The sequence below is a fragment of the Salmo salar genome, chromosome ssa05 (genome assembly GCF_905237065.1).
Source record: "Salmo salar chromosome ssa05, Ssal_v3.1, whole genome shotgun sequence".
Taxonomy (NCBI): domain Eukaryota; kingdom Metazoa; phylum Chordata; class Actinopteri; order Salmoniformes; family Salmonidae; genus Salmo; species Salmo salar.
Window position 1 is genome coordinate 22,104,802 of NC_059446.1, and position 288,358 is coordinate 22,393,159.

At 43.7% G+C, this 288,358-nt stretch overlaps 1 protein-coding gene across 1 annotated transcript; it reads right to left on the reverse strand.

The window, feature by feature from the left end:
• Window positions 1-10,728: 10,728 nt before the first annotated feature.
• On the reverse strand, window positions 10,729-236,118 carry LOC106604464 (ecto-NOX disulfide-thiol exchanger 2-like). Its single transcript, XM_014199103.2, has 14 exons — window positions 235,972-236,118; window positions 190,507-190,632; window positions 173,921-174,079; window positions 144,224-144,430; window positions 142,617-142,850; window positions 134,761-134,973; window positions 129,394-129,500; window positions 111,669-111,774; window positions 71,526-71,728; window positions 70,106-70,246; window positions 54,116-54,172; window positions 52,678-52,786; window positions 31,578-31,663; window positions 10,729-11,881 (listed from the first exon to the last, which is right to left on the reverse strand). The coding sequence occupies exons 2-14, from the start codon at window positions 190,616-190,618 to the stop codon at window positions 11,750-11,752; spliced, it is 1,866 nt and encodes a 621-aa protein (XP_014054578.2). The 5' UTR covers window positions 190,619-190,632; window positions 235,972-236,118; the 3' UTR covers window positions 10,729-11,749.
• Window positions 236,119-288,358: the final 52,240 nt, after the last annotated feature.

Consider the following 288,358-nt stretch of genomic DNA (forward strand, 5'->3'; position numbering starts at 1 on the left):
TCAAGTAATTCTACAAAACATTTGGCAAAGCAATTCACTTTTTGGGGCAAATCCAATACAACACATTACACACTACCCATCTCCATATTTTCAAGCATAGTGGTGGCTGCATCATATTATGGGTATGCTTATAATCGTTAAGGACTGGAGAATTTTTCAGGATAAAAAAAGAAAACATTGGAGCTAAGCACAGGCAAAATCCTAGAGGAAAATCTGGTTCAGTCTGCTTTGCACCTGACACTGAGAGATTAATTCACCTTTCAGCAGGAGAATAACCTAAAACACAAGACAAAATCTACACTGGAGTTGCTTACCAAGAAGATAGTGAATGTTCCTGAGTGGCCAAAAATCTATGGCAAGACCTGATAATGGTTTTCTAGCAATGATCAACAGCCAAGTTTTCCGAGCTTGAAGAATTTTAAAAAGAACAATGGGCAAAAAGTTTATAATCCAGGTGAGTAAAGCTCTTAGAGACTTACCCAGAAAGCTTTAATTCAGGCTGCAACAACAAAATGTGGAATAAGTCAAGGGTATGAATACTTTCTGAAGGCACTGTATATATACAGTACCAGTCAAAAGTTTGAATACACCTACTCATTCAAGGGTTTTTCTTTATTTTACTATTTTCTACATTGTAGAATAATAGTGAAGACATCAAAACTATGAAATAACACATATGGAATTATGTAGAAACCAGAAAAGTGTTAAACAAATCAAAATATATTTTATATTTGAGATTCTTTAAAGTAGCTACCCTTTGCCTCGATGACAGCTTTGCACACTCTTCCATCCATAGGCGGTGTGCAAACGAGCCCCTTCTTCCATACAATGTACATTCATGAATTTGCCATTACCTGGTAGCACCAGCCTGGTTGAATGAATGAAATTCCAGGTGTAATTTAGCTCGTCAGCGAACAATTTAAACAGGGAGAAGCGACACTTCACCGCTGCAGGGACAGGAGGTAAATACCTTCCCCAAAACCTGGAGGAACTCTGCTGCGGGTGAGAAGACGGTCAATCCACCCCCAGGTGATCTGCCACCCTAATAATTCACTCTCTCATGCCGAATCCAAAGCGGGTGCTTTAGACTGTCCCAGAATGATGTCGTCCATTTTACACTCTGAAAACCCTCCAGAGCCAACCAACGATAGTATATAATTCCTGGAATCTGGACTCTGAACACTGCCAGAGAAACCAGAGTGAGCCTCACTCGGCTGGAATGACACCCCTATCAACTCCGACCATCGCTGCTGCTCTTTCCCAGCCTCAGACATCCCAATTCCCGAGATTGCTTCGCCGGAAGACCCTTCGCCAGCAGCCCCAATCTTTCTCACAAAGTCAGCCCGACGTCCAGTGGAAGTTGAGCCCAGTAGGCGACATTGGTCACATCAATTCGTCTGAGCCAAAGCCACCCCAGGTAAACAGGACAGCACTAGCACACGGTCTGAGTTTCAAACTTGGCTGGTTAGCCTTTTTGAACTTACCACTGGCCATCTTACTCAAGCAAGGAAGCACTGGCTACACAAGCAGAGCAGAAAGTAGTGGATTTTTAGCAAACACAAAAAACGAAACCAAGACCCAAAACTCGCAACAACTAGGGGGACGAGTACTCTCTCCCCAATAAAAGACACCTAAGCCGGAGTCAAATCTCATCGTCTTCGTCTGCATGAATAGTTAGAAAATTGCGTGATTCATTCTTTCTTCAGGGGAGCTGAAGAGCGAAGAATTGAGGAAAAGGATGCTAGCCCTGGTATTATAGCTAGGAAGGCGGGGCTTCCAAGGGCGGGCTCGGCATTCATTGGCCCATTGGGCGTGATTTCTGTTTTCTTCAGGTGAATATGATTGCTCGTTGACTCCTCCATAGTATGTTATATCGAGCGACTGACTGAAAGGGAAATCAGTTAATAGCCCAGGGGTTTATTAGCTTCAATCCCTGAACACAACGGCGCTTATTAGAGACAGGCTTCTATTTGAGCCAGGCGTCTATTTCCTTACTGCAAACATATTTTGCTAAATAAAATGTTGAAAAAACTCCCACACTGTTTATTGTGACCAGTATGACCAGTATAAACATTATAGTAACAAATCCATCGCAGAGACTATAGGCTGCCTATCATACGTACACCCCTTATTTTGTGTTTCAGCACTATTCTCTTAGTTATTGCACTTCCTTGCACCTTGTATCCTCCGCAGTTGCAACACGATCACACCAGATAGACTTTAGTATTCAACGTTTGTCCAGGTTCCCAGGACATTGGGAGATGCCTTTAAAACCATCCACTAGGGGCAACTTAATCGTCGAGTTGTTTATGTTTAACTGTCAACCTTAACCCTTACCCACTTTCACTTCACCATAGATGTTTATCCCTCCCTGGACAAACATTGAATACTGAAGTAAGACCACTAGTTAAGCCGAACATTGTAATGTCTGCTTCCAACTCACACCCTCAAACACGTAGATCCCCTGAACGCAGCTCACTTTCCAGCCCACTTTCCAGCTCACACTCTGAAACACCTAGATCCCCTGAACGCAGCTCACTTTCCAGCCCACTTTCCAGCTCACACTCTGAAACACCTAGATCCCCTGAACGCAGCTCACTCTCCAGATCCCAATCACCTGAATTCTAATCACCTGTTCACACACCTGTATGTCATTATCACACACTATTTAGTTCAGTTCTTTGCACCCCATCACTGTGAGGTATTGTTTGTTTTGTGACACACTTCTATTCAGAGTGCTGGGGTTTCCTGTAATTTTATCCTCCTGTGTATGATAGTTTTTGCCTGCCTCACTAACGCCGCCTTTTGCCTATTCGCTGCCTGTACTTTAGCCTATCGGATTTCCTGTTATCTACCTATTGCCTGATCTCCCGGACTACTTTACTAGCCTTTTCCCTGCCTGTACTGTTGCCCTATTGGACCCCTGTGTATGACCTTCTGCCTGCCCCTGTGGTCCTATGCAATAAACACCTGCTGCGCCCTGCGATTAAAACCAGCTCTCTGTCTCCCCTCGTGTTCATTACAAACATGTCAAATCACCCTGCTGTTTCATGCATGGCAATAATGTTGTTCTTCTTTCTCTTCTTTTGTGTAATCTTTACAATACTCACTGATGTACACTCCTAAACAACTCATTTACACCCTGCGTTTATTTGAAACAAGAGGTTATTTGCTGAAATGTGTGTCCCTATTAAAAGGGACAGGCGTCTATTTGTGATTCAGTTTCACGGTATGTGGATTAGAATTAATGGACATCTTTAACGGACAAAAAGCACATAAAAGGCTTCACAATTCATAAAGGTCATGTTAGCTGAATGATATTATCTCACAGAACCAAACATATAAGATCTCCTAAGCCTGTGTTAACCTCAGACCTTATTTTTGGCATTTATCCCAACACCCTATTCTTTCCCCATTAACTTTCCCCATAGGACGGACTGAACAAACCAGAGTTAACTCATATCCGTTTTATAGGACTACAAGCTGGCGAGCTCTATGGCAGCTGCTGTACACTATGGACACAGAACAAGAAGACATTTTTCTATCGCCTACACTTGATGCTAGTTAGCTAACTGGGTTAACGTTTGCAAAGCTAACTAGCTAAATATTATAGCTAAAAAAGCTTAGCTTGCTGCCAAAAAGCTTGCTAAGACTATGTATATAATGTATATACAATCAAATATTTTAAAAATCTATTTTTACGTAGTACACCCCTGAGAGGTATACTACAAAGCGGGTTCAAGTAGTCAGCTTAATTGCAGGTTCAAGTTCAAGTAGCAGGTTCAAGTAGCCAGCTAAATTGCCTAAATATCTTTTTTTTCTCTTTTGTTTTGTTGATATGCTTGAATTGGGCTTGGTCTAATTCACTCAACAACCACAAACATATATATGTTTTTTTAATGAACAAGAAAATCAACAGTTATTTCTGGTGGTTTATCAAAGTTAGCTGGCTAACTCATTGATACAGCTTTGTAGTATATCCCTCTGAAGGAGTCCTTGATATCTATGGTTTTAACGTGGAAAAGTTATTTTGACAGCGGGAAAAAAGTATCTGGCAGGCGATTCTAGTTGTCTGGGCATTTCGGGTAAGTTCCTTTTCTTCCTTGTTAGAAACATTTTCTATCAAGTTATCTAGCTAAGTTAGGCTACTTCATAGCTAAGCTGTCTGTCCATTGTTAGCGTTAGTTGACTAGCTGTTATTTAAAAAGAGACCACCAAGTACCAGTTATAAAGTCTGTTTGCTTGTTAGGCAGTTTGCTTGTTAGAGCTATGAAGAGAGGTGAACCAAACATAAGTATTTGTTTTATTTTGATAGCTAGCTATTAAGAAAGGATTATTCTTTTTTTACAATAGATCCCATAAAAGATGAGGCAGTTTTTAGCTTTATCTCAGAAGAAGGAAGGTCATGAATTCTAATTGGGTGAGACTTGGCCTCCTCTATTTCCGCCAATGCACATCAGATGAAGATTCAAGCCAAATACTCAGTGACCTTAGCTTAAATGCCCAATAGCAGAGTTTAAAGTTGGTTAGAGAAATCCCTCCATACTAATTTTAGGACGTTTACCATTCCAAATGACATTTCTCACCAAGATATCTATTTATGTCCTTAAAGAATAATGAGGAAGCATTGAAAACAAGAAATTCATACGGGGGAGGACATTCATTTTAATAATGAAACTCTCGCATAAAGAGTAACATTAAGTGGGGACCATCTACTTAGATCTTTTTTATTTATGTTGCACTTAAATTCTCATTAATCATGCGTTGCAAATTGGATCGAATTTGAATGCCCAGGTATGTAAATCCCTTACTTTCTAAAGCGATAGGTAAAGAAGGTAATGTGACTTGTTGGACTGTGGGATTTAGAGGCATTAAGATAAACCTGGACCAGTTACATTTAAATCTAGATAAAGAGCTTAAATCTTTAAAGATGTCATGTCCGTATGGTATAGAATTAGAGACATCGGACAAATACAGTAAGATGACATCAGCATACTGGGAGATATGGTGGACTGTTTCTTTGATCTTAATAGGCAAGATATTCATATTTTGCCTAATGGGCTAGCAGTTTAATGAAAGGGCAAACAGGCCATGATTCAGAGGACAATCCTGTCTTGTGGGTCTTTGTAGGACAAACTCTGTGGCAGCGGAATGGCCAGTTTGGACACGGCAGTGGAGCCAGTATATAGGGTGCGGACCATACTAATAAATGATGACCCAAAGCCAAAATGTTCCAAAACAGCCCATAAATACTCCAATTCCACACGGTTAAACATTTTCTGTGCATCTAATGAGAGGACAGTGCAAGTCTGTGGTTGAGAAGCGGCGGAGTCTATATTATGTAATAGTATGTTGTCCGAGGCCCACCGAGTCTTTATGAATCCTGATTGGTCAGGATAACCAACGATGATATGCAAGTCCCTAGTCTTTTTGACAAGACCTTTGCTAAGTTTAAAATGCGCAGTTCAAAATTGATAAGGCCCTGTAGCTTGAACATTCAAGAGGGTCCTTGCCACCTTTCAATAGCAAGGAAATAAGAACTGTTTTGTGGTCGCTATGGAATATCCCAATCTCCAGCAAGTGGTTTATTAAGTCTAGTATTACAGATATGACTAAATTCGACACAGCCAGCAATAATTCAGGAGTGATATCATCCAAACCTGGAGACTTGGATTTTGACATTGGCAGTCTTCAGTTCACTTGTTAAATCCACTCCAGTTAGTGTTGATGAAGGGGAGACAGGTTAAAGGATTTTTAAGCCTTGAGACAATTGAGACATGGATTGTGTATGTTGTTTTATCAAGAGAGGCGGATTGTTATGGCTGCAATAACAGCAGGCACAAAAACTATTCTAAGGAGTTACTTTGAACCCGGTATTACCCTTTGCAGATGTTGGTTGTTTATGTACTTGGACATTGCACAGCTGGAAAGATCCACTGTCAGACTACGTGGGGCCAAGCCCTCAAATCTGATCATTTGGTCACATGCTATCTCCCACATGCAAGAGCAAATTTAACAACAATGTTTGGCTTGGTGGATGGGAGATAGCACTGCCCGGCTCTGTCATTTTTCTGTTTTCTATGTCACTCTGGGTTGGTAGCCTTTGAGAATGAGATTTGAATGGACCGACTTAATTCGGAAATACTGAAACATATTCGTCTTTAATCTGTTTCGTTTTGTCCTTTTTCATTTGTATGGTGTTGTTTTTGTTTTTTAAAACTTTTTTTGTACTTGTTTTTCCCCCTATTGAACTGAACATACAATATGTGTATGTAGTGTATCTTGAAACTGTAATTGTTTAGCACATGCAAAAATAAAAACAAATAAATAATTGTTCACAAAAAATATATTATAATTTTTTTGCATGCTTTCTATCTGTTTTTGGTCCTTTAAGTTGAAACTGTTTTTCCAACCCGAAAATTACCACTTAGATGGCCCGCCTAAGAATCTTGCATACAGAAAAAATTGTGTCATTAGCTCCAATGACTGTAGTTTCCTCCATATTAAAGGAATAGTTTGAGATTTTAGCAATGTAGCCCTTTCTCTACTTCCCCAGAGTTGAAAGAAGAAAAACAGCTAATCTGCTAATTAGTATTGGCTCGTGAAACTACCTATATACTGAACACAGAGGCATAAAAATGCTATCCACAATGTTATTCTGTTGCAGCTAGCACATAACCCCCATTTGTAAAAATCCTCCCAAAATATTTTTATCACAGAACCCCTGCAGTACCTCCTCGGACCCCAGTTTAATTAGACCTACAGTTGCATAGTGCAGGACTACAAGATGCAAAACCGCATATAGCAAGCTAAGCCCTGTGAGTTTAATTGTCCAATCATGTTGCCTTCTCTGTGTATAGGAACCCCCCCCCCCCCAGTCCCTCTTTAAAAATGTAATTAATATGAACAGTACATGGTTGCTGCAGTTTGACAGGATGTTCATCCTCCCCAAGACCAGGAGTTTTCCAGGATTTTTTAAAACCATGTGACCTGATTAGAAAAAAATTTAAAACATTTAAAAAGGTATCAATTTTAGATAAAACTATACTAAATATAATCACCTCACCAAATAACTGATTAAAAGACTATTTCGCAAAGAAGGTCTACAGTAGCCTCAACAGCACTCTGTAGGGTAGCACCATGGTGTAGACGGAGGACAGCTAGCTTCCGTCCTCCTCTGGGTACATTGACTTCAATACAAAACCTAGGAGGCTCATAGTTCTCACCACGTTCCATAGACTTACACATTAATTATGACAACTTCTGGAGGATGTCCTCCAGCCTATCAGAGCTCTTGCAGCATGAACTGACATGTTTTCCACCCAATCAAAGGATCAAAGAATTACTCTAGTACTGAAAGCATAAGCTATAGCTAGCGAGCACTGCAGTGTATAACATGTGGTGAGTAGTTGACTCAAAGAGAGAGAAAGACAATAGTGGAACAGTTTTGAAGAAATTAATTCCTTCCAAAATTAAGTAGATGAAAGAGAGAAATAGAGAGAGATTTCGTCATTCTTTTTCACTTTCAGTTTCAGTTACTTAGCTAGAAAATGCAGCTAGCTAGTTTAGCCTACTGAAACACCCTGCTTAAACAGAGGGATGCTATGTTAGCTAGCTGGCTATGACTTTCCAACACAACACTGGAACTCTTCCAAGTCAAGGTAAGCTTTTGGTATAACTAATTTATTGCCACCGGGGCCCGCCGGTATAACTGCTTACTGACTGTACAGTGACGTTACTGCATGATTGTAGCGGGTTTACTAACGCATTAGTTCTATTAGCTATGCTGACTATGACGTTACTTTAGCTAATATGCTGACAACGATGTCGGCTGTGCGCAGTGGTTTGGCTTGGAAAGTTTATTTTGCCTGGTCACATACAGCTGATGTGTTTGTTGAATTCCACAAGCAAATGGAAGAGGTGAGAGGAAGAGAGATGCGAGAAGGAATACAACGTGGCTGCTATGAAAGTAAACTGTGTTTACGCGTGATCAGGGGTATTCATTCCGCCGATTCTGTTGAAAAACTTTTCTTAAACGGAAGCAAATGGAAGAAAAGGTGGATAAACATACCTGAATTTGTCCAAAATAAACCTGTTTGCAACTGTTGGACTAATGATTACACCCTATATCAGCTAGATGCAGGCAAGAGTGTGCAAGGCGATATTGAATGTCACTGTCTATCTACCTACGTTGTAAACTTTCATTCATAAGTTGTAGCAACCTCATGATGGGTATAGGTCAAATTTAAGTAACATGTAGTAGCCTTAACCTATCGCTGTTGCATTGAACTGGGTGAATGGAATAGGAATGAGAGTCATACAATATGCTGTAATAGAAATAAGGCCTTGCTCATGAAAACAAAATCGTCCTCCCTCACCTTAAACGTATGACTGCATTATACCGTTTTACCTTGTTAGATTACCAGATCAGGAAAAACTACAGGCCCCAGATTTAATTTTTTTGCAACACCACTGTGGTGTCACGTCTGCTCAGGAACCACATTAATATGATATAGCAGCCTGCAAAAAAAGTTAACCTGGAATGATATGATGAATACACCGTATTTCAGGATATGGTTGTTCACTTTTACACATCGTGTAACCCCCTACTGTTATTCTCTAAGCTGTTTGAGATGCATGTAAATCATGTTTACCCTCTGACAAAACAAATCACATCATTGTGTCATCAAACTAACATTTTTATCAAAATGCACTTCACCAAACATCTTCAAATAACGACACAAACAGCATGTACGCAGCAAAAAATTACATCAAATGATTGGCTGGTCAAGTAACGGCAGCAGCGTTGGGCCAGCAACCGCAAGTTCCATGGTTTGAATACCCGAGCTGACAAGGTGAAAACATCTGTCAATGTGCCATTGAGCAATGCACTTAACCCTAACTTTCTCCAGGGGCACTGCACTACTATGGTGTATATGATGATAAAACATATATTTTTTTACACAGTAAGACATCAAGTATGGATGATATCAAGTAAAATAAGAAAATAAAAACATACAAACAAACAATCCCAACAATCCTCAAATGAACTAACCACAACAGGAAGGCACTGTGTTATAATAATTTGGTGGGCGCTTATATTTGTTCTATTCCACACATGTACAAGTGCGTTTTAATACACGTGTGAATTGGAAATGTGTTTTTGCATACACCCTCGGAGGGTGGGATCATAGCTAGGGTCTGCCATTATCAACAGCGAACCTGGTGCAATTAGGGTTAACTTCTTTGGGATAGGGGGCAGTATTTTCACGGCCGGATAAAAAACGTACCCGATTTAATCTGGTTACTACTCCTGCCCAGAAACTAGAATATGCATATAATTAGTAGATTTGGATAGAAAACACTCTAAAGTTTCTAAAACTGTTTGAATGGTGTCTGTGAGTATAACAGAACTCATATGGCAGGCCAAACCTGAGAAGATTCCATACAGGAAGTGCCCTTTCTAACAATTTGTTGTCCTTCTGTTGCATCTCTATCAAAAATACAGCATCTCTGCTGTAACGTGACACTTTCGAAGGCTTCCATTGGCTCTCTAAATCCGCCAGAAAGTGGAATGGGGTGTCTGCTGTCTCTGGGCAAAGTACAGCAGCTCTGTTTGTGAGTGGTCAGCCTGGGGACAGTGAGACTGGAGATGTGCTGTCACGAGACTTCTCCATTTTTTTTCTTTCAGCCTTTGAATGAATACAACATTGCCCGGTTGGAATATTATCGCTATTTTACGAGAAAAATAGCATAAAAATTTATTTTAAACAGCGTTTGACATGCTTCTAAGTATGGTAATGGAATATTTTTACTTTTTTTGTCACGAAATGTGCTCACGCGTCACCCTTCGGATAGTGACCTGCACGCACAAACAAAACGGAGGTATTTGGATATAACTATGGATTATTTGGAACCAAAACAACATTTGTTGTTGAAGTAGAAGTCCTGGGAGTGCATTCTGATGAAGAACAGCAAAGGTAATCCAATTTTTCTAATAGTAATTCTGAGTTTAGTGAGCCCCAAACTTGGTGGGTGTCAAATTAGCTAGCCTGTGATGGCCGAGCTATGTACTCAGAATATTGCAAAATGTGCTTTCGCCGAAAAGCTATTTTAAAATCGGACATAGCGATTGCATAAAGGAGTTCTGTATCTATAATTCTTAAAATAATTGTTATGTATTTTGTGAACGTTTATCGTGAGTAATTTAGTAAATTCACCGGAAGTTTTCGGTGGGTATGCTAGTTCTGAACATCACATGCTAATGTAAAAAGCGTTTTTTTTTAAATATAAATATGAAATTGATTGAACAAAACATGCATGTATTGTATAACATAATGTCCTAGGAGTATCATCTGATGAAGATCATCAAAGGTTAGTGCTGCATTTAGCTGTGGTTTGGGTTTATGTGACATATATACTTGGTTGGAAAATGGCTGTGTGATTATTTGTGTCTATGTACTCTCCTAACATAATCTAATGTTTTGCTTTCGTTGTAAAGCCTTTTTGAAATCGGACAATGTGGTTAGATTAACGAGAGTCTTATCTTTAAAATGGTGTTAAATAGTTGATTGTTTGAGAAAATTGAATTGTGGTATTTTAGTTGGTTTTGTATTTCGCGCCGTGCGATGCCATTGGCTGTTGGCTAGGGGTTCCACATGCGGAACGGGGTTCCGCTAGCGGAACGTCTGTCCCCAACAGGTTAAGTGCCTTGCTCAAGAACACATCAACAGATTTTTCACCTTGTCAGCTCGGGATTCGACTAGAGACCTTTAGGTTACAGGCCCAACGCTCTAACCTAGGCTACCTACCACCCCTACCACGTGAAGGTATACTCATAAAAACGCTATTACCCCTGCCAACTGCTGGAGGTCCATTATGTTTACCAGGGTCGTGTTCATTAGGTACTAAACAGAAAAATGCAGACAGTAGCGGGGAGAGACTACCTAGACGTGGGCATAAGAAATGCTAATTGTTGGGCCTTGATTATTCTTTGAGTTCAAACAAAGAGCACTGAATACTAAATTAAAACTGAATACACATTGATTGAGAATTTTCAGTTGGTTCACATGGAAAACAAACAACAACCACCTGATAGCTCCTGAAGTCATCTGGTATGACGATGCCCATACAGAAAGTATGGTAATATATACAATCTATTTATAGAATTGCTCAAACACGGAACAAAAGAGAGAAAAGAGAAAGGCAGAAAGAAGTGGAAAGTGTTCAGCAGACCCTGATATCCTCCCTGGGGCACGTTCAGCAGGCCACAACATTTAGGAACTTTCCGATAGAAATGTACCACATAGAACAAACATGCCTCTCCGAACACGTTGACCGAGGAATCATGTTGGCTATTCATGGCATTTCTATTTGCAACTTTCAACAACGTTTGGCAACTGAACGTGGTCATGGGTAGTAGTCTTGGTTGATTGACAGCAGAGTTAACCAGTTAGAGGCTCTGAGAACGGTTCAGTCCGCCAATGTGATGGACTAACAGCAAATCCCCTGGCACCTTTGGACTGATACTCCTCTGGGACTCCCAGTGTTTTATCTCATGAGGTGTTGCAGAGTCGGGCACAGAGCAGAGCAGTGTGGTGTTGGAGGTGTTATAGAGGTCTCTGTCACCCTGGAGACGAGTCATCCTCTCTGTCACGTACACAGAGGCTGTATCCTTAGTGTCCTCATAATGCAGCCTAATGCTGTTTCTTCTGTGTCCCTGTGATATCCGCTGTGTCTCTGTAATGCTCTATTTGGTCTTGATTCCCTCGAAACCACAGAACTTCCAGCGTTTCTCCAGGCTGGCGCCCACCCCTGTCAGCTCCTGTCTGAAGGTACAGGGCAGCCGACCCAGTAGAGCCCCCACCTGTCCGGTGTTTATCTGAAACAAACATACACACACTATAAATACACAGATTTGATACATACACAGGCACACATCCACAGATACAATCACAATACAAACGTTACACACAGATTTGATACACACTCCTACAAACTCAGAGCCCCACATCTCAGAAGAACTGATCTGAGTGACAAACGCCAACACCAACACAATACTCATCACAAGATGAATGCATACAAGGCCCTCCCCCGCCCTCCTTTTGGCAAATCTGACCATGACCCCATCTTGTTGCTCCCCTCGTATAGGCAGAAACTAAAACAGGAAGCGCCTGTGATATCTATTGCTGGTCTGACCAATAGGATTCCACGCTTCAAGATTGCTTCGATCACATGGACTGGGATATGTTCCGGGTTGCCTCAGATAATATGGACTGGGATATGTTCCGGGTTGCCTCAGATAATAACATTGACGTACAGTATACACTGACTCGGTGAGTGAGTTTATAAGGAAGTGTATAGGAGATGGTGTACCCACTGTGACTATTAACACCTTCCCTAACCAGAAACCATGGATTGATGGCATCATTCGCGCAAAACTGAAAACACATACCATCGCATTTAATCATGGCAAGGCGACTGGAAATATGGCCGAATATAAACAGTGTAGTTATTCCCTCTGTAAGGCAATCAATCAAGCAAAGTGTCAGTATAGAGACAAAGTGGAGTCGCAATTCAATGGCTCAAACACGAGACGTATGTGGCAGGGTCTACAGACAATCTCAGATTACAAAAAGAAAACCAGCCCGTCGCGGACATCAAGGTCTTGCTGCCAGAGAAATTAAACAACTTCTTTGTGCGCTTTGAGGACAATACAGTGCCACTGACGTGGCCCGCTACCAAAGACTGTAGTCTCTCCTTCTCCATGGCCGACGTGAGTAAAACATTTAAACGTGTTAACCCTCGCAAGGCTGCCAGCCCAGACGGCATCTCTAGCCTTGTCCTCAGAGCATGCGTAGACCAGCAGGCTGGTGTGTTTACGGACATATTAAATCAATCCCTATCCCAGTCTGCTGTCCCCACATGCTTCAAGATGGGCACCATTGTTCCTGTTCCCAAGATAGCTAAGGTAACTGAACTAAATGTCTATCGCCCCGTAGCCCTCACTTCTGTCATCATGAAGTGTTTTGAGAGACTAGTCAAGTATCATACCACCTCCACCCTACCTGTCAGCCTAGACCCACTTCAATTTGCTTACCGCCCCAATAGGTCCACAGACGATGCAATCACCATCACACTGCACATTGCCCTATCCCATCTGGACAAGAGGAATACCTATGTAAGAATGCTGTTCATTGACTACAGCTCAGCATTCAACACCATAGTACCCTCCAAACTCATCATTAAGCTAGAGACCCTGGGTCTTGACCCCGCCCTGTGCAACTGGGGCCTGGACTTCCTGACGGGCCGCCCCAAGGTGGTGAAGGTAGGAAACAACATCTCGACTCTGCTGATCCTCAACACTGGGGTCCCACAAGGGTGCGTTTTCAGCCCCATTCTGTACTCCCTGTTCACCCACGACTGCGTGGCCATGGACACCTCATACTCAAACATGAAATTTGCAGATGACACTACAGTGGTAGGCTTTATTACCAACAACAACGAAACAGCCTACAGGGAGGAGGTGAGGGCCCTCAGAGTGTGGTGTCAGGAAAATAACCTCTCACTCAATGTCAGCAAAACAAAAGAGATGATCGTGGACTTCCCCCCCCCCCCATCCACATTGACGGGACAGCAGTGGCGGTGGAACATTTAAGTTCCTCGGTGTACATATCACAGACAAACTGAAATGGTCCACGCACACAGACAGTGTGGTGAAGAAGGTGCAACTACGCTTCTTCAACCTCAGGAGGCTGAAAGAATTTAGCTTGTCACCAAAAACCCTCACTAGCTTTTACAGGTGCACAATTGAGAGCATGCTGTCGGGCTGTATCACCGACTGGTATGGGAACTGCACCGCCCACAACTGCAAGGCTCTCCAGAGGGTGGTGCGGTCTGCACAATGCATCACATGGGGCAAACTACCTGCCCTCCAGGACACCTACAACACCCAATGTCACAGGAAGGCAAAAACGATCATCAGGGACAATAACCACCCGAGCCACTGCATGTTCACCCTGCTTCTGTCCAGAAGGTGAGGTCAGTACAGGTGCATCAAAGCTGGGACAAAGAGACTGAAAATTAGCTTCTATCTCAAGGTCATTAGATTGTTAAACAGCCACCACTAGCACAGAGAGGCGGCTGCCTACCTACAGACTTTATATCATTGGCCACTTTAATAAATGGAACACTAGTCACTTTAATAATGCCACTTTAAGAATGTTTACATATCTCCCATTACTCATCTCATATGTATATAATGTATACTGTATCCTTCACTATCTATTGCATCTTAGCCCCTCTGTCACTGCTCATCCAATTATTTTATACTTATATATTCTTATCCCATTCCTTTACTAGATTGTGTGTATAAGATTTTGTTGTGGAATTTGTTAGATATTAGGTTTTGTTGTGGAATTGTTAGATATTACCTGTTAGATACTGCTGCACTGTCGGATCTAGAAACATTTCAGAAGCATTTCGCTACACTCGCGATAACATCTGGTAACCATGTGTATGTGACCAATAACATTTGATTTGATAAACCCACACCTACAGTTGAAGTTGGAAGTTTACATAGACTTAGGTTGGAGTCATTAAAACTTGTTTTTCAACCACTCCACACATTTCTTGTTAAAAAACTATAGTTTGGCAAGTCGGTTAGGACATCTACTTTGTGCATGACACAAGTAATTTTTCCAACAATTGTTTACTGACAGATTATTTCACTTATAATTCACTGTATCACAATTCCAGTGGGTCAGACGTTTACTCCACACTAAGTTGACTGTGCCTTTAAACAGCTTGGAAAATTCCAGAAAATTACGTCATTGCTTTAGAAGCTTCTGATAGGCTAATTGACCTCATTTGAGTCAATTGGAGGCATACCTGTGGATGTATTTCAAGGCCTGCCTTCAAACTCAGTGCCTCTTTGCTTGACATCATGGGAAAATCAAGAGAAATCAGCCAAGACCTCAGAGAAAAAAGTCTGTGGACTTGGTGAATTTCAAAATGCCTGAAGGTACCACGTTCATCTGTACAAACAATAGTATGCAAGTAAAACACCATGGGACCACGCAGCCGTCATACCGCTCAGGAAGGAGATGCATTCTGTCTCTTAGAGATGAATGGACTTTGGTGCGAAAAGTGCAAATCAATCCCAGAACAACAGCAAAGGACATTGTGAAGATGCTGGAGGAAACTGGTACAAAAGTATCTATATCCACAGTAAAACGAGTCCTATATCGACATACCTGAAAGGCCGCTCAGCAAGGAAGAAGCCACTGCTCCAAAACCGCCATAAAAAAGCCAGACTATGGTTTGCAACTGCACATAGGGACAAAGATCGTACTTTTTGGAGAAATGTCCTCTGGTCTGATGAAACAAAAATAGAACTGTTTGGCCATAATGACCATCGTTATGTTTGGAGGAAAAAGGGGGATGCTTGCAAGCCGAAGAACACCATCCCAACCGTGAAGCACGGGGGTGGCAGCATCATGTTGTGGGGGTGCTTTGCTGCAGGAGGGACTGGTGCACTTCACAAAATAGATGGCATCATGAGGAAAAAATTACGTGGATATATTGAAGCAACATCTCAAGACATCAGTCAGGAAGTTAAAGCTTGGTCGCAAATGAATCTCGCCGCCATTGGACTCTGGAGCCGTGGAAACGCATTCTCTGGAGTGATGAATCACACTTCACCATCTGACAGTCCGACGGACTAATCTAGATTTGGGGGAAGCTAGGAGAATGCTAACTGCCGAATGCATAGGGCCAACTGTAAAGTTGTTGGAGGAGATTTAATGATCTGGGGCTGTTTTTCATAGTTAGGGCTAGGCCCCTTAGTCCAGTGAAGGGAAATCTTAACGCTACAGCATACAATGACATTCAAGATAATTCTGGTTTTCCAAATTTGTGGCAGTTTGGGAAATGTCTTGGGGAAGGTAGCGCTCTCCTGTTTGGGGAAGGTCCGTTCCTGTTTTAGCATGCCAATGCCCCCGTGCACAAAGCAAGGTCCATACAGAAATGGTTTGTCGAGATCGGTGTGGAAGAACTTGACTGGCCTGCACAGAGCCCTGACCTCAACCCCATCGAACACCTTTGGGATGAATTGGAACGATGACTGCGAGCCAGGCCTAATCAACCAACGTCAGTGTCTGACCTCACAAATGCTCTCGTGGCTGAATCAAATAAAGTTCCCGCAGCAATGTTCCAACATCTAGTGGAAAGCCTTCCCAGAACAGCAGAGGCTGTTATAACAGCAAAATGAGGACCAACTCCATAATAATGCCCATGATTTTGGAATGAGATGTTCGACGAGCAGGTATTCACATACTTTTGGTAAAGTAGTGTATAAGAGTGCCTCCTCATGGAGGTGGCAGTAAGAGGAGTCATGTCTGAGGGCTTCATCATGGAGGTAGCAGTAAGAGTAGTCATGTCTGAGGGCTTCCTCATGGAGGTAATAGTAAGAGTAGTCATGTCTGAGGGCCTCATCATTGGGGTAGCAGTAAGAGTGACCATATAGTATATCTGAAGGCCTCCTTGCAGAGGTGTCAGTGAGCGTAGTGGTCATATGTGGAGGAGAGAAAAGAACAGAATCAATCTGACAGTCGAGAGCAGAGGAGTGCTGAGAACCCAGAAAGGCCCCTGAGGAGCCCGACATGTGGAGACAGGTGTTTTAGCGAAGTGTCAGAATAAATAAAACCGCTCTGCTTCGTCAGTGAGAGACAGGAAGGATCCAGATGTAACAGGTCTCAGTGTCCAGGGAAATCACACTGAGACACAACCACAAGAGCACTGGGAGATAGAGATATCCTATATTCATGTCCATAGAACTGTAGCACTGGGAGATACAGAGAGATATCCTACATTCATGTCTATAGTACGGTAGCACTGGGAGATACAGAGAGATATCCTATATTCATTTCTACAGTACTGTAGCACTGGGAGATACAGATAGATATCCTATATTCATGTCTATAGTACTGTAGCACAGGGAGATACAGATGGATATCCTATGTTCATGTCTATAGTACTGTAGCTATGGGAGATACAGAGATAAACAATATATTCATGTCTATTGTACTGTAGCTATGAGAGATAGAGATACAGTTGAAGTCAGAAGTTTACATAGACATAGGTTGGAGTAATTAAAACTAGTTTTTCAACCACTCCATAAATTTCTTGTTAAAAAACTATAGTTTTGGCAAGTCGGTTAGGACATCTACTTTGTGCATGACACAAGTAATTTTTCCAACAATTGTTTACAGACAGATTATTTCACTTATAATTCACTGTATCACAATTCCAGTGGGTCAGAAGTTACATTACACTAAGTTGACTGTGCCTTTAAACAGCTTGGAAAATTCCAGAAAATGATGACATGGCTTTAGAAGCTTCTGATAGGCTAATTGACATATTTTGAGTCAATTGGAGGTGTACCTGTGGATGTATTTCAAGGCCTACCTTCAAACTCAGTGCCTCTTTGCTTGACATCATGAGAAAATCAAGAGAAATCAGCCAAGACCTCCACAAGTCTGGTTCATCCTTGGGAGCAATTTCCAAATGCCTGAAGGTACCACGTTCATCTGTACAAACAATAGTACACAAGTATAAACACCATGGGACTACGCAGCTGTCATACCGCTCAGGAAGGAAATGGGTTCTGTCTCCTAGAGATGAACGTACTTTGGTGCGAAAAGTGCAAATCAATCCCAGAACAACAGCAAACGTCCTTGTGAAGATGCTGGAGGTAACAGGCACAAAAGTATCTATATCCACAGTAAAAGGAGTCCTATATTGACATACCTGAAAGGCCGCTCAGCAAGGAAGAAGCCACTGCTCCAAAACCGCCATAAAAAAGCCAGACTATGGTTTGCAACTGCACATAGGGACAAAGATCGTACTTTTTGGAGAAATGTCCTCTGGTCTGATGAAACAAAAATAGAACTGTTTGGCCATAATGACCATCGTTATGATTGGAGGAAAAAGGGGGAGGCTTGCAAGCTGAAGAACACCATCCCAACCGTGAAGCACGGGGGTAGCAGCATCATGTTGTGGGGGTGTTTTGCTGCAGGAGGGACTGGTGCACTTCACAAAATAGATGGCATAATGAGGAAAAAATGATGTGGATATATTGAAGCAACATCTCAAGACATCAGTCAGGAAGTTAAAGCTTGGTCGCAAATGGGACTTCCAAATGGAAAATTACCCCAAGCATACTTCCAGTTGTGGCAAAATGGTTTAAGGACAACAAAGTCAAGGTATTGGAGTGGCCATCACAAAACCCTGACCTCAATGCCTTAGAACATTTGTGGGCAGAACTGAGAAAGCCTGTGTGAGCAAGGAGGCCTACAAACCTGACTCAGTTACACCAGCTCTGTCAGGAGGAATGGGCCAAAATTCACCTAACTTATTGTGAGAAGCTTGTGGAAGGCTACCCGAAATGTTTGACCCAAGTTAAACAATTAAAAGGCAATGCTACCAAATACGAATTGAGTGTATGTAAACTTCTGACCCACTGGGAATGTGATGAAAGAAATCAAAGCTGAAATAAATCATTCTCTCTGCTATTATTCTGACATTTCACATTCTTAAAGTAAAGTGGAGATCCTAACTGAGCTAAGATGAGGATTAAATGTCAAGAATTGTGAAAACTGAGTTAAATGTAAACCTCCGACTTCAACTGTATATCCTATATTCATGTATGTAGTACTGAAGCATTGGGAGATACAGAGAGATATCCTTTCCTTATGTCTACAGTACTGGAGCTATGGGAGATACAAGAAAATAGCATACACTGTATCTGGAGGGCGTGTGAGGAGAGGAAAGTTAATGGCTTAACATCAACCCCAACTCAAACCTGAAGCGGAGCCTGCATCAAGGGCCTGAAATTAGATGAGACAGCACAAGAAGACTTTGGCTGCACCATGGGATTCTGCTTGCACTAGGGGATTCAAGGCTGACTGCGCCAGGAGGCTCAAACTGCGCAGTGGGGCTCTGGCATACATCAGGCCCATATGTCAACCCAGTGGGGATGCTTAATCCGTGGCATTGTGTGTGTGTTGGAGCGAGGAGACAGGACAGCTCGCTCTGTGTGTGTGTGTGTGTGTGTGTGTGTGTGTGTGTGTGTGTGTGTGTGTGTGTGTGTGTGTATGTGTGTCAAATCAAATTCAAATCAAATTTTATTTGTCACATACACATGGTTAGCAGATGTTAATGCGAGTGTAGCGAAATGCTTGTGCTTATAGTTCCAACCATGCAGTAATATTGTCACTACTTCTGCCGAAGTCGATGCCCCTCCTTGTTCGGGTGGTGCTCGGCGATCGACGTCACCGGCCTTCTAGCCATCACTGATCCATTTTTCATTTTCCATTGGTTTTGTCTTGTTTTCCTACACACCTGTTTCCAATCCCAGTCATTACATGTTGTGTATTTAACCCTCTGTTTTCCCTCATGTCCTTGTCCGAGATTGTTTTGTTTGTTATTGATTTCGTGTATTTTTGTAATGGTGTGCGACGGGTATTTTTACCTATGTCATTTTTATGTACGTTGGTTTTGGAGTTCATGTTTCTTTATTATTTATTAAACAACTCCAGTTTTACCAAGTTTGTTTCTCCTGACTTCCTTGCCACCTACACACACGACGATGACAGAATCTCGGACCAAAAAATGAAGCGCGTCCAGGAGAGTGAGGAGAAGCTTCACCATCTATGCGCCGCCATGGATCGCGTTGTCCAGAATATGGACCGCAGGGAGAGACAGGGAGTTTTTCCAGCGCCTCCACCAGCCCAACCGGGGTCTATCCTGAGCGCCCCTTCTCAACCTGAACTCGTTGGCATCTGTCTATCCATGCCTCAGGAGTACGACGGAAGTGCTGCCACCTGCCGAGGTTTCCTACTACAGTTAGAGCTTTTCCTGGCCACGGTCCACCCAGTTCCATCTGACCGTGAGAAGAGTTTCGCCCTCGTCTCGTGCCTCACCGGGAGAGCCCTGGAGTGGGCCAGCGCTGTGTGTGGAGGAGATGATGCGGCGTTGGACCATTATGAGGAGTTCACCTGCCGTTTTCAGGCAGTCTTTGACCATCCACCCGAGGGCAGAGCAGTGGGTGAGCGCCTCTACCATCTGAGGCAGGAGACGAGGAGTGTCCAGGATTTTGCCCTGGAGTTTAGGACCCTGGCAGCCGGTGCGGGATGGAATCACAGGGCCCTGATTACCGTTACCGTTGTAGTCTGCGTGAGGACGTCCGTCGGGAGCTGGCCTGCAGAGACACCACCCTCACCTTTGACCAGCTGGTGGATCTGTCCATCCGGCTGGACAACCTGCTGGCTGCCCGCGGACGTCCAGATTGGGGTCTGGTGGTTCCATCCTCCCGCACCCCCTCTCCTATACCCAGGGAATTGGGAGAGGGGGTGCACAGGGAGACCGGAGGGGGTTCCCGCTCGCGCACCATCTGTGGCCACAGAGGTCACACTGCTGGTTGGTGCCGGGTAGGTTCCTCTGGGAATCGAGGTAACAGGCAGGGCGCTCTGGCGCCACCCCAGGTGAGTAGGCACCATTCTCATCCAGAGCCCTCTGTTGCACTTATGTTTGTGTCTGTTACTTTACCTGATTTTTCCCTGCGTTCCCAGCATAAGGCGCTAGTAGATTCAGGCGCGGCTGGGAATTTCATTGATCAAGCTTTTGCTCATAGTTTAGGGATCCCCATTGTACCCGTGGATTTGCCTTTCCCCGTTCACACCTAAGATAGTCGACCATTAGGGTCAGGGTTAATCAGGGAGGCCACAGCTCCTTTGAGTATGGTGAAGCAGGGGCGGTCACAAGGAAAAAATGAGTCTTTTCCTTATGGACACTCCTGCGTATCCCGTGGTGCTGGGTCTACCTTGGTTAATTTGTCATAACCCCACTTTTTCTTGGCCACAGAGGGCTCTCATGGGGTGGTCGCGAGAGTGCTCAGGTAGGTGTGTAGGGGTTTCCTTTGGTGCTACTATGGTGGAAAGTCCAGAATAGGTCTCCACCGTGCGCATTTCCCCCGAATATGCCGATTTGGCTCTCGTCTTCTGTAAAAAGAAGGTGACTCAATTACCACCCCATCAACAGGGGGATTGTGCGATAAATCTCATGGTAGACGCTGCACTACCCAGGAGTCACGTGTATCCCCTATCGCAAGCGGAGACGGTGGCTATGAAGACATATGTCTCCATATGTTTCACCCGTCTCCTCGAGTTTATTTTTTGTGAAGAAGAAGGATGGAGGTCTTCGCCCGCGCATTGATTATCGAGGTCTCAATAAAATTACGGTCGGGTACAATTACCCGCTACCTCTGATCGCCACGGCGATTGAGTTAATGCACGGGGCACACTTCTTCACTAAACTGGATCTCAGGAGTGTGTACAACCTGGTGCGTATCCGAGATGGAGACGAGTGGAAGACAGCATTTAGTACCACCTCAGGGCATTATGAGTACCTTGTCATGCTGTACGGTTTGAAGAATGCTCCATCAGTCTTCCAATCTTTTGTAGATGAGATTTTCAGGGACCTGCACGGCAGGGTGTAGTGGTGTATATCGATGACATTCTGATCTACTCCTCTACACGCGCCGAGCATGTGTCCCTGGTGCGCAGAGTGCTTGGTCGCCTGTTGGAGCATGACCTGTATGTCAAGGCTGAGAAATGCCTGTTCTTTCAACAGTCCGTCTCCTTCTTAGGGTATCGCCTATCCACGTCAGGAGTGGAGATGGAGAGTGACCGCATTGCAGCTGTGCGTAATTGGCCGACTCCCACCACGGTAAAGGAGGTGCAGCGATTTTTAGGGTTTGCCAATTACTACCGGTGGTTTATCCGGGGTTTTGGTCAGGTAGCTGCTCCCATTACCTCACTGCTGAAGGGGGGTCCGGTGCGCTTGCAGTGGTCGACTGGGGCGGATAGGGCTTTTAGGAAACTGAAGACTCTCTTTACCTCGGTTCCTGTGTTGACTCATCCGGATCCGTCTTTGCAATTCACAGTGGAGGTGGACGCGTCTGAGGCTGGAATAGGAGCTGTGCTGTCTCAGCGCTTGGGTACGCCACCTAAGCTCTGCCCCTGTGCCTTCTTCTTTAAGAAGCTCAGCCCGGCAGAGCGAAACTATGATGTGGGGGATTGGGAGCTCTTGGCTGTTGTCAAGGCTTTGAAGGTGTGGAGACATTGGCTTGAGGGGGCTAAACACCCTTTTCTCATCTGGACTGACCACCACAATCTGGAGTACATCCGGGAAGCGAGGAGACTGAATCCTCACCAGGAAAGGTGGGCCATGTTTATTACCCGTTCTGTGTTTACCCTCTCTTACAAACCAGGTTCCCAGAACGTTAAGGCAGACGTACTGTCCTGGCTGTATGACACAGAGGAGCGGTCCATGGATCCCACTCCCATAATCCCAGCCTCTTGTTTGGTGGCACCGGTAGTATGGGAGCTGGACGCGGACATTGAACGGGCGTCACGTGCAGAGCCCGTTCCCCCTCAGTGTCCAGCTGGGCATCTGTACATTCTGTCTGCTGTCATCGACCGATTGATCTACTGGGCTCACACGTTACCCTCCTCTGGTCATCCTGGGATTGGTCAGACGATGCGATGTCTTAGTGGGAGGTACTGGTGGCTGACCTTAGCTAAGGACGTGAGGGTTTATGTTTCCTCCTGCTCAGTGTGCGCCCAGTGCAAGGCTCCTAGACACCTACCTAGAGGTAAGTTACAACCCTTACTCGTTCCACAAAGGCCGTAGTCGCAATTGTCGGTGGATTTCATAACCGATCTTCCACCTTCACAAGGTAACACCACGATCCTGGTCGTTGCGGATCAGTTTTCTAAGTCCTGTCGTCTCCTCCCTTTGCCCGGTCTCCCTACGGCCCTACAAACTGCAGAGGCTCTGTTTACACACATCTTTCGGCACTACGGGATGCCTGAGGATATAGTGTCTGATTGGGGTCCCCAGTTCACGTCAAGGGTCTGGAAGGCGTTCATGGAGCGTCTGGGGGTCTCGGTCAGCCTTACCTTGGGTTTTCACCCTGAGAGTAACGGGCAGGTGGAGAGAGTTAACCAGGATGTGGGTAGGTTTCTGAGGTCTTATTGCCAGGACTGGCCGGGGGAGTGGGCGGCGTTCGTGCCCTGGGCAGAGATGGCTCAGAACTGGCTCTGCCACTCCTCCACTAACCTCTCTCATTTTCAGTGCGTGTTGGGGTATCAGCCGGTTCTGGCCCCTTGGCATCAGAGTCAGACCGAGGCTCCTGCGGTGGACCACTGGTTCCGGCGCGCGGAGGAGACCTGGGACGCCGCTCACGTCCACCTTCAGCGCGCCGTACGACGCCAGAAAGTTGGCACAGACCGTCACCGCAGTGAGGCCCCGGTGTTCGCACCAGGGGACAGGGTCTGGCTCTCGACCAGAAACCTGCCCCTCCGCCTGCCCTGCCGGATTCTGAGTCTGTGGGGCCGTTTAAAGTCCTGAGGAAAGTGAACGAGGTATGTTATGTTAAAGCTTCCCCCACATTCCCGCATTAACCCCTCGTTCCATGTGTCTCTCCTCAGGCCGGTGGTGGCTGGCCCGCTTCAGGAGGCTGAGGTGCGGGAGGTTCCTCCGCCCCCTCTGGACATTGAGGGGGCCCCGGCATACTCCGTTCAATCCATCCTAGATTCGAGACGTCGGACGAGGGGCCTTCAGTACCACGTGGACTGGGAGGGGTACGGTCCGGAGGAGAGATGCTGGGTTCCGGTGGAAGATGTGTTAGATCCTTCCCTGCTGCGAGAGTTCCATCGTCTCCATCCGGATCACCCTGCACCTCGTCCTCCGGGTCGTCCCTGAGGCCGGTGTCGACGCGCCACTGGCGCCGCACGTGGGGGGGGTACTGTCACTACTTCTGCCAAAGTCGATGCCCCTCCTTGTTCAGGTGGTGCTCGGCGATCGACGTCACCGGTCTTCTAGCCATCACTGATCCATTTTTCATTTTCCATTGGTTTTGTCTTGTTTTCCTACACACCTGTTTCCAACCCCAGTCATTACATGTTGAGTATTTAACCCTCTGTTTTCCCTCATGTCCTTGTCCGAGATTGTTTTGTTTGTTATTGATTTTGTGTATTTTTGTATTGGTGTGCGATGGGTATTTTTACCCAAGTTATTTTTATGTACGTTGGTTTTGGAGTTTGAGTTTGTTTATTATTTATTAAACAACTCCAGTTCTACCAAGTTGGTGAAAGGCCAAAAAGATCATCAAGGACAACAACCACCCGAGCCACTGCCTGTTCACCCTGCTATCATCCAGAAGGCGAGGGGTTAATGCGGGAATGTGGGGGAAGCTTGTGTGTGTGTGTGTGTGTGTGTGTGTGTGTGTGTGTGTGTGTGTGTGTGTTTTGCAGCAAGGTGCCAGGATGCCTCTATTGCTCAGCTGGTTGTGTGTGATAATGTATTGTAAGGTTGTTTTCATACCTAGCCCTCATAAAAATAACCTATCTCAGGCCTCTTTAAAGTGAACTCTGGGGTAAAAAAAAGCAAAATAACTCAGTTCTCTTTGTATTTACACTGTCCTAGCCTTTGAATGAGGACCCAACTCTAACCTCATGACCAAAAACACACATTGCTCTAAATGTCATAACCCTCTGAAGTCTTCAGTGGTCTTCTGTGGACTGTGTCAATGTGCATTCCATAGGAAGTTCACCCCTATTGAGAAAACCAACACAATGTATGATTGTATTGGACATGTGAGGTATACACTTCTATGTTTCCGTTCCGCTCTCTGGGTGATTCTGACTGTGTATCTCTCCTAGTTGGGCAGGAAATCAACCCTGATAACGTGCTCTTCAATCCGTTAGATATTAATGAAGCGAATTATCAATATAATGATTGTGTTGATCCAGATTCAAATTTCCTGAAATTTCCAAGAAATAAGTATCTCATCTCTATACTGTAGCAGTTTATCTAATTCCAAGCTTATTTTCTACCTTTCATTTGAACGTTCGCAGTCTTCCTAAAAATCATGACCACCTTGTTCATTATCTGTCTTTTCTCAGTCATGAGTTTTCCGTTGTTGTCCTTTCAGAAATATGGTTGACTGAAGAGACAACCATGCTTTATGACGTCTCTTTGTCTTTATAATGCTGTTCATCACTGTAAACCATCAAGTGGGAGGAGGAGTGTCCATTTTTGTTGATAAATTATTTGTTAGAGAGGACCTTTCACTTACATCTGATAACATTGATGTTGAATCTCTTCATATAAATTCCCTCCTGTATTTTTTTGGTGGAAAAAGTGGTAATTGGATGCATCTTTTGACCCCCCCGATTCTGACATTGGCAGATTCCTTGATATCCTTGCATCAACCTTGGATTTTATTAATAATGAAGATAAAAATGTGTTTTCTATTGGGTGATTACAACATCAATTTATTTAAAAGTGAGAACCACACACTGACCTTAGATTTTTTTTAATACTTTATACTCCAGCTATCTATATACTAGAGGTTGATCGATTAATCGGAATGGCCGATTTCAAGTTTTCACAACAATCGGTAATCAGCATTTTTGGACACTGATTATGGCCGATTACATTGCCCTCCACGAGGAGACTGTGTGGCAGGCTGACTACCTGTTACGCAAGTGCAGCAAGGAGCCAAGGTAAGTTGCTAGCTAGCATTAAACTTATCTTATAGAAAACAATCAATTTTAACATAGTTAACTAGTTAACTACACATGGTTGATGATATTAATAGTTTATCTAGCTTGTCCTGCGTTGCATATAATCGATGCGGTGCCTGTTAATTTATCATCGATTCACAGCCTACTTCACCAAACGGGTGATGATTTAACAAGCGCATTCACGAAAAAAGCACTGTCGTTGCACCACTGTTTATTTTTTTATTTTACCTTTATTTAACTAGGCAAGTCAGTTAAGAACAAATTCTTATTTTCAATGACGGCCTAGGAACAGTGGGTTAACTGCCTTGTTCAGGGGCAGAACGACAGATTTTTTTACCTTGTTAGCTCGGGGAATCGATCTTGCAAACTTTCAGTTACTAGTCCAACACTCTAACCACTAGGCTACCTGCCACCCCGTGGCAATATGTACCTAACCATAAAAATCAATGCCTTTCTTAAAATCAATACACAAGTATATATTTTTAAACCTGCATATTTAGTTAATATTGCCTGCTAACATGAATTTCTTTTAACTAGGGAAATTGTGTCACTTCTCTTGCGTTCTATGCAAGCAGAGTCAGTGTATATGCAGCGGTTTGGACTGCCTGGCTTGTTGCGAACTGTGTGAAGACCATTTCTTCCTAACAAAGACTGTAATTAATTTGCCAGAATTGTTCATAATTATGACATAACATTTAAGGTTGTACAATGTAACAGCAATATTTAGACTTAGGGATGGCACCCGTTAGATAAAATACGGAACGGTTCTGTATTTCACTGAAAGAATAAACGTTTTGTTTTCGAAATGATAGTTTCCGGATTTGACCGTATTAATGACCTAAGGCTTGTATTTCTGAGTGTTATTATATTATATTTAAGTCTATGATTTGATATTTGATAGAGCAGTCTGACTGAGCGGTGGTAGGCAGCAGCATGCTCGTAAGCATTCATTCAAACAGCACTTTCCTGCATTTGCCAGCAGCTCTTCGCTGTGCTTCAAGCATTGCTCTGTTTATGACTTCAAGCCTATCAACTCACGAGATTAGGCTGGCAATACTATAGTGCCTATAAGAACATCCAATAGTCAAAGGTATATGGAATACAAATGGTATAGAGAGAAATAGTCCTATAATTCCTATAATAACTACAACCTAAAACTTCTTACCTGCGAATACTGTCTCAGCCTCCAGTATTTATGCTGCAGTAGTTTATGTGTCGGGGGGCTAGGGTCAGTCTGTTACATCTGGAGTATTTCTCTTGTCTTATCCGGTGTCCTGTGTGTATTTAAATATGCTCTCTCTAATTCTCTCTTTCTCTCTTTCTGTCTTTCTCTCGGAGGACCTGAGCCCTAGGACCATGCCTCAGGACTACCTGGTATGATGACTCCTTGCTGTCCCCAGTCCACCTGGCCGTGCTGCTGCTCCAGTTTCAACTGTTCTGCCTGCAGCTATGGAACCCTGACCTGTTCACCAGACGTGCTTGTTGCACCCTCGACAACTACTATGATTATTATTATTTGACCATGCTGGTCATTTATGAACACTTTAACATTTTAACATTTTGACCATGTTCTGTTATAATATCCACCCTGCACAGCCAGAAGAGGACTGGCCACCCCTCATAGCCTGGTTCCTCTCTAGGTTTCTTCCTAGGTTTTTGGCCTTTCTAGGGAGTTTTTCCTAGGGAGTTTTTCCTAGCCACCGTGCTTCTTTCACATGCTTTGCTTGGTGTTTGGGGTTTTAGGCTGGGTTTCTGTACAGCACTTTGAGAATATCAGCTGATGTACGAAGGGCTATATAAAAATACATTTGATTTGATTTGATTGAAGACTCATGTTAAAAGGAACCGCCAGCTTTCATATGTTCTCATGTTCTGAGCAAGGAACTTAAACGTTTGCTTTTTTACATGGCAAATATTGCACTTTTATTTTCTTCTCCAACACTTTGTTTTTGCATTATTTAAACCAAATTGAACATGTTTCATTATTTATTTGAGACTAAATTGATTTTATTGATGTATTATATTAAGTTAAAATAAAAGTGTTCATTTAGTATTGTTGTAATTGTCATTATTACAAACATATATATAAAAATCGCCCGATTAAATCGGTATTGTTTTTTTTGGGTCCTCCAATAATCGGTATCGGCGGTGAAAAATCATAATCGGTCGACCGCTACTATATACCCTCATTTATAAGTCCACAGGAGTGACCAGTTCATCGGCTACCCTTATTAATAATTTTTTACAAATTCTTTGAATAATGTGACTAATACAAGTATACTTTATAATGACATTTCTGACCACTTTCCAATTTCCCACATCTCTTTGGCAGCTGGAAATAAACAGATGGGAATGATTAGTAGCATTAAATGTAGAATATTTAACAAATGTAATTGTGAGCGCTTTAAGATGCTTCAGTTTGATCCTCCTGATGTAATGGAGGTGATTGGTAATTTAAAGATATCAGCAGCAGGTCATGATGAGATTGGTGCCTCTTTGGTGAAATCAGTGTCTTCCTCGATTACTGAGCCTCTAACATATCTTCACCAAATCTATGCAAACTGGTATTGTTCATGAAGATTTGAAAATTTCTGAAGTTATACACCTCTATACATCTGGGGATCCAAGATCTTTAACAAATTATCGGCCAATATCTGCACTACCATGTTTTTCTAAAATCCTAGAAAAATGGTGGATAAGAGAATGTTGAAACATTTAAATCAACACTGTATTCAATATGAGCACCAATAAGGTATTCGTAAAAACTACTCCACAGATATGTCTCTTTTGCAACTTGTGGATAAAAGCTTTACAGCCCTTAACAACAATGAATACGCTCGTGGAATCTTTTTAGATTTATCCAAAGTGTTTGACATGGTTGATCATGACATATTACTCTCTAAATTGTATTATTACGGTTTCCATGATTATATATATATATTATTTATTATATAATTATGTTTATGATAGAGAACAATGTGTTTATGGAAACGGCTGTGCATCTACCAGGGTCAAGTCATCCTTTGTTATTCCTAATCTATACTAATGACCTTGCTGCTGTGTCTTCTACCGTACTTCCCCTTCTCTTTGCTGATGAAACCAATTTGATTTTATCGCACAAGTATTTTGATTCAGTAATTAATGAAGCCAACTCAGGTATGGCCACATCTTTGGAATGGTGTCAGATAATTTGTTTATCTTTAAATGTAATTTTTTTTAAACTTTAGTGTATTCACTAGCAAGAATAAGAAATATTGTTTTAAAAAAAAAGAAAAAAAGAGCCAGAATCTAAATTGGAGGGAATGAAATGGAACGAGTCACATCCACTAGATTCCCCCGAGTTCTAGTTGATGAAAAGTTAAACTGGAAAGATCATATTCAATTTGTCATAAATATTAGTGGTTTGGTTCATCAGGCTTGCTTCCTAACTCTTTACTATAGCTTAATTTATCCATATCTCATTAACTATAATATTGTCTGGGCCAGTACATAGGGCTCCTACCTACACAAATGACTCATCATACAGCAAGACAAGCCACCTCTTCTCATTACCTGGCTCCATCGAAACCTTTGTTTAAGAAATTCAATTTCTTGTCTATTTACGACATTAATGTACGCCAAGTATGCACTTTCATCTACAAATACTCACACTCAGACAGTTTATCTAAACCCTTCAATGGATTCTTCCAGGTTAATTCTGAAATCCATTTATTTAACATAAGACACTGCGATAACCTTCACCCTCCCCATTGCCACACCTCACATAGTCAATTCTCTTTCAGATACAGAGGTACCATACTCTGGAATTCTTATCTTCACATAGCCAAAACCTCATCATCTCTAAATAACTTCAAGCGAACACTAGGAGTCAGCCTGACTACCCAATAATCCCCTCCATGTAGCCTAACTTTCTCACACACACACACAAACAGGGTTTTTATTGCATACTGAGTATGTCACGTACAATCATAATTCATATTTTATTGTTTAACTGATAGAACAAACTTTTTTTGTGTACTTATATGAGTATAACCTAAAACCCAAAATCCTAATTTTGCGAGTTCACTTCAGCTATTTTGTGGTCCGAGTCCTCTTTGTATTCACATTGCTATGTTTATAAAGGAATCAATATCTTTTTCCAACATTCTCTCAATGCACTCTGGATTTTTACAAAGTGCAGGACAAGCCATTCCATCAATATATGTTATCTAACAGCTAGATATACACTACCGTTCAAAAGTTTGGGGTCACTTTGAAATGTCCTTGTTTTTTAAAGAAATATTTTTTTGTTGTCCATTAACATAACATCAAATTGATGAGAAATACAGTGTAGACATTGTTTATGTTGGAAATGACTATTGTAGCTGGAAACGGTTGATCACTGGCAGCTTCATTAAATAGTACCCACAAAACACCAGTCTCAACTTCAACAGTGAAGAGGCGACTACGGAATGCTGGCCTTCTAGGCATAGTTCCTCTGTCCAGTGTCTGTGTTCTTTTGCACATCTTAATCTTTTTGTTATTGGCCAGTCTGAGATATGGCTTCTATTTGCAACTCTGCCTAGAAGGCCAGCATCCCAGAGTCGCCTCTTCACTGTTGACGTTGAGAATGGTGTTTTGAGGGTACTATTTAATGAAGCTGCCAGTTGAAGACTTGTGAGGCATCTGTTTTTCAAACTAGACACTCCACTCCTCTTTATATTCTGGTTAGAGCCAGTTTGCGCTGTTCTGTGAAGGGAGTTGTTCACAATGTTGTATGAGATTTTCAGTTTCTTGGCAATTTCTCGCATGGAATAGCCTTGATTTCTCAGAACAAGAATAGACTGACAAGTTTAAGAAGAAAGTCTTGGTTTCTGGCCATTTTGAGCCTGTAATCGAACCCACAAATGCTCCAGATACTCAACTAGTCTAAAGAATGCCAGTTTTATTGCTTCTTTAATCAGAATAACAGTTTTCAGCTGTGCTAACATAATTGCAAAAGGGTTTTCTAATGATCAATTAGCCTTTTAAAAAGATAAACTTGGATTTGCTAACACGACGTGCCATTGGAACACAGGTTGCTGATAATGGGCCGCTGTACGCCTATGTAGATATTCCATACAAAAATCATCCGTTTCCAGCTACAAGAGTCATTTACAACATTAACAATGTCTACACTGTATTTCTGATCAATTTAATGTTATTTAAATGGACAAAAAATAGTTTCTTTCAAAAACAAGGACATTTGCAAGTGACCCCAAACTTTTGAATGGTAGTGTACCTACTTGTAATCAGAAGATGCTATTAACATGTAAATATTATTTGTAACAGAATAAATAGCAGAAGAATAACTGCAGATTAAATAATGCTGTAATTGAAAATTGTACACCCAATGTAGGCTACTGCCCCTTTAGAAGCTAGAATTTATTTAGTAACCTATGTCGTGATTTTCACCAAATATGTTGTCTTCTCAAGCTATTCAAACCCCACAATGGAATAAACAGGGTACAAAGCTCTCTTAGCCTAAAGATCACATACAGCAAACTAATAATCTGAACTAAAAACTCCACGAATATTTTGGAATTTCTGTGCATCCTTGACAATCGCTAATCAATATCCGAGAACCTGCACATCATCTTCGCTCTATTGTGGCACCAATGCGAGGGGTTATGGCAGGGGAAATGGTGTTGCAATAGTCTAGTGTGTGGTGCGGGAATAATGACAAGCGAACCTGGGGAGCTTTGTGTTCACATTGCCCTAAAAAAGGGAAATGGACCACGGAATTCAAGTGAACCACCTCTCAAGATGGTCTCAGTTCAGTTCACTTTGGGGGCTCTTTTGAGGGTGCCAGAACGGTGTGTGTTGGATCAGGGTGCCAGGATAGCTCCTGCTGCTCATCTCAGGTGTGTGTGTGTGTGTGTGTGTGTGTGTGTGTGCCAGCAGTACCTTGGTGTCCAGCTGCTGTAGGTAAGAGAAGATGTATTCGATGCTGGCTCCAAATGGGTGGACATGGAGGAACGTAGAGATGATCCCTGAGGAAGGACAGAGACATCAATACAGCTGTCAATCAAACTGGAATACCATATTAACATGTAGTTTAATTCTCTATAACTACAACCCTACAATCATATGTACAAACATCTCAATTCAGTCTGAGTGTTGATTTACCCATCTATCCAAAATGAAAGCCAGCGAGAATATGCCATCCAATAGACATAAGAGTATCAAACTGTATTCTATTAACCTATAGCTAACATACAGCTAACCTACAGCTGACCTACAGCTAACCTAGCGCGTCATCTTCTATGCTCGGATAGGGCACATATGCTCGGAAACGCTTACCCGTGACATACAGTGCATTCGGAATGTATTCAGGCCCCTTCACTTTCTCTACATTTTGTTACGTTACAGCCTTATTCTACAATGGATTAAATAAAACATTTTCCTCATCAATCTACACACAATACCCCATAATGACAAAGTGAATACAGGTTTTTAGAAAAGTTAGCAAATGTAAAAAAATAAATAAATGAAATACCATAAATATTCAGAGCCTTTGCTATGAGACTCGAAATTGAGCTCAGGTGCATCCTGTTTCCATTGATCATCCTTGAGATGTTTCTACAACTTGATTGGAGTCCACCTGTGGTAAATTCAATTGATTGGACATTATTTGAAAAGGCACACATCTGTCTATATAATATCCCACAGTTGACAGTGCATGTCAGAGCAAAAACCAAGCCATGAGGTCTAAGGAATTGTCTGTATAGCTCCGAGACAGGATTGTGTCAAGGCAAAGATCTGGGGAAGGGTACCAAAAACTTTCTGCAGCATTGAAGGCTGTGGCCTCCATCATTGTTAAATGGAAGTTTGGAACCACCAATACTCTTCTTAAAGCTGGCTGCTCGGCCAAACTGAGCAATCGGGGGAGAAGGGCCTTGGTCAGGGAGGTGACCAAGAACCCGATGGTCACTCTGACTGTCAGTGTTCACCAGGAAACAGAAGGGTCGAAGTCAGACGCAGGAGACTCAAGTCCGTGAACACACTAAAAATATGTATTAAATATCCACACGTTGCCCAGAAAACAGGTAAGGCAGGGCAAGGCAAAACAAATGCCCAAAACAAACAGCCCGCACACAACTTAGGGACGCAGCCCAAAACATGCTGCACTGAAACCCACAGGCAGAGGGAAAAAACCCCTGTACCTCAAACACGTAACAACTGACAACAAACAATCATGCACACAGCACAAACTACACAGAACGACTAAATATCCTCCCCCACTAATGAACTAATAAGAAACAGGTGCCAACTAAACAAGACCTATCTAACAGAAAATTTTAAAAAAGGATCGGTGGCCGCTAGTAGGCCGGCAACGACGACCGCCGAGCGCCGCCCGGGCGAGGATGGGCGCCACCTTCCGTCGATGTTGTGACACTGACAGAGCTCCAGCCTTCCTCTGTGGAGATGGGAGAACCTTCCAGGAGGACAAGCATCTCTGCAACCATCTCTGCAGCACTCCACTAGACCTTTATGGTAGAGTGGCCAGTTGGAAGCCACTGCTCAGTAAAAGGCACATGGCAGCCCGCTTGGAGTTTGCCAAAAGGCAGCTGAAGGACTCTCAGACCATGAGAAACCAGATTGTCTGGTTCAATGAACACAAGATTTAACTCTTTGGCCTGAATGCCAAACGTCTGAAGGAAACCTCGCACCATCCCTACAGTGACGCCTCACAAATCCTCAAATGGCCGCTTCATTAAATAGTACCTGCAAAACACCAGTCTCAACATCAGCATTGAATGGTAGTGTATATAAATGTAACATTATTAGTATATTTTTTAAAATATATATTAGCAAACATTTCTAAAAACCTGCTTTTGCTTTGGCATTATGAGGTATTGTGTGTAGATTGATGAGGAAAAAACTAACGTAATAATGCTGTAGTGATAAAATGTGGAAAAAGTCAAGGGATTTCAATACTTTCCGAATGCACTGTATTTAGTGATGCATCGCCTAGAAGCCACTGATGCAGACCTTTGGAACATCTACATTTTAAAAAGTAGAATAAATATAGCCTACACCGTCACAATAAATCTATAATTTATTATACACAGGTCTAAAGAAACATGAAGAAAATGTAGTCTATTTCAGAAGAACAGAATAGCATACTCTGAGTTGTCCTTATGTTAGGCCCTGATATGGCTATGCCATATGGCTGTGAGCTACAATAGCTCATTTAGCAGAAAAGATATGCCAAGAATTTTGTGGAATTATTTTGTATTATTTTATAGTATGAAGGTTGAACATAGCTGAATAAAATAGAAAGGATATTTTCTCCAAGTGATTTCCAAGGAAGTGCACGCATGCGGATATTCTGTGTTGAGTGGTTAACAAAGAAACAGGTTATATATACAACTTTAGTTGTGACACGAACACTGGGCTATATGTTTAGATTTTTTATACATTTTAAGGCTAAATGATGCGACTAAAGAGAATTTGAAAAAATTCGTATGAAAGGCACGAGCTCTGATTTGTTTCTTGTGCAGGCTGCACACACTTCATCAGTCTCTCATTCACAATTTGACAAGCACTTGATAATATTCTCACCAGGCCTTGAATTTCTCGGTGACATCCCCCTTGTGTGGCCATAATGCCCCTTAAAGAAATCCATTCATTTTGCTGCCAAATTGGCCATTGTGCCCTTGGGATGAATATAATAATTATATAATAATAATAATGAATAATTATAATTCCCATCTCAGCTAAGACAGACAGACACATGGGGGATGCAACTGCGTGCGTCCCTCTTATCGAATTTCGAGGTGCATATTGAAGATGTTATGCTACGTGACCAAAAGTATGCTCGTCGAACATCTCATTCCAAAATCATGGGAATTAATATGGGGTTGGTCTCCCCTTTGCTGCTATAATAGCCTCCACTCTTCTGGGAAGGCTTTCCACTAGATGTTACATCATTCCTGCGGGGACTTGCTTCCATTCAGCCATAAGAGCATTACTGAGGTCAGGCACTGATGTTGGGCGATTAGGTCCAGCTCGCAGTCGGCATTCTAATTCATCCCAAAAGTGTTTGATGGGGTTGAGGTCAGGGCTGCATTTCTGTATGGACCTAGCTTTGAGGACATGGGCATTGTCATGCTGATACAGGAAAGGGCCTTCCCCAAACTGTTGCCACAAAGTTGGAAACACTGAATTGTCTAGAATGTCATTGTATGCTTTAGCATTAAGATTTCCCTTCACTGGAAATAATGGGCCTAGCCCGAACCATGAGAAACAGTCCCAGACCATTATACCTCCTACACCAAACTTTACGGTTGGCACTATGCATTGGGGCAAGTAGTGTTGTCCTGGCATCTGCCAAACCCAGATTCGTCCGTCGGACTGTCAAATGGTGAAGTGTGATTCATCACTCCAGAGAATGCATTTTCACTGTTCCAGAGTCCAATGGCAGCATGCTTTACATCACTCCAGCCGACACTTGGCATTATGCATGGTAATCTTAGGCTTGTGTGCAGCTGCTCAGCCATGGAAACCCATTTCATGGAGCTCCCGACGAACAGTTGTTGTGCTGACATTGCTTCCAGAGGCAGTTTGGAACTTGGTAGTGAGTGTTGCAACCGAGGACAGACGCTTTTTACGAGCTTCAGCACTCGGTGGTCCCGTTCTGTGAGCTTGTGTGGCCTAACACTTCACGGCTGAGTCAATGTTGCTCTTAGACGTTTCCATTTCACAATAACAGCATTTACAGTTGACCGGGGCAGATCTAGCAGGGCAGAAATTTGACGAACTGATTTGTTGGAAAGGTGGTATCTTATGACGGTGCCACATTGAAAGTCATTGAGCTCTTCAGTAAGGCCATTCTACTGTCAATGTTTGTCTATGGAGATTACATGGCAGTGTGCTCGATTTTATCCACCTGTCAGTAATGGGTGGGGCTGAAATGCCGGTTCCACTAATTTGAAGGGGTGTCCAGATACTTTTGCATATATAGTATAGAAGAACTGTCCACATTTAGCCTACTTTCGGTCAGCCAACAAGATGAGTAGGCCTAATGAACAGCAAAAGCACTAACCTATGTCAATCTGCTATCGCCCATAGTACAAAAGTTGACCTATTCTATTGATCAACTTATAACAAGAAATAAATATTCCAAAACATAGTTTACAACAGTTGTGGGATGCGATAGATCCCAAATTAATACCACCACTTGCATCAAAAAAACTTTTAAAAGCAATGTTCATTAATTGTTTATGGTTCATCGAATAGGCATGGGAAACAGTGTTTAAACTCTTTACAATGAAGATCTGTGAAGTTATTTGTATTTTTACAAATTATCTTTGAAAGACAGGGTCCTGAAAAAGGCACATTTATTTTTTTGCTGAGTTTATATAATTCACAAGTGATAGGCTAATATTATCACCCATCAGACTATTCTTAATTTGAAAGAGAAGCAAAAGTTTCATTCATAAAATAAAGAAAACTCTACACTGATGCAAGCCTCCGATGTTAGATAACCATTCGTGTTTCTGTCCAGCAGCTTAACCACGTGCTAAATATGTTAATACAATAAGAAAACACCACAACAGAGAATTGTCACTTGGCACAGTGTTACAGGACACCTTCAGCTAAACAATCAGCTATGAAGTGTGCAGCAAAGAGAGTCTCTTTTTTATGGCCAATTAATTTTCTTTGATTTCACGTAAATAAAATCAAATTTGTCACATACACATGGTTAGCAGGTGTTAATGCAAGTGTAGCGAAATGCTTGTGCTTCTAGTTCCGGCCATGCAGTAATATCTAACAAGTAATCTACCAATTCCACAACAACTACCTTGTACACACAAGTGTAAAATAATGAATACGAATATGTACATAGAAATATATAAATGAGTGATGGCCGTACGGCGTAGGCAAGATGTAATAGATGGTACGGAGTACAGTGTATACATATGAGATGTGTATTGTAGGGTATGAAAACATATAAAGCGGCATTGTTTAAGGTGGCTAGTGATACATTACATCAGGATGGCATAGAGTACAGTATATACATATGAGATGAGTAATGTTGGTTATGAAACCATTATATAAATTGGCATTGTTTAAAGTGGCTAGTGATACATCTAATACATCAAGATGGCAAGATGCAGTAGATGGTATAGCGTACAGTATATACATATGAGATGAATAATGTAGGTTATGTAAACATTATCTAATATAAATAATATAAAGTGGCAAGTGATAAATTGATTACATCAATTTTCCCATTATTAAAGTGGCTTGAGTTGAGTCAGTATGTTGGCAGCAGCCACTCAATGATGGCTGTTTAACAGTCTGATGGCCTTGAGATAGAAGCTGTTTTTCAGTCTCTCGGTTCCAGCTTTGATGCACCTGTACTGACCTCGCCTTCTGGATGTTAGCGGGGTGACCAGGCAGTGGCTCGGGTGGTTGCTGTCCGTGATGATTTTTGTTGGCCTTCCTGTGACATCGGGTGGTGTAGGTGTCCTGGAGGGCAGGTAGTTTGCACCCGGTGATGCGTTGTGCAGACCTCACTACCCTCTGGAGAGTTATGGGCGTTTATGGGCGGAGCAGCTGCCGTACAAGGCGGTGATACAGCCCGACAGGATGCTCTCAATTGTGCATCTGTAAAAGTTTGAGTGTTTTTGGTGACAAGCCGAATTTCTTCCTCCTCCTGAGGTTGAAGAGGTGCTGCTGCACCTTCTTCACCACGCTGTCTGTGTGGGTGGACCATTTCAGTTTGTCCGTGATGTGTATGCCAAGGAACTTAAAACTCTCCACCCTCTCCACTACTGTCCCGTCAATGTAGATAGGGGGCTGCTCCCTCTGCTGTTTCCTGAAGTCCACAATCATCTCTTTTGTTTTGTTGACATTGAGTGTGAGGTTATTTTCCTGACACCACACTCCGAGGTCACTCACCTCCTCCCTGTAGGCCGTCTCATCGTTGTTGGTAATCAAGCCTACCACTGTAGTGTCGTCTGCAAACTTGATGATTGAGTTGGATGCGTGCATGGCCACGCAGTCGTGGGTGAACAGGGAGTACAGGAGAGGGCTGAGAACGCACCCTTGTGGGGACCCAGTGTTGAGGATCAGCGGGGTAGAGATGTTGTTACCTACCCTCACCACCTGGGGGCGGCCCGTCAGGAAGTCCAGGACCCAGTTGCACAGGGCGGGGTCGAGACCCAGGGTCTCGAGCTTAATGACGAGTTTGGAGGGTACTATGGTGTTAACCTGTTGGGGCTAGGGGGCAGTATTTGCACGGCTGGATAAAAAAATGTACCCGATTTAATCTGGTTACTAATCCTACCCAGTAACTAGAATATGCATATACTTATTATATATGGATAGAAAACACTCTAAAGTTTCTAAAACTGTTTGAATGGTGTCTGTGAGTATAACAGAACTCATTTGGCAGGCAAAACCCTGAGACATTTTCTGACAGGAAGTGGATACCTGATGTGTTGTATTACCTTTAAACCTATGCCATTGAAAAACACAGGGGCTGAGGAATATTTTGGCACTTCCTATTGCTTCCACTAGATGTCACCAGCCTTTACAAAGTGTTTTGAGTCTTCTGGAGGGAGATCTGACCGAACAAGAGCCATGGAACGATGATGGCCCATTAGACACCTGGCGCGCGAGTTCATGTTGGGTACCCTCGTTCCAATACGTTATAAAAGAGAATGCATTCGTCCACCTTGAATATTATTCATGTTCTGGTTAAAAAAGGCCCTAATGATTTATGCTATACAACGTTTGACATGTTTGAACGAACGTAAATATATTTTTTCCCCTCGTTCATGAAGTGAAGTCCGGCGGGCTTAGATCATGTGCTAACAAGACGGAGATTTTTGGACATAAATGATGAGCTTTTTTTAACAAAACTACATTCGTTATGGACCTGTGATACCTGGAAGTGACATCTGATGAAGAGAATCAAAGGTAATGGATTATTTACATAGTATTTTCGATTTTAGATCTCCCCAACATGACGACAATGTCTGTATCGCAACGCGTATTTTTCTGGGCGCAGTGCTCAGATTATTGCAAAGTGTGATTTCCCAGTAAGGTTATTTTTAAATCTGGCAAGTTGATTGCGTTCAAGAGATGTAAATCTATAATTCTTTAAATGACAATATAATATTTTACCAATGTTTTCTAATTTTAATTATTTAATTTGTGGCGCTGACTTGATTGCCGGTTATTGGAGGGAAACGATTTCCTCAACATCAATGCCATAGTAAAACGCTGTTTTTGGATATAAATATGAACTTGATAGAACTAAAAATGCATGCATTGTCTAACATAATGTCCTAGGAGTGTCATCTGATGGAGATTGTAAAAGGTTAGTGCATCATTTTAGCTGGTTTTATGGTTTTGGTGACCCTGTCTTTGAATTGACAAAACATTACACACAACTCTTGTAAATGTACTGTCCTAACATACTCTAAATTTATGCTTTCGCCGTAAAACCTTTTTGAAATCGTAAAACGTGGTTAGATTAAGGAGATGTTTATCTTTCAAAGGGTGTAAAATAGTTATATGTTTGAAAAATTTGAATTTTGACATTTATTTGGATTAAAATTTGCCGCTCTTGAAATGCACCTGCTGTTGATGGAGTGCACCACGGGTGGGACGCTTGCGTCCCACCTAGCCCATAGAGGTTAAATGCTGAGCTGTAATCGATGAACAGCATTCTTACATAGGTATTCCTCTTGTCCAGATGGGTTAGGGCAGTGTGCAGTGTGATGGCGATTGCGTCGTCTGTGGACCTATTGGGTCGGTAAGCAAATTGGAGTGGGTCTAGGGTGTCAGGTAGGGTGGAGGTGAAATGATCCTTGACTAGTCTCTCAAAGCACTTCATGATGACGGAAGTGAGTGCTACAGGGCGGTAGTCATTTAGCTCAGTTACATTAGCTTTCTTGGGAACAGGAACAATGGTGGCCCTCTTGAAGCATGTGGGGACAGCAGACTGGGATAAGGTTTGATTGAATATGTCTGTAAACATACCAGCCAGCTTTTCTGCGCATGCCGTGAGGATGCGGCCGGGGATGCCGTCTGGGCCTGCAGCCTTGCAAGGGTTAACACGTTTAAATGTTTTACTCACGTTGGCTGCAGTGAAGGAGAGCCTGCAGGTTTTGGTAGCGGGCCGTGTTAGTGGCACTGTATTGTCCTCAAAGCGAGCAAAAAAGTGTTTTAGTCTGTCTGGGAGCAAGGCATCGTGATCCGCGATGGGGCTGATTTTTCTTTTGTAGTCCGTGATTGACTGTAGACCCTGCCACATACCTCTCGTGTCTGAGCCATTGAATTGCGACTCCACTTTGTCTCTCTACTGACGCTTAGCTTGTTTGATTGCCTTGCGGAGGGAATAGCTACACTGTTTGTATTCGGTCATGTTTCCGGTCACTTTGCCCTGATTAAAAGCAGTGGTTCGCGCATTCAGTTTTTCGCGAATGCTGCCATCAATCCACGGTTTCTGGTTGGGGAATGTTTTAATAGACGCTGTTGGTTCGACATCACCGATGCACTTGTTAATGAACTCGCACACCAAGTCAGCGTATTCGTCAATGTTGTTGTTCGCAGCAATGCAGAACATATCCCAGTACATGTGATCAAAGCAAGCTTGAAGTGTGGAATCAGCTTGGTTGGACCAGCGTTGAACAGACCTGAGGGCGGGAGCTTCCTGTTTTAGTTTCTGTCTATAGGCTGGGAGCAACAAAATGGAGTCGTGGTCAGCTTTTCCAAAGGGAGGGCGGGGGAGGGCCTTATATGCGTCGCGGAAGTTAGAATAACAGTGGTCTAGGGTTTTGCCCACCCTGGTAGCACAACCGATATGCTGCTAGAATTTGGGGAGCCTTGTTTTCAGATTAGCCTTGTTAAAATCCCCGGCTACAATAAATGCAGCCTCAGGATATGTGGTTTCCAGTTTACATAGAGTCCAATGAAGTTCTTTCAGGGCCGTCGATGTGTCTTCTTGGGGGGGATATACATGACTGTGATTATAATTGAAGAGAATTCTCTTGGTAGATAATGCGGTTGGCATTTGATTGTGAGGAATTCTAAGTCAGGTGAACAAAATGACTTGAGTTCCTGTATGTTGTTATGATCACACCACGTCTCGTTAATCATAAGGCATACACCCCCACCCTTCTTCTTACCAGAGAGATGCTTGTTTCTGTAGGCGCGATGCGTGAAGAAACCAGGTGGCTGTACCGACTCAGATAGCATGTCTCGAGTGAGCCATGTTTCTGTGAAACAAAGAACATTACAGTCTCGGATGTATCTCTGGAATGCTACCCTTGCTCGGATTTCGTCTACCTTGTTGTCAAGAGACTGGACATTGGCGAGTAGTATGCTCGGGAGCAGTGCACGATGTGACCGTCTATGGAGCCTGACCAGAAGACTGCTCCATCTGCCCCTTCTTCTACGGCATCGTTGTTTTTGGTCGCCTGCTGGGATCCGATCCATTGTCCTGGGTGGTGGGCCAAACAGAGGATCCGCTTCGGGAAAGTTGTATTTCTGGTCGTAATGTTGGCGAGTTGACATTGCTCTTATATCCAATAGTTCCTCCCGACTGTATGTAGTAAAACCTAAGATTACCTGGCATAACAATGTAAGAAATAACACATAAAAAAGCAAAATACTGCATAGTTCCCTAGGAAAGCGAAGCGAGGCGGCCATCTTTGTCGGCGCCGGAAGTTAAAAAATGTTTTTATAGCGTCCGAGAATAGCCGACATTTCGCTACAGTTAACCTACAGCTAACCTATTGCTAATACAGTGAAATGCTTACTTACGAGCCCCTAACCAACAATGCAGTTAAAAAAAATATGAATAAGAAACAAAAGTAACAAGTAATTAAAGAGCAGAAGTAAAATTACAATAGAAGACAATATACAGGGGGGTACCTGTACAGAGTCAATGTGCGGGTGCACCGGTTAGTTGAGGTAATTGAGGTAATATGTACATGTAGGTATAGTTTCTAAAGTGACTATGCATGGATGATAACAACAGAGAGTAGCAGCGATGTAAAAGAGAGGAGTGTGGGGAGCAATGCAAATAGTCTGGGTAGCCATTTTATTAGATGTTCAGGAGTCTTATGGCTTGGGGGTAGAAGCTGTTTAGAAGCCTCTTGGACCTAGACTTAGCACTCCGGTACCGTTTGCCATTCGGTAGCAGAGAGAACAGTCTATGACTAGGGTGGTTGTAGTCTGAATTTTTTGGGGCCTTCCTCTGACATCACCTGGTATATAGAGGTCCTGGATGGCAGGAAGCTTGGCCCCAGTGATGTACTGCGCCGTATGCACTACCCTCTGTAGTGCCTTGCGGTTGGAGGCCGAGCAGTTGCCATACCAGGCAGTGATGCAACCAGTCAGGATGCTTTCGATGGTGCAGCTGTAGTACATTTTGAGGATCTGAGGACCCATGCCAAATCTTTTCAGTCTCCTGGGGGGGAATAGGTGTTGTTGTGCACTCTTCACGATTGTCTTGGTGTACTTGGACCATGTTAGTTTTTTGGTGATGTGGACACCAAGGAACTTGAAGCTCTCAACAAGCTCCACTGCAGCCCCGTCGATGTTAATGGGGGCGTGCTCAGTCCTCTTTTTCCTGTAGTCCGCAATCATCTGCTTTGTCTTGATCACGTTGAGGGAGAAGTTGTTGTCCTGGCACCACACGGCCAGGTCTCTGACCTCCTCCCTATAGGCTGTCTCGTCGTTGTTGGTGATCAGGCCTACCTCTGTTGTGTCATCTGCAAACTTAATGATGGTGTTGGAGTCGTGACTGGCCATGCAGTCATGAGTGAACAGGGAGTACAGGAGGGGACTGAGCCCGCACCCCTGAGGGGCCACTGTGATGAGGATCAGCGTGGCGGATGTGTTGTTACCTACCCTTGCCACCTGTGAGGCCCGTCAGGAAGTCCAGGATCCAGTTGCAGATGGAGGTCTTTAGTCCCAGGGCCCTTAGCTTGTGGATGAGCTTTGAGGGCACTATGGTGTTGAACCCTGAGCTGTAGTCAATAAATAGAATTCTCACATAGGTGTTCCTTTTGTCCAGGTGGGAAAGGGCAGTGTGGAGTGCAGTAGAGATTGCATCATCTGTGGATCTGTTGGGGCGCTATGCAAATTGGAGTGGGTCTAGGGTTTCTGGGATAATGATGTTGATGTGAGCCATGACCAGCCTTTCAAAGCACTTCATGGCTACAGACGTGAATGCTACGGGTCAGTAGTCATTTAGGCAGGTTACCTTAGTGTTCCTGGGCACAGGGACTATGGTGGTCTGCTTAAAACATGGTTGGTATTACAGACTCAGAAAGGGAGAGGTTGAAAATGTCAGTGAAGACACTTGCCAGTTGGTCAGCGCATGCTCGCAGTACATGTCCTTGTAATCTGTCTGGCCCTGCAGCCTTGTGAATGTTGACCTGTTTAAAGGTCTTACTCACATCGGCTGCGGAGAGCGGGATCTTCAAGAACAGCTGGTGCTCTCATTCATGTTTCAGTGTTGCTTGCCTCGAAGCGAGCGTAGAAGTAGTTTAGCTCGTCTGGTAGGCTCTTGTCACTGGGCAGCTCTTGGCTGTGCTTCCCTTTGTAGTCTGTATTGGTTTGCAAGCCCTGCCACATCTGACAAGCATCAGAGCCGGTGTAGTACAATTCGATCTTAGTCCTGTATTGATGCATTGCCTGTTTGATGGTTCGTCGAAGGGCATAGCAGGATTTCTTATAAGCTTCTGGGTTAGAGTCCCGCTCCTTGAAAGCTGAAGCTCTAGCCTTTAGATCAGTGGGGATGTTGCCTGTAATCCATGGCTTCTGGTTGGGGTATGTACGGTCACTGGGGGGATGACGTCATTGATGCACTTATTGATGAAGCCAATGACCGATGTGGTGTACTCCTTAATGCCATCGGAGAAATCCCGGAACATATTCCACTCTGTGCTAGCAAAACAGTCCTGTAGCTTTGCATCTGCTTCATCTGACCATGTTTTTATTGATCGAGTCACTGATGCTTCCTGCTTTAATTTTAGCTTGTAAGCAGGAATCAGGAGGATAGAATTATAGTCAGATTTGCCAAATGGAGAGCGAGAGAGAGCGTCTCTGTGTGTGGAGTAAAGGTGATCCAGAGTTTTTTTTCCCTCTGGTTGCACATACAACATGCTTATAGAAATTTGGTAAGACGGATTTAAGTTTCCCTACATTCAAGTCCCCGGCCACTAGGAGCGCCGCCTCTGGGTGAGCGTTTTCCTGTTTGCTTATGGCGGAATACAGCTCATTGAGTTTGGTCTTAGTGCCAGCATCAGTCTGTGGTGGTTTGTCGACAGCTACAAAAAATACAGATGAAAACTCTCTAGATAGATAGTGTCATCTACAGCTTATCATGAGATACTCTACCTTAGGCGAGCAAAAACTTGAGACTTCCTTAAATATTGCGCACCAGCTGTTATTTCCAAAAATACATTGTCCTCCCGTCACGACTTCTGCCGAAGTCGATGCTCCTCTTTGTTCAGGTGGTGCTCGGCGATCAACGTCACCGGTCTTCTAGCCGCCATTGATCAGTTTTTCATTTTCCATTGGTTTTGTCTGGTCTCCTTACACACCTGTTTCTTATCCCAGTAATTACATGTTGTGTATTTAACCCTCTGTTTCTCCTCATATCCTTGTTGGTGATCGTTTGTTATGTTATGTACGTGTTGATTATGTATCGGTGTGCGACGGGTTATTGTTTACCCGGATTATTGAGTACGTTGGTTTTGGAGTTAGTTTTTTTGAATAAATACTCAATTTTTAACCACTTTGGTTTCTCCTGCGCCTGACTTCCCTGCCACCTACATACACGGATTATGACACCGCCGCCCCTTGTCTTAACCTGTTGGGTCTAGGGGGCAGCATTTGCACGTCTGGATAAAAAAAAAATTACCCGATTTAATCTGGTTACTAATCCTACCCAGTAACTAGAATATGCATATACTTATTATATATGGATAGAAAACACTCTAAAGTTTCTAAAACTGTTTGAATGGTGTCTGTGAGTATAACAGAACTCATTTGGCAGGCAAAACCCTGAGACATTTTCTGACAGGAAGTGGATACCTGATGTGTTGTATTGACTTTAAACCTATCCCATTGAAAAACACAGGGGCTTAGGAATATTTTGGCACTTCCTATTGCTTCCACTAGATGTCACCAGCCTTTACAAAGTGTTTTGAGTCTTCTGGAGGGAGATCTGACCGAACAAGAGCCATGGAACGATGATGTCCCATTAGACACCTGGCGCGCGAGTTCATGTTGGGTACCCTCGTTCCAATACGTTATAAAAGAGTATGCATTCGTCCACCTTGAATATTATTCATGTTCTGGTTAAAAAAGGCCCTAATGATTTATGCTATACAACGTTTGACATGTTTGAACGAACGGAAATATATTTTTTCCCCTCGTTCATGACGAGAAGTCCGGCTGGCTTACATCATGTGCTAACGAGACGGAGATTTTTGGACATAAATGATGAGCTTTTTTGAACAAAACTACATTCGTTATGGACCTGTGATACCTGGAAGTGACATCTGATGAAGAGAATCAAAGGTAATGGATTATTTACATAGTATTTTCGATTTTAGATCTCCCCAACATGACGTCTAGTCTGTATCGCAACGCGTATTTTTCTGGGCGCAGTGCTCAGATTATTGCAAAGTGTGATTTCCCAGTAAGGTTATTTTTAAATCTGGCAAGTTGATTGCGTTCAAGAGATGTAAATCTATAATTCTTTAAATGACAATATAATATTTTACCAATGTTTTCTAATTTTAATTATTTAATTTGTGGCGCTGACTTGATTGCCGGTTATTGGAGGGAAACGATTTCCTCAACATCAATGCCATAGTAAAACGCTGTTTTTGGATATAAATATGAACTTGATAGAACTAAAAATGCATGCATTGTCTAACATAATGTCCTAGGAGTGTCATCTGATGGAGATTGTAAAAGGTTAGTGCATCATTTTAGCTGGTTTTATGGTTTTGGTGACCCTGTCTTTGACTTGACAAAACATTACACACAACTCTTGTAAATGTACTGTCCTAACATACTCTAAATTTATGCTTTCGCCGTAAAACCTTTTTGAAATCGTAAAACGTGGTTAGATTAAGGAGATGTTTATCTTTCAAATGGTGTAAAATAGTTGTATTTTTGAAAAATTTGAATTTTGACATTTATTTGGATTCAAATTTGCCGCTCTTGAAATGCACCTGTGGTTGATGGAGTGCACCACGGGTGGCACGCTAGCGTCCCACCTAGCCCCAAGAGGTTAAAAGACACCGCTGTTCTATCCTGCTGATACAGCGTATAACCAGCCAGCTGTATATTGATAATGTCGTCGCTCAGCCATGACTCCGTGAAGCATAAGATGTTACAGTTTAGAAAGTCCCGTTTGTAGTTTAAGCTTCCGTGTAGGTCATTGCTTTTATTTTCCAAAGATAGCACATTTACTAGCAGAATGGACGGCAGTTGGGGTTTATTTGATCGCCTACGAATTCTCAGAAGGCAGCCTGCCCTCCGGACCCTTTTTCTCTGCCTTCTCTTCACGCAAATGAGGGGGATCTGGGCCTGTTCCCAGGAAAGCAGTATGTCATTCACGTCGAGCTCATCGGACTCATTAAAGGAAAAAAAGGATTCTGCCAGTTTGTGATGAGTAATCGCAGTTCAGATGTTCAGAAGTTATTTTCGGTCATAAGAGACGGTAGCAGCAACATTATATACAAAATAAGTAAATAAATAAGTTACAAACAACACAAAGAAACAAACAAAAAAACACAATTGGTTGGGAACACGTAAAACGTCAGCCTTCTACTCCGGCGACATCTTATCTTTGTGTTAATAAAGCCGCATACAAACATGGTCTCTTTTTTGTTTTCTTGAGTATGACAGCTCCAAAATGCAGGTGTTTCAACCTAGCTCAGTGCTTTCTGTGGTGGTGAGGCAAGCCAGAAGAAAACACGGAGCGTTGCTTGTGTTCTCTCATGGGGACAATACGTCACCTCAAAAACTTCTCGCCCTTTGGGTTCTGCCATAGAGTTACATTAGAAGTGCCCATCCAAGAAGGCTCAAGGTCATTGGCCACAGATACAATGACGTCAAATCACATTATATGTACAGCAGCTTTGATCCATGTCAACATCATACTTTCAAAATCTTAGCTATCAGTCATCATCATGAATCAAGTCGACAATATACTGGCAAATCCTTTTTAATCCTTGTCATATGAAGATAAATAATGAAGAGAAATTATAGATAAAGCGTATCGGTGCTCATCGGCCACTGGACGTAAACATTACACAACAAGTTGGAAATCGCAAAATCAACAATGAGTGGTTTGGAAGGAATCCGTGACAGTGGCTTTGTGGTCCCAAATCTGGGATTAATTAGGGGCTCTTTTCCAAGTTTAAAATGATAAACATTCAACATTGGCCATGCTGTCAATGAAGCATAATTTGTGCTGTGCTCAAATCAGCTGTTAACTCGGAACTGCGAAAACTTGACTTCAGTGAGTTCAAGACAACTGGGAAGTCAGGAATAAACAAGCTCCAACTGGAAAAATACGTTTTGAACGTTCATCCAACTCGGAATTGTAAATCCAGCCTCTTTTCTAGAGCTAGGACCTGAAGATCAATGACGTCAGCATGATTTGACCTTGTTTTTTTCCCGAGTTCACAGTTGTTTTGAAAGCACCATAAATCCAGAGAATATCCAGACTTTAATGACAGAATTTGCCCACGAAGGAGCGCCGCACCACCTTCCTGTTCAAGTGAGCACAGCACAACAAGGTGAGTCCAAAGTTGTATTGAATGCTGCTGCATAAATTATCTAATTTGCCAGGGAGATATGTATACTGTAGCTAAGAAAGTAATACTAAAGTGTATGTGTGTAGTAAGATGTTAGTAGTGCATGTGCCTCACCCTAATAATTTGGTCTATTTACCCCTCTTAATTTCACCTACTGTTCTGACTTGGTGGTGCACATGTAGCCTTTAACCTGTTTTAGAGAAACGTAATCATAGAATATTGTCAGAGCTTTCATTGTCTGCTTATATGATCCCTTTATTTATTCTACGGTTCTCACTTCGTGTACAGGGAGGAAACTGTAAGAATGGCCCATTTTCTGAATTCTATCGCTGTACATTTCAAAAGTACTTAACAAATAGTTATGTTGACTACATCCTTCCTAGCTCGCTCATTAATGTCTTAATCGAATTTACGGATCTGCCTCTTAGGCGCTTGTCGTCCCCTTATGCCATAGTTTGTACATCTCAATTGTCATTAGAAACCACATTTGTTTAAGCAGGTCAGCCATATCCGCTACAGTTGAAGTCGGAAGTTTACATACACCTTAGCCAAATACATTTGAACTCAGTTTTTCACAATTCCTGACATTTAATCTGAGTAAAAATTCCCTGTCTTGGGTCAGTTAGGATGACCACTTTATTGTAAGAATGTGAAATGCCAGAATAATAGCAGAGAATGATTTATTTCAGCTTTTATTTCTTTCATCACATTCCCAGTGGGTCAGAAGTTTACATACACTCAATTAGTATTTGGTAGCATTGCCTTTAAATTGTTTAACTTGGGTCAAACGTTTCGGGTAGCCTTCCTCAAGCTTCCCACAATAAGTTGGGTGAATGTTGGCCCAGTCCTCCTGATAGAGCTGGTGTAACTGAGTGAGGTTAATAGGCCTCCTTGCTCGCACACACTTTTTCAGTTCTGCCCACAAATTTTCTATAGGATTGAGGTCAAGGCTTTGTGATGGCCACTCCAATACCTTGACTTTGTTGTCCTTAAGCCATTTTGCCACAACTTTGGAAGTATGATGCCATCTATTTTGTGAAGTGCACCAGTTCCTCCTGCAGCAAAGCACTGTCACGTCCTGACCAGTAATAGGGGTTATTGGTTATTGTAGTTTGGTCAGGACGTGGCAGGGGGTATTTGTTTTATGTGGTTCGGGGTGTGTGTTTATGTAGAGGGGTGTTTGATTTATGTATTCCGGGGTTTTGGTCTATGTTCTATGTTAGTGTATTTCTATGTTCCGTCTAGTCATTCTATTTCTATGTTTAGGTAATGGGGATTGGGGCCTTCAATTGGAGGCAGCTGTTTATTGTTGCCTCTGACTGAAGGTCCTATAATTAGGAGTGTGTTTGTTGTGATTGCATAGCTGTGTTTAGCCTGTAATCCTGTTCGTTCGTTCGTTAATTGTTTTGTTTATTTAAGTGTTCACAATAAAAGTTAAGATGAGCACTCAACCCACTGCGCCTTGGTACAATAATTACTACGACGACCGTGACAGAACCTCCCACCACCAACGGACCAAGCAGCGGGGTAAGGAGCAAAAAATGAATTTTGTGGACTATAAGGAGTACTGGACTTGGGAAGACATCTTGGAGGGCAAATGATCCTACACATGGGAAGAGATCCAGGCTGGAAGGGATCGCCTTCCATGGAGACAGGTGGAAATAGCGAGGGAGGAACGGCGAAGGTGGAGTGAAGACCGGGACTATTATAGGGGAACACGGCTGGCAAGGAAGCCGGATAGGTTTCCCCAATAAAAAAATTTTTGGGGGGGCACACGGGTAGTTTGGCTAGGGCACGCAGTAGACCTGAGCCAACTATCCATGCTTATTATGGGGAACAGAGGATCAGAAGAGCACTGTACTATGCGGAAGTGCGCACGATCTCGCCTATGCGCACGAACAGTCCGGTGAGAATGATTCCAGCCCCTCGCAAGTGCCATGCTCGAGTGAGCACTCAGCCCGTAGGGGTTGTGTGCTCCAGACCTCCAGTAATGCTTCACGGCCCTGTGTATCCTGTTCCCACTCCTCGCACTAGCCCTGAGGTGCGTGTATCCAGTATGGCGTCTCCAAAGCCAGCAGCACGCACCAGGCTTCCAGTACATCAGCCCAGTCCAACTCGTCCTATTCCTGCTCCTCCCACTAGCGCTGAGGTGCGTGTCTCCAGTCTGATACCTCCAGTACCAGCACCACGCACCAGGCTTCCAGTGCGTCAGCCCAGTCCAGTACGTCCTGTTCCCGCTCCTCGCACTAGCCTTGAGGTGTGTGTCTCCAGTCTGATACCTCCAGTACCAGCACCAGGCTTCCAGTGCATCAGCCCAGTCCAGTACGTCCTGTTCCTGCTCCTCGCACTAGCCTTGGGGTGCGTGTCTCCAATCTGATACCTCCAGTAACAGCCCCACGCACCAGGCTTCCAGTGCGCCAGCCCAGTCCAACTTGTTCTGTTCCTGCTCCTCGCACTAGCCTTGGGGTGCGTGTCTCCAGTCTGGTACCTCCACTACCAGCCCCACGCATCAGGCTTTCAGTGCGCAGTCCCCGTCCAGAGCTTCCGACGACAGTACCCCGTCCAGAGCTTCCGACGACAGTACCCCGTCCAGAGCTTCCGACGACAGTACCCCGTCCAGAGCTTCCGACGACAGTACCCCGTCCAGAGCTTCCGACGACAGTACCCCGTCCAGAGCTTCCGACGACAGTACCCCGTCCAGAGCTTCCGACGACAGTGCCCCGTCTAGAGATGGCCCACAGTCTGGAACCAAGAGAGACGGCCCACAGTCCGGAGCCGACAGAGACGGCCCACAGTCCGGAGCCGACAGAGTCGCCCTTCAGTCCGAGGTCTCCAGAGTCGCCCTTCAGTCCGAGGTCTCCAGAGTCGCCCTTCAGTCCGAGGTCTCCAGAGTCGCCCTTCAGTCCGAGGTCTCCAGAGTCGCCCTTCAGTCCGAGGTCTCCAGAGTCGCCCTTCAGTCCGAGGTCTCCAGAGTCGCCCTTCAGTCCGAGGTCTCCAGAGTCGCCCTTTAGTCCGAGGTCTCCAGAGTCGCCCTTTAGTCCGAGGTCTCCAGAGTCGCCCTTCAGTCCGAGGTCTCCAGAGTCGCCCTTCAGTCCGAGGTCTCCAGAGACGAGCATCAGCCCGAGGTCTCCAGCGACGCGCATCAGCCCGAGGTCTTCAGCGATGCGCCATAGCCCAGAGACTTCGGGAGGGGTAAAATATATTAAGCATTTAGCGGGGGTGGACAGGTTAGGTTGGGGAGTAAGGCCGGAGCCTGAGCCACCTCCGTAGTAGGAGGTTGGGGGGGGGTGTAGCACAAGAACCGTCGGTGACGGTGGCCACCCTCCCTTCCCTCCCTTTAGTTAGGATTATTTTTTGGTTTTGGGGTTTTAGTTTTTTGTGTTTATTTTTTGTGTGAGGTGCTTCCGGGGTCTGCACCTTTGGGGGGGAGTACTGTCACGTCCTGACCAGTAAAGGGGTTATTTGTTATTATAGTTTGGTCAGGACGTGGCAGGGGTGTTCTATGTTTTGTATTTCTATGTTCTATTTTCTAGTTTTTCTATTTCTATGTCTAGTTTATTGTTTTGACCTTCAATTGGAGGCAGCTGTTCCTCATTGCCTCTAATTGAAGGTCCTATTTAGTAGGGGTGTTTTTCATGGGTTTTTTGTGGGTAGTTGTTCTTTGTATAGCCTAGTAGCCTTACAGGACTGTTTCGTCGTTGGTTTTGTATACGTGTTTATTTTTGTTTTCCTTCTTCAATAAAAAAGAAGATGAGTATACACATTCCCGCTGCATTTTGGTCCAATCCCTACGACACCCATGACAATCAGAATTCCATTCATTCCAATAAATGTTATACCCCTTGATCCTCAAGAATAGGATTGGGAAATATGGAAGTATAGATTAGACAAATTGTTTAACCTGAGCATAACCCCAAAACGAAGGCTTTATAAGCCAGCCCTACTCTGTGGTTTATGATTTTGTTGTCATGGAGAACTGATTGGGCTCACTGATTCGAGTTGAAAAATTAATTCTGTGCTAATAGAGTGGCATGCTTTGAGAACTACAGAAAAGTGCTATTTACATGTGAAATTAATGCCATATGCTGCATTTGCTATAGGCCTATTGTTTTGCTTTTTGTTGGTGACACTTTGATATCTTGATAATATGCAGCCGTTTAAAGGGAAAATCCACAGATGAAACAATAACAAAACAGTCGCCCCGCCTCTCTTTTGGTAAAAAACTGAGGGATGGAATCCACACTGTGCAGTTGTTGCAAGAGCTCATTTTTCACTGGCTGTACACTGGTTTCAAAAACAATGATTGATAGGCAGCTTAACTAAACATCTTGAATTAAACAATTATTGGGTTCAAATACACATTTAGATTTGTGAACAGCAATTCAGATATCCAGTCCTGGCAACATATTAGGTAGTACAGCAAACTACCTAGTATGCATGTGTGCAGAGACACACACATTGCCGTTTGGTATCATGGCTACAAGGCTACCCCTTAACTCCTCTCCCTCGTATCTCTGTAGCTTCCTGCTTTCATGAAGCCAAAGAAATCCAGAACCACTTGCCCCCAGCAAATACTGTAAAACCCAACAAGAAAGACTGATAAACAGAGCGAGAGAGAGAGAAGGAGTGAGCACAATCTTTGTATCTCCTCGTTGGTAGGCACTAGGCAGCCAGAAGGCTGAAACATTAGAGGTGCTGAAGGCCTCAGTCAACCAGCAAATTAAAACATGTGAACCCGCCCAGAGAATAATTAGATGGGAGGAGGAGGAGAACATGGGCACCAAGCAGGGATCTCCTTTTTAGGTAGCTTCACTTTCTCTAGTAATGTTCTATAGAGTATAGACCCAGATACTAATTAGCAAGGCCACTCTCTGAGTGGACAGGGCTGGGGGACTTTTCTCCTCTATACTAATGTTAGGTTTATATAATGTTATAGTGATGTTATAGCAATGTTATAGTGATTTTATAGAAATGTTATAGTGATGTTGTAGTAATGGTATAGTGATGTTATAGTAACGTTATACTAATGTTATAAGCCTAGTAACGTTATAGTTATGTTAGGTGAATGTACCCACTAGCTGGGCCTCTCAGAGTGGACTGGACTGGGGGGACCTACTCCTCTATAGTTAGGTTAACACAACATTGTTATAATGTTGAAGTAAGGTTATTGTCATTTTAGGTGAACTTACCAACTAGCAAGGCCTCTCTCTCAGAGTAAACAGGACTGGAGGGAATCTTCTCTGGGGGCAGACTCTCCTTCTCCTGACTGCAGGAAACCACTTCTAACGCTGTCGCCTCCTACAGGACGAGGAGAAAACACTGTTAGACTGGTTGATGAAAAAACACACACACACACACACACACACACACACACACACACACACACACACACACACACACACACACACACACACACACACACACACAGCCCTAGAAACATCATACAAGCAGTGGGAGAAGAGAGGAGGAGAGTCAAATAAGGCAAAGAGGAGAGAGAAAATACAGAGGGAGCCAAATGGAGGGAGGAAAGAGAGAGAGAAAGCTGGCAGTGTTAGCGATGCTAATGATGAAACTGTTGTTTACTGTGGGCTTCTGACAGGCTGGAGGAGGGAGGGTCGGGTATGTGTAAGAAATATAAATACAAATAATTTAGGGGGTATCAGCTTTAATATTGCAGATAGATTGTGGCTTCCGTCAATGTAATTATCTGCATCATTTCCAACCCCCAATTTTTTGTTGTTGTAAATATATATTATTTTAAATATGTTTTTATATTTTCCCCTAACGCTACCTCCCCTCCCCTAACTGAAGAAAACTAATGGACAACAATACCAGGTATGTGTGTTTGTCTGATGTGCGTTTGTGTGGGCGCTGACCCAGGCATGGTGGCAACTCTTACAGGGGTTCACCCGGGGCAATGTTCTTCATTACCGTGTGTGTGTACGTGAGACGGGACAAGCCCTTGATTTCCTAACCCAGTTGTGTCGGGTTGATTAATCATGCAACAAATAAAGTCCTCCTGCACTGGATTGGTCTGTAATGATCTGTCATGTCACTGGAAGAGGAGAGAGAGAGAGTGAGGAACAGAGAAACAGGGAGAGGAAGAGGGGAAGAGAGAAACAGGGAGAGAGGAAGAGAGAAACGGAGAGAGGAAGAGAGAAACAGAGAGAGGAAGAGAGAAACAGAGAGAGGAAGAGAGAAACAGAGAGAGGAAGAGAGAAACAGAGAGAGGAAGAGAGAAACAGAGAGAGGAAGAGAGAAACAGAGAGAGGAAGAGAGAGGAAGAGAGAGGAAGAGAGAAACAGGGAGAGGAAGAGAGAAACAGGGAGAGGAAGAGACAAAGAGATGCACAGAGAAACAGGGAGAGGAACAGAGAGAAGAAAGAAACAAAGAGGAAGAGAGAAACAGAGAGAGGAAGACAGAAACAGAGAGAGTGAGAAACAGAGAGAGTGAGGAACAGAGAAACAGAGAGAGTGTGGAACAGAGAGACAGAGAGAGGAAGAAACAAAGAGATTCACAGAGAAAATAGAAAACTAGAGAGACGGAGAAAAAAAGAGATAAGGAGAGAGAATGGAAACAGAGGGAGAGGGAGACGGAGAGAGAGGGTCACATCTCTTTTCCACTTACATTGACTTGATCAGCACTCTCCTCGCTCCCTCTGTCATCTCGCGGTGATGTCTCCGGCTAGAGTCAATCATAAAAATGAGAAAAGCCGTCACTGACAATCATCTCACACACTCATGCAAACAGACAGACACACTCACACAAACTCAAACATACAGACACACTTTCTCCTCAGGCAAGACCACTATATAACACTGTGAAGGAGAGGTCAACATCACATATACAAGCCCTGAATAGTTTGAGGGGGTATGTTGTAATGTGCAGTCAGATATAGAATCAGATCAGATCGAGCAAAGACATACAGTACTTATTAATATGTGTTCTTTCCATGAGTAAGAACCAAACATAATTGGATGTCGAAATGTCCTCTGTTCATAACTGGTATTCACACAGTGAGTGGTGTGTATCTCCGTTTTCTATTAAAATGGTTGACATCCTGATTCAGTGGTCCTAGTTAAAGCCTGATTCAGTGGTCCTAGATGAAGCCTGATTCAGTGGTCCTAGATGAAGTCTGATTCAGTGGTCCTAGTTGAAGCCTGATTCAGTGGTCCTAGATCAAATCAAATCAAAGTTTATTTGTCACGTGCGCGGAATACAACAGGTGTAGACCTTAAAGTGAAATGCTTACTTACAGGCTCTAACCAACAGTCCAAAAAAGGTATTAGATGAAGCCTGATTCAGTGGTTCGAGATCACGCCTGTTTCAGTGGTCCTAGATAAAGCCTGATTCTGTGGTCCTAGATAGAGCCTGATTCAGTGGTCCTAGATGAAGCCTGATTCAGTGGTCCTAGATAGAGCCTGATTCAGTGGTCCTAGATAGAGCCTGATTCAGTGGTCCTAGATAGAGCCTGATTCAGTGGTCCTAGATAGAGCCTGATTCAGTGGTCCTAGATGAAGCCTGATTCAGTGGTCCTAGATGAAGCCTGTTTCAGTGGTCCTAGATGAAGCCTGTTTCAGTGGTCCTAGTTGAAGGGACACTGAGAGAATATAATGTGTTCTTCTGGTGATGAGATTGTCTGTTAATAGAATGACCTGCTCTAGAACAGTGGTTCCCAACCAGGGGTCCTGGAAGACTCATGAGACCATAGGCTTCCTGGTAAAATGCACATGAGCGGGTACTTCAGGGGTACTCCGGGCAGATCAAAATTCAGTTGTTGGTACAGTAACCGAAAAAGCTTTAATACATAATGCTTGGTGAGAGCTTGGACAGTGAATGGGGCTATGGGGTTAACTGATGATGGCATGCAGAAATCTGCCGAACATGGCAAGTTAGCAGCACACACAATCATTCCACAATGGCCACAAATCTAGCAACGGTTTCCTCATATTGATTTCTCTATTTTCTGTTGATGAGTCTCCAGGGATCCATCTCTGTGCGTATACATGCTTTAATTGCCATATTACCCATGGATCTCTGGAAGGCGTTCATCTCTGCGTGTATACATGCTTTAATTACAATATTACCCATGGATCACTGGAAGGGAATCATCTCTGCATGTATACATGCTTTAATTACCATATTTACCATGGATCACTGGAAGGGGTTCATCTCTGCGTGTATACATGCTTTAATTACAATATTACCCATGGATCACTGAAGGGGATTATCTCTGCATGTATACATGTTTTAATTACCATATTTACCATGGATCACTGGAAGGGGTTCATCTCTACATGTATACATGTTTTAATTACCATATTTACTTACCATGGATCACTGGAAGGGGTTCATCTCTACATGTATACATGTTTTAATTACCATATTACCCATGGATCACTGGAAGGGGTTCATCTCTACATGTATACATGTTTTAATTACCCTATTTACCATGAATCACTGGAAGGGGTTCATCTCTACGTGTATACATGTTTTAATTACCATATTACCCATAGATCACTGGAAGGGGTTCATCTCTACGTGTATACATGTTTTAATTACCATATTTACCATGGATCACTGAAGGGGTTCATCTCTACGTGTATACATGTTTTAATTACCATATTTACCATGGATCACTGAAGGGGTTCATCTCTACGTGTATACATGTTTTAATTACCATATTTACCATGGATCACTGGAAGGGGTTCATCTCTACGTGTATACATGTTTTAATTACCATATTTACTATGAATCACTGGAAGGGGTTTATCTCTACGTGTATACATGTTTTAATTACCATATTACCCATGGATCACTGGAAGGGGACACATTTCAGTGCCTAGCGGCATTCTAATGTACAGTGTCACTATTAAACCAGATATTGACAACCCTGTGACTCTCTTTGATTTGAAATGGCATGTATTACCCAGCCAGCAGGTCTAAAATGACAAATTAACAAAGTCAATGAAACAACTAGCCATACGGCTACAGGAGGCAGAGAAGAGAAATTGGAAAAGAAGCAATCAAATATGGACCACGCACCATTTGACTCTCTCATATCCGTATTATCTTTATCCAATTAAGTAGCTGATTGAACAGGAATCTTAAGCTCTTGTCAACCCTCCCTCTGGAATCATGCCTCTGGAATCCTGCCAATATTATACCATAAGCAACATAACCATTAACACTGGCTATATTACAGCTCTACAGAGGACAAGATGGATTTTCGCCCCTAAAGACATACAACTAACTTAAGTGTTTCCGATATTTGCGGATGTGAGACAAGACCGTTTTGGAGGGGGGATAATAATGAACTGGTTGTAACCAGTGGTGATATACCGGTATAGCTAATGCAAAGATGCTAGTTGTAGCCAGTAATGATATATGGCTAGTATAAAGATGCTAGTTGTAGCCAGTGGTGATATAAAGCTAATATAAAGGTGCTAGTTGTAGCCAGTGGTGGTATACTGGTAAGGCTAATGCAAAGATGCTAGTTGTAGCCAGTAGTGATATTTTTATTTTTTATTTTATTTAACATTTATTTCACTAGGCAAGTCAGTTAAGAACAAATTCTTATTTACAATGACGGCCTACCAAAAGGCAAAAGGCCTCCTGGAGGGATGAGGGCTGGGATTATAAATAAAAATAAATTAAAAAAATATATAGGACAAAACACACATCACGACAAGAGAGACAACTCAACACTTCATAAAGAGAGACCTAAGATGACAACATAGCATGGCAGCAACACATGACATCACAGCATGGTAGCAACACAACATGACAACAACATGGTAGCAACACAACACGGTAGCAGCACAAAACAGGGTACAAACATTGTTGGGCACAGACAACAGCACAAAGGGCAAGAAGGTAGAGACAACAATGCATCATGCAAAGCAGACAACTGTCAGTAAGAGTGTCCATGATTGAGTCTTTGAATGAAGAGATTGAGATAAAACTTCACGTTTTTATTTTTTAATACTGAATATCCGAAACATACAATATACTTGCAGTTAAGCCGCTCAACAACTACATCATACCAGTCATCCAACAGACTCTCATTCAGAGTGACACACAGAAGCATCCAGGGTCAATGTCCTGCTCAAGGTCATGTTGATAGATCTCCCACTAGGCCAAAAAACATGAACCCGAACCCTCCAAGATCCCCCCCCACAGTTCCCCAATAGCTGTCCCTCAACCATTTGAGACCCCTCCCACAGTCCCCCTCCAATTAGAAAAATTAAATAAAAACTACAATTAATTCCATTCCCCACCCCCAAGAACCCCCCAATGCACCAACAACCAAGAGAATGAACTAAAGAGAAAGAAAGAAAAAGACAGAAGAAAACAGAAAACAACGCAATTTTTCTTTACAAAAATTAAAATAAAAACAAAATAAAATAAAAACAGAGGACATCAAGGACAACTAAAATCATTACAACAATGCCAACTGTATATGTTTGTGTGCATGTCTGGCACTATTACATGTATGTATGTGTTCTTGTATGCGTTAATTTGAATGAGAGTGTGTGTATATGCATGTGTACAAACACCTGCACGGCATCAGCCTCAGGCAAACCGACATTAGTTGTAAAAACACTGCCCCTCAGTGTCATTCAAACTTACTTTTTATTATGTTTCATTTTTACTTTTTTTAATAACGTTTATCTTTGACCATCAATCAATCTCCTGCACAGCAACTTCACTCCCACTTGTCTCCAATTCCACATCCCAAACCTCATCTTCCCTCAGCCCATCTCATCAATCTCTGCTGGCCACCCTCTTCGGGTTTCTATACAACAAATATTTTTCAACTATGCTGTGATGTTTAACATAAAATTTCAATCTTTCTAATCGAATAGAATCAATTCGAATAGAATCAAGATAAATACTTTTACTAAGAGTATTAGTAATTGACTGAACCAGTCTCTCCAGATCTCCTAACAGTACTATTTATAGGTGTCACGGCTGTCGTTGTGTAGAGAGGACCAAGGCGCAGCGGGTTGCATGTTCATCATTATATTTAATGAATAAAGATAACACGAAACAAAACAATAAACAAAGAACGACAGGTGACAGCTTCACAGGCTACAATAATCACTAGCAGTGTGAAATACAACTACCCACAAATCCCCAGGTGAAAACACACAACTAATATATGACTCCCAATCAGGAACAATGACGTACAGCTGTTCCTGATCGGGAGCCACACAGACCACACAGAAATAAACAAACTAGAAAACCAACCTAGAATACAAAACCCAGAACATACCCCGTAATACATAAATAAAACACCCTTCTACAATACACATAACCCCCGAACCACATAAAACAAATACCCTCTGCCACGTCCTGACCAACCTACAAATAACCCCTATACTGGTCAGGACGTGACAGTACCCCCCCCAAAGGTGCAGACCCCGGATGCACCTTAATAAAAAAAATAAAAATAAACCCCTAACTAAAGGGAGGGAAGGGAGGGTGGCTGCCGTCACCGACGGCAACTGTGCTACACCCCCCCTCCCCAAACCTCCTACAGTGGAGTTGGCTTAGGCTCAGGCCTTAAACCCCTGCCTGACCTAACCACCCCCACTGCATACCTCTGCCTGAGGACAGTCACTAAAGACCCTGGACTGTAGGGCGACTCTGGGAGCTCCGGGCTGTAGGGCGACTCTGGGAGCTCCGGGCTGTAGGCAGACTCACTCGGTTCCGGGTCGTAGGCCGTCTCCCCTGGTTCCGGACAGTGGGCCGTCTCCCCTGGTTCCGGACAGTGGGCCGTCTCACCTGGTTCCGGACAGTGGGCCGTCTCACCTGGTTCCGGACAGTGGGCCGTCTCACCTGGTTCCGGACAGTGGGCCGTCTCACCTGGTTCCGGACAGTGGGCCGTCTCACCTGGTTCCGGACACGCTGGGCACGTCTGCACCTGGTTGCTGGACACTCTGGACGAGGCACTGTTGCCGGACACTCTGGACGAGGCACTGTTGCCGGACACTCTGGACGAGGCACTGTTGCCGGACACTCTGGACGAGGCACTGTTGCCGGACACTCTGGACGAGGCACTGTTGCCGGACACTCTGGACGAGGCACTGTTGCCGGACACTCTGGACGAGGCACTGTTGCCGGACACTCTGGACGAGGCACTGTTGCCGGACACTCTGGACGAGGCACTGTTGCCGGACACTCTGGACGAGGCACTGTTGCCGGACACTCTGGACGAGGCACTGTTGCCGGACACTCTGGACGAGGCACTGTTGCCGGACACTCTGGACGAGGCACTGTTGCCGGACACTCTGGACGAGGCACTGTTGCCGGACACTCTGGACGAGGCACTGTTGCCGGACACTCTGGACGCAGGCACTGTTGCCGGACACTCTGGACGAGGCACTGTTGCCGGACACTCTGGACGAGGCACTGTTGCCGGACACTCTGGACGAGGCACTGTTGCCGGACACTCTGGACGAGGCACTGTTGCCGGACACTCTGGACGAGGCACTGTTGCCGGACACTCTGGACGAGGCACTGTTGCCGGACACTCTGGACGAGGCACTGTTGCCGGACACTCTGGACGAGGCACTGTTGCCGGACACTCTGGACGAGGCACTGTTGCCGGACACTCTGGACGAGGCACTGTTGCCGGACACTCTGGACGAGGCACTGTTGCCGGACACTCTGGACGAGGCACTGTTGCCGGACACTCTGGACGAGGCACTGTTGCCGGACACTCTGGACGAGGCACTGTTGCCGGACACTCTGGACGAGGCACTGTTGCCGGACACTCTGGACGAGGCACTGTTGCCGGACACTCTGGACGAGGCACTGTTGCCGGACACTCTGGACGAGGCACTGTTGCCGGATACTCGGGCCTGGTCTGACGCACTGGAAGCCTGATGCGTGGGGCTGGTAGTGGAGGTACCAGCCCGGGGACACGCACCTCAGGGCTAGTGCGAGGAGCGGGAACAGGCTGTGTAGGACTAGGCTGACTCACTGGAAGCTTGATGCGTGGTGCTGGAAGTGCCAGTTTGGGGACACGCACCTCCGGGCTAGTGCGCGGAGCGGGAACAGGCTGAGTTGGACTGGGCTGACTCACTGGAAGCTTGATGCGTGGTGCTGGTACTGGACGTGCCAGCCTGGAGACACGCACCTCAAGGCTAGTGCGTGTAGCGGGAAACACTGGACTGTAGAGGCGCACTGGCGGTCTCAAGCGCAGGACTGGCATCACCCCTACTGGCTGGATGCCCACTTTCCCCTGGCACATGCGGGGCGCTGGTACTGCGCATACCGGCCTGAAAATACCCGGCCTCGCCACAGAACCCATCACCCGTCGCCCAAAAAAGGTACGGGGATTTGGCCTGTGGCTCAATCCTCGCCCAGTCAGACTATCCGTGTGCCCCCCCCCAATTTTTTTTATTGGGGCTGCCTCTCGGGCTCCCTTACCAGCCGTGTTCCCCGGTCCTCACCAGACTTCCTCCATGGACCCTCTCCGGCCAGAATCTGCTCCCAAGTCCATTTCTCCCATTGGTCCAACTCAAATTCACGTCGCTCCTTTCTCCGCTGCTTGGTCTTTTTGTGGTGGGTAGTTCTGTAACGGCTGTTGTTGTGTAGAGAGGACCAAGGCGCAGCGGGTTGCATGTTCATCATTATATTTAATGAATAAAGATAACACGAAACAAAACAATAAACAAAGAACGACAGGTGACAGTTTCACAGGCTACAATAATCACTAGCAGTGCGAAATACAACTACCCACAAATCCACAGGTGAAAACACGCAACTAATATATGACTCCCAATCAGGAACAACGACATACAGCTGTTCCTGATTGGGAGCCACACAGACCACACAGAAATAAACAAACTAGAAAACCAACCTAGAATACAAACCCCAGAACATACACCAAAACCCCGTAATACATAAATAAAACACCCTTCTACAATACACATAACCCCCGAACCACATAAAACAAATACCCTCTGCCACGTCCTGACCAACCTACAAATAACCCCTATACTGGTCAGGACGTGACAATAGGGTCCATTTTAGATCAATGCTATGCATTTTCAGCCATTCCTGAACCCGAGACCAGAAACAGGCTACCTGACGGCAATACCAAAATAAATGGTCTATTGATTCTGTATCCTCACAACAAAATCTGCAAAGCTTTGATGATTTTATGACCCAAATATTCAACATTTTGTTGGTGGAAAGAATTCTAGATAATAATTTTAGCTGAAAAGCACGAAGTCTTGAATCTCACGTTGTTTTATATATCAACTGATACACCTTGTACCATGGAATCGGTACATCAAAAATCTCTTCCCAACTATTTTGCATTCTGTATGGCAGTTGTCAACATCCTGGTCCTCAAATGAAACTGGTATACCTTCCCATTTATGCTATGTTTATTCCTCCGCAAGTTTTGATCCTTTATATTGGGCAGACAGACAGTTCCCTACCTCCTCTCGCTGCTACTTGCCTCCTCCAGTTTTGGGGTAATGCTGTAATCAATTGGTTGTACTCTTGGATTGAGCAGACGTTCCCGTACAATTCTGATAACACCATGAATGACGTAACTCTACCACTTCAATTTACAATATCATTTAAGAACAAAAAACCCTTTCAAACAACTTTCCCATAAATACAGGCATTTTATCAACCAGCACATTTTTATCAACCATAATATTTGTTGTACTATTTGTTCTATCTTTCATGGGGATGAAATTGAAATTGTAGCCAGCTCTGCAATGCTTGTTTGAAAAAGAGAGATACTTTGAAAAAAGTATAATTTTAAATTAATCGAAAATGAGACATGGCAATCTGCACAAAGGGAAAAAGGCAATTTTAAAACAATGGATGAGCTTTCTTAGTAATCTACTTGAGAACCATTTAGGGTTCAAGTAAAACTTTTGAATAAGTGAATCTTTTAGAGAGGAGGTTTAGTGCTTTTATATTTAATAATCTCAACCCACCCAATTCATATTCATTATATAAATAGGCACACTTTATTTTGTCTGGTTTAGCGTCACAGATAAAGCAAAATATTTTTTGCTCATATGATTTGAAAAACGAATCATCAGGAGTAGTCAGCACCATAAGTAAGTGAGTAAACTGAGATATGACTAAGGAGTTAATCAGGGCAATTTTTCCATAAATAAACAGGTATTTACCTCTCCATGGTTGCAGGATCTTGTCTATTTTATGTTTTCTATTGAAATTCAATGAGGAGAGCTTATTTATATATTTTGTGATATGAATACCAAGTATGTCTACTTCACCATCAGCCCATTTTATAGGTAAACTGCAGGATAATGTAAAAGTTGTATTTCTTAAAGATCCAATATGTAATATTGCACACTTATCATAATTAGGCTTTAGTCCAGAGAGTACAGAAAAGTGATCTAGATATTCAATGAGACATTGCAGGGATATAGATTGCGGACTTAATGTAAAACTTGAGTCATTGGGCATACATGGACACCTTTGTTTTTATGCCTTGGATTTCTAATCCTCTAATGTTGTTAATGGATCTGATTTTAATAGCTAACATTTCGATGGCCATAGCGAATAGATATGGTGATAGCGGACACCCTTGTTTAACTCCTCTTGACTATTCAAAAATCTCTGAGAAGTAGCTGTTATTAACTATTTTATACCTGGGGTTGCAATACATAATTTTTTTACCAATTTTATAAGAGAATTACCGAAATTGAAAAAATCCAGGCATTTATAAATAAAATCGTCTTACTTTATTAACCTGTTAGGGCTAGGGGGCAGTATTTGCACGGCTGGATAAAAAAAATGTACCCGATTTAATCTGGTTACTAATCCTACCCAGTAACTAGAATATGCATATACTTATTATATATGGATAGAAAACACTCTAAAGTTTCTAAAACTGTTTGAATGGTGTCTGTGTATAACAGAACTCATTTGGCAGGCAAAACCCTGAGACATTTTCTGACAGGAAGTGGATACCTGATGTGTTGTATTACCTTTAAACCTATGCCATTGAAAAACACAGGGGCTGAGGAATATTTTGGCACTTCCTATTGCTTCCACTAGATGTCACCAGCCTTTACAAAGTGTTTTGAGTCTTCTGGAGGGAGATCTGACCGAACAAGAGCCATGGAACGATGATGGCCCATTAGACACCTGGCGCGCGAGTTCATGTTGGGTACCCTCGTTCCAATACGTTATAAAAGAGTATGCATTCGTCCACCTTGAATATTATTCATGTTCTGGTTAAAAAAGGCCCTAATGATTTATGCTATACAACGTTTGACATGTTTGAACGAACGTAAATATATTTTTTCCCCTCGTTCATGAAGTGAAGTCCGGCGGGCTTAGATCATGTGCTAACAAGACGGAGATTTTTGGACATAAATGATGAGCTTTTTTGAACAAAACTACATTCGTTATGGACCTGTGATACCTGGAAGTGACATCTGATGAAGAGAATCAAAGGTAATGGATTATTTACATAGTATTTTCGATTTTAGATCTCCCCAACATGACGACAATGTCTGTATTGCAACGCGTATTTTTCTGGGCGCAGTGCTCAGATTATTGCAAAGTGTGATTTCCCAGTAAGGTTATTTTTAAATCTGGCAAGTTGATTGCGTTCAAGAGATGTAAATCTATAATTCTTTAAATGACAATATAATATTTTACCAATGTTTTCTAATTTTAATTATTTAATTTGTGATGCTGACTTGACTGCCGGTTATTGGAGGGAAACGATTTCCTCAACATCAATACCCTAGTAAAACGCTGTTTTTGGATATAAATATGAACTTGATAGAACTAAAAATGCATGCATTGTCTAACATAATGTCCTAGGAGTGTCATCTGATGGAGATTGTAAAAGGTTAGTGCATCATTTTAGCTGGTTTTATGGTTTTGGTGACCCTGTCTTTGAATTGACAAAACATTACACACAACTCTTGTAAATGTACTGTCCTAACATACTCTAAATTTATGCTTTCGCCGTAAAACCTTTTTGAAATCGTAAAACGTGGTTAGATTAAGGAGATGTTTATCTTTCAAAGGGTGTAAAATAGTTGTATGTTTGAAAAATTTGAATTTTGACATTTATTTGGATTCAAATTTGCCGCTCTTGAAATGCACCTGCTGTTGATGGAGTGCACCACGGGGTGGACGCCTGCGTCCCACCTAGCCCATAGAGGTTAAATGCCTTTTCAAAATCCGCTATAAATACCAGGCCTGGCTTCTTAGATGTTTCATAATGTTCTATTATTTCTAGTAGTTGTCGTATATTATCTCCAATGTATCGTCCATGTAAAAAACCTGTCGGATCAGGATGAACAATACCTTGTAAAACCCTTTTAATTATGAGTGCTATGCATTTCACTAGTATTTTTGCATCACAACATTGAAGTGTAAGGGGCCTCCAGTTGTTTTAGACAGACTGGGTCTTTATATTTGCCATCTGGGTCTTGTTTTAATAATAGAGAAATCAGACCTTCCTGCTGAGTACCTGACAGACTACCATTTTTATAGGAGTAGTTAAAACAATCTAACAATGGAGCTTTTAGTATATCAGAAAAGGCTTGATATACCTCTACTGGTATGCCATCAAGCCCTGGGGTTTTTCCAGACTGAAAGGATTTAATAGCCTCAAAGTTATTCCCCTGTAATTTGGCCTTCGCACTGATCTTTCTGTACATTTGTTCATTTTCAATTTTTTTTAATTATTTGGAATGAATTCCTTACTGCAATCTTCATTCAGTTGGAGAGGATGAGACTGTCACGCCCTGACCTAAGAGAGACGTTTTTCTCTGTTTAGTTAGGTCAGGGTGTGATATGGGGTGGGCATTCTATGTATTTTATTTCTATTTTTTTGGCCGGGTATGGTTTCCAATCAGAGGCAGCTGTCTATTGTTGTCTCTGATTGGGAGCCATACTTAGACAGCCTTTTCCCAACTGGTTTTTGTGGGTAGTTGTTTTCTGTTTTGTATTATGTGACCTGACAGAACTGTTGGCTTTCGTTTTTGTTTCTTTGTTAAAGTGTTTTGTATTATTAAATAATTATCATGAACACTCACCACGCTGCACTTTGGTCCCCTCCTTTCGACAGCCGTAACAGAGACGGAAAAGAGAACATCTGCCTAAAATAATTAGCTTCCTCTTTTAAAATATCATTCAGAGAATCATAGATGACTCCGTCTTCAGTAACGAGTTTCTGCAAATTATTTTTGTTAGCATTCCTGTATTTGAGATCCAGGAAGAATATTGTGAATTTTTCTCCATATTCCATCCAGTTTGCTTTATTTTTGTAATAGATTACATTAGATCATTCTTGAATAAGTTCCTCAAGTTCTTTTTGTTTTTTTATCTCTGTAGTATCGTTTTTATTGCCATCTACTATAAGTTAATGGATTTCCCTTGTTAGTCTTGTGTCTTTAGCCAGAACGTGCTTTTTTATTATTGATGAATATTGAATTGAATGACCTCTGAAGGTACCTTTAAAGGTATCCCAAACAATAAGTGGATTTGCTGAATCTATATTATACTGGAAAAATACAGTTATAAATTGTTTTGTCTTAGTTAAAAATAAGTTGTCCTCCAGTAAACTTTGATTAATAAAATTTCCAATATCCCCGTCCACGTGGAAAATCTATAAGAGTTATGTGAATGCCAATTAGATGATGATCCGATCGCATTCTGTCTCCTATTACAACTTGTTTAACCTTTGATGCAAGAGAGAAAGAGACAAGAAAGTAGTCAAGATGACTAGCTTGATTAAGTCTCCTCCATGTATATCTCACTAGGTCAGGGTTTTTTAGTCTCCAAATATCCTCTATTTCTAATGTGTCCATAATATTTGTGATTTCGTTAAGGGCTTGGTGATGATAGTTTGTAGAGTGATTATCTTTACGGTCCATTGAGGTACTTAACACTGTGTTATAGTCTCCTACCATAATGATTTGATCATTTGGCTATACTTATTTCACCCCTTAGCATAACTAGATACTATTCAGTCTAAATTGACCATAATTAGTGCATGTAAAGCTAGTGCCATCTGAGGTATTATGACGGTCAAAATCAGATCTTTCAAATGTCTGATATTTTGAATTCAAGAAATAGGTTTCAGCAAAATTTGTTTCATTCCCTTGCCTGTTTGCCTGTGAGCCAATGCCACAGATGTTAGAAAATTGAGACAAGATATTATGTGTGTAGTAAATCTGAGTAGGTTGATGTTTATGATATTGGATGTGATTTTGTGAGTGTGTATGTATAAGACTAAGACTATAATGTGTGATGTCCCAAAAAATAATAACGCCGCCAATTTGTATGGTTGGGTGTCTATGTGTGTAACATGTAGTGCGTATAGCCTTAATATTCATGATGATAATTGTAATCGATATCGTATCACCATCATAGTTGCATCATAATTACCCTTAACATCATTGAAAAACACATCCCAGCATTTCCATAGCAATTGGAGTTTCACATGATCACGAAAGAGACCTTGCATTACTCTAGAGACGGCTTCACTACAGTACAAATGTATTCTGTATAATATGTCATTTTTCCCCAATGCCCCTTTTCTGATATCTTCCCCTTGCTTCTTGTAACATATATAAACTTGTAGACAAATACATAAAAAATACAGACAAACTATAAACATGTTAAATTATAAAACAGTTCTTGACAATAGAGACAGAGGGAGAGAAGAGAATAGAAAAGAGAGAGTGAGAGAAGAGAACGAGATCAGGTGTGTGTGTATGTATAGTCCGTATGTGTAAGCGAGTATGTATTGAGTACGTGTGTGTTCAATTCCACTTCATAGTGTTCAGATATTTTTACAGTTCCCATACTTTCTTTTTTTCGTAATCTGTAGTCCCTGTAGAATTTAGTACAGCCATGGTGTTATGGAGCTGTCTCGGAATAGCTGTCCATCTATAAAGAGTTTGTCAACAATGAGAAAGGCATGCTTACCCTTCTCCCTTTGTTGCCTTTGCACCGGATACAGTATCTTACACAAACTTGCAGTCCCAGCCGTAAAGGCTAACCGCGTCGTGGAATCCTTAGCAACAAAACTTTAGTTCTGATAAAAAATGGATTTAATGAAAATGTTTTAATATAATCAACAAACCGAGTGTAGACAGTACAATGTTCTGTTGCACGCTCTGATTAAGTATCTGATGACGTATATCCGTGTGCCAAGCTTGTAGCGTCTTTGTTGCAGCTCGTTCCAGTCGCTATCTGCAGTAAACTGAAATGACGAGAGACCCAGTGATGTGTGTGTGCTTTGGGGACCTTCAACAGAACGTGACTGCCAGAACAGGTGTTGTATGTGGTGGATGAGGGCTGCGGTAGATATCTCAGATAGGGGGGAGTGAGGCCTAAAAGGGTTTTATAAATAAGCAACAACCAGTGGGTCTTGCAACGGGTATCCAGAGATGACCAGTTTACAGAATAGTATAGAGTGCAGTGATGTGTCCTATAAGGAGCATTGGTGGCAAATCGGATGGCCGAATGGTAAAGAACATCTAGCCTCTCAAAAGCACCCTTACCTGCCGATCTATAAATTACATCTCCATAATCTAGCATGGGTAGGATGGTCATCTGAATCAGGGTTAGTTTGGCAGCAGGGGTGAAAGAGGAGCGATTACGATAGAGGAAACCAAGTCTAGATTTAACTTTAGCCTGCAGCCTAGATATGAGCTGAGAGAAGGACAGTGTACCATCTAGCCATACTCCCAAGTACTTATATGAGGTGACTACCTCAAGCTCCAAACCCTCAGAGGTAGTAATCAAACCTGTGGGGAGAGGGGCAGTCTTCTTACCAAACCACATGACCTTTGTTTTGAAGGTATTCAGAACAAGGTTAAGGGCAGAGAAAGCTTGTTGGATACTAAGAACGGTTTGTTGTAGAGCGTTTAACACAAAATCCGGGGAGGGGCCAGTTGACTATAAGACTGTATCATCTGCATATAAATGGATGAGAGAGCTTCCTACAGCCTGAGCTATGTTGTTGATGTAAATTGGGGCCTAGGATCAAGCCTTGGGGTACACCCTTGGTGACAGGCAGTGGCTGAGACAGCAGATGTTCTGACTTTATACACTGCACTCTTTGAGAGACGTGGTTAGCAAACTAGGCCAAAGACCCCTCAGAAACACCAATACTCCTTAGCCGGCCACTAGAATGGAATGGTCTTCCGTATCAAAAGCTTTGGCCAAGTCAATAAAAATAGCAACACAACATTGCTTAGTATCAAGGGCAATGGTGACATCATGGAGGATCTTTATATGGCTAATGCAAAGATGGTAGTTGTAGCCAGAGTTCATATATGGCTAATGCAAAGATACTAGTTGTAGCCAGGGGTAATACAGTATATGACTAATATAAAGATAATAGTTGTAGCCAGTGGTGATTTCTTGACAACTATAAAGATTGTAGATGTAACCAGTAGTGATATTTGGTTAATGTAAAGATGCTAGTTGTAACCAGTAGTGATATATGAATAATGTAAAGATGCTAGTTGTAACCAGTAGTGATATATGAATAATGTAAAGATGCTAGTTGTAACCAGTAGTGATATATGAATAATGTAAAGATGCTAGTTGTAACCAGTAGTGATATTTGGCTAATGTAAAGATGCTAGTTGTAACCAGTGGTAATATATGCCTGATATAAAGGGGTTGGTTGTAGTTGGTGGTGTTTTTTTGGCTGGTGGATGGACTATTAGAGCAGGACAGGGAGACATTCTAACTGGTAGAGGACAGGACCAGTAGCCTGACCTGGATGTAAATTACCAGTCTATTTCTCTATAGATTTTGAAATGACCAGTCTATTTCTCTATAGCTTTTGAAATTACCAGTCTATTTCTCTATAGCTTTGGAAATGACCAGTTTATTTCTCTCTATGGATGGTGATTTATATGATTGGACTGTCACTCTCTGGCTTTTTAAATGACTGCTCTCTCTCAATGTCCTTTTAAATGACATGTCTCAGTCAGTGTTTGATAGGCAGTTAGCACATCTCTTACCCTCCTGAGGTCCATAAGAGGAGATAACGGAGAAATGTAAAACTTTTGAAACTGAATAAACTGTCATTAATGTCTACCACAGCCTGGGCCCTGGTAGCTGATTCATTATTTCGGAAACATTTCTCATACATTGAAACTCATTTAGAACTAATTTCATTCTTATTACAGCACAAATCAGATATGGTAATTGCATTTCAAACCCCAGGAGTCTTTAAAGCCAGCCAAACTCATGAACCACACACAGTATTCTCTCTTGACTGAGAGCCTTCATCCCATCCCTCCTTGTTCTCAGAGGGAAACAAAGAAACTAATGGTGAAGAGAACTGAGGTTACAATAAGACAATGAGGGGCAGCTAACTATTGTATCAGGGAACATGACTACAAGATGGCTGACATTATCTAGAAATGTCTCACACAAGTGTTGTGTCAGACGCACAAGTACAGTAAAATGCCTTTCTTGTGTGTGTGTGTGTGTATGTGTGTGTTACTGACCTGTGGGGTGTGTGTGTGTGTGTGTGTGTGTGTGTGTGTGTGTGTGTGTGTTACTGACCTGTGGTGTGCGTGTGTTACTGACCTGTGGTGTGTGTGTGTTACTGACCTGTGGTGTGCGTGTTTTCTTCAGACTCTCCAGTCCTTCCTTGAGGCTCTGTACTTGGAGCTCCAGCTGCTGTTTGTCCTCCACACTCTTCTCCAACTCTGCCTCCCTCTGTTTCATTTCCTCACGCATCTTCAGCAGTTGCTGCAAATACAAAGGACATACAGTGAGCCACATACAGTAAGCTAACTAACCTTTAAGCTTCTGATACAGAGGAGATACATTTAGCTACAGATGCTAACTAACCCTTAAGACAGAGAAAGCACAGATGATACCTAACCCAGGCACAGTTAGCTACAGATGCAAGCTAATCCTTAAGACCGAGAAGACACCGCTACAGATTCTTGCTTACTACAGGCATATGACTCATGCTAGTTATTAACCCCTTATCCATAAGCTCCATAGAGGAAACCATGTTAGCCAGCGGTGCTAACCCTTATGTTTCAGGATTTGCCATCGAGTAAGGAACTTTTAGCTTATAGCTTCTCTATGTAGGTCAGAACCATGTAGAAGCTGAAAAGTCCTTTCTCCTTATCCATTTCACCTTAAAAAAACTATATCACAGTCTCAGTTGGGTTTAGGCTGAAATACGCAAGTATTACATGACTCAGAAGTGGAAGAAATTCATAGAACTTGGGCAGACTCAAATCACCTGCTGATAAAATGTTATGGTAATTTGCCAGAGCCTGCCTGATATCACAATTTAGCACAGAGCAATATGAAGTACTCCATTTTCATCTCTTCCTCCTCATTTCTATCCATTCATTTAATATTTTCATGGTAATGTTGAAACTTGCATGTTGGAAATGTAATTACCATTTGTCTATTCATATGAGCATGACCGTTGACTACTTGAGGATATTTGATGACCCAGCAGGTGATGGAAGCAACATATTTCCTGCCTGATGGTTGTTTAACCAACAGTTTGTTTTCTCTGAGGGGGATATTTGATTAGAAAACCCCTCCAGCTGGTATTAGTTTGTGTACAGCGTCTAGGTCAGCAGACTGATCAGATTCTAGAATGACTCTCTTCCTGTCAAGTCTTTCTATTGTTCTTTATATCTCTCTATCCATCCTACTCTCAGAGTGCACCCCTCTTGCTCTCGCTCTCTATGCCTCCCTCTAGCCCTACTCCTCTTTCTCCCTCTTTCTCAGTGTTGTGTGTGTGTGCGTATGTGTGTGTGAGATTGGGAGGGCAGTTCTCTATCCACCTCTATTAAAAGTAACTTTTCCTCAATACGACTGGTCACCCCAGGAAGCCAAACCAATGGATTATGAGTCTCACCAGCCAGAATCTGCAGGGGTTTAATATCTGTATGGAACCAGGAAATGAAAAATTCCTGTGGAATTGATTAAAATAAATCCAAAGTAGGGACTGCTGCAAGAAGTTAACACAAGTGGGTATGTCTGGTAGAAGTAGTACCTTCTGCATTCCCTGTAGTGCCTGTTGTAGAAAGGTTAGTTGTTGCTGCCTGATGGTGTTCTCTTCACTGTGTTGTGGAGGTGTGTGTTCTTGGTTTTTGCCCTGCTCCTGCTTCAGCAGCTCCACCTCGTTCCTGTAGGCGTCCAGCTGACAGCGCAGAGAGTCATTCTCTTCCTTTAGGGCCTCCACCTGGGCCACAGGGCCTACACACACACACACACACACACACAAACACAGTGTGATGAGAAATATTAATGAAATCCTAACCTGTCCTATTGAACAGACAGGAGAGACAGTGTGATGAGAACTGCTCATTAAATCCTAACCTGTCCTATTGGACAGACAGGAGACAGTGTGATGAGAACTGCTCATTAAATCCTAACCTGTCCTATTGGACAGACAGGAGACAGTGTGATGAGAACTACTCATTAAATCCTAACCTGTCCTATTGGACAGACAGGAGAGACAGTGTGATGAGAACTACTCATTAAATCCTAACCTGTCCTATTGGACAGACAGGAGACAGTGTGATGAGAACTACTCATTAAATCCTAACCTGTCCTATTGAACAGACAGGAGACAGTGTGATGAAAACTGCTCATTAAATCCCAACCTGTCCTATTGAACAGACAGGAGAGACAGTGTGATGAGAACTACTCTTCCCCTGTTCCTTTGATAGGAGAGTCTGTTCTTTACAGCTGTCGGAGGGGGATGTGTGTGATGTAATGAGAGGGTGTGTTTGAGTGGCTGAGCTGGGGAGATAAGACCTGAGAGTGAGTGTATGAGGCCCAGCATAGGGTGTCTGTCTGTCTGTCTGTCTGTCTGTCTGTCTGTCTGTCTGTCTGTCTGTCTGTCTGTCTGTCTGTCTGTGTGTCTGTGTGTCGTGTGTGTGTGTGTGTGTGTGTGTGCATGCGTGGGTGTGTGTAACTCAACACAGGGACTCCAGCTGCCTGCTTTGAATCCGGCATTATCATTCCTGTTTGAGCTGAGAGAGAGACCTCTGAGTCATCGACTTGCTGTGTGTGTGTGTGCGTGAGAGAGCCAGCATGCGACGAGGTTTTGGACATTCATCAGGGAGCCTCATCAAGTTGCTGTCTGGGGTAGCCGACCGATTCCCCTTCCACAACGTGACAGGCTTTAGTATCGACCCCCAGCACCTCAGCACCAGGCTGCTGACAGGAGAGAAGCACCAACCCATTCCCACTCTGAACTGTATTAGTGTAGAAGCACAACCCATTCCCACTCTGCACTGTATTAGTGTAGAAGCACAACCCATTCCCACTCTGCACTGTATTAGTGTAGAAGCACAACCCATTCCCACTCTGCACTGTATTAGTGTAGAAGCACAACCCATTCCCATTCTGCACTGTATTAGTGAAGAAGCACCAACCCATTCCCATTCTGACCTGTATTAGTGTAGCAGCACCAACCCATTCCCACTCTTCACTGTGTTAGTGTAGAAGCACCAACCAATTCCCACTCTGCACTGTATAATTGTAGAAGTACCAACCCATTCATACTGCACTGTATAATTGTAGAAGCACCAACCAATTTACACTCTGCACTGCTTCAATGGAGAAGCACCAACCCATTCCCACTATGCACTGTATTAGTGTAGAAGCACCAACCCATTCCCACTCTGCACTGTATTAGTGTAGAAGCACCAACCCATTCCCACTATGCACTGTATTAGTGTAGAAGCACCAACCCATTCCCACTCTGCACTGTATTAGTGTAGAAGCACCAACCCATTCCCACTATGCACTGTATTAATGGAGAAGCACCAACCCATTCCCACTCTGAACTGTGTTAGTGTAGAAGGACCAACCCATTCCCAATCTGTCATGCATCAATGGAGAAGCAACTACACATTCCCACTCTGCAATATATTAGTGTTAAAAGACCAAACGATTCCCACTCTGCACTGAATTAGTGTAGAAGGACCAACCCATTCCCACTCTGCACTGTATTAGTGTAGAATTACCAACCCATTCACACTGCACTGTATTGATATAGAAGCACCAACCAATTTCCACGCTGCACTGCTTCAATGGAGAAGCACCAACCCATTCACACTCTGCACTGAATTAGTGTGAAAGCATCAACCAATTCCCACTCTGCACTGCATCAATGGAGAAGCAACTACACTTTCCCACTCTGCACTGTATTCGTGTAGAAGCACCAACCCATTCCTACTCTGAACTGTATTAGTTTAGAAGCACCAACCCATTCACACTCTGCACTGAATTAGTGTGAAAGCACCAACCAATTCCCACTCTGCACTGTATTAGAGTAGAAGAATCAACCCATTCCCACTCTGCACTGTATTAGTGTAGAAGGACCAACCCATTCATACTGCACTGTATTGATGTAGAAACACCAACCAATTCCCACTCTGCACTGCTTCAATGGAGAAGCACCAACCCATTCCCACTATGCACTGTATTAGTGTAGAAGCACCAACACATTCCCACTCTGCACTGTATTAGTGTAGAAGCACCAACCCATTCCAGCTCTGCACTGTATAATTGTAGAAGCACAAACCTCTTCCTAATTTGACCTGTATTAGTGTAGAAGCACCAACCCATTCCCACTCTGAACTGTATTAAAGTAGAAGCACCAACCAATTCCCAATCTGCCATGCATCAATGGAGAAGCAACTACACTTTCCCACTCTGCACTGTATTAGTGTAGAAGCACCAACCCATTCCTACTCTGAACTGTATTAGTTTAGAAGCACCAACCCATTCCCACTCTGCACTGTGTTAGTGTAGAAGCACCAACCAATTCCCACTCTGACCTGTATTAGAGTAGAAGAATCAAACCATTCCCACTCTGCACTGCTTCAATGGAGAAGCACCAACCCATTCCCACTCTCCACTGTATTAGTTTAGAGGTACCAACCCATTCACACTCTGCACTGAATTAGTGTGAAAGCACCAACCAATTCCCACTCTGCACTGCATCAATGGAGAAGCACCAAACCATTCCCACTCTGCACTGAATGAGTGTAAAAGCACCAACCAATTCCCACTCTGCACTGTATTAGAGTAGAAGAATCAACCCATTCCCACTCTGCACTGTATTAGTGTAGAAGGACCAACCCATTCATACTGCACTGTATTGATGTAGAAACACCAACCAATTCCCACTCTGCACTGCTTCAATGGAGAAGCACCAACCCATTCCCACTATGCACTGTATTAGTGTAGAAGCACCAACCCATTCCCACTCTGCACTGTATTAGTGTAGAAGCACCAACCCATTCCCACTCTGTCTTGCATCAATGGAGAATCAACTACCCATTGACACTCTTCAAGATATTAGTGTAGAAGCACCAACCCATTCCCGCTCTGCACTGTATAAGTGTAGAAGCACCAACCAATTCCGAATCTGCCATGCATCAATGGAGAAGCAACTACACTTTCCCACTCTGCACTGTATTCGTGTAGAAGCACCAACCCTTTCCCACTCTGAACTGTATTAGTGTAGAAGAACCAACCCATTCCCACTCTGCACTGTATTAGTGTAGAAGGACCAACCCATTCCCACTCTGCACTGTATTAGTGTAGAAGCACCGACCTGTTCCCACTCTTCACTGTGTTAGTGTAGAAGCACCAACCAATTCCCACTCTGCACTGTATAATTGTAGAAGTACCAACCCATTCATACTGCACTGTATAATTGTAGAAGCACCAACCAATTTACACTCTGCACTGCTTCAATGGAGAAGCACCAACCCATTCCCAATCTGTCATGCATCAATGGAGAAGCACCAACCCATTCCCACTCTGCACTGTATTAGTGTAGAAGCACCAAACCATTCCCACTCTGCACTGAATGAGTGTAAAAGCACCAACCAATTCCCACTCTGCACTGTATTAGAGTAGAAGAATCAACCCATTCCCACTCTGCACTGTATTAGTGTAGAAGGACCAACCCATTCATACTGCACTGTATTGATGTAGAAACACCAACCAATTACCACTCTGCACTGCTTCAATGGAGAAGCACAAACCCATTCCCACTATGCACTGTATAAGTGTAGAAGCACCAACCAATTCCGAATCTGCCATGCATCAATGGAGAAGCAACTACACTTTCCCACTCTGCACTGTATTCGTGTAGAAGCACCAACCCTTTCCCACTGTGAACTGTATTAGTGTAGAAGAACCAACCCATTCCCACTCTGCACTGTATTAGTGTAGAAGGACCAACCCATTCCCACTCTGCACTGTATTAGTGTAGAAGCACCGACCCGTTCCCACTCTGCCATGCATCAATGGAGAAGCAACTACACTTTCCCACTCTGCACTGTATTCGTGTAGAAGCACCAACCCTTTCCCACTCTGAACTGTATTAGTGTAGAAGAACCAACCCATTCCCACTCTGCACTGTATTAGTGTAGAAGGACCAACCCATTCCCACTCTGCACTGTATTAGTGTAGAAGTACCAACCCATTCATACTGCACTGTATTGATGTAGAAGCAACAACCAATTCCCACTCTGCACTGCTTCAATGGAGAAACACCAACCCATTCCCACTATGCACTGTATTAGTGTAGATTCACCAACCCATTCCCACTCTGAACTGTATTAGTGTAGAAGCACCAACCAATTCCCACTCTGCAATGTATTAGTGTAGAAGCACCAACCCATTCCCTCTCTGAACTATATTTGTTTAGAAGCACCACACCATTCCCACTCTGCACTGTATTAGTGTAAAAGCACCAACCCATTCCCACTCTCCACTGTATTAGTTTAGAGGTACCCCACGGGGGGCCAGCACAGAAAAAAAATGTATGAAATTGTATGAAATGTATGCATTCACTACTGTAAGTCGCTCTGGATAAGAGCGTCTGCTAAATGACTAAAATGTAAAATGTAAAATGTAGGTACCAACCCATTCACACTCTGCACTGAATTAGTGTGAAAGCACCAACCGATTCCCACTCTGCACTGCATCAATGGAGAAGCACCAAACCATTCCCACTCTGCACTGTATTAGTGTAAAAGCACCAACAAATTCCCACTCTGCACTGTATTAGAGTAGAAGAATCAACCCATTCCCGCTCTGCACTGTATAAGTGTAGAAGCACAAACCTCTTCCCACTTTGACCTGTATTAGTGTAGAAGCACCAACCCATTCCCGCTCTGCACTGTATAAGTGTAGAAGCACCAACCCATTCCCACTCTGAACTGTATTAGTGTAGAAGCACCAACCAATTCCCAATCTGCCATGCATCAATGGAGAAGCAACTACACTTTCCCACTCTGCACTGTATTCGTCTAGAAGCACCAACCCTTTCCCATTCTGCACTGTATTAGTGTAGAAGCACCAACCCATTCCCACTCTGCACTGTATTAGTGTAGAAGCACCAACCCATTCCCATTCTGCACTGTATTAGTGTAGCAGCACCAACCCATTCCCACTCTGACCTGTATTACTGTAGCAGCACCAACCCATTCCCACTCTGAACTGTATTAGTGTAGAAGCACCAACCCATTCCCACTCTGCACTGTTAGTGTAAAAAGACCAACCGAATCCCACTCTGCACTGAATTAGTGTAGAAGGACCAACCCATTCACACTCTGCACTGAATTAGTGTGAAAGCACCAACCAATTCCCACTCTGCACTGCATCAATGGAGAAGCACCAAACCATTCCCATTCTGCACTGTATTAGTGTAGAAGTACCAACCCATTCCCACTCTGAACTGTATTAGTGTAGAACCACCAACCCAGTCCCACTCTTCACTGTATTAGAGTAGAAGAATCAACCCATTCCCACTCTGCACTGTATAATTGTAGAAGTACCAACCCATTCATACTGCACTGTATTGATGTAGAAGCACCAACCAATTTACACTCTGCACTGCTTCAATGGAGAAGCACCAACCCATTCCCACTATGCACTGTATTAGTGTAGAAGCACCAACCCATTCCCACTCTGCACTGTATTAGTGTAGAAGCACCAACCCATTCCCACTCTGAACTGTATTAGTGTAGAAGCACCAACACATTCCCACTCTGAACTGTATTAGTGTAGAAGGACCAACCCATTCCCACTCTCCAATGTATTAGTGTAGAAGCACCAACCCATTCCCACTCTGAACTGTATTAGTGTAAAAGCACCAACCAATTCCCACTCTGCACTGTATTAGAGTAGAAGAATCAACCCATTCCCACTCTGCACTGTATTAGTGTAGAAGGACCAACCCATTCATACTGCACTGTATTGATGTAGAAGCACAAACCAATTCCCACTCTGCACTGCTTCAATGGAGAAGCATCAACCCATTCCCACTGTGCACTGTATAAGTGTAGAAGCACAAACCTCTTCCCACTTTGACCTGTATTAGTGTAGAAGCACCAACCCATTCCCGCTCTGCACTGTATAAGTGTAGAAGCACAAACCTCTTCCCACTTTGACCTGTATTAGTGTAGAAGCACCAACCCATTCCCGCTCTGCACTGTATAAGTGTAGAAGCACCAACCCATTCCCACTCTGAACTGTATTAGTGTAGAAGCACCAACCAATTCCCAATCTGCCATGCATCAATGGAGAAGCAACAACACTTTCCCACTCTGCACTGTATTCGTCTAGAAGCACCAACCCTTTCCCATTCTGCACTGTATTAGTGTAGAAGCACCAACCCATTCCCACTCTGCACTGCATCAATGGAGAAGCACCAAACCATTCCCATTCTGCACTGTATTAGTGTAGAAGCACCAACCCATTCCCACTCTGAACTGTATTAGTGTAGAACCACCAACCCAGTCCCACTCTTCACTGTATTAGAGTAGAAGAATCAACCCATTCCCACTCTGCACTGTATAATTGTAGAAGTACCAACCCATTCATACTGCACTGTATTGATGTAGAAGCACCAACCAATTTACACTCTGCACTGCTTCAATGGAGAAGCACCAACCCATTCCCACTATGCACTGTATTAGTGTAGAAGCACCAACCCATTCCCACTCTGCACTGTATTAGTGTAGAAGCACCAACCCATTCCCGCTCTGCACTGTATAAGTGTAGAAGCACCAACCCATTCCCACTCTGAACTGTATTAGTGTAGAAGCACCAACCAATTCCCAATCTGCCATGCATCAATGGAGAAGCAACTACACTTTCCCACTCTGCACTGTATTCGTCTAGAAGCACCAACCCTTTCCCATTCTGCACTGTATTAGTGTAGAAGCACCAACACATTCCCACTCTGAACTGTATTAGTGTAGAAGGACCAACCCATTCCCACTCTCCAATGTATTAGTGTAGAAGCACCAACCCATTCCCACTCTGAACTGTATTAGTGTAAAAGCACCAACCAATTCCCACTCTGCACTGTATTAGAGTAGAAGAATCAACCCATTCCCACTCTGCACTGTATTAGTGTAGAAGGACCAACCCATTCATACTGCACTGTATTGATGTAGAAGCACAAACCAATTCCCACTCTGCACTGCTTCAATGGAGAAGCATCAACCCATTCCCACTGTGCACTGTATTAGTGTAGAAGGACCAACCCATTCCCACTCTGCACTGTATAAGTGTAGAAGCACAAACCTCTTCCCACTTTGACCTGTATTAGTGTAGAAGCACCAACCCATTCCCGCTCTGCACTGTATAAGTGTAGAAGCACCAACCCATTCCCACTCTGAACTGTATTAGTGTAGAAGCACCAACCAATTCCCAATCTGCCATGCATTAATGGAGAAGCAACAACACTTTCCCACTCTGCACTGTATTCGTCTAGAAGCACCAACCCTTTCCCATTCTGCACTGTATTAGTGTAGAAGCACCAACCCATTCCCACTCTGCACTGCATCAATGGAGAAGCACCAAACCATTCCCATTCTGCACTGTATTAGTGTAGAAGCACCAACCCATTCCCACTCTGAACTGTATTAGTGTAGAACCACCAACCCAGTCCCACTCTTCACTGTATTAGAGTAGAAGAATCAACCCATTCCCACTCTGCACTGTATAATTGTAGAAGTACCAACCCATTCATACTGCACTGTATTGATGTAGAAGCACCAACCAATTTACACTCTGCACTGCTTCAATGGAGAAGCACCAACCCATTCCCACTATGCACTGTATTAGTGTAGAAGCACCAACCCATTCCCACTCTGCACTGTATTAGTGTAGAAGCACCAACCCATTCCCGCTCTGTACTGTATAAGTGTAGAAGCACAAACCTCTTCCCACTTTCACCTGTATTAGTGTAGAAGCACCAACCCATTCCCGCTCTGCACTGTATAAGTGTAGAAGCACCAACCCATTCCCACTCTGAACTGTATTAGTGTAGAAGCACCAACCAATTCCCAATCTGCCATGCATCAATGGAGAAGCAACAACACTTTCCCACTCTGCACTGTATTCGTCTAGAAGCACCAACCCTTTCCCATTCTGCACTGTATTAGTGTAGAAGCACCAACCCATTCCCACTCTGCACTGTATTAGTGTAGAAGCACCAACCCATTCCCATTCTGCACTGTATTAGTGTAGAAGCACCAACCCATTCCCACTCTGCACTGTATTAGTGTAGAAGCACCAACCCATTCCCACTCTGCACTGTATTAGTGTAGAAGCACCAACCCATTCCCACTCTGAACTGTAGTGTAGAAGCACCAACCCATTCCCACTCTGAACTGTATTAGTGTAGAAGGACCAACCCATTCCCACTCTCCAATGTATTAGTGTAGAAGCACAAACCCATTCCCACTCTGAACTGTATTAGTGTAGAAGCACCAACCCATTCCCACTCTGAACTGTATTAGTGTAGAAGGACCAACCCATTCCCACTCTGCACTGTATTAGTGTTAAAAGACCAAACGATTCCCACTCTGCACTGAATTAGTGTAGAAGGACCAACCCATTCATACTGCACTGTATTCATGTAGAAACACCAACCAATTCCCACTCTGCACTGCTTCAATGGAGAAGCACCAACCCATTCCCACTATGCACTGTATTAGTGTAGAAGCACAAACCTCTTCCCACTTTGACCTGTATTAGTGTAGAAGCACCAACCCATTCCCACTCTGAACTGTATTAGTGTAGAAGCACCAACCAATTCCCAATCTGCCATGCATCAATGGACAAGCAACTACACTTTCCCACTCTGCACTGTATTCGTGTAGAAGCACCAACCCTTTCCCACTCTTAACTGTATTAGTGTAGAAGAACCAACCCATTCCCACTCTGCACTGTATTAGTGTAGAAGGACCAACCCATTCCCACTCTGCACTGTATTAGTGTTAAAAGACAAAACGATTCCCACTCTGCACTGAATTAGTGTAGAAGGACCAACCCATTCCCACTCTGCACTGTATTAGTGTAGAAGTACCAACCCATTCACACTGCACTGTATTGATATAGAAGCACCAACCAATTCCCACTCTGCACTGTGTTAGTGTAGAAGCACAAACCAATTCCCACTCTGGACTGTATTAGAGTAGAAGAATCAACCCATTCCCACTCTGCACTGCTTCAAGGGAGACGCACTAACCCATTCCCACTCTGCACTGTATTAGAGTAGAAGAATCAACCCATTCCCACTCTGCACTGAATTAGTGTAGAAGGACCAACCCATTCATACTGCACTGTATTCATGTAGAAACACCAACCAATTCCCACTCTGCACTGCTTCAATGGAGAAGCACCAACCCATTCCCACTATGCACTGTATTAGTGTAGAAGCACCAACCCATTCCCACTCTGCACTGTATTAGTGTAGAAGCACCAACCCATTCCCACTCTGCACTGTATTAGTGTAGAAGCACCAACCAATTCCCAATCTGCCATGCATCAATGGAGAAGCAACTACACTTTCCCACTCTGCACTGTATTCGTGTAGAACTACCAACCCTTTCCCACTCTGAACTGTATTAGTGTAGAAGAACCAACCCATTCCCACTCTGCACTGTATTAGTGTAGAAGCACCGACCCGTTCCCACTTTGCCATGCATCAATGGAGAAACAACTACACTTTCCCACTCTGCACTGTATTCGTGTAGAAGCACCAACCCTTTCCCACTCTGAACTGTATTAGTGTAGAAAAACCAACCCATTCCCACTCTGCACTGTATTAGTGTAGAAGGACCAACCCATTCCCACTCTGCACTGCATTAGTGTAGAAGCACCGACCCGTTCCCACTTTGCCATGCATCAATGGAGATGCAACTACACTTTCCCACTCTGCACTGTATTCGTGTAGAAGCACCAACCCTTTCCCACTCTGAACTGTATTAGTGTAGAAGAACCAACCCATTCCCACTCTGCACTGTATTAGTGTAGAAGGACCAACCCATTCCCACTCTGCACTGTATTAGTGTAGAAGTACCAACCCATTCATACTGCACTGTATTGATGTAGAAGCAACAACCAATTCCCACTCTGCACTGCTTCAATGGAGAAGCCCCAACCCATTCCCACTATGTACTGTATTAGTGTAGAAGCACCAACCCATTCCCACTCTGCACTGTATTAGTGTAGAAGCACCAATCCATTCCCACTCTGCAAAGCATCAATGGAGAAGCAACTACACTTTCCCACTCTGCACTGTATTCGTGTAGAAGCACCAACCCTTTCCCACTCTGCACTGAATTAGTGTAGAAGGACCAACCCATTCCCACTCTGCACTGTATTAGTGTGAAAGCACCAACCGATTCCCACTCTGCACTGCATCAATGGAGAAGCACCAAACCATTCCCACTCTGCACTGTATTAGTGTAAAAGCACCAACCAATTCCCACTCTGCACTGTATTAGAGTAGAAGAATCAACCCATTCCCACTCTGCACTGTATTAGTGTAGAAGGACCAATCCATTCATACTGCACTGTATTGATGTAGAAGCACCAACCAATTCCCACTCTGCACTACTTCAATGGAGAAGCACCAACCCATTCCCACTATGCACTGTATTAGTGTAGAAGGACCAACCCATTCCCACTCTGCACTGTATTAGTGTAGAAGCACCAAACCATTCCGCTCTGCACTGTATAAGTGTAGAAGCACAAACCTCTTCCCACTTTGACCTGTATTAGTGTAGAATCACCAACCCATTCCCACTCTGAACTGTATTAGTGTAGAAGCACCAACCAATTCCCAATCTGCCATGCATCAATGGAGAAGAAACTACCCATTCCCACTCTGCACTGAATTAGTGTAGAAGGACCAACCCATTCACACTCTGCACTGAATTAGTGTGAAAGCACCAACCAATTCCCACTCTGCACTGCATCAATGGAGAAGCACCAAACCATTCCCACTCTGCACTGTATTAGTGTAGAACCACCAACCCATTCCCACTCTTCACTGTATTAGAGTAGAAGAATCAACCCATTCCCACTCTGCACTGTATAATTGTAGAAGTACCAACCCATTCATACTGCACAGTATTGATGTAGAAGCACCAACCAATTTACACTCTGCACTGCTTCAATGGAGAAGCACATACCCATTCCCACTATGCACTGTATTAGTGTAGAAGCACCAACCCATTCCCACTCTGCACTGTATTAGTGTAGAAGCACCAACCCATTCCCACTCTGAACTGTATTAGTGTAGAAGCACCAACCCATTCCCACTCTGAACTGTATTAGTGTAGAAGGACCAACCCATTCCCACTCTCCAATGTATTAGTGTAGAAGCACCAACCCATTCCCACTCTGAACTGTATTAGTGTAGAAGGACCAACCCATTCCCACTCTCCAATGTATTACTGGAGAAGCAACTACCCATTCCCACACTGCACTGTATTAGTGTAGAAGCACCAACCCATTCCCACTCTGCACTGTATTAGTGTTAAAAGACCAAACGATTCCCACTCTGCACTGAATTAGTGTAGAAGGACCAACCCATTCCCACTCTGCACTGTATTAGTGTAGAAGTACCAACCCATTGACACTGCACTGTATTGATATAGAAGCACCAACCAATTCCCACTCTGCACTGTGTTAGTGTAGAAGCACAAACCAATTCCCACTCTGCACTGTATTAGAGTAGAAGAATCAACCCATTCCCACTCTGCACTGAATTAGTGTAGAAGGACCAACCCATTCATACTGCACTGTATTCATGTGGAAACACCAACCAATTCCCACTCTGCACTGCTTCAATGGAGAAGCACCAACCCATTCCCACTATGCACTGTATTAGTGTAGAAGCACCAACCCATTCCCACTCTCCAATGTATTACTGGAGAAGCAACTACCCATTCCCACTCTGCACTGTATTAGTGTAGAAGCACCAACCCATTCCCACTCTGCACTGTATTAGTGTTAAAAGACCAAACGATTCCCACTCTGCACTGAATTAGTGTAGAAGGACCAACCCATTCCCACTCTGCACTGTATTAGTGTAGAAGTACCAACCCATTGACACTGCACTGTATTGATATAGAAGCACCAACCAATTCCCACTCTGCACTGTGTTAGTGTAGAAGCACAAACCAATTCCCACTCTGCACTGTATTAGAGTAGAAGAATCAACCCATTCCCACTCTGCACTGAATTAGTGTAGAAGGACCAACCCATTCATACTGCACTGTATTCATGTGGAAACACCAACCAATTCCCACTCTGCACTGCTTCAATGGAGAAGCACCAACCCATTCCCACTATGCACTGTATTAGTGTAGAAGCACCAACCCATTCCCACTCTGCACTGTATTAGTGTAGAAGCACCAACCCATTCCCACTCTGCACTGTATAAGTGTAGAAGCACAAACCTCTTCCCACTTTGACCTGTATTAGTGTAGAAGAACCAACCCATTCCCACTCTGAACTGTATTAGTGTAGAAGCACCAACCAATTCCCAATCTGCCATGCATCAATGGAGAAGCAACTACACTTTCCCACTCTGCACTGTATTCGTGTAGAACTACCAACCCTTTCCCACTCTGCACTGTATTAGTGTAGAAGCACCGACCCGTTCCCACTTTGCCATGCATCAATGGAGAAGCAACTACACTTTCCCACTCTGCACTGTATTCGTGTAGAAGCACCAACCCTTTCACACTCTGAACTGTATTAGTGTAGAAGGACCAACCCATTCCCACTCTGCACTGCATCAATGGAGAAGCACCAAACCATTCCCACTCTGCACTCTATTAGTGTAGAAGCACCAACCCATTCCTACTCTGAACTGTATTAGTTTAGAAGCACCAACCCATTCCCACTCTGCACTGTGTTAGTGTAGAAGCACCAACCAATTCCCACTCTGCACTGTATTAGAGTAGAAGAATCAACCCATTCCCACTCTGCACTGAATTAGTGTAGAAGGACCAACCCATTCATACTGCACTGTATTCATGTAGAAACACCAACCAATTCCCACTCTGCACTGCTTCAATGGAGAAGCACCAACCCATTCCCACTATGCACTGTATTAGTGTAGAAGCACCAACCCATTCCCACTCTGCACTGTATTAGTGTAGAAGCACCAACCCATTCCCATTCTGCACTGTATAAGTGTAGAAGCACAAACCTCTTCCCACTTTGACCTGTATTAGTGTAGAAGCACCAACCCATTCCCACTCTGAACTGTATTAGTGTAGAAGCACCAACCAATTCCCAATCTGCCATGCATCAATGGAGAAACTACACTTTCCCACTCTGCACTGTATTCGTGTAGAAGCACCAACCCTTTCCCACTCTGAACTGTATTAGTGTAGAAGAACCAACCCATTCCCACTCTGCACTGTATTAGTGTAGAAGGACCAACCCATTCCCACTCTGCACTGTATTAGTGTAGAAGTACCAACCCATTCATACTGCACTGTATTGATGTAGAAGCAACAACCAATTCCCACTCTGCACTGCTTCAATGGAGAAGCCCCAACCCATTCCCACTATGTACTGTATTAGTGTAGAAGCACCAACCCATTCCCACTATGTACTGTATTAGTGTAGAAGCACCAACCCATTCCCACTATGAACTGTATTAGTGTAGAAGCACCAATCCATTCCCACTCTGCAAAGCATCAATGGAGAAGCAACTACACTTTCCCGCTCTGCACTGTATTCGTGTAGAAGCACCAACCCTTTCCCACTCTGAACTGTATTAGTGTAGAAGCACCAACCCATTCCCACTCTGCACTCTATTAGTGTAGAAGTACCAACCCATTCACATTCTGCACTGAATTAGTGTAGAAGGACCAACCCATTCTCACTCTGCACTGTATTAGTGTGAAAGCACCAACCGATACCCACTCTGCACTGCATCAATGGAGAAGCACCAAACCATTCCCACTCTGCACTGTATTAGTGTAAAAGCACCAACCAATTCCCACTCTGCACTGTATTAGAGTAGAAGAATCAACCCATTCCCACTCTGCACTGTATTAGTGTAGAAGGACCAATCCATTCATACTGCACTGTATTGATGTAGAAGCACCAACCAATTCCCACTCTGCACTGCTTCAATGGAGAAGCACCAACCCATTCCCACTATGCACTGTATTAGTGTAGAAGGACCAACCCATTCCCACTCTGCACTGTATAATTGTAGAAGTACCAACCCATTCATACTGCACTGTATTGATGTAGAAGCACCAACCAATTTACACTCTGCACTGCTTCAATGGAGAAGAACCAACCCATTCCCACTATGCACTGTATTAGTGTAGAAGCACCAACCCATTCCCACTCTGCACTGTATTAGTGTAGAAGCACCAACCCATTCCCACTCTGAACTGTATTAGTGTAGAAGGACCAACCCATTCCCACTCTCCAATGTATTACTGGAGAAGCAACTACCCATTCCCACTCTGCACTGTATAAGTGTAGAAGCACCAACCCATTCCCATTCTGCACTGTATTAGTGTAGAAGCACCAAACTATTCCCACTCTGACCTGTATTAGTGTAGAAGCACCAACCCATTCCCATTCTGCACTGTATTAGTGAAGAAGCACAAACCTCTTCCCACTTTGACCTGTATTAGTGTAGAAGCACCAACCCATTCCCACTCTGAACTGTATTAGTGTAGAAGCACCAACCAATTCCCAATCTGCCATGCATCAATGGAGAAGCAACTACCCATTCCCACTCTGAACTGTATTAGTGTAGAACCACCAACCCATTCCCACTCTTCACTGTATTAGAGTAGAAGAACCAACCCATTCCCACTCTGCACTGTATAATTGTAGAAGTACCAACCCATTCATACTGCACTGTATTGATGTAGAAGCACCAACCAATTCCCACGCTGCACTGCTTCAATGGAGAAGCACCAACCCATTCCCACTCTCCACTGTATTAGTTTAGAGGTACCAACCAATTCCCACACTACACTGAATTCGTGTGAAAGCACCAACCAATTCCCACTCTGCACTGCATCAATGGAGAAGCACCAAACCATTCCCATTCTGCACTGAATTAGTGTAGAAGCACCAACCCATTCCCACTCTGCACTGTATTAGTGTAGAAGCACCAACCCATTCCCACTCTGCACTGTATACGTGTAGAAGCACAAACCTCTTCCCACTTTGACCTGTATTAGTGTAGAAGCACCAACCCATTCCCACTCTGAACTGTATTAGTGTAGAAGCACCAACCAATTCCCAATCTGCCATGCATCAATGGAGAAGCAACTACACTTTCCCACTCTGCACTGTATTCGTGTAGAAGCACCAACCCTTTCCCACTCTGAACTGTATTAGTGTAGAAGAACCAACCCAATCCCACTCTGCACTGTATTAGTGTAGAAGGACCAACCCATTCCCACTCTGCACTGTATTAGTGTAGAAGCACCGACCTGTTCCCACTTTGCCATGCATCAATGGAGAAGCAACTACACTTTCCCACTCTGCACTGTATTCGTGTAGAAGCACCAACCCTTTCCCACTCTGAACTGTATTAGTGTAGAAGAACCAACCCAATCCCACTCTGCACTGTATTAGTGTAGAAGGACCAACCCATTCCCACTCTGCACTGTATTAGTGTAGAAGTACCAACCCATTCACACTGCACTGTATTGATATAGAAGCACCAACCAATTCCCACGCTGCACTGCTTCAATGGAGAAGCACCAACCCATTCCCACTCTCCACTGTATTAGTTTAGAGGTACCAACCCATTCACACTCTGCACTGAATTAGTGTGAAAGCACCAACCAATTCCCACTCTGCACTGCATTAATGGAGAAGCACCAAACCATTCCCACTCTGGACTGTATTAGTGTAGAAGCACCAACCCATTCCCACTCTGCACTGTATAAGTGTAGAAGCACGAACCTCTTCCCACTTTGACCTGTATTAGTGTAGAAGCACCAACCCATTCCCACTCTGAACTGTATTAGTGTAGAAGCACCAACCAATTCCCAATCTGCCATGCATCAATGGAGAAGCAACTACCCATTCCCACTCTGCACTGTATAAGTGTAGAAGCACCAACCCATTCCCATTCTGCACTGTATTAGTGTAGAAGCACCAACCCATTCCAACTCTGCACTGTATTAGTGTAGAAGCACCAACCCATTCCCATTCTGCACTGTATTAGTGAAGAAGCACCAAACTATTCCCACTCTGACCTGTATTAGTGTAGAAGCACCAACCCATTCCCATTGTGCACTGTATTAGTGAAGAAGCACAAACCTCTTCCCACTTTGACCTGTATTAGTGTAGAAGCACCAACCCATTCCCACTCTGAACTGTATTAGTGTAGAAGCACCAACCAATTCCCAATCTGCCATGCATCAATGGAGAAGCACCAAACCATTCCCACTCTGCACTGTATTAGTGTAGAAGCACCAACCCATTCCTACTCTGAACTGTATTAGTTTAGAAGCACTAACCCATTCCCACTCTGCACTGTGTTAGTGTAGAAGAATCAACCCATTCCCACTCTGCACTGTATTAGTGTAGAAGTACCAACCCATTCATACTGCACTGTATTGATGTAGAAGCAACAACCAATTCCCACTCTGCACTGCATCAATGGAGAAGCACCAAACCATTCCCACTCTGCACTGTATTAGTGTAGAAGCACCAACCCATTCCTACTCTGAACTGTATTAGTTTAGAAGCACCAACCCATTCCCACTCTGCACTGTATTAGAGTAGAAGAATCAACCCATTCCCACTCTGCACTGTATTAGTGTAGAATGACCAACCCATTCATACTGCACTGTATTGATGTATAAACACCAACCAATTCCCACTCTGCACTGCTTCAATGGAGAAGCACCAACCCATTCCCACTATGCACTGTATTAGTGTAGAAGCACCAACCCATTCCCAATCTGTCATCCATCAATGGAGAAGCAACTACACATTCCCACTCTGCAATATATTAGTGTTAAAAGACCAAGGGATTCCCACTCTGCACTGAATTAGTGTAGAAGGACAACCCATTCCCACTCTGCACTGTATTAGTGTAGAATTACCAACCCATTCACACTGCACTGTATTGATATAGAAGCACCAACCAATTTCCACGCTGCACTGCTTCAACGGAGAAGCACCAACCCATTCCCACTCTCCACTGTATTAGTTTAGAGGTACCAACCCATTCACACTCTGCACTGAATTAGTGTGAAAGCACCAACCCATTCCCATTCTGCACTGTATTAGTGAAGAAGCACCAAACTATTCCCACTCTGACCTGTATTAGTGTAGAAGCACCAACCCATTCCCATTGTGCACTGTATTAGTGAAGAAGCACAAACCTCTTCCCACTTTGACCTGTATTAGTGTAGAAGCACCAACCCATTCCCACTCTGAACTGTATTAGTGTAGAAGCACCAACCAATTCCCAATCTGCCATGCATCAATGGAGAAACTACACTTTCCCACTCTGCACTGTATTCGTGTAGAAGCACCAACCCTTTCCCACTCTGAACTGTATTAGTGTAGAAGAACCAACCCATTCCCACTCTGCACTGTATTAGTGTAGAAGGACCAACCCATTCCCACTCTGCACTGCATTAGTGTAGAAGCACCGACCCATTCCCACTTTGCCATGCATCAATGGAGATGCAACTACACTTTCCCACTCTGCACTGTATTCGTGTAGAAGCACCAACCCTTTCCCACTCTGAACTGTATTAGTGTAGAAGAACCAACCCATTCCCACTCTGCACTGTATTAGTGTAGAAGGACCAACCCATTCCCACTCTGCACTGTATTAGTGTAGAAGTACCAACCCATTCATACTGCACTGTATTGATGTAGAAGCAACAACCAATTCCCACTCTGCACTGCATCAATGGAGAAGCACCAAACCATTCCCACTCTGCACTGTATTAGTGTAGAAGCACCAACCCATTCCTACTCTGAACTGTATTAGTTTAGAAGCACCAACCCATTCCCACTCTGCACTGTATTAGAGTAGAAGAATCAACCCATTCCCACTCTGCACTGTATTAGTGTAGAATGACCAACCCATTCATACTGCACTGTATTGATGTATAAACACCAACCAATTCCCACTCTGCACTGCTTCAATGGAGAAGCACCAACCCATTCCCACTATGCACTGTATTAGTGTAGAAGCACCAACCCATTCCCAATCTGTCATCCATCAATGGAGAAGCAACTACACATTCCCACTCTGCAATATATTAGTGTTAAAAGACCAAGGGATTCCCACTCTGCACTGAATTAGTGTAGAAGGACAACCCATTCCCACTCTGCACTGTATTAGTGTAGAATTACCAACCCATTCACACTGCACTGTATTGATATAGAAGCACCAACCAATTTCCACGCTGCACTGCTTCAACGGAGAAGCACCAACCCATTCCCACTCTCCACTGTATTAGTTTAGAGGTACCAACCCATTCACACTCTGCACTGAATTAGTGTGAAAGCACCAACCAATTCCCACTCTGCACTGCATCAATGGAGAAGCACCAAACCATTCCCACTCTGCACTGTATTAGTGTAGAAGCACCAACCCATTCCCACTCTGCACTGTGTTAGTGTAGAAGCACCAACCAATTCCCACTCTGCACTGTATTAGAGTAGAAGAATCAACCCATTCCCACTCTGCACTGCTTCAATGGAGAAGCACCAACCCATTCCCACTCTCCACTGTATTAGTTTAGAGGTACCAACCCATTCACACTCTGCACTGAATTAGTGTGAAAGCACCAACCAATTCCCACTCTGCACTGCATCAATGGAGAAGCACCAAACCATTCCCACTCTGCACTGTATTAGTGTAAAAGAACCAACCAATTCCCACTCTGCACTGTATTAGAGTAGAAGAATCAACCCATTCCCACTCTGCACTGTATTAGTGTAGAAGGACCAACCCATTCATACTGCACTGTATTGATGTAGAAACACCAACCAATTCCCACTCTGCACTGCTTCAATGGAGAAGCACCAACCCATTCCCACTATGCACTGTATTAGTGTAGAAGCACCAACACATTCCCAATCTGCACTGTATTAGTGTAGAAGCACCAATCCATTCCCGCTCTGCACTGTATTAATGTAGAAGCACCAACCAATTCCCAATCTGCCATGCATCAATGGAGAAGCAACTACACTTTCCCACTCTTCACTGTATTCGTGTAGAAGCACCAACCCTTTCCCACTCTGAACTGTATTAGTGTAGAAGCACCAACCCATTCCTACTCTGCACTGTATTAGTGTAGAAGCACCAACCCATTCCCACTCTGCACTGTATTAGTGTAGAAGCACCAACCCATTCCCACTCTGTATTGCATCAATGGAGAATCAACTACCCATTGACACTCTTCAAGATATTAGTGTAGAAGCACCAACCCATTCCCGCTCTGCACTGTATAAGTGTAGAAGCACCAACCAATTCCGAATCTGCCATGCATCAATGGAGAAGCAACTACACTTTCCCACTCTGCACTGTATTCGTGTAGAAGCACCAACCCTTTCCAACTCTGAACTGTATTAGTGTAGAAGAACCAACCCATTCCCACTCTGCACTGTATTAGTGTAGAAGGACCAACCCATTCATACTGCACTGTATTGATGTATAAACACCAACCAATTCCCACTCTGCACTGCTTCAATGGAGAAGCACCAACCCATTCCCACTATGCACTGTATTAGTGTAGATGCACCAACCCATTCCTACTCTGCAATGTATTAGTGTAGAAGCACCAACCCATTTCCAATCTGTCTTGCATCAATGGAGAATCAACTACCCATTCCCACTCTTCAAGATATTAGTGTAGAAGCACCAACCCATTCCCGCTCTGCACTGTATAAGTGTAGAAGCACCAACCCATTCCCACATTGCACTGTATTAGTGTAGAAGCACCAACCCATTCCCAATCTGTCATGCATCAATGGAGAAGCAACTACACATTCCCACTCTGCAATATATTAGTGTTAAAAGACCAAGGGATTCCCACTCTGCACTGAATTAGTGTAGAATTACCAACCCATTCACACTGCACTGTATTGATATAGAAGCACCAACCAATTTCCACGCTGCACTGCTTCAATGGAGAAGCACCAACCCATTCCCACTCTCCACTGTATTAGTTTAGAGGTACCAACCCATTCACACTCTGCACTGAATTAGTGTGAAAGCACCAACCAATTTCCAATCTGCACTGCATCAATGGAGAAGCACCAAACCATTCCCACTCTGCACTGTATTAGTGTAGAAGCACCAACCCATTCCCACTCTGAACTGTATTAATGTAGAAGCACCAACCAATTCCCAATCTGCCATGCATCAATGGAGAAGCAACTACACTTTCCCACTCTGCACTGTATTCGTGTAGAACCACCAACCCTTTCCCACTCTGAACTGTATTAGTGTAGAAGCACCAACCCATTCCTACTCTGAACTGTATTAGTTTAGAAGCACCAACCCATTCCCACTCTGCACTGTGTTAGTGTAGAAGCACCAACCAATTCCCACTCTGCACTGTATTAGAGTAGAAGAATCAACCCATTCCCACTCTGCACTGTATTAGTGTAGAAGGACCAACCCATTCATACTGCACTGTATTGATGTAGAAACACCAACCAATTCCCACTCTGCACTGCTTCAATGGAGAAGCACCAACCCATTCCCACTATGCACTGTATTAGTGTAGAAGCACCAACCCATTCCCACTCTGCACTGTATTAGTGTAGAAGCACCAACCCATTCCCACTCTGTCTTGCATCAATGGAGAAGCAACTACCCATTGACACTCTTCAAGATATTAGTGTAGAAGCACCAACCCATTCCCGCTCTGCACTGTATAAGTGTAGAAGCACCAACCAATTCCCAATCTGCCATGCATCAATGGAGAAGCAACTACACTTTCCCACTCTGCACTGTATTCGTGTAGAAGCACCAACCCTTTCCCACTCTGAACTGTATTAGTGTAGAAGAACCAACCCATTCCCACTCTGCACTGTATTAGTGTAGAAGGACCAACCCATTCCCACTCTGCACTGTATTAGTGTAGAAGCACCGACCCGTTCCCACTCTGCCATGCATCAATGGAGAAGCAACTACACTTTCCCACTCTGCACTGTATTCGTGTAGAAGCACCAACCCATTCCCACTCTGCACTGTATTAGAGTAGAAGAATCAACCCATTCCCACACTGCACTGCTTCAATGGAGAAGCACCAACCCATTCCCACTCTCCACTGTATTAGTTTAGAGGTACCAACCCATTCACACTCTGCACTGAATTAGTGTGAAAGCACCAACCAATTACCACTCTGCACTGCATCAATGGAGAAGCACCAAACCATTCCCACTCTGCACTGTATTAGTGTAAAAGCACCAACCAATTCCCACTCTGCACTGTGTTAGAGTAGAAGGATCAACCCATTCCCACTCTGCACTGTATTAGTGTAGAAGGACCAACCCATTCATACTGCACTGTATTAATGTAGAAACACCAACCAATTCCCACTCTGCACTGTTTCAATGGAGAAGCACCAACCCATTCCCACTATGCACTGTATAAGTGTAGAAGCACCAACCAATTCCCAATCTGCCATGCATCAATGGAGAAGCAACTACACTTTCCCACTCTGCACTGTATTCGTGTAGAAGCACCAACCCTTTCCCACTCTGAACTGTATTAGTGTAGAAGAACCAACCCATTCCCACTCTGCACTGTATTAGTGTAGAAGCACCGACCCGTTCCCACTCTGCCATTGATCAATGGAGAAGCAACTACACTTTCCCACTCTGCACTGTATTCGTGTAGAAGCACCAACCCTTTCCCACTCTGAACTGTATTAGTGTAGAAGAACCAGCCCATTCCCACTCTGCACTGTATTAGTGTAGAAGCACCAACCAATTCCCACTCTGCACTGTATTAGTGTAGAAGCACCAACACCATTCCCTCTCTGTACTATATTTGTTTAGAAGGACCAACCAATTCCCACTCTGCACTGCTTCAATGGAGAAGCACCACACCATTCCCACTCTGCACTGTATTAGTGTAAAAGCACCAACCCATTCCCACTCTCCACTGTATTAGTTTAGAGGTACCAACCCATTCACACTCTGCACTGAATTAGTGTCAAAGCACCAACCGATTCCCACTCTGCACTGCATCAATGGAGAAGCACCAAACCATTCCCACTCTGCACTGTATTAGTGTAAAAGCACCAACCAATTCCCACTCTGCACTGTGTTAGTTTAGAGGTACCAACCCATTCACACTCTGCACTGAATTAGTGTGAAAGCACCAACCGATTCCCACTCTGCACTGCATCAATGGAGAAGCACCAAACCATTCCCACTATGCACTGTATTCGTCTAGAAGCACCAACCCTTTTCCCATTCTGCACTGTATTAGTGTAGAAGCAACAACCCATTCCAACTCTGCACTGTATTAGTGTAGAAGCACCAACCCATTCCCATTCTGCACTGTATTAGTGAAGAAGCACCAACCCATTCCCACTCTGACCTGTATTAGTGTAGCAGCACCAACCCATTCCCACTCTGAACTGTATTAGTGTAGAAGAACCAACCCATTCCCACTCTGCACTGTTAGTGAAAAAAGACCAACCGATTCCCACTCTGCACTGAATTAGTGTAGAAGGACCAACCCATTCACACTCTGCACTGAATTAGTGTGAAAGCACCAACCAATTCCCACTCTGCACTGCATCAATGGAGAAGCACCAAACCATTCCCACTCTGCACTGTATTAGTGTAGAAGCACCAACCCATTCCCACTCTGAACTGTATTAGTGTAGAACCACCAACCCATTCCCACTCTTCACTGTATTAGAGTAGAAGAATCAACCCATTCCCACTCTGCACTGTATAATTGTAGAAGTACCAACCCATTCATACTGCACTGTATTGATGTAGAAGCACCAACCAATTTACACTCTGCACTGCTTCAATGGAGAAGCACCAACCCATTCCCACTATGCACTGTATTAGTGTAGAAGCACCAACCCATTCCCACTCTGCACTGTATTAGTGTTGAAGCACCAACTCATTCCCACTCTGAACTGTATTAGTGTAGAAGCACCAACCCCTTCCCACTCTCCAATGTATTACTGGAGAAGCAACGACCCATTCCCACTCTGCACTGTATAAGTGTAGAAGCACCAACCCATTCCCATTCTGCACTGTATTAGTGTAGAAGCACCAAACTATTCCCACTCTGACCTGTATTAGTGTAGAAGAACCAACCCATTCCCACTCTGCACTGTATTAGTGTAGAAGTACCAACCCATTCACACTGCACTGTATTGATATAGAAGCACCAACCAATTCCCACGCTGCACTGCTTCAATGGAGAAGCACCAACCCATTCCCACTTTCCACTGTATTAGTGTAGAAGCACCAACCCATTCCCACTCTGCACTGTATTAGTGTAGAAGCATTAACCCATTCCCACTCTGCACTGTATAAGTGTAGAAGCACAAACCTCTTCCCACTTTGACCTGTATTAGTGTAGAACCACCAACCCATTCCCATTCTGAACTGTATTAGTGTAGAAGCACCAACCAATTCCCAATCTGCCATGCATCAATGGAGAAGCAACTACACTTTCCCACTCTGCACTGTATTCGTGTAGAAGCACCAACCCTTTCCCACTCTGCACTGTATTAGTGTAGAAGGACCAACCCATTCCCACTCTGCACTGTATTAGTGTAGAAGGACCAACCCATTCCCACTCTGCACTGTATTAGTGTATAAGCACCGACCCGTTCCCACTTTGCCATGCATCAATGGAGAAGCAACTACACTTTCCCACTCTGCACTGTATTCGTGTAGAAGCACCAACCCTTTCCCACTCTGAACTGTATTAGTGTATAAGGACCAACCCATTCCCACTCTGCACTGTATTAGTGTAGAAGTACCAACCCATTCATACTGCACTGTATTGATATAGAAGCACCAACCAATTCCCACGCTGCACTGCTTCAATGGAGAAGCACCAACCCATTCCCACTCTCCACTTTATTAGTTTAGAGGTACCAACCCATTCACACTCTGCACTGAATTAGTGTGAAAGCACCAACCAATTCCCACTCTGCACTGCATCAATGGAGAAGCACCAAACCATTCACACTCTGCACTGCTTCAATGGAGAAGCAACAACCCATTCGCACTCTGCAGTGTATTAGTGTAGAAGCACCAATCCATTCCCACTCTGAACTGTATTAGTGTAGAAGCACAAACCCATTCCCACTCTGCACTGCACCAATGGAGACACACAAACCCATTCCCACTCTCCACTGTATTCATTTCAAAGTACCAACCCATTCACACTCTGCACTGAATTATTGTGAAAGCAGCAACCAATTCCCACTCTGCACTGCATCAATGGAGAAGCACCAAACCATTCCCACTCTGCACTGTATTAGTGTAGAAGCACCAACCCATTCCCACTCTGCACTGTGTTAGCGTAGAAGCACCAATCAATTCCCACTCTGCACTGTATTAGAGTAGAAGGATCAACCCATTCCCACTCTGAACTGTAGTTGTGTAGAAAAACCAACCCATTCCTAATCTGCACTGTATTAGTGTACATGGTCCAACCCATTCCCACTCTGCACTGTATTAGTATTGAAGTACCAACCCATTCAAACTGCACAGTATAAGTGTAGAAGCACCAACCAATTCCCACTCTGAACTATATTAGTGTAGAAGCTCCAACCCATTCCCACTCTGCACTGTATTAGTGTAGAAATATCAACCCATTCACACTCTGCACTGAATTAGTGTAGAAGCACCAACCGATTCCCACTCTGCACTGCATCAATGGAGAAGGACCACACCATTCCCACTCTGCAGTGTATTAGTGTAGAAGCACCAACACATTCCCACTGATCTGTATTAGTGTAGACGTACCAACCCATTCCCACTCTGCACTGTATTAGTGTAGAAGTACCAACCTATTCCCACTCTGCACTGTGTTAGTGTAGAATGACCAACCTAATCCCACTCTGCACTGTGTTAGTGTAGAAGTACCAACCTATTCCCACTCTGCACTGTGTTAGTGTAGAAGTACCAACCTATTCCCACTCTGAACAGTAGTTGTGTAGAAGGACAAACCCATTCCCACTCTCCACTGTATTAGTGTAGAAGCACCAACCCATTCCCACTCTGCACTGCATCGATGGAGAAACACAAACCCATTCACACTCTGTACTGTATTAGTGTAGAAGTACCAACCAATGTACAATACACTTTATTAGTGGAGAAGCACTAACCCATTCCCACTCTGCACTGTATTAGTGTAGAAGTACCAACCTATTCCCAATCTGCCCTGTATTAGTGTAAAAGAACCAACCCATTCCCACACTGATCTGTAATAGTGTAGAAGTAACAACCCATTTACACTGCACTGTATTAGTGTAGAAGTACCAATCCATTCCCACTCTTTACTGCATCAATGGAGAAGCACCAACCCATTCCCAACCTGCACTGTATTAGTGTAGAAGCACCAACCCATTCTCACTCTGCACTGTATTAGTGTAGAATGACCAACCTAATCACACTCTGCACTGTGTTAGTGTAGAAGTACCAACCTATTCCCACTCTGAACAGTAGTTGTGTAGAAGGACCAACCCATTCCCACTCTGCACTGCATCGATGGAGAAACACAAACCCATTCACACTCTGCACTGTGTTAGTGTAGAAGCACCAACCCATTTCCACTCTGCACTGTATTAGTGTAGAAGCACCAACCCATTCCCACTCTGCACTGCATCAAAGGAGAAGCACCAACCCATTCCCAGTCTGCACTGTATTAGTGTAGAAAAACCAACCCATTCCTAATCTGCACTGTATTAGTGTAGAAGCACCAACCCATTTACACTGCACTGTATTAGTGTATAAGTACCAATCCATTCCCACTCTTTACTGCATCAAAGGAGAAGCACCAACCCATTCACACTCTGCACTGAATTAGTGTAGAAGGACCAACCCATTCCCACTCTCCACTGTATTAGTGTAGAAGCACCAACCCATTCACACTCTGCCCTGCATCAATGGAGAAGCACCAACCCATTCCTAATCTGCACTGTATTAGTGTACATGGTCCAACCCATTCCCACTCTGCACTGTATTAGTATTGAAGTACCAACCCATTCAAACTGCACAGTATAAGTGTAGAAGCACAAACCAATTCCCACTCTGAACTATATTAGTGTAGAAGCTCCAACCCATTCCCACTCTGCACTGTATTAGTGTAGAAATATCAACCCATTCACACTCTGCACTGACTTAGTGTAGAAGCACCAACCGATTCCCACTCTGCACTGCATCAATGGAGAAGCACCACACCATTCCCACTCTGCACTGTATTAGTGTAGAAGCACCAACACATTCCCACTGATCTGTATTAGTGTAGACGTACCAACCCATTCCCACTCTGCACTGTATTAGTGTAGAAGTAACAACCTATTCCCACTCTGCACTGTATTAGTGTAGAATGACCAACCTAATCCCACTCTGCACTGTGTTAGTGTAGAAGTACCAACCTATTCCCACTCTGAACAGTAGTTGTGTAGAAGGACCAACCCATTCCCACTCTCCACTGTATTAGTGGAGAAACACAAACCCATTCACACTCTGCACTGTATTAGTGTAGAAGGACCAACCCATTCCCACCCTGCACTGAATTTGTGTAGAAGGACCAACCCATTCCCACTCTGTACTGTATTAGTGTAGAAGAACCATCCCATTCTCACTCTGCACTGTATTAGTGTAGATGGACCAACCTAATCCCACTCTGCACTGTATTAGTGTAGATGGACCAACCTAATCCCACTCTGCACTGTATTAGTGTAGAAGGACCAACTCATTCCCACTCTACACTGTATTAGTGTAGAAGCACCAACGTATACCCACTCCACACTGTATTAGTGTAGACACACCAACCTATTCCCATTCTGCACTGCATCAAATGGAGAAGCACCAACCCATTCCCACTCTGCACTGTATTAGTGTAGAAGCTCCAACCCATTCACACACTGCACTGTATTAGTTTTGAAGCACCAACCCATTCCCAATCTGCACTGTATTAGTGTAGAAGGACCAACCCATTACCACTCTGCACTGCATTAGTGTAGGACCAACTCATTCCCACTCTGCACTGCATTAATGAAGAAGTACCAACCTATTCCCACTCTGCACTGTATTAGTGTAGAAGCACCAACCCATTCCCACTCGGCAACTGTATTAGTGTAGAAGCACCAACCCATTTCCACTCTGCACTGTATTAGTGTAGAAGGACCAACCCATTCCCACTCTGCACTGTATTAGTGTAGAAACACCAACCCATTCCCACTCTGCACTGTATTAGTTTAGAAGCATCCAACCCATTCCCACTCTGCACTGTATTAGTGTAGAAGGACCAACCCATTCCCACTCTGCACTGTATTAGTGTAGAAGGACTAACCCATTCCCACTCTGCACTGTATTATTGTAGAAGGAGCAACCCATTCCCACTCTGCACTGTATTAGTGTAGAAGGACCAACCTATTCCCACTCTGCACTGTATTACTGTAGAAGGACCAACCCATTCCCACTCTGCACTGTATTAGTGTAGAAGGACCAACCCATTTCCACACTGCACTGTATTAGTATAGAAGCACCAACCCATACCCACACAGCCCTGTATTAGTGTAGAAGGACCAACCCATTACCTCTCTGCCCTGTATTAGTGTAGAAGGACCAACCCATTACCAATCTGAACTGTATTAGTGTAGAAGGACCAACCCATTCCCACTCTGCACTTTATTTTTATAGAAGCACTAACCCATTCCCACTCTGCACTGTATTAGTGTAGAAGGACCAACCCTTCCCCACTCTGTACTGTATTAGTGTACAGGGACCAACCCATTCCCACTCTGCACTGCATCAATGGAGAAGCACCAAACCATTCCCAATCTTCACTGTATATGTTTTGAAGAACCAACCCATTCCCACTCTGCACTGTATTATTGTAGAAGCACCAACCCATTTCCTCTCTGCACTGTATTAGTGTAGAAGCACCAACCCATTCCCACTCTGCACTGTATTAGTGTAAAAGCACCAACCAATTCCCAATCTGCACTGAATTAGAGTAGAAGAATCAACCCATTCCCACTCTGCACTGTATTAGTGTGAAGTACCAACCCATTCATACTGCACTGTACTGACGTAGAAGCACCAACCAATTCCCACTCTGCACTGCTTCAATGGAGAAGCACCAACCCATTCCTACTATGCACTGTATTAGTGTAGAAGCAACAACCCATTCCCACTCTGCACTGTATTAGTGTAGAAGTACCAACCCATTCACATTCTGCACTGAATTAGTGTAGAAGCACCAACCCATTCCCACTCGGCACTGCATCAATGGAGAAGCACCAACCCATTTCCACTCTGCACTGTATTAGTGTAGAAGCACCAACCCATTCCCACTCTGCACTGCATCAAAGGAGAAGCACCAACCCATTCCCAGTCTGCACTGTATTAGTGTAGAAAAACCAACCCATTCCTAATCTGCACTGTATTAGTGTAGAAGCACCAACCCATTTACACTGCACTGTATTAGTGTAGAAGTACCAATCCATTCCCACTCTTTACTGCATCAAAGGAGAAGCACCAACCCATTCACACTCTGCACTGAATTAGTGTAGAAGGACCAACCCATTCCCACTCTCCACTGTATTAGTGTAGAAGCACCAACCCATTCCAACTCTGCCCTGCATCAATGGAGAAGCACCAACCCATTCCTAATCTGCACTGTATTAGTGTACATGGTCCAACCCATTCCCACTCTGCACTGTATTAGTATTGAAGTACCAACCCATTCAAACTGCACAGTATAAGTGTAGAAGCACAAACCAATTCCCACTCTGAACTATATTAGTGTAGAAGCTCCAACCCATTCCCACTCTGCACTGTATTATTGTAGAAGGAGCAACCCATTCCCACTCTGCACTATATTAGTGTAGAAGGACCAACCTATTCCCACTCTGCACTGTATTACTGTAGAAGGACCAACCCATTCCCACTCTGCACTGTATTAGTGTAGAAGGACCAACCCATTTCCACACTGCACTGTATTAGTATAGAAGCACCAACCCATACCCACACAGCCCTGTATTAGTGTAGAAGGACCAACCCATTACCTCTCTGCCCTGTATTAGTGTAGAAGGACCAACCCATTACCAATCTGAACTGTATTAGTGTAGAAGGACCAACCCATTCCCACTCTGCACTTTATTTTTATAGAAGCACTAACCCATTCCCACTCTGCACTGTATTAGTGTAGAAGGACCAACCCTTCCCCACTCTGTACTGTATTAGTGTACAGGGACCAACCCATTCCCACTCTGCACTGCATCAATGGAGAAGCACCAAACCATTCCCAATCTTCACTGTATTTGTTTTGAAGAACCAACCCATTCCCACTCTGCACTGTATTATTGTAGAAGCACCAACCCATTTCCTCTCTGCACTGTATTAGTGTAGAAGCACCAACCCATTCCCACTCTGCACTGTATTAGTGTAAAAGCACCAACCAATTCCCACTCTGCACTGAATTAGAGTAGAAGAATCAACCCATTCCCACTCTGCACTGTATTAGTGTGAAGTACCAACCCATTCATACTGCACTGTACTGACGTAGAAGCACCAACCAATTCCCACTCTGCACTGCTTCAATGGAGAAGCACCAACCCATTCCTACTATGCACTGTATTAGTGTAGAAGCAACAACCCATTCCCACTCTGCACTGTATTAGTGTAGAAGTACCAACCCATTCACATTCTGCACTGAATTAGTGTAGAAGCACCAACCCATTCCCACTCGGCACTGCATCAATGGAGAAGCACCAAACCATTCCCACTCTTCACTGTATTAGAGTAGAAGCACCAACCATTTCCCACTCTGCACTGTATTGATGTAGAAGCACCAACCAATTCCCACTCTGCACTGCTTCAATGGAGAAGAACCAACCCATTCCCTCTATGCACTGTATTAGTGTAGAATGACCAACCCATTCCCACTCTCCACTGCATTAGTATAGAAGCCCCAACCCATTCCCACTCTGCACTGCATCAATGGAGAAGCAACTACCCATTCCCACTCTGCACTGTATTAGTGTAGAAAAACCAACCCATTCCTAATCTGCACTGTATTAGTGTAGAAGGACAAAACTATTCCCACTCTGACCTGTATTAGTGTAGAAGCACCAACCCATTCCCACTCTGAAATGTATTAGTGTAGAAGCACCAACCCATTCACACTGCACTCTATTGATGTAGAATCACCAACCAATTCCCACTCTGCACTGCTTCAATGGAGAAGCAACAACCCATTCGCACTCTGCACTGTATTAGTGTAGAAGCACCAATCCATTCCCACTCTGAACTGTATTAGTGTAGAAGCACAAACCCATTCCCACTCTGCACTGCACCAATGGAGACACACAAACCCATTCCCACTCTCCACTGTATTCATTTCAAAGTACCAACCCATTCACACTCTGCACTGAATTATTGTGAAAGCAGCAACCAATTCCCACTCTGCACTGCATCAATGGAGAAGCACCAAACCATTCCCACTCTGCACTGTATTAGTGTAGAAGCACCAACCCATTCCCACTCTGCACTGTATTAGTGTAGAAAAACCAACCCATTCCTAATCTGCACTGTATTAGTGTAGAAGGACAAAACTATTCCCACTCTGACCTGTATTAGTGTAGAAGCACCAACCCATTCCCACTCTGAAATGTATTAGTGTAGAAGCACCAACCCATTCACACTGCACTCTATTGATGTAGAATCACCAACCAATTCCCACTCTGCACTGCTTCAATGGAGAAGCAACAACCCATTCGCACTCTGCACTGTATTAGTGTAGAAGCACCAATCCATTCCCACTCTGAACTGTATTAGTGTAGAAGCACAAACCCATTCCCACTCTGCACTGCACCAATGGAGACACACAAACCCATTCCCACTCTCCACTGTATTCATTTCAAAGTACCAACCCATTCACACTCTGCACTGAATTATTGTGAAAGCAGCAACCAATTCCCACTCTGCACTGCATCAATGGAGAAGCACCAAACCATTCCCACTCTGCACTGTATTAGTGTAGAAGCACCAACCCATTCTCACTCTGCACTGTATTAGTGTAGAATGACCAACCTAATCCCACTCTGCACTGTGTTAGTGTAGAAGTACCAACCTATTCCCACTCTGAACAGTAGTTGTGTAGAAGGACCAACCCATTCCCACTCTCCACTGTATTAGTGTAGAAGCACCAACCCATTCCCACTCTGCACTGCATCGATGGAGAAACACAAACCCATTCACACTCTGCACTGTGTTAGTGTAGAAGCACCAACCCATTCACACTCTGCACTGAATTAGTGTAGAAGGACCAACCCATTCCCACTCTCCACTGCATCAAAGGAGAAGCACCAACCCATTCCAAGTCTGCACTGTATTAGTGTAGAAAAACCAACCCATTCCTAATCTGCACTGTATTAGTGTAGAAGCACCAACCCATTCCTACACTGCACTGTATTAGTGTATGAAGTACCAACCCATTCCCACTCTTTACTGCATCAAAGGAGAAGCACCAACCCATTCACACTCTGCACTGAATTAGTGTAGAAGGACCAACCCATTCCCACTCTCCACTGTATTAGTGTAGAAGCACCAACCCATTCCAACTCTGCCCTGCATCAATGGAGAAGCACCAACCCATTCCTAATCTGCACTGTATTAGTGTACATGGTCCAACCCATTCCCACTCTGCACTGTATTAGTATTGAAGTACCAACCCATTCAAACTGCACAGTATAAGTGTAGAAGCACAAACCAATTCCCACTCTGAACTATATTAGTGTAGAAGCTCCAACCCATTCCCACTCTGCACTGTATTAGTGTAGAAATATCAACCCATTCACACTCTGCACTGACTTAGTGTAGAAGCACCAACCGATTCCCACTCTGCACTGCATCAATGGAGAAGCACCACACCATTCCCACTCTGCACTGTATTAGTGTAGAATGACCAACCTAATCCCACTCTGCACTGTGTTAGTGTAGAAGTACCAACCTATTCCCACTCTGAACAGTAGTTGTGTAGAAGGACCAACCCATTCCCACTCTCCACTGTATTAGTGGAGAAACACAAACCCATTCACACTCTGCACTGTATTAGTGTAGAAGGACCAACCCATTCCCACCCTGCACTGAATTTGTGTAGAAGGACCAACCCATTCCCACTCTGTACTGTATTAGTGTAGAAGAACCATCCCATTCTCACTCTGCACTGTATTAGTGTAGATGGACCAACCTAATCCCACTCTGCACTGTATTAGTGTAGATGGACCAACCTAATCCCACTCTGCACTGTATTAGTGTAGAAGGACCAACTCATTCCCACTCTACACTGTATTAGTGTAGAAGCACCAACGTATACCCACTCCACACTGTATTAGTGTAGACACACCAACCTATTCCCATTCTGCACTGCATCAAATGGAGGAGCACCAACCCATTCCCACTCTGCACTGTATTAGTGTAGAAGCTCCAACCCATTCACACACTGCACTGTATTAGTTTTGAAGCACCAACCCATTCCCAATCTGCACTGTATTAGTGTAGAAGGACCAACCCATTACCACTCTGCACTGCATTAGTGTAGGACCAACTCATTCCCACTCTGCACTGCATTAATGAAGAAGTACCAACCTATTCCCACTCTGCACTGTATTAGTGTAGAAGCACCAACCCATTCCCACTCGGCAACTGTATTAGTGTAGAAGCACCAACCCATTTCCACTCTGCAATGTATTAGTGTAGAAGGACCAACCCATTCCCACTCTGCACTGTATTAGTGTAGAAACACCAACCCATTCCCACTCTGCACTGTATTAGTTTAGAAGCATCCAACCCATTCCCACTCTGCACTGTATTAGTGTAGAAGGACCAACCCATTCCCACTCTGCACTGTATTAGTGTAGAAGGACTAACCCATTCCCACTCTGCACTGTATTATTGTAGAAGGAGCAACCCATTCCCACTCTGCACTGTATTAGTGTAGAAGGACCAACCTATTCCCACTCTGCACTGTATTACTGTAGAAGGACCAACCCATTTCCACACTGCACTGTATTAGTATAGAAGCACCAACCCATACCCACACAGCCCTGTATTAGTGTAGAAGGACCAACCCATTACCAATCTGAACTGTATTAGTGTAGAAGGACCAACCCATTCCCACTCTGCACTTTATTTTTATAGAAGCACTAACCCATTCCCACTCTGCACTGTATTAGTGTAGAAGGACCACCCCTTCCCCACTCTGTACTGTATTAGTGTACAGGGACCAACCCATTCCCACTCTGCACTGCATCAATGGAGAAGCACCAAACCATTCCCAATCTTCACTGTATATGTTTTGAAGAACCAACCCATTCCCACTCTGCACTGTATTATTGTAGAAGCACCAACCCATTTCCTCTCTGCACTGTATTAGTGTAGAAGCAACAACCCATTCCCACTCTGCACTGTATTAGTGTAAAAGCACCAACCAATTCCCAATCTGCACTGAATTAGAGTAGAAGAATCAACCCATTCCCACTCTGCACTGTATTAGTGTGAAGTACCAACCCATTCATACTGCACTGTACTGACGTAGAAGCACCAACCAATTCCCACTCTGCACTGCTTCAATGGAGAAGCACCAACCCATTCCTACTATGCACTGTATTAGTGTAGAAGCAACAACCCATTCCCACTCTGCACTGTATTAGTGTAGAAGTACCAACCCATTCACATTCTGCACTGAATTAGTGTAGAAGCACCAACCCATTCCCACTCGGCACTGCATCAATGGAGAAGCACCAACCCATTTCCACTCTGCACTGTATTAGTGTAGAAGCACCAACCCATTCCCACTCTGCACTGCATCAAAGGAGAAGCACCAACCCATTCCCAGTCTGCACTGTATTAGTGTAGAAAAACCAACCCATTCCTAATCTGCACTGTATTAGTGTAGAAGCACCAACCCATTTACACTGCACTGTATTAGTGTAGAAGTACCAATCCATTCCCACTCTTTACTGCATCAAAGGAGAAGCACCAACCCATTCACACTCTGCACTGAATTAGTGTAGAAGGACCAACCCATTCCCACTCTCCACTGTATTAGTGTAGAAGCACCAACCCATTCCTAATCTGCACTGTATTAGTGTACATGGTCCAACCCATTCCCACTCTGCACTGTATTAGTATTGAAGTACCAACCCATTCAAACTGCACAGTATAAGTGTAGAAGCACAAACCAATTCCCACTCTGAACTATATTAGTGTAGAAGCTCCAACCCATTCCCACTCTGCACTGTATTATTGTAGAAGGAGCAACCCATTCCCACTCTGCACTATATTAGTGTAGAAGGACCAACCTATTCCCACTCTGCACTGTATTACTGTAGAAGGACCAACCCATTCCCACTCTGCACTGTATTAGTGTAGAAGGACCAACCCATTCCCACTCTGCACTGTATTAGTATAGAAGCACCAACCCATACCCACACAGCCCTGTATTAGTGTAGAAGGACCAACCCATTACCTCTCTGCCCTGTATTAGTGTAGAAGGACCAACCCATTACCAATCTGAACTGTATTAGTGTAGAAGGACCAACCCATTCCCACTCTGCACTTTATTTTTATAGAAGCACTAACCCATTCCCACTCTGCACTGTATTAGTGTAGAAGGACCAACCCTTCCCCACTCTGTACTGTATTAGTGTACAGGGACCAACCCATTCCCACTCTGCACTGCATCAATGGAGAAGCACCAAACCATTCCCAATCTTCACTGTATTTGTTTTGAAGAACCAACCCATTCCCACTCTGCACTGTATTATTGTAGAAGCACCAACCCATTTCCTCTCTGCACTGTATTAGTGTAGAAGCACCAACCCATTCCCACTCTGCACTGTATTAGTGTAAAAGCACCAACCAATTCCCACTCTGCACTGAATTAGAGTAGAAGAATCAACCCATTCCCACTCTGCACTGTATTAGTGTGAAGTACCAACCCATTCATACTGCACTGTACTGACGTAGAAGCACCAACCAATTCCCACTCTGCACTGCTTCAATGGAGAAGCACCAACCCATTCCTACTATGCACTGTATTAGTGTAGAAGCAACAACCCATTCCCACTCTGCACTGTATTAGTGTAGAAGTACCAACCCATTCACATTCTGCACTGAATTAGTGTAGAAGCACCAACCCATTCCCACTCGGCACTGCATCAATGGAGAAGCACCAAACCATTCCCACTCTTCACTGTATTAGAGTAGAAGCACCAACCATTTCCCACTCTGCACTGTATTGATGTAGAAGCACCAACCAATTCCCACTCTGCACTGCTTCAATGGAGAAGAACCAACCCATTCCCTCTATGCACTGTATTAGTGTAGAATGACCAACCCATTCCCACTCTCCACTGCATTAGTATAGAAGCCCCAACCCATTCCCACTCTGCACTGCATCAATGGAGAAGCAACTACCCATTCCCACTCTGCACTGTATTAGTGTAGAAAAACCAACCCATTCCTAATCTGCACTGTATTAGTGTAGAAGGACAAAACTATTCCCACTCTGACCTGTATTAGTGTAGAAGCACCAACCCATTCCCACTCTGAAATGTATTAGTGTAGAAGCACCAACCCATTCACACTGCACTCTATTGATGTAGAATCACCAACCAATTCCCACTCTGCACTGCTTCAATGGAGAAGCAACAACCCATTCGCACTCTGCACTGTATTAGTGTAGAAGCACCAATCCATTCCCACTCTGAACTGTATTAGTGTAGAAGCACAAACCCATTCCCACTCTGCACTGCACCAATGGAGACACACAAACCCATTCCCACTCTCCACTGTATTCATTTCAAAGTACCAACCCATTCACACTCTGCACTGAATTATTGTGAAAGCAGCAACCAATTCCCACTCTGCACTGCATCAATGGAGAAGCACCAAACCATTCCCACTCTGCACTGTGTTAGCGTAGAAGCACCAATCAATTCCCACTCTGCACTGTATTAGAGTAGAAGGATCAACCCATTCCCACTCTGAACTGTAGTTGTGTAGAAAAACCAACCCATTCCTAATCTGCACTGTATTAGTGTACATGGTCCAACCCATTCCCACTCTGCACTGTATTAGTGTAGAAGTACCAACCCATTCACACTCTGCACTCTATTAGTGTAGAAGAACCAACCCATTCCCACTCTGCACTGCATCAATGGAGAAGCACCAAACCATTCCCAATCTTCACTGTATTTGTTTTGAAGAACCAACCCATTCCCACTCTGCACTGTATTATTGTAGAAGCACCAACCCATTTCCTCTCTGCACTGTATTAGTGTAGAAGCACCAACCCATTCCCACTCTGCACTACATCAATGGAGAAGAACCAACCCATTCCCACTCTGCACTGTATTAGTGTAGAAACACCAACCCATTCCCACTCTGCACTGTATTATTGTAGAATGACCAACCCATTCCCACTCTGCACTGTATTAATGTAGAAGCACCAACCCAGAATACAGGTTTTCCTCTTCAAGCCTGTCGATAGGTTAAACAGACCACCTTTCTATGATTGAGAGCACAGAGACTTGGCTTCTTAAACAGGATTGGAGGAGGTGTAAACAAGCCCCTCCCCCTGTGCTCCTGCATTACAGGAAATCCTAGCAGGTGTGACTGAGTCTGTTAATGTGAATATGATGGGGTGTCACATCAACACCTGTCTCGCTGCCACATCCTGTGCCCTTCTCCACGGCATTCCTTTCCAACATTGTGACAGCCTCCTGACAACGATCGTTAGTGTTTTCTAATAAGCAAGGTCACACATGAAAAGGTGGAAATCAAAACCTGCTTGGCTAATGATAACATTTGCATATATCTGCATAGAAATTAGGGAGGCTGTCTTAACTGGAGGAGACCACAACAATTCAAAAGCAGAAAGTGAACGACACACTTGAAAAGGAGACCTGATTGTAGCAGTTTGCCCTGCTCTCTTGGCTTCCATTCCCTTCTCTTTCTAACTGCTTTAGAGAGAAGCAGAGGGTCATCTGAATGTCCAGGTGAATATTATGGTCTGTTTCAATCTGTTTTACATCAGTAGCTCTGTTGGCTCAGCAGACATAAACAGGATGTTCAGCGAAAAGACAAACTTAATGGCACTTCACTGGTGCCCAGAACAGCACTGAATTAGCTGAAGGAACTGACACACACACACACACACACACACACACACACACACACACACACACACACACACACTTTGTTACAGCTGTGACTCTAAGCTGTCCCCATTTATAGAGACAGGCCAGGGAATAATCTCCACCACATCAGTCCATTCACAGTGTCAGCTGCCTGCAGTGTCAGTCTCATTCATGTGTATTTCTGAGGTGCTGGAGTGAAATGAATATCATTTCATAGAGTCTCTATAGCACAAGTGTCAAACTCATTCCACGGAGGGTCGAGTGTCAGTTGGTTTTTGCTCCTCCCTTGTACTTGATTGATGAATGAAGGTCACTAATTAGTAAGGAACTCCCCTCACCTGGTTGTCTAGGTCTTAAGAATGTCTACCAACTAGAGTGTTAGAATGTCTACCAACTAGAGAGTGTTAGTGTCTACCAACTAGTGTAAGAATGTCTACCAACTTGAGTGTTTGTGTCTACCAATTGTGTGCAATCTCTCTTTCTCATAAACACACACACTCAGACAGTCTGGAGAAGACTGTACTTAATTTGGTCTGTCTGCCACACCAGGTGAGATCATAAATTGCCACCCCCGCAAAACTAGAACAGTCCCAGTAAGCAAAATTACATTGAAAAGACGTCTGTCACGGTTGTCGTAGGAATGAGCGGACCAAAGTGCAGCGTGTGTGTCGTTCCACATTTTATTTATACTGTGAAACTATGCAATACATAAATAAACTGAATGACAAAAACAACAAACCGTGACGCAGAGGTGAAACATACACTACTCAAAATTCATCTCCCACAAACCCAGGTGAGACAAAAACCAACTTAAATATGACCTCCAATTAGAGACAACGATGACCAGCTGCCTCTAATTGGAGATCATCCCAAACACAGCCCCAACATAGAAATACAAAACTAGAACAACCCAACATATAAATATAAAACTAGAATATGACAACATAGAAAAAACTAAACTAGAAAACCCCCCTGTCACGCCCTGACCTACTCTACCATAGAAAATAACAGCTTACTATGGTCAGGACGTGACATTGTCAAAAAGACAATGAAGTTAAGTTAAATTTTGGTTCAGAATGGAAGGTGAAATTATGTAATTCATTGATGTCTATGTTTGGCAATCAAGACTGAACCAAACATGGACGTCTATGACCAAAAACCCAAAACCAATGTCCGTGGACGTGGAAATCAATTCCGGTCCGAACTGCACCAAAAAAATACGTCCAAAAGGCGTCAACGTCGGTCTGTGCTTACTGAGGTGTAGCCTGAAATTGAATATTATGAATGCCCATCTATGTGGTAAGCCTACCGTTTGTAAAACACCAAAAAAAGAAGTCCGGACAGGAACAAATAAAGATGTAAAAAAGACTTGGGCTCATGCTTACTAGGGTGTAGCCTATCATGTCGCCCGCAATGGAAGTTTATGAATGCCCATCCATGTGGTAGGCCCACCATTTATAAAACAGTCCATTGCATTGGTTTTATTCATCCCGATAACTGTGACTAATCAATTTGACTATTTAAGCACTGAATATCAGCTACCCAACTTCATCAGGAGTTATCGTAAGCCTACTTGCAATGTGTTTACATAGCAGGAAATGCAGAAGTATTTAATTTTTTTCTATGATCAGCTTGTCTAAAATGTATGGATACAAACTTGAAACCACTGATCATGTCAATTTACCCCACAGGGTGAAACTCCTGGACAGCAGTTGTGAGTAGCATGATTGTCAATTTCCTATGGTCCATTTGACTTTTTTAGGATATGTATATTTTTTTTTACATGAAAGGACATTTTTTATTTGATTGGGCGCCATTTAGGTTAGCCTATTTGATACCTGTATGATGTAAAAAGTGTCCGTCTCAGTACATTGTCATATATTTTATCTCCAGCCTGTAGGCTACAGAAAATGCTCTATCTACCAAATCCTAGATCTGCTACATGATTTATGTTAGATAATTGTTTGGACTGAACGTTGATGGAGTGCTGCAGAGATGCGTGTCTCAAACAGCACCCTGGAGAGGCGCGCTGGGAATGGACAAGCAAAATATTTTGCCTCCCTGCCTTTGACAAAGTGGGTATTGTTTATCACGGGGCTATATCAGCGCTCTCCTACAGTAAAAAATCCCATATCCCACTGGTTGAGATAAATTGTCATTGTTTTGAGGCAGAATTATGTGAGGTTTTATGTGTTCTTGGAGGTGAGTCTTGGTCAGTTTAGTTCAGAAAATGCCACCCTTGTGTGTGTGTGTGTGTGTGTGTGTAGTGTGTGTGATGTGTGTAGTGTGTGTGATGTGTGTAGTGTGTGTGATGTGTGTAGTATGTGTGTAGTGTGTGTGTGGTATGTGTGTAGTGTGTGTGATGTGTGTAGTATGTGTGGTGTGTGTGTGGTATGTGTGTAGAGTGTGTGTGGTGTGTGTGTAGTGTGTGTGTGTACCTGAGTCGTCAGGATCGTGTGTATCCTCCATGTCATCGTCAGACATCTCCATCTCCTCCTCTCGTCTGATCCCCATCAGCTCTTCATTTTGCATGTTTCTGATCTCCTGGAGGGAAACAACAAAACAGGATTATGACTGGATGTTCCTGCTGAACACAATCCTCCTGGGTAGCCTGGCTGGAGCACGCTTTACACTGTCGCGTACGCACGCACACACCTATGGAAGAAATGCTGATCCTAGACCTGTCCCCTAAGGGCAGCTTCTACCCAGAGTGATACACAGCAGGACTGATTTCTCCCTCTGGTGCACTGATGACAGTAGATAGAGAGCAACAGTCTGCCTCTACTTACTGACTTCATTGTCCCCATGGGGAAATTTTGTTGCAGTGTCACGTACACGTTTAAAGTGGCGTTTAAATACAAAACAAAATTGACAATACAACTTTCATAACAGTTACATACAAAAAAAAAACATTTAAAAAAAAAAGACTAACCTGCTGGCCTTACTGAGTCAATAGGAACATTAGCCCGTGCTATTTAGGAGGGATATCACACCTGGCACAAATGATTGTCTAGTTCTGTTTTTCCTGCTGAAGGGTGCCCTATACCTGCTTCCAGAGGGGAGTAGTTCAATGTCCGGGTACAGGGGGTGGCTTGGGTCTAAAATCATTTTGTGAGACTTGCGGAGGGCACTGACCTTAAAGATCTCATCCAGGCCTGTCTGTTTGCCACCAAGTACCTTGCTTGCTGTGGTGATCCTTCTCAGCATATTTCTCTGGCTGACAGTGGCATTGCCAAACCAACAAACAATACAAAAAGTTAAAATACTCTCAATGAAATATTTGCTCTCTATCTACTGATGAGACAGTAGATAGAGAGCAGCAGTCCGTCTCTACACTGATGAGAGTAGATAGAGAGCAGCAGTCTGCCTCTACACTGATGACAGTAGATAGAGAGCAGCAGTCTGCCTCTACACTGATGAGACAGTAGATAGAGAGCAGCAGTCTGTCTCTACACTGATGAGACAGTAGATAGAGAGTAGCAGTCTGTCTCTACACTGACGAGACAGTAGATAGAGAGCAGCAGTCTGTCTCTACACTGACATGAGAGTAGATAGAGAGCAGCAGTCTGTCTCTACACTGATGAGAGTAGATAGAGAGCAGCAGTCTGTCTCTACACTGATGACAGTAGATAGAGAGCAGCAGTCTGTCTCTACACTGACGAGACAGTAGATAGAGAGCAGCAGTCTGTCTCTACACTGATGAGAAAGGTGATAGAGAGCAGCAGTCTGTCTCTACACTGACGAGACAGTAGATAGAGAGTAGCAGTCTGTCTCTACACTGATGAGACAGTAGATAGAGAGCAGCAGTCTGCCTCTACACTGACGAGACAGTAGATAGAGAGTAGCAGTCTGTCTCTACACCGACGAGACAGTAGATAGGGAGCAGCAGTCTGTCTCTACACTGATGAGAAAGGTGATAGAGACTAGCAGTCTGTCTCTACACTGACGAGACAGTAGATAGAGAGCAGCAGTCTGTCTCTACACTGACGAGACAGTAGATAGAGAGCAGCAGTCTGTCTCTACACTGACGAGACAGTAGATAGAGAGCAGCAGTCTGTCTCTACACTGACGAGACAGTAGATAGAGAGCAGCAGTCTGTCTCTACACTGATGACAGTAGATAGAGAGCAGCAGTCTGTCTCTACACTGATGACAGTAGATAGAGAGCAGCAGTCTGTCTCTACACTGACGAGACAGTAGATAGAGAGTAGCAGTCTGTCTCTATACTGACGAGACAGTAGATAGAGAGTAGCAGTCTGTCTCTATACTGACGAGACAGTAGATAGAGAGTAGCAGTCTGTCTCTACACTGACGAGACAGTAGATAGAGAGTAGCAGTCTGTCTCTACAGTACTGTCCTGTACTAACCTTAACTGAACTACTGTGGTCACTGTGGTCACTGTGGTCACTGTGCTGTCTGTCTGTCTGTCTGTGGTCCAGTTCCAGATCAGCACTTTGGGGCAGTCAAGGTGGAGCTGTTACACTATCATCATTTCCTAGCAAATTCTGTCACATCTAGATGTTCCCTAGAGAGTTCTGAGACATGAGCATAACTGCTGTGAGCCCACAACCATTATACTGAAATTGACCACTGTGCTTCTAGCAGCCCATGTGTGTGTACGTGTGTGTGTGTTTGTGTCAGACCTGAGTTCTAATACATGTGTATTTCATTCTGTGTTATTTAAATACTTTACAAATACTATACAAATACTATTTTCTGTGTATTTGAGTATTTTCAAATAATGTGGCCCCAATCAACTACTTCTATTTAAAGTATTTTCAAATAACTTCCTATAAATAGCCTACTATTTGAAAGTATTTGGATGGTTGAATAAATGGATGGATAAATGGGAGAATGACTGGTGTGTAAATAGGCAGATAGTTATAAATTGTTGGATAGATAGATGGATGTTTGAACAGGTTAATGGATTTGTGGTAAAATACAGGTGTTGTGATTGTGACAGACAGTGAAGCTCCTGCAGTCTCTCGGGTCTACTGTTCTGTTCGACACACATACACGCGTGCACACACACACACACACACACACACACACACACACACACACACTGCAGCATCGAAAGACATTGACCTTCACAGCCACTATAAATAAACTCCCTGTCAATAAGAGAGAGGTAATATTCCTCTAAAGAATATAAACCTTTTGCGGAAAGACATTCTGCTAGCGGAACCCCGTTCGGCTAGCGGAACCCCGTTTGGCTAGCGGAACCCCTCACCAACAGCCAGTGAAATAGCAGGGCGCCAAATTCAAAACAACAAAAATCTCATAATTCAAATTTCTCAAACATAGAAGTATTATACACCATTTTAAAGATAAACTTCTCGTTAATCCAACCACAGTGTCCGATTTCAAAAAGGCTTTACGGCGAAAGCATACCATTAGATTATGTTAGGACAGCGCCTAGACCAGAAAAACCACACAGCCATTTTCCAAGCAAGGAGAGGTGTCACAAAAACCAGAAATACAGCTAAAATGAATCACTAACCTTTGACGATCTTCTTCAGATGACACTCCCAGGACTCAATGTTACACAATACATGTATGTTTTGTTCAATAAAGTTCATATTTATATCCAAAAAACCTATTTTACATTGGTGCGTAATGCCTCCAAAACCTCCGGTGAATGAGCACATCAATTTACAGAAATACACATCATAAACTTTGATTAAAGATACGAGTGTTTTACATAGTTTATATCTTTAATCCTTCTCCTTAATGCAACCGCTTTGTCAGATTTCAAAACAGCTTTACGGCCAAAGCACATTGTTCAATATTCAGCGCTCAGCCATCAAAGCAAGCTATACAGTTACCCGCCAAGTTGTGGAGTCAACAAAAGTCAGAAACAGCGTTATAAATCTGCACTTACCTTTGCTGATCTTCGGCGGAATGCACTCGAAACACTCCCAGTTCCACAAGAAATGTTCGTTTTGTTCAATAAAGTCCATATTTATGTCCAAATACCTCCGTTTTGTTCGCATGTTTACTTCAGTTTAGCTCACTAATCGAAATGCACAAAACGCAGGCGCAAAGGCTAGACGAAAAGTCAAAAAAGTTACATTACAGTTCGTAGAAACATGTCAAACGATGTCCATAATCAATATTTAGGATATGTTTGTCACTGCACTGAGGATAGGAAACTCTGTCACCACCGATAAGCCCACTATAATTGAGAATTTCAATAAGCATTTTTCTACGGCTGGCCATGCTTTCCACCTAACTACCCCTACTGCATTCAACAGCACTGCACCCCCCACAGCTACTCGCCCAAGCCTCCCCCATTTCTCCTTCTCCCAAATCCATTCAGCTGATGTTCTGAAAGAGCTGCAAAATCTGGACCCCTACAAATCAGCTGGGCTTGACAATCTGGACCCTTTCTTTCTAAAATTATCTGCCGAAATTATTGCAACCCCTATTACTAGCCTGTTCAACCTCTCTTTCGTGTCGTCTGAGATTCCCATAGATTGGAAAGCAGCTGCTGTCATCCCCCTCTTCAAAGGAGGTGACACTCTTGACCCAAATTGCTACAGACCTATATCCATCCTACCCTGCCTTTCTAAGGTCTTCGAAAGCCAAGTCAACAAACAGATTACCGACCATTTCGAATCCCACCACACCCTCTCCGCTATGCAATCTGGTTTCAGAGCTGGTCATGGGTGCACCTCAGCCACGCTCAAGGTCCTAAACGACATCGTAACCGCCATCGATAAGAAACAATACCCTGCTGCCGTATTCATTGACCTGGCCAAAGCTTTTGACTCTGTTAATCACCACATCCTCATCGGCAGACTAAGTAGCCTTGGTTTCTCAAACGATTGCGTCGCCTGGTTCACCAACTACTTCTCTGACAGAGTTCAGTGTGTCAAATCGGAGGGCCTGCTGTCCGGACCTCTGGCAGTCTCTATGGGGGTACCACAGGGTTCAATTCTTGGGCCAACTCTTTTCTCTGTATACATCAATGATGTCGCTCTTGCTGCTGGCGAATCTCTGATCCACCTCTACGCAGACGACACCATTCTGTACACTTCTGGCCCTTCTTTGGACACTGTGTTAACAACCCTCCAGACGAGCTTCAATGCCATTCAACTCTCCTTCCGAGGTCTCCAACTGCTCCTAAACACAAGTAAAACTAAATGCATGCTCTTCAACCGATCGCTGCCTGCACCTGCCCGCCTGTCCAGCATCACTTTTCTGGACGGTTCTAACTTAGAATTTGTGGACAACTACAAATACCTAGGTGTCTGGTTAGACTGTAAACTCTCCTTCCAGACTCACATCAATCATCTCCAATCCAAAGTGAAATCTCGAATTGGCTTCCTATTTCGCAACAAAGCATCCTTCACTCATGCTGCCAAACATACCCTCGTAAAACTGACCATCCTACCAATCCTCGACTTCGGCGATGTCATTTACAAAATAGCTTCCAATACCCTACTCAACAAGCTGGATGCAGTCTATCACAGTGCCATCCGTTTTGTCACCAAAGCCCCATATACTACCCACCACTGCGACCTGTACGCTCTCGTTGGCTGGCCTTCGCTTCATAATCGTCGCCAAACACATTGGCTCCAGGTCATCTACAAGACCCTGCTAGGTAAAGTCCCCCCTTATCTCCGCTCACTGGTCACCATAGCAGCACCCACCTGTAGCACGCGCTCCAGCAGGTATATCTCTCTGGTCACCCCTAAAGCCAACTCCTCCTTTGGTCGTCTCTCATTCCAGTTGTCTGCTGCCAATGACTGGAACGAACTACAAAAATCTCTGAAACTGGAAACACTTATCTCCCTCACTAGCTTTAAGCACCAGCTGTCAGAGCAGCTCACAGATCACTGCACCTGTACATAGCCCATCTATAATTTAGCCCAAACTACTACCTCTTCCCCTACTGTATTTATTTATTTTATTTATTTTGCTCCTTTGCACCATATTATTTATATTTTATCTCTGAACTTTCTTCAAACTACAAATCTACCATTCCAGTGTTTCTTGCTATACTTTATTTACTTTGCCACCATGGCATTTTTTTGCCTTTACCTCCCTTATCTCACATCATTTGCTCACATTGTATATAGTCTTATTTTTTTTATTCTACTGCATCATTGATTGTATGTTGTTTTACTCCATGTGTAACTCTGTGTTTTTGTATGTTGTCGAACTGCTTTGCTTTATCTTGGCCAGGTCGCAATTGTAAATGAGAACTTGTTCTCAACTTGCCTACCTGGTTAAATAAAGGTGAAATAAAATAAATAAATAAATAAAATAAATCTTCAATAATATTCCAACCGGACAATAGCGTATTGAGTACAGAAGAAAAAGATAGAACGGCGCGCTTCAGGTGACCGCGCGAGAGTGCACTAATGTCTTTCAGGAAGCCTGTTGTTTTGAGAGCTCTTATTCGATTCCCTGTCAAATTATAGGCCTGAAACAATTTCTAAAGACTGTTGACATCTGCTGGAAGCATTAGGAAGTGCAATTTGACCCCACAGACACAGCATATTAGAAAGGCAATCACTTAAAAACTACAACCCTCAAAATCTCCCACTTCCTGGTTGGATTTTCCTCAGGTTTTTGCCTGCTATATGAGTTCTGTTATACTCACAGACATTATTTTAACAGTTTTGGAAACGTTAGAGTGTTTTCTATCTGAATCTACACATTATATGCATATCATAGCTTCTGGGCCTGAGTAACAGGCAGTTTACATTGGGCACCTCATTCATCCAAATTTACAAATACTGCCCCCTAGCCCGAAGAAGTTAAGGTCTGAGAGTCACAGATTGGTCCTGGTCACCACAGAAATTATGTCCAGTAGAACAATAGAAGATTGGCCCTGGTGACAACAGAGATGATGTCCAGTAGAACAATAGAAGATTGGCCCTGGTGACAACAGAGATTATGTCCAGTAGAACAATAGAAGATTGACCCTGGTGACAACAGAGACGATGTCCATTGACAGTAGGATATGACATGGTTAACCTGTGTCATGAACCCATTTTACAACACAAGGTGATGCATTTGTGTTAAGAGCTCAGTTCCAGGTATCATCATTAGCATATTGATTATTTTGTAGGGAAAAGTGTTGCTGGATCACAATAACTGAATATTCACAGTAATGTTAATATTCATCAACACACTCAGAGGTACTTCCAGTTCAGTATGAGTTGTTAATTATCCAGAGGTATATTCCTGGTGTCATTATCATGTTAATATATCTGCAGGGGATTGTACTGTACTGTTCTGAGTATTCAAACGGTTCAGAGTTTCATGTTTGAACTCCATGCGCTGAAAAATAAAAGGCCATGACATGTTTGTGTGTGTGTGTGTGTGTACATTATCCTAACTGTGAATTTAAAGTCACAGTCAAGAACAATATGTGCTGTTCAGTTCATTACAGTATTCAAAACTTGTTTACATCCATTACAACTCTCTTCCATTGGCAGTTGTGTTGTGACTCCGTTGCTATTCATAACTGCTAACCACCTGTCCATGACATTTTACCACAGAGAACACTTAACGCATTTAAATTGAATCTGACCTGTCAGTCTGCTTCGGTAAGGAGTGATAGAGGTCTATAACACATACTTCCCTTACAGAAAAAAACTACCAAGAAATAAATGTAGATTTTCCCCCAAATTTGATATTCTTTTCACACATTTATGTTTGACCCCTTCCAGCTATTTCTGGTCTCCCAATCAGGGACTGACCAAGACCAACCCTCCTTAGCTTCAAAGGGAAACCAGCAGTTGATTGCAGAGTGCTATATTCCTGGAATTAATGTGCTGGCTGGAATGAATCTGTCGACTGGAAAAAAAAGGCAGAGGAAGCAAAGGCCAGGGTAACATAACCAATAGCAGAAATTGCAGGAAGGAGGGAGGTGTTTTATTTAATTGCATATTTAATAAAGTTTTTTTCACTGAAAGCAATTCATTTGCTTTCAAATGTAAACATTATTTCCATACAATGTTTTGTTTTGCGATCAATACTTTTGGGTTTGTGTTTTGCTTTCAATATCATAATTTTTGTTTGCAATTCTAAAAATGTTCTTCTCGACTTCAGAAGTTTTGCTTGATATTAATGGCATAAAAGTAACTCACTCACTAGAGGTTTGCACCATATAATAACACTATAACTAGGGCTGTTGCGGTGACCGTATTCTGATGGGTGACAATATTAGCCTATCACTTGTGAATTATATATTATCATGATGTGAATGATGCACAGCATAAGAAACTGCTGTCTTTTTGTCAATATCGGGTGTATGAGAGGCGAAGTCAGGTGCAGGAAAGAAGCGAAATGTAACCAAGCGCACTTTATTATAGTTCCAAAATACGAGAGCACTACATAAATAAAAATGCGCTCAAAACCACAGAACATAACCAAAGTAAAGCGCGTAAATCAAACACCACGAAAAACATGAAACAATTACACACAAAACATGATGGGAAACAGAGGGTTAAATACAAGTAGATTGATTGGGTAAATGATAACCAGGTGTGTATGGAAACAAGACAAGACAAATGGATAATAGAAAAATGGACCGTCAATATCTAGAAAGCCGGTGACGTCGATTGCCAAACACCGCCCGAACAAGGAGTGGAGCCAACTTCGGCAGAAGTCGTGAAACTTTTTCTAATCATAGTCGCACACCTCATATAGCCTAGCCCATAGGCTTATATGTTTTGATAAGGTTTGTATCACAACTAAAGTGGCCAAATAACCACATTAATCCGCTTTACAAGGGGTTTAGAGCCTAACTGGCATTCATAAGCGGCGCGTGAGTTTCAAGTTTGGATAAGATCATTTTCACCATAAAAATTCACCTTTATAATAAAAGCATTACATGCATAATCACATTTGTAGTCACTTTTTATAATGGTGTTTTCCCACTAACAGCTTACAGTCTACTGCCATGTGTGCATTGCTGCGCTTATAATGTTAAGAAATTGTCACGACTTCCGCCGAGGTCGGCCCCTCTCCTTGTTCGGGCGGCGTTCGGCGATCGACGTCACTGGCTTACTAGTTACCACCGATCTATGTTTTCCTGTTCGTTTGGTTTTGTCTTAATTATACACACCTGTTTCATATTCCCTGATTATGTTCATTATTTAACCCTCTGGCTTTCATGTTTGTCTTGTCCGTGATTGTTTCCTGTTTTGTGGTTGTTGGAGGTGTTTCTCCCAGCCATGTTTTATTACTGTGGGAGAAGTCGGATTATTGTTTTTGAGTAAAAACGTTTTGTTTGCACTCATCCCTGTGTCCTGCGCCTGACTCCGATACTTCTCCTACGAAAATCATTACAGAAATAGCCTAATAGTTTATCAACATTTTAAGCTAAATGTTCTGGTCTGTTGCGTCAGCCACATTGCGTAAAAAAGTTGTTTTGATGCTGGTGGTTCTATTAATTTGGGATCTATTGCATCCCAAAACTGACCCAGACTATTTTTGGAATATTTATTTCTCGGACAGAATAGAATAGGTAGACTTTTGTACTATGGGGGATAGTAGATTGACATAGGCTAGTGCATTTGCTGTTCATTACGCCTACTTGGCTGTTGGCTGACGAAAAGTAAATGTGGACAGTTCTTCCAATATCTTCAATATGCACCTCGGAATTGGATAAGGATGTGCGCAGCTGCGTCCCCGATGGTCTGTCTTCACTTGTAGCCTGTGAGAAAGACGCGATCACATGATGGGAGAAGGCCACAAAGGCCACAAAAGGCCTGGATTTTTTTTTAGGGTGCTTTACGGCCACAAAGGGGATGCCGCCGTGAAATTCGAGGCATTATCAAGTGCTTGTCAAATTGTGAATGAGAGACTAATGAAGTGTGTACAGCCTGCACAAAAAAACAAAGCAGAGCTCATGGCTTTCAAGCAACTTTTTTCAAATCATTAGAGTCACATCACGCAGCCTGACAATGGATTTTTTATACAAACACATAGCCCAACGTTTGTAGAACATCTAAATTTGCATTAATAACTCTAAATTAAGCATATAGGAGTACCTATTTCTTTGTTAACCGCTCAACACAGCGCTGCATGTGCGCGCACTCCCTCAAAATATTTGGAGAAAATATTTATATTTTATTCAGCTTTGTTCAATTGTATTCTTAATACTATCAAATAATGCCACGGAATTCTAAGCAAATTTTGTCTGCTAAATGAAGTAGTGTAGTTAGTCAACAGCCATTTGACATAGGCAGATCAGGATCTAACATAGCGACAACTCAGAGTATGCTATTCTGTTCTTCTGAAATAGACAGCATTTTCTTCATATCATGCTTCTTTAGACCTGTCTAAAATAAATAATGGATTTATTGTTATGGTGTAGGCTATATTACATGGATTTATTAGAGTTTTTAAAATGTAGATGTCCCAAAGGTCTGCATCAGTGGCTTGTGGAAGCCAGGAGATACTAAATATGTTTATGTTAATTAACGGTCAATTACCGTGAGACTGACAGTTATTTGCTTGACAATCACCAGCTGACGAAATTTCGTGACCACCACAGCCCTAACTATTACACTGTTAAAGGTGGTTAAAGCAGCAATCATTAATTGAAATATTAAGTGTCCTACCGCGCCCTTTTCGGTAAAAAGTTGAGGTATGGTGCTGGAGAGATATGTAACCACTCTCAAATCCATAGACTACACTATGGATGCAAGGACTGACCATCCATGACATCAAAATTATAGTTTCAATTATGGTTTTAGTGTAGCGGGGTGCCTTAATAGGCGGCAGAGAAGTCAGGCGCAGGAGAGCAGAACTGGGTAATAACCGGAGATTTATTAAGCAAAACCAACGGCAACCAGAACAACAAGAATAAATGGGCACAAAAATAACCCGTTGTGCGTTCACGGGGAACGTTCACAAGCACTACAATAAACAATCCCACACAAAGACATGGGAGGAACAGAGGGTTAAATGCACAACAAGTAAATGAGGGGATTGAAACCAGGTGTGAGGAAAACAAGACAAAACAAATGGAAAATGAAAAGTGGATCGATGATGGCTATAAGACCGGTGACGCCGACCACCGAGCGCCGCCCGAACAAGGATTGGACCCGACTTCGGCGGAAGTCGTGACATTTAGGATATACAGTGTTTGTTTACAATTACTTAGTTTACAAACATTGGAGCAAATGTGGAATGTTCTTACATGTGAAACTGCAAATTTGATTTTCACATGTGGATTTTTACATGCGTTTGTTTTTCACACATGATCTTGCAATGTAAGCTCAACATGTGAAAACAGCTATTTTACATATTTTTGTTTTTTTTACCTCGCACCTACCTTTACAGCAGAAGAATCTTTAGAGAGATGATCTGCTGTCAAACATACACCTTACACACCTCTGAGTAAGTCCACCGTAATACACACACACACACACACACACACACACACACACACACACACACACACACACGAACACACACAGTATACATTTACTGTAACACATGACCTGAACAGGAAATATATTAACATTTTCCTCACAGAACACATACAGTGCCTTCAGAAAGTATTCACACCCCTTGACATTTTCCACATTTACAGCCTGAATTGAAAATTGATCCTATTGAGATTTTGTGTCACTGGCCTACACACATCACCCTATAAATCAAAAGTGGAATTATTTTTGTAGACATTTTTAAGAAATTAATTTAAAAAATGAAAAGAGTAAATGTCTTGAGTCATTTAAGTATTTTTGGCAAGCCTAAATAAGTTCAGGAGTAAAAATGTGCTTAACAAGTAACATAATAAGTTGTATGGACTCTGTGTGCAATAAGTGTTAAGCATGATTTTTGAATGACTACCTCATCTCTAGCCGAGCAGTGAATTTAAAAGACATCTTTTAAAGAGTTTATAGAGAGTTTATAATGAATGTGTTCCACTAGTTTGTAATCTATCTCCTGCACTAGGATCTCCAAAGGAAAGATAAACCATCTCCAGCCTGTGATCCATGGTGACTGTTTCAGTGTTGCTATGAGACAGAGATTAGGCAGTTAATTACATACCAAATCTGCTTTTTTACACACTAACACCCTCAGAGATTTGTACCCAGATCAAATTTACCCGTTTGGCCCTAAAATGACAGCAGCGCCACACTTGAGCACCCTCCATTAAAGAGGAAAACATGTTTGAGGTAATTAATGAAAGCGGTTGTTGGATAGGAAGTAATGAACAAAATACAGAGAACAAATCTTGCCAGGTTTCATTAGTTAATGGCCTTTAATTTAATTAATTAATACCCTTGTATAATCTGAGTCGATATTCACGTAATAATAAGGAATTCCCCTTGACCATGCCCACAAATTGGGGGAAACCCCCCAAAAATCCTATTGACCCCCAGTGTAAAAGAGCCAACTTCATTTTCAATTTTTTGTTATACAGAAATAACAAAACTTGCTGAAATGTTGCTGTGTTGCTTAATGTAAAAAAAAAATTTTAAATCCTGACTATGGTTTGCAATGCTCCAACGTCTAGAAATAGAGCTTGTTTAGTACAGTCCATTTGTAACTCCACTCACTGCTTGTAGCTGTATAGTCTGTTTGTGTTGTTGGTTTTGGCTAGCTTAATGACTTGTTACGGTCGGTAGCTAGCTAGCACTCACTCACGTGGCTGCTAGCAGCGCCATGTAAAGGGCCATGAGGGAAGCCCTACAATATTACGTTTTCGAAGTAACGTTAGTGAGAACGCTCTGGAGCAGGCAATGTTGAAAAGTCATCTTTAGACATGTTGTACTTTTCTTAAATGTAGTTTTGTAATTTACGTTTTTGTAAATGTTGTTTTTGCTGTGAGCCAATGGGGTAACCAGGGAACCACAGGTTGTTTTTCCCACAGGCGGGCTGGGCCGTGACAATCTATCTATTACCGACTGGCAGTGGTGTAAAGTACATAAGCAAAAATACTTTGAAGTACTACTTAAGTAGTTTTTTGGGGCATCTGTACTTTACTTTACTATTTATATTTTTGGCAACTTTTACTTTTACTTCACTACATTCCTAAAGAAAATTATATACTTTTAACTCCATACATTTTCCCTGACACTCAAAAGTACTCATTACATTTTGACAGGAAAATGGTCCAAGTCACACACTTATCAAGAGAACATCCCTGGTCATCCCTACTGCCTCTGATCTGAATGACTCACTAAACACAAATGCTTTGTCTGTAAATTATGTCTGAGTGTTGGAGTGTGCCCGTCAATTAAAAAAACAAGTAAATTGTGCCATCTGGTTTGCTTAAGAAAAGGAATTTGAAATGGTTTATATTTTTACTTTTACTTTTGATACTTAACTACATTTTAGCAATTCCATTTACTTTTGATACTTAACTATATTTAAAACCAAAGAATTTTAGACTTTTACTCAAGTAGTATTTTACTGGGTGACTTTCACTTTTACTTGAGTCATTTTCGATTATGGTATCTTTACTTTTACTCAAGTATGACAAGTGAGTACTTTTTCCACGAATGCCAACTGGGACTATCACAAGATAGATTACCTACATTTTGCACTGAACAGAATATTGGTAATCTGCTCACTATTTGACAAAGTTTAGTGTGTTGGTGTGTTGTATACATACATTAGATACTGGACCACAGTACTCTAGTTGAGATAAAGGGTGAGTCGATAGTTACCTGTTTCTGGCAGTGATACTGAGCACTCACCGTGCTTGACTACCTTCAGAGGAAAGAGGGGTGAGTGGCCGGGACCTGAACCTGACTGGAGCACCCACTCTGGGACTGTGCTAAGTAGAGAGCCTAGGTGTAGCCTAGCATTGATCCTAGCACTCACGCCAGGGTCATTTACATTGACAGTAAAATAATATGCTTGACAGTGGATTGTGTCATTTGCTAACACAACTGGAGACACCTCCTCATCAGCTAGCAAAATAGTGTACAGGAGCAGTTGCTAACTAACTGTAAGTAACTTTGGCTAGCTAACAGAGATGCTTGTTCTAGGTCCCAAGAAACAAAGAGATCTTCTGTTGGATCTGACAACTAATCTTGATGGTTGTACAGTCATCTCTAATAAAACTGTGAAGGACCTCGGCGTTACTCTGGACCCTGATTTCTCTTTTGATGAACATATCAAGAATATTTCAAGGACAGCTTTTTTCCATCTTTGTAAAATTGCAAAAATCTGAAACTTTCTGTCCAAAAATGATGCAGAAATTTTTTCAATAAATCCTCTTAAGGATCCGCCCCTTTATTCAATTTTCGCCTAAAATGACATACTAAAATCTAACTGCCTGTAGCTCAGCCCCTGAAGCAAGGAAATGCATTTTCTTGGTACCATTTGAAAGGAAACACTTTTACGTTTGTGTAAATGTGAAAAGAATGTAGGAGAATATAACACAATATATCTGGTAAAAGATTCTACAAAGAAAAAACCAACCGTTCTTTTGTATTTTTTTTGTACCATCATCTTTGAAATACAAGAGAAAGGCCATAATGTATTATTCCAGCCCAGGTGCAATTTAGATTTTGGCCACTAGATGGCATCAGTGTATGTGCGACGTTTTATACTGATCCAATGAACCATTGCATTTCTGTTCAAAATGTTGTATCAAGACTGCCCAAATGTGCCTAATTTCTTTATTAATAACTTTTCATGTTCAAAATTGTGCACTCTCCTCAAACAATAGCATGGTATTATTTCACTGTAATAGCTACTGTAAATTGCACAGTGCAGTTAGATTAACAAGATTTTAACCTTTCTGCCAATATCCGATATATCTATGTCCTGGGAAATTTTCTTGATAGTTACAACCTGATGCTAATCGCATAAACCTACGTTAGCTCAACCGTCCCGTGGAAGGGACACCGAGCCTGAATACGTTTTTTAATCCATGCTTTTGTCACTTCTAGATTAGACTACTGCAGTGCTCTACTTTCCGGCTACCCGGATAAAACACTAAATAAACTTCAGTTAGTGCTAAACACGGCTGCTAGAATCTTGACAAGAACCCAAAAAATGTATCATATTACTCCAGTGCTAGCCTCTCTACACTGGCTTCCTGTTAAGGCTAGGGCTGATTTCAAGGTTTTACTGCTAACCTACAAAGCATTACAAGGGCTTGCTCCTACCTATCTTTCCGTTTTGGTCATGCCGTACATACCTACACGTACACTACGGTCACAAGATGCAGGCCTCCTTACTGTCCCTAGAATTTCTAAGTAAACAGCTGGAGGCAGGGCTTTCTCCTATAGAGCTCCATTTTTATGGAATGGTCTGCCTATCCATGTGAGAGATGCAGACTGGGTCTCGACCTTTAAGTCTTTATTTAAGACTCATCTCTTCAGTAGGTCCTATGATTCAGTGTAGTCTGGCCCAGGGGTGTGAAGGTGAACGGAAAGGCACTGGAGCGATGAACCGCCCTTGCTGTCTCTGCCTGGCCGGTTCCCTTCTCTCCACTGGGATTCTCTGCCTCTAACCCTATTACGGGGGCTGAGTCACTGGCTTTCTGGTGCTCTTCCATGCCGTCCCTAGGAGGGGTGCGTCACTTGAGTGGGTTGAGTCACTGACGTGATCTTCCTGTCCGGGTTGGCACCCCCCTCGGGTTCGTGTCATGGGGGAGATCTTCGTGGGCTATACTCAGCCTTGTCTCAGGGTAGTGGGTTGGTGGTGTGGGGGCTGTGCTTCGGCAAAGTGGGTGGGGTTATATCCTGCCTGTTTGGCCCTGTCCGGGGGTATCGTTGGACAAGGCCACAGTGTCTCCCGACCCCTCCTGTCTCAGCCTCTAGTATTTATGCTGCAATAGTTTGTGTCGGGGGGGCTAGGGTCAGTCTGTTATATCTGGAATATTTCTCCTCTCTTATCTGGTGTCCTGTGTGAATTTAAGTATGCTCCCTCTAATTCTCTCTCTTTCTCCTTCTCTCTCTCTTTCTCTCTCTCTTCTCTCGGAGGACCTGAGCCCTAGGATCATGCCTCAGGACTACCTGGCCTGATGACTCCTTGCTGTCCCCAGTCCGCCTGGTCATGCTGCTGCTCCAGTTTCAACTGTTCTGCCTGCGGCTATGGAATCCCGACCTGTTCCCCGGACGTGCTACCTTGTCCCGGACCTGTTGTTTTGGACTCTCTCTCTACCGCACCTTCTGTATCTAACTCTGAATGATCGGCTATGAAAAACCAACAGACATTTACTTCTGAGGTGCTGACCTGTTGCACCCTCTACAACCATTGTGATTATTATTATCTGACCCTGCTGGTCATCACTACTCTGGACGGTTCTGATCTAGAATATGTGGACAACTACAAATACCTAGGTGTCTGGTTAGACTGTAAAATCTCTTTCCAGACAGACATTAAGCATCTCCAATCCAAAATTAAATCTAGAATCGGCTTCCTATTTCACAACAAAGCATCCTTCACTCATGCTGCCAAACATACCCTCGTAAAACTGACTATCCTACCAATCCTCGAAATCGGCGATGTCATTTATGAATTAGCCTCCAACACTATACTCAAAAAATTGGATGCAGTCTATCACAGTGCCATCCGTTTTTTCACCAAAGCCCCATATACTACCCACCACTGCGACCTGTACGCTCTCGTTGGCTGGCCCTTGCTTCATTCTCATCGCCAAACCCACTGGCTTCAGGTCATCTACAAGTCTTTGCTAGGTAAAGCCCTGCCTTATCTCAGTTCACTGGTCACCATTGCAGCACCCACCCGCAGCACTCGCTCCAGCAGGTATATTTCACTGGTCACCCCCAAAGCCAATTCTTCCTTTGGCTGCCTTTCCTTCCAGTTCTCTGCTGCCAATGACTGGAACAAACTGCAAAAATCGCTGGATCATCTCTCTAAAGCTGGAGACTTGTATCTCCCTCACTAAATTCAAGCACCAGCTGTCAGAGCAGCTCACAGATCATTGCACCTGTACATAGCCCATTTGTAAATAGCCCATCCAACTACCTCATCCCCATACTCTATTTATTTATTTATTTATTTTGCTCCTTTGCACCCCAGTATCTCTACTTGCACATTCATCTTCTGCACATCTATCACTCCAGTGTTTAATTGCTATATTCTAATTACCTCGCCACTATGGCCTATTTTATTGCCTTACCTCCCTTATCTTACCTCATCTGCACACACTGGATATATACTTTTTTTCCTACTGTATTATTGACTGTATGTTTGTTTATTCCATGTGTAACTCTGTTGTTGTTGCATGTGTCAAACTGCTTTGCTTTATCTTGGCCAGGTGGCAGTTGTAAAGGAGAACTGGTTCTCAACTAGCCTACCTGGTTAAATAAAGGTGAAATAAAAATAAATAAATAAATCTATGAACTTTTGAAGTTCTTGGCCATGTTCTGTTATAATCTCCACCTGGCACAGCCAGAAGAGGACTGGCCGTCCCTCAGAGCCTGGTTCCTCTCTAGGTTTCTTCCTAGGGAGCTTTTCCTAGCCACCGTGCTTCTACGTCTGCATTGCTTGCTGTTTGGGGTTTTAGGCTGGGTTTCTGTACAGCACTTTGTCACATTGGCTGATGTAAAAAGGGCTTTATAAATACATTTGATTGATTGATTCACTATTTACAGCTAGTTAGCTACTGCACCTTTCTTTGCTACCAAATATACAGTGCATTCGGAAAGTATTCAGACCCCTTGAGTTTTTCCACATTTTGCTACGTTACAGCCTTATTCTAAAACTGCTTAAATATTTTTTTCCCCTCATCAATCTACACACAATAGCCCTTAATGACAAAGCAAAAGCAGGTTAAGAAATGTTTGCAAATGTATTACAAATAAAAGTCAAGGGGTCTGAACACTTTCCGAATGCACTGTATGCTGGCTTAAACTGGTAGGTTTAAATGGCAATGCCACTAATGTTCACATTTTGACATTTGTGACTTATCCACTTTCCAAGCACACAGGGTTATTAGACTAGCTCTTGGGCTAGTGTTTGTAGGCTAGTTCTAGCGTTTACCTTACTCCCTAGGCCTGTACAAGCTAAGACTTAGACTAGTGTTAAGTCTGATTCTGAAGCTAGTGTTTAATAAACCATAAACTCCATAAACAAGCAGTTGAAGAAAAAGGGAGGGGGATAAGGATTCTCACATAAACAACTAAATCACATTTAGACTATACTTCACCAAATGAATAGAAGATGTGAATAATTGTAGAAATAGTAAAGGACCAACCTCTGCTTGCTTGCGCCACATGTCAAGGTTCTTGCGTTGAGCTTTGGAGAAATGGTCCCATGCCTTTTGTTTGGAAGCAGCGTGGAATACAGACACAATCTGCTCAACTGTGGCAGGGGATGCAGGGGCCAGTTTACCGTCCAGAGAGAGAGGGGGCAGGTGGGAAGGAGCAGAGGAGTGAGAAAGTGGAATCAGGTAGGAAGGCACTTCACTGTATGTTCATGTTGATGTGTTTTCAATGTTCTATTCTGCTCTATAGTACAGTCTGGTCTGGGTCAGTGTCTAGAGGGGGGAGGTGGGATGGGGTGGAGAAGGAACCCACCATATCTCAAGGTGACCACAGAGCGCCCGTCCTAAAACACAAGACGGCGCTGAAAGCTACAGGAGGACCAGACTAATACCAGCAGGCTCCTATCTATTTCACTTGCTGTGGCAATGTAAACATATGTTTCCCATGCCAATGAAGCCCATTAAATTGAATTGAATTGAATTGAGAGAAAGAGAAAGAGGGAAACGAACGAGAGAGAGAAAAAAACCCAGCTTTAATTCAGGGCTGGAGGAGGAGGGAGTAGAAGGGCAGCTGAGAGACATTTGTCTGTTTATGACTCCATCACACCTTTGACAGACAACTAGGGTTAGTCTTAAAGGTCCAATGCAGACATTTTTACAGTTACTTACTATAATTGTTTTCAATTAAAATGCTCAAAAATAAACAAAAAGTAGCTTAATAGCTAAGAGCAATTCCTCAAGCAAGAATTTAGCTAGGACTTGTATGGGAGTGGTCTGCTTGGGGAAGGGAAAACTGAAATCTAGCTGTTATTGTCAGAGGTTTGGAACTGTCTTTCTTATTGGTCTATTAACTAATTTACCATCTGGTAATGTCACCAGGCAGGTCAAGACTCCATCCCAACAAAACAGGCTGAAATTTCAGGCAGCCTTTTTTTCAAACAGCTCTTACACTAAAAGGGAAATATTATAATGTTTATGATTTCACAGTATTATTCCAACCTAATGGTGTGGAAATATACTGCTCAAAAAAATAAAGGGAACACTTAAACAACACATCCTAGATCTGAATGAAAGAAATAACCTTATTAAATACTTTTTTCTTTACATAGTTGTATGTGCTGACAACAAAATCACACAAAAATAATCAATGGAAATCCAATTTATCAACCCATTTGATGTAATGTCCTTTAAACAAGTCAAAATGAGGCTCAGTAGTGTGTGTGGCCTCCACGTGCCTGTATGACCTCCCTACAACGCCTGGGCATGCTCCTGATGAGGTGGCGGATGGTCTCCTGAGGGATCTCCTCCCAGACCTGGACTAAAGCATCCGCCAACTCCTGGACAGTCTGTGGTGCAACGTGGCGTTGGTGGATGGAGCGAGACATGATGTCCCAGATGTGCTCAATTGGATTCAGGTCTGGGGAACGGGCGGGCCAGTCCATAGCATCAATGCCTTCCTCTTGCAGGAACTGCTGACACACTCCAGCCACATGAGGTCTAGCATTGTCTTGCATTAGGAGGAACCCAGGGCCAACCGCACCAGCATATGGTCTCACAAGGGGTCTGAGGATCTCATCTCGGTACCTAATGGCAGTCAGGCTACCTCTGGCGAGCACATGGAGGGCTGTGCGGCCCCCCAAAGAAATGCCACACCATGACTGACCCACCGCCAAACCGGTCATGCTGGAGGATGTTGCAGGCAGCAGAACGTTCTCCACGGCGTCTCCAGACTCTGTCACGTCTGTCACGTGCTCAGTGTGAACATGCTTTTTTCATCTGTGAAGAGCACAGGGCGCCAGTGGCGAATTTGCCAATCTTGGTGTTCTCTGGCAAATGCCAAACGTCCTGCACGGTGTTGGGCTGTAAGCACAACCCCCACCTGTGGACGTCGGGCCCTCATACCACCCTCGTGGAGTCTGTTTCTGACCGTTTGAGCAGACACATGCACATTTGTGGCCTGCTGGAAGTCATTTTGCAGGGCTCTGGCAGTGCTTCTCCTGCTCCTCCTTGCACAAAGGCGGAGGTAGCGGTCCTGCTGCTGGGTTGTTGCCCTCCTACGGCTTCCTCCACGTCTCCTGATGTACTGGCCTGTCTCCTGGTAGCGCCTCCATGCTCTGGACACTACGCTGACAGACACAGCAAACCTTCTTGCCACAGCTCGCATTGATGTGCCATCCTGGATGAGCTGCACTACCTGAGCCACTTGTGTGGGTTGTAGACTCTGTCTCATGTTACCACTAGAGTGAAAGCACCGCCAGCATTCAAAAGTGACCAAAACATCAACCAGGAAGCATAGGAACTGAGAAGGGGTCTGTGGTCCCCACCTGCAGAACCACTCCTTTATTGGGGGTGTCTTGCTTATTGCCTATAATTTCCACCTGTAGTCTATTCCATTTGCACAACAGCATGTGAAATGTATTGTCAATCAGTGTTGCTTCCTAAGTGGACAGTTTGATTTCACAGAAGTGTGATTGACTTGGAGTTACATTGTGTTGTTTAAGTGTTCCCTTTATTTTTTTGAGCAGTGTATATATAAAACACAGGAAATCAAAATTGTACTAATTATCTGAGCGTTTGTGTGTTTGTGTGTGTGTGTGTGTGTGTGTAATTATCACTCACCTGTTGATGTCAATGGAACAGCCACACATTCATAGATTGTACCAGGCAATAATTTCATATGGTCCCATATTAATAGCAAGAGCTGTACAATAACTCACAACACACAATAGATAACTTTATCAAGCATGAAAACTTCCCCAGTGTCACTGCAGCTGAAGATGGCAAACATCACTCTGAGGCAAAATGCTCCTTTGGTGTGTATGTGGACAGGCCATGTTGAGGGACTCTCTTTTTGTCAGAGGGGTCTTAATGAACCCCGGGGGAAGTGAATAAGGCCACCAGAGTTGTAGCCTCGGCAGAGATGTAGAGAAGGAGGGAGGAAGGGAAGGAAGCAAGGAAAGAGTGTGTCTAGATCAATAGCGGCTTCTCAGAATCATCTAATTTGATTGGAGAGATAGATGGGGAAGGCAGGGGAGAGCAAAGTGTACAAGGGTGTGGCCTCGCCTTTTTATGTGTGTGTGTGAGTCAGAGAGATAGCTGATGGATAAGTGCATGTTCTTTGGTGTTATTCGCAGGGCTCCAGCTAGGGCTATGTGTGTGCACATGCCAGCATTTCTTCTGTAAATGAGACCATTCACTTTCTGTCAAGCAGGTTAATCTCCTAGATGAAATATGCACTGGCATGTAGACCGAGTGCCATCCACCAAACATGATGTATGCTGATCCAAATCCAACTGTGAAATGATTGTCATCTTCTATAAACATCATCCTGAGTGAAATATGAAGCAGGGCGTTGTGGTTCATAAATCCTTCAGCTGCGAATGGATCTCATTTAACTGAGAGGAGATTTCTGTTCTCTGACATTCATGAATAGAGCCTGTTTAAGTCCAAATGGCACGATATTCCCTATGCAGGGCACTACTTTTGACCAGGGCCCATATGTATAGTATAGTGCACTATAAAGGGAATTGGATGCCATTTGGGATGCATCCTCTGTTTGAATAACTTGCTTCAGACCAGAAAGGAGCATTGTTAAGGGCTTTTTCTAAAGGTACCATTCAACATAAGGTGACAACTACCAATGCCAAATGGAGGAATGTGTGATATTGCATTATATTGCATTTGGAAAAAGAAAGTCTATGGATTCCAATGTGCAGCTGTAAGAAAGTCTGGTAAATATGGATGTGGCTTTTGTTCACAGAACGACAGTATGAACCTGCCTCCCAGGACACCAAACTCTGTGTTTACATTTGTATGTGTGGAACCGCAGAGAAAGACAAACTCATGAATAAAACTAAGTGTTTGTGTGGATTATTGTGATGGAGGATGGTGGCCTTTAAAAGACAAGAAACAGAGCGAGAGAGAGAGGGAAAGAGAGAAAGAGAGAGAGAAAGAGAGAGAAAGAGAGAGAGAGTAGAGAAAGGGGGGAGAGGAGAGACCCACTTTGCTCTTTCCAATATTTGTATTACTGTATAAACAGGAACCGATTATGTGGTATATCTCAATATCCATACTAACACAGTACTCAGTATGCACACTACTGTAAGTGGTGTATCACCAAAGATATCTGAACTCATACATGCTCTTAGCATTGGCAGTTGTGAATCATTAATATGACTCATTTCATTTCTTCCTTCAGTTCCAGATGTTTTCATGTAGAGAGGTGTTACTTACTTTGATTCTATGGCTGAGTGGGTTCCTTCAGATGAGCTGTCCACAGACCAATACAGGCTAAAGTTAACCAGAGGAGTTTGGAGCCTACACAGCGTACCCCGGAGAGTGTTAGCATTCTGATTGGTAAAAGCCAAAAGCCCTGTCCAGAAACAACCCCTAGCACTTGTGGAGATCTGAAGGAATCACATAGGTATAATCAATATGGTCATACACTAGCCCCATCTTGCAGTCTTGATTGGCTGAGTGGAGTTTTCATTATGTGGCTTATAGCTTTCCAATCCTTACACAAGTGCCTTGAAGTTAGGGGCTAGGAGTTGTTTTTGCATTCAGCTAATGTAACACAACCATAGGTGAACCTATTACTCCCTGGCCATGGACAATGGACATACAGGTATATATAATCTACCAATGTGGGAAAAGACAGCTTTAGAGACAAACACATGAACCTACCTTCTTTATCCACAATCAACCCTTCCTGAAACATACTGGTGAAACACAGCATGCTTTTATTTTACTGTCATTCTGTATGTCTGTTATGTCCAGTGTGAGAAGAAACAGTCTGTGGAATATCAATGATGAGACAATATGAGGCTGCATGAACTCTATGTCAATCTGTGATGTTCACCACTGAAATGTCATGCAGCTAATTACAATGCCATGCTATTGCTAACTCTGGGCCTAATGATGATGCGCTAAGAGAGGTAGCTAACAGCTCCCTAAATAACCGGTTCAATGTTATTGCTGTGATCACTGGCCTTTACCAGGCAAACTGCCCCAAATCTTGCAAAGAGTAATCCCATAGAGTGGGTCTTCAGAAGTGCTATCCTCTGTTTGTGTGCAGCCATGCATGTGTGTGAGTTTGCAGAAAAGACCATCTCTGTTCCATGTCCCTGGGTATTTGAGCCATCATGTATGGAGCACTGACCTGGAACTTGTGAACTTGTGACATGAAAATCACTTGAGGGTGGAGAACGTTTAGAGGGACAATGTGACGTTGCCTCAAAGGGAATGCCACAAGTGGTTCGATGTTGACCCTGACCCTGTTGTGTGGGACATGGTTCTCTCTGTGTGTGTGTGTGTGTGTGTGTGTGTGTGTGTGTGTGTGTCAGCCTGGTGTGTACTCACATTGTGCCAGGATGCCAGTCAGGGCGGTCTTGAACTTGTCCTTGGCCACCTCCAACTCCTTCTCGTGGGTGGCCTTGTGACTCATCAGCTGGCGGATGTGGCTGTTGGACGACTGGATCATGGAGTAGAAGTTGTTGGCGTTACGACGGTTCACCTCACCGCGTTCCACCCAGGTCAGCAGCACGTTTACCGCCTCCGCAAACGCTGCTTCATCTGAGGAGAGGATAAAAGGAAAGTTTGCACAAAACAATCTTCGCAAACTAACATTGATAAATACTATCCTCATTAAATGTTCTTATTTCAAATATATTTAACTACAGTATACTGAACAAAAATATAAAAACGCAACAATTTCAAAGATTTTACTGAATTACAGTTTATAGAAGGAAATCAGTCAATTTAAATAAATACATTAGGCCTTAATCTATGGATTTCACATGACTGGGCAGGGGCACAGTCATGGATGGGCCTGGGAGGGCATAGGCCCACCCACCGAGGAGCCAGGTCCAGCCAATCCGAATTAGTTCTTTATTACAGACAAAAATATTCTTCACCACATGTGGCCTGTGGTTGTGAGGCCGGTTGGATGTACTGCCAAATTCTCTTAAACGACGTTGGAGGTGGCTTATGGCAACAGCTCTGGTGGACATTCCTGCAGTCAGCATGCCAATTGCACGCTCCCTCAAAACTTGAGACATCTGTGGCATTGTGTTGTGTGACAAAACTGCTCATTTTCGAGTGGCCTTTTATTGTCTCCAGTACAAGGTGCACCTGTGTAATGATCATGCTGTTCAAACAGCTTCTTGATATACCACACCTGTCAGGTGGATGGATTATCTTGGCAAAGGAGAAATGCTCACTAACAGGGATGTAAACAAATTTGTGCACAAAATTGTAGAGAAATAAGCTTTTATTTTGCATATGGAACATTTCTGGGATCTTTGATTTCAGCTCATGAAACATAGGACCAACACTTTACATGTTGCGTTTATATTTTTGTTTTGTATCGTTGAAACTAGACATTTATTTTCAAACTTTATACTCACAGGCAGAACTTTAAAGCTCTTTCTAACTTTGGGGAAAACTTTAGAGGAAAACATCATGCTGGTATTAGTTGAGGGGTAGCTAGCTAGATAGTTAGCGGAGTCCGATTTGCAGTAGAGTTGCTTAGCTTGGGATCTGTTTGGATTAACTACCCATAAGGAGTCAACTTCACTGAATGTAACACATGTATATAATTACTGCTTTGATTATAATCACATCACAATGCATACATTTCACCAAAGCTTTTTAAAAGGATGACATAACACTGATGGTCATGTTACGCCTGGCATCACTTGAAGAGTGACTAGCAAGGATGGAAAGTGGACAGCAGGATCATGAAACAACAAGTTACCTCTTCTTGGAACAGTTGCTGCCACTCAAGTAGTAGAAATTGTTACAAACAATGTGAAAAAACTAACAAAATAGCACAGTTGGTTAAGAGCCCATAAAACGATACAATACCATACATATACAGCGGGCTCCAAAATTACTGGCACCCCTGACTGGCAATGCACAAACAATACCGTAAATTCCGGACTATAAGCCGCAACTTTTTTCCCAGGCTTTGAACCTCGCGGCTTAAACAATGACGCGGCTAATATATGGATTTTTCCCGCTTTCAATTTTTTTTTTCTCAAAAAAACACATTCTGTGACGTGCTCAGTTTTTGGGCGGCATGAAGCTTTCATTAGACCAATGAAATTGCCGAACGGGTTAAGGTCAAACAACTTTTTGGTTTACTGTTTAGATTAAATCGAGCGCTCTCAAACTTCCCATCATTCTGATTACGGTAGTCATTTTGTCACCCTCATCATGGCAAAGACACGGAGAAATGCATATGATGCAGCTTTCAAGTTGAAGGCGATTGATCTGGCTGTTGGAAAAGGAAATAGAGCTGCTGCACGGGAGCTTGGTCTTAATGTGTCGATGATAAGACGTTGGAAACAGCAGCGTGAGGAATTGACTCAGTGCAAAAAGACAACTAAAGCTTACTGCTAATTTTTTATTTTTTGTTACAAGCCGTGTTTCGTTAAAGCCTATTTATTTTTGTTACAAGCCGTGTTTCGTTAAAGCCTATTTATTTTTGTTACAAGCCGTGTTTCGTTAACCTGTTGGGGCTACAGGTTAGCAATGAACCCCGAGCCGGGATTGCTAACAAGGCTGGAAATTCAAAACATCAAAAATCTAATAATTTCAATTTCTCAAACAATCAACTATTTTACACAATTTAAATGATAAACATCTCCTTAATCTAACCACATTGTTCGATTTTCAAAGAGGCTTTACGGCAAAAGCATAAAGTTAGATTATGTTAGGACAGTACATAGCCACAAAAGTACAAACATCCATTTTCAATTCAAGGTCAGGCATCACCAAAAGCAGAAACCAGCTTGAATTATGCACTAACTTTTGTCAATCTCCATCAGATGACACTCCTAGGACATTATGTTATACAATACATGCATTTTTTGTTCCATCAAGTTCATATTTATATCCAAAAACAGCATTTTACAGTAGCGTGAAATTCAGATTTTTTCTTCTCTGAAATGCTTCCGGTGAACATAACAAAATTACTATTCGAAAACATTGGTAAATTATAATATTGTCATTCAAAGAATAATATATTATCATCTCGTAATTGCTACCGAATGGCCAGATCTCAAAATAACTTTACTGGGAAATCACATTTTGCAATAAACGGGGTGCTATGCTAAGAACAACAGGCTATGCTATACAGTTAGCATCATCTAAAATCGATAATAACATTGTAAATACCCCCTTACCTTTGATTATCTCCATCAGAAGGCAGGATCCCAGGTCCGGAAGGCATTCCAGGTCCGGAACAAATGTGGTTTCTTTTGACAAAGTTCATAATTTATGTCCAAATAACACCAAGTACTTAGCGTTCATTATGCTCCCACAAAACGTGGTGTGGGGCTGGTAAAATCACGCCGAAAAGCTAAAAAAACCTAGTAAATAATCTATTTATGTTCGTTCAAACATGTCAAATGTTGTTTAGCATTAATCTTTTGGTCCATTTTTAACGTTAAACATCAGTAATATTTTCACACAACCTATCCTATGTCTAGATAAAAAATTATGACAAATTCACGTCTCTCAGATTTATGCGCAGGCGCAAAGAAATGAAGTGATGACATGTCAACTTCCTTGGATTCTAATTTGCTCTCTGTTTATCATAGACGCTTCAAACAACTTTATAAAGATCGTTGACATCTAGTGGAAGCCGTAGGTGTTGCGAAATGATTCCTTTCTCACTATGGTATCTATAAAACAATGACACTAAATAGTACAGTCACAAAATCCACATTTTTTTGGATCTATTTTTCACAGGTTTTTGCCTGCAATATGAGTTTTGTTATACTTACAGACACCATTCAAACTGTTTTAGAAAATTCAGAGTGTTTTCTATCCGAATGTGTTAATAATATGCATATCCTAGCTTCTGAGTTGGTGTAGGAGGCAGTTAAAAATGGGCACATATTTTTTTCAAAATGTCTCAATACTGCCCCCGAGCCCCATTAAAGCCTGTGTAAAGTTCATTTGTTTCAATGTACCGGTCGGCACCTGCGGCTTATAGACATGTGCGGCTTATTTATGTTCAAAATATATATATTTTTTTAATTCAGTAGGTGCGGCTTATATTCAGGTGTGCTTAATAGTCCGGAAATTACGGTACTTAAAAAAATATAAACAATATAATTATAGAGATAAACTCAAAATACCAACATGTGAGAAATACTGTACTTTATTAATGTTTCAATGGTACCAACCAAAATCATGCAATTATTTAATACAAAACACATTTCACCAAAATCAAGGTTTCATAATTATTGGCACTCCTCATTTAGTACTTAGTGCAACCACCTCTGGCAAGGATAACATCATGGAGTCTTTTCCTGTAATGTTTGTAAGGTTAAGGAACACATTTGAAGGGATTTTGGACCATTCCTCTATGCATATCCTTCAACATCCTTCACATTCTTGGGCTTATCAACTGCCCTCTTCAACTCAGCCCACAGGTTTTCGATTGGATTGAGGTCCAGTGACTGAGATGGCCATGGCAGAACATTGATTTTGTTGTCACAGAACCATTTCTGTGTGGATCTTGAGGTATGTTTTGGGTCATTGTCTTGTTGGAAAGTCCACCTACGGCCAAGTCCCAGCCATCTGGCAAAGGCAACCAGATTGTCAGCCAAAATTGCCTGATATTTAACCAGTGCCCCTGGACCTCCGGAATTAAAGTAGCTCCAAAACATCACTGACCCACCATCATATTTCACTGTGGGTATGAGGTGCCTCTCCTTGTATGCATCTCTGTTTCGACGTCAAACATGCCGATACTGTATCTGACCAAAATGTTCAATTTTGGTCTCATCTGACCAGAGCACCTTATTCCAGTCATAATTTAAATGACGTTTGTCAAACTCCAAAAGCTCGCGTCTGTGTCTTGGAGTCAGAAAGTGCTTTCTTCTGGCAACCCTTCCAAAGAGCTTGTGGTTGTGGAGGTGGCGTCTGATGGTACTTTTTTAAACCTGGTGACCCCAAGATGTCTCCAAGGCCTGCAATTCTTTCACAGTGATTCTTGGGGGTTTTGTTGTTTCTCTCACTATCCTCCTCCCTATCCTGGGGGCAAAATGCATTTGCATCTTCTACCTGTGAGATTTTCAACTGTTCCATATTATACATTTTTTTAAATAAATGCCCTGACAGAGCTCAGTGGTATATTCAATTCTTTGTGGATCTTCTTGTAGCAATTACCAGATTTATGAAGGTCTACGACCATCTGTCTCTTTTGAACAGCCAGTTCTTTTGTTTTCTTCATGGTGTTGGATGACAAAAAGATATTGCATGTGTGTTACCTAATTTTTATACCCTAGTGAAACAGGAAGTGATGTAATGGCTCAATATAGTTCCTTAAGACTTAAATAAACTTAAATTAGTGGAATTTAATTCCTTGTTTAATTTTGGTAGATATTATTTACAATAATCTTTAAGGGTGCCATTAATTGGGGCGGCATGTAGCCTTGTGGTTAGAGTGTTGGACTAGTAACTGAAAAGTTGCAAGATCAAATCCCGAGCTGACAAGGTAAAAATCTTCCATTCTGCCACTGAACAGGGCGGTTAACCCATTGTTCCTAGTCCATCATTGAAAATAAGAATTTGTTCTTAACTGACTTGCCTAGTAAAATAAAATTGTGAAACCTTGATTTGGAGGACATTGATTTTTAATTAAATCAATACATGATTTTGGTGGGTTCCATTGAAATGTTAATGAAGTATTTCTCACATGTTGATATTTTTAGTTTATCTCTATAATGATGTTGTTTATATTGTTTGCACATTGCCAGTCAGGGGTGCCAGTAATTTTGGAGCCCACAGTAGCTAAGTTAATAAAAGCTAGCCTGGTTCTGTTAGATAAGGAAAGATTTATAAGATTATAAGAATTAATAAAAAACCCTGTTAGCCTTGAAATAGGCAAGGTGATTCTGCATAAACAGTACATTGTTAGCAAGCCAGCTAGCTTAGCTAGCTACAGTATATTTACAAATACTCTAGCTGCTAACGAGTCAAAACCAATTCCCATAGGCCCGTTTTCTAACTCTCGATCATAAAACAATGAATGATGTATCTGTCCTAAACTCAATAAGCTCTACTTTCTATGAACAAAATATTATGTTACTGTAGTGTTATCTTAACAAAATAAAATAAAACCTGCTTGAGTGCCATCTTAGTCAGTTAATGGGGCTTTCTTTAGCCTGAAATGCATTGTTGTCCCTTGTATACATGCAGTCCACAAAGCCTCTTCATTGACACACACACTGATTGGGGGATAATGACTGTTTAGTTAAAATTACACTTTAGTGTCCTGGAAATACAACTTTGATGATGTCATCAATTTTACTTGAGAGAGATGCCAATGTTGCCATGAGCTAGCAAAGTTAGTCAGAAATAGCTAGAAATGCTAACATTAGCTAGCAAAATTTTTGGTGCTCTCCCCACAATCTTAGTTAGCTAGCTAATATTGTACTGAATTTAAAGTCAATATGGCGACATAAATATTAGCCTCGTTTTGCAATGTCATTGTTTCCAAGCAACAGTATGTAATGCACTTCAGACAAAATCTTAATCAACACCTATTAAGACTACATTAGTAGAATGTAGAATGCTCAGCTTGGCATCAGTCCTAAAACAAACATTCCAAACAATATTGTGATGAAACGTGCAACCCATGAATGTGTTGAGGATATGTGTGCATACTAAAATACCAGGCTGCTGCCTGGCTGGCATCTCATATTGTAAGGACAGATACTGGAAGACGAGAAGCAAGTACAGGGAGTGAACATTTAACAAATAACCGACATCAAACAAACAAGGACAGCGTCTGCACAGTGGAAACATAACGACAATAATGCTGACACCGGGAACAAACTGAGGAACAGATGACGTTGGATGGGAGCCTGATGAGCCGGCTAAGGCGTGGGAGCCTGACGAGCCGGCTGAGGCATGACATGGGATGGGATGGGAGCCTGATGAGCCAGCTAAGGCGTGGAACCCCAACGAGCCAGCTGAGGCACCGCCGGTTCCTCCGACAGCGGCACCCGGACCCGATGCCAGCAACAAAAACTAAAAAAAGTAAAAATTCCTGATGCCTCACATTGTGGTGTCAGCATTCTGTAAGGACAGATGCTGGGAGATGAGAAGCAAGTACAGGGAGTGAACATTTAATAAATAACTGACATAAAACAAACAAGGACAGCGTCTGGACAGGGGAAACATAACGACAATAATGCTGACACAGGGAACAAACTGAGGAGCAGACAGATATAGAGGGGCAATCAACAAAGAGTCCAGGTGAGTCCAATATTACGCAGATGCGTGTTATGATGGTGACAGGTGTGTGTAATGATGGGCCACCTTGCACCCTCGAGCGCCAGAGAGGGGGAGTGGGAGCAGGCGTGACACATATATCAGCTTCTCAGATAAACTGAATGTGGAGCAGCCACATTCATTACTAAGCCAGTTAAAGGTCACAGCTCTTCATAATAGTTAATAGAGAAATTGTCAAGGTGTTTGGGCTAAGATAGCAGCAAGATTACCTCTTTTTTCCTCACTTTTCTACTGGAATCCTCACATTCACAAATATTTAAGTACAAGTTGTGGGAGGGGATATTTATGTACTTCAGCAGATTATAGTAGTGAAGCCTGTGTTTAAACACAAATGCATGTGCATGTACACGCGCATGCACATGCACACACACACACACACACGCACAAACCATCAGTCAAACACTCAGAGCAGATGGGACTTTTGAGTCTACAGCTTCTTTAAACCCAGAGACAGATTCATACTCAGACGGATGGACAACATCAAGCTCTACAGTGTGTCAGGGAGATTTGTCAACCAAACTAAACCCAGAGACTGATTCATACTCAGACGGATAGACAACATCAAGCTCTGCAGTGTGTCAGGGGGATTTGTCAACCAAACTAAACCCAGAGACAGATTCATACTCAGACGGATAGACAACATCAAGCTCTGTAGTGTGTCAAGGAGATTTGTCATCCAAACTAAACCCAGAGGAGGACCACTGTGAAAGATCAAGGAGGGTGGTTAGTTAGTGTTTGGGAATTGTGTTTCTTTGTTTGAGAGTCTGTCTCTGTATTGTTTGTGTCTGTACTGTGTGAATCTGTGTGTACTGTGTGAATCTGTGAGTACTGCGTGAATCTGTGTGTACTGCGGGAATCTGTGTGTACTGAATGTGTGTATGCCCTGGGAAATTGAGCCCCACCTTTGATCTTGTCGCCCAGCTGGCTACACTCGTGGTCTGAGTAATGGACGATGGGTGGAGGGGAGGGGGGTCTGAAACGGTCCTCCTGCATCCTCCTGCGGTGTCTCTCCTCTCTGGCATACAGGCGCTGACGACACTCCCACTCATACAAGTCGTCTCTGGCCTGGGCAAAGTCCACATGGAGCCGCCCTGTGTCCTTCTTGTCTGTACTGGAGCCCAGACGCATACGGTAGCCTGGAGGGAGAGGAAAGGGGGTTGAGGGGAGAGAGAGAGAGAGAGGGGGGGAGGGGAGAGAGAGAGAGAGAGAGAGAGAGGGGGGGAGAGAGAGGGGGCGAGAGAGCGTTAGAACCAATTGGTAACATCACGAGTGACATTTCACTCTGCTAAACGTGCAGGTGCAGGGCGATAAAGCGTCGTAAATACCCACAAACCACTTTCTATCAGACACCTGCATCTCTCTCCTGACATCCTCTATTTGGGTTAAAACGATCTGTCCATCCATCGCTCCCCATCCCTCTGAGGCTCTCCTCTTTTAAATCTGTTGGTTCCTCTGTCACAGCTGCATCCCAGCTAAAGTAGCTTTGTGGGGCTGGAGTAAACACCTCTCTGTTCTCTAAACTAATTAGTAGAGAAGACTTAGAGACTAATTGGTCCTCTAGTGACACTCAAGCAAACACATCTCTCTCTCTCTCTCTCACTGTCATTCTCTCTCTCTGTCCTGTCTTCTCTCTCTCTCTGCTTCCTACTCTCTCTTGCTCTCTTTCTCTCTTTCTTCTCTCTTACATGTAGTCTAATAGAGGGAGTCTAATAGCTGGAGTCTAATAGCTGGAGTCTAATAGATGGTAGAATAGAGGGAGTCTAATAGACGGAGTCTAATAGAGGGAGTAAGAGATGGAGTCTAATAGATGGTCTAATAGAGGGAGTCTAATAGCTGGAGTCTAATAGATGGTAGAATAGAGGGAGTCTAATAGCTGGAGTCTAATAGATGGTAGAATAGAGGGAGTCTAATAGCTGGAGTCTAATAGATGGTAGAATAGAGGGAGTCTAATAGCTGGAGTCTAATAGATGGTAGAATAGAGGGAGTCTAATAGATGGAGTAAGAGATGGAGTCTAATAGATGGTCTAATAGAGGGAGTCTAATAGATGGAGTAAGAGATGGAGTCTAATAGATGGTCTAATAGAGGGAGTCTAATAGCTGGAGTCTAATAGATGGTAGAATAGAGGGAGTCTAATAGCTGGAGTCTAATAGATGGTAGAATAGAGGGAGTCTAATAGATGGAGTAAGAGATGGAGTCTAATAGATGGTCTAATAGAGGGAGTCTAATAGCTGGAGTCTAACAGAGGGAGTCTAATAGCTGGAATCTAATAGCTGGAATCTAATAGTTGGAATCTAATAGATCTAATAGACATTTATTCCACAACACCTCTTGTTGTCTCCTCATTGACCTGCATAGTTAAGGTTTCTGACTGAAGAGGGAGGACATTTATTCCACAACACCTCTAGTGGTCTCCTCATTGACCAACATAGTTAAGTTCTCTGACTGAAGAGGGAGGACATTTATTCCACAATACAGGATGAAGTTTAATAGAAAACGTAGGAAATGTACCAGACAGGAAGAGGGCTCTGTCCACGGTGAACTCTTCGACAAATCGGATATGGCAGAAGTTCTTCTTACTCTTGCGGATGGCGATGATCTCACCCAACTGGCCGAACACCTCCACGATGAGGGCCTCGGTAGCGTTCTCTGGCAGACCACCGACAAACACAGTCTTACAGCCGGGAGGGCGCTCCCTGATGGCCGGAGAGGGAAGGTCTAAGCAACATGAAGAGAGAAAAGAAGGAGATTTATTTAATTGGATGTATGAACACATTCAGGTCTGTACAAGGAAAGGTTTGTTTGATAACAGCTATGAAGCTGTCATTAGCTAATTAGTCTATGGCCGGTTAGCTAGCTAGCCTAATAGACTGTATCTAACTGATGATACCTACACATGCTGTTTCCCCTTTCAATCAAAAACAATGCTTGAAAGGGCCATGTTGTTAGACACTGTTATATTTAGATACCTACCCAGCTAGCACATGTAGTTCCTTGCAAGTTGTGGGAATGTACGTTTTTGGTATCCCATTGTATCTGGTAACAAAGCCATAAGTTTAGTGACCGGTAAAACTGAACATTTTTTAAACGTTCAGAGAACAGAAGTGAAAATTTCCTGGAGGTTTTATTAACATTCTGAGAACAGAAAATATATGTTATTTGAATGTAACTAAATAACATTTTGAGAACATTCTCTAAATGTTGTGAACGAAATGTAATGGTTATTTGGAGGTTTTTTAATAACATCCTGAAAACTTTCACTAAATGTTTCAATAACACTGCTAGTTTGGGTTAACGTTTTTGAAGTCAAAGCACAGATAGAAATTAATTTGCTGAGGCATTAATAATGCAAACACATGTATTTTTTATTGTGGCACAGCGTGAGTGAGATTCAAACCTACAGTATGATATTCTGCTCTCTATCCATGGAATTAGTCCACTGCACCACCTGAATGGAGTTAGTATGTCATGTATTTTATACACTCGATCCCTCCGATGTCAACAACTACAGACCAGTATCCCTTCTTTCTTTTCTCTCCAAAACTCTTGAACGTGCCATCCTTGGCCAGCTCTCTTGCTATCTCTCTCAGAATGACCTTCTTGATCCAAATCAGTCAGGTTTCAAGACTGGTCACTCAACTGAGACTGCTCTTCTCTGTGTCACGGAGGCTCTGCGTACTGCTAAAGCTAACTCTCTCTCCTCTGCTCTCATCCTTCTAGACCTATCTGCTGCCTTTGATACTGTGAACCACCAGATCCTCCTCTCCACCCTCTCCGAGTTGGGCATCTCCGGCGCTGCACACGCTTGGATTGCGTCCTACCTGACAGGTCGCTCCTACCAGGTGGCGTGGCGAGAATCTGTCTCCGCACCACGTGCTCTCACCACTGGTGTCCCCCAGGGCTCTGTTCTAGGCCCTCTCCTATTCTCGCTATACACCAAGTCACTTGGCTCTGTCATATCCTCACATGGTCTCTCCTATCATTGCTATGCAGACGACACACAATTAATCTTCTCCTTTCCCCCTTCTGATAACCAGGTGGCGAATCGCATCTCTGCATGTCTGGCAGACATATCATTGTGGATGACGGATCACCACCTCAAGCTGAACCTCGGCAAGACAGAGCTGCTTTTCCTCCCGGGGAAGGACTGCCCGTTCCATGATCTCGCCATCACGGTTGACAACTCCATTGTGTCCTCCTCCCAGAGTGCTAAGAACGTTGGCGTGACCCTGGACAACACCCTGTTGTTCTCCACTAACATCAAGGCGGTGACCCGATCCTGTAGGTTCATGCTCTACAACATTCGCAGAGTACGACTCTGCCTCACACAGGAAGCGGCGCAGGTCCTAATCCAGGCACTTGTCATCTCCCGTCTGGATTACTGCAACTCGCTGTTGGCTGGGCTCCCTGCCTGTGCCATTAAACCCCTACAACTCATCCAGAACGCCGCAGCCCGTCTGGTGTTCAACCTTCCCAAGTTCTCTCACGTCACCCCGCTCCTCCGCTCTCTCCACTGGCTTCCAGTTGAAGCTCGCATCCGCTACAAGACCATGGTGCTTGCCTACGGAGCCGTGAGGGGAACGGCACCTCCGTACCTTCAGGCTCTGATCAGTCCCTACACCCAAACGAGGGCACTGCGCTCATCCACCGCTGGCCTGCTGGCCCCCCTACCTCTGAGGAAGCACAGTTCCCGCTCAGCCCAGTCAAAACTGTTCGCTGCTCTGGCACCCCTATGGTGGAACAAGCTCCCTCACGACGCCAGGACAGCGGAGTCAATCACCACCTTCCGGAGACACCTGAAACCCCACCTCTTTAAGGAATACCTAGGATAGGATAAAGTAATCCTTCTAATCCCCCCCCCCCCCTAAAAGATTTAGATGCACTATTGTAAAGTGGTTGTTCCACTGGATATCATAAGGTGAATGCACCAATTTGTAAGTCGCTCTGGATAAGAGTGTCTGCGAAATGACTTAAATGTAAATGTAAATGTAACTCATACAAAGCTGTTCATGTCAGTATATTCAAAAAGACCCCATTTCAAAGGAAACAAGCACTCAATAAGATCAATTAGTGGGTGCGACCAACACACCTGAACACACTTAACAAGATAGAGGATAGAGAGAGTTTTGTTGACATTGAGAATGGAATGTATATGTTTTTAAATAACATTCTTAGAACTTTCTCTGAACGTTATTAATGTTTTCTTGTTTTTTTTATGGAGAGTTTTCTTAATATTCTGAAAACATTAAATGAGGAAACCTGCAGAAAACGTTATGCTGAAGTACTTAAATTCCCACAGAAGAATGTGGGAATTTTCTCTGAACTATTTCAGAACATTCCTAATGTCAAACCAGTTGGAAAACATTCCTAGAACATTACCAAAAATTGAATTAAATGTAACCATGTTTGACATTAGGAAATGTTCTTTTAAAGTAATGAAATACCAATAAAATAATTGTATTTTGTCAACTTCAATGTGCTGAGAATGTTCCAAAGTCAATCAACTATCCTGCACCATTCCCAGAACGTTGTGGGAACGTTGTATGCAAAATAACTACAGGACAACCATGCTCTCACCAAGGTCTAAGAAACATATGGTTCTCAGAACATTAGGTGCTAGCTTGGTAGCTAACCAGCCATGTAAAACAATGGAAGAGACTTGCTAGCTAAGGTCAGCTTCATAAATGTTATTGTAAGTTGAGACACTTTTAAAATTCAGCATCACTCTGTCAAGAGAAATATAGTATTATTTCTAAAAAACATATCTACATACAGTACCAGTCAAAAGTTTGGATACGCCTACTCATTCAAGGGTTATTTATTTATTTGTACTATTTTCTACATTATAGAATAACAGAGAAGACATCAAAACTATGAAATAACACACATGGAATCATGTAGGATCCAAAAAAGTGTTACACAAATCAAAATATATTTTGAGATTCTTCAAAGTAGCCATCCTTTGCCTTGATGATAATTTAGCATTTTCATTCTGTAAATTTTGGTGAGTTTGGACATTTACAAGTGAATGTGAAGGAGAGACATTGTGCAAATCAACATAGTTTGGACGCATGCTTGTCTGAACGAAGAACAGTACTGGCTATGGAGCAGCATGTGTACATGCCATGGCTGTGTGGAGTCTGGAGTCGCTAGGGTAACGGGCCTGCCTCCTCTGTTCAAAGAATAAGAAGGAGGAGCTGATGGGCCAAGAACAGAGAGGAGAAAAATAAACGTAAGGAAATCAAGATAGCAGCAGTGGCAACTGTACAGATAACTCATCCAAAGCGCTTTGACACCACAGAAAGCTAATACTATGCTAATACTATATTATGCTTATTAATTCAGCCACGTACTTAGCTAACTATAAAGTTAAACCAAATTCACAACTTTATCTCATTATGCTATTTACAAACAAATGTGACTGGCTCAACAGTTCTGTGGAACTATGGTAAGCTTCATAATGTAAAATAACGTGACTGGTGAAATGAAGAACGCAATATGCTTTCTCTCCTAACGTATGGCACAAGTTGACTGCAGGTAATAACTGAAAAACTAGTTACAAATATGAACATTTATACAAAAACTTCAAAGAAATTGTTTTATGGTATTGACAGTATTGAATGCATATATACGGTATACTGCCCAAGCCTAATTTTGACTATATTAGACCACACAGCTGCTAGGATGCACTTTCATGCTAGGTTTAGGACATTGTATTGAAGCTTATAGAGACCACAACTGATGTATAGAACAATCTTAAAATGATCTACTTTGGTGAAACCTCCAACACAATAAATTAATTTGACTTGGTGAAAATAATTTTTTTGGACTTAAATCACTTACCAAATATTCTAGGTGGTTTCTTACTTCACAGAAATTATGATCTCTTCCAAAATATTTGGTAAAATTATACATGTTGTGTATAGTTTCCTAGAAACAAGGGGTGGCTCAACTTACCCTTTTGCTCAACTTACCCCACTCTTCCCTTCTTGAAAACATATACACTGCTCAAAAAAATAAAGGGAACACTTAAACAACACAATGTAACTCCAAGTCAATCACACTTCTGTGAAATCAAACTGTCCACTTAGGAAGCAACACTGATTGACAATAAATTTCACATGCTGTTGTGCAAATGGAATAGACAACAGGTGGAAATTATAGGCAATTAGCAAGACACCCCCAATAAAGGAGTGGTTCTGCAGGTGGGGACCACAGACCCCTTCTCAGTTCCTATGCTTCCTGGCTGATGTTTTGGTCACTTTTGAATGCTGGCGGTGCTTTCACTCTAGTGGTAGCATGAGACGGAGTCTACAACCCACACAAGTGGCTCAGGTAGTGCAGCTCATCCAGGATGGCACATCAATGCGAGCTGTGGCAAGAAGGTTTGCTGTGTCTGTCAGCGTAGTGTCCAGAGCATGTAGGCGCTACCAGGAGACAGGCCAGTACATCAGGAGACGTGGAGGAGGTCGTAGGAGGGCAACAACCCAGCAGCAGGACCGCTACCTCTGCCTTTGTGCAAGAAGGAGCAGGAGGAGCACTGCCAGAGCCCTGCAAAATGACCTCCAGCAGGCCACAAATGTGCATGTGTCTGCTCAAACGGTCAGAAACAGACTCCATGAGGGTGGTATGAGGGCCCGACGTCCACAGGTGGGGGTTGTGCTTACAGCCCAACACCGTGCAGGACATTTGGCATTTGCCAGAGAACACCAAGATTGGCAAATCCGCCACTGGCGCCCTGTGCTCTTCACAGATGAAAGCAGGTTCACACTGAGCACGTGACAGATGTGACAGAGTCTGGAGACGCCGTGGAGAATGTTCTGCTGCCTGCAACATCCTCCAGCATGACCGGTTTGGCGGTGGGTCAGTCATGGTGTGGGGTGGCATTTCTTTGGGGGGCCGCACAGCCCTCCATGTGCTCGCCAGAGGTAGCCTGACTGCCATTAGGTACCGAGATGAGATCCTCAGACCCCTTGTGAGACCATATGCTGGTGCAGTTGGCCCTGGGTTCCTCCTAATGCAAGACAATGCTAGACCTCATGTGGCTGGAGTGTGTCAGCAGTTCCTGCAAGAGGAAGGCATTGATGCTATGGACTGGCCCGCCCGTTCCCCAGACCTGAATCCAATTGAGCACATCTGGGACATCATGTCTCGCTCCATCCACCAACGCCACGTTGCACCACAGACTGTCCAGGAGTTGGCGGATGCTTTAGTCCAGGTCTGGGAGGAGATCCCTCAGGAGACCATCCGCCACCTCATCAGGAGCATGCCCAGGCGTTGTAGGGAGGTCATACAGGCACGTGGAGGCCACACACACTACTGAGCCTCATTTTGACTTGTTTTAAGGACATTACATCAAAGTTGGATCAGCCTCTAGTGTGGTTTTCCACTTTAATTTTGAGTGTGACTCCAAATCCAGACCTCCATGGGTTGAAAAATTGGATTTCCATTGATTATTTTTGTGTGATTTTGTTGTAAGCACATTCAACTATGTAAAGAAAAAAGTATTTAATAAGATTATTACATTCATTCAGATCTAGGATGTGTTGTTTAAGTGTTCCCTTTATTTTTTTGAGCAGTATATATATATATATATATATATATATATATATATATATATATATATATATATAGTTTTTGTGTGTGTTTTAAACATTTTAAATGACCCCAAACTTTTATACGGTTTTCTCATCAGAGCTTTGCGTAGCTTTCAAACTCAGTGCACGATATTGTCTAGTTTTGACAAATTTGATAAAAATTATAGCAACGTCTCCTCCCTGGGTATGCATGTGTGTCAACACACCAGAATTTGGAAGCTCATTGGACTAACTTGTGCATGTATACCTAATTCAGCTAACAGTGCTGTTTTATACTTTAGGCCCTGGGTTAAAATAAAAGGAAAATCTACTTGATCTAGATTGTGAAATTACATTTTTACATTTAGAAGTATTATTAGCGTAATGTACAGGCCTATTTGATGTGATACATTATTCGTCTGATTAAAGAATGTATTCAGAAACTTCAAGATGGGAAAATCTATTAAAGTATAAAAAAAAAATACATCTGGAAATCTAAACCATGAGCTAACTTTCTGCAAGAGTGATGAAAACATTGGATAACTTTTTATTGATATGTAATGTTAATGTGAAACTATAGTGGGATAAATAAGAATCCATTGTCTTTAACCAGAGAGCTGGATGATTCTCTCATGTGAATGATTCAGTCATTGCTTGACAACCCTGAATAATGTAACAAAGAGGGTTTGATGGAATGAATCCCCAATAGATCAGATGTTTCATCCCTAAGAAATATGATCAGCGGAGTCTATATGGTCTAACTCAATCATGTCTGGATGACCATCTGTAGTTACAGACCAGGGTTCTTTAAGCTCATTCCAAAGCCTTGTGGTAGCAGAACATAGGCCCTTTATCTATGGCACAGAGCATGGGCTCACATTGCTATGTCTTGTAATAATAAAAAGCTTATTCTAAAGTATTGTGGTAGCAGAGCAGAGACCCTTATGCTGAAGCGTTCCAGTTACAGAATATGTATTTTTATTGTAAAGCTTAGCCCTCCCAGAGGACCAGACTGTGCCACTGTTGTTCAGCTAAAGTCCTTCTCTCTGGAACTCGGCCCACCAATCATCTCCTCCTGACCCTACAGATTATTAGGGCACTACACTACAGCGTACACACACACACACACACACACACACACACACACACACACACACACACACACACACACACACACACACACACACACACACACACACACACACACACACACACACACACACACACACACACACACACACACACACACACACACCGTCCACAATTTAGTCCCTTTAGAGATGTGGTACAAACTGCCGCTGAAATACCTCCATCCCAGTTGAGAATGTTGCTTTAGCATGGAGAGTTTTGTCTGGAGATGGTCCCTCTCTTTAGTCATGGCGTTGTTACTACTCTGTAACTGGTCTCTCTCTGCTGTGGAGTTGGTTTTACAGTTTTTCTCATAACTGCCAAGAACACCATTATAGTAGAGACACAGGCCTGTGATCCGAGCAAGTAGGAGAACATACAGCAGCCCCAGACAAACTGCAGCAGCTCTGGAGTGATTCCTCTTCGAAGGGATATCATTTATCTTGTTTCTGAAGTCATGAGATGTGATGTGTCGTGATTGGCATAGATAAAGACATCTTCATTATCTACCACTGTCTCAGTGATTCTACCTGACAGACTGAACAGTGTGGTAGCTGTATGGTGTGTCTGGGACTGTTTCCTGTCCATTGGTGGTTAGTGACTAACATGTTTTCTTTCCACACCATACATTTCTGCAAGTTGACATTTATTGTCATGAGTCTTGTCCTGGAGGCAGACCTGGCTATAATGTAAAATATAATGAAAACCAAAATGTGCTTTTTGGTCTTAATTTAAGGTTAGGCATTAGGGTTAGCAGTGTGGTTAAGGTTAGGGTTAGGTTTAAAATCAGATTTTATGACTTTGTGGGTGTGCCAGCTAGTGACCACTCTGCAAAGCTGCCTCCAGAACAAGATTCATGATGAAAAACACTAACCTGCTACATTTCCTGGTAGATAGTGAGGCATAAACACCAATGCACACCAACGCACTGGTAACTCTCTTACTGTGTTGAGTGTTCATAGCAGGAAGGAGTGATGGGGAGGAGCACACACACTTCAGCACGGTGTGATCCTTCACACACAGTTCAGCATGCTGTGATCCTTCACACACACTTCAGCACGCTGTGATCCCTCACACACACTTCAGCACGCTGTGATCCCCCACACACACTTCAGCACGCTGTGATCCCCCACACACACACTTCACACCTGAGCAAAGGACATCAGCAACACTGCAGTAAAGTTAATCTCAATACAGGGTCAAAATAGTTTTTTTACGCTGATCTTAACTTTTTTGCAAATTGGAATGGGTCCAGGGTATCTGGGATGATGGTGTTGATGTAAGCCATGACCAGCCTTTCAAAGCACTTCATGGCTACAGATATGAGTGCTACGGGGCGATAGACATTTAGAAAGGTTACCTCAGTGTTTTGGGGCACAGGGACTATGGTGGTCTGCTTGAAACATGTAGGTATTACAGACTGAGTCAGGGAGAGGTTGAAAATGTCAGTGAATACACTTTCCAGCTGGTCAACACATGCTCTGAGTTCACGTCCTGGTAATCCGTCTGGCCCTGCGGGCTTGTAAATGTTAACCTGTTGAAGGGTTTTACTCACATTGGCTACGGAGAGCGTGATCACACAGTCGTCTGGAAGCATCCGGTGCACTCATGCATAGTTCAGTGTTGCTTGCCTCGGAGCGAGCATAGAAGGCATTTAGCTCATCTGGTAGGCTTGCGTCAGTGGGCAGCTCGCGGCTGGGTTTCCTTTTGTAAACCATGATAGTTTGCAAGCCCTGCCACATCCGACGAGTGTCAGAGTTGGTGTGGTAGGATTCTATCTTGGTCATGTATTGCTGTTTGATGGTTTGTCATAGGGCGTAGTGGGATTTCTTATAAGCGTCCAGATTAGTGTCCCACTCCTTGAAAGCAGCAGCTCTAGCTCAGTGCAGATGTTGCTCAGTGCGGATGTTGCTCAGTGTGAATGTTGCTCAGTGCAAATGTTGCAGATGTACACCTGTTATTTACGAAGCATGTGACAAATACCATTTTATTTTGATTTAACAATTACTCACACAATTACGTACACACACACACACACACACACACACACACACACACACACACACACACACACACACACACACACACACACACACACACACACACACACACACACACACACACACACACACACACACACACACACACACACACACACACACACACGACCTGCCTAGCTTCTCCACTTCGTAGGGGATTTGAAGGGCATCTGTCCTCTTTCTCTTCAGTCCCATGTAATTATGGACAGACACTCTCATACAGCCACTTCCTTTAGAAGTCTCTTTTGCTGGCTGAGATGTGAGGAGTGCTTTGTGAAAGAGCAGAGGCAGAGGAGGACGCAGGTTGGCATTTATTGGGATGACTCATGTACTGAAGGCAGCTCTGCAGGTAGCCACAAGATGGCACAGCCACAAAGTCTTAAAAGCCCGATTTTAAACCTAACCCTAACCTTAACCCTAACCTTAACCACACTGCTAACCTTATGTCTGACCTTAACCTTAAATTACGACCAAAAGGCAAATATATATAGCTAATTTTGACTTTGCAGCTGGTCCATCTAGTGGAAATCGCTCAGCTCTGCCTCCAGGACAAGATTCATCCCAAAAAAACAACCTGCGAGAGAGATAGAAAAGAGACAGAGAACGGAGAGAGAATCGGACGAATTAAAAATAGAGATAGAAAAGAGAAGATAGAGGGGGGCTGGATGGAGATGCACATTGACATGCTCCTAGACAGAGAGAGAGAGAGAGGGCTGGATGGAGATGCACATTGACATGCTCCTAACCAGAGAGAGAGGGGGGCTGGATGGAGATGCACATTGACATGCTCCTAGCCAGAGAGATAGAGAGGGCTGGATGGAGATGCGCATTGACATGCTCCTAGACAGAGAGAGAGAGGGGGGCTGGATGGAGATGCACATTGACATGCTCCTAGCCAGAGAGATAGAGAGGGCTGGATGGAGATGCGCATTGACATGCTCCTAGACAGAGAGAGAGAGGGGGGCTGGATGGAGATGCACATTGACATGCTCCTAGACAGAGAGAGAGAGGGGGGCTGGATGGAGATGCACATTGACATGCTCCTAGCCAGAGATATTGAGAAAGAAAGAGAGTGAGACTGCGGGGCTTGTGTGTGAGAAAATACTGTTCTGCAGGGCTGTTGTTATTCAGATCAAGGTCAGTGTGAGGGGCTGTATAGTGTCAGGGTAGCCTGGAGGTCCTGCTCCCTGTGATGGCCACCATATGCAGCCTGTTGCCCTGCTGCCCTGGGGATGACAGGGCCACTGACTCACCAGGCTCCTTTAACCCTCACCTCATACACACACACACACACACACACACACACACACACACACACACACACACACACACACACACACACACACACACACACACACACACACACACACACACACACACACACTTGTAGGATCTTTTTTGCTCCAGTTTGCTACAGCAGGAAAATAATCCTGCAGCAACAGGAAATGTGAATTATTATGTGGATATAATTAAGTTTGAAATTTCAAAGTGGAAATTACAAATGTCTGAAGCATTTTTAAAACCCCTAAGGGCCGGGCTGGGTTTCTACTAATATAACATATGGAATTGTTTTATATACGAAGGATCATTTAGCTATTTGATTTGGAATTTTAGGACCCCCGTAGGTATCAAGAAAATACGCTAGGCTACCTGCCGCCCTAATAAATACTATTTCTCTGAAATAGGGGTCTAAAGACACCTCTCCTTTAAAACGCTCTGCCTTTCATGAGAAACCCAAGTGACAACGAGAGATGAATAGAGAGACAGGGAGCGGACTGAGAGATGAGAGAGAGAGGAAGGATTATTGGAGCAGAGACAAAAGAATGGGAGACAGAGGAAGCAGAGCAGGAGAACGTAGAGGTGTCAAGAAAGGATACATTCAGAGGACAGTGGAGGGAATAAGAGCAGAAGAATATATGCCCTGGCCCAAGTCTGAGAAAGGAAAGATGAAGTGGTGTAAGAGGAGAGATGAACGGGTAAAGGAGGAGAGATGAAAGGGTTAAAGGAGGAGAGATGAGAGGTGATGACTGAGAGCTTTCCTAAGTGCCTCTGACAGTTTATGACAGGATGCCAGGCTGATGGTATTGTGTAATGTATGTATACAACAGCCCTAAATAACCAGCCCCAGCCCCATCCTCAGCCCTAACTAACCAGCCTCAACCCCATCCTCAGGCCTAACCAGCCCCAAACCCATCCTCAGGCCTAACCAGCCCCAAACCCATCCTCACGCCTAACCAGCCCCAAACCCATCCTCAGGCCTAACCAGCCCCAAACCCATCCTCAGGCCTAACCAGCCCCAAACCCATCCTCAGGCCTAACTAACCATCCCCAACCCCATCCTCAGGCCTAACTAACCAACCCCATCCTCAGCCCTAACTAATCAGCCCCATCCTCACCCCTAACTAACCATCCCCAACCCCCATCCTCAGCCCTAACTAAACATTCCCAACCCCATCCTCGGCCCTAACTAACCAACCCCCATCCTCAGCCCTAACTAACCAACCCCCATCCTCAGCCCTAACTAACCAACCCCCATCCTCAGCCCTAACTAACCAACCCCATCCTCAACCCTAACTAACCAACCCCATCCTCAGCCATATCTAACCAACCCCCATCCTCAACCCTAACTAACCAACCCCATCCTCAACCCTATCTAACCAGCCCCCATCCTCAGCTCTATCTAACCAGCCCCAACCCCATCCTCAGCTCTATCTAACCAGCCCCAACCCCATCCTCAGCCCTATCTAACCAGCCCCAACCCCATCCTCAGCTCTATCTAACCAGCCCCAACCCCATCCTCAGCTCTATCTAACCAGCCCCAACCCCATCCTCAGCCCTATCTAACCAGCCCCAACCCCATCCTCAGCCCTATCTAACCAGCCCCAACCCCATCCTCAGCCCTATCTAACCAGCCCCAACCCCATCCTCAGCTCTATCTAACCAGCCCCAACCCCATCCTCAGCTCTATCTAACCAGCCCCAACCCCATCCTCAGCCCTATCTAACCAGCCCCAACCCCATCCTCAGCCCTATCTAACCAACCCCCATCCTCAACCCTAACTAACCAACCCCATCCTCAACCCTATCTAACCAGCCCCCATCCTCAGCCCTATCTAACCAGCCCCAACCCCATCCTCAGCCCTATCTAACCAGCCCCAACCCCATCCTCAGCCCTATCTAACCAGCCCCAACCCCATCCTCAGCCCTATCTAACCAGCCCCAACCCCATCATCAGCTCTATCTAACCAGCCCCAACCCCATCCTCAGCTCTATCTAACCAGCCCCAACCCCATCCTCAGCCCTATCTAACCAGCCCCAACCCCATCATCAGCCCTAACTAAACAGCCCCAACCCCATCATCAGCCCTAACTAAAGAGCCCCAACCCCATCATCAGCCCTAACTAAACAGCCCCAACCCCATCATCAGCCCTAACTAAAGAGCCCCAACCCCATCATCAGCCCTAACTAAACAGCCCCAACCCCATCCTCAGCTCTATCTAACCAGCCCCAACCCCATCATCAGCCCTAACTAAACAGCCCCAACCCCATCATCAGCCCTAACTAAAGAGCCCCAACCCCATCATCAGCCCTAACTAAACAGCCCCAACCCCATCCTCAGTCCCACTCTGAAGATGGCGCCAATGGACATGGTCACCTGCTTCCTGGCTCCTAAGCAACTTTGCAGCATGTATTTTGTTTGTGTGTGTGTTATTTCTCACATTATTAGCTCAGAATGTTTTTTGCATTATTACATACAGCCAGAAATATCTTTTGGATATTAGAGCAGAGGTAACTCACCAGCATTTTGACCAGAAATATGACTTTCCTGAATTGTATCCTTTGTTCGTACCCCCCAAGGCTATTCCACTTATCCCAGAGGCTGCTTCAAGATGCCACAGGAGAGGAGATATTCGGAGTGGACTTTTAGTCCAACTCAGGAGGCGTCCAAACCATCCGCCGCTTCTGAGTATATTACTCGCTAATGTTCAGTCCCTGGACAATAAAGTAGACGAACTCAAGGTGATTTTTCCACAAGCATTTCTTGTGGAAGTGAAATGCTTGCTAAATATTTGTATGCAACCAATAAAATGTGATTTGATTTGATTTAAATGTAAAGTGAAATTCTAAATTAAAAGACAAACAGGGTTCTAAAGGTAAAGTGGAACAAGGTTCTAGAGGTAAAGACAAACAGGATTCTAAATATATAGTGGAACATGGTTCTAAAGTTAAAGACAAACAGGATTCTGAAGGTAAAATGGAACAGGGTTCTAAAGTTAAAGACAAACAGGATTCTAAAGGTAGAGTGGAACAGGGTTATAAAGTTAAAGACAAACAGGATTCTAAAGATAGTAGATCAAAATTGTAGAGGTAAAGACAAACAGGATTCTAAAGGTATAGTGGAACAGAGTTCTAAAATTATAGACAAACAGGATTATAAATGTAAAGTGGAACAGGATTCTAGAGGTGAAGTTCAACAAGGCTCTAAAGGTAATGGGGAATATGGTGCTAAAGGTAAAGTGGAACAGGGCTCTAAAGGTAAAATGGAACAAGACTATGAAGTTAACGTTGAATATTGTTTTAAAAGTAAAGTGGAACAGGGTTCTAAAGGTAAAATTGAACAAGACGACAAAGTTAATATTGAATTTTTTTGAAGGTAAAGTGGAACAGAGTCATATATAGATGATGTACAGGAGAGCAGCGTTTTAAAGGTAATGTGGACAGTGACTTTTCCTCATTTGATTATCTCTCTACTTTGAGAGGTGTCATCCTGTGACAGCGCACACACTGAACACACACAGTGAAGACACACACTGAAGACACACAATGAACACACACAGTGAAGACAGATACTGAACACACACTGAACACACACAGTGAAGGAAGACACATACCATGAAAACACACACAACATGAAAGCCTTGTGTGCTTAAGGGGTAGCGACTCCAGACTGTGTTCTGTTTATTGAAGGAGCCTGGATTCCCAAAGCCCCACAAGACAAAGAGCTTTGGTTTTAGTTTAGGCTGAAATTGATTCTTCCCAAATCTGACAAGTGAGTTTTCTTTGAAAAAGTCCCTAGACAGAAACTTTTCCCCGAGAGGAGATATTAAAGGAGCGATCCCAGTAAGTGTTTTTACTCTGAGCGAGACAGTCTATGGACAGTCTGAAGGTCACAGGAGACCTCAAAACACAATTATGAAGTGCATATCTTCATCTTCAAAAAACACTTTTGGGGAGACTGGTGTTGGTTGTCTCATGGGTTGGTTGTCACAGTGTTAACTACTCCCAATATAAATGCTGTGTAATATTTTTGGGGTTAAAATGTGTGAATTTGGGGCCCGGTCGTCAGTTGAACAGTGTTTCCTCCGACACATTGGTACAGCTAGCTTCCGGGTTAAGCGAGCGGGTCTCAAGAAGCGCAGCTTGGTGGGTCATGTTTTGGAGGATGCATGACTTGACCTTCGCCTCTCCCGAGCCCATTGGGGAGATGCAGAGATGAGACAAGATAGTAGTCACAAAATTGGGGAGATTTTGTTTTTAAATGGGTGAATTCTTTGAAAGAACTCATCCAACTGGTCAATTCATGTCAGCATGCCAAAACACTGAGGAGTGTGTATATATATATATATACAGTTGAAGTCGGAAATTTACATACACTAAGGTTGGAGTCATTAAAACTTAGGTTGGTGTCACTACATTTCTTGTTAAACTTTAGTTTTGGCAAGTCGGTTAGGACATCTACTTTGTGCATGACACAAGCAATTTTTCCAACAATTGTTTACAGACAGATTATTTCACTTATAATTCACTGTATCACAATTCCAGTGGATCAGAAGTTTACATACACTAAGTTGACTGTGCCTTTAAACAGCTTGGAAAAAGCACGATAATTATGTCATGGCTTTAGAAGCTTCTGATAGGCTAATTGACATCATTTGAGTCAATTGGAGGTGTATCTGTGGATGTATTTCAAGGCCTACCTTCAAACTCAGTGACTCTTTGCTTGACATCATGGGAAAATCAAAAGAAATCAGCCAAGACAACAGAAAAAAAGTTGGAGACCTCCACAAGTCTGGTTCATCCTTGGGAGCAATTTCCAAATGCTTGAAGGTACCATGTTCATCTGTACAAACAATAGTACGCAAGTATAAACACCATGGGACCACACAGCCGTCATACCGCTCAGGAAGGAGACACATTCTGTCACCTAGAGATGAACGTACTTTGGTGCGAAAAGTGCAAATCAACCCCAGAACAACAGCAAAGGACCTTGTGAAGATGTTGGAGGAAACTGGTACAAAGGTATCTATATCCACAGTAAAACAAGTCCTATATCGACATAACCTGAAAGGCCACTCAGCAAGGAAGAAGCCACTGCTCCAAAACCGTAATAAAAAAGCCAGACTACGGTTTGCAACTGCACATGGGGGCAAATATCGTACTTTTTGGAGAAATGTCCTCTGGTCTGATGAAACAAAAATATAACTGTTTGGCCATAATGACCATCGTTATGTTTGGAGGAAAAAGGGAGAGGTTTGCAAGCCGAAGAACACCATCCCAACCGTGAAGCACGGGGCTGGCAGCATCATGTTGAGGGGGTGCTGTGCTGCAGGAGGGACTGGTGCACTTCACAAAATAGATGGCATCATGAGGTAAGACAATTATGTGGATATATTGAAGCAACATCTCAAGACATCAGTCAGGAAGTTAAAGCTTGGTCGCAAATGAATCTTCCAAATGGACAATGAACCCAAGCATACCTCCAAAGTTGTGGCAAAATGGCTTAAGGACAACAAAGTCAAGGTATTGGAGTGGCCATCACAAAGCCCGGTCCTCCATCCCATAGAAAATGTGTGGGCAGAACTGAAAAAGCTTGTGCGAGCAAGGAGGCCAACAAACCTGACCCAGTTACACCAGCAGTTACACCAGGAATGGGCCTAAATTCAGCCAACTTATTGTGGGAAGCGTGTGAAAGGGTACCCGACACGTTTGACCCAAGTTAAACCATTTAAAGGCAATGCTAATTGAGTGTATGTAAAGTTCTAACCCACTGGGAATGTGATGAAAGTAATAAAAGCTGAAATAAATAATTCTCTCTACTATTATTCTGACATTTCACATTCTTAAAATAAAGTGGTGATCCTAACTGTCCTAAAACAGGGAATTTTTACTAGGATTAAATGTCAGGAATTGTGAAAACTGAGTTTAAATGTATTTGGCTAAGGTGTATGTAAACTTCCGACTTCAGCTGAATATATATATTGGTAATTTCTTTGTAAATTCTCCATGATACTGGGGTGGTGGTGGGGGGGTGTTGTCACATGTAATGTGAGGTTAGTTGTCACTTTCAACTCCATTTAAACTTTGCCCGCCATTATACAATAAAACCTAAGCTCGTTTGTGCTTGTGCTACATTATAAAGAGCTCCTCACCAGGCACGGACGTCACTTCAACGTCTAGTTTTGATTTACATTTGGTTGAGTTGTCAACTAACGTGAATTCATTGTGAAATCAACACAAAAACTCACCATGTGATTGAATTTACATTTACATTAACGCACAATCCCTCCATCAGTGCTCAGACTGTCCGTAATAGGCTGAGAGAGGCTGGACTGAGGGCTTGTAGGCCTGTTTAAAGGCAGGTCCTCACCAGACATCACCGGCAACAATGTCGCCTATGGGCACAAACCCACCGTCGCTGGACCAGACAGGACTGGCAAAAAGTGCTCTTCACTGACAAGTCATAGTTTTGTCTCACCAGGGAGCAGCCCCTCTGATCTAGGTCCAGCAGCGGATGTCCTCGTCGGTTCGGGTCGCCCTCCTGCTTCATGGCCTTGGCTGGTTCCGTCCGGGCCCCCTTCAGGCCCTTGCCTCTCTAGGTGCATGTTTTACCCCTCCCCACATCCACTCTCTCTGCCCGGGCTCCTTTCAGCAGGTCCTGGGTGTTCCACCATGGTCAGCAATTCCTCCAGGCTCTGAAGGAATTGGTACCGATCCAGGATGACCTTATCGATTATCGGGAGGGACGTTACGTCGGTCAGTAGCCAGCCCTTGGTCAGGCGCACCAGGTTGCTCATCTGAGCGCGGGGGGAGAGGGTGGAGTCAAAGGCCCAGTCGTGGAACATTTGTGCACGGCATGCAAGGCTGAATCCATAACGGCTCAGGATCTCACGTTTGAGTCCCTCATAATTTGCTGCCTGGTCGGCGTTCAGGTCAAAGTAGGCCTTCTGGGCCTTTCCGGAGAGATAGGGTGTCAAAAGGCTGGGCTTGGGCCATCTTTCCCTCTGCACCGTCCTCTCGAAGGTGCACAAATACATCTCCACATCATCTTCCTCCATTAACTTGACTAGGAACTGATTCGGGCTAGACTCCTGAGCCATCCCACCATATCTCCGCTTCCAGTCTGAGGTTTTGTGGCGCTGCTCCTCCAGCGCTTGCTCCTGGAGAGCCTGTTGCTTCTGCTGGCTGAGGATAAACTGATCCACCGGTTCCTCCATGGTAATCTCTGTACGCTCGGGTTGAGAGACAGAGAGGTTCTAGTCAGAAAACACGACTTTACTAGGCAACAAAATAAACATAACAACAAAATAATGGAGGTTTTACTCAGTCCTTCTTCTCAGGTTCTGCTCCGTGTCTGTCTCTCTGTCTTCCCTCACGGTGTGCCACAGTGCTCCCTTTATGTGGCCTGCATGGCTGGTTGGCACACTCCACTAATTACCTGTACATGGGCCATCATCGTCGTGGTGCCCAGCCCGTGAACTCCCAGCAGAGGGAGCCAAAGTCGCGGCACGTACCTCCCCTCTATCACCAACCCCCCGGGTAGACCTTCCGGGATACCACAAGCTTAACACTAAATGTATGTGGTGTATGGTGACATGATGACATGATGCATAGCCTGGCTGACATGAACTCAAGGACACCGAGGTAGTCCGGTAATGAACTGGACGTGACCCCAAAAGAAGGAGGGGATGAGTGGAGAAAAGAAAAGAGAATGAGAGGAGAGACGGAGGGGGCATCGAACCTGCAGCCTGGCATGTTTTACACACCACAGTGTCTTGTTTTTGCAGAGGTCACTCTTCCTATTACAGATGGAGTCCCTGTCTTCACAGAGGTCACTCCTCATATTACAGATGGAGGCTCTGTCTTCACAGAGGTCACACTTCCTATTACAGATGGAGCCTCCCTCCCTCTCTCTCGCTCTCTCTGTCTCTCTCTCTCCCCCTCTCTCAACCCCCTCGCTTTGTCTCTCATCCTCTCTCTCACCCCCTCTCCCTTTCTGTCTCCACCCCTCTCCCCCCCCTCTTTCTCTCTCCCCCTTCTCTCTCCCCCTCTCCCCCCTCTCTCTCTTCCACCTACCTCCCCACCCCCCCTCTCTCTTCTCTCGATTCAATTACATTTCAATTTAAGGGGCTTTATTTGCATGTGAAACAGATGTTTACATTGCCAAAGCAAGTGAACTAGATAATAAACAAAAGTAAAATAAACAATTTTTTTTACAGTAAACACTACACTCACAAAGGTCTCTCTATCTCTCTTTCTCTCCCCTTCCCTCCCCATCTCTCTCTCTCGCTCCCTCCTCTCTCCCTCTCTCTTACCCCTCACTGTCTCTATCCCCCTCTCTCTCTATACCTCTCTCTCTCGCTTTCTCTCTCCCTCCTCTCTCGCTATCACCCTCTCTCTCTATCTCCCTCTCTTTTCCCCCTCGCCCTCCCTCTCTCACTCCCCCATCTCTCTCTCTCCATCTCTCCCCCTCTTTATCTCTCTCTCCCCCTTCTCTCTCTCCCTCTCCACCTCTCTCTCTATTCCCCCTTCCCTCCCCCTCTCTCGCTCTTTCTTTCTCTCTGAGGAGATGTGAACGTAGATCAGTGTCTCCCTCTATATCCAGTGAGTCTCACACAAGCAACAGTGTCAAACAATCCATTCCTGAGCGGCTTTTTAGCTGTCTGGTGCTATCCATGTGTGTCCGCGAGGTGTGTCTGTGTGTGTTTGGGTGGGTGGGTGGGTGGGTGGGTGGGCGTGCATGTGTGCATGTGTGTGTGTACGTGTGCATGTGTGTCTGTTTAGAATGTGTGTGTACCTATAACACCTACTGCTAGGCTGGAGAGTTTGTAAGCTGTCCGAATTGTGATGTGGAGACGATAAGGCCCTGCAGAACTTCTCTGGGACAGATCAGTTACAGAGAGACCTTGACACCTTTTCATTCCCTTGCATTTTAGACCAGACCGCTGGAGTCAATATTGGCATTTACAATGCAGGAGAGAGGAAGAGAAGGCTTATGGCTGCATAAATGAACTGTGAGGAGAGAGATGAACCTTGAGCTGGTTTCAGTCATAGTCAGCACTTAGGTAATAGAGAAGGTAGCACTGAGACTGCACCAGTGAAGGTAGTAAATTACCTTTTAATGGAGTCAGACCAAGGCTCTGCATCTCTCCTCGTGCTCCTAGACCTTAGTGCTGCTTTTTATTCCATCGATCACCACATTCTTTTGGAGAGATTGGAAACCCAAATTGGTCTACACGGACAAGTTCTGGCCTCGTTTAGATCTTATCTGACAGAAAGATATCAGTTTGTCTCTGTTGATGGTTTGTCTTCTGACAAATCAACTGTACATTTCGGTGTTCCTCAAGGTTCTGTTTTAGGACCACTATTGTTTTCACTATATATTTTACCTCTTGGTGATGTCATTCGGAAACATATTGTTAACTTAAGAGATTTTCGATGTACCCATTCCATGGCACATGGTTTATGAATTGATACGCAAAACAACGCGAAACTTTCTGTCCAAAAATGATGTCGAAAAATGTATCCATTCTTTTGTCACTTCTAGATTAGACTACTGAAATGCTCTACTTTCCGGCTACCAGATAAAGCACTAAATAAACTTCAGTTAGTGCTAAACACGGTTGCTAGAATTTTGACTAGAACCCCAAAATGTGATCAAATTACTCTTTTACATTTTAGTCATTTAGCAGACGCTCTTATCCAGAGCGACTTACAGTAATGAATGCATACATTTCATACATTTCATTTCATACATTCTTTTTTTGTGTGTGCTGGCCCCCCGTGGGAATCGAACCCACAACCCTGGCGTTGCAAACACCATGCGTTGCAAACACCATGCGTTGCAAACACCATGCGTTGCAAACACCATGCGTTGCAAACACCATGCGTTGCAAACACCATGCGTTGCAAACACCATGCTCTACCAACTAAGCTACAGGGAAGGCTACTCCAGTGCTAGCCTCTCTACACTGGCTTCCTGTTCAGCCAAGGGCTGATGTCAAGGTTTTACTGCTAACCTACAAAGCATTACTAAAAGCATTCCTAAATATCCAAGATGGCGTTGCAGTAGGACATGTGTATTTGTCTTTGTCTTGTTCCCGTGTCTTATCCCGTGTAAATAGCCAGTCTTTTTCATATATATCTTAGTCTCACTTTCTATCTACGAACTATATATACTTTCCTGCAACCCGCCTCACCCAATGTGGTACGGATCTGCTATTTTTATTCCTTATAACTGGAACTTCCATCAGGAGCTAGCCAGCTAACTAGCTACTAGTCTTTGTTAGCCACGGCTAGCGGCCTTCACCTTTTTCCGGGTCATCAGCCAGTCTTAGCTCGGACAACACCTGCCAGTCTGCACAGCTCGATATCAACCCAAAGCATATCGGACTGCTTCTATCTACCATATCACCGGATTCCTGCTGCTCTGGATCATTACACCGGATCATCGCAGCTAGTTAGCTGCAAACAAGTGGCTACTGTTAGCTAACGCCTCTGTCCCCAAGCAAGCACCAGCTATCCTTGAGCTAGGCTCGAGCTAGGCCCATATATCAACTAATTCTAGGGCTACAATACCTCCTATGCCAATTGGCCTGGACCCTTTATTGTTGACACGGAGCCCCGCCGATACATCACGACTGGACTGCCGACGTGATCGCCCGATGTGGTCTCAACAGGCTATTCTGTTACGATGTCGCCGAAGAACCATCTACTAGCCCTGGCCCACTAGCTTTTCTGAATGCTGTGTCCCCTGCTCGCCTAGCGTAGTAGTGACTACCAAACGGTACCCTGACTCACCTATTGCTGCTCTTTTGACCCTATGATCACTCGGCTACACAGCTGATGCACCCTGGACAGTTTCAATAACACGGTACCTCATTTTGTTTACCTGTCGGCCCCAGCCTCGAACTCAGGTCCTGTATGTACCTAATTGACCCGCTCTGCACATTCATCGCCATTTACCCGTTGTTGTCTTAGCTCTTCTGATCAACACCTGTGATTGCTTTATGCCTCTCTCTAATGTCAATATGCCTTGTCTACTGCTATCTTGGCTAGTTCTTATTGTTTTATTTCACTGTAGAGCCCTCAGTCCTGCTTAAAATGCCTTAGATAGCTCTTTTGTCCCACCCCACACACATGCGGAGACCTCACCTGGCTTAACTGGTGCCTACAGAGACGAAACCTTTCTCATCGTCACTCAACGCCTGGTTTACCTCCACTGATATTACATCCTACCATACCCTTGTCTGTATATTATGTCTTTAATCTATTCTACCAGGCCCAGAAATCTGCTCCTTTTATTCTCTGTCCCCAATGCACTAGACGACCAGTTCTTATAGCCTTTAGCCGTACCCTTATCCTACTCCTCCTCTGTTCTTCTGGTGATGTAGAGGTTAACCCAGGCCCTGTAGCCCCCAGTTCCACTCCTATTCCCCAGCCACTATCATTTGTTGACTTCTGTAACCGTAAAAGCCTTGGTTTCATGCATGTTAAGAAGCGTCCTCCCTAAGTTTATTTATTCACTGCTTAACCTCTTGGGGCTAGGTGGGACGCTAGCGTGCCACCCGTGGTGCACTCCATCAACAGCAGGTGCATTTCAAGAGCGGCAAATTTGAATCCAAATAAATGTCAAAATTCAAATTTTTCAAAAATACAACTATTTTACACCATTTGAAAGATAAACATCTCCTTAATCTAACCACGTTTTACGATTTCAAAAAGGTTTTACGGCGAAAGCATAAATTTAGAGTATGTTAGGACAGTACATTTACAAGAGTTGTGTGTAATGTTTTGTCAAGTCAAAGACAGGGTCACCAAAACCATAAAACCAGCTAAAATGATGCACTAACCTTTTACAATCTCCATCAGATGACACTCCTAGGACATTATGTTAGACAATGCATGCATTTTTAGTTCTATCAAGTTCATATTTATATCCAAAAACAGCGTTTTACTATGGCATTGATGTTGAGGAAATCGTTTCCCTCCAATAACCGGCAGTCAAGTCAGCGTCACAAATTAAATAATTAAAATTAGAAAACATTGGTAAAATATTATATTGTCATTTAAAGAATTATAGATTTACATCTCTTGAACTCAATCAACTTGCCAGATTTAAAAATAACCTTACTGGGAAATCACACTTTGCAATAATCTGAGCACTGCGCCCAGAAAAATACGCGTTGCGATACAGACTAGATGTCATGTTGGGGAGATCTAAAATCGAAAATACTATGTAAATAATCCATTACCTTTGATTCTCTTCATCAGATGTCACTTCCAGGTATCACAGGTCCATAACGAATGTAGTTTTGTTCAAAAAAGCTCATCATTTATGTCCAAAAATCTCCGTCTCGTTAGCACATGATGTAAGCCAGCCGGACTTCTCGTCATGAACGAGGGGAAAAAATATATTTCCGTTCGTTCAAACATGTCAAACGTTGTATAGCATAAATCATTAGGGCCTTTTTTAACCAGAACATGAATAATATTCAAGGTGGACGAATGCATACTCTTTTATAACGTATTGGAACGAGGGTACCCAACATGAACTCGCGCGCCAGGTGTCTAATGGGACATCATCGTTCCATGGCTCTTGTTCGGTCAGATCTCCCTCCAGAAGACTCAAAACACTTTGTAAAGGCTGGTGACATCTAGTGGAAGCAATAGGAAGTGCCAAAATATTCCTAAGGCCCTGTGTTTTTCAATGGGATAGGTTTAAAGTCAATACAACACATCAGGTATCCACTTCCTGTCAGAAAATGTCTCAGGGTTTTGCCTGCCAAATGAGTTCTGTTATACTCACAGACACCATTCAAACAGTTTTAGAAACTTTAGAGTGTTTTCTATCCATATATAATAAGTATATGCATATTCTAGTTACTGGGTAGGATTAGTAACCAGATTAAATCGGGTACATTTTTTTTATCCAGACGTGCAAATGCTGCCCCCTAGACCCAACAGGTTAAGCACACTCCGCCAACCCTAATGTCCTAGCCATGTCTGAATCCAGGCTTAGGAAGGCCACCAACAATTCTGAAATGTCCATCCCCAACTACAACATTGTCCACCAAGATAGAACTGCCAAAGGGTGTGGAGTTGCAATCTACTGCAGAGATAGCCTGCAGAGTTCTGTCATGCTATCCAGGTCTGTGCCCAAACAGTTCGAGCTTCTTCTTTTAAAAATACACCTTTCCAGAAATAAGTCTCTCACTGTTGCCGCTTGTTATAGACCCCCTCAGCCCGCAGCTGTGCCCTGTGTCACGCCCTGACCAGGTGAACTCGGGTATATTGGGTCAGGGTGTGTCATGTTAGGTATTTTTCATTGGTTTGTGTTTGGTTTACGTTTTAGCCTTGTGTAGGCTCTAGGTGGGTTATTTCTATGTTGTGTTCTGTCGATTCCCAATCAGAGACAGCTGTCGCTAATTGTCTCTGATTGGGATCACATTTAAGTTGCTGTTTTCCCCACGCTGTTTGTGGGGTGTTGTCTCTTTGTTTGAGCACGTAACGTATCTGCATTTTTCTTGATTTTTGTGTACATGTTTAATTCCAGTGTGTTGAATAAACATGTGTTCGCTCCCAGCTGCGTTTTGGTCCGCTTCCTCGTCACCAGGCGACGAACGTTACAGAACACCCCACCGAACCAGGACCAAGCAGCGGGAGGAAAAGGAGCGCGAGAGATGGGCTCGCGAGGGGAAGGAGTTCTGGACCTGGGAGGAGATAATGTCGGGGAAAGGACCCTGGCGGAAGGATTCCCAGGTCGAGGAGGTAAAGCCAGCCGGTAGACGGAGTCGCAGGCGGCGGTCGAGGAGGCCCGGAAAACACCCCCAAGAAATTTTTTGGGGGTGCTAATGGGGTGGTCCGGAAGGGCAGAGGAAGAGCCCAGACCACTGCTCTCGTGGGGGATGACGGCGGAGGAAGAGACGAAGATGATGAGGCAGTTGATAGAGGACCTGCAGAGGGAAGATCTGGAGGAGGAACCATGGTATGCGGAGTTGCGCGCTGTGTCGCCAGTGCGCCCGCACAGCCCGGTGCGTCCGGTGGACATGCCCAGCACATGCCGTGCTAGGATAGGCATCCAGCCAGGACGAGTGGCTAAACCGGCTCCACGCTTCAGGTCACCAGTACGTGTTCACAGTCCTGTCTGGCCCGTCCCTGCTCCCCGCACCAGGCTAGTGGTGCGTGTCCACAGTCCTGCCCGGCCCGTCCCTGCTCCCCGCACCAAGCCATGGTATGCGGAGTTGCGCGCTGTGTCGCCAGTGCGCACGCACAGCCCGGTGCGTCCGGTGGACATGCCCAGCACATGCCGTGCTAGGATGGGCATCCAGCCAGGACGAGTGGCTAAACCGGCTCCACGCTTCAGGTCACCAGTACGTGTTCACAGTCCTGTCTGGCCCGTCCCTGCTCCCCGCACCAGGTTGGTGGTGCGTGTCCCCAGTCCTGTCCGGCCCGTCCCTGCTCCCCGCACCAAGTCAGTGGTGCGTGTCCCCAGTCCTGTCCGGCCCGTCCCTGCTCCCCGCACCAGGTTAGTGGTGCGTGTCCCCAGTCCTGTGCGGCCCGTCCCTGCTCCCCGCACCAGGTTAGTGGTGCGTGTCCCCAGTCCTGTCCGGCCCGTCCCTGCTCCCCGCACCAAGTCAGTGGTGCGTGTCCCCAGTCCTGTCCGGCCCGTCCCTGCTCCCCGCACCAAGTCAGTGGTGCGTGTCCCCAGTCCTGTCCGGCCCGTTCCTGCTCCCCGCACCAGGTTAGTGGTGCGTGTCCCCAGTCCTGTCCGGCCCGTCCCTGCTCCCCGCACCAGGTTAGTGGTGCGTGTCCCCAGTCCTGTCCGGCCCGTCCCTGTTCCCCGCACCAGGTTGGTGGTGCGTGTCCCCAGTCCGGCCCGGCCCGTTCCTGCTCCCCGCACCAAGTCAGTGGTGCGTGTCCCCAGTCCTGTCCGGCCCGTCCCTGCTCCCCGCATCAAGTCAGTGGTGCGTGTCCCCAGTCCTGTCCGGCCCGTCCCTGCTCCCCGCACCAAGTCAGTGGTGCGTGTCCCCAGTCCTGTCCGGCCCGTCCCTGCTCCCCGCACCAGGTTAGTGGTGCGTGTCCCCAATCCTGTTCCGGTCGACGGCTCCGCTCCGGAGCCTGAGCATGCCGCTCCACAGTGGTCCAGTCCGGGCCAGAGGGGTAGGGTTAAGGTGAAGGCGGGGGGGAGAGAACACGCCCGGGGCCAGAGCCTCCACCGAGGGTGAGGCGCCCACCCGGGTCCCCCCCCTAATAGACTTAAGTTTGGTGCGCCGGGAGTACGCACCGTTGGGGGGGGGGTTCTGTCACGCCCTGACCAGGTGAACTCTGGTATATTGGGTCAGGGTGTGTCATGTTAGGTATTTTTCATTGGTTTGTGTTTGGTTTACGTTTTAGCCTTGTGTAGGCTCTAGGTGGGTTATTTCTATGTTGGGTTCTGTCGATTCCCAATCAGAGACAGCTGTCGCTAATTGTCTCTGATTGGGATCACATTTAAGTTGCTGTTTTCCCCACGCTGTTTGTGGGGTGTTGTCTCTTTGTTTGAGCACGTAACGTATCTGCATTTTTCTTGATTTTTGTGTACATGTTTAATTCCAGTGTGTTGAATAAACATGTGTTCGCTCCCAGCTGCGTTTTGGTCCGCTTCCTCGTCACCAGGCGACGAACGTTACACCCTGGACATCATATGTGAATTATCCCCCATCTATCTTCAGAGTTTGTAGAGTTAGGTGACCTAATCTGGGATATGCTTAACACCCCGGCCATCCTACAATCTAAGCTAGATCCCCTCAATCTCACCCAAATTGTCATGGAACCCACCAGGTACAACACTAAATCCGTAAACACGGGCACCCTCACAGATATCATCCTGACCAACCTGCCCTCTAATTACACCTCTGCTGTCTTCAACCAGGATCTCAGCAACCACTGCCTCATTGCCTGCGTCTGTAATGGGTCTGCGGTCAAACAACCACCCCTCATCACTGTCAAATGCTCCCTAAAACACCTAAGCGAGCAGGCCTTTCTAATCGAATGCCCACTGCAATGAGGCTAGGAAACACAGTCACCACCGATAAATCTACAATAATCGAGAATTTCAAGAAGCATTTTTCTATGGCTGGCCATGCTTTCCACCTGGCTACCCCTACCCCGGTCAACAGATCTGCATCCCCCACAGCAACTTGGCCAAGCCTCCCCCATTTCTCCTTCACACAAATCCAGATAGCTGATGTTCTGAAAGAGCTGCAAAATCTGGACCCCTACCAATCAGCTGGGCTAGACAATCTGGACCCTTTCTTTCTTAAATTATCCACCGCAATTGTTGCAACCACTATTTCTAGCATGTTCAACCTCTCTTTTGTATCGTCTGAGATCCCAAAAGATTGGAAAGCTGCTGCGGTCATCCCCCTCTTCAAAGGGGGAGACACTCTAGACGCAAACTGTTACAGACCTATACAGACCTAGAATATGTGGACAACTACAAATACCTAGGTGGCTGGCTAGACTGTAAACTCTCTTTCCAGACAGACATTAAGCATCTCCAACCCAAAATTAAATCTAGAATCGGCTTCCTATTTCACAACAACGCATCTTCACTCATGCTGCCAAACATACCCTCGTGAAAACTGACTATCCTACCGATCCTCGACTTCGGCGATGTCATTTACAAAATAGCCTCCAACACTCTACTCAGCAAATTGGATGTAGTCTATCACAGTGCCATTTGTTTTGTCACCAAAGCCCCATATACTACCCACCACTGCGACCTGTATGATCTCATTGGCTGGCCCTCGCTTCATATTCGTCGCCAAACCCACTGGCTCCAGGTCATCTATAAGACTTTGCTAGGTAAAGCCCCTGTCTTATCTCAGCTCACTGGTCACCATAGCAGCACCCACCCGTAGCAAGCACTCCAGCAGGTATATTTCACTGGTCATCCTCAATGCCAACTCCTCGTTTCGCCGCCTCTCCTTCCAGTTCTCTGCTGTCAATGACTGGAACGAATTGCAAAAATCACTGATGCTGGAGCCTTATATCCCCCTCACTAACTTTAAGCATCAGCTGTCAGAGCAGCTTACCGATCATTGCACCTGTACACAGTCCATCTGTAAATAGTCCACCCAACTACCTCATCCCCATATTGTTATGTATTCTTTGCTCCTTTGCACCCTAGTATCTCTACTTGCACATTCATCTTCTGCACATCTATCACGCCAGTGTTTAATTGCTAAATTGTAATTATTTCGCCACTATGGCCTATTTATTGCCTTACCTCCCTAATCTTACTACATTTGCACACACTGTATATTGACTTTTCTATTGTGTTATTGACTGTACGTTTGTTTATCCCACGTGTAACTCTGTTGTTTGGGTTGCACTGCTTTGCTTTATCTTGGCCAGGTCGCAGTTGTAAATGAGAACTTGTTCTCAACTGGCCAACCTGGTCAAATAAAGGTGAAATAAAAAATAAATAAAAAAATTTGCTCCTACCTATCTTTCCGATTTTGTCTTGCCGTACATAATTTCTAAGCAAACAGTTGGAGGCAGATCTTTCTCCTATAGAGCTCCATTTTTATGGAATGGTCTGGCTATCCATGTGAGAGACGCAGACTCGCTCTCGACCTTTAAGTCTTTATTGAAGACTCATCTCTTCAGTAGGTCCTATGATTCAGTGTAGTCTGGCCCAGGGGTGTGAAAGTGAACGGAAAGACACTGGAGCGAGGAACCGCCCTTGCTGTCTCTGCCTGGCCGGTTCCCCTCTCTCCACTGGGATTCTCTGCCTCTAATCCTATTACGGGGGCTGAGTCACCGGCTTACTGGTGCTCTTCTATGCCATCCCTAGGAGGGGTGTGTCACTTGAGTGGGTTGAGTCACTGATGTGATCTTCCTGTCCGGGTTGGGGCCCCCCTCGGGTTCACACGTGGGAGATCTTCGTGGGCTATACTCGCGCTTGTCTCAGTGTAGTAGGTTGGTGGGGCCTGTGCTTTGGCAAAGTGGGTGGGGTTTTATCCTGCCTGTTTGGCCCTGTCCGGGGGTATTGTCGGACAGGGCCACAGTGTCTCCCGACCCCTCCTGTCTCAGCCTCCAGTATTTATGCTGCAATAGTTTATGTGTCGGGGAGCTAGGGTCAGTCTGTTATATCAGGAGTATTTCTCCTGTCTTATCCAGTGTCCTGTGTGAATTTAAGTATGCTCCCTCTAATTCTCTCTCTCTCTATTTCTCTCTTTCTCTCTCTCTTTCTATCGGAGGACCTGAGTCCTAGGACCATGCCTCAGGACTACCTGGCCTGATGACTCCTTGCTGTCCCCAGTCCACCTGGTCATGCTGCTGCTCCAGTTTCAACTGTTCTGCCTGCGGCTATGGAACCTGTTCCCTGGATGTGCTACCTTGTCCCGGACCTGCTCTCTCTACCGCACCTGCTGTCTCTAACTGAATGATCGGCTATGAAAAGCCAACTGACATTTACTCCTGAGATGCTGACCTGTTGCACCCTCTACAACCACTGTGATTATTATTATCTGACCATGGTGGTCATCTATGAACGTTTGAACATCTTGGCCATGTTCTTTTATAATCTCCACCCGGCACAGCCAGAAGAGGACTGGCCACCCCTCAGAGCCTGCTTCCTCTCTAGGCTTCTTCCTAGGTTCCGGCCTTTCTAGGGAGTTTTTCCTAGCCACTGTGCTTCTACATCTGCATTGCTGGCTATTTGGGGTTTTAGGCTGGGTTTCTGTACATCACTTTATAAATACATTTGATTGAAGGTAGACGGGGGAAGGGTGCAGTCATATTTTTCATGTCAGATAAAATGTTTAGAGTATAGGACCACACCAAATGTTGATCTGCCGTTGTCAGCTGTTTGTTCGGCGCAACTGTGTTTTAGAGACCATGGACGTCTAACTGACCAAAAAAAAATCACTATTCTACATGTCAAATTGTTTTGCACTCGGTTCACAAATTACAGCCGGTACTCTGATCATATCAGCAAATGCTATTGGTGGGTTCCTGCCTTAAGAATGTGTTAAATGCAACAGTAAGGTTGTTGTACTTCCTGGGTAAGTGATCTCATAGAGAATGGATATAACGGCTTAGTGGTTAAGCAGGTATATTCCTGGTATAGTAGAGGTAAATAGACTTCCTGGGGTAAGAGTTAAATAGACTTCCTGGGTAAGAGGTAAATAGACTTACTGGGGTTGGGGGGGAAGAGGGTGCAGCTCTTGCAGTGAATGATTTCCTTGACAATGGGCAGATCAAAGGGGAGGAGGGGTGGGGGCACCATGCCGAGCCCGGGCATCATGGGGTTCATGGGAGCGATGCCTGTCATCATGCCAAGGCCCTGGTCGAAATCTAGATGAAAGCACACAACAACACACACATATAAAAACAACATTTCCACTCACACCAGTTCAGCACATGTTGCCATTTTCATGTTTCATTTGACATTGTGTGTTTCTCCATGAACACTTTGCTGAGGTTTCTGTCAACAATGGTGACACACAACCAGTCTTTAAATAACTGAATACATGCTCTGATGAATGGACAATGGCAAAAGAGGGGATGGCTACCGTTTTACTGGCTCCTAACCAACTTTGCTATGTTGTTTGTTTTTTCACATTTTTTGTAACTTATTTAGTACATAATGTTGCTGCTACCGTCTCTTATTACTGAAAAGAGCTTCTGTACATCAGAACAGTGATTACTCACCTCGAACATGACAAAGATTTTTTCTTTAATGAGTCTGAAGCAAAGGATATACTGCTTCCCGGAGACCAGGCCCCCATCCCTGTCATTCGTTTGAAATAAAGACGGAAAGATAGGGGGCGGATGTCAGGGTGCCTTGTGAGAATTCGTTGGCGAGTGAGTAAACCACCACTACCCTCTGTATTATTGGCCAACGTGCAATCATTGGAAAACAAACTGGACAATCTGGTCCACGATTAATATCCTACCAACGGGACATTAACCTGTTAGGGCTAGGGGGCAGTATTGACACGGCTGGATAAAAAACGTACCCGATTTAATCTGGTTACTACTCCTGCCCAGTAACTAGAATATGCATATAATTATTGGCTTTGGATAGAAAACACTCCAAAGTTTCTAAAACTGTTTGAATAGTGTCTGTGAGTATAACAGAACTCAAATGGCAGGTCAAAACCTGAGAGATTCCTTTACAGGAAGTGGCCTGTCTGACCATTTATTGTCTTTCTTTGACATCTCATTCCATTACAAAGGATCTCTGCGGTAACGTGACACTTCCCACGGCTCCAATAGGCTCTCAGAGCCCGGGAAAAACCTGAATGTTGTCATTCCAGCCCCAGGCTGAAACACATTATCGCCTTTCTCAAGTGGCCGATCAAGGGACTGTGGGATTAGGCGCGTGCACTGGCCGCCCCCGTCTTTGTGTTTTTTCCTCTGTTTACCGAAAAGGAGATTCCCGGTCGGAATATTATCGCTTTTTTACGAGATAAATTGCATAAAAATTGATTTTAAACAGCGGTTGACATGGTCCGAAGTACGGTAATGGAATATTTAGAATTTTTTTGTCACGAATTGCGCCATGCGCGCGACCCTGATTTACCATTTCGGATAGTTTCTGGAACGCACGAACAAAACGCCGCTATTTGGATATTACGATGGATTATTTGGGACCAAACCAACATTTGTTTTTGAAGTAGAAGTCCTGGGAGTGCATTCTGACGAAGACAACAAAGGTAATAACATTTTTGTTATAGTAAATCTGATTTTGGTGAAGGCTAAACTTGCCGGGTGTCTAAATAGCTAGCCCGTGATGGCTGGGCTATGTACTTAGAATATTGCAAAATGTGCTTTCACCAAAAAGCTATTTTAAAATCGGACATATCGAGTGCATAGAGGAGTTCTGTATCTATAATTCTTAAAATAATTGTTATGCTTTTTGTGAACGTTTATCATGAGTAATTTAGTAAATTGTTAGTAAATTCCCCGGAAGTTTGCGGGGGGTATGCTAGTTCTGAACGTCACATGCTAATGTAAAAAGCTGTTTTTTATATAAATATGAACTTGATTGAACAAAACATGCATGTATTGTATAACATAATGTCCTAGGTGTGTCATCTGATGAAGATCATCAAAGGTTAGTGCTGCATTTAGCTGTCTTCTGGGTTTTTGTGACATTATATGCTAGCTTGAAAAATGGGTGTCTGATTATTTCTGGCTTGGTACTCTGCTGACATAATCTAATGTTTTGCTTTCGCTGTAAAGCCTTTTTGAAATCGGACACTGTGGTTAGATAAAGGAGAGTCTTGTCTTTAAAATGCTGTGAAATAGTCATATGTTTGAAAAGTTGAAGTTTTTGTATTTTTGAGGAATTTGTAATTCGCCCCACGCCTATCATTGGATATTGGAGCAGGTGTTCCGCTAGCAGAAACGTCTAGATGTAAGAGGTTAACGAGAGTCTTGTCTTTAAATAGCTGTAAAATAGTCATATGTTTGAGAAATTGAAGTAATAGGATTTTTAAGGTATTTGAAAATCGCGCCACTGGATTACACTGGCTGTTACGTAGGTGGGACGATTACGTCCCGCCTAGCCCATAGAGGTTAAAAACTGTAATATCTTATGTTTCACCGACACTTGGCTGAATGACGACACGGATTATATAGAGCTGGCTGGCTTCTCCGTTTTTTGGCAGGACAGAGAGCTACGTTATTTGTCAAAAACTGCTGGTGCGCGATGTCTAATATTAACCTGTTAGGGCTAGGGGGCAGTATTTGCACGGCTGGATAAAAAAATTTACCCGATTTAATCTGGTTACTAATCCTACCCAGTAACTAGAATATGCATATACTTATTATATATGGATAGAAAACACTCTAAAGTTTCTAAAACTGTTTGAATGGTGTCTGTGAGTATAACAGAACTCATTTGGCAGGCAAAACCCTGAGACATTTTCTGACAGGAAGTGGATACCTGATGTGTTGTATTACCTTTAAACCTATGCCATTGAAAAACACAGGGGCTGAGGAATATTTTGGCACTTCCTATTGCTTCCACTAGATGTCACCAGCCTTTACAAAGTGTTTTGAGTCTTCTGGAGGGAGATCTGACCGAACAAGAGCCATGGAACGATGATGGCCCATTAGACACCTGGCGCGAGTTCATGTTGGGTACCCTCGTTCCAATAGGTTATAAAAGAGAATGCATTCGTCCACCTTGAATATTATTCATGTTCTGGTTAAAAAGGCCCTAATGATTTATGCTATACAACGTTTGACATGTTTGAACGAACGTAAATATATTTTTTCCCCTCGTTCATGAAGTGAAGTCCGGCGGGCTTAGATCATGTGCTAACAAGACGGAGATTTTTGGACATAAATGATGAGCTTTTTTGAACAAAACTACATTCGTTATGGACCTGTGATACCTGGAAGTGACATCTGATGAAGAGAATCAAAGGTAATGGATTATTTACATAGTATTTTCGATTTTAGATCTCCCCAACATGACGGCTAGTCTGTATCGCAATGCGTATTTTTCTGGGCGCAGTGCTCAGATTATTGCAAAGTGTGATTTCCCAGTAAGGTTATTTTTAAATCTGGCAAGTTGATTGCGTTCAAGAGATGTAAATCTATAATTCTTTAAATGACAATATAATATTTTACCAATGTTTTCTAATTTGACGCTGACTTGACTGCCGGTTATTGGAGGGAAACGATTTCCTCAACATCAATGCCATAGTAAAACGCTGTTTTTGGATATAAATATGAACTTGATAGAACTAAAAATGCATGCATTGTCTAACATAATGTCCTAGGAGTGTAATCTGATGGAGATTGTAAAAGGTTAGTGCATCATTTTAGCTGGTTTTATGGTTTTGGTGACCCTGTCTTTGAATTGACAAAACATTACACACAACTCTTGTAAATGTACTGTCCTAACATACTCTAAATTTATGCTTTCGCCGTAAAACCTTTTTGAAATCGTAAAACGTGGTTAGATTAAGGAGATGTTTATCTTTCAAAGGGTGTAAAATAGTTGTATGTTTGAAAAATTTGAATTTTGACATTTATTTGGATTCAAATTTGCCGCTCTTGAAATGCACCTGCTGTTGATGGAGTGCACCACGGGTGGGACGCTTGCGTCCCACCTAGCCCATAGAGGTTAAAGAAGTCACAAGGTATTCCTCGCCTGAGGTAGAATACCTCATGATAAACTGTAGACCACACTATCTACCAAGAGAGGTCACATCTATATTATTCGTAGCCGTCTATTTACCACCACAAACCGATGCTGGCACTAAGACCGCACTCAATGAGCTGTATAAGGCCATAAGCAAACAAGAAAATTCTCATCCAGAAGCGGCGCTCCTAATGGCCGGGGACTTTAATGCAGGGAAACTTAAATCTGCTTTACCTAATTTCTACCAGCATGTCACATGTGCAACCAAAAATGGAAAAATGAGCCAGAAATTTTGTTTTTATAGGTGGCTCCCATATTGGCTGTTGTGTTTCCAAGCGTGTGGAAGAGAGCGCGTTCTTTGGTATTTTTCTCTGGTAAAGACAATAACGATTCTCCGTCTTAAATTTTATCGTTTATTTACGTATTAGGGTACCTAAGGTTTGATTATAAACGTTGTTTGACTTGTTTGGAAAAGTTTATTAGTAACGTTTGGGATTCATTTTGTATGCATTTTGATGGAGGGAAACTGGGTGGATTATTGACTGAAGTGCGCCAGCTAAACTGAGTTTTTTATGGATATAAAGAAGTACATTATCGAACAAAAGGACCATTTGTGATGTATCTGGGACCTTTTGGAGTGCCAACAGAAGAAGATCATCAAAGGTAAGGCATTTATTATATCGCTATTTCTGACTTTCGTGGCGCACCTGCCTGGTTGAAATATGTTTTTCATGCTTTTGTATGCGGGGCGCTGTCCTCAGATAATCACATGGTGTACTTTCGCCATAAAGCCTTTTTGAAATCTGACACAGCGGCTGGATTAACAAGAAGTTAAGCTTTATTTTGATGTATTACACTTGTGATTTTATGAAAGTTAAATATTTAAATTGAATGTCTGTAGTTTGAATTTCGAGGCACCCTGACATTTTCACCGGATGTTGGCCAGGATGGGACCCGCTTCCACTGTCCCAGCAAAGTGGTGCTGCCCATAAGAAGTTTCAATAAGTGCATTGACGATGTCGTCCCCACAGTGACCGTACGTACATTTCCCAACCAGAACCCATGGATTACAGGCAACATCCGCATCGAGCTAAAGGCTAGAGTTTCCGTTTTCAAGGAGCGGAACACTAATCCGGACACTTATAAGACATCCTGCTATGCCCTCAGACAAACCATCAAACAGGCAAAGTGTCAATACAGGACTAAGATTGAATCGTACTACACCGGCTCTGACGCTCGTCAGATATGGCAGAGCTTGAAATCTATTACGGACTACAAAGGGAAAGCCAGCCAGGACCTGCGCAGTGACGCGAGCCTGCCAGACAACCTAAATGTCTTTTATGCTCACTTTGAGGCAAGAAACACTGAAGCATGCATGAGAGCACCAGCTGTTCCGGACAACTGTGTGATCACGCTCTCAGGTGGTAAGGTGGTAAGGGTAGGCAACAACACATCTGCCACGCTGATCCTCAACACTGGGGCCCCTCAGGGGTGCGTGCTTAGTCCCCTCCTGTACTCCCTGTTTACCCACGACTGCGTGTCCAAGCACGACTCCAACACCATCATTAAGTTTGCTGATGACACAACAGTGGTAGGCCTGATCACCGTCAACGATGAGACAGCCTATAGGGAGATCAGAGACCTTGCAGTGCGGTGCCAGGACAATAACCTCTTTCTCAATGTGAGCAAGACAAAGGAGCTGATTGTGGACTATAGGAAAAGGAGGGCCGGAGAGGCCCCTATTAACATTGATGGGACTGAAGTGGAGCGGGTCGAGAAATTCAAGTTCCTTGGTGGTTCCGAGTGGCTCAGTTGGTAGAGCATGGTGTTTGCAACGCCAGGGTTGTGGGTTCGATTCCCATGGGGGACCAGTATGGAGAAAAATTTTATGAAATGTAGGTTCGATTCCCATGGGGGACCAGTACGGGGGAAAAAAATTATGAAATGTATGCATTCACTACTGTAAGTCGCTCTAGATAAGAGCATCTGCTAAAAGACTAAAATGTAAAAATGTAAAAAGAAAATGTGTCAACATCACCAACAAACTATCGTGGTCCAAGACAGTTGTGAAGAGGGCACGACAACACCTTTTCCCCCTCGGGAGACTGAAAAGATTTGAAATGGGTCCCCAGAACCTCAAAAAGATCTACAGCTGCACCATCGAGAGCATCCTGACCGGTTGCATTACCGCCTGGTATGGCAACTGCTCAGCATCTGACCATAAGGCACTACAGAGGGTAGTGCGTACGGCCCAGTATATCCCTGGGGCCAAGCTTCCTAACATCCAGGACCTATATACTAGGCAGTGTCAGAGGAAGGCCCAAAAAATTGTCAAAGACTCCAGTCACCCAAGTCATAGACTGTTCTCTCTACCTGTTCAGCGCATGTGACAAATAACATTTGATTTGATTTGAAAGGAACAAACAAACATCCTACATGTTTAAAGTGGAGCTTCATAAGCTTCTACTGACTCTCCTCTCTGCTACTGATTGGCTGACCTTTGATCTTCCTGGCTGTAGTCAGAGAGAGAGAGAGAGAGAGAGAGAGAGAGAGAGAGAGAGAGAGAGAGAGAGAGAGAGAGAGAGAGAGAGAGAGAGAGAGAGGACCAGGAAACACAGGAGATTTCACAGGTTTTGATGTAGACTACAGCTGGGTGCACTCACACACACATGCGTCTGCCCACCTACCTGCCTGTTAATGACCTCATTTCTGGTATTCATGTCGAAAGTGATAAGAGGGACCCTGTTGCCTGGGTGATGATGACTCCTGCCCAGCGAGGCGGAGGAGAGGTGAAATGATGGCAGGAGGAGAGATAGAGGAGGGAGGGAGGTATAGCGGACACAGTGTCTACTGAATGTACTGAATGCCAGTCTAAGTGGCAGCTCTGGTCTCAGTGCTGGGTGAGAGGCCCACCACAGAGCTCTCTGGTGGGCCTCAGACAGGGTCATAGTAGGATTCAGCTCTGGTCTCAGGGCTGGGTCGAGGCCCACCACAGAGCTCTCTGATGGGCCTCAGACAGGATAATAGTGGGGTTCAGCTCTGGTCTCAGGACTGGGTGAGAGACCCACCATGGAGCTCTCTGATGGGCCTCAGACAGGGTAATAGTGTGGTTCAGCTCAGGTCTCAGGGCTGGGTGAGAGGCACACCACAGAGCTCTCTGGTGGGCCTCAGATAGGGTAATAGTGGGGTTCAGCTCTTGTCTCAGGGCTGGGTGAGAGGCCCACTAGGGAGCTCTTTGGTGGGCATCAGACAGGGTAATAGTGGGGTTCAGCCCTGGGTTGGGAAGAGAGGCCCACGGCAGAGCTCTGGTTGGAGAGAGAGGCCCACGGCAGAGCTCTGTCATTGGCCCCTATGCGGCAGATGAGCTGATTCATAACTGCCACTACCCTGAACTGAGGAAATGAGCACACTGCTGATGAATTATGTAAAACACTCCTGGCTGCCACACACATTATGAGCACAGAGAATAATTTTCACTCTTGGTAAATAAAAGATTTCTGCACCATATTTATTCATGAACATGACAGACGATAGGAGCCAAACCAGGCTCCGGGTGCACATCAAGAAAAGAAGATCTGGTTTGATCAAGACCAGCCTGTTTCCACTTCACTGCTGAATTTATCTTTCTCCTTCCAGTCTATGTGTGTTTGTGTGTGTGTGTGTGTGTGTGTGTGTGTGTGTGTGTCTGTGTGTGTGTGTGTCTGTATGTGTGTGTGTCTGTGTGTGTGTGTGTCTGTGTGTGTATGTGTGTGTGTGTGTGTGTGTGTGTGTGTGCACACGTTTCCATTCAGAGCCAGTGGGCATAGGAGGTGTGAAGTCGAGCGATGCATGATAACAGAGATTATTTACACTCTGTTTCTTCTCAGGGATTTTAAGATAAACACACATCATCTTCAGTGTGAAACAGGCCTCTTCCAGACAGAGGTAAAACTGTCTAGAGACAGAGACAGAGCAGGAGACTCCTGAACAGAAACATCAGTGGAGAACTGTCTTCTCTCCAGCCACACAAGGTCTCTCAGTCCCCCTATCTCTCCCTCTTCCCTCTCCCACTGGCTCCATCTCTTTCTCTCCCTCTTCATCTCTCTCTCTCTCTCTCTTTCTCCAGTCACATGATAGATCGTCACACAGCCTCTGCCTGCAGTCCCAGAGATATGAAGAGTCACCCAAACACACAGACACACCCACCCCACGCACGGATGCACAAACACACGCAAGCATGCGATACACACACACACTCAGAGAAGCGCGCACGGACGCACACACACACACACACACACACACACACACACACACACACACACACACACACACATCCAACAGCCCTGTATCTCCATGTTAACCAATCAGCTTCCCAGAGGTTTGTTGAAGGTAATTACATTTCATGCTGCCTATCAATAAAATGTCCAGCCAGGAATAAAACATTTGGCATTTCACTGTAGATACCTCCTGGCTGTCACCACATCACATCCATCCTCCCTCTCTTTCCTCCTCTCCTCTTCCCTTCCTCCCCTCCCTCTGTTTTCCAGGGTAAACGTCCCCCCAGCAGAGTGGGTGCTAGGTGGAAAGAGGGCTGGGTGGAGGACGGGGTGGGAGGGCTGGGGGGAGGGAGGGCTGGGTAGAGGGAGGGAGGGATAGGTAAAGGGAGGGTGGGAGGGCTAGGAGGAGGGAGGGCTGCGTAAAGGGGAGTGTGGGAGGGCTGGGTAGAGGGAGGGTGGGATGTGCCCTTGAGCAAGGCACTTAACCTTAGTTGCTAAAGTAAGTAGCTCTGGATAAGAGCGTCTAATAAATTACTAAAATGTAAGCATAATTACAAATTATTTGTATACTGCAAATTGACTGCAAGAAGCCCAGATTGACTAAAATCAAAACTTGCTCACATTTGTATACGATCACGTGTCTCTCTATTAAGTGTGGGAATACTTGGGAACAGATTTCATAAATTAAAATCACTTGGAGCTGATATCCTGTTGTTTTTACAGTCTATTACACTGTGTGCACAATTATTAGGCAAATTGCATTCCTCAGGATTAATTTTGTTGTTGAACAAACACAATGCTCTCAGTCAATCCAAAATGTTATTGAACCTCAAACCTGAATGTTTAACAAAGGAAAAGTGAGTTTTGTCTTTCTCAGGGGAATATATGTGTGCACAATTATTAGGCAACTCATAGTGTGCAGAATTATTAGGCAACCAAATTACAAAAATGATTTCTCCCAACTCACTTGTTTACTAAATTTTTTTTGAGTAAGTGTAACAGATAAGTAACACAAAATGACAATTAAATAACATTTTCGGCCTTTCAAAAATATTCAGTGACCAATATAGCCACCCTTCTTTTCAATAACTGCCATGAGCCTTCCATCCACGGAGTCTGTCAGTTTCTTGATCTGTTCACGATCAACTTTCGCTGAAACGGCATCCACAGCCTCCCAAATGCTGTTCAAAGAGATGTATTGTCTTCCCTCACTGTAAATCTCATGTTTGAGAAGGGCCCAAGTCTGGTGAGGAAGGGGGCCAGGTCATTATTCGGGCATCTTTGAGGCCCTGGCTGGCTAGCCAAGCAGTATAGTACTTGGATGCATGTGATGGAGTATTGTCCTGCATAAAGATCATGGCCTTCTTGAATGCTGAGGACTTCTTCCTGTACTACTGCTTGAAGAAACTGGCAGTAGTTCATCTTCAACCCAAAAAGGTCCAACTACCTCATCCTTAATGATAGCAGCCCATACCAGTACCCCTCCTCCACCTTCCTGGCGCCTGACTCGAAGTGGTGCCCTGTGTCCATTACTGATCCAGCCACAGGCATGTCCATCTGGTCCATCAAGAGTCACTCTCATGTCATCTGTCCATAAAACCTTAGAAAAATCTTTCTTCAGGTATTTCTTTGCCCAATCTTGACGCTTCAACTTGTGAATCGTATTCAGTGGTGGTCGTGTTTCAGTCTTCTTGACCTTGGCCATGTTTCTGAGCACTTGACACCTTGTACTTCTGGACACTCCAGGTAGGTTGCAGTTCTGGAATATGGTGGCACTGGAGGATAATGGGGAATGGTAGCTTGACGTTTAATTCTTCTCAAGTCTTTTGCAGTTAATTTCCCCTGACTGAGTGACTCATGATAACATATCTGTTGGCTCTGCCACTGTAATTTCACCTGACTGAGTGACTCATGATAACATATCTGTTGGCTCTGCCACTGTAATTTCACCTGACTGGGTGACTCATGATAACATATCTGTTGGCTCTGCCACTGTAATTTCACCTGACTGGGTGACTCATGATAACATATCTGTTGGCTCTGCCACTGTAATTTCACCTGACTGAGTGACTCATGATAACATATCTGTTGGCTCTGCCACTGTAATTTCACCTGACTGAGTGACTCATGATAACATATCTGTTGGCTCTGCCACTGTAATTTCCCCTGACAGAGTGACTTATGATAACATATCTGTTGGCTCTGCCACTGTAATTTCACCTGACTGAGTGACTCATGATAACATATCTGTTGGCTCTGCCACTGTAATTTCACCTGACTGAGTGACTCATGATAACATATCTGTTGGCTCTGCCACTGTAATTTCACCTTTCTAAGTGACTCATGATGATGACATATCTGTGGGCTCTGCCACTGTAATTTCACCTTTCTAAGTGACTCATGATGATGACATATCTGTGGGCTCTGCCACTGGGCAAACAGCCTATGGTAGAACCAAGATGGCGACATGGTGGAGTGACAGCTACAGTCCAATGATGTGTCTGTGGTTCACCTGACTGTGTGACATATGATGATGATACATGACTATGGGCAACCCCTCCCCGACGATAGAGCCAAGAGGTTCAGTATAAATGGTGTTAACGACAAATTTAAATACTATTTGAGTTGTGTATGAGTGTCACAAAATAGGATTAGCTAAGGGTTTCAAAGCTCCTGCCACCCTGCCAACTGTCTGTCTGGTACTGAGCTGTGTGGATCTCAAGTCCTCAGACTGATAATAGAGTCATACGTCCATCTGGCTGACTCAGCGCTGGATGTTCATTTTAATAGAGACAAAGAAAATGGCCGACGTAGGCAAATGTGAGCAGAGCCGCAGGATGCACAGAATCCAGCAACCAGTCTGCAGCTACAGAGTCAGAAACATCCACTGGATACTGCAGACACAGACACAAACACAAACACTTCAGACACTCCCCCTAGTCTCTACTGTAGCCACACAGACACTCCCCCTAGTCTCTACTGTAGCCACACAGACACTCCCCCTAGTCTCTACAGTAGCCACACAAACACTCCAGACACTCCCCCTAGCCTCTACTGCAGCCACACAAACACTCCAGACACTCTCCCTAGTCTCTACTGCAGCCACACAGACACAAACAATCCAGACACTCCCCCTAGTCTCTACTGCAGCCACACAGACACAAACACTCCAGACACTCCCCCTAGTCTCTACTGCAGCCCCACAGACACAAACACTCCAGGCACTCCCCCTAGTCTCTACTGCAGCCACACAAACAGACATTACCTCAAATGGGAACTGTAGCTCTTGTCAACGTACAGACACCAAATCACCTAAAACACCACATGTCATCGTAATGTTTACCCTCATTACCATCTAACATAACTGACCTTCGCTGGACTGGTTAACCATGGAAGAAATCAAATCAGAGTCAAGATTGCTCCAGACAAAGTACAGGGCTTCAGTGGGAATATGGGAATGTGGGGATGTTTGAATTAGGGCTGCAATGGGCTGCGGCCCTCTTTCCTCGGTTAAATGACACAGACAGATAACTACAGTAGATGTTCTGTAAGGTTAGGGTTCCGCGCGAGCGTCCGCATGTCGTGTGCATGCTGATTCTATCTATCCCCACCAGACACGATCTTGACCAGTGGTATAGTGTACTGTTTAAGGTGATGGAGCACAAATAAAATGTAAATGACGTCATAATTTCCTCAATAAAAGTGTGTACCAACAGATGTAGCCAATTGAATAGCCTATCATTATAGAATATGCATAAAATGCATCTGTAACGTCTGCTTCCAACTCACACTTTCAAACACGTAGATCCCCTGAACGCAGCTCACTTTCCAGCCCACTTTCCAGCTCACACTCTCAAACACCTAGATCCCCTGAACGCAGCTCACTCTCCAGATCCCAATCACCTGAATTCTGATCACCTGTTCACACACCTGTATGTTTATCACACACTATTTAGTTCAGTTCTTTACACCCCATCATTGTGAGGTATTGTTTGTTTTGTGACACACTTCTATTCAGAGTGCTGGGGTTTCCCCCAAAGAAATGCCACCCCACACCATGACTGACCCACCGCCAAACCGGTCATGCTGGAGGATGTTGCAGGCAGCAGAACGTTCTCCACGGCGTCTCCAGACTCTGTCACGTCTGTCACGTGCTCAGTGTGAACCTGCTTTCATCTGTGAAGAGCACAGGGCGCCAGTGGCGAATTTGCCAATCTTGGTGTTCTCTGGCAAATGCCAAACGTCCTGCACGGTGTTGGGCTGTAAGCACAACCCCCACCTGTGGACGTCGGGCCCTCATACCACCCTCGTGGAGTCTGTTTCTGACCGTTTGAGCAGACACAACTGAGAAGTGGTCTGTGGTCCCCACCTGCAGAACCACTCCTTTATTGGGGGTCTCTTGCTAATTGCCTATAATTTCCACCTGTTGTCTATTCCATTTGCACAACAGCATGTGAAATGTATTGTCAATCAGTGTTGCTTCCTAAGTGGACAGTTTGATTTCACAGAAGTGTGATTGACTTGGAGTTACATTGTGTTGTTTAACCTGTTATGGCTAGGGGGCAGTATTTTCACGGCCGGATAAAAAACGTACCCGATTTAATCTGATTATTACTCCTGCCCAGAAACTAGAATATGCATATAATTATTGGCTTTGGATAGAAAACACCCTAAAGTTTCTAAAACTGTTTGAATGGTGTCTGTGAGTATAACAGAACTCATATGGCAAGCAAAAACCTGAGAAGATTCCATACAGGAAGTGACCTGTCTGACAAGTTCTTGCTCATCTTGGCTCTTTTTATTGAAGACTGAGGATCTTTGCTGTAACGTGACACTTCCTACGGCTCCCATAGGCTCTCAGAACCCGGGAAAAAGCTGAATGATATCGAGGCAGCCTCTGGCTGAAACACATCGCCTTTGGTAAGTAGCCGATCAGTGGCCGATCAGAGGACAATGGGCTTAGGCGCGTGCACGAGTCGACCCCATGCTTTATTTTCTTTCGTCTTTTTACCTAAACGCAGATTCCCGGTCGGAATATTATCGCTTTTTTACGAGAAAAATGGCATAAAAATTGATTTTAAACAGCGGTTGACATGCTTCGAAGTACGGTAATGGAATATTTAGAATTTTTTTGTCACGAAATGCGTCGTGCTCGTCACCCTTCTTTACCATTCGGATAGTGTCTTGAACGCACGAACAAAACGCCGCTATTTGGATATAACAATGGATTATTTGGGACCAAACCAACATTTGTTATTGAAGTAGAAGTCCTGGGAGTGCATTCTGACGAAGAACAGCAAAGGTAATAACATTTTTCTTATAGTAAATCTGACTTTTGTGAGTGCTAAACTTGCTGGGTGTCTAAATAGCTAGCCCTGTGATGCCGGGCTATCTACTGAGAATATTGCAAAATGTGCTTTCACCGAAAAGCTATTTTAAAATCGGACATAGCGAGTGCATAGAGGAGTTCTGTATCTATAATTCTTAAAATAATTGTTATGTTTTTTGTGAACGTTTATCGTGAGTAATTTAGTAAATTCACCGGAAGTTTGCGGGGGGTATGCTAGTTCTGAACGTCACATGCTAATGTAAAAAGCTGGTTTTTGATATAAATATGAACTTGATTGAACAAAACATGCATGTATTGTATAACATAATGTCCTAGGTGTGTCATCTGATGAAGATCATCAAAGGTTAGTGCTGCATTTAGCTGTGGTTTGGGTTTATGTGACATTATATGCTAGCTTGAAAAATGGGTGTCTGATTATTTCTGGCTGGGTACTCTGCTGACATAATCTAATGTTTTGCTTTCGCTGTAAAGCCTTTTTGAAATCGGACAGTGTGGTTAGATAAAGGAGAGTCTTGTCTTTAAAATGCTGTGAAATAGTCATATGTTTGAAAAATTGAAGTTTTTGTATTTTTGAGGAATTTGTAATTCGCGCCATGCCTATCATTGGATATTGGAGCAGGTGTTCCGCTAGCGGAACGTCTAGATGTAAGAGGTTAATGAGATTTTCCGGGACCTGCACAGGCAGGGTGTAGTGGTGAATATCGACAACAATCTGATATACTCCGCTACACGCGCCGAGCATGTGTCCCTGGTGCACAGGGTGCTTGGTCGACTGTAGAAGCATGACCTGTACGTCAAGGCTGAGAAATGTCTGTTCTTCCAACAGTCCGTCTCCTTCCTAGGGTACCGCATTTCCACGTCAGGGGTGGAGATGGAGAGTGACCGCATTTCAGCCGTACGTAATTGGCCAATTCCCACCACGGTAAAGAATGTGCAGCGGTTCTTAGGGTTTGCCAACTACTACCGGAGGTTTATCCGGGGCTTTGGTCAGGTAGCGGCTCCCATTACCTCACTGCTGACGGGGGAACCGGTGCAACTGCAGTAGTCGGCTGAGGCGGACAGGGCTTTTGGACATCTGAGGGCTCTGTTTACCTCGGCTCCCATGCTGGTTCATCTGGATCCTTCTTTGGCGTTCATAGTGGAGGTGGACGCGTCCGAGGCTGGGATAGGAGCCGTGCTCTCTCAGCGCTCGGGTACGCCATAGCAAATCTATGATGTGGGGGACCGGGAGCTGTTGGCTGTCGTCAAGGCTCTGAAGGCGTGGCGACATTGCCTTGAGGGGGCGAGACACCCTTTTCTCATCTGGACTGACCACCGCAATCTGGAGTACATCCGGGCGGCGAGGAGACTGAACCCTCGCCAGGCAAGGTGGGCCATGTTTTTTTACCCGTTTTGTGTTCACCCTATCCTACCGACCAGGTTCCCAGAACGCTAAGGCAGACGCACTGTCCCGGATGTACAGTGAGGGAAAAAAGTATTTGATCCCCTGCTGATTTTGTACGTTTGCCCACTGACAAAGAAATGATTAGTCTATACTTTTAATCATAGATTTATTTGAACAGTGAGAGACATAATAACAACAACAAAAAATCTAGAAAAAATTTTATAAAATGATTTGCATTTTAATGAGGGAAATAGGTATTTGACCCCCTCTCTCAGAAAGATTTCTGGCTCACAGGTGTCTTTTATACAGGTAACGAGCTGATATTAGGAGCACACTCTTAAAGGGAGTGTGCCCACTCCAGAGCTCTCCCCGAGAGGCATGAGACTAGGGCGGACACTCTCTCCCTTCCCGAGGGAGCTGGGTGAACGGTGGCCAGGTATAGGTCCAGTTGTAAGAGGAACCCCTGGCACTGTGCTGCCGTCCCATCATACTCCCGGGGAAGGGAGAGATGCATCCCACTGGAACTGGATCCGGACGGGACGAGTAGAGGTAACCCCGGTTGCGCTGGTCGAGGTGCTGGAGGGACTTCCTGTCTCTCCCAGTGGTCCATGGTCTGGACAACGCGATCCATCATGGTACCGAGATGATGCAGCATTTCTGAGTGTTCCTGGACGCGCTCCTCGACTCCTCTGACTGGGGTACCTGCTCCTGCTGACTCCATGGTGGGTGTGTAATTCTGTCAATGGTGTGCAGAGTCAGGTGCAGGAGAGCAGAGAGTTGTGAACAGGCACACACTTTATTTAGGCAGGAGAAACCAACAGACGGACGCCAAGTGCAACCCGCGCAAACAGTCACAATAATTATGTTCACATACCTCGTGAATAAAACACGGAACAAACTAACACCGTTCTAGCGCGTCAAAATTGACACGTAACACAAAAAATTACACACAAAGACATGAGGGGGAACAGAGGAATAAATACATGTAGTGTGATTGGGGAATGAAAACCAGGTGTGCAGGGAACAAGACAAAACAAATGGATAAATGAAAAATGGAGAGGCGATGGCTAGAAAGCCGGTGACGTCGACCGCCAAACGTCGCCCGAACAATGTGTTATGTCATAGTTTTGATGTCTTCACTATTATTCTACAATGTAGAAAATAGTGAAAATAAAGAAAAATCCTTGAATGAGTAGGTGTGTCCAAACTTTTGACTGGTACTGTATGTCTAAAATGCACATCCAGATTCAGAATTTGTCAGGATTTTTGTCAGCAAAACCACAAAACTCCAAATATGCATTGGAAATGGTCTGTATTCTCTAGAATATCAAAAACGTATCTTGTAAAGATATCCGCTGATATGGACCTTTTTCTCCCAGTGGGAGGTTATAACATTTCTTTCACATGACCCATCAATTTAGACAAGTGTCTGGGTAAGCATCATATAAAAATTATTAAATATTTATTCAATATTTTTATCAGAACACTTTCAAAGTCATGTTAGGATGTATTTTTACCTGGAGTTTTTCCTTCTTGTAGGCTGCTACTTAAACAACGTTTAGTCTTGAAATCTTTGTTTGTTAAACAGTTGCTACAGTAGAGGTATGGTTAGGATTAAATGACCCATACCTGACAGAAGGGGCTGTCCCGTCATGTTCATGGGAGCCATGCCAAGGTTGTTTATGGCGGTGGCCCAGGCGTTGGGTTCTGACATGGGCATCGGGTTGGAGTCCATGGACATGTTACGAATCCCTTCTGCAAAGAGAGAGACAGTGAAAAAGAGAGAGAGAGAGAGAGACAGTGAGAAAGATAGAGAGAGAGAGAGTCAGTCAGAATACGGTACAATCAGATATGGTCTCAAATGATTTGTTCGATTGTCTCTAATTTTCTATTTAAAAGCTTCTATAACACAGTAAGGTATTTGAAACTTTTTTTTGAGAGGTCATCTGTCCAGTGACAGAGCCTTTTACATTCTATTCAGAGGTTATTAGCATTCATTCCCCTCTTGGCTGAACATCCTCTGACTTCTATTAAGAGAAGGCCTCCTGATGATGCTGCTTCTCTTCCCTGGCCGACACTACAAACTCTCAGAATGAACAACAGTACTACCACAACACACTCCTCAGATAGAATCTACACAATACAACTCCAGTAAAAGAGCAGGGCTAGTTTATGTTTCTCTGTCACAGTCAATTTAAGGGAATAAAGCTCACGAAAAGAAGATTACTAGCTTTGGTACTAAGCAAAAGGCCATTTCTAAAGCAGTCGGGCATTCAAAACTTGAAAAAAAATATCGCTGGCCTAATATTACAGACACACATAATTCAGACACAACCCCAGGGCAAGCAGTCTGGTTTTCTGCCAAGTGTAACACATTCAGATCCCTATAGTAAAAGACCCCAAGTAAACAAGAACGCATCACACATTCAACCCTAGCCTATTCCTCCCATCTAAACCATTTCACAACTATAAATGGGCTTTCTGTCTCTCATTTCTTTTACCTGTCCCTCTGACAGATGGTAAAGTGTGTTGACTGGCTGTGGCACTGAACTTCTCTCCTGCCTCATGATGCCAAAACATTCAGTTGGTGATGAGGACAACACTTCACATACCTCAAAGGTCACTGTCATCTGCTAACACTGATGCTGGCTCGCGCCCTGACTGCCCTGTCTAATCACTTGAGCAGCGGACTGATTGGTCCGAGGTAGCTGAGGGTCTGGTATAATATAGGACTAATGATGTTTCCTCTGTCTGGTATAATAAAGGACTAATGATGTTACCTCTGTCTGGTATAATAAAGGACTAATGATGTTATCTCTGTCTGGTATAATAAAGGACTAATGATGTTTCCTCTGTCTGGTATAATAAAGGACTAATGATGTTTCCTCTGTCTGGTATAATAAATGACTAATGATGGTACTTCTGTCTGGTATAATAAAGGACAATGATGTTACCTCTCTCTGGTATAACAAAGGACTAATGATATTTTCTCTGTCTGGTATAATAAAGGACTAATGATGTTACCTCTGTTTGGTATAATAAAGGACTAATGATGCTACCTCTGTCTGGTATAATAAAGGACTAATGATGTTACCTTTGTCTGGTACAATAAAGGACTAATGAGGTTTCCTCTGTCTGGTATAATAAAGGATTAATGATGTTAACTTTGTCTGGTATAATAAAGGACTAATGATGTTACCTTTGTCTGGTATAATAAAGGAATAATGATGTTTCCTCTGTCTGGTATAATAAAGGACTAATGAGGTTTCCTCTGTCTGGTATAATAAAGGACTAATGATGTTACCTCTGTCTGGTATAATAAAGGACTAATGATGTTACCTCTGTCTGGTATAATAAAGGACTAATGATGTTAACTCTGTCTGATATAATAAAGGATTAATGATGTTACCTCTGTCTGGTATAATAAAGGACTAATGATGTTACCTGTCTGGTATAATAAAGGACTAATGATGTTACCTCTGTCTGTTATAATAAAGGACTAATGATGTTACCTGTCTGGTATAATAAAGGACTAATGATGTTAACTCTGTCTGGTATAATAAAGGACTAATGATGTTAACTCTGTCTGATATAATAAAGGACTAATGATGTTTCCTCTGTCTGGTATAATAAAGGACTAATGATGTTAACTCTGTCTGGTATAATAAAGGACTAATGATGTTACCTCTGTCTGGTATAATAAAGGACTAATGATGTTACCTCTGTCTGGTATAATAAAGGACTAATGATGTTACCTCTGTCTGGTATAATAAAGGATTAATGATGTTAACTTTGTCTGGTATAATAAAGGAATAATGATGTTTCCTCTGTCTGGTATAATAAAGGACTAATGATGTTTCCTCTGTCTGGTATAATAAAGGACTAATGTTGTTACCTCTGTCTGGTATAATAAAGGACTAATGACGTTTCCTCTGTCTGGTATAATAAAGGATTAATGATGTTAACTCTGTCTGGTATAATAAAGGACTAATGATGTTACCTTTGTCTGGTACAATAAAGGAATAATGATGTTTCCTCTGTCTGGTATAATAAAGGACTAATGAGGTTTCCTCTGTCTGGTATAATAAAGGATTAATGATGTTACCTTTGTCTGGTACAATAAAGGACTAATGAGGTTTCCTCTGTCTGGTATAATAAAGGATTAATGATGTTAACTTTGTCTGGTATAATAAAGGACTAATGAGGTTTCCTCTGTCTGGTATAATAAAGGACTAATGATGTTACCTCTGTCTGGTATAATAAAGGACTAATGCGGTTTCCTTTGTCTGGTATAATAAAGGATTAATGATGTTACCTCTGTCTGGTATAATAAAGGATTAATGATGTTTCCTCGTTCTGGTATAATAAAGGACTAATGATGTTACCTCTGTCTGGTATAATAAAGGATTAATGATGTTAACTCTGTCTGGTATAATAAAGGACTAATGATGTTACCTCGTTCTGGTATAATAAAGGACTAATGATGTTACCTTTGTCTGGTATAATAAAGGACTAATGATGTTAACTTTGTCTGGTATAATAAAGGACTAATGATGTTACCTCTGTCTGGTATAATAAAGGACTAATGATGTTACCTCTGTCTGGTATAATAAAGGACTAATGATGTTACCTCTGTCTGGTATAATAAAGGACTAATGATGTTACCTCTGTCTGGTATAATAAAGGATTAATGATGTTAACTCTGTCTGGTATAATAAAGGACTAATGATGTTACCTCGTTCTGGTATAATAAAGGACTAATGATGTTACCTTTGTCTGGTATAATAAAGGACTAATGATGTTACCTCTGTCTGGTATAATAAAGGACTAATGACGTTTCCTCTGTCTGGTATAATAAAGGATTAATGATGTTAACTCTGTCTGGTATAATAAAGGACTAATGATGTTACCTCTGTCTGGTATAATAAAGGATTAATGATGTTAACTTTGTCTGGTATAATAAAGGACTAATGATGTTACCTCTGTCTGGTATAATAAAGGACTAATGATGTTAACTTTGTCTGGTATAATAAAGGACTAATGATGTTACCTCTGTCTGGTATAATAAAGGACTAATGATGTTACCTCTGTCTGGTATAATAAAGGATTAATGATGTTAACTTTGTCTGGTATAATAAAGGACTAATGATGTTACCTCTGTCTGGTATAATAAAGGACTAATGATGTTAACTTTGTCTGGTATAATAAAGGACTAATGATGTTACCTCTGTCTGGTATAATAAAGGACTAATGATGTTACCTCTGTCTGGTATAATAAAGGATTAATGATGTTAACTTTGTCTGGTATAATAAAGGAATAATGATGTTTCCTCTGTCTGGTATAATAAAGGACTAATGATGTTTCCTCTGTCTGGTATAATAAAGAACTAATGATGTTTCCTCTGTCTGGTATAATAAAGGACTAATGATGTTTCCTCTGTCTGGTATAATAAAGGACTAATGATGTTTCCTCTGTCTGGTATAATAAAGGACTAATGATGTTACCTCGTTCTGGTATAATAAAGGACTAATGATGTTACCTCTGTCCTGTATAATAAAGGACTAATGATGTTACCTCTGTCTGGTATAATAAAGGACTAATGATGTTACCTTTGTCTGGTACAATAAAGGAATAATGATGTTTCCTCTGTCTGGTATAATAAAGGACTAATGAGGTTTCCTCTGTCTGGTATAATAAAGGACTAATGATGTTACCTCTGTCTGGTATAATAAAGGACTAATGACGTTTCCTCTGTCTGGTATAATAAAGGATTAATGATGTTAACTCTGTCTGGTATAATAAAGGATTAATGATGTTAACTCTGTCTGGTATAATAAGGACTAATGCGGTTTCCTCTGTCTGGTATAATAAAGGATTAATGATGTTAACTTTGTCTGGTATAATAAAGGACTAATGATGTTACCTTTGTCTGGTATAATAAAGGACTAATGATGTTACCTCTGTCTGGTATAATAAAGGACTAATGATGTTTCCTCTGTCTGGTATAATAAATGAGTAATGATGTTACCTCTGTCTGGTATAATAAAGGACTAATGATGTTTCCTCTGTCTGGTATAATAAATGAGTAATGATGTTACCTCTGTTTGGTATAATAAAGGACTAATGATGTTACCTCTGTTGTTATAAAAAGACTAATGATGTTACCTCTGTCTGGTATTATAAAAATACTAATGTTGTTACCTCTGGTATTATAAAAAGACTAATGATGTTATCTCTGTCTGGTATAATAAAGGACTAATGATGTTAACTCTGGTATTATAAAAAGACTAATGATGTTACCTCTGGTATTATAGAAAAGACTAATGATGTTACCTCTGGTATTATAGAAAAGACTAATGATGTTATCTCTGTCTGGTATTGTAAAGGACTAATGACGTTACCTCTTTCCCTGCATCCCTGATGCTGTCATTACACTCCCATCGCTGGGTTGCCATGGCAAAGACTGCTAAAACCTTACTCTGTTGTTCCAATGTAAATGTCTCTCACAAAATCCTTAGAAGGCTGTTAACCAATTATACACTGATTAGCGGTTCCAGAGTGTTAAGGTGCTGTAACTATTTTGACAGAGGGGATGGTTGTTTTACTGGGTGTCTGACCAAACAGTCAGTCAGAGATGAGGCTCAGAGGCTTGTCAACCTATTATACCCTGCTTGGTAGATCCGAAACAACAACTGGTGGCTATGTTAATTGCATGGTGAGGAGGGGTATAGGCTTTATAGCAGTTTAGAGTATACGGTTTAGTTACAGACTAACTGATATGAGATAGTTACAGTATAACTGTTATGAGATAGTTACAGTATAACTGTTATGAGATAGTTAGTCTAACTGTTATGAGATAGTTACAGTATAACTGTTATGAGATAGTTAGTCTAACTGTTATGAGATAGTTACAGTCTAACTGTTATGAGATAGTTACAGTCTAACTGTTATGAGATAGTTACAGTATAACTGTTATGAGACAGTTAAAGTCTAACTGTTATGAGATAGTTACAGTCTAACTGTTATGAGACAGTTACAGTATAACTGTTATGAGACAGTTAAAGTCTAAATGTTATTTGATAGTTACAGTCTACTTGTTATGATACAGTTACAGTCTTACTGTTATGGGACAGTTACATTTTAACTGTTATGAGTCAGTTACAGTCTAACTGTTATGAGATAGTTACAGTCTAACTGTTATGAGATAGTTACAGTCTAACTGTTATGAGATAGTTACAGTCTAACTGTTATGAGACAGTTACAGTCAAACTGTTATGAGATAGTTACAGTCTAACTGTTATGAGATAAGGTGGAGGCAGTTTTACAACAGGTCAAAAACAAACAGAACACTGACCAGTCAAAACAAACTAACTAGTCCCACTTACCAGTCAAAACAAAACAAACTAGCCCCACTGACCAGTCAAAACAAACTAGTGTCGTTGAATATATAATCAAAACGAAGAGAGACTATAGATTCTTTCAAATAACACTTTATTATAAGATTTTCAAAAATGGAGGTTCAACTATCCACTCAACAGCGCATAGTTGAAAAGCTCAATGAACAGTGCCGGTTCAATGCTTTTATAGAGAAAATACATGCAACCCCTTTCTGTATACGTGGCAGTCAGCAGATAGTGTGTAAAAGGTAATTCGTTGTCTGTGCAGATTTAAAATAGCACAGTTGATAGCTTGAGGGCTCAACCGTCGAACTGTATTCACAACAGTAAAACACTATATTGTGCCCCTTTCTGCAAGTTTCCATACATGTGACTTTCTGTAGATAGTAAACCCATGGGATGTCACATGCTGCGGCCGCACCCAAGCGGACCTTAGCTATACACCCAGTCTTATGACTAAGTCCCACAAAGACAAGTTTGTATCAGGTTAGAAAAACACTTGCATATAACAAGAGACAATACTTTAAACAGTAAAACACAAGATAGCATGACTAATTATGTAATTTTCCACAATACTAGTCCCATTGACCAGCCAAAACAAACTAACTAGTCCCACTGACCAGTCATAACAAACAAGGTGGAGATGCCAGCAAGCGGACAAAACAACAAAAGTCAGTTTAGAACAAGTGACATATCCCCAGTGTTCGGTGACATATCACCAGTGTTCGGTGACATATCCCCAGTGTTCGGTGACATATCACCAGTGTTCGGTGACATATCCCCAGTGTTCGGTGACATATCCCCAGTGTTCGGTGACATATCCCCAGTGTTCGGTGACATATCCCCAGTGTTCGGTGACATATCCCCAGTGTTCGGTGACATATCCCCAGTGTTCGGTGACATATCCCCAGTGTTCGGTGACATATCCCCAGTGTTCGGTGACATATCCTCAGTGTTCAAATCCCATGAAAGAGCCATTGTCTCTCAAAGGATCCCGATGCATCCATACTGATGAGCTCAGTACAGGAGGCCTGGGTTGAGTTAGGAGTTCTGATGTTATCAGGTTGATAGTTATCTAAGGGCTGAAGGCTTTGAGAGAGAGTTAAAGTGCTGGTCGAGGTCAAGGTTACCCTCATGCCCTGTAATGATAAGATGTCGTGGAGGAAATGTCCACAGTGCCTCCCTCCCTCCCTCCCTCCCTGGGCACTGGCCTCCTGGGATTTAGAGCTTCATAGAGTGACCTTGAGGGCAGAGCTCTGGCATGGCTCCCCTCAGCTCCCTTCCACTCAATCACATCCACACAGAGCAGAGGGAGTGTGTCTGAATAGCAAACAGCAGTGGAAAGATCAACACTAGCACACACACGCACACACGCTCGCACACACACGCTCGCACACACACACGCACACACATGCTCGCACACACACACATACACACATAGCTGCCTGGGAAATTTGAGCCAGTAAAAATAATCACCTGCCATCATGGGGAGTACTGAATATGTGTGTTTAAGATTAAAAGCATCTGTTTTACCATTTTACTGGTGTCTCATATAATTTAACAACCGATTATATGACAGGGATTGGTGTGAGATCCATTTCAACATTCAATTGAATTCACTCAAATTAGTTAAAAATCAAATCAATGGATGCACATTCTCAAGTCTTAAAGCATCTAGTCAAGGGGACCCACTTCACCCACTTCTCATTTGTAACAGTAGATGTAACACTGCCCCCCCCCAGGCCCATTTTTTCCCTTGATGACCCCATTATTAGTCAGATAATGATCATTTTGCGAAGAAAAAAAAAACACGAGAGACACACTAGGCTAAAAATGGACCAGCCCATCGGTGATGTCGTCTATAAAATAGCCTCCAACTCTACTCAACAAACTGGATGCAGTCTATCACAGTGCCATCCGTTTTGTCACCAAAGCCCCATACACTACCCACTATTGCAACCTGTACGCTCTCGTTGGTTGGCCCTCGCTTCATACTCGTCGCCAAACCCACTGGCTCCAGGTAATCTACAAGTCTCTGCTAGGTAAAGCCCCGCCTTATCTCAGCTCACTGGTCACCATAGCAGCACCCACTCGAAGCACGCGCTCCAGCAGGTATATCTCACTGGTCACCCCCAAAGCCAATTCCTCCTTTGGTCGTCTTTACATCCAGTTCTCTGCTGCCAATGACTGGAACGAACTGCAAAAATCTCTGAAGCTGGAGACTCATATCTCCCTCACTAGCTTTAGTGTGAGGCTAGGAAAACTGCACTGGAAAACTGCACTGAGGCTAGGAAAACCTGTCACCACGGATAAATCCACGATAATTGAAAATTTCAATAAGCACTTTTCTACAGCTGGCCATGCTTTCCACCTGGCCACCCCTACCCCAATCAACAGCCCTCCACCCCCCACAGCAACTTGCCCAAGCCTCCCCCACTTCTCCTTCATCCAAATCCAGATAGCTGACGTTCTGAAAGAGCTGCAAAATCTGGACCCTTACAAATCTGCCGGGCTAGACAATCTGGACCCTCTCTTTCTAAAATGATCTGCCGAAATTGTTGCAACCCCTATTACTAGCCTGTTCAACCTCTCTTTTGTATCGTCTGAGATTCCCATAGATAGGAAAGCTGCCGCGGTCATCCCCCTCTTCAAAGGGGGAGACACTCTAGACCCAAACTGCTACAGACCTGTATCTATTCTACCCTGCCTTTCTAAGGTCTTCAAAAGCCAAGTTAACAAACAGATTACCGACCATTTCGAATCTCACCGTACCTTCTCTGCTATGCAATCTGGTTTCAGAGCTGGTCATGGGTGCACCTCAGCCACGCTCAAGGTCCTAAATGATATGATAACCGCCATCGATAAGAGACATTACTATGCAGCCGTATTCATCGTCCTGGCTAAGGCTTTCGACTCTGTCAATCACCACATTCTTATTGGCAGACTCAAAAGCCTTGGTTTCTCAAATGATTGCCTCACCTGGTTCACCAACCACTTCTCTGATAGAGTTCAGTGTGTCAAATCGGAGGACCTGTTGTCCGGACCTCTGGCAGTCTCTATGTGGGTGCCTCAGGGTTCAATTCTCGGGCCGACTCTCTTCTCTGTATACATCAACGATGTAACTCTTACGGCTGGTGATTCTCTGATCTACCTCTACGCAGACGACACCATTCTGTATACCTCTGGCCCTTCTTTGGACACTGTTAACAAACCTCCAGACGAGCTTCAATGCCATACAACTCTCATTCCGTGGCCTCCAACTGCTCTTAAATGCAAATAAAACTAAATGCATGCTCTTCAACCGATCGCTGCCCGCACCTGCCCACCCATCCAGCATCACTACTCTGGACGGTTGTGACTTAGAATATGTGGACAACTACAAATACCTAGGTGTCTGGTTAGACTGTAAACTCTCCTTCCAGACTCACATTAAATATCTCAAATCCAAAATTAAATCTAGAATCGGCTTCCTATTTCGCAACAAAGCATCCTTCACTCATGCTGCCAAACATACCCTTGTAAAACTGACCATCCTACCGATCCTCGACTTCGGCGATGTCATTTATAAAATAGCCTCCAACACTCTTCTCAACAAATTGGATGCAGTCTATCACAGTGCCATCCATTTTGTCACCAAAGCCCAGTATACTACCCACCACTGTGACCTGTACACTCTAGTTGGCTGGCCCTCGCTTCATTCTCGTCGCTAAACCCACTGGCTCCAGGTAATCTACACGTCTCTGCTAGGTAAAGCCCCGCCTTATCTCAGCTCACTGGTCACCATAGCAGCACCCACCCGTAGCGTGCGCTCCAGCAGGTATATCTCACTGGTCACCCCCAAAGCCAATTCTTCCTTTGGCCGCCTCTCCTTCCAGTTCTCTGCTGCCAATGACTGGAACGAACTGCAAAAATCACTAAAGCTGGAGACTCTTACCTCCCTCACTAGCTTTAACTTGTTATGGATAGGGGGCAGTATTTTCACGGCCGGATAAAAAACGTACCCGAATTAATCTGGTTATTACTCCTGCCCAGAAACTAGAATATGCATATAATTAGTAGCTTTGGAGAGAAAACACTCCAAAGTTTCTAAAACTGTTTGAATGGTGTCTGTCGGAATATTATCGCTATTTTACGAGAAAAATCGCATAAAAATTGATTTTAAACAGCGTTTGACATGCTTCGAAGTACGGTAATGGAATATTTTGAAATGTTTTGTCACGATACGCGTCCACGCGTCACCCTTCGTTACTATTTCGGATAGTGTCTTGAACGCACGAACAAAACGCCGCTATTCGGATATAACGATGGATTATTTGGAACCAAACCAACATTTGTTGTTGAAGTAGAAGTCCTGGGAGTGCATTCTGACGAAGACAACAGCAAAGGTAATCCAATTTTTCTAATAGTAAATATGAGTTTGGTGAGTACCGAACTTGGCGGGTGTCAAATTAGCTAGCCCGTGATGGCGGGCTATGTACTTAGAATATTGCAAAATGTGCTTTCATCGAAAAGCTATTTTAAAATCGGACACCGCGATTGCATAAAGGAGTTCTGTATCTATAATTCTTAAAATAATTGTTATGTTTTTTGTGAACGTTTATCGTGAGTAATTTAGTAAATTCACCGGAAGTGTTCGGTGGGAATGCTAGTTCTGAACGTCACATGCTAATGTAAAAAGCTGTTTTTTGATATAAATATGAACTTGATTGAACAAAACATGCATGTATTGTATAACATAATGTCATAGGAGTGTCATCTGATGAAGATCATCAAAGGTTAGTGCTGCATTTAGCTGTGGTTTTGGTTTTTGTGACATTATATGCTAGCTTGAAAAATGGGTGTCTGATTATTTCTGGCTGGGTACTCTGCTGACATAATCTAAAGTTTTGCTTTCGTTGTAAAGCCTTTTTGAAATTGGACAGTGTGGTTAGATAAAGCAGAGTCTTGTCTTTAAAATGCTGTAAAATAGTCATATGTTTGAAAAATGGACGTTTTCGGATTTTCGAGGAGTTTGTATTTCGCGCCACGCACTATCATTGGATATTGGAGTGGTGTTCCGCTAGCGGAACGTCTAGATGTATAAGCACCAGCTGTCAGAGCAGCTCAGAGATCACTGCACCTGTACATAGCCCATCTGTAAATAGCCCATCCTCATCCCCATACTGTATTTACTTATTTATCTTGCTCCTTTGCACCCCAGTATCTCTACTTGCACATTCATCTTCTGCACATTCTATCATTCCAGTGTTTAAATGCTATATTGTAATTACTTTGCCACCATGGCCTATTTATTGCCTTACCTCCCTTATCCTACATCATTTGCACATGCTGTATATAGACTTTTCTACTGTATTATTGATTGTATGTTTGTTTATTCCATGTGTAACTCTGTGTTGTTGTATGTGTCGAACTGCTTTGCTTTATCTTGGCCAGGTCGCAGTTGCAAATGAGAACTTGTTCTCAACTAACCTACCTGGTTAAATAAAGGTGAAATAAAAACATTTAAAAATACATTTTTTTGTGTGAAATGCCAAATGGCCAGTCTTCCCCTGGTGAAGGCTTTCCAGGGTTCTGATTAAAATTAAAGCTGCTTTAGTTGGTGAATTTTTTTTTAACAACTAGAGCTGCAAACATGCACATTTCCTTTGGCCAAAGGAATGATACTGCCCCTCTGTGATGCCAGTCCAGCCTTAATGGCCGTTGAGCTGCAGTAAAGGCTCCCCCAAGGTGCTGATGGGAAATTAATCCGTTTTAAGGCTCATTGGCTGGAGGCCTCCCAGCAGGCCAAGAGAAGCTCAGGGACATTTAGTTTACAACGGACATAACGGTCTTAAAAGCTAACAGGCCAATTGCAACCTTTTTACAAAGAAAGGCCTCCTGGAACACAATCATGGTCACATACCGACAGGGAAGGAAGGCTGCACTCAGGACTAACTAGAGAGAATGGAAGAATAGAGAGAAAGAGAGAGGGAGAGAGAGTCGGGGGTGAGTGAAAAGGAGGGAGGAGGAAATGGTTGGTGTAACTATGTAGAAAATTGCGAGCAGCCTCTACCTGACTCTCATCCATTATTATTAAGAAAATGTTGCATAATGGTTGTTTGTGGTTGTGAACAAAAACCTAATAATTACAATAATTACATGAGCCTAGGATTATTGGACATGAATGGACTCCCTGAATAGAAAATTGCTGTGTGAGATGGAGTTTCATTTAATTGATAACCTGTTCATGTCCTTATATCAAAGGAAAAACTATTCATTTGTAGGTCTGTATATCAAAAGGAAAAACACCCAAGACATTAGATGTCTGTGATTTCCTTTGAATATGAGTTCTGGGTCGTTACACTCACAGCGTGAATCACAATATAGGAGGAGGAGGAAGAGACGGCCATTTTCATTCAAACACAATGCTAAGATTAGTGAAGCCAGGCCATCCTTATGCATGAAAAACACTCACCAGGGAGAATAAAATGCATGGTGAAATAGCTTTGTTGGAGTGGATGGATGTCTGTTAAACCTTAATCTAGTGGATGCAGATCGGTGTGTTTCTGCCCTGTCTTCTGTTTGTGTCAGAGATTCCCTCCGCCTAAATCCAACATCAGCACAACTAGATGAACACTAAACAGTGGAGAGTACTGATTCCAAGTAAGGAATTGGCTAAATTACTTTTTTCTATTTCATAAGTTGGAGCTTTGGAGACAACTGTAATGATATGTTGCACACATCAGAGTGCATCCACATCCACCTATAGACAGAGTGTGTGTTTAGTAATGTATTAGTGGCCTTCCCCCCTTTCATCTGTTACTGATATAGAAATCTTAGAGCATTTCTCATTAGCAGTGGAGCTGCGAGGGATCGCTCAGAGTGGGGTGTAGACAACAGATCTGTTCATTTAGGATGAGGGCCAATGCAAGGAGAGTTCAGACAGAAGTAGCTGATAGTAGCAGCCAGTAGCAGCCAGCAGACACATCTCTCTGCACCAGGGAATCGCTCAGCCTGATCCTGCCAAGAAGCTTTCAGAGTGGAAAGGGTCTCCCCCATCTCTCGCTCTCATCAAGGGTCTCCCCCATCTCTCTCCCTCATCAATGGTCTCCCCCATCTCTCTCTCCCTCATCAAGGGTCTCCATCTCTCTCCCTCATTAAGGGTCTCCCCATCTCTCTCCCACATCAAGGGTCTCCCCAATCTCTCAACCTCAGAAAACTAAAGGCCCAAACACATGACGACCAAAAGCCAACAGTGGCTAACTGATGACCAGTCTTTATGGTGTGTTGAAGCCTCAAGGGGTTTTCAGAGGGTGTCCTTCATCTTCCTTATCAAACTAAGGTTCCTACTTTTACAGTAGTTCACCTCTCCACTAGGGTTGGAAGCCAGGCTACAGTAGCATCATCAGACTCCAACTACAATAAACATTTGTATCCAGCTTTTAACAAGACAGTTGATAAAAATGATAAAGCCTTTAATTCACATTTAATGCCTGCAGAGGCGAGTTACTTGTTGGTTTTTCAGGCATATCAGAGATTGTTTTCATCTGTACAAAAATCCAACATCACTCTGCTTCTACATTTGTTTGACCTCTGAGCTGAATGAATCATCCACACATATTTGTTCACCAAACCAGAGAAATGATGCAGGTATGAACTCTGATGGCATAATGATGTTGACATGAGCAATGAGCACAAATCAAAACTGCATTGTCATGCAGTCCAGCTGATTACTGTTTGTGCGCAGGCTAACTGCCTGATTAACCTGATTAGCTTTCATTATGATACAGTAGCTTGAATGAGATCAGCATTTAGTTTTAAACTAACGGAGCCCTTTTGAAGAGCTGTGTGATTTAACTCTGAAGAAAGAAAGGATTCCAGACTCACTGCTTTGATAGATGAGTGAAATGCCATCTACTCAGCATAACATTGGTTTCATCAGAGTGCGTTGCAATAGCATAATACACTGGAGAGGAATCTCTATTCCCTGATGTGGTCTTGGTGTTTCAGTGTTGTCCAGTGTGTCTTTCCTGACATTATTCACCCCTCATAGGTGAGTGTTTCTTCAATGTGTATCACGCTCTCAAGTCCAGAACTCTACCGGCAGAGAGGAGAGATTTTCGGAGGATGATGACACTCGGAGAGGAGATAGGCTGAGGTATCTGGGGACATGCAGCTAGTAAAAGACACCACATTACTGTAAAATCACCCAGGCCTGATTTCTTCTCTTAGACAACCTTGAAGATGAAGAGAAAAACCACCTCAGCCAGAGATGCTGTGATTTTTGTCTATTCATTATTTTTGATGTGGACTTCCAAGGACAGAGTGCTTTTTGGTAAACAACCTCCGTTTCTATTCTCTTATCAGGATCCATTTTTAGATGTGTGGAGCAGGGGCACTCGTGTTGTGTCACTGGAGCAGAGCAGCCATTCCTCGAGGAGGGTTTTCACCTCTCTTTACCAGAGAGGGATGTGACAGCCAGAAACACTGATTACACAGATAACACACAGAGAGCACGAGAGAGAGTGAATGAGAGCGAGTGAGTGAGTGAGCAAGAGAGAGAGAGAGAGAGAGAGAGAGAGAGAGAGAGAGAGAGAGAGAGACATGCTCCCCAATAATAACACAGAACAAAATGCTAGGAAATATAATACATGATGGACATTGGATTCTAATCAAATGAAATGCCTGCACTTTGTACATAATAGCCCTGATGGTCCTTGTCAGCAAAGGTGTTTGGTCTCTGTCATCAATTAAATCCAATCACCATTTATAAAACAAACCATCAACAAGACATTATGGACAGTTAACCTGTTGGGGCTAGGGGGCAGTATTTTCACGGCTGGATAAAAAAACGTACCCGATTTAATCTGGTTACTAATCCTACCCAGTAACTAGAATATGCATATACTTATTATATATGGATAGAAAACACCCTAAAGTTTCTAAAACTGTTTGAATGGTGTCTGTGAGTATAACAGAACTCATTTGGCAGGCAAAACCCTGAGACATCTTCTGACAGGAAGTGGATACCTGATGTGTTGAATTACCTTTAAGCCTATGCCATTGAAACACACAGGGGCTGATTAATGTTTTGGCACTTCCTATTGCTTCCACTAGATGTCACCAGCCTTTACAAAGTGTTTTGAGTCTTCTACTGTGAGATCTGACCGAACAAGAGCCTTGGAACGGTGATGGCCGATTAGACTCTGGCGCGCGAGGTCATGTTGGGTACCCTCGTTCCAATACGTTTTAAAAGAGAATGCATTCGTCCACCTTGAATATTATTCATGTTCTGGTTAAAAAAGGCACTAATTATTTATGCTATACAACGTTTGACATGTTTGAACGAACGTAAATATATTTTTTCCCCTCGTTCATGAAGTGAAGTCCGGCGGGCTTAGATCATGTGCTAACAACACGGAGCTTTTTGGACATAAATGATGAGCTTTTTTTAACAAAACTACATTCGTTATGGACCTGGGATTCCTGGAAGTGACATCTGATGAAGAGAATCAAAGGTAATGGATTATTTACATAGTATTTTCGATTTTAGATCTCTCCAACATGGCTGTTTGTCTGTATCGCAAAGCGTATTTTTCTGGGCGCAGTGCTCAGATTATTGCAAAGTGTGATTTCCCAGTAAGGTTATTTTCAAATCTGGCAAGTCGATTGCGTTCAAGAGATGTAAATCTATAATTCTTTAAATGACAATATAATATTTTACCAATGTTTTCTAATTTTAATTATTTAATTTGTGGTGCTGACTTGACTGCCGGTTATTGAAGGGAAACGATTTCCTGAACATCAACGCCATAGTAAAACGCTGTTTTTGGATATAAATATGAACTTGATAGAACTAAAAATGCATGCATTGTCTGGTGGCCAATATCAGATCACAGAGCATCGTAATGAGAGTCCTCTGGGCAGGTGCCTTGGAGCCTTACACTGAGCGCACACCGAGCAGGAGGAAACATAAATCTTCACGTCCTTAGTCAAGGTAGGCCACCAGTACCTCCCGCTCAAACAGCGCACTGTCCGACCGATCCCAGGATGACCAGTGGAGGGTGATGTGTGGGCCAAATAGATCAACCGGTCACGAACAGCAGACGGGACGTACAGACGCCCAGCAGGACACTGGACGGGAGCGGGCTCTGCACGTAACGCACGCTCAATGTCCGCGTCCAGCTCCCACACTACCGGTGCCACCAGGCAGGAGGCGGGGTGTATGGGAGTGGGATCCATGGGCCGCTCCTCTGTGTCATACAGCCGGGACAATGCGTCTGCCTTCACGTTCTGGGAGCCTGGTCTGTAGGAAAGGGTAAACACAAAACGGGTGAAAAACATGGCCCACCTTGCCTGGCGAGGGTTCAGTCTCCTCGCTACCCGGATGTACTCCAGATTGCGGTGGTCAGTCCAGATGAGAAAAGGGTGTTTAGCCCCCTCGGGTCAATGTCACCACGCCTTCAAGGCCTTGACGACAGCCAACAGCCCAAGGTCCCCCACGTCATAGTTTCGCTCCGCCAGGCTGAGCTTCTTCGAGAAGAAGGCACATGGGCTGAGCTTCGGTGGCATACCCGAGCGCTGAGAGAGCACAGCTCCTATCCCAGCCTCGGACGCATCCACCTCCACTATGAACGCCAAAGAGGGATCCGGATGGGCCAGCACGGGAGCCGAGGTAAACAGAGCCCTCAGGTGACTAAAAGCCCTGTCCGCCTCAGCCGACCACTGCAAACGTACCGGGCCCCCCTTCAGCAGTGAGGTAATGGGAGCCGCTACCTGACCAAAGCCCCGGATAAACCTCCGGTAGTAGTTGGCAAACCCTAAGAACCGCTGCACCTCCTTTATGGTGGGAGTCGGCCAATTACGCACGACTGAAATGCGGTCACTCTCCATCTCCACCCCTGAGGTGGAAATGCGATACCCTAGGAAGGAGACGGACTGCTGGAAGAACAGGCACTTCTCAGCCTTGACGTACAGGTCATGCTCCAACAGGCGACCAAGCACCCTGCGCACCAGGGACACATGCTCGGTGCGTGTAGCGGAGTATATCAGAATGTCATCAATATACACCACTACACCCTGCCCATGCAGGTCCCGGAAAATCTTGTCTACAAAGGCTTGGAAGACTGATGGTGCATTCATCAACCCATACGGCATGACGAGGTACTCATAGCGCCCTGAGGTGGTACTGAAAGCCGTCTTCCACTCGTCTCCCTCCCGGATACGCACCAGGTTGTAAGCGCTCCTGAGATCTAGTTTGGTGAAGAAGCGCGTCCCGTGCATTGACTCAATCGCTGTGGCTATGAGCGGTAGCGGGTAACTATACCTCACAGTGATCTGGTTCAGACCCTGATAGTCAATACACGGGCGCAGACATCCATCCTTCTTCACAAAAAAGAAACTCGGGGAGGCGGGTGAAGTGGAGGACCGAATGTACTCCTGACGCAGGGATTCTGAGACATATGTTTCCATAGCCTCCGTCTCCGCCTGTGAGAGGGGATACACGTGACTCCTGGGAAGTGCAGCGTCTACCAGGAGATTTATCGCGCAATCGCCCCATTGATGGGGTGGTAATTGAGTCGCCTTCTTTTTACAGAAGGTGAGAGCCAAATCGGCATATTCAGGGGGAATGCGCACGGTGGAGACCTGGTCCGGACTTTCCACCATAGTAGCACTAACGGAAACCCCTAAACACCTCCCCTAGCACTCTCGCGACCACCCCGTGAGAGCCCTCTGTGGCCAAGAAACAGTGGGGTCATGACAAGCTAACCAGGGTACGCCTAGCACCAAGGGAAATGCAGGAGAGTCAATAAGGAAGAGACTAATTCTCTCCTTGTGACCCCCCTGCGTTACCATGCCCAGAGGAGCGGTGGCCTCCCTAATCAACCCTGACCCTAATGGTCAACTATCTAAGGCAAGAACGGGGAAGGGCACAGTCACGGGAACAACGGGGATCCCTAAACTATGGGTGAATGATCTATCTATAAAATTCCCAGCCGTGCCTGAATCGACGAGCGCTTTATGCTGGGTATGCGGGGAAAACTCAGGAAAATGAACATACAAAAACATATGTGCAACAGAGGGCTCTGGGTGAGAATGGTGCCGGCTTACCTGGGGTGACGCCAGAGTGCCCTGCCTGCTGCCTCGATACCCAGAGGAACCAACCCGGCACCGACCGGCAGTGTGACCTCTGGGGCCACAGATGGTGCACGAGCTGGAACCCCCTCCGGTCTCCCTGCGCACCACCCCTCCCTGCTCCATGGGTATCAGAGAGGAGGTGCGGGGGGATGGAACCAACAGACCCCGATCTGAACGTCCGCGGATAGCCAGCAGGTTATCCAGCCGGATGTACAGGTCCACCAGCTGGTCGAATGTGAGGGTGGTGTCTCTGCAGGCCAACTCCCGACGGACGTCCTCGCGCAGACTGCAGCGATAATGGTCGATCAGGGCCCTATCGTTCCATCCCGCGCCGGCAGCCAGGGTCCGAAACTCCAGGACGAACTCCTGGGTGCTGCCTCAGATGGAAGAGGTATTCACCCGCCGCTCTACCCTCAAGCGGGTGGTCGAAGACGGCGGGTGAACTCCTCAAACTGGTCCAACGCCGCATCTCCCTCTCTCCATATGGCGTTGGCCCACTCCAGGGCTTTCAAGGTGAGGTATGAGACGAGGGCGGACACCCTGCCAGGTATAAGTCCCGCAGCAACAGGAGATCCTGGCAGTTCGCAGCCGTCCCATCGTGTTCCTGGGGAAGGGAGAGACGAATCCCACTGGGACCAGGAGAAGGAGGGGCGCGTAGTGGAGACCCCGGTTGTGCTGGTGGAGGTGCTGGGAGAACTCCCTGTCTCTCCCAGCGGTCCATTGTCTGGACAACGCAGTCCATGGTGGTGCCAAGATGGTGGAGCATTGCTGCGTGCTCCCGGACGCGCTCCTCCACCCCTATACCCGGGGTACCTGCTCCTGCTGACTCCATAAGTTTGGTCCGGAATTCTGTAGGGGTTGCGTACTGGCAGCAGAGAAGTTGCCGGAGAGCAAAAACTGATTTACATCAGCGCAGTTTAATAAATAAAACCACCGTAAACAGAACAATAAATCAATGGGTAACAAAACCCGTCACACACCAGCATAACGTGCACAAGCACTTACAATAAACAATTCCGGACAAGGACATGGGGGCAACAGAGGGTTAAATACACAACATGTAATGATGGAATTGAAACCAGGTGTGTGTGAAGACAAGACAAAACAAATGAAAATGAAAAGTGGATCGATGATGGTTAGAAGACCGACGACGCCGACCGCCGAGCACCGCCCGAACAAGGAGAGGAACCAACTTCGGCAGAAGTCGTGACAGCCACAGCTGAATGGAACTCTTTACCGATCCATATATCTCAGGCATAAAGTAAATCCACCTTGGCTCACATCAACACCATTATCCCAGAAACCCTAGACCCACTCCAATTTGCCTACCACCCCAACAGATGATGCAATCTCTATTGTACTCCACACTGCCCTTTCCCACCTGGACAAAATGAACACCTACGTGAGAATGCTATTCATTGACTACAGCCCAGCGCTCAACACCATAGTGCCCTCAAAGCTCATCACTAAGCTAAGGACTTGAGAGAGAGAGAAAAGAGAGCGAGAGCGTGTGGGAGAGAGGGCGAGAGCGCTAGAGGGTGAGAGAGAGAGAGGGCGAGAGGGCTTGAGGTCGAGAGAGAGAGCGGGCGAGAGGGCTAGAGGTCGAGAGAGAGCGAGAGGGCTAGAGGTCGAGAGAGAGAGCGAGAGATGACCAGTATGGGAGATTAAAAGCTTTGAACAGGTTGCTGAAGGTGACTGTAATCAGTGCTCTAGTTCTCATTAGCTCTATACATTTTTTATATTTTTATTTCACCTTTATTTAACCAGGTAGGCCAGTTGAGAACAAGTTCTCATTTACAACTGCGACCTGGCCAAGATAAAGCAAAGCAGTGGGACACAAACAACAACACAGAGTTACACATGGAATAAACAAACGTACAGTCAATAACATAATAGAGAAAAAAATTAAAATACATTAAAAAAAAATCTACACATCAATAAAACCATCCCACATTCACATCAATAAAACCATCTCACATTAACATCAATAAAACCATCCCACATTAACATCAATAAAACCATCCCACATTAACATCAATAAAACCATCCCACATTAACATCAATAAAACCATCCCACATTAACATCAATAAAACCATCCCACATTCACATCAATAAAACCATCCCACATTCACATCAATAAAACCATCCCACATTAACATCAATAAAACCATCCCACATTAACATCAATAAAACCATCCCACATTAACATCAATAAAACCATCTCACATTAACATCAATAAAACCATCCCACATTAACATCAATAAAACCATCCCACATTAACATCAATAAAACCATCCCACCTTCACATCAATAAAACCATCCCACATTAACATCAATAAAACCATCCCACATTAACGTCAATAAAACCATCCCACATTAACGTCAATAAAACCATCCCACATTAACATCAATAAAACCATCCCACATTAACATCAATAAAACCATCCCATATTAACGTCAATAAAACCATCCCACATTAACGTCAATAAAACCATCCCACATTAACGTCAATAAAACCATCCCACATTAACGTCAATAAAACCATCCCATATTAACGTCAATAAAACCATCCCACATTAACGTCAACAAAACCATCCCACATTAACGTCAATAAAACCATCCCACATTAACGTCAATAAAACCATCCCACATTAACATCAATAAAACCAAGACCCAAGTGCAGACTGTGTGAAGTAACAATGTTTATTGTAACGACAGGTCAAGGCAGGCAGAGTTCAATAATCCAGAGGTGGAGCAAAGGTGCAGGACGGCAGGCAGGCTCAGGGTCAGGGACAGGCAGAGTTCAGTAATCCAGAGGTGGAGCAAAGGTGCAGGACGGCAGGCAGGCTCAGGGTCAGGGACAGGCAGAGTTCAATAATCCAGAGGTGGAGCAAAGGTACAGGACGGCAGGCAGGCTCAGGGTCAGGGACATGCAGAGTGGTCAGGCAGGCAGATACAGGGTCAGGACAGGCAAGGGTCAAAAACCAGGAGGATGAGAAAAGGAGAGGCTGGGAAAAGACAGGAGCTGACAGGACAATGCTGGTAAGCTTGACAAACAAGACGAACTGGCACAGACAGACAGAAAACACAGGTATAAACACCCAGAGGATAAGTGAGGAAGATGGGCGACACCTGGAGGGGGTGGAGACAAGCTCAAGGACAGGTGAAACAGATCAGGGTGTGACATCAATAGAACCATCCCACATTCACATCAATAAAACCATCCCACATTCACATCATTTGTGATGTTCTAAACCGCCCAGATACTCTTGCCCACTGCTTATGATGTTCTAGTACCTAATAAATGTTGCCCAGTGGGGCTTTGAGACAGTCACATGGTCAGGGTAACTAGCTATCTTGGAGGAATAGACTTCAAAAGAGACAAGTATACACCGATTTATTGATCATGTTTCAGTGCTTTTCAATCCTTATCTCCATATCCCTCAGTCAGCCTCCATATTTGAAAAAAGAACATGCATGCATGGACTGACAGACACACACACACACACACACACACACAAGACTAAGCACACACATACACGCATTCGCACAGACACAGAAACAGACCACACACACCACACATATACACTCAGACACACACACACACACACACTGGAAGATAGATATGAGTGCTCCTTGTCTCCATCTTTGATGTCTATCTCAGTTCACTGCATCTGAATCAACACTGACAGATGACTGGTTAATAGGTCATTAATGTAGAAATGAGAGAGGTGTGGGCTGATCTGCTAGTTCCCTCCTAGATAGCGGTTTGCTCTACCGCCTCCGCTTTTCTCTGCTCTCTCTCCCCCACATTAACTTTCATTAATCAAAACAACTTCATTAACAGACCTTAATTACAACACAGAGGAGAGGCTTTGAAGAGGGAATGCCTGGCCATTAGACTTTCAAGTCTTGCCTGAAATCTGTTTGAAACCCTGGAAAAGATGTGGAATTAAACCAATGATTATAAATGTAATTACATAATCTCCGTTTGACAGCTCGATCTAGCCTCTCATTTTGCATTCCTCCGCATTTGTGTTTCATGTTGTTCCTCTTCCCTCCTCGTTATCGCTCTGTAACACCTAAGATACATTTAACTCAGCTGTCAATCAAATACCATCACCTTTACTACCATGCAGGGATAATCAAGTGATATGACCTTACATTTACTACCATGCAGTGGTCATCAAGTGATATGTATGACTTCCCTTAATATTGTCCTTCCTTGTCTCAGCTAAACACCCAACAAATGTAATCACCTGGCTCCACCATGTTGCCGACATTTGGTTTCCGTTGGCAACGCTTATCACTCCCAAAAGTGCAAAGCACTTCCATTTCAGCAAAGTGGGTTTCATTTCCTTGTTTCCCGCATGAAGGATTACCACAGAAAATTGAGGCAGTTATCAATACATTCAAGCATGTTACTACTGCAAATCCCATTGAGAGCCAACAATGAGCTTGTGTGAATGTTTTATTAATAACTCTAGGTGTTTCAATCTTTTCAGGAGGGGGCGTCTTTTAATAAGGTTTATTAAACAGAAACAGAGGTTCTTTATCAAAACCATTCAACAGGTAAGTCAAACATGAACTTCACACAGAGAATATGAAGGGGTTTTTATCAAGCCAATGGGGGATTAAATTACTAAGAAATTGCAAGCTTTTTGCTGTTTGCATGTGTAGCTACATTTTATCACTGCATATATAGAGATTATCTATGTAGATACTGTATGTTTGTTCAGTACATGGATAGAGGAGTAGGGACTTCCAGATTAAGACAGACATCTTACTTTCTTTGGGAAATCGCCTGCAGAGGAAGGCCATGCTAACTGTTATAAAATCTGGTCCCAAACGTATCAGGAGCTCAAAGAAGAGGGCTGAATAAAAAACAACCCAGTATGCAGTATTATGTTCCATTGGACCAAAAAATATATGTATTTTCTCTCAAAAACTCAACATAGGACTCCCAAGTGGCAGCTCTGAAAGCCTGAGAAAACACTCCCTCTACACTGACAGTCCTAACATCTTTCATGTGTCCCAGGAGGAGAAGAAAGAAGGAGATCCCCAAACCAAGATGTCCACTTTCTGAGGAGATCACAAACCATAACCTCTACCTGTCAGAGGCTAGAAGGAGATGAAAACCACAAAACCAGACTTCTGAACTGAAGGTTCTTGCTAGGATAAATATGATTCTATAGTATTTGGTATTAAGTTCCATTCAGCCTATTTAATCATGGCTCCCTGTGCACTTCAGGGAGAACTTGACACCCCTCTCAAAAAACAAGCACAAGAGTTTCTTTAATCTGTTTTTCTTTTCTTGCGGTGCCTGTCAGAACAACAGACCAGTGCTGAAGAGAAGGCTGATGCTCTCTGATGCTTTGTTATTATTAAAGGTCTGGCAGTAGAACATCACCAGGTAGAACCCTTTTGGGTTCCATGTAAAAAGGTTCTACCTGGAACCAAAACGGTTTTTCAATGAGGACAGCCGAAGAACCCTTTTAGGTTCTAGAAAGCACCTTTTTTTTCTAACAGTGTAGCTAATGAGTGTTCCATGCACCATTATCCAATAACAGGAGACCACAGTACTAGCTGGAGACAGATGAACACATTACCCATTCACCTCATGCTTGGACATGCACACACACTGATTTCACTGCAGAGGAGTCTCTTCAGGGCATAATAACACACTGTGTGTAGCTGCAGTTACAGTAGAGAGGGAGAAAAAGTCCTGCAGTATGAGATTCAATATCAAAAGCAGAAAAACCTTTGTTCAGACATTAATCAAATCTGATGCGCGTGGTTAAAGGGGGCCTAACCAGCACAATACAGTTAGTCTCTGCTGCTGTAAAGCCAGCCCTGAACAATGTCCTCTGGTTTTACCACAGTCTGCTGAGCAGAGCTTCTCTGAAGCTAGCTAGAGTGATAATATCCCAGTATCACAGAGTTCCAATGTCCTGTGTCAGAGTGGTCCAGTGACTGTAGGAAGCAGAGCAGCCAGTACAAAGTAGTCCAGTAGACAGATAGTAGAGTCTAGCTCTGAGGGGCTTTAATCTCTTCCTCCCTCCACTGGTGTTCTATTATCATTATCTGACCTGCTGATGCTGCTGCTGCCAGGCTCTTATCAGCAGCCAATTAGAAAACAGGGATCTTATCTCCAACAGCCAATTACAACCGAGGGAGCTGCTGTGAGGAAATGTCAACAACTCAGAGACCTCACGCCTCTCTTATCTGGCCCCGCCTCTCCCTCCCTCCAGACAGCTCCAGCTCTACCGTCATGGTAACCTCTGGTGATGGGATACTATTACAAGGGAAACAGGTACAGGCCACCTTAATAAAATAAACTCCCAGACACCCTGACTGTGTCTCCCAACAATGTCAACACCCTCTTGATAACTGGCGTCCAGCAACGTTTAATTCATTGGGTCTATCTCCAGTTGAAGAAAAGGCTGCTGCTGCTCTGATGGTGTGTGTGTTTGACCCTCCCAGCTAACAGCTATTACACACAGCACTTAGAGCTACATGACCAGAGGAAGGAGCAGACATGCCTGGAACGCTCCACACCTGTACCTCTTGATAACAAAGGCTTTGCAGATTCATTACAGGAGAGGAGATAGAGATTACTTTCTGTTTGGCTTATTCTACTTGACAAGGATGTCATGAAGGATGAATTCTGCTCCTCTATCTGTCCATCAATCTCCATGCAGGAATCAATGCTAGGGCAACTCTGATAGGCTGTTTCCCATGACAACAGATAACACTTGGAGGTCAACTACCTATTTTAATGGTTTCATTGGTCCAGCTTGGTGGTGTCACCTTGGTGGTGTTATCAATAAAGCTACCAATACTTCAATTAGAGACAGTGTTATTGCAAAGGCAACATTCACAAGCACAAAGGTCTGTGTAAATTCAATTCATGATGGTCCTTTTCTGTTGACCGAATAGAAGGCCAAGGTTGTCCATTCAGAGTGATGACAACCTGCTTTCTTTGACACTGAGCATGTGACTGTCTGTGATGGCTGTGTGACATGGCCATGTGACATCATGGCTGACTGTCAAGTGGCTGTCGGGGGAGACGTGCTCAGGAGTGTCACCAGACCAAACAGAAACAAGACAGACTGACAGGACATCTAGGACACGTCCACTTCCACAGAAAGAGTCTACTGCCGGTCAACAAGGACATATTGACCAATACTCAACTGTCAGTCAACACAGACAGGTCAACCTCCATACAATATTTCACTATCAGTCAACAAGGGCAGATCCACCTTCTGTATAAGGCCTACACTCTACTGTCAGTCAACAAGGAGATTCTATAGACCAGTGGTTCCCAAACTTTTTATAGTCCCGTACCCCTTCAAACATTCAATCTCCAGCTGCGTACCCCTCTAGCACCAAGGTCAGCGCACTCTCAAATGTTGTTTTTTGCCATCATTGTAAGCCTGCCACACACACTATTCGATACATTTATTAAACTTAACAATGAGTGTGAGTTTTTGTCGCAACCCGGCTTGTGGAATGTGACAAAGAGCACTTATAGGACCAGGGCACAAATAGTAATATAATAATAATCAATAATATTGTTCTTTATTTAACCATCTTACATATAAAACCTTATTTGTTCATCGAATATTGTGAATAACTCACCTCAGGTTAATGAGAAGGGTGTGCTTGAAAGGATGCACATAACAATGTCGGGTTGTGTTGGAGAGCGTCTCAGTCTTAAATCATTTTCCACACACAGTCTGTGCCTGTATTTAGTTTTCATGCTAATGAGGGCCGAGAATCCACTCTCACATAGGTACGTGGTTGCAAAGCACATCAGTGTCTTAACAGCCGATTTGCCAAGGCAGGATACTCTGAGCACAGCCCTAGCCGGAAATCTGGCAGTGGCTTCTGATGAAATTAAATTTTCACAGAACTGCTTGTTGCAATTTCGATGAGTCTCTCTTGTTCAGATATCAGTAAGTGGACTGGAGGCAGGGAATGAAAGGAATAACGAATCCAGTTGTTTGTGTCACCCATTTTGGAAAAGTACCTGCGTAATTACGCACCTAACTCACTCAGGTGCTTCACTATATCACATTTGACATTGTCCGTAAGCTTGAGTTCATTTGCACACAAAAAATCATACAATGATGGAAAGACCTGTGTGTTGTCCTTTTTAATGCAGACAGAGAAGAGCTCCAACTTCTTAATCATAGCCTCAATTTTGTCCTGCACATTGAATATAGCTGTGGAGAGTCCCTGTAATCCTAGATTCAGATCATTCAGGCGAGAAAAAACATCACCCAGTCGTGTGAGAAACTCGTCATCATGCAAGCGGTCAGACAAGTGAAAATTATGGTCAGTAAAGAAACTTTAAGCTCGTCTCTCAGTTAAAAAAAACTTGTCAATACTTTGCCCCTTGATAACCAGCGCACTTCTGTATGTTGTAAAAGCGTTACATGGCCGCTGCCCATATCATTGCATAATGCAGGAAATACATGAGAGTTCAGGGGCCTTGCTTTAACAAAGTTAACAATTTTCACTGTAGTGTCCAAAACGTCTTTCAAGCTGTTAGGCATTCCCTTGGGAGCGACAGCCTCAAGGTGGATGCTGCAGTGTACACAAGTGGCGTCGGGAGCAACTGCTTGCATGCGTGTTACCACTCCACTATGTCTCCCTGTCATGGCTTTTGTGCCATCAGTACAGATACCAACATGAGCAGCACCTACGTTTGGCTACATACGGACCGTTAGTGGAATTCCCTCGAGAGAGTAACGGTTAATGTCACTGGATGTTAATTATTTGACCAGAATACCTGTATTTAACATTGTGTTGTTATTTCGCTGAACACTAGATGGTTTCATTTTTGGGGGGGCAGTGAAACGAGGCTACTCACGTGAGAAAAAAAACTCATCCAAATGAATAGCTCCGTTGGAAAATTTAAATGGACTGTTTGAAAATGTGTAGAAAAGAATAAATAAAAATAATAAGAATAATAATTGTTTAAATGTGAATCACATTTTTATTTGTCGTACCCCCAACGGCAGTACCCCAGTTTGGGAATACCTGCTACAGCCCTACACTTGTACACTACACAGACTATATAGAGCTACACGTGTACACTACACAGACTATATAGAGCTACACTTGTACACTTGTACACTACACAGACTATATAGACCTACACTTGTACACTACACAGACTATATAGAGCTACACTTGTACACTACACAGACTATATAGAGCTACACGTGTACACTACACAGACTATATAGAGCTACACTTGTTCACTACACAGACTATATAGAGCTACACTTGTACACTACACAGACTATATAGAGCTACACTTGTACACTACACAGACTATATAGAGCTACACGTGTACACTACACAGACTATTAGGAGCTACACTTGTACACTACACAGACTATATAGAGCTACACGTGTACACTACACAGACTATATAGAGCTACACGTGTACACTACACAGACTATATAGAGCTATACTTGTACACTACACTTGTACACTACACAGACTGTATAGAGCTACAGTTGTACACTACACAGACTATATAGAGCTACACTTGTACACTACACAGACTATATAGAGCTACACTTATACACTACACAGACTATATAGACCTACACTTGAACACTACACAGACTATATAGAGCTACACGTGTACACTACACAGACTATATAGAGCTACACTTGTACACTACACTTGTACACTACACAGACTGTATGGAGCTACAGTTGTACACTACACAGACTATTAGGAGCTACACTTGTACACTACACAGACTATATAGAGCTATACTTGCACACTACACAGACTATATAGACCTACACTTGTACACTACACAGACTATATAGAGCTACACTTGTACACTACACAGACTATATAGAGCTACACGTGTACACTACGCAGACTATATAGAGCTACACTTGTACACTACACAGACTATATAGAGCTACACTTGTACACTACACAGACTATATAGAGCTACACTTGTACACTACACAGACTATATAGAGTTACACTTGTACACTACACAGACTATATAGAGCTACACGTGTACACTACACAGACTATATAGAGCTACACTTGTACACTATAGTGTACACTCAGACACTCTACTAGCAGTCAACCAGACCAGATCCTCCTCTGCTGCCAATCAACATGGACCATGTGGCAGATTGTCATGCCCTCTAACTCAAAATAGGGACCATTAACATTTCTTAAAGGTTAGACTTTCCAATGGTTGACTTGTCCTCTGATGGAGAGCTGCAGTGCCAGTGGGGAGGACAGCCAGGTGTTGTTGTGATGACAGAGAGAGGGGATGAGGCTCAGTTGATGGGACTTTATCAAACTGATGACTGACTGACATGTCTGTGTAAGTCTCCATACCTCCCTGAGGATGACAGCTCCTCTTCTCTGGCTCTGTGAGCTGAGAGACAGACAGACAGACACTGAGTGGAGGAGAAGACCCTATAGTGCAGAGTAGAGCTACAAATGGCTGCTTTGACAGAGGACCCAAACACTGCTCTGCTCACTCCAAGTTCCCCCTAACGACATCTATCCAACCTGAACCATTAGGATGTAAAAACATCTGACTTTGGATCAGTGATTAGGGACAAACTGAAAGATCTGGTCAATCAGATAACAGCAGGCTAATTTATTTAGTACGGTAACCTTTTTTCTGATTAACAACATCTTTCCCCAAATACATGATGGTGAATAGAGGACAGGTGTGCAGAACAGGAGCATGTTAAAAGGCTGTTAACAATACCAGTGTTGTGTGAATACAAACATCACCACGCTACAATACCCTGAGGCCTTCAGATATATATATATATGAACTGACACATCAAAGGAAGAACGCTTGTTCTCACTACAGAGCTGTGAGAAGTCAGTCTATTCAATGCAGAAAGATGCACAACAATATGTGCAATACAAGACATGTAATTTAATTGAATGCATTAATGCAAATTACCATACATTTTATATATGTTTTTTTAATTACAAATGCTAATGTAAATAAGACTAATGCTCTATTTTCTATTAACACACGGGTGTAAAACCACTTGAGGATGTGTCCCTTTGTGCATAGTTAACAAGCTCATAATTCATGTCCCTGATGCTAATTTAGATATGTCCCATATAGAGAATCACTATTCCCCTTAATGTCCCAGAGTTTCATTGTAATCTGTGACAAACATGTGTCTCTAAACCCCTGAACACTGAATCAGCCCAGTTTCTGGACTGTTATGTAGAACATCCTAATGTGACGTTATACCACAACTAATACCGTCATTGTTTGTCTTGAAGCCACTAGTGCATGACAGTATTGTATCAACTAGGTGCAGGAGCTCTTGTGAAATGTGAAGCGTTGCCACGTCCTGCTCCTCCACCCACACAAGGGAATGATATACTATATCGGAAGAGAAGGGAGGGAAGGGATTGAAAGAGAGATAGTGAGAGACAAAAAAGTCTGGAGGAGTGTAAGACATTGCTCAAAAAGACATTGCCAAGCAAATTATATTTACCCACTAACATTGATATCTGTCCTTAGGTGTCAAGGAGAGATGTAGAGAAAGATGAAAGAGCCGAGGGAGAGAGGGAGGAAGGGAGGGGAGGAAGAGGGGGATCCCTGCATTTAATCCATCAGGCTCCACAAAACACTTGACAAAACCTGGCTCTGTGGAGTCATTTTCTGTTTGTCTGAGTGGGTGTCGCCAAGGACCTGAAGATCATTTTTTGGGGAGAGCAGTTGTCACAACGGTCGTATTGAGGAGACCAAAACGCAGCGGGTATAGTGATCATCTTATTTTATTACTTACTAAATAAAGTGAACACTTAAACAAAAACAATAAACGACAACCAACAGTTCTGTAAGGTAACCCAACTATACAGAAAGCAACCACCCACAAAACACAAGTGAAACGAACACAACTAAATATGGCCTCCAATTAGAGACAACAACAACCAGCTGCCTCTAATTGGAGGACATTGCCAAAAACCAACATAGAACTAGAAAACTAGAATAATCATAGAAATATAAAACATAGAACAAAACCCCAAAAACATCAAAACACCCAAAACAAACACCCCCTGCCACGCCCTGACCAACTACAATGACAAATAACCCCTTTTACTGGTCAGGATGTGACAGCAGTGGAGACTTTTGTCCTTTAAAGAAGGAGTTCCAGCATCAACACCTTCTTTAAGAATACCCTTGACTTCATCATGTATCAGAGAATGTCTCAGGCACAGTATGGAGTCTCATCTAAGCCCAGCTCATCAAATCTCAATGACATATCAATATATGATTCGACAGATGTTTTTATCTAAAGCGACTTACAGTCATGCATGCATACATTTTCTAATGGGAATCCAACCCACAATCCTAATACCAACAGAGGCGCACAATGACCTCAAATGTAAAGATTCATCCTCAAACTAGAGGAAATGTCATTTGTTGGACGTTGTTGATGTAGTAGAAACAACAGAAATTAACAGTGATCTAGATACCATCTGTGATACAGTGTAACTTAATGACAAACCTGACAAAATGTCCTAATAACTGGGAATCAATAAACAGGATGGAGGATCGTCTTTAGAGATATGACCAAGTGGGGCTGACATCAGCAGCAGAACTACAGAAAGAGAGAAGGAGAGAATGAACATGGAATCAGAGTGGATTGCCAGACAACCCTTATAAAAGGCTTGTATTGTGTCAGATAGATCAATAGAGCATAGAGGAGGTGGTTACAGCCAAGGAAGATGGACAGAGATCCTCTGATCTGACCATCAAATTCAGCAGAGAGAGCTTCAGCAGAGAGAGCTTCAGCAGAGAGCGCTTCAGAATCAGAGAAGAAGTCTGGAAATAGAACTACTGCAGTAGCAGCAGAGAGGAGAGGAGAGGAGGTCTGGAAATAGAACAACTGCAGCAGCAGCAGAGAGGAGAGGAGGTCTGGAAATAGAACTACTGCAGCAGCAGAGAGGAGAGGATGGGTCAGGTCGGCTGCAGACGGGTTCAGTCTGCATAAATAGACAGACAGCGACATGGGAAATAGGTGGGGAGGAGAATGAAAGCAGGAACCTAAACAGAACCCTGTTATCTACTAAAGTTAACTTAGGAGTAACAGAAAGTAGTACAAATAATGACACACACATATAAACGTACTTTTCATCTGTAAAACGTATTGAAGGAAGGGACTGACTGATACTGTACGTATTTAAGGATCTCTTCGTCTCTACTGTACCGGACTCTCTTTCTCCCTCTCTGTGTGTGTGTGTGTGTGTGTTCTTTGTGTCTTTGTGCAATTGTGTGCGTTCCTGTGAATGGCCAGGATTAGACTGGGGACTTTACACCTTGGTTGTTTTCATCATGAATCACCTCTCCCTCCTCTCATTGTGCAGTCATTCTTCATGAAGAAAGAGGAGAAAGGGTAGAGAGGGGAGGACAAGAGCAATGGCAGGGTGATGAGGAGGAGGGGGTGGAGGAGTGCAGCACCTCATTAAAAGCTCCGCTGTGACAGCCACAGAGAGGCAGCTGCTGTGGGTCAGTGGAAACGACTGGAGGTGGAGAATGAGGGAGGAGAAAGAGAGAGAGAGAGAGAGAGAGAGAGAGAGAGAGAGAGGGAGAGGGAGAGGGAGAGGGAGAGGGAGAGGGAGAGGGGAGAGAGAGAGATTTTTTTATTGTTTATTTAACTTTTGTTTATTATCTATTTCACTTGCTTTGGCAATGTAAACATGTGTTTCCCATGCCAATACATTTAAATCCTTAAATGTAAATTTAAATTGAGAGAGAGAGCGAAAGAGACACACACACACACAGAGGGGGAGAGCGAGCCCCTTGAATTGAATTGAGAGAGAGCGAGAGGGGGGGAGAGGGAGGGAGAAAGGACCACAGGAAGAGAATCTTTTGGTGTGTGTGTTACTGTGAGCGTGGTGTGGAGTTAAAGGGAGGATTCCCGCATCACCTCTCACTGAGATCATGACTGATGTGGAGGAAGAGAGAGTGGTTGAATAAGACTAACAACTGAGAAAGAAGATCTTCCACACAGCATAAAGCAATTTTCCTCCTCGAACCTACAGACAATGTTCTTCACTAAGACACATAATTCTAGCGGGACTGCAGTGTTTAAACTATGGTTTTAGGTAGCTTCAAAGACTGCTATTAAGACATGAAGATCTACAATTTCCTCCTCTGTCTACCTCTCAGAGGTCTGTTAAGACACAGACAGAGACTACAATAGTAATACAGACAAAGACTACAGTGGTAATACAGAGACTATAGTAGTAATAGAGACTACAGTAGTAACACAGACAGCGACTACAGTAGTAATACAGACATAGACTAGAGTAGTAATACAGACTACAGTAGTAATAGAGACTACAGTAGTAATACAGAGACTACAGTGGTAATACAGAGACTACAATAGCAATACAGACAGAGACCACAGTTGTAATACATAGACTACAGTAGTAATACAGACAGACACAACAGTAGTAATACAGATAAACTACAGTAGTAATAGAGACTACAGTAGTAATACAGACAGAGACTATAGTAGTAATACAGAGACTTCAGTAGTAATACAGACAGAGACCACAGTAGTAATACAGACAGAGACTATAGTAGTAATACAGAGACTTCAGTAGTAATACAGACAGAGACCACAGTAGTAATACAGAGACTACAGTAGTAATACAGAGACTACAGTAGTAATACAGACAGAGACTGCAGTAATACAGACAGAGACTATAGTAGTAATACAGAGACTTTTGTGGTAATACAGAGACTACAGTAGTAATACAGAGACTACAGTAGTAATACAGAGACTACAGTAGTAATAGAGACTACAGTAGCAATACAGCCAGAGCCTACAGTAGTAATACAGAGACTACAGTAGTAATAGAGACTACAGTAGCAATACAGCCAGAGCCTACAGTAGTAATACAGACAGATACCAGAGTAGAAATACAGATACTACAGTAGTAATACAGACAGAGACTACAGTAGTAATACAGAGACTACAGTAGTAATACAGAGACTACAGTGGTAATACAGAGACTACAGTAGTAATACAGAGACTACAGTAGAAATACAGAGACTACAGTAGAAATACAGAGACTACAGTAGTAATACAGAGACTACAGTAGGAATACAGAGACTACAGTAGTAATACAGACAGAGACTACAGTAGTAATACAGAGACTACAGTAGGAATACAGAGACTACAGTAGGAATACAGCCAGAGACTACAGTAGTAATACAGACAGAGACTAGAGTAGAAATACAGGTACTACAGTAGCAATAGAGACTACAGTTGTAATACAGGGACTATAGTGGTAATACAGAGACTACCACAGTAATACAGACATAGACTACAGTTGTAATACAGAGACTACAGAAGTAATAGAGACTATAGTAGTAATACAGACAGATACTACAGTAGTAATACAGACAGAGACTACAGAAGTAATACAAATACTACAGCAGTAATACAGAGACAGTGGTAGTAGCACCGAGACTACAGTGGTAATACAGAGACTACAGTGGTAATACAGAGACTACAGCAGTAATACAGAGACTATAGTAGTAATACAGAGACTATAGTAGTAATACAGAGACTACAGTGGTAATACAGAGACTACAGTGGTAATACAGAGACTACAGCAGTAATACAGAGACTACAGTAGTAATACAGAGACTATAGTAGTAGCACAGAGACTACAGTGGTAATACAGAGACTACAGTGGTAATACAGAGACTACAGCAGTAATACAGAGACTATAGTAGTAATACAGAGACTATAGTAGTAGCACAGAGACTACAGTGGTAATACAGAGACTACAGTAGTAATACAGAGACTACAGTAGTAATACAGAGTGGTAATACAGACAGGGTTAATAGTTCAGCATAGCTCCTTCTCTTCCTCCTGTACCAGTGAAAGGCTTCCTTTTTTAAATGTCATTTCCAATTAGAGCTGATATCATAGTGGAGGTGACAGTGGGGCCAGCGCTGGCCCTCAGAAAGCTCTGGGCTTTGATTCAAACAAGGACACAGAGAGCCCGGGGTCTTTCCTGTTGTACTGAGACTGCAACCACAGTTTGGTCCACTTAGGCACAAAGGTAGAGATGTGAGATGCATAATTCAACAGGCCAGCCGGGAGGCCTATCAGAGAGAGTGTTATTTACAGCTGGCCTATCAGAGAGACTGTTATTCCTCTGACGTTTGGATGCCGTCTCAGACACAGAGGTGTAAATTCTGCAGTCTGCCGCTCACTTAAAGGCCAAATGCTGCCGTTTTTATCTTAATATCAAATAATTTCTGCGTAACAACTTTACAGTGATTTTTTTTCTTCAATCAAAATGGTAAAAGATAAATCATTCTGTTCACCAGTTCTGGAGGTCTACGTCACCGGCTTTCTAGGCTTCACTGAATGAGATTCATTATCATCAACCCCGGACTGTCTTGTCTGATTACACACACTTGGTTCCCATTTCCCCTAAATTAGTATGGTATCTTCTCTGGGATATGTGGGACGCTAGCGGGACGCTTAACAAAAATCTCATAATTTCTCACACATACAAGTATTATACACCACTTTAAAGATAAACGTTTCATTAAACCAACCACAGTGTCCGATTTTAAAAAGGCTTTACGGCGAAAGCATACCATTAGATTATGTTAGGACAGCACCTAGACAAGAAAAACCACACAGTCATTTTCTAAGCAAGCAGAGGCGTCACAAAAACCAGAAATACATCTAAAATGAATCACTAACCGTTGATGATCTTCATCAGATGGCACTCATAGGACTTCACGTTACACAATACATGTATGTTTTGCTCAATAAAGTTAATATTTATATCCAAAAACCCCATTTTACATTGGCGTGTAATGTTCAGAAATGTTTGCCTCCAAAACCTACGGTGAATGAGCACTTCAATTTACAGAAATACTCATCATAAACATTGATAAAATATACAACTGTTATGCATAGAATTAAAGATAAACGTCTCCTTAATGCAACCGCTGTGTCAGATTTCAAAAAAGCTTTACGACGAAAGCACACTTTGCAATAATCGAACAAAACAAACATTTATTGTGGACCTGGGATTCCTGGGAGTGCATTCTGATGAAGATCATCAAAGGTAAGTGAATATTTATAATATAGTTTTGTTGACTCCACAAAATGGCGGGTTTGGTTTCGTGTCTGAACGCTGTACTCAGATTATTGCAAAATTTGCTTTCGCCGTAAAGCTTTTATGAAATCTGACACAGCGGTTGCATTAAGGAGAAGTGTATCTATAATTCTTTAACCTGTTAGGGCTAGGGGGCAGTATTTGCACGGCTGGATAAAAAAAATGTACCCGATTTAATCTGGTTACTAATCCTACCCAGTAACTAGAATATGCATATACTTATTATATATGGATAGAAAACACTCTAAAGTTTCTAAAACTGTTTGAATGGTGTCTGTGAGTATAACAGAACTCATTTGGCAGGCAAAACCCTGAGACATTTTCTGACAGGAAGTGGATACCTGATGTGTTGTATTACCTTTAAACCTATCCCATTGAAAAACACAGGGGCTGAGGAATATTTTGGCACTTCCTATTGCTTCCACTAGATGTCACCAGCCTTTACAAAGTGTTTTGAGTCTTCTGGAGGGAGATCTGACCGAACAAGAGCCATGGAACGATGATGGCCCATTAGACACCTGGCGCACGAGTTCATGTTGGGTACCCTCGTTCCAATACGTTATAAAAGAGTATGCATTCGTCCACCTTGAATATTATTCATGTTCTGGTTAAAAAGGCCCTAATGATTTATGCTATACAACGTTTGACATGTTTGAACGAACGTAAATATATTTTTTCCCCTCGTTCATGACGAGAAGTCCGGCTGGCTTAGATCATGTGCTAACAAGACGGAGATTTTGGACATAAATGATGAGCTTTTTTGAACAAAACTACATTCGTTATGGACCTGTGATACCTGGAAGTGACATCTGATGAAGAGAATCAAAGGTAATGGATTATTTACATAGTATTTTCGATTTTAGATCTCCCCAACATGACGTCTAGTCTGTATCGCAACGCGTATTTCTCTGGGCGCAGTGCTCAGATTATTGCAAAGTGTGATTTCCCAGTAAGGTTATTTTTAAATCTGGCAAGTTGATTGCGTTCAAGAGATGTAAATCTATAATTCTTTAAATGACAATATAATATTTTACCAATGTTTTCTAATTTTAATTATTTAATTTGTGGTGTTGACTTGACTGCCGGTTATTGGAGGGAAACGATTTCCTCAACATCAATGCCATAGTAAAACGCTGTTTTTGGATATAAATATGAACTTGATAGAACTAAAAATGCATGCATTGTCTAACATAATGTCCTAGGAGTGTCATCTGATGGAGATTGTAAAAGGTTAGTGCATCATTTTAGCTGGTTTTATGGTTTTGGTGACCCTGTCTTTGAATTGACAAAACATTACACACAACTCTTGTAAATGTACTGTCCTAACATACTCTAAATTTATGCTTTCGCCGTAAAACCTTTTTGAAATCGTAAAACGTGGTTAGATTAAGGAGATGTTTATCTTTCAAAGGGTGTAAAATAGTTGTATGTTTGAAAAATTTGAATTTTGACATTTATTTGGATTCAAATTTGCCGCTCTTGAAATGCACCTGCTGTTGATGGAGTGCACCACGGGGGGGACGCTAGCGTCCCACCTAGCCCATAGAGGTTAAATAACTGTTGAATATTTGATCAACGTTTATGATGAGTATTTCTGTAAATTGATGTGCTCATTCACCGGAAGTTTTGGGAGGTAAAACATTTCTGAACATTACACGCCAATGTAAAATGGGGTTTTTGGATATAAATATGAACTTTGTCGAGCAAAATATACATGTATTGTGTAACATGAAGTCCTATGAGTGCCATCTGATGAAGATCATAAAAGGTTAGTGATTCATTTTAGCTGTATTTCTGGTTTTGTGACACCTCTCCTTGCTTGGAAAATGGCTGTGTGGTTTTTCTTGTTTAGGTGCTGTCCTAACATAATCTAATATTATGCTTTCGCCGAAAACCCTTTTTGAAATTGGACAATGTGGTTGGATTAACGAGAAGTGTATCTTTAAAATGGGATATAATAGTTGTATGTTTGAGAAATTTGAATGATGAGATTTTTGTTGTTTTGAATTTGCCGCCCTGCTATTTCACTGGCTGTTGAATAGTGTGTCCCGCAGGTGGGACCCTAGCATCCCACATACCCCAGAGAAATTAAATAATGTTTCCCATGCTTGTTCAATGAACCATAAACAATTAATGAACATGCACCTGTGGAATGATCGTTAAGACACTAACAGCTTACAGACGGTAGGCAATTAAGGTCACAGTTATGAAAACTTAGGACACTAAAGAGGCCTTTCTACTGACTATGAAAAACACCAAAAGAAAGATACCCAGGGTCCCTGCTCATTTGCGTGAACGTGCCTTAGGCATGCTGCAAGGAGGCATGAGGACTGCAGATGTGGCCAGGGCAATAAATTGCAATGTCCGTACTGTGAGACGCCTAAGACAGCGCTACAGGGAGACAGGACAGACAGCTGATCATCCTCGCAGTGGCAGACCACGTGTAACGACACCTGCACAGGATCAGTACATCCGAACATCACACCTGCGGGACCGGTACAGGATGGCAACAACAACTGCCCGAGTTAGACCAGGAACGCACAATCCCTCCATCAGCACTCAGACTGTTTGCAATAGGCTGAGAGAGGCTGGACTGAGGGCTTGTAGGCCTGTTGTAAAGCAGGTCCTCACCAGACATCAACAACAACATCGCCTATGGGCACAAACCCACCGTCGCTGGACCAGAAGGGCTGGCAAAAAGTCTTCACTGACGAGTCACGGTTTTGTCTCACCAGGGGTGATGGTCGGATTCGTGTTTATCGTCGAAGGAATGAGCATTACACTGAGGCCTGTACTCTTGAGCGGGATCAATTTGGAGGTGGAGGGTCCGTCATGGTCCGGGGCGGTGTGTCATAGCATCATCGGACTGAGCTTGTTGTCATTGCAGGCAATCTCAACGCAGTGCATTACAGAGAAGACATCCTCCTCCCTCATGTGGAACCCTTCCTGCAGGCTCATCCTGACATGACCCTCCAGCATGACAATGCCACCAGCCATACTGCTCGTGATTTCCTGCAAGACAGGAATGTCGGTGTTCTGCCATGGCCAGTGAAGAGCCCGGATCTCAATCCCATTGAGCACGTCTGGGACCTGTTGGATCGGAGAGTGAGGGCTGGGGCTAGGGCCATTCCCACCAGAAATGTCTGGGAATTTGCAGGTGCCTTGGTGGAAGAGTGGGGTAACATCTCACAGCAAGAACGGGCAAATCTGGTGCAGTCCATGAGGAGGAGATGCACTGCAGTACTTAATGCAGCTGGTGGCCACACCAGATACTGTTACTTTTGATTTTGACCCCCCCTTTGCTCAGGGACACATTATTCCATTTCTGTTAGTCACATGTCTGTGGAATTTGTTCAGTTTATGTCTCAGTTGTTGAATCTTATGTTCATACAAATATTTACACAAGTTTGTGTAAGTTTGTGTAAATTTGCTGAAAAGAAACGCAGTTGACAGTGAGAGGACGTTTCTTTTCTTGCTGAGGGTATTCACAATTTCACAGCATTATTCCAACCTTGTGTGTAAATATATATAAAACACAGGAAAAGCATGTTTTTGACAGCACTGGCACTGTAATGAAGAACATTCGGATTGTAAATAGAAACTCTGTGATCCTTTAAATCTCAGACTGCCTTCTGGACAACAGTAATAGTCCCTGGCTAGAAGGAAGTGGTGAATTAGTGGCAGAGCCGAGGGGGTCTGGAAAGGGATATATTATGTTAAGAGTTTATATAGAGGTTTTCACTTTCTTCTCTCCTTTTCTCTCTATTCCTTTACTCTTTTTAAACCAAAAACAGCTGGGCTTGAGTGGTCTAATTGATACCAGTGTATCTGGTAGTGAACTGGGACTGGGAGTGTGTGTTTAATGTTGAATGGAACATAATGTACAGTACAAATATCCCAAGTGGGATTCAGATCCTCCCACAAGCCTCTTGGTACTGTGGACTACAGCCAAGCAGAGAGTGAGAGTCTTGGTACTGTGGACTACAGCCAAGCAGAGAGTGAGAGTCTTGGTACTGTGTACTACAGCCAAGCAGAGAGTGAGAGTCTTGGTACTGTGGACTACAGCTAAGCAGAGAGTGAGAGTCTTGATACTGTGGACTACAGCCAAGCAGAGAGTGAGAGTCTTGGTACTGTGGACTACAGCCAAGTAGAGAGTGAGAGTCTTGGTACTGTGGACTACAGCCAAGCAGAGAGTGAGAGTCTTGCTACTGTGGACTACAGCCAAGCAGAGAGTGAGAGTCTTGCTACTGTGGACTACAGCCAAGCAGAGAGTGAGAGTCTTGCTACTGTGGACTACAGCCAAGCAGAGAGTGAGAGTCTTGGTACTGTGGACTACAGCCAAGCAGAGAGCGAAAGTCTTGGTACTGTAGACTACAGCCAAGCAGAGAGTGAGAGTCTTGGTACTGTGGACTACAGCCAAGTAGAGAGTGAGAGTCTTGGTACTGTGGACTACAGCCAAGCAGAGAGTGAGAGTCTTGCTACTGTGGACTACAGCCAAGCAGAGAGTGAGAGTCTTGCTACTGTGGACTACAGCCAAGCAGAGAGTGAGAGTCTTGCTACTGTGGACTACAGCCAAGCAGAGAGTGAGAGTCTTGGTACTGTGGACTACAGCCAAGTAGAGAGCGAGAGTCTTGGTACTGTGGACTACAGCCAAGCAGGGAGGATTGGTACTGTGGACTACAGCCAAGCAGAGAGTGAGAGTCTTGCTACTGTGGACTACAGCCAAGCAGAGAGTGAGAGTCTTGCTACTGTGGACTACAGCCAAGCAGAGAGTGAGAGTCTTGCTACTGTGGACTACAGCCAAGCAGAGTGAGAGTCTTGCTACTGTGGACTACAGCCAAGCAGAGAGCGAGAGTCTTGGTACTGTGGACTACAGCCAAGCAGAGAGTGAGAGTCTTGGTACTGTGGACTACAGCCAAGCAGAGAGCGAGAGTCTTGGTACTGTGGACTACAGCCAAGCAGAGAGCGAGAGTCTTGGTACTGTGGACTATAGCCAAGCAGAGAGCGAGAGTCTTGGTACTGTGGACTACAGCCAAGCAGAGAGTGAGAGTCTTGGTACTGTGGACTACAGCCAGGCAGAGAGTGAGAGTTTTGATACTGTGGACTACAGCCAAGCAGAGAGTGAGAGTCTTGATACTGTGGACTACAGCCAAGCAGAGAGTGAGAATCTTGGTAGTGTGGACTACAGCCAAGCAGAGAGTGAGAGTCTTGGTACTGTGGACTACAGCCAAGCAGAGAGTGAGAGTCTTGGTACTGTGGACTACAGCCAAGCAGAGAGTGAGAGTCTTGGTACTGTGGACTACAGCCAAGCAGAGAGTGAGAGTCTTGGTACTGTGAACTACAGCCAAGCAGAGAGTGAGAGTCTTGGTACTGTGGACTACAGCCAAGCAGAGAGTGAGAGTATTGGTACTGTGGACTACAGCCAAGCAGAGAGTGAGAGTCAGGACTGTAGCTGGTAGCTGTTGTTTTGTCTTTCCTCCAGTGTGTTGTGTCTGGATGGCTGAAAACACAGACAGCTGTCTCCTCTGTTATAGTAGAAAATACACTGTGATACGAGACCCTATCTTTGCCTCTCCTCTCAGATAGAATGTAACAGGTCGCGTTAGCTTTAGGCTTACATAGTGTAAAATGCACAGTTGCTAGCTAGTTAATGCTTTAACTGTCAAAAAACATACTGTACACAATGTACTGAAACCAGCTTTAGAAAGGACAGGAGTCATTTGGTTCATTCAGAGGGAAGTCTGTGTCCAATGGCACTTTGAGTTCTTCAAATCCCATATTCATGTATTCAGGATGGAGAGAAGTGATAGGAGGGATGGAAAGAACTGAGAGGAAGAAGAAAGCACTGATGGGACTGAACAGGAGATGGAAGGAGAGAGGGATTAAAGAGAAGGAGGAGGGAAGAAGCTCTGTTTCTCCCCCTAATGAATCCATCACTGGTACAGGTGGAGGAGAAGAAAGGCTGGGGTCGGAGAGTTCCACAATCAGAGAGAATGTTTTATAGATAAGAGAAGCGTAATATCCAGGTGGAGGTTTCAATAAGACGGAGCCCAGGAGAGCACTGATCACGACAGGCATTTTTCTCATGACTGGTCAATCTATTGTATTCAGCTGTCTCAATACCAGAAGAGAACAGCCCTGCTGCTGCTGTATCATTCTACTGCACTTACCATCCACACTCTGGGAATCAATAGCATTTTATTCAGCACAGCTCTGTTAGCACTCGCTAAAGGTTAATGCACGTGGGATTGGACTGGAGAAGGTGAACAATTCCCTCTGCTATTTGTAGTGTCAGTGAAAATAACCAACTTATTTTTACCCATTTAATTATGGATTTAATTCATTTCAAAAACATTTTATTCAGACTATTAACATGCTGTTGTAAAAGGCCTAAGATAGCTTTTGAGTAGCAGATGTTTCAATTCAATATTGTTGTCAGGGAAACACCCTCGTTACAGTACTGAAGGTGGTTGAAACTCATTCAACACAAGCCCAGGGTTTCAGCATCAATCTACACGGAAACCACAACAAGTCTCCAACAGTTGGATTTATCCCATTTCAAAGGATCCTCCCAAAACAGGAAGCCTGAGAGTAACTGTCTAGCAATGAAGTAACGTCACTTCCCTAAAAATACAGTACTGTTCTCAAAATTGTTAATTTTTCCGAGTACACCCCCATTCACATTGACGGGGCTGTAGTGGAGCGGGTCAAGAGCTTCAAGTTCCTCAGTATCCACATCACAAAGGAATTATCATGGTCCACACACACCAACACAGTCGTGAAGAGGGCACAACAACGCCTCTTCCCACTCAGGAGGCTGAAAAGATTTGGCATGGGCCCTCAGATTCTCAAAAAGTTTTACAGTTGCATCAATGACAGCATATTGACTGGCTGCATCACCACTTGGTATGGCAACTGTTTGGCATCTGACCGCAAGGTGCATGTGAGGGTAGTGCGTACAGCCCAGTACATCACTGGGGCCAAGCTCCCTGCCATCCAGGACCTCTATACCAGGCGGTGTCAGAGGAAGGCCCTAAACATTTTCAAAGACTCCAGCCACCCAAGTCATAGATCGTTCTCTCTGTTACCATATGGTAAGCAGTACTGGAGTGCCAAGTCTGGGACCAAAAGGCTCCTGAACAGCTTCTAAGCACAAGCCATTACACTGCTGAACAGTTAATCAAATGGCTACCCGGACAATTTGCTTGACCCCCTTTTTATTTGCACCGGCTCTATGCACACTCACTGAACTCTACCCACATACTCACAAAACACACGCGTATTCACACACGCTCACACATTTATTTTCATTTTTTTAGGTGACATTCTCATACAGAAGCAATTAGGGTTAATTGCCTTGCTCAAGGGCACATTGACAGATTTTTCCCCTAGTCAGTTTGGGGATTTCAACCAGCAACCTTTCGGTTACTGCTAGGCTACACATACACTCGCACATAGACACACTTTCACACTCTTCACATACGCTGCTGCTACTCTGTTTATTTTCTATCCCAGGGATGGGCAACTGGCGGAGTCTCAAATTACTGTTGCAAGTTAGAATAGTAGAATACTATTTTTATTTTGTTATATATGTGTAACGACTGTCGTATAGAGGGGACCAAGGCGCAGCGAGTTGAGTGCTCATAATGACGTTTATTTAAACTCAGAACACTAAAGAAAGTAAGAGAAAACGAACAGCTAACAGGTCTGTCAGGTACTTGAAGTCTACACAGAACACAACTAAACAGAATTCAACTGACCACAAAAACACTAGAAAAAAACAACAACATAAACATGATCTCCAATTAGAGACAACGCGAACCTCCTGCCTCTAATTGGAGATCATCCCAAAAACCTCCAACATAGAAATAGAATACTAGAACAACACATAGAAAGAGAAAACATAGACAAACCACCCAAAACACCCCCTGTCACACCCTGACCTACTCTACTATAGAAAATGACATCTTCCTAGGGTCAGCTATCTAAACCATGTCAGTATTTTAAGCTAAGTTAGCTGGCCGCAAAACTATCTAAACTTGTTATCATGGTCGAATTACCAACCGGGGGGCCCCCACTGATTTTGCTAGTCAGTCTCACTCAGGTATCAAATAAAAAACTGCAAACATTTCTCTCCATCTCATGGTAAAAGGAATAGAATTGCATGAATTTAGTTTTAAAATGGCTAAATCTTCTCCCTGTCCCATTGTAAAATGTGTAGAATTGCAGCAAACTTGTTTTAAAACTGCAACATTTTATCTACACTAAAATGTTCTTTGGTTGGTCATTTAAAGACAGCATGAAGAATAGCCATGCAGCATGGCACCCTGTGGCTCAGCTTACTTGACATTTAAAAGCCAGATTTCCTTACATAGACTCAGAGAAGAGGAGGAATCCATTCTCAACTTTATAAGGCAAAACTATACACAAATCTCTGCTTCTAGTTTGAGACATTTAGAAGTTTAGTGGTTTAAACTTTACTACATGGAATAAACATCCTTTAAACATCACTGTTTGCGTCTTGGGAATCTCTCACTGCATACATTATCCCCACACACACCCCATCACCAGAGGAACGGTGATGCTGAGTGTGCGTGTTTCTGCGTCTAACGAGATTAATATATCCATTAGAATTCCTTAACGAGGGCAAATCCACATGGCTGCTAATTAGTCCGTGCTCCATCTTCTCAGAGAGCTGGAGGACTGGACTGGTTCTTGTGATGCTAGAGAACATTAAAGCCACTAAATGTACCCAGCTCCAGATGCAGCAGATTGTCCCCATTTAACAGGTTTTCCATTAGGGAGCAGATTAATGTAACACAGCAATAATAGATATAATGGCAGTGTTCTGAAAGGCTGAGGGACCCCGGCGCTGTCCTTAACGGTAAGTCATCATTATCTAATGTTCTGTTGCTAAGCAGGTGCACGTAGACAGAGCCACTCTTGAGGGTTTGTGAGGTGTGACTCACGTCTAAACCAGCGCACAGCATGAGGCTTTAACGTGATAAGGATGTTCTTACATTCACCATACTTTGATTAGTCACTATCTTTTTATTCTCACATTGAACTTGTCCTTTGTACATCCATCAATCTAAACCTACTTAAGGTATTCCTGTCTTTTTATTTTATTTCACCATTATTTAACCAGGTAGGCCAGTTGAGAACAAGTTATAATTTACAACTGCGACCTGGCCAAGATAAAGCAAAGCAGTGCAACAAAAACAACAACACAAAGTTACACATGGGATGAACAAACGTACAGTCAATGACACAATAGAAACATCTATGTACAGTGTGTGCAAATGTAGTAAGATTAGGGAGGTAAGGCAATAAATAGGCCATAGTGGCAAAATAATTACAAATTAGCATTAACACTGAGTGATAGATGTGGAGATTAGGATTTGCAGGTAGTGATACTGGACTGCAGAAGAGCAAAAAAAAAAATAACAATATGGGGATGAGGTAGTTGGGTGTGCTATTTACAGATGGACTGTGTACAGGTACAGTGATCGGTAAGCTGCTCTGACAGCTGATGTCTAGTTTTGGATTGGTAATGACGCATAGCAATAACATGAAATTTAACATACTAATTAGTGAGAACTGAAGCTCACTAGGAAGAGTGGTTCATTAACACTGACAATTAATCCTGACCAATTAAGGTCACCAAGACAGCAGAAAACATACAGCAACACCTCTCTGTCTTAAAACCTCTACGGGATCAGTGTCCCTAAACAGGGACAGTTGTTGCTCAATATGCAATAATGTGACTAGAATGACATTGTAAACAACAACCAAATTTCCTGGACATAGAGATGTCTTATATGGGCAGAAAGCTTAAATTATTGTTAATCTAACTGCAGTGTCCAATTTATTGTAGCTATTACAGAAAACAAATATCACGGCAACTCGTTTGATACATTCACCTCTGAAGGTAAATAATGTACTTACATTCAGTAATCTTGTTCTGATTTGTCCTCCTGAGGGTCACAGAGACAAAATGTAGGCATGGTAACAGCCAGGCTAAGGTGTGAGAGCTGCAATCACAGTGGACAGGAATCCTGCAGCTTTAGACAGACGGCCCTGACCTCCACAGGACTAACTGACAATAAGGCCCTCAGGATGGAAAACATGAGAGAGCTTTTACCAAGTTTCGACCTCACTTTAAATTACACTCAGTATAAAATGCATAGGTACCACTGATGTACACCTTGTCAATTGTAACATTATTTTATTGTACCTGGAGGCAGAGCTGTGTAGTGTTATGTACTTCTTATATACTGCAGTAATATGACAGTACTATAGTACCTGGAGGCAGAGCTGTGTAGTGTTATGTACTTCTTATATACTGCAGTAATATGACAGTACTATAGTACCTGGAAGCAGGCTGGGTCTCTTCCTCTTAATGCTCTTCTCAGCTCCGTTCTCCAGGGGACAGTCTGACACCAGCGGCACGTTTGAGTTGCTGAACTGCAGGGGTTCGTTGTTGGAGGACGGGTCAAAGGACAACGGGTTCAGTCCTGAAACACAACGGAAACACAATCAGCCATGTTCAACCAGATGGACCATAGATCTATAAACCACAACAGAAACACAACAAACAGCCATGTTAAACCAGATGGACCATAGATCTATAAACCACAACAGAAACACAACAAGCAGCCATGTTCAACCAGATGGACCATAGATCTATAAACCACAACAGAAACACAACAAGCAGCCATGTTCAACCAGATGGACCATAGATCTATAAACCACAACAGAAACACAACAAACAGCCATGTTAAACCAGATGGACCATAGATCTATAAACCACAACAGAAACACAACAAGCAGCCATGTTCAACCAGATGGACCATAGATCTATAAACCACAACAGAAACACAACAAGCAGCCATGTTAAACCAGATGGACCATAGATCTATAAACCACAACAGAAACACAACAAGCAGCCATGTTAAACCAGATGGACCATAGATCTATAAACCACAACAGAAACACAAGCAGCCATGTTCAACCAGATGGACCATAGATCTATAAACCACAACAGAAACACAACAAGCAGCCATGTTAAACCAGATGGACCGTAGATATATAAACCACAAACAGAAACACAACAAGCAGCCGTGTTAAACCAGATAGAGCATAGATCTATAAACCACAACAGAAACACAACAAGCAGCCATGTTCAACCAGATGGACCATAGATATATAAACCACAACAGAAACACAACAAGCAGCCATGTTAAACCAGATGGACCGTAGATATATAAACCACAAACAGAAACACAACAAGCAGCCGTGTTAAACCAGATAGAGCATAGATCTACAAACCACAACAGAAACACAACAAGTAGCCATGTTCACCCAGATAGACCATAGATCTATAAACCACAACAGAAACACAACAAGCAGCCGTGTTAAACCATATAGACTATAGATCTAGAAACCACAACAGAAACACAACAAGCAGCCATGTTCAACCAGATGGACCATAGATCTATAAACCACAGTGTGCAACAGACACATGAGTTCTACTATTGTAACTGCAGTATACAAACACTCATCAAAGTCCAGCCTTTTACTGACTACAGTACACAATGTACAGAGCATTCAGACAGATACAGAGAATATGCTGCAGTATGTGAAGAGAAGATTCAGAGAATCCACAGTGTTTCCTTTTCAAAACAGATCAGATGTCTGTTAACTGAAGACAAAGAAGAGAGAAGACCTCCCAAAGACTAGAGAAATACAATTCTATTGAACCTGAACAAACCATGTGTTCCCTATTTTTAACAGAGTCAGGAGTTCAACACATGAAAGTAAAGGAATGAAAACATACAGTTCCCTTTTCATAGTCCAGAGTTCACTCACTGAAGAACATAAGGAGACTCCCTAAAAGAAACATGAATAATATGTATATTTTCCAAAACTCCAGAGTTCTGTGTCTCTCTGTTCAGACAGTGGGGACACTAGGGAGCATCTCACAACCAATAACAGACTTTCTGAACATCTTTTCTGGTCTCTTTTCTAATTTAGCGGTTTCATTTCTATCCCAGTATATTTCTAAACCTGAGAGGAACCAAGATTGGATTAAACACAAAGACCCCTGTTAGTTATGAACCCACCACACACTCTTCATAGAAGTGTATTATCTAAAGTGACTACCATTAGTTATGAACTTACCACACACTCTTCATAGAAGTGTATTATCTAAAGTGACTACCATTAGTTATGAACCCACCACACACTCTTCATAGAAGTCTATTATCTAAAGTGACTACCATTAGTTATGAACTTACCACACACTCTTCATAGAAGTCTATTATCTAAAGTGACTACCATTAGTTATGAACCCACCACACACTCTTCATAGAAGTCTATTATCTAAAGTGACTACCATTAGTTATGAACTTACCACACACTCTTCATAGAAGTCTATTATCTAAAGTGACTACCATTAGTTATGAACCCACCACACACTCTTCATAGAAGTCTATTATCTAAAGTGACTACCATTAGTTATGAAGCCACCACACACTCTTCATAGAAGTGTATTATCTAAAGTGACTACCATTAGTTATGAACTTACCACACTCTTCATAGAAGTCTATTATCTAAAGTGACTACCATTAGTTATGAACCCACCACACACTCTTCATAGAAGTCTATTATCTAAAGTGACTACCATTAGTTATGAAGCCACTACACACTCTTCATAGAAGTGTATTATCTAAAGTGACTACCATTAGTTATGAACTTACCACACACTCTTCATAGAAGTCTATTATCTAAAGTGACTACCATTAGTTATGAAGCCACCACACACTCTTCATAGAAGTCTATTATCTAAAGTGACTACCATTAGTTATGAACCCACCACACACTCTTCATAGAAGTCTATTATCTAAAGTGACTACCATTAGTTATGAAGCCACCACACACTCTTCATAGAAGTGTATTATCTAAAGTGACTACCATTAGTTATGAACTTACCACACTCTTCATAGAAGTCTATTATCTAAAGTGACTACCATTAGTTATGAACCCACCACACACTCTTCATAGAAGTCTATTATCTAAAGTGACTACCATTAGTTATGAAGCCACTACACACTCTTCATAGAAGTGTATTATCTAAAGTGACTACCATTAGTTATGAACTTACCACACACTCTTCATAGAAGTCTATTATCTAAAGTGACTACCATTAGTTATGAACCCACCACACACTCTTCATAGAAGTCTATTATCTAAAGTGACTACCATTAGGTATGAAGCCACCACACACTCTTCATAGAAGTGTATTATCTAAAGTGACTACCATTAGTTATGAACTTACCACACACTCTTCATAGAAGTCTATTATCTAAAGTGACTACCATTAGTTATGAACCCACCACACACTCTTCATAGAAGTCTATTATCTAAAGTGACTACCATTAGTTATGAAGCCACCACACACTCATCATAGAAGTGTATTATCTAAAGTGACTACCATTAGTTATGAACTTACCACACACTCTTCATAGAAGTCTATTATCTAAAGTGACTACCATTAGTTATGAACTTACCACACACTCTTCATAGAAGTCTATTATCTAAAGTGACTACCATTAGTTATGAACTTACCACACACTCTTCATAGAAGTGTATTATCTAAAGTGACTACCATTAGTTATGAACCCACCACACACTCTTCATAGAAGTGCATTATTTAAAGTGACTACCATTAGTTATGAACCCACCACACACTTTACATAGAAGTGTATTATCTAAAGTGACTACCATTAGTTATGAACCCACCACACACTCTTCATAGAAGTGTATTATCTAAAGTGACTACCATTAGTTATGAAGCCACCACACACTCTTCATAGAAGTTTATTATCTAAAGTGACTACCATTAGTTATGAACCATCACACACTCTTCATAGAAGTGTATTATCTAAAGTGACTACAGGCTCCAAAATAGCAATGAGCCAATATGTCCAAAAACTCCAAGCAGACAATCCCTTCCTATAACCAGTCCTTCTATTCCTACCACAGATGGGTAGTGTCTTCCAGAGAATAAAGAAAAAAGGAGAGTAGATGCTGATGAATTATGGAAATAATAACAATGTGGATATTGCACCAAAATCCCAGGAAACAATAAACTAATTCAATTGTGTTCCGAGCCTAATATATCAGGGATTTCCAGTTCTCTAACTGGACGTGTGTTATTTATAATTCAGAACAGGGTCTGGGAGAGACAAGCCCTGTTCTCATGAAAAATGCATCAATTCTCTAGGTTTACACTTGTTTTGCTAGACTTTGTTGTTGTCAGAAAAAATTCAGTCTGAAGTTGGAAAATGGCAACCTTCTCTTTGCCAGTGATTCTTCATTCTACACTAAGACACCCAGGGCTCAACTCTCAAACCACAAAACATGAAAACGAATTCCTGATAAACTAAACATGTTTCTCAGAGAAAGGTGAGCTGAAGAAGGAGTTGTTCACTTGCTACCAATCAGATGAAGACTTCCACCATCCATCTTTATGTTTTGGAGTGCTGGAGAGGAGGCAGTGGCAGAAGACACAGGGACAAACTACAGACTACCTACAAACTAGCCGACATCACCACACTGTTGTAGTCCTGAACACATCACATAGGCCAAAAGGTCATCATATACACTTTGTGGTGAGGGATTCTCTGGGATCTGCTTCACTTTCACTGAACCACTAAACATGAAGCTGTGTTGCATCAATCAGGTTTTTTGATGGCCATAAGATTATATAATGATGTCTCTCTCTCTCTCTCTCTCTCTCTCTCTCTCTCTCTCTCTCTCTCTCTCTCTCTCTCTCTCTCTCTCTCTCTCTCTCTCTCTCTCTCTCTCTCTCTCTCTCTCTCTCTCTCTCTCTCTCTCTCTCTCTCTCTCTCTCTCTCTCCTCAGAAAGCTGCCAATGGAATCTGACACCCAGTGAGCCTCATACATTTATGGATGTGCCGGGGTAACAGCATTCTGATGAATGTTTCTCCATCTCTGCTCCACAACACAAAGCCATCCCTAATGTGTTTACAGGAGGATTTGAAATGTCTCACTCTGTTCACCTTCTCTATAAGAGACTTGATAGAATCTGTCCTCGTCAGGCCCTTCTTCCTCTCTCTCTCTGTTTACTTCCATCTCTTTCTCTCTCCGTGTTCTGTTCTTTATGTAACCACATTTCCATCACAACGAGAACCAACCATCCCGTTCTCTCCCTCTGTGTCATCAAGGCTTTCCACATGAAGAGAGTAGATGGGTAAACAACATGCTAATAAACAGAGGACAAATTGTCAAATAAAGTGCAGAATTGCCTTCCCTCAAACCCAGAGAAACCAGCTGGGAATCTGCCCTATAAACATTATGCAGCAGCATGTATAAGTTGTTGTCGAATGAAAAGGACAAGTGCCCCGTTCCTGAGAGTCTGTCTGTCTGTCTGTCTGTCTGTCTGTCTGTCTGTCTGTCTGTCTGTCTGTCTGTCTGTCTGTCATCACACAGCACACCCAGTGCTCACTACTCACAAATCCACCCACACACCCTCCATCTCTCCACCTCTCTCTGCTCTGCCTGTCAGCATCCATCTGGCAGCCTCTCTCTCTTTCTCTCTTTCTTTCTCCCAGACGACAGTCTACAGACTTCACCCAGACGACAGTCTACAGACTTCTCCCAGACGACAGTCTACAGACTTCTCCCAGACGACAGTCTACAGACTTCTCCCAGACGACAGTCTACAGACTTCTCCCAGACGACAGTCTACAGACTTCTCCCAGACATGATAAATGCTTCAGTTTATCTTCGAAACATACTAGAGTTTCAATGTAGAGTTTAATCTGATTTATACCAGAGTTTAATAAATTCAAGAGGAAATGAAAGGAGATTGGGAGTTACAGAGAAAAAAGAGTAAGATGGATATTGAGAGGATAACATAGATTTTATGCAGCGTACTCCTAACCCCTTTGGATCTATTTTGGGTAACTGCCTGTCTCTGTCCTGCTCTGTTGCTGTCCTGTCCTCTGTGGCAGTGTCCTGTACTATAGTAGTGGATCAGTTTAACCTTGATATATCTTTGACGGGTCACTGTCTCTGTCTCACCCCAATCCTACAGCGACTCCCCAACACACTGATGGATGGTCTGTTTCTGCAACAACATCTGGCCATGACCACAGCTCACGCTAAGAGGAAAAGAGGGGGAAGATTCATGATTCACTCCTCTGGCAAATGGAGAGAATAAATAACAAGAGGGTAACTAGGATGTCGGTGGATTTTGGGCAGAGCAGCAGGAATGAGAGGTATGGGAGGCTGGAGGGAGGAACCAGGAATTAAAACAAAGAGAGAAGATAATGACCAATGGAGGAAATGTTGACTTCAGAGAAGCTCCAGGCATAAGCGACATAAGCGATCGCTTAGGGCCCCAGCCACTAGGGGGACCCAAAACCAACAAAAAATGTATTGAAAACAATATTGTATAAAAACTTCACCAGTCCAGAGAGAAGAATCCCCAAGGTCTTCTCTTGGAAGTGCAGGTATAGTTTGAAATGACCTTGCTGGTGGTGACTCAGATGCTCATTCATTTTTAGCCTGAAACAATCTATTCTCTCCAGATACACCAGTGCTCCTCCCAATACCAGTCTACAAAGATAGACAGGAAGCCATTCAGACCCAGCTTCAAAGAGACCAGAAAGTCCTTCACTGACTTGCAGCCTGTAAGTTTAAATAGCGGATAGGGGATTTAGATGACGGTATTTTGTAAACCTTGAATGAAAGGAACAGCATTCCAAAATATGTTAAACATAACTGCACATTCCAAGACATTAGGTAGGTTTCCATCCAATCTGCGACAGATTTTCATGAGAATATTCTAAAATCTGCATAAAACAATATGCGCATTTTCCCACCGGAGATGTTTCCAGCAAACTGACTTTTTGCGTATAAAAGGCGGTGTGATGATGATGAAGTGCACATAAAACTAACTTTTGCTGTTAAAATTCCCATGTACGGAATATTAAAAAAAACAAGTTAAATTGGTTTCCATCGCATTTTCTCTACTGATGGTTTTGTTGCAAACTATTGCATTACATAGCAATACCCAGTCTGGTCTTGGAACATGCGCTCTAGCCAACAGCTCGCACATTCAACACCAGTCTCAATGTCAACAGTGAAGAGGCGACGCCGGGATGCTGGTCTTATAGAAAGAGTTGCGTTGCAAAGAAAAAGCCATAACTCAGACTGGCCAATAAAAATAAAAGATTAAGATGGGCAAAAGAACACATACACTGGACAGAGGAACTCTGCCTAGAAGGCCAGCATCCCGGAGTTGCCTCTTCACTGTTGACGTTGAGACTGGTGTTTTGCGGGTACCATTTAATGAAGCTGCAAGTTGAGGACTTGTGAGGTGTCTGTTTCTCAAACTAGACACTCTAATGTATTTGTCCTCTTGCTCAGTTCTGGTTAGAGCCAGTTTGCACTGTTCTGTGAAAGGAGTAGTACACAGCGTTGTACGATATCTTCAGTTTCTTGGCAATTTCTCACATGGAATAGCCTTCATTTCTCAGAACAGAATAGACTAACAAGTTTCAGAAGGAAGTTCTTTGTTTCTGGAAATTTTTTGTAATCAAACCCACAAATGCTGATGCTCCAGATACTCAACTAAAGAAGGCCAGTGTTATTGCTTCTTTAATCAGGACAACAGTTTTCAGCTGTGCTAACATAATTGCAAAAGGGTTTTCTAATGATCAATTAGCCTTTTAAAATTATAAACTTAGATTAAATAACACAACGTGCCATTGGAACACAGGAGTGATGGTTGCTGATAATGGGCCTCTGTAGCCTTTGTAGATATTCCATAAAAAATCTGCCGTTTCCAGCTACAATAGTCATTTACAACATTAACAATGTCTACACTGTATTTCTGAACAAATGTATGTTATTTTAATGGACAAAACATTTGCTTTTCTTTAAAAAACAAGGACATTTCTAAGTGACCCCAAACTTTTGAACGGTAGTGTATATATATTTTTAATGTAACCTTTATTTAACTAGAGGCAAGTCAGTTAAGAACAAATTCTTATTTACAATGACGGCCTACCCCGGACGACACTGCGCCAATTGTGCAGTGTCGACACTCCCAATTACAGCCGGATGTGATACAACCTGGATTCGAACCAGGGACTGTAGTGATGCCTCTTGCATTGAGATACAGTGCTGCGCCACTCGGGAGCCCCAATTTAATCTGTAGCCTAATAAACTGCATGCTTCCCGAGTCGTAGTGGGAAGCCCACAGAACATATCATTGCGTGACTCCATGTTTACTCCGATATGATGGTTTTTATATCAATATCGTTTAATACATTTTTAAAAGCACAAAAAGATCCCACCATGTCGAATGGACAAACATTCATCCGCATGAAACGGTTTGCTAGAAACGTATTTATTGTTGTGTAAGTAAACCTATGAGCCCCAGCCCCAAATGAATGGAAGATGAAGGCATCAAACAGGAATTTGATTGATTGTGTTGATTGATAAAAATGGCTATAAAATATAAATGGTGTGTAATGGCATTGTCAGTGTTCCTCCATGCTTTGCACAAGTCCTCATATTCTAAAATCAAATGATTTCGCTAACAGGTTGGGACCAACATGGTTGAGTACTTGCACCAGGCAGAGGTAGAGACCAGGCAGAGACAAGACCCAACCCATTTGGGTTGGCTCTTGGGGACTGCTCAGAGGTGTTTACAGTCATTAGTGGACAGGCATTGGAGCAAGGTACACTGCTTGAGGTACTGGATGTGTGCTTAAAGTCCTATTATGTGTTTGATATCAACTTTCCCACTGTGCCCCAGCATGGGAATTCCTTCAGACCATGGTGTATCAGCTGCCAGGAACAAAATCCCCCACAGTAAGACTGTTGCGAGCATGTCTTTTTTTCCACTGAACAATGCTGAATAAGTATTTGCTCTTGTATGTAGTGTGAGATGTGTTCCTTTGAATGAATAGATCAATGGATGGATGAGCCATGTGTCTCATTCCAATGCTAATATCTAATATAGTCTTAAGGCACTATTTATAGCTCTGTTAAATGTACTTTTATTTGTTGTTTTTTTATGCATTTGTGCCTGTTTTTTGCCTACAGTACGGCATGTGGCTCATTTACCTTCCATTCAACTACCAAAGCTCATTCTGATATGCTTTCATTCTATCACAGCAAATTATTTTAAATACCAATGTTACATTTTGGGGATTGTGAAAAGTGCTTTATGAATGAAATACAGCTATTAAGTAATGAGTCATTAGTCCATGTCCTTAGTATTATTTGTTTTTGTTTTAATTATTCAAATGTTGTAAATTATCTTTTAAACGTCCAATGGTTAATCTATTGCTCAGTTATCACTTGGCTCACGTAAATAATTCTGTAGATGTCCCTTTAAACATCCTATGGTCAAAATCCCCATAGTGTTTTATTGTAGCTACATCAAAAGATTAAACAATTCATTTGGGAAATATCCAGTCTTTGCGATTTTCTTCATTACCATGCTGATGATTTCAAGATGTATTGGATTTACTTGTATCTGTTAAAGACGATTGCATACATGTTGTTTAGTATATTTACTACATTTAGTATCTTCAGATTTTTGGTCTGTGAGAAAATGTACCTCAACAATTTGCCACAACTAATTTGCATGGGAAAATATGAGCTTGCCGCAAATTTACCACAACAGTTTGCCACAAAACTATTTTCAATATGAAAATATAATCTTTCAACAGATTTGCTACAAATTGGCCAAAGGTTTGCCACAACTGTTTGCCAGAAGTCTGTTTTTTTGGTAAGGGTCAATTGGGGTCTCAACTTACTGTTGAGAGTTAGAATAGGTGTAGGTGTAGGTGCAAAATGTAGGTACAATTTTGAAATTTGGTTGTGCATCAGCAGTTTTTCTCTTGTTATGTCAGTCACCCAATTAGCCATGTCAGGTAACATGTTTTTAATTGGAAAGTTAGTCTAGCCAGCTATCTAAAATGTGCCCAGGGGCCCTGACCTCCAGGGGGGCCCCATTGATTTTGTTAATCACTCTCACTCAGATATCATTAATATGGCATAAGTCTTGGCAAAATGTTTAGAATGATTGCATGATTTATTTTAAAGAAAATTCCTTAACTTCTCTCCACCCCAAGGCAAAATGTGTAGAATTGCAGAAAGCTTGCTTTAGAAGTGCAATATTTTCTGTACTCCCCATGGCAAAATGTGTAGAATTGCAGGAAATTAACTTTAACATGTAAATATTTCTCTCCATCATCAAGAGGGAGGCCACTAAAACATTTTTCCCGCGAGGTGGAGGGCCCCAACCAAATCTCGCTTAGGGCCCCAAAAAGACTAGGACTGGCCCCGACTGCAGGGATCAGGAAAACAGTACACAGAGAGATAGAGGATATATAAAGGGCATGTTAACATCACACTATTCAAGACTCATAAAGGGGATGGAAATGAACGCTCTGGGGGAAAGGGTAACGTGAAACGGGGGGATACCAGCACCAGAGCTGTGAGGGCATTAAAAGGCTATCTAATAGTCCTATATCCATGAACTACTGATTGCGCTGCTAGTGTAATACTGTTAATGTTAGTGTTAAACTATCACGTATGCATGATACCCAATGCTTTCGCTAACTCGTGATGATACCCAATGCTATCGCTAACACGGGTCAATAATCTGCTAATACTATCGGTAACAACGTGCAAGCATTTGGGATGCTGGGAACGACACTGCTTCAAACATCAAATCGCTAACTGAGAGCTGGTAGGGCCTCTCTCTCCTTCCATTTCGTTCTATCGATCCTCCCTTATCAGAGGGCCCCGTGAAGGGTGGAGGAGAGGACAGCTGTAGGGCTGCAGGCTGTGTGCAGGCTGTGTCAAAGACGCCTCAGAGCTCCTGTGTGATGACAGCCTGAGGAAAAAGACTGCAATACTCTCAGCTGAAGTAATGAGACAGGATAATAGCACTGACAAATACCAGCAGGAGGGAGAGAGGCAGCGAGAGAAAGAGAGAGAGAAATACAAAGAAATAGAGCGAGAGCGAGAAGGAGATACTGACAGACAAAGAGAGAGGGGTGAAGAAATAGAGAGAGAGAGAGAGAGAGAGCGAGAGGGTGGGGGGGGGGTAGTGAGCTCATGAGCTTCTGAGTTTTTCTGCAAAAAGATAGAATTGGAATTGGATAAATGCAGATAAACTTGAAATCCTTGGCAAGGATTTATACAGGATACTAACCTCCACATCAAAACCTTCAAACCAAATCAAAATGTCATACTTAAAACCATGATTTTGGAAAGAATTACGTGAATGGACTATTCTATTAATACCGAGTACTATCAAGAAAAAAGTCTAACAAACTAAGAATGCTGTTCATTGACTACAGCTCAGCATTCAACACAACAGTACCCTCCAAGTTCATCATTAAGCTTGAGGGCCTGGGTTTGAACCCCGCCCTGTGCAACTGGGTCCTGGACTTACTGACGGGCCGCCCCCAGGTGGTGAAAGTAGGAAACAACACCTCCACTTCACTGATCCTCAACACTGGTGCCCCACAATGGTGCATGCTCAGCCCCCTCCTGTACTCCCTGTTCACCCATGACTGAGTGGCCATGCACGCCTCCAACTCAATCATCAAGTTCGCAGACGGCACAACAGTAGTAGGCCTGATTACCAACAATGACGAGACAGACTACAGGGAGGAGGTGAGGGCCCTGGGAGTGTGGTACCAGGAAAATAACCTCTCAATCAAAGTAAAAAAAAACAACAAAGGAGCTTATCGTGGACTTCAGGAAACAGCAGGGGGAGCACTCCCATATCCACATCGAAGGGACAGCAGTGGACAAGGTACAAAGCTTAAAGTTTCTCGGCGAACACATCACCGACAAACTGAAATGGTCCACCCACACAGACAGTGTGGTTCAGAAGGCGCAACAGCGCCTCTTCAACCTCAGGAGGCTGAAGAAATTTGGCTTGGCACCTAAAACCCTCACAAACTTTTAAAGATCCACAATTGAAAGCATCCTGTCGGGCTGTATCACCACCTGGTACGACAACGCACTGCCCGCAACCGCAGGGCTCTCCAGAGGGTTGTGTGGTCTGCCCAACGCATCACCGGGGGCAAACTACCTTCCTTCCAGGACACCTACAGCACCCAATGTCACAAGAAGGCCTAAAAGATCATCAAGGACAACAACCACCCGAGCCACTGCCTGTTCACCCCGTTATCATCCAAAAGGTGAGCTCAGTACAGGTTTATCAAAGCTTTGACCGAGAGACTGAAAAACAGCTTCCATCTCAAGGCCATCAGACCGTTAAATATCCATCACCAGCACATTAGAGGCTGCTGCCCTATATACATGGACTTGAAATCACTGGCCACTTTAATAACAGAACACTAATCACTTTCATAATGTTTACATATTTTGCATTACTCATCTCATATGCATATACTTATATTATTTTCTACTGTATCTTAGTCTATGCCGCTCTGACATTGCTCGTCCAAATATTTATATATTCTTAATCCCATTCCTTTACTTCAGATTTGTGTGTATTGTGTGTATTGTTGGGAAAGTGTTAGATACTGCTGCACTATTGGAGCTAGAAACACAAGCATTTCGCTACGCCCGCAATAACAAATGCTAAACATGTGAATGTGACAACCCCCACTTGACAACCCCCACACATCCACTGAGGACACACAAAAGCCAGAGACTGTGCTCTTCCTTGACTCAAATGGCAAATACATTCAAGAGGATAAACTTTTTCCCAAACACAAAGTGGCTAAACTCTGGTGCCCAAACACTAGGCATGCCCTAGAGCTGCTGTCAGAGTACAGACTAGGGTCCCCGAGCCACATCATAATTCACACGGGCACAAATGACCAGAGGGCCCAGCAGGAAATGGTGGCAACAGCACTCAAGGGAGTGATTGAAAAAGCTTCTTCCACTTTTCCCAACGCACAAGTGGTTATCTCCACCCTGCTACCGCGAAAAGACTTTCACCCTGCCACCATACAGCGGGTGAATGCAAGCATTTTGCGAGACTGTGCCTCAAAACCTAATGTTGACCTGGCCCACCACTCCACCCTGGACTTGAACAGCTTTTACAACCAGGTCCACCTCTACAAGGCAACAAACCCAACGTTTGCCAGGACCATGAAGGACTTCACCATCAACAGTAGACCCAGCACCGCACACAGGAGCAACGGACACCCCGCCCAAGCCAGCAAGACATCCTCCCAGACCTGCAAGACCCCCTACTGAAGAACCTGCACAGAGAGAACCTATGCCAAGAGGACCTAAACCCAGACCACAGCATCACCAGCCACACCCCCAACCAGCCAAGACCACCCCAAGCAAGCCCTGGTCACACCCTATATAGGCCCCCCAATATCAGACCTATTCCCCTTCTGCCCACCCCTGCGGCAAGGACCTCAACATGACAGCAGGACATATGCCCAGGCCGTGAGCAACAGGCCCAACCCCTACTACTACACCCACCCAAGCCCCATCCTGCAACCTGTTCACACCTACTGTAATGGTCCAGGCCTAAACCACACAAAAACAACACTAGACACTATGGAACACAAAGCTTTTACTATCTCATCCTGGAATATACAAGGTCTGAGGTCATCTGCCTTTGGCCTAAAAAGCAGGAACCCAGACTTCAAAGAAATTGGAAATACCGACATTGTCATCCTACAAGAAACATGGTATAAAGGAGACGGACATAATGGTTGCCCTCTAGGTTACAGAGAGCTGGTAGTCCCATCCACCAAACTACCAGGTGTGAAACAGGGAAGAGACTCAGGGGTTATGCTAATTTGGTATAGAGGAGACCTAATTAGGGCTAGGCGTCCCGCTAGCGGGACAACTTCCGGTGTAACTGGAGGGAGCGCAATTCAAATAAATAATCATAAAAATTATGGATATTAAACATGTAGGTACATACAAATGTCTTATATCGGTTGAACGCTTACATTCTTGTTAATCTAACTGCACTGTCTGATTTACAGTAGCCATTACAGCGAAAGCATGCCATGCAATTGTTTGAGGATAGCGCCCCACATCAAAATATTTTAATTACATTACATTTGTCAAAACAGGAACATTTTACATCTGGCTAGAAATGAATAAGGACATGATCTCAACAGAGAAAAATGTCCTTCTGTGTACTACCCATATCCCCTCACTAGAATCCCCATACAATGACAGCTTCTCCATCCTAAAGGGGGAGATCAACAATTTCCAAGCCCAGGGACATGTACTAGTCTGTTGCAACCTAAATGCCAGAACTGAACAAGAACCTGACAACCTCAGCACACAAGGGGACAAATACCTACCTGGAGGTGACAGCATTCCCTCCCCCATATGCCCCCCTAGACACAACTACGACAACATAACCAACAAAAACGGGTCACAACTCCTGCAGCTTTGTCGGACACTGGGTATGTACAGTATATAGACAATGGGAGGCTTTGAGGGGACTCTTACAGTAGGTACACCTATAGCTAATGTCTTGGCAGTAGTACTGTAAACAACTTTATCACTAACCTCAACCCAGAGCCTCTTAGAGCGCTCACAGTCAGCTCACTGACACCCCTATCAGATCACATCAAAATCACAGTCTACTTGAAAAGAGCTATGCTCAATCCTGAGGCATCAAAGCCAAAGGAACTGAATAATATTAAGAAATGCTATAGATGGAAGGAAAGTAGTGTGGAAATCTACCCAAAAATTATTAGGCAACAACAAATTAATTCCCTCTCGACAATTTCCTGGACAAAATCAAATCAAAATTTATCGGTCACATAAACATGGTTAGCAGATGTTATTGCGAATGTAGCAAAATGCTTATGCTTCTTGACCTGACAGTGTAGCAGTATCTAACAGGTAATATCTAACAAATTCCACAACAAAACCTAATATCTATCAAATTCTACAACAAAACCTAATACACACAATCTAGTAAAAGAATGGGATAAGAATATATAAGTATAAAATATATGGATGAGCAGTGACAGAGCGGCTAAGATGCAATAGATAGTAAAGAATAGATAGTGAAGGATACAGTATATACATATGAGATGAATTATGCGAGATATGGAAACATTCTTAAAGTGGCATTACTAAAGTGACTAGTGTTCCATTTATTAAAGTGGCTAATGATATCAAGTCTGTAGGGAGGCAGCCACTCTCTGTGCTAGTGGTGGCTGTTTAACAATCTGATAGCTTTGAGATAGAAGTTGTTTTTCAATCTCTCTGTCCCTGCTTTGATGCACCTGTACTGACCTCGCCTTCTGGATGGAAGCGGGGTGAACAGGTAGTGGCTCGGGTGGTTATTGTCCTTGATAATCTTTTTTGCCTTCCTGTGACATCAGGTGTTGTAGGTGTCCTGGAGGGCAGGTATTTTGCCCCCGGTGATGCGTTGGGCAGACCGCACCACCCTCTGGAGAACCCTGAGGTTGTGGGTGGTGCAGTTACCGTATCAGGCGGTGATATAGCCCAACAGGATGCTCTCAATTGTGCACCTGTAAAAGTTAATGAGGGTTTTCGGTGACATGGCACATTTTTTCAGCCTCCTGAGGTTGAAGAGGCGTTTTTGCAACTTCTTCACCACACTGTCAGTGTGCATGGACCATTTCAGTTTGTCGGTGATATGTACACCGAGGAACTTAAAACTTTCCACCTTCTCCACTGCTGTCCCGTCAATGTGGATAGGGGGGTGCTCCCTCTGCTATTTCCTGAAGTCCACGATCATCTCTTTCGTTTTGGTGACATTGAGTGAGAGGTTAGTTTCCTGACACCACACTCCGAGGGCCCTCACCTCCTCCCTGTAGGCTGTCTCGTTGTTGTTGGTAATCAAGTCTACCACTGTAGTGTCGTCTGTAAACTTGATGATTGAGTTGGAGGCATGCATGGCCATGCAGTCGTGGGTGAACAGGGAGTACAGGAGAGAGCTGAGAACCTATGATCACTCGGCTACACATGCCTCTCTTTAATGTCAATATGCCTTGTCTTCTGCTGTTTCGGTTAGTTATTGTTTTATTTCACTGTACAGCCCCTAGTCCAGCTCAACATGTCTTAGATAGCTCTTTTGTCACACACCCCACACATGGTGAGACCTCACCTGGCTTAGCTGGTGTCTCCAGAGATGCAAGCTCACTCATCGTCACTCAATGCCTCATCGTCACTCACTGTACTCACATCCTACCATACCCTTTTCTGTACATTATGCCCTGAATCAATTCTACCAGAAATCTGCCACTTTCATTCTCTGTTCCCAACGCACTAGAAGACCAGCTCTTATAGCCTTTAGCCATACCTTTATCCTACTCCTCCTCTGTTCCTCTGGTGATGTAGAGGTTAACCCAGGCCCTGTAGCCCACAGCATCACAGATATTCCCCAGGCGCTCTCATTTGTTGACTTCTGTAACAGCAAAAGCCTTGGTTTCATGCATGTTAACATCAGAATCCTCCTCCCTAAATTTGTTTTATTCACTGTTTTAGCACACTCCGCCAACCCTGATATCCTAGCCATGTCTGAATCCTGGCTCAGGAAGGCCACCAAAAATTTTGAAATTTCCATCCCCAACTACAGCATTTTCCATCAAGATACAACTGCCAAAGGGGGCGGAGTTGCAATCTACTGCAGAGATAGCCTGCAGAGTTCTGTCATACTATCCAGGTCTGTGCCCAAACAGTTCGAGCTACTTCTTTAAAAAATCCACCTTTCCAGAAATAAGTCTCTCACTGTTGCTGCTTGTTATAGACCCCCCTCAGCCCCCAGCAGTGCCCTGGACACCATATGTGAATGAATAGCCCCCATCTATCTTCAGAATTCGTACTGTTAAGTGACCTAAACTGGGATATGTTTAGCACCCCGGCCGTCCTACAATCTAAGCTTGATGTCCTCAATCTCACAAAAATTATCAAGGAACCTACCAGGTATAACCCTAAATCAGTAAACATGAGCACCCTCATAGATATCAACCAAGACCAACTTGCCCACAAAATACACCTCACATATCTTCAACCAGGATCTCAGCGATCACTGCCTCATTGCCTGCATCCGTAATGGGTCTGTGGTCAAACGACCACCCTTCATCACTGTCAAATGCTCCCTAAAACACTTCAGCGAGCAGGCCTTTCTAATTGACCTGGCCCGGGTATCCTGGAAGGATATTGACCTCATTCCGTCAGTAGAGGATGCTTGGTTGTTCTTTAAAAGTGCTTTCCTCGCCATCATAAATCATAAGTATAAGTATAAGTCGCCATAAGTATTCCCCATTCAAAAAATGTAGAACTAAGAACAGATATAGCCCTTGGTTCACCCCAGACTTGACTGCCCTTGACCAGCACAAAAACATCCTGTGGCGTTCTGCATTAGCATCGAATAGCCCCCGTGATATGCAACTTTTCAGGGAAGTCAGGAACCAATATACACAGTCAGTTAGGAAAGCTAAGGCTAGCTTTTTCAAACAGAAATGTGCATCATGTAGCACTAATTCCAAAAGGTTTTGGGACACCGTAAAGTCCATGGAGAACAAGAGCACCTCCTCCCAGCTGCCCACTGCACTGAGGATAGGAAATACTGTCACCACCGATAAATCTACAATAATCGAGAATTTCAATAAGCATTTTTTCTACGGCTGGCCATGGTTTCCACCTGGCTACCACTACTCAGACCAACAGTTCTGCACCCCCCGCAACAACTTGCCCAAGCCCCCCCCCCACTTCTCCTTCACCAAAATCCAGATACCTGATATTCTGAAAAAGCTGCAAAATCTGGACCCCTACAAATCAGCTGGGCTAGACAATCTGGACCCTCTCTTTCTAAAAATTTCAGCTGAAATTGTTGCAACCCCTATCACTAGCCCGTTCAACCTTTCGTATCGTCTGAGATCCCTAAAGATTGGAAAGTTGCCGCGGTCATCCCCCTCTTCAAAAGGGGAGAAACTCTAGCCCAAACTGTTACAGACCTATATCCATCCTGCCCTGCATTTCTAAAGTCTTCAAAAGCCAAGTTAACAAACAGATCACCGACCATTTCGAATCCCACCGTACCTTCTCCACTATGCAATCTGGTTTCTGAGCTGGTCATGGGTGCACCTCAGCCATGCTCAAGGTCCTAAACAATATCATAACCGCCATAGATAAAAGTATTGCGCAGCCGTTTTCATCGACCTGGCCAAGATTTTCGACTCTGTCAATCACCGCATTCTTATCGGCAGACTCAATAGCCTTGGTTTCTCAAATGACTGCCTCGCCTGGTTCACCAACTACTTCTCAGATAGAGTTGTGTGTCAAATCGGAGGGCCTGTTGTCCAGACCTCTGGCAGTCTCTATGGGGGTGCCACAGGGTTCAATTCTCGGCCGACTCTTTTCTCTGTATATATCAATGATATCGCTCTTGCTGCTGGTGATTCTCTGATCCACCTCTACGCAGACGACACCATTCTGTATACATCTGGCCCTTCCTTGGACACTGTGTTAACAAACCTCAGAACAAGCTTCAATGCCATACAACACTCCTTCTGTGGCCTCCAACTGCTCTTAAATGCTAGTAAAGCTAAATGCATGCACTTCAACCAATTGCTGACCGCACCTGCTCGCCCGCCTAGCATCACTACTCTGGACGGTTCTGACTTAGAATATGTGGACAACTACAAATACCTAGGTGTCTGGTTAGACTGTAAACTCTATTTCCAGACTCACATTAAGCATCTCCAATCCAAAATTAAATATAGAATCGGCTTCCTATTTCGCAACAAAGCCTCCTTCACTCATGCTGCCAAACATACCCTCGTAAAACTGACTATCCGACTGATCCTTAACTTCGGCGATGTCATTTACAAAACAGCCTCCAACACTCTTTCTCAGCAAATTGGATGCAGTCTATCACAGTGCCATCCGTTTTGTCACCAAAGACCCATATACTACCCACCACTGCGACCTGTATGCTCTCGTTGGCTGGCCCTCGCTTCATATTCGTCGCCAAACCCACTGGCTCCAGGTCATCTATAAGTTTTGCTAGGTAAAGCCCCGCCTTATCTCAGGTCACTGGTCTCCACAGCAACAACCACCCGTACCACGTGCTCCAGCAGGTATATTTCACTGGTCATCCCCAGAGCCAACACCTACTTTGGCTGCCTTTCCTTCCAGTTCTCTGCTGCCAATGACTGGAACGAATTGCAAAAATCACTGAAGCTGGAGACTGATATCTTCCTCACTAACTTTAAGCATCAGCTGTCAGAGCAGTTTACCGATCACTGTACCTGTACACAGCCCATTTGTAAATAGCACACACAACTACCTCATCATTGTTTTGATCTTTTGCACCTTTTGCACCCCAGTATCTCTACTTGCACATCATCATCTCTACTTGCACATCATCTCTACTTGCACATCATCAGCTAGAGGTGATATGATCCTTAACTTGTCTCTCAAAGCACTTCATGATGACAGAAGTGGGTGCTACGGGGCGATAGTCTTTTAGTTCAGTAACCTTAGCTTTCTTGGGAACAGGAACAATGGTGGCCATCTTGTAGCATGTGGGAACAGACTGGGATAGGGATTGATTGAATATGTCCGTAAACACACCAGTCAGCTGGTCTGCACATGCTCTGAGGACGAGGCTAGGGAAGGACTGATCACCCCAATCCACAAAAGTGGAGACAAATTTGACCCCAATAACTACCGTGGGATATGCATCAACAGCAACCTTGGGAAGATCCTCTGCATTATACTTAACAGCAGACTCATACATTTTCTCATGTCAAATTGGCTTTTTACCAAATTACTGTACGACAGACCACGTATTCACACTTTACACCCTAATTGACAAACAAACAAACCAAAACAAAGGCAAAGTTTTCTCATGCTTTGTTGATTTCAAAAAAGCTTTCGACTCAATATGGCATGAGGGCCTGCTATACAAATTGATGGAAAGTGGTGTTGGAGGAAAAACATACAACATTACAAAATACATGTACACAAACAACAAGTGCGCTGTTAAAATAGGCAAAAAACACACATTTCTTTCCACAGGGCCGTGGGGTGAAGCAGGGATGCAGCCCTCTTTGGGCAAGGCGTGCCGCTAGACGTCAAAATACTGCCCCCTAGCCCAAAGAAGTTAAGCCCCACCTTCTTCAACATATACAGTTGAAGTCGGAAGTTTATATACACCTTTTTAACTCAGTTTTTCACAATTCCTGACATTTAATCCAAGTAAAAAATACCTGTCTTAGGTCAGTTAGGATTACCACTTTATTTTAAGAATGTGAAATGTCAGAATACTAGTAGAGACAATGGTTTATTTCAGCTTTTATTTCTTTCATCAAATTCCCAGTGGGTCAGAAGTTTACATACACTCAATTCGTATTTGGTAGCATTGCCTTTTAATTGTTTAACTTAGGTCAAATGTTTTGGGTAGTCTTCCACAAGCTTCCCAATAAGTTGGGGGAATTTTGGCCCATTCCTCTTGACAGAGCTGGTGTAACTGAGTCAGGTTTGTAGGTCTCCTTGCTCGCACACGCTTTTTAAATTCTGCTCACAAATTTTCTATGGGATTTAATGACTCCAACCTAAGTGTATGTAAACTTCCGACTTCAACTGTATATCAACGAATTAGCGAGGTCACTGAACAGTCTGCAGCACCCGGCCTCACCCTACTAGAATCTTTAGTCAAATTTCTACTATTTGCTGATGATCTGGTGCTTCTGTCCCCAACCAAGGAGGGCCTACAGTAGCACCTAGATCTTCTGCACAGATTCTGTCAGACCTAGGCACTGACAGTAAATCTCAGTAATTCAAAAATAATTGTGTTCCAAAAAAGGTCCAATTGCCAGGACCACGAATACAAATTCCGCCTAGACACTGTTACCCTAGAGCACACAAAAAAACTATACATACCTCGGCCTAAACATCAGCGCCACAGGTAACTTCCACAAAGCTGTGAACGATCTGAGAGACAAGGCAAGAAGGGCCTTCTATGCCATCAAAAGGAACATAAAATGTGACATACCAATTAGGATCTGGCTAAAAATACTTAAATCAGTTATAGAACCCATTGATATTTACGGTTGTGAGGTCTGGGTTCTGCTCACCAACCAAGAATTCATAAAGTGGGACAAACACCATATTGATACACCGCATGCAGAATTCTGCAAAAATATCCTCAGAGTACAATGTAAAACACCAAATAATGCATGCAGAGCAGAATTAGGTCAATACCCGCTAATTATCATAATCCAGAAAAGAGACATTAAATTTTACAACCACCTAAAAGGAAGCAATTCCATAACAAAGCCCTTTTCTACAGAGAAATGAACATGGAGAAGAGCCCCTTAAGCAAGTTGGATCTGGGGCTCTGTTCACAAACACAAACAGTCCCCACAGAGCTCCAGGACAGCAACACAATTAGACACAACCAAATCAAGAGAAAACAAAAAGATAATTACTTGTCACATTGGAAATAATTCACAAAAAAACCCAGTGCAAACTAGAATGCTATTTGGCCCTAAACAGAGAGTGGCAGAATACCTGACCACTGTGACTGACCCAAAATTAAGGAAATCTTTGACTATGTACAGACTCAGTGAGCATAGCCGTGCTATTGAGAAAGGCAGCCGAAGGCATACCTGGAGGAGAGAGAGAAGGAGGAAAGAGAGAGAGCGGGAGAGTGAAGATAGAGAGAGGCAGAGAGAGAAAGAGGGGGTAGGAGAGAGAGGGGAAGGAGAGAGAGAGAGGGGGAGGAGAGAGGGAGAGGGGGGAGGAGATAGAGAGGGAGGGAGGGAGGAGAGAGACAGAGGGTGAGAGAGAGACTGATAATATCACATACTGTAACAGTCACACACTCTCACACTGAGCAAAGATCAATGAGAAAACAGAATAATAACAGTACCTACTCCACTCAATAAGATTGCCTGATCCTACCAACAGTGTTCATGTGTGGAGTGTGTGTAGCAGGTAGTACTGAACGTGTGGTAGAAAGAGTATGTGTACCAGGTAGTACTGTACGTGTGGTAGGAAGAGTGTATGTAGCAGGTAGTACGGTACGTGTGGTAGGAAAAGTGTATGTAGCAGGTAGTACTGTACGTGTGGTAGGAAGAGTGTATGTAGCAGGTAGTACTGTACGTGTGGTAGGAATAGTATGTGTAGCAGGTAGTACTGTACGTGTGGTAGGAAGAGTGTATGTAGCAGGTAGTACTGTACGTGTGGTAGGAAGAGTGTATGTAGCAGGTAGAACTGTACGTATGGTAGGAATAGTATGTGTAGCAGGTAGTACTGTACATATGGTAGGAAGAGTGTGTAGCAGGTAGTACTGTACGTATGGTAGGAAGAGTGTATGTAGCAGGTAGTACTGTACGTATGGTAGGAATAGTATGTGTAGCAGGTAGTACTGTAAATATGGTAGGAAGAGTGTGTAGCAGGTAGTACTGTACGTATGGTAGGAAGAGTGTGTAGCAGGTAGTACTGTACGTATGGTAGGAAGAGTGTATGTAGCAGGTAGTACTGTACGTGTGGTAGGAATAGTATGTGTAGCAGGTAGTACTGTACGTATGGTAGGAAGAGTGTGTAACAGGTAGTACTGTACGTGTGGTAGGAAGAGTGTGTGTCGCTGGTAGTACTGTACGTGTGGTAGGAAGAGTGTATGTAGCAGGTAGTACTGGTCGTGTGGTAGGAAGAGTGTATGTAGCAGGTAGTACTGTACGTGTGGTAGGAATAGTATGTGTAGCAGGTAGTACTGTACGTATGGTAGGAAGAGTGTGTAGCAGGTAGTACTGTACGTGTGGTAGGGAGAGTGTATGTACCAGGTAGTACTGTACGTGTGGTAGGAAGAGTGTATGTAGCAGGTAGTACTGTACGTGTGGTAGGAAGAGTGTGTAGCAGGTAGTACTGTACGTGTGGTAGGAAGAGTGTGTAGCAGGTAGTACTGTACGTGTGGTAGGAAGAGTGTATGTAGCAGGTAGTACTGTACGTGTGGTAGGAATAGTATGTGTAGCAGGTAGTACTGTACGTATGGTAGGAAGAGTGTGTGTAGCAGGTAGTACTGTACGTGTGGTAGGAAGAGTGTATGTAGCAGGTAGTACTGTACGTGTGGTAGGAAGAGTGTGTAGCAGGTAGTACTGTACGTGTGGTAGGAAGAGTGTATGTAGCAGGTAGTACTGTACGTGTGGTAGGAAGAGTGTATGTAGCAGGTAGTACTGTACGTGTGGTAGGAAGAGTGTGTAGCAGGTAGTACTGTACGTGTGGTAGGAAGAGTGTGTAGCAGGTAGTACTGTACGTGTGGTAGGAAGAGTGTATGTAGCAGGTAGTACTGTACGTGTGGTAGGAATAGTATGTGTAGCAGGTAGTACTGTACGTATGGTAGGAAGAGTGTGTGTAGCAGGTAGTAATGTACGTGTGGTAGGAAGAGTGTGTGTAGCAGGTAGTACTGTACGTGTGGTCGGGAAGAGTGTATGTAGCAGGTAGTACTGTACGTGTGGTAGGAAGAGTGTGTAGCAGGTAGTACTGTACGTGTGGTAGGAAGAGTGTGTGTAGCAGGTAGTACTGTACGTGTGGTAGGAAGAGTGTATGTAGCAGGTAGTACTGTACGTGTGGTAGGAAGAGTGTGTAGCAGGTAGTACTCTATGTGTGGTCGGAAGAGTGTGTAGCAGGTAGTACTGTACGTATGGTAGGAAGAGTGTATGTAGCAGGTAGTACTGTACGTGTGGTAGGAATAGTATGTGTAGCAGGTAGTACTGTACGTATGGTAGGAAGAGTGTGTAACAGGTAGTACTGTACGTGTGGTAGGAAGAGTGTGTGTCGCTGGTAGTACTGTACGTGTGGTAGGAAGAGTGTATGTAGCAGGTAGTACTGGTCGTGTGGTAGGAAGAGTGTATGTAGCAGGTAGTACTGTACGTGTGGTACTAATAGTATGTGTAGCAGGTAGTACTGTACGTATGGTAGGAAGAGTGTGTAGCAGGTAGTACTGTACGTGTGGTAGGAAGAGTGTGTAGCAGGTAGTACTGTACGTGTGGTAGGAAGAGTGTGTAGCAGGTAGTACTGTACGTGTGGTAGGAAGAGTGTATGTAGCAGGTAGTACGTGTGGTAGGAATAGTATGTGTAGCAGGTAGTACTGTACGTATGGTAGGAAGAGTGTGTAGCAGGTACGTGTGGTAGGAAGAGTGTGTGTAGCAGGTAGTACTGTACGTGTGGTAGGAAGAGTGTATGTACCAGGTAGTACTGTACGTGTGGTAGGAAGAGTGTGTAACAGGTAGTACTGTACGTGTGGTAGGAAGAGTGTGTGTCGCTGGTAGTACTGTACGTGTGGTAGGAAGAGTGTATGTAGCAGGTAGTACTGGTCGTGTGGTAGGAAGAGTGTATGTAGCAGGTAGTACTGTACGTGTGGTAGGAATAGTATGTGTAGCAGGTAGTACTGTACGTATGGTAGGAAGAGTGTGTAGCAGGTAGTACTGTACGTGTGGTAGGAAGAGTGTATGTACCAGGTAGTACTGTACGTGTGGTAGGAAGAGTGTATGTAGCAGGTAGTACTGTACGTGTGGTAGGAAGAGTGTGTAGCAGGTAGTACTGTACGTGTGGTAGGAAGAGTGTGTAGCAGGTAGTACTGTACGTGTGGTAGGAAGAGTGTATGTAGCAGGTAGTACTGTACGTGTGGTAGGAAGAGTGTGTGTAGCAGGTAGTACTGTACGTGTGGTAGGAAGAGTGTGTGTAGCAGGTAGTACTGTACGTGTGGTAGGAAGAGTGTGTGTAGCAGGTAGTACTGTACGTGTGGTAGGAAGAGTGTGTGTAGCAGGTAGTACTGTACGTGTGGTAGGAAGAGTGTGTGTAGCAGGTAGTACTGTACGTGTGGTAGGAAGAGTGTATGTAGCAGGTAGTACTGTACGTGTGGTAGGAAGAGTGTATGTAGCAGGTAGTACTGTACGTGTGGTAGGAAGAGTGTGTAGCAGGTAGTACTGTACGTGTGGTAGGAAGAGTGTATGTAGCAGGTAGTACTGTACGTGTGGTAGGAAGAGTGTATGTAGCAGGTAGTACTGTACGTGTGGTAGGAATAGTATGTGTAGCAGGTAGTACTGTACGTATGGTAGGAAGAGTGTGTGTAGCAGGTAGTAATGTACGTGTGGTAGGAAGAGTGTGTGTAGCAGGTAGTACTGTACGTGTGGTAGGAAGAGTGTATGTAGCAGGTAGTACTGTACGTGTGGTAGGAAGAGTGTGTAGCAGGTAGTACTGTACGTGTGGTAGGAAGAGTGTGTGTAGCAGGTAGTACTGTACGTGTGGTAGGAAGAGTGTATGTAGCAGGTAGTACTGTACGTGTGGTAGGAAGAGTGTGTAGCAGGTAGTACTCTATGTGTGGTCGGAAGAGTGTGTAGCAGGTAGTACTGTACGTATGGTAGGAAGAGTGTATGTAGCAGGTAGTACTGTACGTGTGGTAGGAATAGTATGTGTAGCAGGTAGTACTGTACGTATGGTAGGAAGAGTGTGTAACAGGTAGTACTGTACGTGTGGTAGGAAGAGTGTGTGTCGCTGGTAGTACTGTACGTGTGGTAGGAAGAGTGTATGTAGCAGGTAGTACTGGTCGTGTGGTAGGAAGAGTGTATGTAGCAGGTAGTACTGTACGTGTGGTAGGAATAGTATGTGTAGCAGGTAGTACTGTACGTATGGTAGGAAGAGTGTGTAGCAGGTAGTACTGTACGTGTGGTAGGAAGAGTGTGTAGCAGGTAGTACTGTATGTGTGGTAGGAAGAGTGTGTAGCAGGTAGTACTGTACGTGTGGTAGGAAGAGTGTATGTAGCAGGTAGTACTGTACGTGTGGTAGGAATAGTATGTGTAGCAGGTAGTACTGTACGTATGGTAGGAAGAGTGTGTAGCAGGTACGTGTGGTAGGAAGAGTGTGTGTAGCAGGTAGTACTGTACGTGTGGTAGGAAGAGTGTATGTACCAGGTAGTACTGTACGTGTGGTAGGAAGAGTGTGTAGCAGGTAGTACTGTACGTGTGGTAGGAATAGTATGTGTAGCAGGTAGTACTGTACGTATGGTAGGAAGAGTGTGTGTAGCAGGTAGTACTGTACGTGTGGTAGGAAGAGTGTGTGTAGCAGGTAGTACTGTACGTGTGGTAGGAAGAGTGTATGTAGCAGGTAGTACTGTACGTGTGGTAGGAAGAGTGTGTAGCAGGTAGTACTGTACGTGTGGTAGGAAGAGTGTATGTAGCAGGTAGTACTGTACGTGTGGTAGGAAGAGTGTATGTAGCAGGTAGTACTGTACGTGTGGTAGGAAGAGTGTGTAGCAGGTAGTACTGTACGTGTGGTAGGAAGAGTGTGTAGCAGGTAGTACTGTACGTGTGGTAGGAAGAGTGTATGTAGCAGGTAGTACTGTACGTGTGGTAGGAATAGTATGTGTAGCAGGTAGTACTGTACGTATGGTAGGAAGAGTGTGTGTAGCAGGTAGTAATGTACGTGTGGTAGGAAGAGTGTGTGTAGCAGGTAGTACTGTACGTGTGGTAGGAAGAGTGTATGTAGCAGGTAGTACTGTACGTGTGGTAGGAAGAGTGTGTAGCAGGTAGTACTGTACGTGTGGTAGGAAGAGTGTGTGTAGCAGGTAGTACTGTACGTGTGGTAGGAAGAGTGTATGTAGCAGGTAGTACTGTACGTGTGGTAGGAAGAGTGTGTAGCAGGTAGTACTGTACGTGTGGTAGGAAGAGTGTGTGTAGCAGGTAGTACTGTACGTGTGGTAGGAAGAGTGTATGTAGCAGGTAGTACTGTACATGTGGTAGGAAGAGTGTATGTAGCAGGTAGTACTGTACGTGTGGTAGGATGAGTGTATGTAGCAGGTAGTACTGTACGTGTGGTAGGAAGAGTGTATGTAGCAGGTAGTACTGTACGTGTGGTAGGAAGAGTGTGTAGTAGGTAGTACTGTACGTGTGGTAGGAAGAGTGTGTAGCAGGTAGTTCTGTACGTGTGGTAGGAAGAGTGTATGTAGCAGGTAGTACTGTACGTGTGGTAGGAATAGTATGTGTAGCAGGTAGTACTGTACGTATGGTAGGAAGAGTGTGTGTAGCAGGTAGTAATGTACGTGTGGTAGGAAGAGTGTGTGTAGCAGGTAGTACTGTACGTGTGGTAGGATGAGTGTATGTAGCAGGTAGTACTGTACGTGTGGTAGGAAGAGTGTGTAGCAGGTAGTACTGTACGTGTGGTAGGAAGAGTGTGTGTAGCAGGTAGTACTGTACGTGTGGTAGGAAGAGTGTATGTAGCAGGTAGTACTGTACGTGTGGTAGGAAGAGTGTGTAGCAGGTAGTACTGTACGTGTGGTAGGAAGAGTGTGTGTAGCAGGTAGTACTGTACGTGTGGTAGGAAGAGTGTATGTAGCAGGTAGTACTGTACGTGTGGTAGGAAGAGTGTGTAGCAGGTAGTACTCTATGTGTGGTCGGAAGAGTATGTGTATCAGGTAGTTTATGCCAGCTGGAGTGTTTTGGCACTCTGATCAACACAACATCCAGCTAAATTGAGTTAACACACCCAGAAAGCTGAGTTAACACACCCAGACACCTGAGTTAACACACCCAGACACCTGAGTTAACACACCCAGACAGCTGAGTTGGGACAGACAGACAGCTGAGTTGGGACAGACAGACAGCTGAGGGGACAGACAGACAGCTGAGGGGACAGACAGACAGCTGAATGGACAGACAAACAGCTGAATGGACAGACAAACAGCTGAGGGGACAGACAAACAGCTGAGGGGACAGACAGACATCTGAGGGGACAGACAGACATCTGAGGGGACAGACAGACATCTGAGGGGACAGACAGACATCTGAGGGGACAGACAGACATCTGAGGGGACAGACAGACATCTGAGGGGACAGACAGACATCTGAGGGGACAGACAGACATCTGAGGGGACAGACAGACATCTGAGGGGACATACAGACAGTTGTTAGATGTCTGAGAGGAAAAACCAGATCAGACTGTCCATATGATTCAACATAGAGCTATACTGATACTGTACAGACCAGATCAGACTGTCCATATGATTCAACATAGAGCTATACTGATACTGTACAGACCAGACTGTCCATGTGATTCAACATAGAGCTATTGTCACGCTTATCGACGGTGAAGGAGGACCAAAACGCAGCAGGCATGCGGTTGTTCATTTTGAACATTTAATTAAATCAAAACGAACACAAAAACAACAAACAAGAGACCGAACGATCTACTGACAGTCTGCAAGGCACAAGGCTAACACAGAACAATCTCCCACAAATAACAAACACAAACACACCCTAATATATGGAACTCTCAATTAAAGGCAAATAGACAACACCTGCCTTCAACTGAGAGTCCCAACCCCAATTAACCAAACATAGAAACAGACACACTAGACTAAACATAGAATACATGAAAACCAAACAGTGCCCAAAAACCACAGAATACTTAAATCAAATGCCCCTTCAACAAACACACCACCCCGAACCACATAAAACGAATACCCTCTGCCACGTCCTGACCAAACTACAATACCAATTAACCTTATACTGGCCAGGACGTGACAGTACCCCCCTCTTAAAGGTGCTAACCCCGGAAGCACCTTAACAAAAATAACCCCAAGCAACACCAAAAAAGAAACATTTGCCCCTACTAAAGGGAGGGAAGGGAGGGTGGCTGCCGTCAACGACGGCACTGTGCTACACCCCCCCTCCCCAACCCACCCATCTCTGGAGGTGGCTCCGGCTCTGGCCGCTCCAGGCTGTCGGGGCGGTCTGGCAGCTCAGGACAGTCTGGGCTGTCTGGCAGCTCGGGACAGTCTGGGCGGTCTGGCCACTCCGGCAGTTCAGGGCGGTCTGGCCACTCCGGCAGTTCAGGGCGGTCTGGCCACTCCGGCAGTTCAGGGCGGTCTGGCCACTCCGGCAGTTCAGGGCGGTCTGGCCACTCCGGCAGTTCAGGGCGGTCTGGCCACTCCGGCAGTTCAGGGCAGTCTGGCCACTCCGGCAGTTCAGGGCAGTCTGGCCACTCCGGCAGTTCAGGGCAGTCTGGCCACTCCGGCAGTTCAGGGCAGTCTGGCCACTCCGGCAGTTCAGGGCAGTCTGGCCACTCCGGCAGTTCAGGGCAGTCTGGCCACTCCGGCAGTTCAGGGCAGTCACTCTGGCGACTGTTGACTGGCGGGCGGCTCTGGCGACTGTTGACTGGCGGGCGGCTCTGACGACTGTTGACTGGCGAGGCTGGGTTTACGCACTTGAAGGCTAGTGCGGGGAGCGGGAACAGGACGAGTCGGACTGGGTTGACGCACTTCCGGGTCCGCACGAGAGACAGGAGCTGGAAACCCAGGGCTATGGAGGCGCACAGTCGGTCTTGATCTTACCTCCTGCACAACCCGTCTTGGCTGGATGGAACTAGTAGCCCTGTACGAGCGGGGTGCTTGTACAGGGCAGACTGGGCTGTGCAGGGGCCTGATGGTAGCCGTGCGTAGAGCGGGAGTTGGGTAGCCTGGTCCTCGGAGGCGTACCGGCGACCAGATGCGCTGCGCAGGCATCCTCCTACCAGGCTGGATGCCCGCTCTAGCACGGCACCTGCGAGGGGCTGGAATCACGCGCACCGGACTGTGTGTGCGTATGGGTGAGATAGTGCGCTCCTCAGCGAAACATGGCGCTCTCCACCCCATACGCTCCTCCATATAACCACGGGTAGCTGGCTTCCGGCTCTTCCTAGGCCTAGCCAAACTACCCGTGTGCCCCCCCAAAAAATGTCTTGGGGGTGCCTCTCGTGCTTCTCCCTCAGCGCGTCCATGGCCTCGTACCTCCGCCTCTCTGCCTTGGCTGCCTCAATTTCCCACTGCGGGCGGCGATAATCCCCAGCCTGGTGCCAAGGTCCGGCCCCGTCCAGAACTTCCTCCCAGGTCCATTTCTCCCGCCAGTCCAACTCGAAGTCCCTCTGCTCCTTCCTCTGCTGCTTGGTCCTTAGTTGGTGGGAGATTCTGTCACGCTTATCGACGGTGAAGGAGGACCAAAACGCAGCAGGCATGCGGTTGTTCATTTTGAACATTTAATTAAATCAAAACGAACACAAAAACAACAAACAAGAGACCGAACGATCTACTGACAGTCTGCAAGGCACAAGGCTAACACAGAACAATCTCCCACAAATAACAAACACAAACACACCCTAATATATGGGACTCTCAATTAAAGGCAAATAGACAACACCTGCCTTCAACTGAGAGTCCCAACCCCAATTAACCAAACATAGAAACAGACACACTAGACTAAACATAGAATACATGAAAACCAAACAGTGCCCAAAAACCCCGGAATACTTAAATCAAATGCCCCTTCAACAAACACACCACCCCGAACCACATAAAACGAATACCCTCTGCCACGTCCTGACCAAACTACAATACCAATTAACCTTATACTGGCCAGGACGTGACAGCTATACTGATACTGTACAGACCAGATCAGACTGTCCATGTGATTCAACATAGAGCTATACTGATACTGTACAGACCAGATCAGACTGTCCATATGATTCAACATAGAGCTATACTGATACTGTACAGACCAGATCAGACTGTCCATATGATTCAACATAGAGCTATACTGATACTGTACAGACCAGATCAGACTGTCCATATGATTCAACATAGAGCTATACTGACTAGTACTGTACAGTGTAGGTGGTGGTCTTCACTGTCTAGTGTACACTCCTTTTGACAAGGGCCCTATGGACCAAAGTAGAGTACGATGTAGGGAATAGGGTGTCATTTGGGATGCAACCAGGGGCTGTAAACCAACCAGCAACCAGACCAGCCTGTTAACATTAAACAGTTGAATTGTCTTGATACTATTTGGGGGATGGTTTCTCCACTCCAGGGAACACAGATTGGTGCTATAGTCTGGGCAGTAGCTCCATAAAGACTAAATAACGGAGAGCTGTCAGTCCTCCTCATCCTTCTTCATCTCTCCTGGTTGCTGCTCGACTGTCTTTCTGCTCATGGTCTTACCTCTTTACACAACTGACGGGAAACCATCTGAACCGAATCATTATTTAGTGTTGTGTGTGTGTGTGTGTGTGTGTGTGTGTGTGTGTGTGTGTGTGTGTGTGCGAGCGTGTGTGTTCTTGTGTGTAACAATGTGGTGGTGTGAGGTGAGGGAGTGGACCATCCATCTTGCCAGTGATGAACAAGTGAACAGGTAGTCAGGTAGATTAAAGCCTGTTCATCCATGTGATAGAGATGAATGTACAGTGACACAAAGCATTAACACACCACTGACCTCATGAATACTATTCTGCTTCTCTTTGAACTTTTACACTCCATTACCAAGTCAAAGCCTTCTGTCCCCAGAGACCTCTGTACTCTACACATTTAGCTCCATGGATTTGTCTTATCAAACGCTGTGGCTGGCTGACAGACACTTATCAGACCAATGACAACTGTAGGGGTTTCCACTCCTTCAAACTATCTGAAAAACATCCTTTCAACAATACTGCTTTAGCCCTATCCATTACAGAATGTCTGCTATGACAACTGAAGTGGGGACTCAGACAATGATGGATTTATATACTGTACACAGCAATTAGACAGACCAATTTCAAAAAGGAGAAAACTGCATCAAGAAAGAAAACACACAGACAGAAATGAGCAGTCGAAGCAAATCTGCACTGAATATGTTTCACATTTTCATTCCATCTGTTGAAAGGCGTAAAAGACACACACAGACACACAGACACACACACAGCCTCTTCTTATCCATAGTGCTGTTTCCTGTTAGGTCGTGACCAGTATTTGTCCATCTCTATTGAATTAATGTTGGAAAACCAAAACACTTAGTCTGCTATGATCGTACCTTGCGGAGAAAGGGGACATAAAATCCCTATTATATTGTCCAAGAGAGGTTTGATCTATACTCTGAATTTCAAAGACACACAGACGGACGCACACTAGAAGAACCCTGGCCTTAGTGTGCTCACCCCAGGTTACAGAACAAGAACCCTTAAGAGGACACAAGGCAAAGGGCATCTACCTATTTTTCTGCACTGAAATTGAAGTGCATTCTTTGATCTGACAGACAAAACACTAATTCCTGATTTCATCAACTAATATTTAATCAAAATTATGGAAATAATTTCCAGAACACTATGACTTCTTTGATTGTGGGTTACACAGTGGTGTCAATAATAACAATAACCAGACATTCTCTTACCCACAGAAAAGGGGAGGAAGGAACTGGGCCTGTTTGACAGTTCACACCCTGTTGTAAATTACAGGAGAAGGTGGGTTCTTTCTCCCTCTTTAGTATCCACCAAAGGAATGTCTTTGTTTCACAGACAGTTCTCTCTTAAACTTTGACACAGACAAAAGTGGATAATGGAACAATAATTCAAGAATGTGGGGAATGGGCAGTGGGGAGCTATGGAAAACAAATGTAATATTGCTTTTCATTTTATGATGTCACTAAAAATACTGTCACGAAATACTGTAACTTGGAAAGTATATCCCCTTTATTTTTAAGTTTCCATCCAATACGTTGTGCATATAATATTACAAATTATGGAAGTCTTTTTGATATGAGATATGAATGTGATATTAGGAGGTATAAGATAATATATTTCCTATAAACTGTGCATAAGTAAGTAGCCACGCCCCGAATGAAGTCGGAGAGCGTGTCAGACTGATGCAACCGTCCTTTTCGGCCAGAGTGCATAAAAGGCTTGGTAACGAAATTAACATCAGACCAGGAAACATGAGATGGTAGCTACATGTTTGAAATGGTTGGAACTTTGAAGCTCAACACGAGGTGAAGAAATAAACTCACCTTCCTTTAGACCAGAGAGACGGCAAGCTGCAGCTCATGTCCATAGTGGCCGGAATCCTGAAACCTGAATAATCAACACGAGGAGGAAGAGGCGACAAACTCCCCTCTCAGACAATGACTGGGACAGCAGATTAGCTGTCCTGAGTAAAATATCTTGAACTCTTCAAATCATCCTACTACCCTTGTCAAATCACTCTAGTACACTACTCTCATCACCCCACTGAAACCATCGGCATGGCTGGGTTATCTTCAATTAAGCAGTTTCAGGAGCAAATGGAACAGAGTGAACTCTGTAGTTCTGTTCAGGAAACACACACCGGACAAAGACACCCACACGTAAATACATTCTGGATTTCTTATTCCAAACGGTCGGCGGTTTGTGTACAAACTATATGATTAATGTGAGATTCTGAAATAAGTGCATTTCTCTCTCTCTCTCCATGTTGTTGGGCAAAATACCATATTGTGTCAGTCCGCTAGGGACCTTTGTCTCATGTATTAAGTGTGTATGTGTCACACCCTGATCTGTTTCCCCTGTCTTGTCTCCAACTCCCACCAGGTGTCTCCGATTTGTTCCCGTTATTCCCTGTGTATTTAAACCGGTGTCTTCTGTCTGTCTGTTGCCAGTTCGTCTTGTCTTGTTAATGTTGAGGACAGGCGTTCCGCTAGCCAACATCCAATGGAACAGCAGGGCGCGAAATACAAAACATAAAAAATCTAATAATTTAAATTTCTCAAACATACAACTATTTTACACCATTTTAAAAGATACATTTCTCCTTAATGTAACCACATTGTCCGATTTCAAAAAGGCTTTACAGCAAAAAAAAGGCTTTACAAAAAAAAAATTACAAATAAAGAAAATTGCATGAAATGAAATGTATGACATGTATGCATTCACTACTGTAAGTCGCTCTGGATAACAGCGTCTGCTAAATGATTAAAATGTAAATGTAAAATGCAAAAGCAAAAACATTACATTATGTTAGGAGAGTACATAGACAAAAATAACCACAGAGCCTTTTTCCAAGCAAGGACATGTGTCACAAAAACCCAAAACACAGCTAAATGAAGCACTAACCTTTGACGATCTTCATCAGATGACACTCCTAGGACATCATGTTACACAATACATGTATGTTTTGTTTGATAAAGTTAATATTTATATCCAAAAACAGCACACACAACATTGGCGCGTGATGTTCAGAAAATGTATTCCCACCAAACCGTGAATGATCAATTTCCGATCAATTTACTCATCATAAACGTTGACAAAATACGTAACAATTATTTTAAGAATTATAGATACAGTACTCCTTGATGCAACCGCTGTGTCAGATTTTAAAATAGCTTTTCGGCGAAAGCACATTTTTCAATATTCTGAGTACATAGCTCGCCATCAAAGCAAGCTATACAGACACCCGCCAAGTTCTGGGGTCACCTAAACTCAGAATTAGTATTATAAAAATTCTCTTACCTTTGCTGATCTTCGTCAGAATGCACTCCCAGGACTGCTACTTCCACAAGAAATGTTGTTTTTGTTCGAAATAATCCATATTTATGTCCAAATACCTACATTTTGTTTGTGCGTTCAGGTCACTATCCAAAGGCATAATGCACGAGCGCAATTCGAGACACAAAAAGTCAAAATGTTCCATTATCGTTTGTAGAAGCATGTCAAACGTTGTTTACAATCAATCTTTATGGTATTTTTAACGTAAAAATGCGATAATATTCCAACCGGACAATAGTGTATTCATTCCAGAAGAAAAAGAAGGAGGGGCGCGCTGTCGGGCTCGCGCATCACCAAGTCCTTGGTCCTCAGGCAGTCCACTCATTGACTGAGCTCCTATTCTCTGCTCGGTTACAGGAGAATGATGAAAAAACTTTCTGAAGGCTTTTGACAGCCAATGAAAGCCTTAGGAAGTGCAACGTGACCCCACAGACACTAGTAGTTTTGTAGTTTTGATAGGGATTCAAAAGAAGAACTACAATTCTCAGATCTCCCACTTCCTGGTTGGATTTTTCTCAGGTTTTTGCCTGCCATATGAGTTCTGTTATACTCACAGACATCATTCAAACAGTTTTAGAAACTTCCGAGTGTTTTCTAGATTTTAGATGTTGAGTCTTTGAACGGAAAGGACGTCTCCCGGTCGGAATATATAAAAATTGGTTTTAAACAGCGTTTGACATGCTTCGAAGTACGGTAATGGAATATTTTTTCTTTTTTTGTCACGATACGCGGCCGCGCGTCACCGTTCGGATAGTGTCTTGAACGCAAGAACAAAACAGAGGATATTTGAACATAACTATGAATTATTTTGAACCAAAACAACATTTGTGGATGAAGTAGAAGTCCTGGGAGTGCATTCTGACGAAGAACAGCAAAGGTAATCCAATTTTTCTTATAGTAAATCTGAGTTTGGTGAGTGCCAAACTTGGTGGGTGTCAAAATAGTTAGCCCGTGATGGCGAGCTATCTACTCAGAATATTGCAAAATGTGCTTTTGCCGAAAAGCTATTTTAAAATCTGACACCGCGATTGCATAAAGGAGTTCTGTATGTATAATTCTTAAAATAATTGTTACTTCCGGTGGGTATGCTAGTTCTGAACGTCACATGCTAATGTAAAAAGCTGGTTTTTGATATAAATATGAACTTGATTGAACAAAACATGCATGTATTGTATAACATAATGTCCTAGGAGTGTCATCTGATGAAGATCATCAAAGGTTAGTTCTGCATTTAGCTGTGGTTTTGGTTTTTGTGACATTATATGCTAGCTTGAAAAATGGGTGTCTGATTATTTCTGGCTGGGTACTCTGCTGACATAATCTAATGTTTTGCTTTCGTTGTAAAGCCTTTTTGAAATCGGACAGTGTGGTTAGATTAATGAGAGTCTTGTCTTTAAAATGGTGTAAAATAGTCATATGTTTGAGAAATTGAAGTAACAGCATTTCTAAGGTATTTGAATATCGCGCCACGGGATTCCACTGGCTGTTGAGTAGGTGGGACGATTTCGTCCCACATACCCTAGAGAGGTTAATAACTTGTATTTCTTATTCGTTGGTTAGGGGCTCGTAAGTAAGCATTTCATTGTAAGTTCTATAGCTGTTGTATTGGGCGCATGTGACTAATAACATTTAATTTGATTTGATTTGACCTGCTTCTTGCTTGCCCTCCATGCAGGGAGCCACCATTGGAAAACATGAGGAGCTACTTCAGAACCTAATGGAAGGGCTCCATTCGCTGGCGGAACGCCACGTCCAGGGTTTCAACACATTACTGGAGTAATTCCGTGGACTATCTCACAGGCAGAATGCCACAACGGAGACCTCCCAGATGCTCAGTAATCTTTCCCAGTGCTCCCTCATTTTTGAGCTGCAGTCAACTTTGTTCCCATTGGATCGGTCAAAAATAGCATATCTGATTACGCTAATGTCTAGAAGGGCTCTCTCCTGGGCTATGGCAGTTTGGGAGCAACAATCTGCCATTTGCCTTCATCTGGTTTGATTTTATGGGCGGAGGTGAGGAAGGTGTTCGATTCACCGGTGTCCGGGAGAGAAAACTACTTGAATTACGTCAAGACTCCCGTAGTGTGGCAGACAACGCAGTAGATTTTCGCAGGCTGGCCGCCTAGAGCGCCTGGAATCTGGAGTCTCTGTTCGATACCTTCCTTCATGGACTGTCGGAGGAGATAAAAGACGAGCTCGCAGCTCGGGAGTTACCTTTGGACCTCGATTCCCTCATTGCCTTAACCTTTAGGATTGATGGGCATCTACGGGAACTCAAGAGGGAGAGGAGGTCTGGTCTCGGTCACATTCGCCCATCCGCTGCTGCTTTCTCATCTCCGAAGAGGTCCGGAAGTCCCCGACGCCTGTACTTCCGAGAGGAGCCAAAGCCACCCGAAATCCCTCGGGAATCATTGGGGATGGGTGACTCGTTCACTCCGGAGCCTATGCAACTGGGCAGAGCTAGATGATCACCTAAGGAACGTTCACGTAGGCTGACCTCCAACAGTATTGTGGTGTTGTAGGGCATTACATAGCCATCTGCCCAGTAAAAGACCAGGCTCATCAGTAGGTACGAGTACGCTGGTGGGCCAGACTGGGAGTTTTCTAACTCCCATTACTCGTATTCCTATTCATGTTATCCTGCTGTGGGGTGACCAGTCTAAATCTCTCTGGGTGCTCATTGACTCTGGGGCTAGGTATCTCCACGCAACTCCTCTCCATTCCCATGGACGCCAGAGCACTGGACGGACCCTCCATTGTAGAGTAAAACACAGCACAGTACTCATTAACCTGTGGGTTTCAGGCAATCACAGTCCATGCAGCTTCTCCTCATTGAATCTCCCCACGTCCCTGTTGTTTTGGGATTTTCATGGCTCCAGAGGCACAACCCCGTTATTGACTGGACCACTGGTTCTATCCTGGGTTGGGTCTGTTCTGCCACTCACATTACCTTAAGGTGGTGCAACCTCCCTTGGGACGTCCTCCTACATGTTTAGGTAAAATCTCGGATTTCTCTGCCATTCCCACAGAGTACCAGGACCTCCTGGAGGTTATCAGCAAGGTTCGTGCTACCTCCCTTCTTCCGCATCATCCCTACGATTGAGCTATTGACCTCCTCCCGTGCACCACACTGCCTCAAGGCCAGCTATATTCCCTGTCTTGCCCTGAGACCAAGGCCATAGAGGAGTACACTGAGAACTCTCTGGCTGCCGGGAGCATTCGCCCTTCTGCCTCCCCTGCCGGCACAGGGTTCTTCTTCATGGAAAAGAAGGACAAGACCCTGCATCCATGTATCGACTACTGGGGCCTCAATGACATCACTGTTAAGAATCGATACCCCTTACCACTCCTCTCCTCGGCTGTCGAACCTCTCCAGGAGCAAACCATCTTTTCCAAGTTGGACCTTCGGAATGCCTACCACCTTGTTCGGATACGCGAAGGAGACGAGTGGAAGACAGCCTTCAACACTGCCAGTGTACACTATGAGTACCTGGTCATGCCGATAGGGCTCACTAACGCTCCCGCTGTTTTCCAGGCGCTGGTCAACGACGTGCTTCGTGACATGTTGAATAATTTTGTGTTTGTCTACCTCGATGACATCCTTGTTTTCTCCCGTTCTGCCAAAGAACATGTCCTTCATATCCGACAAGCCTTCAGCGCCTCCTGGAGAACCAGTTGTTGGTGAAAGCAGAGAAGTGCGAGTTTCACCGCTCTACTATCTCCTTTCTTGGATATGTCATCGCTGAGGAGAATGTTCAGATGGATCCTGAAAAGGTGAGAGCAGTGGTGGATTGGCCCCAACCCATGTCCAGGGTGCAGTTGCAACATTTCCTTGGGTTTGCTCATTTCTACCACCGTTTCATTCAGGGCTACAGCATCCTGGCGGCTCCCCTCTCTGCACTCACTTCTCCCAAGGTACTGTTCACATGGTCCCCAGACAGGGCATTTGTGGACCTCAAGCATCGGTTCATTACAGTCCCCATCCTCATGCATCTGGACCCGTCCTATCAGTTTGTGGTTGAGGTCAACGCTTCCGATGTTGGAGTGGGGGCCGTCCTGTCCCAGTGGTCTGCCCAGGAATCAAAAGCTTCATCCTTGTGTCTTCCTGTCCCATCGTCTCAACTCCAAGGAGAGAAACTATGATGTAGGGAACCGGGAACTTCTGGCGGTCAAGATGGCACAGGAGGAGTGGAGGCACTGGCTGGAACGGGCGGAATATCCATTCTTGGTGTGGACTGACCATAAAAATTTAGAATATCTCCACAGTCAAGTGCCTTACCTCTAGGCAGGCCCATTAGGGCTCTGTTATTCACCAGGTTCAACTTCACCATCTCCTACTGTCCAGGGTCCAAGAATGTGAAGCCGGACGCCCTCTCTCGCCTGTACAGTTCCACTGCCACATCCTCTAATTCTGGGACCATCCTCCCTACCTCATGTCTTGCGGCTTCAGTTGTCTGGGGTATTGAGACCCTGGTCCGCAAGGCACAACGTTCGCAGCCGGACCCTGGGGGGGACCTGGCTAACTGGATGTTTGTCCCTGATTTGGCCCGGTCTCAGGTCCTGGAATGGGCTCATTCCTCCAGGCTTACCTGTCACCCTGGCTCCCGTCGAACCCTGGCCTTCCTCCAACAATGCTTCTGGTTGCCCACTATGGTTCCTGACATCTTAGCCTTCATCGCCGCATGCACGGTGTGGGCTCAGAATAAGACTCCACTGCAAACTCCATCTGGCCTCCTTCAGCCACTCCCTGTTCCTCATCGCACCTGGTCCCATGTTTCCTTGGATTTTGTCACTGGGCTTCCTCCGTCTGATGGAAACATCACTATCCTGACGGTTGTGGACATGTTCTCTAAAGCCGCCAATTTCATCCCTCTCCCCAAGTTACCTTCAGCCAAGGAGACGGCCCAGCTCATGGTGCAGCATGTCTTCCAAATCCATGGACTCCCTGTCGACATTATCTCTGATCGTGGTCCTCAATTCTTGTCCCGATTCTGGAAGGCGTTCTGCACCCTTATTGTGTCGTCGGCCAGCCTGTCCTCCCGGTTTCATCCCCAGTCCAATGGCCAGTCGGAGCGTGCCAATCAAGACCTGGAAACGACACTTCGGTGCCTCGTCTCAACCAATCCCACCACCTGGAGCCAGCAACTGGTCTGGGTGGAGTATGCTCGGAACACTCTTCCCTGCTTGACCACTGGGGTCTCCCCTTTCGAGTGCTCCATGGGGTATCAGTTTCCACTCTTCTCGGAACAAGAACAATGTTATCCTGTTAATATTTAGTTAGCTAGTAAATAAATAATTAAACCGATTTGTGTAGTACTGAATCATGTGTAAAGCTGGGGTTTAGCAGATGCATGAGGTTAAGACTGTTCAGAATGATGACACGGTAAGAAGTAATGATTAATAAGATGACTGTTTATCGATGTAATAGATTTATACCTTCCAGAGTTTAATTTGGGAGATGGTAACTCTTTAAACAACCTCTTCCATGGTGCCCCAAATTCCTAATTTGTTACATGATTAATTGAATCAGGTAACAACATAGTTAGTGGATTAAATAAATAACAGTCAGATTAATGAAAGTAAAGTCACGACAGTGGCCAGCAGTAAACTTTCTGACTCTAAAAATGTATCTCATGAGTCAGCTGGTTCCTGCTCAGAGAACAGTGATTGTCACAGTCAATAATGGTCACATTCTCCACTCAGAAACCCTTACTGATGTTGGACTAAGGTCACATTCTGACCAGCCCAGAGACCCACCGTGCACTGCTTTCATTCCCTCCCCTATAGACACCGCTGGAAAATAAATAATAGGAGGTTGCTGTTATTTCTCAAGGTCAAGTGACTTGACTCTCGCCACGTCTGCTGTGCTGACAGTTGGTGCGTAGAGGTTTGTGATCCAAAATTAGTGGAGAGCATCTGCGATGTTCCTCTAATGCCTGGAAGGCTGGTGATGAAATCCAGTCGCAAGGTCTTTCACAAGGCAGAGGGCACGATAAAGGCCCTACAGAGATTCGTCAGACAATGTGGTGAGCTGCAACTGTATTCATAGCCTGGGTCGTCCAGTGTGGCCCCTAGCACATTGGAGGGGCCCAATTGGGTCCTGGGCATTAGCACACATAGCTGACTATTTGGAGTGATGGATGCTCTGGGCAGATGAATCAACAAGGTGCCTGACTGATCCAGCTTAATGTGGAAGCACAAGCATTCCAGTCATCTGTAGAATTCTCCTCAGGCCATTACAATTAACTTTCCACTTGGTGCTAGCTGCTAGCGTATTTATAGCACTAGAGACAACAGAGAGTTACATTTAAACAACAGACAGTGAATCAACGTGAAAGTGTACCAAGATCTCATTATCTCAGCGTCTTTCCCAGAGGTTATTCCACCTTCGCTTTACACAACACATAAATAACTGTTTGAACAAACTTAATAATCATTTTTCAAATTGGCCCTCTTTTCCCAGGGGAAAGTGATTAAGATCACTTTATTGGTCAACTGCACACAACCTGACTTCCTCTTTTAGCCCAACCCCTCTGAAAGACACACATACAGTACATACACATACATATAAAGGTTTTGGAGAGGTGGGGGGGGGCTGCCACACTGGGCACCCAGGGAGCTGTTGTTGTCGGGGGTTAAGTGCCTCGCTCAAGGGCCACACACAAACCACACAAACCAAGACTACCCACATGAAAACATATTATAGAAAACTATGGTATAAATACTATATTATTCACTGTATTGTTTTTGCAAACTTTACTGTTGTATTCACTGTAGTGTTTTTGCAGACTAAAGTCCGTAAAAATACTGCAGTGAATACTGTAGTATTTACTGTAGTATTTACTGTAGTACACTATAGTGTTTACAGTTAACTATAGTATAAATACTGTAGTAAAATAAAACTGTAGTATATACTATAGTAATTAATGTAGTGTTTTTGCGGTCTGTAGGATACACTATAGTGTTCTTGTAGACATCACTGTACTATTCACTACAGTGTTTTTATTTTATTATCTTTCACATAGAAGTGGTTTTCTCCTTCAGGAAACATGCTGGAGAAATACTAACATAACACATTTTCCATAACTTGTAGGTAGGTAGGACTGCGGTTTGAACTGATAGTTGTTGGGAACACAACGGATAGTTGTAGGGTACTTGGCATGTAGGTTTCTCACTTATGGGTGTCCATAAATTGTGAATGGACAGGGTATATGCAAATCAAATACTGGAGTATTTACTATAGTTAAAAAAGTGTTGTGTTTTTGCAGACTGTAGTGTTTTTAAGGACATTACTGTAGTATTTACTACAATACTTTTTTGTGGATAATACTGAAAATACTATAATAATCCACAGTATGCTTCAGCATTCTATAGTAAGTACTACACAGGATCGAGGGATACTACCATGTGTATTATAGTATTCTACAGTATACTACAGTTTACCATATAATTCTAAATTAAGTACTGTAGTATTCTATAGTAAACTGTAGTACTTTTTCATTTGGCTACATGCACACTATACAGGCCTATACACACACACTCACGTGTCAAACAGAGAAGCTATGTGACTAGGGCCCCGAGTGTGGACTGAGAAGTATATCAACCAACCAGGATCCAAGATGGTCTGACTCAGGTCTGATTACAGGGTTTCATAAGACTGATACATCTCAGTCCTACTTTATGCATTCCACTGACTGAGAAATTACAGGCTTATATGATGGACGTCATTGGTGAAAGAGAAATGTACAGTAGTCCCTCCATGTTCCAGTCCATTGTCTTCTGTTTGGTGCCTAATGAAAAGGCCCCTGGTAATGGGTGCAGAGAGGAGTGTGAGCTGGGGCAGGCAGCAGAGACCCTGATCACTCCTCTGGGCTTCCAGGTGATTTCTGTTCCTCTTCATTCCAGCTCACTAATGACCACAAATAGAGATGGAATCACTCAGTGGAACAACATCTTTAAACATGTATACAGGGCAGCTTCCTTTCCCTCTTTCACTCTTTCTACTGCATCTTAATGGACCCTCAGCTCTCAGCATAAAATACACGTTGACAAATATAAGTAGAAGAAGTTACGACATTAAGATGGCAGCCCAATGTTGAAAAATAATATTATGAACCATCCAAGTTTAGTGGCAAGCCGGTAAAGTGTGTGTAACTGTGTGGAGCTGTGAGTGGTGACATGTAGGCTGGCTGAAAGGACTGGCTTAGCTGGGTACTGGTATCCATGGCATCACTGTAGTCCATGGTGACAGCCAGGTTTCCATTGGCGATGGTGGTGACAGGCATAAGCACTCACGCACACCAGTATACATTTGAAGCACAAACACACACCTGGACACACACAAACAGTATCTCTCCCCCTCCCTTATGTTCTCTTTCAGTATATCTCTGACAAATGCACACTTCCATGCTTACAGACACACACACACACACACACACACACACACATCTTGAGCCAGATCCTTTGACTTATCAGGCTGCCACCTTTCTGTAAAAATAGGCTTCAATCAAAACACAGGAACCACTCAACCTGCTTTCCAGTGTATTTTATGGAGAGTGTTGATAACGTTTCTGCAGAAAGAGGCCAATAGCAGCTTTTATGCTACTGAGCCGTGTATTGAAAGAGAGAGAGAGAAAGGCCGTGATGAATGTGATTCCTGGGGTGAGACTGTCACTTTGTTGTATGTTTAGCATGAGGATAGTCTGATAAGAGGAGAGAATGGTCAGATAATACAAGAGGAGGGTCTGATAAGAGGAGAGGAGGGTCTGGTAAGAGGAGAGAAAGGTCTGATAAGAGGAGAGGAGTGTCTGATACGAGGAGAAGAGGGTCTGATACGAGGAGAAGAGGGTCTGATAAGAGGAGAAAGGGTCTGATAAGAGGAGAAAGGGTCTGATAAGAGGAAAGGATGGTCTGGTAAGAGGAGAGGAGGGTCTGATACGAGGAGAAGAGGGTCTGATAAGGGGAGAAAGGGTCTGATAAGAGGAGAAAGGGTCTGATAAGAGGAAAGGATGGTCTGGTAAGAGGAGAGGAGGGTCTGGTAAGAGGAGAGAAAGGTCTGATAAGAGGAGAGGAGTGTCTGATACGAGAAGAGGGTCTGATACGAGGAGAAGAGGGTCTGATAAGGGGAGAAAGGGTCTGATAAGAGGAGAAAGGGTCTGATAAGAGGAAAGGATGGTCTGGTAAGAGGAGCAAAGGTCTGATAGGAGGAGGGTATGATAGGTCGAGAGAAAGGTCTGCTAGTAGGGGAAAAGATTCTGATTAGAGGAGGGTCTGATAAGAGGAGTGTCTGGTAAGAGGAGAGAAAGGTCTGATAGTTGGAGAGGGGGGGTCTGATAAGAGGAGAGGGGGGTCTGATAAGAGGAGAGGAGTGTCTGATAAGGGGAGAAAGATTCTGATAAGAGGAGAGGAGGGTCTGATATGAGGAGTGAATGGTCTGATAAGAGGAGCAAAGGGTCTGATAGGAGGAGGGTCTGATAGGTGGAGAGGAAGGTCTGATTGTAGGAGAAAAGGGTCTGATAAGAGAAGAGAAGGGTCTGATAAGAGGGAAGGAGGGTCTGATTAGAGAAGAGAAGGGTCTGATAAGAGGGAAGGAGGGTCTGATTAGAGAAGAGAAGGGTCTGATAAGAGGAGAGAAGGGTCTGATAAGAGGGAAGGAGGGTCTGATTAGAGAAGAGAAGGGTCTGATAAGAGGGAAGGAGGGTCTGATTAGAGAAGAGAAGGGTCTGATAAGAGGGAAGGAGGGTCTGATTAGAGAAGAGAAGGGTCTGATAAGAGGGAAGGAGGGTCTGATAAGAGGAGAGAAGGGTCTGATAAGAGGGAAGGAGGGTCTGATTAGAGAAGAGAAGGGTCTGATAAGAGGGAAGGAGGGTCTGATAAGAGGAGAGAAGGGTCTGATAAGAGGGAAGGAGGGTCTGATTAGAGAAGAGAAGGGTCTGATAAGAGGGAAGGAGGGTCTGATTAGAGAAGAGAAGGGTCTGATAAGAGGAGAGAAGGGTCTGATAAGAGGGAAGGAGGGTCTGATTAGAGAAGAGAAGGGTCTGATAAGAGGGAAGGAGGGTCTGATTAGAGAAGAGAAGGGTCTGATAAGAGGGAAGGAGGGTCTGATAAGAGGAGAGGAGGGTCTGATAAGAGGAGAGAAGGGTCTGATAAGAGGGAAGGAGGGTCTGATTAGAGAAGAGAAGGGTCTGATAAGAGGGAAGGAGGGTCTGATAAGAGGGAAGGAGGGTCTGATAAGAGGAGAGAAGGGTCTGATAAGAGGGAAGGAGGGTCTGATTAGAGAAGAGAAGGGTCTGATAAGAGTAGAGTGGGGTCTGATAAGAGGAGAGGAGGGTCTGATAAGAGGAGAGGAGGGTCTGATACGAAAAGAGGAGGGTCTGATTAGAGAAGAGAAGGGTCTGATAAGAGTAGAGTGGGGTCTGATAAGAGGAGAGGAGGGTCTGATAAGAGGAGAGGAGGGTCTGATACGAAAAGAGGAGGGTCTGATTAGAGAAGAGAAGGGTCTGATAAGAGTAGAGTGGGGTCTGATAAGAAAAGAGGAGGGTCTGATAAGAGGAGAGGAGGGTCTGATAAGAGGAGAGGAGGGTCTGATACGAAAAGAGGAGGGTCTGATAAGAGGAGAGAAGGGTCTGATAAGAGGGAAGGAGGGTCTGATTAGAGAAGAGAAGGGTCTGATAAGAGGAGAGGAGGGTCTGATAAGAGTAGAGGGGGGTCTGATAAGAGAGGAGAAGGGTCTGATAAGAAAAGAGGAGGGTCTGGTAAGAGGAGAGGAGGGTCTGATAAGAGGAGAAGAGTGTCAGATAAGAGGAGAGGAGTGTCAGATAAGAGGAGAGGAGGGTCTAATAAGAGGAGAGAAGGTTCTGATAGGAGGAGAGGAGGCTCTGATAAGATCAAATAAGGGTCTGATAAGTGGAGAGGAGGGTCTGATAGGACAAGAGGAGGGTCTGAATAGACAAAATAACGGTCTGATAAGTGGAGAGGAGGGTCTGAAAAGAGGAGAGGAGGGTCTGATCGGAGGAGAGGAGGGTCTGATCGGAGGAGAAGAGGGTCTGATAAGAGGAGAGAAGGGTCTGATTAGAGGAGAGGAGGGTCTGATAAGAGGAGAGGAGGGTCTGATAAGATGATAGGGGGGTCTGATAAGAGGATAGGGGGGTCTGATTAAAGGTGAAAAGGGTCTGATAAGAGGAGGGTCTGGTACGAGGAGAGAAAGGTCTGACAGTAGGAGAGGGGGGTCTGATAGGAGGAGAGGAGGGTCTGATATAAAGAGAGAAGGGTCTGATAGGAGGAGGGTCTGATAAGAGGAGCGAAGGATCTGATAAGAGGAGTGAAGGGTCTGATAAGAGGAGTGAAGGGTCTGATAAGAGGAGGGTCTGATGAGAGGAGGGTCTGATAAGAGGAGGGTCTGATAAAAAGAGCGAAGGGTCTGATTAGAGGAGAAAAATGTCTGATAGGAAGAGAGGAGGGTCTGATAAGAGGATAGGAGGGTCTGATAATAGGAGAAAGGGTCTGATAAGAGGACAGGAGGGTCTGATAAAGGGAGAAAGGGTCTGATAAGAGGAGAGGAGGGTCTGATAAGAGGAGAGGAGGGTCTGATAAGAGGAGAGAAGGGTCTGATAAGAGGAGAGGAGGGTCTGATAAGAGGAGAGAAGGGTCTGATACGAGGAGAGAAGGGTCTGATAAGAGGACAGGAGGGTCTGATAAAGGGAGAAAGGGTCTGGTAAGAGGAGAGAAGGGTCTGATAAGAGGAGAGAAGGGTCTGATAAGAGGAGAGGAGGGTCTGATAAGAGGAGAGAAGGGTCTGATAAGAGGAGGGTCTGATTAGAGGAGAGGAGGGTCTGATAAGAGGAGAGGAGGGTCTGATAATAGGAGAGGAGGGTCTGATAAGAGGAGGGTCTGATTAGAGGAGAGGAGGGTCTGATAAGAGGAGAGGAGGGTCTGATACGAGGAGAGAAGGGTCTGATAAAGGGAGAAAGGGTCTGGTAAGAGGAGAGAAGGGTCTGATAAGAGGAGAGAAGGGTCTGATAAGAGGAGAGGAGGGTCTGATAAGAGGAGAGAAGGGTCTGATACGAGGAGAAAGGGTCTTATAAGAGGAGAAAGGGTCTGATAAGAGGACAGATGGGTCTGATAAAGGGAGAAAGGGTCTGATAAGAGGAGAGGAGGGTCTGATAAGAGGAGGGTCTGATAAGAGGAGGGTCTGATAAGAGGAGAGTTGGGTCTGATAAGAGGAGCAAAGGGTCTGATAAGAGGAGCAAAGGGTCTGATAAGAGGAGGGTCTGATAAGATGAGCGAAGGGTCTGATTAGAGAAGAGGAGGGTCTGATAAGAGGACAGAAGGGTCTGATAGAAGGAGAGAAGGGTCTGATAACAGGAATGTTTGATAAGAGGAGAGTAGGGTCTGATAAGAGGGGAGAAGGGTCTGATAAGAAGAGAGAAGGCTGATAGGAGGATGGTCTTGTAGGTGGAGAGAAAGGTCTGATAATAGGAGAGGAGGGTCTGATAAGAGGAGGGTCTGATTAGAGGAGAGGAGGGTCTGATAAGAGGAGAGGAGGGTCTGATAATAGGAGAGGAGGGTCTGATAAGAGGAGGGTCTGATTAGAGGAGAGGAGGGTCTGATAAGAGGAGAGGAGGGTCTGATAAGAGGAGGGTCTGATTAGAGGACAGGAGGGTCTGATAAGAGGAGAGGAGGGTCTGATAAGAGGAGAGAAGGATCTGATAAGCCGAGGGTCTGAAATGAGGAGAGAAGGGTCTGATATGAGAAGGGTCTGATTAGAGGTTTCTTTTTCCCCCTGTTTCTACAGGTTTTCCAAATCAAGTGTTTTAAACAGAAAGTCCATATCAGGAGACCACATTGTACTTTTTTGGTGTAGATAACCTTTATTTCAAATGTGCACTAGCATGAGACTTGATTGGTTAGCCGTGTTTCTGTAGCACACATGTGATTGCAGAGTTTGCTAAACTAATGGCCACTGGATTGTTCCAAATAATCATGATATCATTCTGCCGGTTAGACATAGGCTGTCACGGTTATCATTATCATCATCATCGCTAACAGATACACAAAGTGGTAGACAAACGCGCACACACAGACAGGGGCATTCCTGCGTTACCGTTTCAGAAAGGTAAAGAAAAATACTACTCACTGATTACTTTTGTTCATGTCTTATGCTAATCTTGGGCAAATTGTTTATATATATATATATATATATATATATATATATATATACTACCGTTCAAAAGTTTCGGATCACAAAGAAGAACATTCGGAGTGCTTGACGCCATCTGTCAAGCATGGTGGAAGCATGTGATGGCCAGGGGGTGCTTTGGTGGTGGTAAAGTGGGAGATTTGTACAGGGTAATAGGGATCTTGAAGAAGGAAGGCTATCGCTCCATGTAAAGTCAATAGGGATCTTGATCTTCACTCCATTTTGCAACCCCAGGCCATACCCTGTGGACAGCACTTAATTGGAGCCAATTTCCTCCTACAACAGAACAATGACCCAAAGCACAGCTCCAAACTATGCCAGAACTATTTAGGGAAGAAGCAGTCAGCTGGTATTCTGTCTATAATGGAGTGGCCAGCACAGTCACTGGATTTCAACCCTATTGAGCTGTTGTGGGAGCAGCTTGACCATATGGTACGTAAGAAGTGCCCATCAAGCCAATCCAACTTGTGGGAGGTGCTTCAGGAAGCATGGGGTGAAATCTCTTCAGATTACCTCAACAAATTGACAACTAGAATGCCAAAGGTCTGCAAGGCTGTAATTGCTGCAAATGGAGGATTCTTTGACGAAAGCAAAGCTTGAAGGACACAATTATTATTTCAATTAAAAATCATTATTTATAACCTTGTCAACATCTTGACTATATTTCCCATTCATTTTGCAACTCATTTCACGTATGTTTTTATGGAAAACAAGGATATTTCTAAGTGACCCCAAACTTTTGAACGATAGTGTTTATTTTTGAATTTCATTTTGTCTGGATTCGGTCTGCGTTCTCCGCACCACAGATTTTTAGGGCCCTAAAGATGTCACCATGGGAAATACTGTAGAGGTGACTAATAGCCTGAACCCAAACCACAGATGGTATTAATAGCCTGAACCCAAACCACTGAGGGTATTAATAGCCTGAACCCAAACCACTGAGGGTATTAATAGCCTGAACCCAAACCACTGAGGGTATTAATAGCCTGAACCCAAACCACAGAGTATATTAATAGCCTGAACCCAAACCACAGAGTATATTAATAGCCTGAACCCAAACCACAGAGGGTATTAATAGCCTGAACCCAAACCACTGAGGGTATTAATAGCCTGAACCCAAACCACTGAGGTTATTAATAGCCTGAACCCAAACCACAGAGGGTATTAATAGCCTGAACCCAAACCACTGAGGGTATTAATAGCCTGAACCCAAACTACAGAGGGTATTAATAGCCTGAACCCAAACCACTGAGGGTATTAATAGCCTGAACCCAAACCACTGAGGGTATTAATAGCCTGAACCCAAACCACTGAGGGTATTAATAGCCTGAACCCAAACTACAGAGGGTATTAATAGCCTGAACCCAAACCACTGAGGGTATTAATAGCCTGAACCCAAACCACTGAGGGTATTAACTGAACCCAAACCACTGAGGGTATTAATAGCCTGAACCCAAACTTGAGAGGGTATTAATAGCCTTAACCCAAACCACTGAGGGGATTAATAGCCTGAACCCAAACCACTGAGGGTATTAATAGCCTGAACCCAAACCACAGAGGGTATTAATAGCCTGAACCCAAACCACTGAGGGTATTAATAGCCTGAACCCAAACAACTGAGGGTATTAATAGCCTGAACCCAAACCACTGAGGGTATAAATAGCCTGAACCCAAACCACTGAGGGTATTAATAGCCTGAACCCAAACCACTGAGGGTATTAATAGCCTGAACCCAAACCACTGAGGGTATTAATAGCCTGAACCCAAACCACTGAGGGTATTAAGCAAATTTCACAAGAAACCACTAATGAAGGTTAATAATATGCAGAGCGGTAAAAAAATCACAGAACATTTCCCCTGTTGGTGTCTGGTAAAAGTGTATATATTCCCGGCTTGTAAAAATGAATCTATTTCCGGCTAAAGATTTGACATTTTCAAATGATGCTAACATGGCCGAACGTCTATGTGCACTCAACACTCAACCCCACAAGTCTACACACACACGCACACTCACACGCACACACGCATAAACCTGCACACACTTGTTAAAATGATTATGGTGGTGGATTGAAGTAGTCGAAGAGGAAGAGGAGGAGGCAAGGTAAGTAAACTAATCAACAAGCGAATAAACAGCAGACAGAGCAGGTTGTCACTGTTAAGACGTCAGAAGCTCCAGCTTATCTCGTGTTGGTTCCTGAGTAGAACATCCAAGCCATTTCATTTCTCCATCTCTCTCTCCAGCTGGGCCTCCAACGTGTCAGGTTGGAGTCCAGGGTTAAATGACAACAAACTCCAGGGCAAAAAACATGTCATCAGTATTCATTATATCAGTGACAAGAGGAGAATTCAACCTCAGCCCCCTCTGTCATTCCAACATGCCTCTGGGGATTCGCTGAAGGTTAATTTATTTAAATCTCCCATCCACTCATCTCAATTCTATTAAACTTGACTAATGAATCTTTGGTTTGCAGTCTAATCAGCTTTCTACTGTCAAAGGCCCACATCAGCTCACCAGGAACATTGTGTGTGTGTGTGTGGAGTTTTATAGAGCTCCAACAGTTACTATAGATACTGATAAGGGCATATGAACTCCTATGGATACGTGTGTGTGTGTGTGTGTGTGTGTGTGTGTGTGTGTGTGTGTGTGTGTGTGTGTGTGTGTGGGGTGTGATAACCTTGGTCTAATCTTTCTAATTACATAGCGTACAGGGTAATAAAGTCAAAAGGCAGACATCTAAATCCTCCTTCTCCCCCTAGAGCTCTAAACCATAGCCTCAAACTCCATTTCCCATCTGTCCCCTCTCCCCCACGCAGTGGATTGTTATAGAATCCAGTCTTATCAGAGCATGTAGCAATAAAGCTATTGTACAGGCAGACCTTGGGCGTAAGGACCAGCCTCATTACAACATGTTATATGTCAGCGTTATGGTACAGACAGATGGTGTTATGGAAATGACTCTGAAAATGGCTACTCTGTCAGTTTAATTGTCAGTGAAGCCATTTCCAGTCCGTTTCAGATGGTTTACAGCTAATGTCAAACTACCTCTCTGGTCCGATTGGCTAGCTAATGAAAGAGGAACCAGGGAGGGACAGAAGAGTCAAACCCCTCACAGCCCAGTTGGCTTTGATGGGCTTCAACCGTGGCATGCTGTGTCAGTCGACTTGTGTGGCAGGGTTTCGTAACAGCGGGAGTCACTGACTGGTGGTCCATTATCTATTGAGGTTAATAAGCACTTTCTCAGCTGGGGTGAACTGGTCAAATATGTCCAGTTCTTTTTGCCCCAATCGGTATTACATTACTGCTCATTCTGAGAGAGGGAAGGTGAGTGAGGGTATAGCATGTGCCTTTGGGGGTCGACACACGCCCCCCTTGCTGGTAATTTACGGTGATCAGTCTGTGATAACAGATGGGGATTGAGGCAAGAGCACTGTGACAAACAGTATTTAAGGGAAAAGTGGGTGCTGGAAGTGACAGGAGCATATGACAGATAATATGAAAGAAACTGCTCAGAACATTTATAGACTAAACTGCTAGGGGTTGGATAACGCTTAGCTGGAAGCAGCTAAAACCACAGTTACCAGTTTCTCTCATATTATCTGTCATTTTCCTATACAGCCTATCTTTTTACAGTATCTAATCCACTATGTTTCATCGGTTACTCCATGTTACAGTATTGCTCATAGAGGAAAATATGTTTCTTATTTGCAGAGTTCACGGTCTATTTACTCCATCAATTTGTTTTCAAAATGGGTGTTTTGCATGTTTTCTTCCTGTTGACAAAATATGTGGATCGAAGCTATGCTAATGCCTACCCTAGATTTCCTTCACATCTCTGATGTTGTTTCTCCATCACAGACTGAAAAATGATTAACATTTATTCAAATTAAAAGTAATCTCCATGTAATCCACGTGTGAGTGGGAAGACGGGCGGATGAATGGATGGATGTGCTGTAAGCATAGCTGGGTGGCTGGGCTGAAGCTGGCGTTTCAAAAAGTTTACAAAGGTATTCCAGCCACTCTTGATTCCAGTCACACAGCTTACCTCTTAGTGTGTGTATGTGTGTGAATATGTGCTTGAGCAAATGCATGCGTGTTTGAATGCATACAGATATAGGATCCTATTTTGACCAGTTTCTCACTTCAGGAAAGTAACCCTGCAGCAACAGAGAATGTGAATAATGGTTGGGATTATGACTCCAATGGTAGGTACACCTATAGCTCATCTCTTGGCAGTAGTACTGTAGACTACTTTATCACTGACCTCAACCCACTCAGCCCACTGACACCCCTATCAGACTACAGCAAAATCACAGTCAACTTGAGCAGAGCAATACTCAATCATGAGGCATCAACGCCAAAGGAACTGAGTAATATTAAGAAATGCTATAGATGGAAGGAATGTAGTTTGGAAACCGACCAAAAAACAATTAGGCAACAATAAATTCAATCCCTTTTAGACAACTTCCTGGACAAAACGTTTCACTGTAATAGTGAAGGTGTAAACTTGGCAGTAGAAAATCTTAGCAATATATTTGACCTCTTAGCTATGTTCCGCATAGCGTCGAACAACAACATTGATGAATACGCTGATTCGGTGAGCGAGTTTATTAGCAAGTGCATCAGTGATGTTGTACCCACAGCGTCTATTAAAACATTCCCCAACCAGAAACCGTGGATTGATGGCGGCATTCGCGCGAAACTGAATGCGCCGAACCACTGCTTTTAATCAGGGCAAGGTGACCGGAAACATGACCAAATACAAACAATGTAGCTATTCCCTCCACAAGGCAATCAAACAAGCTAAGCGTCAGTATAGAGACAAAGTAGAGTCACAATTCAATGGCTCAGACAAGAGAGGTATGTGGCAGGGTCTACAGTCAATCACGGACTACAAAAGAAAAACCAGCCCCGTCACGGACCACGATGTCTTGCTCCAAGACAGACTAAACAACTTCTTTGCTTGCTTTGAGGACAATACAGTGCCACTGACACGGCCCGCTACCAAAACCTGCAGGCTCTCCTTCACTGCAGCCAACGTGAGTAAAACATTTAAACGTGTTAACCCTCGCAAGGCTGCAGGCTCAGACGGCATCCCCAGGCGCGTCCTTAGAGCATGCGCAGACCAGCTGGCTGGTGTGTTTACGGACATATTCAATCATTCTTTATCCCAGTCTGCTGTTCCCACATGATTCAAGAG

Coding starts and splice junctions, on each gene's coding strand:
- LOC106604464 (XM_014199103.2), bottom strand. CDS start 190,618: ATGTCCATGGACTCCAACCCGATGCCCATGTCAGAACCCAACGCCTGG. Junction 134,974..142,616: donor GCTGGGCGACAAGATCAAAG/GTGGGGCTCAAT, acceptor TCCTCTCCTCAG/ATGAAGCAGCGTTTGCGGAG. Junction 52,787..54,115: donor AGAGTGCTGATCAAGTCAAT/GTAAGTGGAAAA, acceptor CTCGTCCTGTAG/GAGGCGACAGCGTTAGAAGT.